The 288,358-nt window shown below is 38.2% G+C and overlaps 2 protein-coding genes across 5 annotated transcripts; one reads left to right on the top strand and one right to left on the bottom strand.

The window, feature by feature from the left end:
* Positions 1–98,525: 98,525 nt before the first annotated feature.
* Positions 98,526–104,922, bottom strand: CCDC59 (coiled-coil domain containing 59). Its single transcript, XM_061125317.1, has 4 exons — positions 104,598–104,922; positions 102,028–102,340; positions 100,631–100,730; positions 98,526–99,031 (listed from the first exon to the last, which is right to left on the bottom strand). The coding sequence occupies exons 1-4, from the start codon at positions 104,746–104,748 to the stop codon at positions 98,870–98,872; spliced, it is 726 nt and encodes a 241-aa protein (XP_060981300.1). The 5' UTR covers positions 104,749–104,922; the 3' UTR covers positions 98,526–98,869.
* Positions 104,923–104,937: 15 nt separating this feature from the next.
* Positions 104,938–226,490, top strand: METTL25 (methyltransferase like 25). 4 transcript variants are annotated; one of them, XM_061125298.1, is made up of 13 exons: positions 104,938–105,181; positions 127,801–127,965; positions 128,433–128,539; positions 132,862–133,455; positions 136,534–136,681; positions 159,531–159,625; positions 166,526–166,555; positions 170,817–170,890; positions 185,115–185,208; positions 196,314–196,388; positions 196,957–197,028; positions 198,537–198,645; positions 221,402–226,490. In XM_061125298.1, exons 1-12 carry the CDS (start codon positions 104,938–104,940, stop codon positions 198,627–198,629), a joined length of 1,791 nt encoding a protein of 596 aa, XP_060981281.1. In that variant the 3' UTR covers positions 198,630–198,645; positions 221,402–226,490. The 4 variants fall into 4 exon arrangements, with proteins under 4 accessions (XP_060981281.1, XP_060981263.1, XP_060981272.1 ...); XM_061125280.1 differs by lacking the exon at positions 221,402–226,490 and adding an exon at positions 203,255–205,075; XM_061125289.1 differs by lacking the exon at positions 221,402–226,490 and adding an exon at positions 203,258–205,075.
* Positions 226,491–288,358: the final 61,868 nt, after the last annotated feature.

Consider the following 288,358-nt stretch of genomic DNA (forward strand, 5'->3'; position numbering starts at 1 on the left):
AGGTTAAGATTATAATCAGTCATAATTCTAGTTATTGTAACCAAGTTTCTTTATTGATTACAGTGTAATCAGATGTTTAAAGGCCTTCATCATTCAATAAAAAGAAATAAAAGCTATATAAATTAGAAGGAGAGAGGTAAAGTTGTCATTATATGCAGAGACACACCATATGGAAAACTCTCAGGACTCCACACAAAAATTACTAGAACTGATAAATAAATTCTGCAAGGTAGCAGGATACAAGATTTATGTCTGGAGTCTGTTCTATTTCTTTACACTAACAATGAAATATCAGAAAGGAAAAGTAAAAACCAATCTCTTTTAAAGTTGCATCAAAAAAGTAATTAGGGATAAATCTGACCAAGGAGGTGAAAGGCCTGTATTCTGAGAATTATGAAACATTAATAAAGTTCTCTGCTCAAATGTTACCTCATCATAGAGGTCCTCTCTGACTATTCTATTTAAAAAAAATGACACTTTCTTACTATCATTCTTTATATATTAAGCATGTTTTATCTTTACTCAAAGCATTAATTACTGCTGGGTATATTATGTATACAACTGTCTATTTCCTTATTATCTTTCTCCCTCAGTGAGACTATGGCTCCATGAGAGCAATGATTTGTCTCCTAGTCATTTCTGTGTCCCTCATATCTAGAATAGTGCATAGTACATAACATATAACAATAGACATGAGTAGATGAATATGCTGTTAAGTCATATTTTCTACAATAATTCTCATTTCCATTAAGTATTTTATAGACAATATTTCTGACAATTCATTTTAAGAGTATCAGAGCAGAAAGAAAGTTGTTAGTAATAATAATCATTGTTCCCACTTATTTCATAATAATTCCCATCATTTTTTCCATAAACAGTCCATCTATTTAAAAAAACATGTTATAGCAAAGAATATGTTTATTAAACTTTGAACAAATAGGAGTGTTTTTCATTTAATAACATAGGCTTCCCTAGTAGCTCAGTTGGAAAAGAATCTGACTGCAGTGCAGGAGACCTGGGTTCAATCTCTGCGTCAGGAAAATCCCCTGGAGAAGGAAATGGCAAACTACTCCAGCATTCTTGCCTGGGAAATCCCATGGATAGAGGAACCTGGCAGGCTACCATCTTTGGGATCACAAGAGTCGGATACAACTTAGCGACTAAATCACCAACACTTGTTTACCTAAACAAAATCATTATGTTCTAGCCACTATAATCATCATATAATGAATTAGCAACCAGTCACTTACTAACAGAGTTACAGAATCTTCTTTTTCTCCATCTGTGTCTGAGGAGAAAAATAGAGAGAAACTATTCTCTAATTATTTTAAAGAGTTTAAGATTGTGAATTTTATTGACCTGAAATGTACCCTACTTGCTAACTAATGAGTTTGCCTGCCAGTTTCATAAATGCTGAACATAAGACACAAGATTTCTATTCACAGACAAATAATTTTATAACTACAAAAATGGTAGGGATGAAAGTAACACCTTTTGAGCCAGTTCTCTGAGCCTGGAATCCCAAAGAGGAATATGAAGGGGGCCTTGTGATGCCTATCCATCAAGTAGATTGCACAGAAGAGAAACCCTAAGTTTAGGGACCTTGAATCTTTGATCATGGGCAGCAAATGAGTCTGACTTTTGTTCAAAAGGAGATACTAATATAGTGAATAATAAACAAACCTGCTTTTGCTCCAAGAAGAAAATGCTATGTCCATCTTGCAAAGCTGTTCACTTTACATACATTCTGCAAAAGATAGTCTAGGAACACTGCAGTCGGTGTGTCTGCTCACAAGAGGTACTGAAATGTAAAGAACCCATGGTCTCTCTACAGGCACAATTTAGCATTAACTCCAATATGGCAGTAAAGTTGTTAAGGCACCTTGACAGCTCGTCACTGAAGTACTTCCCTCTTCTAATATGCCTCCATTGACACCATTTTCCTTTCTCCTAATTATACTTTAGAAATCAGATTATAAATTGCCTCCTCTGGGGAACGTCCTATGGTCCCTTGAGGTTAAAACAGTTGCCCTTTGCTCCCACAAAATTCTGCAACTCTCCTAATTTCTATATCACACGTCATTCTATATTAAAATGGCTCATGAACTGTTGAATTGTTTTTTAACCCCGTTAAGCCATAAACTTCTTGAGAATAAGAACTGTGATTTATTCATTAATGTGCTCTTAGAAACTTAAAAGAGAATTTGACCGATTGTTAATACTTACAAAATATATCATCTTGAGAGTTTATGGTAGTTGAGATTTTCATAAAATACAGAATTTTTGAACTCTTTAGTAAATGTTAAGCATTGTGCAGACTGCTTCTGAGGTGCATATTCATGAAGAGGTGACATTCTAGTTAATTCAGGAGGAATAAAAAAAGGTAAATTTTCAATTGCAGAGAATTAAAGAAACCTGATTAAAAAAAAAAACAAAAACTTGATGCCTCTAAAATTAATTCAGATTAACTTAAGAAAATGTTTTTTGATAGTCTGTCATAATGTTCCGTTAGTTCAGATGGGAATCTTTGACAAGCAGATGCAGATTTTGAGATCTTGTACCTTTCAACACTAGGCAAAATTTTATAGTTATTTTCAGTTAAAGAATTTCTGTTTTGAAAACAATACTCTAGGGCAGTCTTACATTTTCTGGGAATTATAAAAAAAAAAATGTTGCCTCATATGCTTTGATATTTTTAGTTAAATCTAGGCAAATATTCTTTCTTTTTTCTGGTTTCTTGTCTGCAAATAGAAATCTCATGAGTGTGTCCGCCCTATGGAATTAAGTGTGTTACATTAAAGACAGGTACATTGTATTCTAAGCACAATAGGAGATAAAATTTTCATAAGAAAAGTATACTCAAAACTTACAGCACATCTTATTTTTTATTTTTAAAAACTGAAGCTACCGTAACAACAAAGTAACTTGATGGGTCCAGTAGCTCATTATTTCCATTAGGTTTATTTTTTTCCAAGAGAACAGAATATTTTGTTCTCCTTCAAGAATTTAATATACTGGGCAAAATCAGCTGTAAAAATCAGTTAAAATGAAAATATCCAATTAGAACAATGCATCTTTTAGAAATAACATCTGCCAGAAATTTCAAAATCCTACAGAGTACTGAAATTATTTGTTCTTCTACTTTATCCCCAGGCATCTTGAATTTCAATACTTTTAAATAATTTCTCTGACAATGCCAAATAGAACTGAGGGTGAAATAGCAACAATTAGCTATGAATTGGAATTTTGAATGACAATAAAAAAGTTCAACATTAGTTGGGATTTAGCCAAAAGATCACAGGGTAGAGAAATGACATTCTTTCCTTATTAATGAGGTAGTTGTAGTACTGCCCACTATTTTAGAAATTTTAATAATTATTTTTATTAAAAATGTTAATGCAGGTACTTGTTTTCAGAGTGTTTCCCCACCAATATCGTTTCAAGGGTGCCATCATTCTAAAATCCCACAGTACTAAAAATTGCATCCAAAGAGTTTATAATGTATTTTAGCCTACTCATTTGCACTCCCAAAAAAAGAGAATGTGAAGGTCATTCAATCATGACTATTAGAAGGCAATATCAAGAAAAATATTTTGGACATTTGTGTAACTTTCATTTATCTGGTTATATACACCAGCTTCTACATCATTTTTCTGAGCACAGTTGTTCTATGCCCAAGATTTTTAGAATTGACTGCCTTCATAAGCCTTTTTGAGAATATATATATCAAATATAGTTTAAAACATTAACAGTAATGAACCCTAGTGGGAAAAATTATGTTGAGCCCAATTTACTACCTTTCCACATCTAATTAGACACATTGGCAGCTTCTTATCACTTTAATAGCTATCCGTCTAATTAATGGATAAGTCTTTAGAATATGAATAAGGAATTAATATCAACAATACTACTGATTTACTGAATTTCATTTGTTTATAAATATAATATGAGACTTCATATAGGTAGATAAATATTAATAGTTAAATCAGTGACTGTTACACACAGATTTAATTTAAAATCTGATGGATAAGCAGAAATATACAGTGTGGAAGCAACATTGAAGCTAATCTTTTGCCTCTGAGCAGAACACATTGTTGTTATAAGTTTCTGTCTCACAATAGAATTTGTAAAAACTGTTACTAGAAAGTAATCATTGGTTAACAGTCGATGATACATTGTGTGCCTATAGTAAGTACTTTGTAGATATAACCATACTTAATCCTTGCAAAAACTCTAAAAGTTTTATATTATCATCTCCATTTTACTTGGTGATGAAACTGAATCTCTCAGAGAGCCAGGGCATGACAGTGGAATTCTGAGCAGTGATATGACCCAGTCCTGACTGACCCCGAGGGCCTGGACTCTGAGCCACACATTACAACCCATTGCTTTACTTTCCTCTCTACGTTTGTCTTCGGTTGGCATTTTAACTGTGTGTCAGTCTAGTCGTGAATGGCTTCTATACTCAGAACTTGATATATGGCACTCTGGTTTGTCCTAAGATATGCTGGACATATCTCTTGGTGAGACAGCACCGGGAAAGGGACAGGAAAGGGGAAAGCTTGTTGGCATTCCCTCCCATCTAGGCCTGTTAGATTTAGCAAGGAAGAATACAGGACACCTAGTTACATTTGCATTTCAGATAAACAATAAATACTTCTTGAGTCTAAGTATGTTCCAGGCAATATTTGAAATTCAAATTTTATCTGAAATTCAAATTAAACTGAGTATCCTGTATTTGACCTGGCAGCCTTTCCCATCTACCCCACACACAGCTGTGAATAGTAACTATAGCTCAAATTCCAAATGAGGCTTTTGAAAATACATTAGCATTAATTTTTTTAAAACCATAATAGGAGATATCAGGATTGAGGAACCCAAAACCTTAGTAGAAAAATATTGTTAAATGGAAAAATATTTCACAAAAATCCAAAAACATTTTTTTAAAGTACAAAAATATTTTTTAAAAAAACTAAGAAAATAGCAATAGGATGTTAAGTATCTTAACTTTTAACATTACGTATTAGAAAGTTAATTTCTATTCATGTCTGTTCTTGAGATTTTTATGAGAGAAAGAGATCAGATGCTATTATAACAGTAGTTATAAGGGACAAGAATTACATCAGTTAAATTTCCAAAGTCAATTTTTGTGTTCGTGGTTTTAGTAAGCTTCTAACTGTTGGCTTTTCTTAAATTAATATACAGTGGCTCAAGTTATTCAGAAAATATATCCCTACATTCCATGTCTTCACTCATATTGCTTTCTTTTTCTTTTTTTTTTTTTTTTGAGAAAACATAAAATTTGAGCTAGGTACCTTTTCTAAAGGTCTGTTGATACTCTTCATAAAGTTGTAGCAAAATAAATGTCTCTTCTGTAGGTTTATCCTTTGATTATGATTACACACATGCTCAATATCCAAACTTGTTGTATTAAATCTTTTTTCAGTTGATTTCAAAGAAAGGCCTTTCTTTGTTTGATTACAGTCTCCAAAACCACATCTGGCCTCTTTTGTAAAGCTGCAGCCCACTTATTCTTTAATCTAAAATACTCTGTGGCTGAATTCCCTGCCCATTACCAGCATTCTGCACAATTTAGGAATAGAAGAAAGGTTATTTATTTACTTTTATTATTTGTGTATTTTTTCATGTTTTTACCACAGTGAGTCACATCCTAATTGGTGTCCAAGAAAACATTGTCTAAAATGTTTAGACAATATTGTGATACTTCCTATATAACATCATTAACCTCCAGCAGCAGTTCATTTTCGTTACCGATTAATCATTTAATATCCAATATCATAGAGACTCCACAGGCACTAATTATTCATTGAGACCTGCAGTCGATTCACTCCTCTTCAATTCCATTATCTGTTGCTTCATTCTCCCTTTCATTCCTTACTAAGCTTATATTCCTTGATCATAATTATAATCTCTTCTTGAAGACATCCTTCCCTTCCACGGGCATACACATCTGGCAAAACTCCAGATTTTTGACTGAGCCCAGGTATCTGCCTTCTCTAAACTGCCAAACCAAGAAGCTCAATGTTGCTGAGAAAGGCACATACCTGGGCTAACTAGTTTCACTTTAAATTCATGATCCTAAATCCCAAATAGACATTCAACTTTGCCTAGTCATCCTACTCTTCATTCCTAGTAAATTTGCTTCCCCACTCTGGAGATGGCAATTGTGTCCTTTACCCTCTCTGCTCATACATTCCTTTACTGCCCCTCTTTCAACCAACAAACTCACATCTTTCATAGTCTTCAAGCAAGAACTCCCCTACGTTCCCACTCCAATCCATCAGCCTTCCACAGCAATACTTACAACATAAGCAGCTGCTTACACTGACTTTTTTCCTTCATTCCAAGAGCCCATCCTTTTATTAAAGGCCAATTCTTCCCCCACGCTTTTAATCGTATGACCTCTAATGTTCTCATGATTTCACTTCTGAGGTTATCTTCTCTCCTTCTCTATCTTCTCTCCTTCTCCTTATTGCCAGCTGTTTTCTACACTAACCGTTGCCTTCAACATACATGCTGTACTATTGCCTGTCTTCAAACAAACATTCCTTGACATATATCCATATACAGTTACCACCTCCCTTTTTAGATCCAGTGCCATACAAACTGTCTGAAAATGTTTACATTCACCATTTCTCTTCCTTACTTTTTGCTCACTTTTAACCCCCTTTCAATCAAACTTTAAATTATAAGGTCACAACAAAGCATCATGATACTACCTACCAGTTTCTGAGATATCATGCTCTTCATATCAACTCCCATTTTATCAACTCCTTTTTCTTAGTCTTTTTTTTTCAGTTGCTCATCTTCTTCTTTTTTAATGTGGAAGAACCCCTAAGATTATTTCTGGGCAAACTTTTCTTCTGTATGTATAATATCTCCTTACTTTATCTCTACCATTCCAGTTCAGTTCAGTTCAGTTCAGTTGCCCAGTCGTGTCCAACTCTTTGCAACCCCGTGGACTGCAGTACACCAGGCCTCCCTGTCCATCGCCAATTCCTGGAGCTTACTCAAACTCATGTCTATTGAGTCGGTGATGCCATCCAACCATTTCATCCTCTGCCAACCCTTCTCCTCCTGCCCTCAATCTTTCCCAGCATCAGGGTCTTTTCCAATGAGTCAACTCTTCCCATCAGGTAGTCAAAGTTTTGGAGTTTCAGCTTCAGCATCAATCCTTCCAATGACTATTCAGGACTGATTTCCTTTAGGATGGACTTGTTGGATCTCCTTGCAGTCCAAGAGACTCTCAAGAGTCTTCTCCAACACCACAGTTCAAAAGCATCAATTCTTTGGTGCTCAGTTTTCTTTATAGTCCAGCTCTCACATCCGTTCATGACTAGTGGAAAAACCATAGCTTTAACTAGATGGATCTTTGTTGGCAAAGTAATGTCTCTGCTTTTTAATATACTGTCTGGGTTGGTCATAACTTTTCTTCCAAGGAGCAAGCATCTTTTAATTTCATGGCTGCAGTCACCATCTGCAGTGATTTTGGAGCCCAAAAAAATAAAGTCTGTCACTGTTTCCACTGTTTCCCCATCCCCATTCCAATGACATTTAAATATTAACTGTAACTTAATGATTTTCAAATGTACATTTCACCCACGATTAACTGCTCCCTTAACGTCTACAAAACAGAGTTTTTGCTTCTCACACACACACATATACACACACAAATGCAATATTCCTTATGTTTCCACATCTCACTAAATAGTTCTGGTTTTCTAAGGCAGAAACAATCCATTTATCTTGATTTTTTCTCTCATGTTACATCTAACCCATCAGCAATTTCCAACAGCTTTACCTTTAATATATGTTAAAAATTGTTTACCTCTCTTCACTCTAATACATCTATTTCATTTCATATCCAAGGAACCAGGATCATGGTAAGTTTGGATGCTATATTTTTTTAAAAATAGACACAATCTCATTTTTCAAAGAGCTCTCAATTTAACAACATGGAACAATACATGCATTTTTTTTAAACTGTGAAAGATCATACAGTACATGCTAAATTTAAGGAAAGGACTTTAGTGTTAAGGAACTCATATAAGAAATAAATTAATTTTGGTTTTGTTAGTAAGAGAAAGCAACCATAAAAAAAAAAAAAAAGAAAGAAAAACTTCTCATCTTTTTCTTACAGCATTGCTAGAATTATATCAGAAACACTCTGATAATGGCCATATATGTGATGGTTGAGAAGATTTAAGGGAAAGTAATATTAATACAAAGACTAGAGAGAAGAAAAAAAAATAAACTAGATAACTGTTTGGGAAGAAGGTAAGCAATTCTGAGATCTGAACTCAGGTATTGAGTATGGAGGCTGAAAAGAAGACTGAAATTCTGTAGATAGGTATTTACCTCTTTTGAACAGCTCAGTTTTAATAATGAGTGGAGATAAATGCTTTTATAGCAAGATATAATAATAAAGAAATCCTTTAAGATATTTATAAACCTTGGTGGCTTTCTTTATACTTAAATTATATATTTCAGTGTCATAATAAAACAATTTAAAAGATAGAGGCCTATTGCTATTCTAAAAATATTTTGTTCCCTGTGCACATTTTTAGAATGTACCAAAAATTTCAAAAACTGGAAAAATATCACTAGACATCACAACTATTTATTAAATTAACCATTATTTTAGTCTCTAAAACTCAGATTTATTTCAACTTGAAGATCAGTAAAAGCATTGAACTAGCATCTGAATATGAGAGTTGTACATTCACCCCAGCTACAAATTCAGAAGTCAGATTATGACTGCTCTATCAGCCCAAAGACAAAATCTGTTGTAGGAATCTGAGAATAAAATTTAAGGTATACAGGCATCCAAGATAGGACTTCTTCATGCTTTTATAGTTTTAGTATGAGCACTGAAGCTGAAATGTTCACTGTTTTGTTGGATTTATCTTGCCAGGATATACTTTAAGCATCAAGAATAAAATGACAGATTTCATCAGTTATTTCAAGACTTTAATCTGTATAATGCCCTATAAGGTTCTACATACGTCCATAGAAAGACAGCAATGTGTTCTGATAAATATGCAAATCTTCTGCCAGTTCACTAAACAGATACATCCTTGGCCTCAAGGGGCATATGTGAAGTGAAATGTTTATGCATGCCTAGAAATCCCTGTTTGCCAGTCCAACCTCTGCACCTTCTAAGCTGACGACAACTTGGATAGCTGGAAGGAGGAAAACTGCTGTGATCAAAGTAAATATAAATAAAATCCCACAAGCGTTCTTCTGGTAAAATCCAGTTTTCTTTCCTAACTCTTCACTGCATTTCTAAAACTTTGCTTAAAAGCTACCCATTTTGGTGACAGAGCCATATGTTTTTGTTTGGGCTTTTTAAATAAATGTTTATAGAGCCCCTACCATATGTTAAGTACTGAGCCAAATAGTTTAAATGGCTTATTTCACACTAATTCAAAAAGATATATGCACCCACGTGTTCCTTGTCGCATTATTTACAGTAGTCAAAATATGGAGATAACCTAAGTGTTCATCAATAAGTGAATGGATAAAGACAATGTGATAAACACACACACACACTGGAGTATTATTTAGACATAAGAAAAAAAAGAATGAAATTTGTAACAACATGGATGGACCTTGAGATCATTATGATAAGTGAAAAAAGTCTGAAAAAGACAAATATTGTATGGTCTCACTTATGTGTGGAATCTAAAAAACAAGAAAAACAAAACAAAGCAAAAACCAAGCTCGTATATAGAGAACATATTGGTGGTTGCCAGATGGAAAGGGGTGGAGTGGGTGAAAAGAGTGAATAGGGCCAAAAGATACAAACTTATAAAATAGATGTCATGAGGATGTAACATAATAATATGTTATATTAATATGTCCATTATACCTTAAGTTTTTAAAAAGACAATTGATTCCAATGCAATTTAATAAAGACCATATAGTATTTCCATATTTCATTAACTATTCTATTCATATATTTCAGTCCTATCTCATCCCACAAAGGAATTGATTCGTTCTGACAATATTAATTATAAAATCCAATTACATTGTATCATATCTACATTTAAACATCTGGAGTGAGGAAGAACTCAGCATATAAAGAGGCAGATCATTCTCTCAGCTAGGAATTTATTTACATAGCTTGTTTAAATATATTGAGCCAAAATCTGTTTTCCAGTACCTTCTACTTCTTTATTCTAATTTGGGGGCCATTTTTTCTAGCAGCTGTATTGAGTCACATACCATATGATTCACCCATTTAAAATGTACAATTCAGTCCTTTTAAGTATATCACGGATCTATGCTGCCATCCTTACAATCTAAGAATACTTTAAACATCACAAAAAGCAAACTTCATAGCCTTCAGCAATCACTCCTCATCTCTCTGTTCCAGTCTCTTGAGCCTAGACAACAAAAATTGATTTTTCTGTCCCTGTAGATGATCTAGTCTGAACATTTAATAAATATGGAATCGTACAATCTGTGGTCTTTTTTATTTTTTTGGACTAGCTTCCTTTCCTTAACATAATATTTCAAGATGTATCTAAATTATAGTATATATTTATTTATATATTTATTTATTTAATATATTTATATATTTATAGCATATCATTTATTTCTATTACTGAATGATATTCTATTGTATGAATATACCACATTTGTAATTTAATCAGTTGATCCATATTTTAGTTTTTTCTACTTTGGGGCTATTTTGAATAATGCTACTATAAATATTTGTGTGTAAGTCTTTTTGTGGGCATATGTTCTCATTTCTCTTGGGTATATGCCTAGGAGTAGAATTTCCAGATCATATATTAACTCTACATTTTATATCTTGAGTCACTGCCATGCTTTTGGAGAAGGAAATGGCAACCCACTCCAGTATTCTTGCCTGGAAACTCCCATGGACGGAGGAGCCTGGTGGGCTACAGTTCACGGGGTCGCAAAGAGTAAGACCCAACTGAGTGAGTGAACTGAACTGAGTGCCTTTCAAAAAATTGTCATATTTTTATCTAGAGAGCTTGCACACTTTTGTTAGACTTGTTCCTAAATACTTGGTATTTTCATTGCTATTGTGAGTGTTACAGTCTAGAGTTGTATATTCTGTTTGTAGCTGATGCAGCGTTGTAAACTGATGTATTGTTAGGTACTAATTTTGTATCCAGAAACTGTCCTGAGTTTTTTCATTGTTTGCATAATTCATGTATATAATATCAAACAGAATTAGTGTTATTTGGTTCAAAAGCATCAATTCTTTGGAGGAAGCATCTTTTAATTTCATGACTGTAGTTACCATCTGCAGTCATTTTGGAGCCCAAGATTCCCACTTGTGCTTCTTCCAGACCAGTGTTTCACATGATGTACTCTGCATGTAAGTTAAATAAGCAGGGTGACAATATACTGCCTTGACGTACTCCTTTTCCAATTTTGAACCAGTCTGTTGTTCCATATCTGGTTCTAACTGTTGCTTTTGACCTGCATAGATAGTTCTCAGGAGAAGGTCAGGTGGTCTGGTATTCCCATCTCTTTAAGAATTTTCCACAGTTTGTTGTGATGCACACAGTCAAAGGCTTTTAATATAGTCAGTGAAGCAGAAGTAGATGTTTTTCTGGGTTTCTCTTGCTTTTTCTATGATCCAACAAATGTTGGCAACTGAACATCTTGAAGTTCTCAGTTCTACTGTTGAAGCCTAGCTTGCAGAATTTTGAGCATTAATTTGCTAGCATGTGAAATGAGTGCAATTGTGCCATAGTTTGAATATTCTCTGGTTTTGCGCTTCTTTGAAATTAGAATGAAAACTGATCTTTTCCAGTCCTGTGGCCACTGCTGAGTTTTCCTAATTTGTTGGCATATTGAGTGCAGCACTTTTACAGCATCATCTTTTCGGATTTGAACTATCTCAACTGGAATTCCATCACCTCCACTAGCTTTGTTCCTTGTGATGTTTCCTAAGGCCCACTTGACTTTGCACTCCAATATGTCTGGTTCTAGGTGAGTGATCACACCATCATGGTTATCTGGGTCATTAAGACCTTTTTTGTGTAGTTCTTCTGTGTATTCTTACCATCTCTTAATCTCTTTCACTTCTGTTAGGTCCATACATTTTTTGTCCTATATTGTGCCCATCTTTGCATGAAATGTTCCCTTGTGATCCTAATTTTCTTGAAGAGATCTCTAGTCTTTCCCACTCTGTCGTTTTCTTCTATTTCTTTGCATTGATTACTGAGGAAGGCTTTCTTACCTCTCCTTGCTATTCTTTGGAACTCTGCATTCAGATGGATATACCTTTTGATTTTTCCTTGCCTTTTACGTCTCTTCCTTTCTCAGCTATTTGTAAGGCCTCCTCAGACAACCATTTTGCTTTTTTGCATTTCTTTTCCTTGGGTATAGTTTTAGATTTTCTACTTACTATTGATTATTATCATTTAAAACAGCCTCTAATTTCCTCTCATTTTTAATCATAATTTCCACTTATGATTTTTCTTTACCTAATAATTATATAAAACTGTGTTTCCTATTTACCACTTTATGAAGATATTATTAAACTTTTAAAAATTACTTTTGCACTTTGGTGAGATAACATGTTACACATCATTTCAGTCCTTTTAAATTTTTTGAAATTTTACTTAGGGAAAAGACAACTTTAAAAAAATGTCTTATATATTTTTTAAAAGTATGTATATTCTTGAGTTTTAGAATCTACTAGGTCAACAATATGCTAGTCATATTGTTCATATCATACTTATTGTTTGATATGCTTGTTCTATCAACTAATGAGAGATGGCTTCTAAAATCTATGACTTATGTATTTATTGTGGTGGGTATGTGTGTGACATCACTTCAGCCCTGTCCAACTCTATGCAGCCCTGTGGACTATAGCCCACCAGGCTCCCCTGTCCATGGGAGTCTCCAGACAAGATTGCTGGAGTGGGTTGCCATGCCCCCCTCCAGGGGATCTTCCCGACCCAGGGATCGAACCCATGTCTCTTATATCTCCTACTTTGGCAGACAGGTTCTTCACCACTTGTGCCACCTGGAAAGCCCACTTATTGTAGTAGTTCTAAAAATTATTCCTTCATATATTTTGTATTTATCCCTATATGAATACTTGATATCTATATAAGGACTATGGATATATGATATCCACATGCTTATAATTTTTATAGCTTCTCTGAGAATTGAATTTTTTATCTCTATGAAATGGATGGCTCTGTCACCAGCAATCCTTCTATACAATTATGTCTGATACTAAGAGAGCTGTGAGCATGCACGCATGCAACTGGGATGCACCTGTTACTTTTGGCTAGTATTGGCATGGGCTTCTCCAATGGCTCAGCAGGTAAAGAATCCACCTGCAGTGAAGGAGAAACAGGAGACACAGGTTTGATCCCTGGGTCAGGACGATCCCCTGGAGGAAGATATGCAACCCACTCCAGTATTCTTCCCTGGAAAGACCCATGGACAGAGGAGCCTGGTGGCTACAACCAAAAGGGTCACAAAGAGTCAGACACAACTGAACAACTAAACGCAGCACACGGTATTTGTATGTAAACCGTTCATAGTTGGAGGATTATTTTGTTGCTGTTGGGGAGTGTTGATTATTACTTCCCAAGTGATAAAAATTTTTGCTACAACTCAGTTCAAAATTCTAGATATGACAATAATTTCTAACGGGCTTTTTTTCTTTCCTCCTGCTCTGCCACATGCTAAGTCTCTCCAGCTGTGTCTGACTCTTTGTGACCCCATGGACTCTAGCCCTCCAAACTCATCTTTCCATGAGATTCTCCAGACAAGAATACTGGAGTGGGGTTGCCATGCCCTCCTTCCAGGGATCTTCTGAACCCAGGAATTGAACCCATGTCTCTTAAGTCTCCTGTGTTGGCAGGAGGGTTCTTTACCACTCGCACCTGCTGGGAAGCCCTGCTCTGTGAAATGGCAGAGAAACTTTTCTTATAAGAGCCTAGAGGTAAGAGTATGGGTAGAGGCAGATTTAACACCTTGTTCACACTTACCCTGAAGTAATAGGGCTTTGGGGCCTCAGAGTTTCTGCATTAATCCACCCCACCCACACACAGTGTTTTGTTGGATTCTCAGCTTTGACTCCACACACAGTTTCTTACAAGGTCGTCAGATGTGGAACTCAAGATAGCCTAGACCAACAAAAGCCCTCAAGGAAAAAGCACCTTCAACGAACACCATCTGTCTTTCAAAGTTCTTGGGATTTTAATTTGCCACTCAACATATTTGCTATCCTTGTAAAAAGTTTATGATTTCTCTTTCTGTATCTTAATTGGAAAGACTGTATATTGTAATAACTAAGAATGCAAATGCTAAAGTCAAGGACATCAGAGAAAAACTCAGTTTCAATTGTCATAGTAGGGAAATTCTACTTCCCACATATGTCCAGAGGTTAGTTTATTCAGTGGTTCAAGGACATTATCAATGACTGGGCCCCTGTTATCTTTCTTCCCTGCTGTACTTCAGTGTGCTGGCTTCTTCCCACCATGGTCTCTAGATGACCTTGGCGTGTTCAGCCATCTTTCCTTCATGGTAAAGTCCAAAGACCTTAAGAAACATTGTCTTTGTCATATCTCTCAGAAACTTTCCCAGTCAACCCTCCCGAAAGATCAAAATGTTCTCTTACACCCATCTCCAAATCAATCATTGGTAACTGATGTGGTGGCACAATGATTGTCTTAAATCAGTCATGATTCTAGGGTTTGGGGTGATGTCTTTACTTTTGAGCATATGACTGCTACAGAGTTCACAGCTGAAGAAAACAGGGGTCTTATTAAAAATAAATGGAGAGACTGGTCTGTGGGTAGAAAATAAGTAATCTTAAATTTTTCTTACTTTTCATTATCATTATAGTAATAATCATTCAATATGTTAATTTATAAAGCATATTCTATAGGGGACACATTTTATAAATTAATATATTGAATAAGGAGAAGAGGGTGGCAGAGGGTGAGATGGCTGGATGGCGTCACCAATGTAATGGACATGAACTTGAGTAAATTCCAGGAGATGGTGAGGAACCAGGGAAGTCTGGCGTTCTGCAGTCCAAGGGGTTGCAAGGAGTCGGACGTGACTTGGTGACTGAACGACAACAATATTCCACAGGGGAATCAAAGCTGAATTCTGAAACATGTTATAAATTCTCTTATATGTTTACCCAGGGGTCATATCTGTGTCTCTTGCATTACATGCAGATTCTTTACCTTCTGAGCTACCAGGGAAGCCCTTATATATTTACACCAATTTATTGATCTGGACCCTTTGAATAGTGCTCCCCAACTGATTATTTTTCTAATTAGCTGTTCAAGCATCTGTTTCTTATGTCACAAGTATAAGAAAAAAAAAAAGAGCTTTTCTATTGACTAAAGTTCAGAAACCCTATACCCAATGATATTCGGTGCTGAAGTGTGAGGTTGATTATCTGTCTACATTTCTGTCATATTTCTGTCAAAAAATTTTTACTTGAACTGATATGATTCATTTCAAATGACTCCGTCTTGCTTCTGATGGCTACTTTTTTTCTTTCTTTCTTTTTCTTTGGTCAAGAATCAATATCAAGTTCTCAAGGCTATAGTTATACACTCTATTTTCTTCACTTTGAATACTATTATGACTTTCTTCTGTTTCCTATATCCTCTCCACAATTCCTCACAGACTGTTAACACTAATAGTGGTGGCAGTTTATGAGAGCGTAGAAAATATTTTAGAGCAACTTGCTTTGTGCTAGGCTTGTGCTAGGATCTTTAAATATGTTAACATCATCTAATCCTCAGAGCAACCCTGTAAGTTTGGTATTGGGTTATACAGAAAAGTGACTTGCCAAATAAACACATCTTGAATCTGGAGCCCACACTCTGGGCTACTGTGTAATAATATAGCAAGCACTCCCTTCAGTTATACCTTAGTCCTAGAAGAAACAATTCAAAATATGGTTACTTTGATCTTACTTCTTATCAAGATCACACCAGGTTTCTACCATCCTAAATTTGATCAGTTTCTGTATCCTCCTAGTATCTCAGTCTTAAATGGATTGGTAAATAAATTTTTAGTTGAGTGTGTGCTCAATCACTTTAGTCGTGTCTGACGCTTTGTGACCCTGTGGACAGTTATCTGTCAGGCTTCCCTGTCCATGGGATTCTTCAGGCAAGAATACTGAACTGGGTTGCCATGACCTCCCCAAGGAATCTTCCTGACCCAGGGATTGAACCTGCATCTCTTATGTCTCCTACATTGGCAGGTGGGTTCTTTACCACTAGCACCACCTGGGAAGGACAATTCTTAGTTATTATCTCATTAATATAATTTGCTTCTAATGATGCCATAATTTCATGTTTGAGATTCCCCTTAGAGCTGTAATTTATTCTACTCCCACTGCTAAACTAGTGTATTTGATCTTATTTTCAAAAATTTCTTACAATCTTCACATCAAGAAAAACTAACGAAGGCCAAAAAATATGTCTGAGGTCTTGCAATTAACTATACCATAAATAACCAGAATGATTGAGTAACCAGAGTAAACATTTTCAACCTTATTTTTAGAACATGCCTTTATGTAAAACAGGAAATATTTGATTACCTCACCCTAAGTAATGTCAGATTGCTAACTGGCTTTAAGTGGTGGGGGGGGGGGGGAATTAATACCAACAGATACAATTTTCTATTAAATTCACACATATTTTGTGAACTTAGAATACTTTTATAGGAATTACAAATATAGCTCTAGACAATTTATTGAAATGATCCTATTCTATCATTTTTTCTAAAATGTAAAACATTTTCCATGTATAATGTTTTGTATCAATGCAGCCCCTTATTTGTGCAGCTTTGGTTTTCATCATAAAATGGCAGTCAGTAAGCTACATCACATGTCCAAGGCATCCTTTGTAGATATCTGTAGCTTTTAAGTCTAGAAACTTTTTCTGTTCCTACCCAGATGTCGGTACACAGTTGTAGTTCCTCCCAGTTTTCTCAGCATATATAGCTGCTTCTTGGTTCATCATAATAAAATATCTGTGTATACTGTATCAATATCCATACATAGCAATGTTAGCAAATCCAGACTGAGCCTCAGATTTCATGGGCAATAAAGTAAATAACCTTTAAAAGGGGACGGGTAACATGCACTGCACTCTCAAATTTTTTCTTTCCAGTTGTCCTTTCTCTTTATCTTTCCCCTCTTTGTATTTCTTACCCTGACTGTTTAGATAAGGCGATGTCTTATTCTTATAATGGCGGCTTAATGTCTAGACATCTTTTGGAAATTAGTAAACTGTGTACCATCTCACTAAAATTAAAGGCCATATGTATGCATGTACATACACATAGAGAGACACAAGGCAATCTAAATGCAACAAAGCACCTACTTATTTGGATATTGTGATTCACAGTTCAAGCATATTTTCTCACCAGCTAATAAAGAAAGTAGATTAGATGACCTCTAGTCTGACAAGCTATGAAAAGAAAAGAGAAACAACTTCTCATTACAGAAATCTCCCACACTTGGAAGCATTGCAATCATCTCTCTTTTATCAGGAAATTTCCTCTTTGAGGAAATTGATGAAGAAAGCATTTACATATGAGGTAACAATTGGTGCCACTGGTAATTAAACCATGACACTTTATTTTCCTTTTCCCACTGTTTCCTGCCAATTAAGGCACAATGACCCTCTTTTAGGTGTCATTTTGATCTCAGAAGGTGGCCTTATTATTAGCCAACAGTGAACACCCTAAACATTAATTATGGAGAATTTTTTTTCACTCTTTGGATACCAATCTCAACACTTTATTTTACTTGCATTTATTTTAAAATAGACAACTACAGCAAATTCAGCATAGAAGTCTATGTCACATGCATAGTCTAAAATGTGGCTTGCAAGTGTTCAACTTCTCCAGTTTTCTTGGTTTGGAATGAGATTTTCTTTTACATTTTATTTTTCTTGTCCTCTGATGAGTTTTGAGAAAGCTGTAGCATTTTGCATGCATAACTACCAAGTTCCTTTCAAATGCCATCTTACTTTTCTTGGTGGTAGACTATCTCTCAGAGCTTGATGCATAGCTCCAATCTCTGGCTGTAGGCTGAAGAGGAGGAATTGGTAGGGTGTAGAGTTTTATGAGAATCTCAGAGTCAGTATTCAAAAATCAGCAGTATATATTGATGGAGGGAGAAGAGTGGGTTCACAGACAAAATACTAGAGCTGTGAGTACAATAAAGACCTAAATGTGACCCAGTCCCTGCCCACATGGAGCTTACAGTCAGGTTTGGTAAAAAGCATTAATCAAATATCATACAGCAAAGGAAATGCACATGACGCCTTGAGAGTTTGCAACTGGGGGGCTGAACTAGTCCAAAAGGCCAAAAGGCTTCCATGAGAAAGTGATACATGAAATCTGATAAATGAATGGGAGTTCAGTAGGCAAGGGAACTCTGGCCTTCCGCAGCTACCAAGCAGCAGGAAGAGCTTGTAGCCGGAGGAGCCATGGCTCATTTGAGCAAATGAAAGAAGTTCACTGTTTCTGGAACAGAGGAAAAAGAGAGGGTGATCGAAATAGAAGCAGGAAAAGAAGGTGGAATGAGGCCTGAAAGAGCTTTATTGGACCCAGGATAAAGATTTTGGTCTTGAACCTGAAATCAGTACAAAGAGATGAAGGTTTGTGTCTCTATAAAGATAAAAAGCCATGACTGTAACAGATTTGTGTTTTCAAAGATCTCTCTGCCTACAGTTTGGAGCTCTGTTCTGCTACTTCTCAACTGTCTGCCTTTTCTGGAGCTCAGAGTTGCTGCAGAGGATTAAAGCAAATTACTCTTCCACCAACCTGAATACATCAGAGTGTATAGTCACTTGTTTTTCACATCTATCTCGAATTTGAGGTACTTATTCTCACATCTCATGCCTAAAGCTATTTAAATTACTGTGGAGATGGTTTGTCTACAGTCATACCATCATAGCAACTAATCTTCAATGGCAAGTTTCTCTGGGTGGTCTCTCCCTCTGGAATTTATTAAATGAAATCTACATATTTCTTTCTAAGAAAAATGCAAACTCATGTATTTATTCTGACACCTATCTGATTATTGCATTTAATTATACGTAAGAGTCTCAGTCTACAAACAGGCATTTATATACATATAACAATTTTAAATTGTAATGCTAAGACATTGCAGTTTTTTGAGATGTATCTTAATACATAGAAATAGAAAATAACTAAATATTATCCCAAACTCAGTAAGACACTTAAGATTTTTTCTGAGATAAACATGATTCTCTCCTTAAGGCATCAATTCAAGACAATATGTCACACTTTTAACTTTAGCATTACTCAGTTTCTAACTCCTGAGATTTTATTTCAGTAATTCATTATCACTTTTTACTAAACCTAAATAAAATAAAAGGTGAAATTGCATAATCTATGTGACTAGGAAATTAATAAATAAGATAAGGAAATACATCATCAAAGCACAGTTCATGCTAGGACAGTTTCTTTACTGGTCCTCGTCCTATGAGCTGAAGACATTTAAAGTGAAATAAATACCAACTGCCCTGTCTGGACAAGTCTTGCCAGTCTGTCATGCATCTACATCCCCTGACACCATTTGTCATCTCTCCGCTCAATTTGTAGTTCTAAAAATACAAAAAGACTTTCTAAGAATAGTGGCATTCATATCTTGAAACAGCCACACTATTTTTAAGTTTTGTTTTCTGATGCTCTTTTCTGATAAAACTAGCTCCATGCTTCCCCCCAGTGGGGTTTCTTCACAAAAGGATTCAAGAAAGAAAGTGGGAAAGAGAAGGAAGGGGATAAAGAAGAGGAGAATGGAGAACAGCAAGATGAGGAGGAGGAAGATGAGGGGAAGAAAAAGTAAAGGCACTTTTTTCTTTCTAATCTCATGGTTGGAAAACTTGAGTATTTAACTTTATCTTTGACCCCAATGCCATTTTCCCAGGCATGCCCACTGCTGAGCTATACTCAGAAGTGTCTCACCTCTCACCTCTATTTAAAAAACTCTGATCTTGCTATGGTCAGGAAACCTAGCAATACAAATGCCTGATTAACAATGCTAATCCAGTATTGCCTTTGACAATATTTCGTTCTAATTCAGCAATCTAGAAAGACATGTTTAAAGTGCTGACTTAATAAGGCTTGAAAATATGTTCAGAATGAGGCCATTTTTGTTCCTTCATATTTTAAATTTTCTTTCAGTGGCTTTATTTTAAATGGATCCAGAAGTTTATTTGTTTTTTTAATATGGGAAGCTAACTCAAGAAAAAGAATTTGTATAATTTCTGCCAATGAATAAAACTTAAGTGAGCTTCCAGAATTGGCAAATCTGTAAATACCATTGATTCATTTATTCAATAAATATTTATTGAGCATCTACCAGGTGGCAGGAACTGGGGATATAAAGATGATGAAAAGGATGTGCTGCCTTCACAGAGTTTCCTTCATCATGAGGAGACAGCATACAAACAAACACAGTATACAGTGTCAGGTGGTGATAAAGAGTTAAAGAAAATTGAAGCACATTAAAGGAATATTATAGATTAGTTAGCCAGGAATGTCTGCTGAGGAAGTGACATTTGAGCAAGGAACACAGTGACATAGAGGAATAAGGTGTTGTTGAAGACTATTCCCGAATGAGAGGATGCAGTGAGAAAGGGCTGTGAGGTGGGCATGTATTCACATATCACAACAGTAAATTGCTTTTACCAAGTAAGCATGTAAGACTGAAAATTACATTTTGAATGCAATCACAGATTTCTTATAAAACATAGTTCCAATTTAACCAAATGCTTTGAGAACCACCCATATTCTTATAATTAAATAGCAGGAGTTTTTTTTTTTTTAAAACAAACTTTATTTCATATATTAACATAAGATTTATAATATTTATATTTTAAATCTCCCTCTTTATTTATTTTTAATTTATTTATTTTTTATTAAAGGATAATTGCTTTACAGAATTTTGCTGTTTTCTGTCAAACCTCAACATGAATCAGCCACAGGTATACACGTATCCCCTCCCTTCTGAACCTCCCTCCCATCTCCCTCCCCACCCCACCCTTCTAGGTTGATGCAGAGCCCCTGTTTGAGTTTCCTGAGCCAGACAGCAAATTCCCATTGGCTCTCTATTTTACACATGGTAATGTAAGTTTCCATGTTACTCTTTCCACACATCTCACCCTCTCCTCCCCTCTCCCCATGTCCATAAGTCTATTCTCTATGTCTGTTTCTCCATTGTTGCCCTGTAAGTAAGTTCTTCAGTACCATTTTTCTACATTCCATATATATGAGTTAGAATACGGTATTTATATTTCTCTTCCTGACTCACTTCACTCTGTATAATAGATTCTGGGTTCATCCACCTCATCAGAACTGACTCAACTGCATCCCTTTTTATGGCTGAGTAATATTCCATTGTGTACATGTACCACAACTTCTTTATCCATTCATCTGTCAATGGACATCTAGGTTGCTTCCATGTTCTAGCTATTGTAAATAGTGCTGCAGTGAACAATGGGATACATGTTGTCTCTTTCAATTTTGGTTTCCTCAGAGTATATGCCTAAGAGTGGGATTGCTGGGCCATGGTGGTTTTATTCCTAGTTTTTTAAAGAATCTCCACACCATCTTCCATAGTGGCTGTATCAATTTACATTTCCACCAACAGTGCAAGAGCATTCCCTTTTTTCCACACCCTCTCCAGCACTTATTGTTTGTAGACTTTTTGATGAGGGCTATTCTGACCAGTTTGAGGTGATATCTCATTGTAGTTTTGATTTGCTTTTCTCTAATAATGAGTGATGTTGAGCATCTTTTCATATGTTTGTTAACCATGTCTTTGTCTTCTTTGGAGAAATGTCTGTTTAGGTCTTTTTCCCACTTTTTGATTGGGTTGTTTGTTTTTCTGGCATTGAGTTGTATGAGCTGCTTGTATATTTTGGAAATTAATCCTTTGTCAATTGTTTCATTTGCTATTATTTTCTCCCAGTCTGAGGGTCGTCTTTTCACCTTGCATAGAGTTTCCTTTGCTGTGCAAAAACTTTTAAGTTTAATCAGGTTCCATTTGTTTACTTTTGTTTTTATTTCCATTACTCTAGGGGGTGGGTCATAGAGGATCATGATTTGATTTATGTCATCGAGTGTTCTGCCTATGTTTTCCTCTAACAGTTTTATAGATTCTGGTCTTTCATTTAAGTCTTTAATCCATTTTGAGTTTATCTTTATGTATGGTGTTAGGGGGTGTTCTAACTTCATTCTTTTACATGTAGCTGTCCAGTTTTCCCAGCACCATTTATTGAAGAGGCTGTCTTTGCCCCATTGTATATTCTTGCCCCATTTGTCAAAAATAAGGTACCCATAGGTGCAAGGGTTTATTTCTGGGCTTTCTATCTTGTTCCGTTGGTCTATGTTTCTGTTTTTGTGCCAGTACCATACTGCCTTGATGACTGTAGCTTTGTAGTATAATCTGAAGTCAGGAAGGTTGATTCCTCCAGCTCTATTCTTCTTTCTCAAGACTGCTTTGGTTATTTGGGGTCTTTTGTGTTTCCATATGAATTGTGAATTTTTTTTGTTCTAGTTCTGTGGAAAATGCCATTGGTAATTTGATAGGGATCACATTGAATCTGTAGATTGCATTTGGTAGTATAGTCATTTTCACAATATTGATTCTTCCTACCCAGGAACATGGAATGTCTCTCCATCTGTTTATGTCATCTTTGATTTCTTTCATTAGTGTCTTATAATATTCTGTGTACAGTTCTTTTGTCCCCTTAGCTAAGTTTATTCCTAGATATTGAATTCTTTTTGTTGCAATGGTGAATGGGACTGATTCCTTAATTTCTCTTTCTGATTTTTCATTGTTAGTATATAGAAATGCAAGTGATTTCTATGTATTGATCTTGTATCCTGAAACTTTCCTAAATTCACAGATTAGCTCTAGTAATTTTCTGATGTTATCTTTAGGGTTTTCTATGTACAGTATCATGTCATCTCCAAACAACAAGAGCTTTACTTCTTCTTTTTTTATCTGAATTCCTTTTATTTTTTTTTTCTTCTCTGATTGTTTTAACTAGGACTTCCAGAACTATGTTGAGTAATAGTGGTGAAAGTGGATACCCTTGTCTTGTTCCTGATCTTAGTGGGAATGCTTTCAATTTCTCACCATTTAAAATAATGTTGTGGTAGGATTATCATATAGGGCCTTTACTATGTTAAGGTCAGTTGCTTCTATGCACATTTTTTGAAGAGCTATAATCATAAATGGGTGCTGAATTTTGTCAAAGGTTTTTTCTGCTTCTATTGAGATTATCATATGGTTTATCTTTCAGTTTGTTAATATGGTGTATCACATTGACTGATTTGCATATATTGAAGAATCTTTGCATCCCTGGAATAAACCCGACTTGATCATGATGTATGAGCTTTTTGATGTGTTGCTGAGCTCTGTTTACTAAAATTTTGTTGAGGATTTATGCATCTATGTTCATCAGTGATATTGGCCTTTAGTTTTCTCTTGTTGTGTTGTCTTTGTCTGGTTTTGATATCAGGGTGATGGTGGCCCTCGTAAAATGAGTTTGGAAATGTTCCTTCCTCTGCAATTTTTTGAAAGAGTTTTAGAAGGATAGGCATTAGCTCTTCTCTAAATGTTTGATAGAATTCTCCTGTGAAGCCATCTGGCCCTGGGCTTTTGTTTTTTGGGAGAATTTTTTTTATCATGGCTTCAATTTCAGTGCTTATAATTGGGTTGTTCATAATTTCTATTTCTTCCTGACTCAGTCTTGGAAGATTGAACTTTTCTAACAATTTGTCCATTTCATCCAGGTTATCTATTTTATTGCCATATAGTTGTTTGTAATAGTATCTTATAATCTTTTGTATTTCTACATTATCTGTTGTAATCTCTCCTTTGTCATTTCTAATTTTGTTGATTTGATTCTTCTCTCTTTTTTTCTTGATGAGTCTGGCTAAAGGTTTGTCAATTTTATCTTCTCAAAAAACCAGCTTTTAGTTTTATTAATCTTTACCATTGTTTCATTCCTTTTTCATTTCTTTTATTTCTGCTCAAATCTTTATGATTTCTTTTCTTCTAATTTTTTGGGGGGGTTGTTTTTCTTTTTCCAGTTGTTTTAGGTATAAAGTTAGTTGTCTATTCAATGTTTTTCTTGTTTCTTGAGGTAGGATTGTATTGCTATAAACTTCCCTCTTAGAACTGCTTTTGCTGCATCCCCTAGGTTTTGAGTTGTTGTGTTTTCACTGTCATTTGTTTCTAGAAATTTTTTGGTTTCCCTTTTGATTTCTTCAGTAACCTGTTGGTTATTTAGAAATGTGTTGTTTAGTCTCCATGTGTTTCTGTTTCTTACACTTTTTTTTCTTGTAATTGATATCTAGTCTCATAGCATTGTGGTTGGAGAAGATGCTTGATAAGATTTCAATTTTCTTAAATTTACTGAGGTTTGATTTGTGACCCAAGATGTGGTCTATCCTGGAGAATGTTCCATATCCACTTGACAAGAAGGTGTATTCTTCTGCATTTGGATGGAATGTCCAGAAGATTTCAATGAGATCCATCTCATCTAATGTTTCATTTAAGACTTGAGTTTCCTTAGTAATTTTCTGTTTTGATGATCTGTCCATTGGTGTGAGTGGGGTGTGAAAGTCTCCTACTATTATCGTGTTACTGTCTACTTCTCATTTTATGTCTGTTAGTGTTTGTCTTATGCATTGAGGTGCTCCTATGTTGGCTGCATAGATATTTAAAATTGTTATGTCTTCCTCTTGGACTGATCCCTTGATCATTATGTAATATCATTCCTTAGCTCGTGTCATCTTCATTTTAAGGTCTATTTTGTCTGATATGAGGATTACTACTCCAGCTTTCTTTTGCTTCTCATTTGCATGGAATATATTTTTCCATCCTCTCACTTTCAGTCTGTATGTGTCTTCAGGTCTGAAGTGAGTTTCTTGTAGCTAGCATATATATGGGTCTTGTTTTTGTATCCATTCAGCCGGTCTGTGTCTTTTGGTTGGAGCATTTAATCTGTTTACATTTAAAGTAATTATTGATATGTATGTTCCTATTGCCATTTTCTTAATTGTTTGTGGTTGATTTTGTAGATCTTTTTTCTTCTCTTATATTTCTTGATATATAAGCCCTTTAACATTTGTTGTACAGCTGGTTTGGTGTTACTGAATTCTCTTAACTTTTGCTTGTCTGAAAAGCTTTTACTTCTCCATCAACTTTGAATGAGATCCTTGCCAGGTATAGTAATCTTGGTTGTAGATTTTTCCCTTTCAGTACTTTAAATATATCCTGCCATTTCCTTCTGGCCTGCAGAGTCTCTGCTGAAAGATCAGCTGTTAAACGTATTGGGTTTCCCTTGTGTGTTACTTGTTGCTTCTCCCTTGCTGCTTTTAATATTCTTTCTTTGTATTTAGTCTTTGTTAGTTTGATTAGTATGTGTCTTGGCATGTTTCTCCTTTGGTTTATCCTGTATGGGACTCTTTCTGCCTCTTGGACTTGATTGACTGTTTCCTTTTCCATGTTGGGGAAATATTCAACTATAATCTCTTCAAAATTTTTCTCATACCCTTTCTTTTTCTCTTCTTCTTCTGGGACCCCTATAATTCAAATGTTGGTGCGTTTGATATGGTCCCAGAGGTCTCTGAGACTGTCCTCAGTTCTTTTCATTCTTTTTACTTTATTCTGCTCTTCAGAAGTTATTTCCACCATTTTATCTTCCAGCTCACTGATTCGTTCTTCTGCTTCAGATATTCTGCTATTGATTCCTTCTAGAGTATTTTTAATTTCAGTAATTGTGTTGTCTCTGTATGTTTATTCTTTAATTCTTCTAGGTCTTTGTTAATTGATTCTTGCATTTTCTCCATTTTGTTTTCAGGGTTTTTGATCATCTTTACTATCATTATTCTGGATTCTTTTCAGATAGTTTGCCTATTTTCTCTTCATTTACTTGGGCATCTGTGTTTCTAGTTTGTTCCTTCATTTGTGTAGTATTTCTCTGCCTTTTCTTTCTTTCTTTTTTTTAAGTTATTGTGTTTGAGGTCTCCTTTTCCCAGGCTTCAAGGAAAGTTGAATTCTTTCCTTGATGAAGGTTGAAGTTTTTCTTCCTTTTGATTTCTGCCTTCCTAAGGTTGGCCCAGTGGTTTGTGTGAGCTTCATATAGGGTGAGATTTGTGCTGAGTTTTTGTTTGTCTGTTTTTCTTCTGATGGGCAAGGCTGAGTGAGGTGGTAATCCTGTCTGCTGATGATTGGGTTTGTATTTTGTTTTGTTTGCTGTTTAGATGAGGAGTCTTGCACAGGGTGCTACTGGTGGTTGGGTGATGCCTGGTCTTGTATTCAAGTGATTTCTTTTGTGTGAGTTCTCACTATTTGATACTCCCTAGCATTAGTTCTCTGGTAGTCTAGAGTCTTGGAATCAGTGCTCCCACTCCAAAGGCTCAGGGGTTGCTCTCTTGTCAGGAAGAAAGATTCCACAGGTAGTTTGTTATGGCATTAAGTGAGAGTAAGACAAATATCCAAAAATGAGACACCAAATATGAACTTCAGACAAATGACAGTTACAAAAATCAGGCAAATAATAAATAAAATAATGGAATATACACATATACATATACACCCACGAGCAAAGTGAAAACAGTCCAACAAAAATAAAGTGCAGTAGGTTGGCTAAGCAAACAAAAGAAATCAAAAATTATATTTACCTGTTAAGAACAGAACTAACTTAAGCACAAACTGGAAAACAAAACTAAAGCAAGATGCCAAGTGGGGAATACAGCAATGAAAACAAAACTAACAAATATGTTGAGAGGAAAGGAGAGAAAGAAAAGAAAGAATAGATATGCAAAGTTAAATAGAGGTAGAGAAAGAAGATTTACATATGTTAAAGATTAACTGCAAGGTGAAAGAAGACTAGGAAAAGCAAATAAAGGAATAAATGTAGAAAAACTAGTAATAGGTTTAAAAAATTAAAATTAAAAAAGAGAAAAGAAAGGAAAAGAAAAAAACTCCACGAAACTGCAAAAGCCCAATGTAGAGACAGAGGCTTATGACAACAATAAAAAATGTGACTGAGGGGGGAAAAAAAAGCTCAATTGGATTTCTTAGTGACAACTATGACAGAGAGGGGAAAAAGAGAGAAAAAGAAAAGAAAAAAAAAATTCCAAAAGAATCTATAGAACAAGTCAAAACATAAGAATAATAAATGTTTTTCTTGAGCCACTGCTGTCAGAGTCCTTTCCCTCGCTGGGAGTCACAGTCCACCTCACCTCCCTAGGATGCCCTCCAACACTGTGCTCATCTCTGGACCTGCCGTGGGGGCAGCTCAGAGTCTAATCTGGTCCTACTCCTGTGTGTTCTTGCCTCCAATGTCCTCGGCTATCATAGCTAGAGTGTTTTCTTTTGAGGGAGCTCTCAGTGGCCTTTTATATATTCCATAGACACAGAGTCTTCTTAGTTGATCGTGTGGATTTAATCTGCAGCTTGTACAGCTGGTGGGAAGGTTTTGGGTCTTCTTCCTTAGCCACACAGCCCCTGGGTTTCAATTGTGGCTTTATTTCCACCTCTACATGTGGGTCATCCACTGGGATTTAGCTCCTGAGGCTGCCCTGGGGGACTTGGGTTTGCCTCAGTGAGGGCCAGGTGTGGAGGGGGTGCAGCTGCTTGGGTCACAGGGGTTCTGGCAGCACCAGGTACTCGGGGGTTGGCGGCTAGGACAGCAGGAAATATAGTGCTCTAGAAGGGTATGGCAACCAAAATTGGCCAATACACTCCAGTATTCTTGCCTGGAGAACCCCCTCTCTGACAGAGGAGCCTGGCAGGCCACAGTCTACAGGGTCGCAGAGAGTCGGACATGACCGAAGCAACCCTGTGCACATAGACACAAGACTTTTATTGCCTGTGGCAGCTCTGTCCCAGTGAAAGCTGAGCATGGAGGAGATGCAGCTGCTTGGCTTGCAGGGACCCTGGCGGCATTAAGGGTGCAGGGACACGGACTGTCTCTGCCCCAGGAGTTATGGCCCTGTCAGCGTCTTTTTTTGAGCCTCTTGTAGCTGGTGATCAGAAGGCCTGTTTGGTCAGTGTTTCTCCTTAGCTCCGCCTGTTCAGACACTTAGAGGGCTCCCTTACCTGGGGTCCTTCTCTACTGTTCTGTGTGTCAGGCACATAGAGGGGCGCCCCTGGCTGGGGTCCCACTCTGTAGATCAGCACATCAGGCACTTAAAGGGGCCCCCTGGCTGGGGTCCCACTCTGTAGATCAGCACATCAGACACTTAAAGGGGCGCCCTGGCTGGGGTCCCAATCTGTAGATCAGTGTGTCAGGCGTTTGATGGGCCAGACTCTCTATTGTTCAGCTGCCTTATGCTGTTATGTGGGGAGAAAGAGTCCATGGTGATGGCTCCACCCACTATGCATGACTCAGCACTATCGCCTTGCTTCCATGGCTGCCTGGCTTTCCTCCACCAGCATTTCCCACCACAATCTCCTCCCTCACATCTCCTCAATCTGTCTCTCCTCCCTCACATCCCCTCAATTCGTCTCTCTGCAGTCAACACCAGCCCTCGCCCTGGGATTGCCCCAGAATCCCTAAACTCCATCTCCCAGCCGCTGCACCTTCCAGGAGACCAGAATTCCTGTAGGAGTATATATGGCTGCAAAAAAAGACTGTCGGATTCTCAATCCCTTTCGGTTCAGTTCAGTTCAGTCGCTCAGTCATGTCTGACTCTTTGCGACCCCATGAATCGCAGCACACCAGGCCTCCCTGTCCATCACCAACTCCTGGAGTTTACTCGAACTCATGTGCATCAAGTCGGTGATGCAATCCAACCGTCTCATCTTCTGTCGTCCCCTTCTCCTCCTGCCCCCAATCCCTCCCAGCATCAGGGTCTTTTCCAGTGAGTCAACACTTCCCATGAGGTGGTCAAAGTACTGTAGTTTCAGCTTCAGCATTAGTTCTTCCAATGAACACCCAGGACTGATCACTTCAGGATGGACTGGTTGGAGCTCCTTGCAGTCCAAGGGATGCTCAAGAGTCTTCTCCAACACCACAGTTCAAAAGCATCAACTTTTCGGCGCTCAGCTTTCTTCACAGTCCAACTCTAACATCCATACATGAACACTGGAAAAACCATATCCTTGAAGACAGACCTTTGTTGGCAGAGTAATGTCTCTGCTTTTTAATATGCTATCTAGGTTGGTCATAACTTTACTTAAAGGTGAAAGCATCTTTTAATATCATGGCTGCAATCACCATCTGCAGTGATTTTGGAGCCCCCAAAAAATAAAGTCTGACACCGTTTCCACTGTCTCCCCACCTATTTCCCATGAATTGATGGGACCTGATACATTGATCTTAGTTTTCTGAATGTTGAGCTTTAAGCCAACTTTTTCACTCTACTCTTTCATTTCATCAAGAGGCTTTTTAGTTCCTCTTCACTTTCTGCCATAAGGGTGGTGTCATCTGCATATCTGAGTTTATTGATATTTCTCCTGGCAATCTTGATTCCAGCTTGTGCTTCTTCCAGCCCAGCTTTTCTCATGATGTACTCAGGATGTAAGTTAAATAAGTAGGTGACAATATACAGCCTTGACATACTCCTTTTCCTATTTGGAACCAGTCTGTTTTTCCATGTACAGTTCTAAGTGTTGCTTCCTGACCTGCATACAGGTTTCTCAAGAGGTAGGTCAGGTGGTCTGGTATGCCCATCTCTTTCAGAATTTTCCACAATTTATTGTGATCCATACAATCAAAGGCTTTGGCATAGTCAATAAAGCAGAAATAAATGTTTTTCAGGAACTCTCTTGCTTTCTCGATGATCCAGTGGATGTTGGCAATTTGATCTCTGGTTCCTCTGCCTTTTCTAAAGCCAGCTTGAACATCTGGAAGTTCACAGTTCACGTATTGCTGAAGCCTGGCTTGGAGAATTTTGAGCATTACTTTACTAGCATGTGAGATGAGTACAATTGTGCGGTAGTTTGAGCATTCCTTGGCATTTCCCTTCTTTAGCACTGGAATGAAAAGTGACCTTTTCCAGTCCTGTGGCCACTGCTGAGTTTTATATATTTGCTGGCATATTGAGTGCAGCACTTTCATAGCATCATCTTTCAGGATTTGAAATAGCTCGACTGGAATTCCATCATCTCCACTAGCTTTGTTCGTAGTGATGCTTCCTAAGGCCCACTTGACTTCACATTCTAGGATGTCTGGCTCTAGGTGAGTGATCACACCATTGTGATTATCTGGGTTGTGAAGATCTTTTTTGTACAGTTATTCTGTGTATTCTTGCCACCTCTTCTTAATATCTTCTGCTTCTGTTAGGTCCATACCATTTCTGTCCTTTATTGAGCCCATCTTTGCATGAAATGTTCCCTTGGTATCTCTAATTTTCTTGAAGAGATCTCTAGTCTTTCCTTTTCTGTTGTTTTCCTCTATTTCTTTGCATTGATCACTGAGGAAGGCTTTCTTATCTCTCCTGGCTATTCTTTGGAACTCTGCACTCAAATGGGTATATCTTTCCTTTTCTCCTTTGCTTTTCACTTCTCTTGTTTTCACAGCTATTTGTGAGGCCTCCTCAGACAACCATTTTGCCTTTTTGCATTTCTTTTCCAGGGGGATGGTCTTGATCCCTGTCTCCTGTACAATGTCATGAACCTCTGTCCATAGTTCATCAGGCTCTCTGTCTATCAGATCTAGTCCCTTAAATCTATTTCTCACTTCCACTGTATAATCATAAGGGATTTGATTTAGGTCATACCTGAATGGTCTGATGGTTTTCCATACTTTCTTCAATTTAAGTCTGAAGTTGGCAATAAGGAGTTCATGATCTGAGCCACAGTCAGCTCCCGGTCTTGTTTTTGCTGACTGTATAGAGCTTCTCCGTCTTTCGCTGCAAAGAATATAATCAGTCTGCTTTCGGTGTTGACCATCTAGTGATATCCATGTGTAGAGTCTTCTCTTGTGTTGTTGGAAGAGGCTGTTTGCTATGACCAGTGCGTTCTCTTGGCAAAACTCTATTAGCTTTTGCCATGCTTCATTCTGTACTCCAAGGCCAAATTAGCCTGTTACTCCAGGGGTTTCTTGACTTCCTACTTTTGCATTCCAGTCCCCTATAATGAAAAGGACATCTTTTTTGAGTGTTAGTTCTAAAAGGTCATGTAGGTCTTCATAGAACCATTCAACTTCAGTTTATTCAGTGATACCGGTTGGGGCATAGGCTTGGATTACCGTGATATTGAATAGTTTGCCTTGGAAACGAACAGAGATCATTCTGTCATTTTCGAGATTGCATCCAAGTACTGCATTTCAGACTCTTTTGTTGACCATGATGGCTATTCCATTTCTTCTAAGGGATTCCTGCCCACAGTAGTAGATATAATGGTCATCTGAGTTAAGTTCACCCATTCCAATCCATTTTAGTTCACTGATTCCTAGAATGTCGACATTGTCTCTTGCCATCTCCTGTTTGACCACTTCCAATTTGCCTTGATTCATGGACTTAACATTCCAGGTTCCTATGCAATATTGCTCTTTACAGCATCGGATCTTGCTTCTATCACCAGTCACATCGACACCTGGATATTGTTTTTGCTTTGGCTCCATCCCTTCATTCTTTCTGGAGTTATTTCTCCACTGATCTCCAGTAGCATGTTGGGCACCTACAGACCTGGGGAGTTCCTCTTTCAGTATCCTATCATTTTGCCTTTTTATACTGTTCATGGGGTTCTCAAGGCAAGAATACCGAAGTGTTTTGCCATTCCCTTCTCCAGTGGACCACATTCTGTCAGACCTCTCCACCATGACCTGTCCGTCTTGGGTGGCCCTACATGGCATGGCTTAGTTTCATTGAGTTAGACAAGACTGTGGTCCTATGATCAGATTGGCTAGTTTTCTGTGATTATGGTTTTAGTGTGTCTGCCCTCTGATGCCCTCTTGCAACACCTACTGTCTTACTTGGGTTTCTCTTACCTTGGACGTGGGGTGTGTCTTCACGGCTGCTCCAGCAAAGTGCAGGCACTGCTCCTTGCCTTGGATGTGGGGTTGCTCCCCTCGGCCGCTGCCCCTGACCTTGGGCGAGGGGTAGCTCCTCTCAGCCACAATTCTGCGCGGTCCGTCGCAGCATTCCCTTTAGGCAACCACAGATCAGCTCTTTCACTCTCAGCCTTAAATGTTTCTCCTCTGACTCAGACAGTTGCCCTGCTGTGGGGGATCGGACCCCTCCTTCAGGAGTTTAGTTTAGTTTTTTTTTTTCTCCAATTATTTTTATTAGTTGAAGGCTACTTACTTTACAATATTGTAGTGGTTTTTGCCATACATTGACATGAATCAGCCATGGATTTACATGTGTTCCCCATCCTGATCCCCCCTCTCACCTCCCTCCCCATCCCATCCCTCTGGGTCATCCCTGTGCACCAGCCCCGAGCACTTATCTCATGCATCCAACCTTAGCTTTATTTAAGTTAATTTTAAGTGGTTACAAATTTTCAAGGCCCTGTCCCTGGATATACAAATTCAGCTTTCTGTTTTTCTATAACTCATCTTCATCTCCACTTTGAATCAACACTTTTCCTAATGGAAAAATATAATCTTATTATTTCAAGTTAGTTATTTCAGACTTTCTCCATGAATGACAAATTCAAGAAGATTTACACAATACCATGACATAGAGGTAGGAGGTTGGAGGGAAAGTCGGAAGTAGGAATGTTTTATTTTCCCATTTATTGAAGTTGAAAATACTAGTTGGCCTTTTGATAAGTTCCTTTTATTACACTGGCAACTGCTGAGGAATTCTGCCTACTCAACACCTGCATAACCCATGGTTGCTTTCTGCTCTGTATCATTGTTGAAAGTGAAAGTGAAAGTCTCTCAGTCACGTCCGACCCTTTTTGCAACCCTGTGGACTATACAGTCTATGGGATTTTCCAGATCAGAATACTGGAGTAGGTAGCCCTTCTCTTCTTCAGGGGATCTTCCCAACCCAGGAATTAAACCCAGGTCTCCCCGTTTGCAGGTGGATTCTTTACCAACTGAGCTATCAGGGAAGCCCCTGATAAAATTATTATTATCACCTTAAAGATCTTTTACATCCTTGTCATTCTCAGATGCAAAAGAAAACAGTGACTGCTTCCTCTAACCTTTGAAAGCATATGTAGATAAAGGATGCATCCTCAAATATTTCAAAGGAGAGTTTGAGGCCCAGATGTAGGGACTATGATCAGCAGTCTCTAGCTGTCAACTTCTTCTTAGTCTCAGACTCAATGAGCTGCCTTGCTGAGGTCACACACATTGACCTCACATTGCTAGGTGGTCGATACCCAGTGAGAGAGCAAAGTAGGGAGATAGAGGCCCAGCCACTTCACCCAGTCTGCAAAATTGACTGGCAATTCTTGTTCCAAAGCTTCCCATGAGGTTGGTCAAGGCTGTATCACAGTTAGACTTCTCCTGTCCAATCCTGTTTCCTCCCTCCTTCCTTTCAAAGCTGTTAAACCCCTGAGAAACATATTGCACCCCAAACTCTGTCTTAGAATCTGCTTCTGGAGACCCTCACTTGAGAAGGACTTCCATCAATTTGTTGAGTCTACCACACCGTCTTCTGTCCAAGCATCTGATACAAATGTTCCAGGTCTGTTTTCCCACACCATGAATATCAGAAGGCTCAGCTATTCTGCCACCCAAGGAACCAAGGAGAAAGTCTGATTTAATCTCATATATCCAAACTCAGGAGAGTGGGATTTTTACCACCTAGTTTGGAGCTAACCCCATAACGAGAGGCAAAGTACAATGATCCCTCCCAGTGAAACCATTTATTTTCAGTAATTTGTTTTCCAACTCTTCTCTCCTGAGACCTCAGAACTGCAACTTTAAAAACTGATTTAGAAAAAATCCTCCCACACATGTAGTCTGATGTCTGGATCATGGGTTTTTGTCTAAGTTTAGAAGTAAAAATGTGTACGTTTTCTCTGTTCTAGGATAGCCTATCCCCTTACCCCCATATGATGGATGAATCATGTTTAGCAGTCTGTGTTAAAGGAAAGGGAGAAAGTCACAGAGTAAAAGTAAATCCACAATAAAAAGAAACATATGTTTCCAATGCGATCCAACCTCCATCTCTTTGGGGCAGTCACAGGACTCACACTGACCAATCTAAGCCCTTCCCTGGGTTTTTGAATAACTGGAGCAAAATGTGGGGCAAGGGGTTTTAATACCTAATGATTAAGTTGCAAGAAGTTCTGAACACTACTAGGTATCATGTACTCCCCTCCTTTGCTCCTGGATGCAGGAAGCTCATCTTCATGCCAAAACTCAAGAGAAAAGGCTAGATAAAAGATACAAGACATTACACAAAATGTTCAAGTCCCTGAATCAGTACCTGTGAACCTCAGAAAGCAATATTCCTGCTTTCCTGTAGCTGATATTTGGCGCCACCACAGACTCTACAAACTCTCCCAGAATCCTTTCAGTACTTTTTTTTTTTTCCTGAAAGCTGTTATAAGCTGGGATTCATTATATGTAACCAAAATAATACACCTTACAAAAATCATTGGAATATTTGAATGTCCAGCCTTTGTCCTGTGAAATGTACCCACAGGTTTTCAGGAGTTGGTGTCCTCATTATACACACACACACACACACACACACACACACACACACACACACATGCGTCTAGTCAAGAAATAAATAATCTACTCTCTGAATGACAACATAATCTACTTAATATACTCACATACTGTTAATTCTGGGCCACTTGTGTCAATATCATTTGCTTATAAGATCTGAGAAAAATGTACTTGATTTTCCCAGTATTGATTGTCATACCTACTTCCTTAATGGAGTCCAGACGTTTCTTAAAAATTAGTGTTATAGTAATGCACTTACTGATGAGAGCATTCAATGATTCCAAATATCTTTGGTTCTTAATATTGGTTCTTATTTCCCATCTTTGACATCACTCAGTCCTTTTTACACATACCATGGAGAAGAATTCATCGTTTCAGTGATTCCTGATAGCATAATATATCCTCCAGTGTCTGTAATCCAAATTTCACTTTGAAAACTTTCTCAGTTGCTTGTGATTTAGATTGATGTACCTAAATGTCCATGGCTGCTGTGGAAGCCCAGAAGAACTATAAATTTTGGCTCTTATTCCTATGCATGTGATTCTTAAAAAGAGGTCAGTCCTATGGAACACGACTGTCCCCTCCGTGTGGATGATAAAACCTCAAGAACCACATTTAAGGTAAGATGTCTTTACTATGAGGGCAGGTATGTCACAGTATAACAAATGCAACCACTTGCCACACTTAACATTTCATAAATTATGTAGTTAACTGGAGACCATCACTTCATGGAAAATAGATGGAGAGACAGTGGAAACAGTGTCAGACTTTATTTTTTTGGGCTCCAAAATCACTGCAGATGGTGGTTGCAGCCATGAAATTAAAAGATGCTTACTCCTTGGAAGGAAAGTTATGACCAACCTAGATAGCATATTAAAAAGCAGAGACATTACTTTGCCAACAAAGGTCCATCTGGTCAAGGTTATTGCTTTTCCAGTGTTCATATATGAATGTGAGAATTGGGCTGTGAGGAAAGCTGAGCACCGAAAAATTGATGCTTTTGAGCTATGGTGTTGGAGAAGACTCTTGAGAGTCCCTTGGACTGCAAGGAGATCCAACCAGTCCATCCTAAAGGAGATCAGTCCTGGGTGTCCATTGGAAGGACTGATGCTGAAGCTGAAACTCCAATACTTTGGCCACCTCATGTGGAGAGTTGGCTCATTGGAAAAGACCCTGATGCTGGGAGGGATTGGGGGCAGGAGGAGAAGGGGACGACAGAGGATGAGATGGCTGGATGGCATCACCGACTCGATGGGCATGAGTTTGAGTAAATTCCGGGAGTTGGTGATGGACAGGGAGGCCTGGCGTGCTGCGATTCATGGGGTCACAAGGAGTCGGACATGACTGAGTGACTGAACTGAAGTGGCGACAAAGATGATAATTGCTGTGCTTTGAGTATCTCAACTCCAAGACTATTGATAAGCCTAGAAATCTAACTTAAACTAAGCTAGATATCTAACCTGAAAGCAAAAATATCTGATTATGCTGAAATTGTCAATTCCTAAGAAATCTCTACCCTATTTTTGAATGAGGAATTCACCATCACTCTGCCTACCTTGAACCTCATCTTCCTCACATGCGAGCAACGCAAACTGATCTAGTTGCCTAGCTGATTGACTGATAGGCACATGAACTCTTATTTGCACCCATAAACATATTCCATTCCTGGTATTCTTCAGTATGTGCATTTCTGTCTATAGATCCTTTCCAGGGAGACCCATGGACACCAATTCTGGTGATGCTACACTTGGCACCATAACACATTCTAAATATCTATCTGGACTTTTCTTCACCCATATTTGACATCTGGCAATTCAATAAGTACTAAATGTGATGTCCATACCTAGGGGAAAGAACTACCCTGAAAAATTCCAAAGGTTTTTCTGCTCTTCATGCCAACATACATAACACAACCATAGGAGAATATATTAGTGAACTAATTTGCTCTTGTGTCAGCATCACCATCAAGGACTCTTTCAACAGGATGACCCTTTTGGTATCCTGCTTTAAAACAGTCACCGTAGTCAAAATATTCTCTAGTTGGTATGATATCTTAATACACATAACAAAGTAGATGATTGGGATTATAGGATGTGGTCAGTTTCTATTTGTGAAAGACTCTCATAAATAATCCCAAATTAAAGCTTCCCTATAACACCATAATCCTATAGTTTCTGCCCAGTTCTAGGCACATGAATAAAAACTACTGAAAATGATAATAACCATGGCAGTTATAATTTTAAATACTCAGCAAATATTTATCATGCTAAAATATTGAGAATCAATAATGAGGATATAATTTGAGTGTCTATTGGAAATCAGAGACTACCAAAAATGCCCAATGAACAATCAAGTATAAATAAATTTTGTTTTGGTAACAGAGGAAATAAGAAGTACAGGATGTGATAGGAGCTTGTAATAGAAATGCATTGTGGGGACAGAAAGTCAGGAGAAACTCCTTGAAGGAAGTGAGGCTTAAATTTAATCCTGAAAAGTATACAATCATGTGAGGAGTTGGAGTATAGGGGAGAGATGAGAAAGAACCTGTGTTCCAAGCAGAGAGATCAGTATAGTAAAAAGGCTAGAAGGTGAAATAAAATCACGGACTTGGAGAACTTAAGGACATTCATTCTAGATGTAAGAAAAGCACAAGAAGGGAAAAGCTGGATGGGCAAGTAGGGGGCAAATAATGAAATTCATTCAGTAAAAGATACACCAAGAGAATTAGAATTTAGCCCAAGAGCAATAGGAAATCACTGAAGGGTTTTTACATGATCACATAATAAGATTTATGATTTAGAAAGAGTGGCATGGATACAATATGGAAAACTTCCTATGAAAACACAGGCCTCTCCTATCACTACCATAACAAATTCTATTGCTTTTTGAATCCACTTTCTAACTGCCCATTATTGTAGCTGCGTTTCTTGCAATGTGGTAAAGTAGAAAGTCTAAAAGCCTTCAAAATACAAAACCCATAATTACATTGAATAGATATAAAAAACAATATTAAATGCATAATAAGTCAGAAGGAAAATCAACATTTCAAGGAAGTTTGAAAAAAATGAGTCATTCAAATAGTAAGTATAAAACTGCGCCCATGAGAAGGAATGAAAAGGTAGCTTATCTATTATAATCTGGTTCTGAGAGAGGAAAAGAAATCTCTGCTAAGAACTTGTAATCGCAGGCTTGACCTCAGTCATGTTGGGTGTTTAAATTCCCATCAGTTGCTGAATCCAAATCTCCAAAGCTTGAAATTAATACAAAATTTTGCCCAATGGCTGAAAAGTTTTTAAGACTCTCGGTAGAGTTAAATGCAAAAGTCATTCTTAAAGGCTACAACCCAAGTCCAGGCAACAGAGGATTGCCTGCCAAAGACGAGCAATCTAAAATTAGAAAGCACAGAAGGAAACTGTCCACTGTGAGCAAGAGTCAGCAGACACTGTAAACAGCAGGTAGGACCCCCAAGACTTAAGATAACAGAACAAGCTTAACTCAAATTACTGTGCACTTAAATATTCAGTGTATAAAGAAAGGAATACAAAACCTAGATAAAAATAATGAAAATAGTCAGAAAAAATGCAAGCAGATTTGGAAAAGAGGCAAATATAAGTTTTAGAAGTTAAAATTTTAACTGAGAGTAAAAGCAGAAATAAACGAAGCTGAAAACATGATTAGTGAATTGTTTGACACTGCTGAGGAAATTACAAAGAAAGTAATAACTATAAACAAGAATAATGTTATTTGGGGGAATATAAAGTCAAGGTGGAACTAAAAACATCTGATCACAATAACATGGAAAACATGATGGGAGCTAATAAAGATTAAACATTCTAAATCAGTTATATTATTTGGGAGAAAATCAGAAATTTGGATTTCTTTAAACTTGCTTAAATATCTATTTAAAATCTTAAAGACAAAAAAATAAAATAAAATCTAAAGGGTAACACTTAAAAGAAATAATCTCATTTCAGTGGCAGGGCATGATTTTCAAATGAATAGAGATTAAAAAACATAAAATAATTTCTATCAATTCAATAGAACACATAAGAAGGAAAATGTAAGCATGGGAAAATAGTATAAAATAAATGAAAATGTATGGTCAAAATTAATGAAAATAATAATTATAGTAAATATAAATGCAAATTTTAAATCCCTATAACATATGGGCCCCCAAAAGTTGCAAGTAAAAGGATAGAAAGGGGGAAAGACAGCAAATATTACCAAATAAAGACAGAAAATACTATTCAAAAGAAAACTGGAGTAAGACAAAACAGAATTTACAGACAAAAAAAACATGTAAAAGTGTTTTCAGGCAAAAAGAGTAATTGAATGATAAAAAGAAAGATTTGACAGGAAAATGTTACAGCTATAAACTAAACTATTGATATATGTATGTACCTAATAACTTATATAACTTCAAAGCACTCTTAAGTTCCCATTAACTGGCACAGCAAACTTTTAAACAGGGTATTGTTATTATGTAAATTTTGCAAATGGAGAAACTTTGACGTAAAAAGGTAAGTAATTCGCCCAGATTCACACATCTAGTACATGATAGAGTTGGGACATCCCATTCGTACCACAGTCTTTCAACATTCAAAAGGTCATTTAAAAAAAAAAAGGAAAGCAACTCCCACAGTTTACTACAAAAGCAACATAGTCGTCATTGATATTTTAGATGAAAAGTAGAAAATGAACATACGCTTGCAGCTTGATATCAATCTTTGAGGATTTATGAAGTCCTTCTTTCAGCTCCTATAGCACTATCTCTATTCCTCTGTCACCTTAATGTTGCCTCATATGATTAATCCTAAAATATCTTACAAGGTCTTTGAGTTTAGAAGCCATGGTTTGAATTCTTTGTTGCATCCAGAGCACCTTATAGAATATATTATACATAAACTATATATACATCTTCCATCTAGTGTCTGATAAATAGTAGGTAGTCAATACATGTTAACTCTTTGAACCTCAGAATGGGGTCACTGGAATGAGTTTCGAAAGTCAGGTAAACAGGTTTAAATACCACTTCTGCTGCTTCTTAGCTCTGTGACATAGACCAGTTTTCTCAGTATCTTTGAAATATGGTTATTTCATCAGTCAACTTACACAGTAATATCCACCTTATTGCTATATGCATTAAAGAGAATTGTGTGTGAATAGATACTGATACATGGTAGGAGCTAAATAAATATTACTTATGCTTTTCTTCCATTAGATAACTTATTTTATATGGCCTTGATCCTAGAGTTTTATATTCAGTTCAGTCGCTCAGTTGTGTCCGACTCATTGTGACCCCATGAATAGCAGCACGCCAGGCCTCCCTGTCCATCACAAACTCATGCCCATCGAGTCGGTGATGCCATCCAGCCATCTCATCCTCTGTCATCCCCTTCTCCTCCTGCCCCCAATCCCTCCCAGCATCAGGGTCTTTTCCAACAAGTCAACTCTCCACATGAGGTGGCCAAAGTATTGGAGTTTCAGCTTCAGCATCAGTGCTTCCAATGGACACCCAGGACTGATCTCCTTTAGGATGGACTGGTTGGATCTCCTTGCAGTCCAAGGGACTCTCAAGAGTCTTCTCCAACATCACAGTTCAAAAGCATCAATTTTTCGGCACTCAGCTTTCTTCACAGTCCAACTCTCACATCCATACATGACCACTGGAAAAACCATAGCCTTGACCAGATGGACCTTTGTTGGCAAAGTAATGTCTCTGCTTTTTAATATGCTTTCTAGGTTGGTCATAACTTTCCTTCCAAGGAGTAAGCATCTTTTAATTTCATGGCTGCAGTCACCATCTGCAGTGATTTTGGAGCCCAAAAAAAATAAAGTCTGACACTGTTTCCACTGTCTCCCCATCAATTTCCCATGAGGTGATGGGACCAGATGCCATGATCTTAGTTTTCTGAATGTTGAGCTTTAAGCCAACTTTCTCACGCTCCTCTTTCACTTTCATCAAGAGGCTTTTTAGTTCCTCTTCACTTTCTTCCATAAGGGTGGTGTCATCTGCATATCTGAGGTTACTGATATTTCTCCCAGCAATCTTGATCCCAGCTTGTGCTTCTTCCAGCCCAGCGTTTCTCATGATGTACTCTGCATATAAGTTAAATAAGCCAGGTGACAATATACAGCCTTGACATACTCCTTTTCCTATTTGGAACCAGTCTGTTGTTCCATGTCCGCTTCTAACTGTTGCTTCCTGACGTGCATATAGGTTTTTCAAGAGGCAGGTCAGGTGGTCTGGTATTCCCATCTCTTTCAGAATTTTCCACAGTTTATTGTGTTATATCAGGGTTCTCTAATATAAACACCAGTAGAGGCTGTGAGAAGTCCCACAATCTACGCCTTTCGAAGAGCTGAGGCCAGTGGTGTAGTTCAGGGGCCTGAGAGCAGGAGAGCTGATTGTATAGATTCCAGGTCTGAAGGGCTGAGAATCCCGACCACTCAGGTCAGGAGAAGATTGATGTTCCAGGTAGATAAAGACTGAATTCAGCCTTCCTCTGCCTCTTCAATTCAAGCCATCAGTGGATTGGAGGAAGCCCAGATTCAAATGCTAATCTCGTCAAGAAACGCACGGACACTCCCAGGGATAAGGTTTTTTTTTTTTTTTTTTTTTTATTATCAGGGATAAGGTTTAATCAGCTCTCTGGACAGCCCATGGCCCAGTCATGTTGACATGTAAAATTAATCATCACACTTTTATTACAGACATTAGATCCATAGTCAACAGAAGAATTGCTCGCGTGTCTTCTGAGTATGAAGCGTGAAACACAGATCTCACCACCAAAGCAGTCTCGGAACATCAGTAGTAGTCCATTAACACCGAAGTGATTTTTTGAAACACAGTTTTAATGGACAGGATCTAAATTCAGAAAGGATGCACATATTTATTGTCACCCCTACATTTTTAGCAAACCGAAGCTACTTATTCAGACAAAAATTAGCCCCTCACACAAAAAAGAAGTGCTTCAGAAACATTAAAGGAATGAGATACCAGAGAGTAAAATGTAGAGTATATAGTGATAATGCCACCAGACGAACAGTCCAGCACCAGAAAGTTCTCTTTAGGGTGCTGCAGTCAGGCAGAGAAAGTTTGTTTTTCTGTGGCAGTGTATTTTAATTATGTACATTTAGACAGAGAGCGGATATTAGGTTGGGTTACCCACATTACAGATTCTCCAAATAGCATTCTGTTGGAATAATAAGGGAAAAAAATGTGCATATTTTCAAGCTAGATTTCTTTAAATTGGACCTCCCACAGGAAGACCACAGATTTACAGATTTTTATTCTGAAAGAATAAACTACCCTTGTAACGAAATAGAAGGATCCGGAGGCCCTGAGCCTTCTGACCTCTTTACCTTCAGTCAGATTCAAGGAGTAAACCAAAATTTGAGGAAGATTATCAACTGTTACAAAAAAATAGAACTTAAGCTATGCTATGAAATTTCTTTGTACTAGTGTTTGCATCTGACACATCATTACTGACAGCATCTGGCATCTTATGTAGTAGGGTTGTTGCTTTGATAAATTAGTGAGTTTGTTCATATTATGTTAAAAGTAAACATCTATAATCAAACTGTTGAAACACAACTCAAACATTGAAACTCATGGTAAACAAAGGATAAAAATGTTTGAACCCATCAAGCCAGCTGGTTATCAGTTTGTCTCAACCTTTCTCTTTGGTGTCTACAAATTTTATTTTTCTCTGATTAATCATAGATTCCAATCCTCCATCTTTAAATATAAGAAAAACATATTTACTCATGAAACTCCTGGCTTGATGGTACTTAGAAATCTCTCTCCTAGAACCCAATAATAAGGTATTTTTCTGTTCACAATATGCAAAGGTTGCTATGCAACCATATCGAGGGAAAAAAGGATTTCAAGCCATAGAATATAGGCACAGGAATTGAGGTATTAGAATAAAATTAGTTGAATGTGTGTATGTGTGGGTAGGCAAATACTGTATAAATTATCAAAAAGGAATAAGCTGTAAGTATAAAGCAGTTTTTTTCTACAAGGAAAAAAATTGAGCCAGAAGAAGCATGTTTTCTAGTTAGAAGCTTATAAAGTTCTTACAGTTAATTAAGCCTATCTTTTAATTTGATCAGTCAAACTGCAGCATAGGCATAAGGCGAAAAGAAAAGAACAGTGGGTGGACAGTTAGCAACTAAATTAGGCAAGCAGCATACACCAGTATAACTCTCTTTTTTTCTTCTTCTGTTGTGGGTAGGAAGAGTATAAGAATATATAGAACCAGAACTTGTGCTAAACCATGTCTGACAGTCATTGTAACAAGATAGAATTCATGATATTCAGAACCCCACACTTTCAGGCAAGCAAAATTTAAGGATACATTTAGAAATATGTGTGAACAGAGCCTACGTGATCTGCAAAGGCAAAAGCAAAAGGGAGTTGTTCAGGTGGAAGTTTTCCTCTCCTACTAAAATAGTCTCCCAAGAACACCCCAAAGCTTTACGTGCTAAAAAATAAGTTTTACAGTTTTTCTCATTTGGGAAAATAATAGTATAAATGAAATTGTTTTCCTAAACTCTTCCAACAATACAAGGGATGATTCTACAAATGGACATCACCAGATGGTCATTACCAAAATCAGATTGATTATATTCTTTGCAGTGAAAGATGGAGAAGCTCTATACAGTCAGCAAAAACAAGGCTGGGAGCTGACTGTGACTCAGATCATGAATTCCTTATTGCCAAATTCAGACTGAAATTGAAGAAAGTAGGGAAAACCACTAAACCATTCAGATGTGACCTAAATCAAATCCCTTACAATTATATGGTAGAAGTGAAAAACAGATTCAAGGAATTAGATTTGATAGACAGAGTGCCTGAAGAACTATGAACGGAGGTTTGTAACATTGTAGAGGAGGCAGGGATCAAGAACATCCCCAAGAAATGCAAAAAGGCAAAATGGTTGTCTGAGGAGGCCTCACAAATAGTAAGCAAGAGAAGGTAAAGGCAAAGGAGAAAAGGAAAGATATACCCATCTGAATGCAGAGTTCCAAAGAATAGCAAGGAGAGATAAGAAAGCCTTCCTTCAGTGATCAATGCAGAGAAGTAGAGGAAAACAATAGAATGGGAAAGACTAGAGAGCTCTTCAAGAAAATTAGTGATACCAAGGGAACATTTCATGCAAAGATGGGCTCAATAAAGGACAGAAATGTTATGGACCTAAAAGAAGCAGAAGATATTAAGAAGAGGTGGCAAGAATACACAGAAGAACTGTACGAAAAAGATTTTCATGACCCAGATAACCATGATGGTGTGATCACTCACCTAGAGCCAGATATCCTGGCATGCAAAGTCAAGTGGGCCTTGGGAAGCATCACTATGAATAAAGCTAGTGGATGTGATGGAATTCTAGTTGAGCTATTTCAAATCCTAAAGGATGATGCTTTAAAGTGCTGCACTCAATATGCCAGCAAATTTGGAAAACTCAGCAGTGGCCACAGGACTGGAAAAGATCAGTTTTCATTCCAATCCTAAAGAAAGGCAATGCCAAAGACTGTTCAAAGAAAGTGAAAAGTGAAAGTGAAGTCGCTCAGTCTTGTCCGATTCTTTGCGACCCCATGGACTGTAGCCCACCAGGCTCCTCTGTCCATGGGATTCTCCAGGCAAGAATACTGGAGTGGGTTGCCATTTCTTCCTCCAAAGAATGTTCAAACTACCGCACAATTGCACTAATCTCACACGGTAGCAAAGTAATGCTCAGAATTCTCCAAGCCAGGCTTCAACAGAATGTGAACCGTGAATTTCCAGATGTTCTAGCTGGATTTAGAAAAGGCAGAGGAACCAGAAATCAAATTGCAAACATCCGTTGGATCATCGAAAAAGCAAGAGTTTCAGAAAAACATCTATTTCTGCTTTACTGACTATGCCAAACCTTTTGACTGTGTGGATCACAACAAACTGTGGAAAATTCTGAAAGAGATGGGAATACCAGACCACCTGACCTGCCTCCTGAGAAATCTGTATGCAGGTCAGGAAGCAACAGTTAGAACTGGACATGGAACAACAGACTGGCTCCAAACCAGGAAAGGAGTACATCAAAGCTGTAAATTGTCACCCTGCATCTTTAACTTACATGCAGAGTACATCATGTGAAACACCAGGCTGGACGAAGCACAAGCTGGAATCAAGATTGCCAAGAGAAATATCATCACCTCAGATATGCAGATGACACTACCCTTATGGCAGAAAGCAAAGAAGAACTAAAGAGTCTCTTGATGAAAGTGAAAGAGGAGAGTGAAAAAGTTGTCTTAAAACTCAACATTCAGAAACTAAGATCATGGCATCCAGTCCCATCACTTCGTGGCAAATAGATAAACAGTGGAAACAGTAAGACTTTATTTTCTTGGGCTCCAAAATCACTGCAGATGGTGACTGCAACCTTGAAATAAAAGACACTTATTCCTTGGAAGGAAAGTTAAGGCCAACCTAGAGAGCATATTAAAAAGCAGAGACATTATTTTGCCATCAAAGGTCCATCTAGTCATAGTGGTGGTTTTCCCAATAGTCGTGTATGGATGTGAGAGTTGGAGCATAAAGAAGACTGAGCACTGAAGAATTAATGCTTTTGAACTGTGGTGTTGGAGAAGACTCTTGAAGTCCCTTGGACAGCAAAGAGCTCCAACCAGTCCATCCTAAAGGAAATCAGTCCTGAACATTCATTGGAAGGACTGGTGCTGAAGCTGAAACTCCACTGCTTTGGCCACCTGATGCGAAGAACTGACTCATTAGAAAAGACCCTAATGCTGGGGAAAATTGAAGGCAGGAGGAGAAGGGGATAACAGAGGATGAGATGGTTGGATGGCATCACCAACTCGATAGACATGTGTTTGGGTAAGCTCCAGGAGGTGGTGATGGACAGGGAAGCCTGACATGCTGCAGTCCATGTGGTCACAAAGAGACAGACATGACTGAAGGACTAAATGGAACTGAACTGAAATTCTGGTTGGCTAAACTGCACTGCCTTTATCCTTGTCCTTCAGCTAAAGACCACCAGAAATACATCTATAATTGAACAAGTTGGGTTTATGATTCACTGAATTAAAGTGAGAAGCCCCATGCAGAACTGTGGGTCATTTTGGTGAGAAGGTATTAGAATCCATAAGAGTATTTGGGCGTGTCTGGTTGCTTTTGAAGAGAGTCTAAGAAGGCAGGGTTTCACTTTAGATGCCATCATAAAGTGGAGACTTTTCTGTGGTTGGGTATCTCAGTAAAGCTCATCTACATGGACAGCTCACCTCAGTAAAGCTAAAGCTGTGCTTGGTAATGAAAGAAAAGTGCTTATGTTAGCCAGGAGTAGGGGATACTAACCATTTTGCAGATAGCACAGTAACCTTGCTTTTGTGTGTGCTTAAAAAGTTATGAAGTAGCCTTGTTTTGTCTCACTTTTTTGTGGTCTCAGACTGGCCTTGTCTGACATTGATGTTTGATAAGTTGGTGTTTGACTGTTTCTGTCAATGGGGAGCCACTAACTGTACGTCCCAGGCCAATACCAAATAACTATGAAGCCTAGAACAGTGTCACATAGTTCCCTAATGCCAACAGCTACTTTTTTTTTTTTTTCTCAGCTATAATTGCTGTTGGTATAGTAAATCTCTTATTTATTGTGAAGTTAGAATGTATACATGAACAAGGTTTGAGATCTTTGGATACCACGTTGGACTACTACATGAAGCAAAAGAGTTACCACAACATATCATATGATCTTCTTCAATTCACATTATCATGGATCTTTTCTCTCTGGAAATTAGCACAATCCCCTCCATTCAGTAACTGGGCTACCCATAAATATAAGTGGCAAGCATACCCCTACTGATTAAATTACTGCAACAGCCATTATGCATGTAATCATTATTTGTAGAATAGCTTTACATCATCTTCTCCATTACTCCTCACAAAATGAAAGCTATAGAAGACATAAAGAGGCACATGGCTTTCCAAAAGGCACAGTGAGTGGGGCTAAAGCATGAAGTCATCTTCTGAACTGAGAATCCATTCTAGTGTGTTCATCCGTACAGCGTGGTGGCTGAGAGAGCAGCTCTGAGATCAGACCACCTCCATGTGTTCCCTCTTCTGCCACTCACTACTTCTGTGCCCTTGAAGACATTGTTTGACCTCTTTGTAACTCAGTTTTCACATGCATGCTGCAAGCTGAGTTGCTTCAGTTGTGTCCAAATTTTTGTGACCCTATGGACTGTAGCCTGTCAGGCTCCTCTGTCCATAGGATTCTCCAGGCAAGAATCCTAAAGTGGGTTGCCATGCCCTCCTCCAGGGGATCTTCCTGACCCAGGGATTGAAACTGTGTCTCTTATGTCTCCTTCATTGGCCTGCAGGTTCTTTACCACTAACATCACCTGGAAAGCCCCAGTTTTCACATAATATGAGTTACATACTAAGAAAATAGAATTCTTCACGGTAGCTCTTAGGTTTGTTTCAAAGATTAAATAAGTCAGTACATGAAGAGTTGAGAACAGTGCAGACTCATCATTAGCATTTGTTAAATGTTAGCCTTGGTTCCAGTACCTCAGAATCTGACTGTATTGGAGATTTGGCCATTAAAGAGTTAATTAAGTTAAAATGAGGCCCAGTCCAATCTGAATGGAGCCCTTTATAAGAAGAGGGAATTTAGACACACAGAAAAACACCTGGGCTGTGTGTGCTCAGAAAAAACGCAATGTGAGCACACAGCTAGAAGGCAGCCATCTCTAAGGCAAGGAGTAAGGGCTCAGAAGAAACCAAACCTGCTGACACCTTGATCTTGGGCATCCAGCCTCCAGAACTTGAGAAAGTAAATTTCTGTTGCTTAAGCCACCCAGTCTGTGATATTTTGCTATGGCAGTCCTAGCAAACTAATGCAGACACAGTTGTTAATGTTGGCCATTGCAAGTGGTTGAACAATGCTGACAAATTCCATTTCCAGCTCTTAAAACTTAACACCTAAAGATATTGATGAGATACTGAAAGAGAACACAAAATTACTCTTGACACTTTTTAAGAGTTGGTATCTCCTCTTATATTTTTTAACTGTTGATTTTTTTCAAGTTTCTCATAAAGATCTCTTTCTTTCTGTCCTCATAGATTCCACCTTATATATCACTGAATATAAAAGTATTCATTTATTGCTTCATGCATTTTAATTAGTATGTGATAAAATCAACATATTGAAGATATAAGGAGATCAGTTAAAGAGGAATGGCAAGATGATAAAGCCATAAATGTCTGTAACTAATCTATAAATAGGAGCCAGACCATGGCCAGTCACCAGGAAAAGATTCTGTTAGTGATTTCATTTTGGAAATTAACAAGACCCATAAAAGAAATTCTTAAGTGTAGAACAGGGCTTCCAAATACCCAAAGCTACATATTTCCCAGCTGCTTCTGCTACTGCTACTGCTGCTAAATCACTTCAGTCGTGTCCGACTCTGTGCGACCCCATAGACGGCAGCCCACCAGGCTCCCCCGTTGCTGGGATTCTCCAGGCAAGAATACTGGAGTGGGTTGCCATTTCCTTCTCCAATGCATGAAAGTGAAAAATGAAAGTGAAGTTGCTCAGTCATGTCCGACTCTTAGCGATCCCATGGACTGCAGCCTACCAGGCTCCTCTGTCCATGGGATTTTCCAGGCAAGAGTACTGGAGTGGGGTGCCATTGCCTTCTCCAATATCTCCCAGCAGTGACCCTTAATGTCTATTCTGGACATAGAAAGTTAGTCCATGCTGATATTGGGAATGATCAACCATTTCTAGTAACAAAAAATGTTCTTCCAGTATTGGCATATCTGAGAATGGTTACTTCCAATGAAGCCTCTCAACCATGCACTCCTAGGTTACCTAAAATAAGGCCAGCTTCTTCACATGCCTGCAAACCCCTCTTTACCCCTTACTTTTCTTTACTAATCTTCTATTCCTTCTATCAATCTTTATTTCCACTGTACATTCTAGCACCACACTCCATTACTAGTTAAGAAGAAACAAATAAGGTCAGATGAACCAAGTTTGAGATCTGGTGGCTGCAAGAAATCACCAAAGCTAATTATTCCTTCTATTTCTCAGCTTATTCCTCTGCAAAATCAGGAACTGTTGGCCAGAAATTAAATTAAGACTAGAAATATGTTGTATGGAAAAAAAATTAATACATTTTATAGAAAAAATGTTAATATATTGCAAATAAAAATTTAAATGCAATATATCATACAATATATTACATTACTATATAGTACATATACAAATATATATGTCTATATCAACATATAAATATTAATATAGTTAAGAAAATATAAATTAGCTATATTATATTAAAGAGGCATCAAGTCATTAATTTCCTATTTTCATCAGAATCTGTGTAAATCGTCAGAGGTGGAAAAAGGAAACAAAGAAAGAAAATGGGTAGACCATGGAATACTTTGGATTAGAGAAGGGATTGCTGTTGTTCAGTCATGGAGTCACGTCTGACTCTTTGAGACCCCATGGACTATAGCACGCCAGGCTCCTCTGTCTGCCATTCTCTCTCGGAGTTTGCTCATTTCATGTCCATTGAGTGCTGATGCTATCTAACCATCTCATCCCCTGCTGCCCTCTTCTCCTTTTGTCTTAAGTCTTTCCCAGCATCAGGGTCTTTTCCATTGAGTGGGCTCTTTGCATCAGATGGCCAAATTATTGGAGCTTCAGCTTCAGCATCAGTCCTTCCAATGAATATTCAAGGTTGATTTCCTTTAAGATTGACTGGTTTGATCCCTTTGCTGTCTAGGGGTCTCTCAAGAGTCTTCTCCAGCACCACAATTTGAAAGCACCAATTCTCTGGGGCTCAGCCTTCTCTGTGGTCTAACTGTCACATCGGTACATGACTACTAGAAAAACCATAGTTTTGATTATATGGATATTTGCCAGCAAAATAATGTTGCTGCTTTTTATTACGCTGCCTAGGTTTGTCACAGCTTTCCTTCCAAGAAGCAAGCATATTTTAATTTTATGGCTGCAGTCACTGTCCACAGTGATTTTGGAGCCCAAGAAAATAAGATTTGCCACTGCTTCTACTTTTCCCCCTTCTATTTGCCAGTGATGGCACCAGATGCCATGATGTTAGTTTTTTGAATGTAGAGTTTCAAGCCAACTTTTTCACTCACCTCTTTCACCCTCATCAAGAGACTCTTACATTCCTCTTCACTTTCTACCATTAGTGTGATATCATCTGCATATCTGAGGTTGCTGATATTTCTCTTGGTAATCTTGATTCCAGCTTCTGATTCATCAGCCTGGCATTTTGCATACTGTACTCTCCATATAAGTTAAAGAAGCAGGGTGACAACATATAGCCCTGTTGTATTCCTTTCCCAATTTTCAACCAGTCACTGTTCCATGTCGAGTTCTAACTGGTGATTCTTGACTCACATATAAGTTTTCAGGTTTGGTATTCCCATCTCTTTAAGAATTTTCCAGTTTCTTGTGATACATACAGTCAAAGGCTTTCATGTAGTCAATGAAGTGAAAAGATGTGTTTCTGGAGTTCCCTTGCTTTTTCCATGATCCAATGAATGTTGCCAATTTGATCTCTGGTTTCTCTACCTTTTCAAAATGCAGCTTGTACGTCTGGAAGTTCTCAGTTCACATACTGCTGAAGCCTACCTCGAAGAATTTTGCCGGCATTTGAAGTGAGTGCAATTGTATGGTTACTTTGAACTTTCTTTGGCATTGCCCTTCTTTGAAATTGTAATGAAAACTGACATTTTCCAGTCCTGTGGCCACTGCTGAGTTTTCCAAATTTGCTAACATATTGAATACAGCACTTTAACAGTTTCATATTTTAGGACTTGACATAGCTCAGCTGGAATTCCATCATCTCCGCTAGCTTTGTTCGTAGTAATGCTTCCTAAGGTCCTCTTGATTTCACATTCCAAGATATTCAACTCTAGGTGAGTGACCACACCTTCATGGTTATTCAGGTCATTAAGTGCTTTCATCCATGTATTTTTGCCACCTCTCCTTAATCTCTTCTGCTTCTGTTAGGTCTTTACCATTTCTGTCCTTTATTGATCCCTTGTTGCATGAAGTATTCCCTTGATATCTTGGGAGGAAAAAAGGTTTTTTTTCTTTATTTTAAGAGGTCTCTAGTCTGTCTCATCCTATTGTTTTCCTCTATTTCTTTGCATTGTTCATTAAGAAGGCTTTCTCATCTCTCCTTTGTTTTCTCTGGAACTCTGCATCCAGGTGGATGTATCTTTCCCTTTCACCCTTGCCTATTGTTTCTCTTCATTCCTCAGCTATTTGTAAAGCCTCCTCAGACAACGACTTTGCTTTCTTGCATTTCCCCTTTCATACTTGTCTTACGTATTGAGGTGTTCCTATGTTGGGTGCATATACATTTATAATTGTTATATCTTCTTCTTGGATTGATCCTTTGATCATTATGTAGTGTCCTTCTTTGTTTCTTTTCACGCCCTTTATTTCAAAGTCTATTTTGTCTGATATGAGTATTGCTACTCCTGCTTTCTTTTGGTCTCCATTTGCATGAAATAGCTTTTTCCAGCCCTTCACTTTCAGTCTGTATGTGTCCCTGTTTTGAGATGGGTCTCTTGTAGACAGCAATATAGGGGTCTTGTTTTTGTATCCATTCAGCCAGTCTTTGTCTTTTGATTGGGGCATCCAACCCATTTACATTTAAGGTAATTATTGATAAGTATGATCCCATTGCCATTTACTTTGTTGTTTTGGGTTCATGTTTATAAACCTTGTCTGTGTTTCCTGTCTAGAGAAAATCCTTTGGCATTTGTTGAAGAGCTGGTTTGGTGGTGCTGAATTCTCTCATCTTTGCTTGTCTGTAAAACTTTTGATTTCTCCTTCATATTTGAATGAGATCCTTGCTGGGTATAGTAATCTAGGTTGTAGGTTTTGCTCTTTCATCACTTTAAGTATATCCTGCCATTCCCTTCTGGCCTGAAGAGTTTCTATTGAAAGATCAGCTATTATTTTTATGGGGATCCCCTTGTGTTATTTGTTGCTTTTCCCTCACTGCTTTTAATATTTGCTCTTTGTGTTGGATCTTCATTAATTTGATTAATATGTGTCTTGGGGGTGTTTCACCTTGGCTTTATCCTCTTTGCCACTCTCTGTGTTTCTTGGACTTGGGTGGCTATTTCCTTCCCCATTATGAAACATATTCAAATTCTTTAGGGGAAAATGTGTAATAAAGTGTAAATCATTACCACATGTTGTTTGAGATATTTAATTGAAGCAAATTTTGTAATTATTTTATCTTTTCTTATCACATACAAATGTAATTCAGACTCTTTTATGCAATTCCAAACAACTTTAAATCCTGTTCTCATTTTACATATTATAATAGCAGGAATACAAAAGAAAACTTTTCATGTAATAAATGCAGTTCAAGATTATATGTTTTGTGGTTACCTAGGTAATAGTTGCCATTGCTCTGGAATGCATGATAAGTTTAACATTTTATTCATAATTGATGCTACACTATAGCTTCAGATCACTATTTTAAATACAGTCATAATCAAATGTGTTAATCTTTATGTTATCTCTCAGTACCAAATATGCCTACTTATTCTATCAGGGTCAATATTTCAAGTACCAGTTTGCAATCTATTCTTCCCTGCCTATTCCCCTCAAAATCAGAATTTTATAAAATTTCATAATTGTGCATCTGGATGTGTACCAGTCTTAAAGATGCTAACAGTTATACAACTGAATGCTTTTAAAAAATAAATGCATTTCTATTCTAAGATTATATTGAAAATATAGAACATATAAACCCTCTGAATATTTTTAATATGAAATTCATTTCTACTAATTAGATCAACTGTCATAATTACTATCTATCTAGGAAAAATTAAAAAATTGATCCTAATTTTCATGTATAATTCCTGGATCTTTAATTATTGGACTGTAATTCATTCTGAAGTACTTAAAATTTTTGATTTATATCATACCAGGCATAAGCGATTACCCCTTTTAAGATGTTTAGTAATTTTAAAATCAAGAAGTAGTACTGAATACCAGAGTAAGTAAGAGCCCAATATCAGACTTGCAATCAAATTCCTTGTCTAGAACTAGTGATGTAATTTTGAGAAAATTACCTGAAATTCAGAGCCTCACTTTTCTCATCCATAAAGGACTTTTGCAGGATCATTTTCAGTATTAAATGAGATAATATATGTGGAAACAATCTAATAATAATCCCATAGAAGTTACTATACTACCAATTTATCATTTACTTGGTTAATTATAGATGCAGAAGTGTATATTGGATGTTGTAGCAAGCAAAAACAAGTTTACTTAATTTATATTGATACATTTATCTCTTGGCACCTACAGTGGAAACTTTTGCATTAACAAAAATCATCCAACTCTTTTTTTTTTTTTTTTTCATCCAACTCTTTTTATGAAATGGTATTTATAAAGAATTTAGCACTGTATTCTAAAACTGTAACAGTGGAACTTGACTGGCATTATCAACTCACTCAACTATTTCAGATATCTCAACTGTAAGAGTTCTGTAGTCCAAAGAACACAGTGTATTGTGCCTTTTAAAAATTAATCTCTTCTAGGGATAAAATGTAAATGCACACACACACTTCTTTGCATTGCTTCTCTTTTCTCAAGTTCTAATTCCCTTTTTCTTAACCATGCTTTCAAAAAGGCTTTCCTCTCTGCCATGGATGCAATGAAATTGCTACCGTCAAGGTAACCATTGATTTTCATTTTACCATTTCCAAAGCCAACTCCCAGTCATCTTACTTGACCTCTCTGCAGCATTTGACATAGTTGATCATCTCTTCCTTTAAAAAAAATTTCCTGGCTTTCTAGGACACTTCATGTCCTGGTGGTCTTCCTTAGAGTCTGAATGCTCCTTCTCTGTCTCCTTTGCTACCTTTTCTTCTTTATCTCTACTTCTGAATTGTGGAGTGCCTTGGGATTTAACCAAAGGTATACTTCTCTAATTACATTCATTTCCAAAGGTGATTTTATCCAATCTCATTGCTATAAATTTCATCTATACTCAAATGACTCCTAAATTTAATCTCCACTCTACTTCTCTGAGCTTCATGATAATCTTATCATGTTTTATCACGTTTTGGTAATACACTGAGTAAAGTATTATTTGGAAATATATAACCCAACAAGAACTTAGTTCTTGATGTAGACAAAAAGAAACTTCTTGACATATGAGGCAGTCAAGTAAGATCATTAAGGATCCTGAAGTATCTGCCATACATTATAAGATCAGTTGCTGAAATTATTAAATACTATTTCATAAAATCTCTTAAATATTCTCTTGTTCTAGTGCTTAAATTAATTCCTTGACCTACTTGCAAGAAGGCTTCATAAGGACTTTAGGCTTAACCTGAAGTACAAATGAAATGATTATATTTGATGTAATCCCATTATGAGAGCCATACATGTAATTCATTATAACAAGTTAGACTAAGCTATGGTAACAAATTCCAAAATTTCAGAGGCTTAACACACCAGAGGTTTTATTAGCTCATGTATCAGTGTGGCTCTCCTTCTTGCAATCATCCAAGACCAAAGTTTTCTCCATCCTAAGGCTTTGTCGTTCTCATAAGCCTCTGCAAATAGTCAAAACAAGAGGAAAGAAAGCATGGAAGAGACCAACCTACTGTTGCAAAAGTCTCAAACAGGAATGATACATATCATTTCACGTATTTATAATTCCACATGATAACACTTTAATCACAAGGGAACTAATGCAGTCTAAATGTGTTCATTACTACAGTCTTACTGACATAAAAGGAGAGAATGATTTTGAAACACTTATATAAAATTAAAACACTATCATATATACTTAAAATTCTCCTTAAGACTACTTCTCAGAGATAACCACTGTAAAAAGTTGTTACATATTCCAACTTACTGAATTCATTTGTTTAAATATATTTTTAAATCAGTTCATAGTGTGCCTGACACTTTTCAACTTTAGGATAAAATTTAAATTTCTTAATATGGCTAGCAAGCTTCTAAACAGACAACTTCTTGGCTTCCTCTTCCCATCCATCACTGCACACCAGCCACATCATCCTTTCTTCTATTCTTAGAACCTTCCTATTTATATCTGCAATTTCTCTGTCTGGAACCTTCCAATTTTTTCAGGACTGGAGGCTTTTCTTTCTTCAAAACTCCACTCTTCTTAGAGAAGACTTCATTCAGCATTAATCTAGGATAGTATCTTCAATACATATCTCATCAAAATATATAATTCCTCTTTAGTATTTGTCACAGCTTGAAATTATCTTTATTTCTTCATTATCTGCATTAGGATTTAAGTTCCAAAAGAAAATGATGTTTCTGTCTAGTTCAGTTTGTCCCGAGTATAGAATGGTGCCTGGAATACAGTAGGTGCTCAGTAGATGAAGGGTAAACAAATGAATGAGTGAATAATGAATAAGTGGTTCTATGACTGTGTAACAAATCAGCTGAAAATTTGGTGGTTTAAAACGACAAAGATTTGTTATATCTCATCACTGTGCATCAGGAACTCAAGAAGTGCTAAGTTCAGTGGTTCTTCTGCTCTAGATGATATTGACTGGTTCACTCAAATACAGCTGCAGTCAACTGGAAGCTCATATAAAGTTCCTTCTCATCCTTCAGAGTTTCTCTCCATGTGCCACTAATCATTCAGTCATCTATCCTGGATTTCTTTACGTCATGTTTGTTGAGATCCAAGAAAGGAATACGGAGGCTGCAGTATCTCTCAAGGATTAGTGTGAAAATCCCAGAATATCATTCCACTGTAGTCTGTTGGTCTAAGTAAGTCACAGTCCAGCCCCCATTCTAGGAGAGAGAAAATAAATCCAATTTCTTAGAGTCTATGCATGTACCATGAAAGGAGAAAGTATTGACAGCCATATTTGGAAGCCATATACCATTTACTCCAGTATATGGAAATGCTGGCAAAAATGCCATGAACATTTTTTAAATCAATATGGTCAAACTGTCTACAAACAGACTATAAAAATATTGCTTTGGGGTCTTCCATAATTCAGACTGCATCCCTCTCCTGGATAGATCATACACTGATTCTTATAGATCGATGTAAAGGTCACAGAAAAACCAAGCTAAATCAAATGTCTCCAACCTGTCCTTTAGTCCAAATTAAGCATAATATACCTAACTTATTTGAACTCGACCACTGTGATTTTGGATTTCTGACTGAAGGTGGCAGTCCACCCCTCTGAAAATTCTTGAGTTCCAGAGACATTAGAAGGTAAATCACAACAAACAGTGGAAAATTCTTAAAGAGATGGGACTACCAGACCACCTTACCTGCCTTCTGCAAAACCTATATGCAGGTCAAGAAGCAACAGTTAGAACCAGATATGGAACAACAGACTGGTTCAAAATTGGGAAAGCAGTACATCGAGGCTGTATGTTGTCACCCTGCTTATTTTACTTATACGCAGAGTACATCAGGAGAAATGCCAAGCTAGATGAAGTACAAGCTGGAATCAAGATTGCCAGGAGAAATATCAATAACCTCAGCTATGCAGATAACACCACCCTTATGGCAGAAATCAAAGAAAAACTAAAGAGACTCTTGATAAAAGTGAAAGAGGACAGTGAAAAAGCTGGCTTAAAGCTCAACATTCAAAAAGCTAAGATCATGGCGTATGATCCCATCGCATCATGGCAAATGGATGGGGAAACAATGGAAACAGTGAGAGACTTAATTTTCTTGGGCTCCAAAACCGCTGCAAATGGTGACTTCAGCCATGAAATTAAAACTATGACCAACCTAGACAGCATATTAAAAAGCAGAGACATTACTTTGCCAACAAAGGTCTGTCTAGTGAAAGCAATCTTTTTTCCAGTAGTCATGTATGGATGTGAGAATTGGACCATAAAGAAGGCTGAGTGCCTAAGAATTGATGCTTTTGAACTGTGGTATTGGAGAAGATTCTTCAGCATCCCCTGGACAGCAAGAAGATCCAGCCAGTCCATCCTAAGGAATAAGTCCTGCATATTCATCGGAAGGACTGATGTTGAAACTGAAACTCCAATACTTTGGCCACCTGATGCAAAGAGCTAACTTATTATAAAAGACCCTGATGCTGGGAAACATGGAAGGCAGGAGGAGAAGGGGATGACAGAGGGTGAGCTGGCTGAATGGTGTCACTGACTCAATGGATGTGAGTTTAAGCAAGCTCCAGGAGATGGTGAAAGACAGGGAAGCCTGGCGTGCTGCAGTCCATGGGGTCACAAAGAGTCAGATACAACTGAGCAACTGAACAACAACAAATGAGGGAAAATTTGTTCTGATTCATTATTATTTTCCCTGAACAGAACTGGTGATGCTGATGAAATCTAGTTACCATTTCTAGCCTTATTCCCCTTAGGTTTCTGCTCAAGTAATATCTTACAAGACAAGCTTAGCTAAGAGATAAATCCTTTTCTCTCCATTAAGTAAGGTAGGTCGGCAGTTTTCCTGAACAACAGAGACTCAAAAATGGGACATAGATTCATTATTCACTCTCCCTATTAGGAAACATGAAGGTATATACTTATAAAAGATATCTCAGCCTAGTATATACTAGATTCCACTGGGGAAAAAAATTAATTAGCAGTGTCTATGCTCCATTACCAGAGAGTTTTACTTGATTGGTTGGTGGTATTTTCTTAAAGTTACCCAGGGTTTTCTTACGTGTAGCCTGAGTGAAAACCTCTACCTTAGAGACAGAGTTTGGTAACAGTTGGAAAACTTCACTTATAAACAATTTCTGTAGTATTGTTTTTCTCCAGACTCATTAAAAGAAAAAAATGCACACAACTGACATTAATTAGAGATTCTCCTGAAAATTCCCTATAACAAATGATTGGTACTCCTACCCACAATGTTTGAAAGTGTCTATTTCTTCACACCCTGCCAACATTAGATATTATTAGCATTTATTATTGCTGCCTTATGTTAAACTAAGTAGAGACAACCACTTAAACATTGTTTCAGTCTACAAAGATGTATAGGAAGATAAATATACACAATAATCATTTTGTTCCTTTACTGCTTTAGGTTAAGACTAGTGCTACAAATCATTGCTTGCAGTAAAGCCACATGACCTTAGCAAGTCACTTAAATTCCCTGTCTCAAATTCCTTATCTCTAAAATAATGGTAATAATACAGACTTTAAAGTGTTGTTACAGCATTCAGCGAAATAATATATGAGAAGTGCATAGCAAAATGCCATACATAAAGCCAACACCCATTAAATATAGGTGTTCTCATTCCATTATTGTTATCTTCTACTCTATATATTATGCATGCATGCATCCTAAATCACTTCAGTCATGTCCTACTTTTGTGACCCTATGGACTGTAGCCTGCCAGGTTCCTCTGCCCATGAGATTCTCCAGGCAAGAATACTGAAAGTGGGTTGCCATGCCCACCTCCAGGGCACCTTTCTCACACAGGGATCAAAACTGCACCTCCTGCGGTTCCCACATTGCAGGCAGATTCTTTACTGCTGAGCCACTGAAAAAGCCCCACTATGTATATATTACGGGACACATGTTCAATTCAGTTCAGTTCAGTCACTCAGTCATGTCTGACTCTTTGCGACCCCATGGACTGCAGCATGTCAGGCCTCCCTGTCCATCACCAACTCCCAGAGCTTACCCAAATTCATGTCCATTGAGTCAGTGATGCCATTCAGCCAGCTCACCCTCTGTCATCCCCTTCTCCTCCCACCATCAATCTTTCCCAGCATCAGGGTCTTTTCAAATGAGTCAGTTCTTCACATCAGGTGGCAAAATTATTGCAGTTTCAGCTTCAGCATCAGTCCTTCCAATGAAGAGTCACGCTTGTGACTCTGTCTCTTTATGACCCTTTCTCCTCTATTGGACCTCTAAGTGTTAGAATGTTTCAAGGCTCTGTTTCAAGTCACCTTCTCATTATGCTCCTGCAGTGATATTTCGAACGGATCTCATACATTTGGTGGCTTTAAATACCAACTAAATACCCACGACTCCAAAAACTCTGTCTTCTCCCTGGCACCCTAGTCATCAACTTTGTACCTAATAACTCTTGATGGATATCAAACAAATATTTCAGACCTAGCCAGGAAAAATCAGAACTCCTGACTAGCTTCCTGATTCCACCCCCAATCCTGTCCAAATCCTGTCCATTTCATAACCTAGTACTACAACTTTTTAAAATAAGAATCAGTTCTTGACTCATCCTTTCATAATATCTTCCATTGGATTCCTCTTTTACTTAAAAAAAAAGAAAAAATCAAATCTGTTACCTTGGTTTGCAAAGGACACAGTATGGTCTGGCCCTTTTCTCTCTCTTTGAAATTATTTAATAATCCCCTTCTCTGGTCCTTTACACTTTAGCTACATTGACCTTCTTTGTAACTTCAAATCCAACATACTCCTAAATTTTCTGATTGTCACCTGCTCAGAGAGATTGACTCTAAAATAGTAGCACAATCTTTGTAGTATGAGCCTCATTTTAGTCATTGGAATTATACATTGTTTTCTTAAATGCTTTTTGTTTATTTCCCCCCACTATTGTAAGCTCTATAAAAACAGAGATCTTCTTATCTCTGTTTACATCTCAAAGAGCAGAGGCTGGTATTCAATAAGAATTTGCTAAATGTGTATGCAAACTTATTACCTCTTTTCATGACTGAAAAACTAAAACTTGAAGAGGAGCCAGTGCAAAATATTTCTGGGGGAAAAAATAGGTGAGTAATCACTTTCCTTGAAACTTTGCATACATTCTTTAATTGCCTCTAAGTAAATTTGTCAATCAGTTAATGTTTATTCAATAGCTAATTATGTGTTGTCTGGAAATAAACAACAAAATATTAGGCATGATCCCTAATATCAACACATTTTAAATTTAGATGAGAACAACTGTATACATAAAAAGTTAAATGCTAGGCAGCAAATATTAAGTGCTAAAGAATGACACAAATATGAATAAGGAGTATAGATTAAAGAAACAGTTTAAATCTTCAACAGTTTTAAGATCCAAATGCATTTGCTTCACAGGCTAATAATTAGTTATTTTTTGTTTTTTTCATTGGTGAAACATAATTGAATTTTTTAAAAGATTTTGATGTCCAACTGAATATGTAGCCTGGTAACAAAATTTTGTGAAACTCTTAGAAAACTATTTCAGACAATTTGGGAAAAAAAAAAACAAAAATATTAATGATGCTCACTAAGAAAAATATTCATTTTGAAAAAGAATTAGTTGGGAGGGAAAAGAAACCTGTGCTGTTTTGGGCAGAAATTGACATACTTGGTTGTTCTGTCTCATGTATATATTTGAGGAATTATTTGAAAGATAACTATGCATTTCATAGTTGCAATTTTGAAATGGTTAATTGCATATTTCTAACTGCAGCGATTTCTACCACATATGTTTCCTTTTAAAAAAAAGTATTTTCCCTTAAGAGTAGTTGTCTCTAAATCATGACTTTTGAGATTATTCTAAATAATGCAAATCAAAAAAATGATATGATTAAAAAATCTTAATGTGGGTAAGCTTATCAGATTAGCTTGTTATTTGCTAGGAAGGTCTGAGGTAACATAAGGTTATCAAATGCCTAGAGAAAAAGATGGATTCTGTTACTGGGGAAAAGGTCACAGAAAAGGGAAATGTAAAAATAAAGGTTACCTACTTTACACTTTTGATAACAGTCCTACACTGATAGCAAAGTTGTTTTTTTTTTTTTTAATTATTCTTAGAAGAAATGGCAAGGAGAGTCAAGTTTAAGTATAACCTATGAGCAAAAAACAATAGTCTTCAATTCTCCATGAAACAACTCAGCAGAAATGTAGTCTTGAAGTCATCCTGTGTGGCCATATCACCATGGTAACCTCCAGCTCAGTCTGGATGATGTCTGCAGAGCATGAGAACATTCCTTTAAAAAGAGAAGAATGCATGTAGGTCACACACACACACAAATACAATGTAAGAGAATAAAAGATTCATTTACAGGAAAGTGCAAGCTTCATCTCTTAGGCATGCAACAATAAAACTTTTATGAATCTTTTATTATATGAGGCATGCAAAGATTTAACGTTGGGAGCACTTCTCATATGGCAAAAAGGAGACACCTATAAAATAAAATGTGAGTAATTGGGAGATATTTTTCCTAGCTACAGAATCCAGAAAATTATTTTCCCCACTGAAAATCAAGGTGAGAGAAATCTCATTTCTCCTCTGGAGATGCCTTTTTTGGAAGCCATATATCTCTGTTTCCAGGTATTACTGTGTAAGGCATTGTGCGTTCAGTTGCTAAGTCATGTCTGACTCTTTGCAACCCCATGGACTGCAACATGCCAGGTTTCCCTGTCCTTTACTCTCTTCTGGAGTTTGCTCAAATTCATGTCCCTTGAGTCAGTGATCCTATCTAATCATCTCTTCTCTGCAGCCCCCATTAGTGAAACATATTTGCACATAAGGAAAGTTGCACTCCACTCACTGTTAATGATAATACATTTATCTATGTGATAAACTGACAAAAATAGTTAGAAATAATATCAGATACTTTTATATTGCTTATTATTTAATAGACACTTTCAAAATGGCAACCCACTCCAGTGTTCTTGCCCGGAGAATCCCATGGACGGAGAAGCCTGGTAGGCTACAGTCCACAGAGTCGCAAAGAGTTGGACACGACTGAGCGACTTCACTTTCACTTTCACTTTACATATATTCATTTTCTAATTCTTCCATCAACCCTGCAGCAAAGGTGCTATTATTTTTCCTCTTTAGAGATGAAGAACTAAAAACACACAAAAAAGTTAAATATCTTCTTAAAGCCACACAGCTAATAAATGACTGATCCAGAACTCACCGGAGTCAATTTGACTCCAGACTCTCTTCTTAATCACTATGATGAACCTATATTACCACACAGAATTCTTTTTTTTTTCTTTAGGTACAAATGATAAAATGCTTCAGGTTTGCTCTGCTGTTGTCTTAGTTACCTATTGTTGCATTAAACAATAAATATTTGTTATCTCAAAGTTTCTGTGAATCAAGAATTTGGGAGTAGTTGGGCTGAATGGTTCTGACTGAGGTTTCTTATGAGATCACAATTAAAAACTTTTTTTAATTGAAGTATAATTGCTTTACAATGTTGTGTTAGTTTCTGATGTACAAGAACACGAATCAGAGCTGTATGCACATAAACCCCCTCCCTCTTGAGTCTCCCTCTCACTCACCCCCATTCTACCCCTCTAGGTCATCACAGGGCACTGAGGTGAGACCTGTGCTATACAGCACCTTCCCACTAGCTGCCTACTTAACAAATGGTAGTATATTTGTCAATGTTATGCTTTCCGTTCATCCCACTTTCGCCTTCCCCCACTCCATGTTCCAAGTCTATTCTCTATGTTTGAGTTTCTGTTCCTGCCCTGCAAGTAGGTTCATCAGTACTATTTTTCTAGATTCCATATATATGCATTAATATACAATATTTGTTTCTCTTTTTGTGAATTACTTCAATCTATATGACAGACTAGGTTCATCCACATCACTGCAAATGACCCAATTCCATTCTTTTTAATGGCTGAGTAATATTTCCATCAGCCATGTCTGACTCTTTGTGACCCCCGTGGACTGTAGCCCAACAGGCTCCTCTGTCCATGGGATTCTCCAGGCAAGAATACTGGAGTGGGTTTCCATGTCCTCTTCCAGGGGATCTTCCCAACCCAGGGATCGAATCCAGGTCTCCCACATCGCAGGCAGATTCTTTACTGTCTGAGCCACCAGGGAAGCCCATGAATACTGGAGTGGGTAGCCTATCCCATCTCCAGGGCGGGTTCTTTCTGACCTGGAATTGCATCAGCTGAGCTACCAAGGAAGCCCTATAGACATACCACATCTTCATCCATTCATCTGTTGATGAATGTCTAACTTGCTTCCATGTCCTGGCTATTGTAAATAGTGCTGCAATGGACATTCAGGTATATGTGTGTTTTTGAGTTATGGTATTCTCAGGGTAAATGCACAGTAGTGGAATGCTGGGTCATGTGGCAGTTTTATTCCTAGTCTCTTAAGGAACCTCCATGCTGTTCTCCATAGTGGTTGTGTCAATTTATATTCCCACCAACAGTGCAAGAATTCCCTTTTCTCCATATCCTCTCCAGCATTTATTGTTTGTATATTTTTTGACGATGACTTTTCTGACCAGTGTGAGGTGATACCTCATTGTAGTTTTGCATTTCTCTCATAATGAGATATATTGAGCATCTTTTCATGTGTTTGTTGGCCATCTGTATGTCTTCTTTGGAGAAATGTGTGTTTAGATCTTCCACCCATTTTTTTTCCCCCATTGGTTGGTTGTTTATTGTTTGTTTGTTTGTTTTGATATTGAGTTGCATGAAAAGAAAGTGAAAGTCGTTCAGTCATGTCTGACTCTGCGACCCTGTTGACTGTAGCCACCCAGCATAGAATTCTGTGCATAGAATTCTCCAGCAAAGGTACTGCCCTGGGTTTCCACTTCCTTCTCCAGGGAATCTTCCCGACCCAGGGAGTGAACCTGGATCTCCTGCACTGTAGGCAGACTCACCAGGGAAGCCCTGAGTTTCATGAGCTGCTTGTATATTTTGGAGATTAATCCTTCAACAGTTGCTTCTTTTGCAAATATTTTCTCCCATTCTGAGAGTTGCCTTTTTGTAAAATCTTAATGAGGCTACAGCCACCTGAAGGCTTGGTTGGGACTAAAAATACCTGCTTCCAAAATGTCTCATTCTCATGGTTCTTGGTAGGAGGTTTAAGTTCCTTACCACTTGGACTTCTGCATCTGGCAGTTTGGTAAGCCTTACCAAATGGCAGCTGACTTCTCCCAGAGTGAGTTTCCCTCAGAAGAGAGAGCAAAACAGTAGCCAAGTGGACACGTACCATCACTTCAGAGATAGTCTATTGATCACACAGAGTGCCATGCATTTATGAAAGCCATACACAGAGATATAAGTATCAGGAAACTATCTGGGAAACTGCCAATTATAGCTGTAATTTGAATTCCTTTGATTAATGCAAAGCAGAGCTGCTACAAAAACAAGGCAAGTGAGACATCTGTGGGGTAAAATTTAAGGAGGCACCTTTCTCAGAGGTCTGCCCGGCACTGTGACCCAGAGAAGGAGTACTTCTGTATGTTTTGCTCCCTAGGCCTCTTGCTTGCTTCACCTTTGTACCAGCCTTTAATTTATTAATACTACTTTTCCAATCATTTTTAACTGTTGGTTTGCACCTGCAGGGGTTTCCCAGGTAAAATCCAAAATGGGCCCTCCTACAGGGAGGTCATAGAGCGATGGAAGAAAGAGACAGTCCCTCCAGATTGGTAGGTGGTGGGTTTAATAAGCAAGGGGACCTGAGGCTTGACTTGGGAACTGTAGAATGAGTAGATCTCTGCTCTGCCTGCCAGAATCTTAAAGTTTATACAGAAGTTTCAATGCGGTTCAGTCAGATACAGTAGCTACCTAGTCATGTGGTCTCCACCACACGTTGCTCTCTTAAGGCTGTGTTCTTGAAACTGGCTCCCATGGTGGGAGTGGTGGGCAGGATGTACAGTCCAGGTGACAGGAGGCGGGAGGAGCTTCCGGTTGCCCTTGTTCAGCTCACAGGTCCTCCTCTCCATGACCTCCTCCAGTAATTACGAGATCAGAGTTATCCTTCATTTATCTGTGAGTGTGTGCTCAGTTGCTCAGTCGTGTCAAACTCTTTGCGACCCCATGGACTGTTCTGTCCATGGGATTTCCCAGGCAAGAATACGGGAGGGTGTTCCCACTCCCTTCTCCGGGGGGGGGAGGGGGGGGGTCTGGTCTTCCTGACTCAGGGATCGAAGCTGGTTCTCCTGCATTGGCACGCAGATTCTTTACCACCACCCCACCTAGGAAATCAAAGGGAAATGTTAGGCTCTCAGTTGTGCTCGACTCTGTGACCCCATGGACTCTAGCCCGCCAGGTTCCTCTGTCCATGTGATTTCCTAGGCAAGGATACTGGAGTGGGTAGCCACTCCCTTCTCCAGGGGATCTTCCCGACCCAGGGTTCAAACCTGGGTCTCCTGCACTTCGGGCAGACTCTACCATCTGAACCACCAGGGATCTGGAGTATTTATCTTAAATTTTGTGTCTCTTTAATTTTTAAAGGTATCAAGCTTAGCTGCATTCTTGTCATAGATTTTAGTGGTGCATTTTGCCTCTAACATTAGATGCTTCCAATAGTCATCATTCTGTAACATGTCTTAGAGGACTAGAATAGAAATGCTTTGTGAAAAGTGGTCTTAACCTGAAGTCCCATGGGCTTTCTCCATAAGCACTTTAATATTGTGATATTTGAGTTATATTTATGCCATCTCCATTACAAATTACAGCATCATTTTTTTCAGACTTTGCAGTGTCTGCTCTTGTTTATCCCACAAATCTATCATCATTTTAAAATGCAAGAATGTGACCTTCATGTCTAATTGTAGTTCAGCAATAAGAACAAGAACTAAATTTCATTTTTTGAATGTAATTTTATTTCTTTGAACTTTAAGGAAAAGGGATCAACATAAAAAATGTATAATGTAAAATAATAGTATAAGGTAGCGACAACAAGAAAAGAAATATTCTATCCCTACTTTTACATATAAACATCATTTTTAAAAATTTTTTATTGCAAGATGTTTACTTTATGATATTGCGCAGGCTTCTGCCATACATCAACATGAGTCAGTCACAGGTATATATATGTCCCTCCCTTCTCGGACCTCTCTCCCATCTCCAACCCCATCCCACGCCTCTAGGTTGTCACAGAGCAGATCCCCACTGGCTGTCTGTTTTACATATGGTAATGTACTGTTTCCTCACCACTCTCTCCATTCGTTCCACCCTCTTCCTCCCGCACTGTGTCCCCAAGTCTGTTCTCTGGCTGAGTCTCCACACCTGCCCCGTGAACAGGCTCGTCACACTGTCTCTCTAGATGACATACACATGTGCTAATATGCAATATTTGTCTTTCTCTTTCTGACTTACTTCACTCTGTCCAAGAGGCTCTAGGTTCATCCACCTCATTAGGACTGACTAAGATATATTTTTTTTAAAGCTGTGTAATATTCCATTATCTATATGCATCACAATTTCTGTATCTCTTCATCTGTCGATGGACATCTGAGCTGCTTCCATGTCCTAGCTATTGTAAAAAATGCTGCAACAAACATTGTGGTACATTTGTCTCTTTCAATATGGTTTTCTCAGGGTATATGCCGACTGGTGGGGTTGCTTGGTCATATGGTTGCTCTATTCCTAGTTTTTTAAGGAAGCTCCATACTGTCTTCCATAATGACTATCAATTTACATTCCCACCTATAGGGCAAGAGGGTTCCCTTTTCTCCACATCCTCTCCAGCATTTATTGTTTGTAGATTTTTTACTGATGGCCATTCTGACTGGTGTGAGGTGATACATCATTGTAGTTTTGATTTGCATTTCTCTACTAATGAGATATATTGAGCATCTTTTCATGAGTTTGTTGGCCATCTGTATGTCTTCTTTGGAGAAACGTCTGTTTGGTTTTCCACCCATTTTCTGATTGCATTGTTTGTTTTTCTGGTATTGAGCTGCATAAGCTGCTTGTATATTTTGTAGATTATTTTTTTGTCAGTTGATCAACGTCTTCCTCCCACTCATGGTCTAGTTGCACACATTAAATTCCAGTAAAGATATACTTGTTTTGTTTTTCACTTATATCCTAAATATTTATCTATGTGTTATTCACTAAACCTCTCTATATGTGCTGCTGCTACACAATTCTTGTAGGTATCATTTCTATCTCACTTTTAAATGCCTTTTATTTCAGAAAATTTCAATCATATGCAAATGCCTAGGCGCTGATAGTTAAACCCTTTGTACCATAACCCAGAGACGACCATCATCAGTTGCCTAATCAATCTAAATTAGAAACTGTTCAAACCTCACTTGATTAAATTAGATATTCAACCTGAAGCTTAAGTTTTTAAGGCATCTCTCAACTCCACGAGAGACTTTCAATATTTTACTGGTACATATGAAGTAGCCTACATCACCTTGAAAAGATACTTTCCATGAACTGAACTGACAACAACAGAGACAAGAATGAACCATACTTTGAGTTTCTGAATTGCCCGAAAGCCTGGACTGTATTAGACAATTCCAGGCTGTTATGTATATATTGGTAGATGCAAAATTATAGTAGAAGAAATTGAAAGTCACCTCAAATTGAAAAGTAGCAAAGCCTCAAGAATCATCAATTAATTGTGACTTGTTTATCTTTTTCAATTGCTCATTGGTTAAAAAAATAATTTTAAGGAAAAAAAATGAAAAATGAAAATCTTGAGAAAAAAAAGAAAATACAAAATATATTTTGTTATCTGAGGCCTGGGGAGAGGAGCTATTGACTGCTGAGTTCAATTAAGTTTCAGAGAAGAAAGTCAGAATTAGCAAATCCTTAACAAGCCACTCTGGCAGGAAGTTAATTTTTGATTAAATAACATGATTATAGAATGAAGGAGCTTAATTCATAGGGAGATATTGGATGACATCCAAATATATTACTTATTTCTAAGAATTAAAGAACAACTTGAAATAACATAAAATGATCTTTTAAACAGCATTAAGGTAACAACTTGAAAACTGATAGCAGCTAGTGACCTCTACTTAATACTTAAATATTAAATGTTAGCGTGGCTTGGCAATATAATTCATACTAATATATTATTAAACTTTTGTTTAAAATATGGCAAAAAAATTTCCATTGCTGATTTGAACACACATAAAATAGGTAACAGTGAAGCCCATACTCCAGAGAGTTGATAACAGTTGTAAAAAAAAAAAAAAAACTGAACTAGATATCAAAAGATTTAGAATCTGGCTTTAACTCTTTCTTTAAATTATTATATATTTGTATCTCAAAATAGGTTAGATAAAAAGTATTAATCTGGTCTAAGTTAAATAGATGATTAAGCTAAAATTAAAAACAAGAAGATTCTCTAACATATGCAATATGAAAGGATAATAATTAAATGTATTATAAATAGTAGTTCTGTTTAAGGTTCTATTTTAAAATCAGAATTTATAGAAAAGCTTCAAATGATCTGTCTGTGCTGAACTTATATTCAGACAGGAGGAAAACAAATGTAACTTACTATATGATAATGTTACTATATAATATCACCCAGACATGCTTTCTTCCAGAGCATAAAAGTAAAAATACATAGTAAATATAACATAGCCATTCTAGTATATATTACTAATTGTCAGATCTGTATTAAAACTGCTTAATATACATTTTGTTATAAATCCAATTAATCTCCATTTGCAATGCAGCACTTACTGAGTCCAATTATTGACCTTTTGGGAAATGTTTATAACTGATCTGGATTATTTGATACACTCAGGGACAAGACCTATTTCATCACAGGTTCTGAGTAGGAAACAGAAAAGACTCTAGATCTCAAAGCACAGTCTCTGGTTCGGTAGTTCAGGAATTCTTATATGTTGATATTCTTGGATCCTACTCCCATGCCTAATAAATCAGAAATTCTGGGAGTGCAGCCAGATAATCTATGTTTTAACAAGTCCACCAGGTCACTCTGAGTCACACTAAAGTTTAAGAACCACTGATCAAGGTATTTTATGTGAGAGTAAATGAAATACAGGTTAGATGCTTACAGAATCATTGAGAAGGCTACAAGAGCAAGCTCTGAACAGGGTCTCCAGAAATAAAGAACAAAATAGAACCGACTCATTGGGGAATTACCACTTCTGGATCTAGTTGTGGAACAACTGATCTCAAGAGCATATACTGTAACTTCAGGGGGTATCAGTATACTGAAAATTCAGAAGCCATTGTTACTACTTCCATCTATACACCTCTCGGTACCAGAAGCTGGAGCATGGAGCCAGAGACACAACAGCAGAACTAACTCACATCTCCAGGACTGTTGTCTCAAGGAGTGACAGTCAAAGGGACAGGAAGACTGCCTCTGCTTCCAAACCCCTTACCAGCGCACACAGAAACATCCCCTGTGCAACCAGAAACATGGCACTTGGGAGTAACCGTGCCAGCATTGACAATAGTGGGCAGCATAGTTCAGTCACTGCCTGGATGTGATCTATACTGTTTTGACATATGTAACTAGTATTATCATTTGGTTTCATCACTTCCTAGACAGGAAGCATTAAAGCATTATTTAAGAGCTACCAAGGAAACAGGATTTAGAAGCGATTAGATATTTAAAAAGAATCACAACTAATTTGTTACATGTATAGCTCAATCGGTAAAGAATCTGCCCGCAAGGCAGGAGACCAGGGTTCGATTCCTGGGTGGGGAAGATCCCCTAGAGAAGGAACTGGCAACCCACTCCAGTATTCTTGCCTGGAGAATCCCAATGGACAGAGGAGCCTGGCAGGCTAGAGTCCGAGGGGTTGCAAGAGTTGTACACAGTTTAGCAACTAAACCACCACCATTATCATCATTTGTGAGTTTGTACAATTGTGTGCTCATTGGCTAAACTGATGAAGTAAAACAATGCCCAGCCTAACCTTGGAAAAACATACCTAAGCAGTTTACATAAAGATGACATATAGATTGTTGATTAATAAATAACAATAACTTACACTTGTATGATATAGTGATTTACTCTCTATATACTGTAATTAAGGTATGCAGAGTATAATATGTGTATTTTATACAAAGAAACTGAGTCTCAAAATTATAAATTGCCACATGATCATAGCTGAATAAGTAAAAGAATCTATGTCTTCTAACTCCTAGGCCAGTGCTTATTCTTACATACTTTAATGCCCTGTCTCTATGTCCTCTGAGAATCCTCACAACATACAGTATAATGGGGAAAAAAATGGGTACTGAACCTGGGACAGGAAAACCATGAGTACAGGGCAAACAGGATCAAAGCAGTGGCCTAGGATGGAGTTTTAAATAACAATCAAATTCAAACTAAACTATTGCAAATCTCATACAACTTTAGGTATATTTGTATGTTAGTCAGGATAGGCCTAGCTATGCTAAGATCACAAAGAACCTCAACATCTCAGTGATTTAAATTTATGAAGGTTTCTTTCTTGCTCCACTGAGGGATGCATGGGGAAACCTAATCTGATGTGTCTTCATTCAGGAACTCAAGCTAATGAAGTAGCCATTAACTGTGACACTGTAGATCAGCCAGCCAGAGGAAGAAAACACTCTCGAGAGTCTCTTACTGGTATTTAAATGACACCTGTCACTATTCACACCTTATTAACCAGGATACGGCACACGGTCTTACCCAGCTACAGTGGAGCTAGGAAGTGCAATCCTATTACATGCTTACCAAGCAGAAAAGGAGCCATGAATACTTGGGAAATGGCATGAAAGTCGACCACAATGTCAAAGGCAAATTAATAAAGGGAGCTTTTTATCAAGAACTTGGAACTGAAGGTCAGAGACACCCAATGGAGGTAGATGAAGCAATGTTGATATTAACTTGGTATCTGTAAGCAACCACTTTTTCCATTTTGGTCATGGAGAGGTAGGAGAAGCCAGTCTATGAATGAAGAAAGTAGGTGAGGCAGATGTTAGAGCAAAACAGTGAAAAATAAAAAATTACAGATCAGAGACCTGATGGCTTTCTTGATCTTGACTATAGGGAGTTGAGAGCCGTAGCTGCTCTTGAGTTCCACTGTATAACTCATTATCTATCATTAAAGTTCCTGTTTTTCCGAAATTCATGCAAGTTGGTTTCTGTTTGCAATAATAGATATTAATTAAGGCAATAACACTAATTAATTCCATAATATTGCTCTATCAAGTAAAATGCAATGTAGAGTCTAACATAATATACTAGTTTTTCACATTGGTGGACCTTACTTTATTTTCCCTGCAGACAACATACTGATACAGAAAATTATTTTGATTTGGAAACTGTATCACAATATTAAAGAAAGAAAGACAATGGTATTAAGGAATTTGGATATTTTCACAGGGTTAAAAAGTTGAATCCCATTAATCTAAGTGGGATTCTAAGTGGGATTAATCTAAATGGGATTTAATTAATCTAATTAAAAGACGCTTACTCCTTGGAAGGAAAGTTATGACCAACCTAGATAGATATTACAAAGCAGAGACATTACTTTGCCAACAAAGATCCGTCTAGTCAAGGCTATGGTTTTTCCAGTGGTCATGTATGGATGTGAGAGTTGGACGGTGAAGAAAGCTGAGCACTGAAAAATTGATGCTTTTGAACTATGGTGTTGGAGAAGACTCTTGAGAGTCCCTTGGACTGCAAGGAGATCCAACCAGTCCATCTTAAAGGAGATAAGTCCTGGGTGTTCATTGGAAGGACTGATGCTGAAGCTGAAACTCCAGTATTTTGGCCACCTCATGCGAAGAGTTGACTCATTGGAAAAGACCCTGATGCTGGGAGGGATTGCGGGCAGGAGGAGAAGGGGATGACAGAGGATGAGATGGCTGGATGGCATCACCGACTCAATGGGCATGAGTTTGAGTAAATTCCGGCAGTTTGTGATGGACAGGGAGGCCTGGCATGCTGCGATTCATGGGGTCGCAAAGAGTCGGACACAACTGAGCGACTGAACTGAACTGAATCTAAGTGGACGCCGATGCAAATAAGTTGTAAGTTTATTAAAGATTTTTTGTCAAAACAGAAACAATGATAAAAGATTTTTAAATGACTGATAAAGTGCCAAATGATAATCAACTCTCATCTAAAATTTAAAATATTAAAATTTGTATAAGCCAGAGAACAAATTATTAGACTGTATAATGATACTCAGAGAAATGGAAGAAAAAACTTTAAAAACTGTTCAAATCAAGCAAACAAAATCTTCTAATTCGGAATGAAACGTAAATTACTCTTAGCCAAGAAAGTAGAATATAAAAGAGAAAGTTCCTGAAGTTCTTAATATGATTCTTCCAGGAACATTTTATATCAGCTACACGTATTCCTGACTGCAGCTGTGATTTTCCATATATTCTCAAGTTACAAAGTAACGATTTTGGGACACAACCCTATTCTTGTTAATCTTATAGGCAAGAAAATCATTTGCTTCATATTGTGAAAAAATTAGACAATTGTGAATAAGGCTGTCAGATAATCCAAACTGTCAGTTTAATTTAAACATTTCTGAAAAGATGAAGTAATTTGACCAGAACTGCCAAAAATATGCCAACTGCTTGAGCACATGCATGAATAAGCATGAAATAATATTTGGATATACTGATGAAAGATAAGATTTTGTTATATATTCATAAGATTTCATTCAGAAATATTTTCTCTTAGTAGGATAGCCAACAGTTCTTTTAAATATAAAATACTGGAATCTATCTCTTCGAAAAATGTATGATAAATAAGAGTATGATATCAACGACACAAAGGTTAAGTTCGATGATCTGAAGTAAAACACATATTGCCTGTAATGAGAGTGTGATTTAATCAGTGTCTGCATAATCCCCCTAATTTTCAGCAGCAAGTCAAACTTGTCCGCAAATAATATTTTACCATATATTTCTTTTCTATTAGCATAGGTTATAAAAATTATGGTTTTCTTATCATTCATAATCTCTAGTTTCAAGTAGGTTAAACAATCCTGACCAGTCCATAAACATCAGCAGAGAGAGACCTCATGGCCAGTGGCTCTCTGGGACATGGTGGTATTGATTTATTTTATCAAAACAAATATTTATCAAAATAAATATTGATTTATGTATCAAAAGTAATTGAGTGTCTGCTCAGTTCCAGATATTGTTTTAATATCTTCTTTGAATTCAGCTAGGAAGATGACAGACAAGGCCTCTAGTAAATGTTAACAACTAGCTAGAAAGATATTTTAAAACAAGCAAAATATGTGAATAAAAGTTAAATAGGGACTCAAATTGGATATTATAATAGCCTCTTTTAACTTCACTTCATAACCTCAACATTACAGTATGTGTTTATCTATAGCATGCGTACACAGTAATAGCTGTTCTTCCATGCAAAACCTTAGTTTAAAAATATATTTATTAACATCAGCTCACCTCTTCCTCAAAATGGAGCAATAGCAACTTTTTAATATGCATTTTAAAATGGAGAAAGTGAGCCTCAGGGACCTTCAATGGCTGGCCCAGATCTCTGTGACACAGCTGGGCCTTGAACTGAAGTGCACTGAAGAAAATTCTTTTGCAGTTCTTTGCTATATCAAGCATGTGATGGATATTATAACCACAAATATGACATATCCCTGACTTGATCATATTATCCAGGATAAGTTTCCCTGTTATTAATCCCTGGGCAGAAGCAATCATACTCCTTCTAAAATTAACCTTGAAAAATGCCTAACCCATGGAAAACACACGTTCCTCTGAAATAAGTTAGAGGCTTACTGTCAGTCATGCTTCCTTCTGGTAGATGAGTGTCTCGACTCCAAAAGCCATCAGAGATTGCATGCAAAATATTCAGTTTTTCTATCTTAACATTTAACCTTCCCCCTTTAAATGTATAAATATCACCACAGATAAATGGAAGAACCAGGGAGCAAGCTGGAGAGAGAAATGAGCGAAGACTTCCTTGTTTTCCCTACCTGTGACTGACATACTTGCCCTGCAAGACTGAGGTGTGGGTTCCCACAGCCCAGTGGTGGGCAGCAGAGTTGTACTTGGCGTCCTGTGAAGGGTATGGGAAGTGGCTCTTCTCATCACCTTCAATGTGATTTGATAAAAACAGCTTCTCGGGACCATTGACGTCCTAAATGACCTTTGGAGAAATGGACTTAGAAAGCTAATTGAGAGGCAATCCGAGATTTCCCCAGAGGTACACTAGTAGATTTCCAAAGTGACAAAACAGGTTGCTAAATTCCTGGAGATAGCATCTTTTGAATGAGATGGAAGTATTCATGTTGGTGCTGAAAGGCCTAATATTGGCCAGTGTCTACAGGATAGAAAAATTAGCAAATTTTTAAAAAATGCTTTCATTTGTGCCTCAAATCGTATAGGTGAGGTTTGCAAATCAAGCCTTCCTTGCCTCAGTGAATTCACACTATTAATAAACATGAAGGTATCTTTTTAAAGTATATTTGACTTTATTGTACTCTCTATCCCAGGGAAATATCTTCCATATATTAATATATCACTTCTCAAAACATTACAAATTACATAAAACAGCATTTAAACTTTAGAATTAAAATTGTAAAAGGGAAATAATTCACTGTTTTTAAATTTGACTCTATCTTTATCCTCCTCTTAGAATTACCTAATGGATATGGTCAATTACCTTGGAGAATATGCTTCGGTATAGTTGGTTTGTTTGTTTTTTCATACTAGACCCTGGTTGTTGGAGGAGGTCTTTGAGTATGTGATCAATGCTTGACCCCAAGCTGGCCCTAGGCAATCACAGTCTCCTCACCCTCTTCTCTGCTGTTAAAATGTATATTCCACACACAATTTCCAGAGTTGGAGAAATTTTGAACTGTGAAGCCTTGAGAGCAATGTGTTGTTGTGACCATCTCAACCGTGTACCTGACTGAATCCAGGCAAGGCTTCCATAAAATCTTTTAAGAGTCTGGTGGGTGGGTGTGGAGATCTACTCATCTTGAAGACACCCAAGACAAGCCTTATATGTAACTTCCCTTTCTTATTAAAACTGCTGCCTATCAACCTAAGTACTCATCAGTGGATGAATGGGTAATGATGTGGTAAATATATACATATACAGTGGAATACTACTCAGCCATAAAAAGGTGAAATCTTGCCATTTGCAACAATAGGGATGGACCTCAAGGGTACTCTGATAAGTGAAATAAGTTAGATGGAGAAAGAAAAATACCATATGATTTTACTCACATGTAGAATGTAAAAAACAAGAAAAAAATGAATGAACCAAACAAAATTAAACACATAGATACAGGAAAAAAGAGTAGTGGTTACCAGAGGGGAAGAGGGTGGAAGGCAAAAATAGGTGAGGGGGTCAACTTTATGGTGACAGATGGAAACTAAATGCTTGGTGATGAGTATGTGGTAGTGTATACAGAAGTGGAAATGCAATGGTGCACATGTATGATACGTAATATAATAAACCAGTGTTACCTCAATACAAAAACAGACTTTTCAACAAAGAGGGAGGAAAAAACTTGCCTCCTTGCCTGTGTGTAGGGGCAGGAAGCATTCAGATTTCACCTGGTAAGCTACCGAGTTTACAGACCAACACAAGTCATTAGGTGTAGTTAAATGAGGACAAGACCCCAGGAATCTCTAAAGCAACTGTATTTTCAACAGTATCCTCCAAGGCTCCCAGACAGTCTTGACACAGACCGGACCCTAGTGTAGAGAGTGTTGTGCTCAGGGGACAAGGCCATATATACCCTGCAAGGCTGGAACCTAAAGGACATTGGTTCCCGGTGTGAGGACCCAAGCAGCATGGATAACCTCCTAACTTCAGACTGATGGGTAACAGAGCTGGGCAGTGCAGGAACACTCAATGGACACCTGTTTAATTAATTAACTAATGATAAAGGAAAGTGGCAGAATAAAAAAGTGTGTCCAATTTTTAAAAATAATATTGTCAAATTTAAAAAAAGCAAAGCAAGAAGAGTCAAGCAAAGATGGTGAGACTTTCGTTTAATTACTGTGCCTTTTATTTAATTACCATGAATCATAAAATGTGCAATATGCTAAAACTGACAAAATCATGTCAGTTTAGACTGACTAAAGAAAGAATCTATGGAACATAAGCCCTACTCCTTTGTTCTCAGAAAGATAAATTTCCCAACTTTCCTACAGAATGACTGTCTCATCTTTTCTAGAAAATTTCTAGAGACAAATGACTGCACATCCTCCTGAGCAGATTGACATAAAAATTTCATGAGAATAAACCTAATGGTGTCAGATATAAAATTGGTGATTAATCACTGTGTCATCTTGAAACTTAATTTTTCTTACTTACCCAGTAAATCCTTTATAAGGGCTCTTTCTATTTAATTTAATTTATTTTTCTGATAACAGGATTATAAATATAAAAATTAGAATTTATTTCTAGAAATTTTGGAAAACTGGAAATTATGAAGAGAAAAATAAATCACTTGTATTCCTGTCAGTAAGCATTCCAGCATTAAATTCTCCTTATTGAATTCTCCAATTTTTGGTATATTTCCTCCTGGACTTTTAAATTTGACAAATGTGAGAAAAATTAGGATTATTTACTTAGCGTATTTTGTCTATAGCTATATGTCTATACACAAATATGTAACATATATTTAAACAGTGTTGCATCATCATTTTTAATTAACACTACATCATTTATGTAGCACATAAGATATACTGACAACAAACAGGAAAAAATGTGGAGCAAGAATGAAATGGATATATCAAGCTCAGGGTGATAGAGTTACCATAATAGAGCATTAAATTTAATACTAAGCTTCCTTGCTTAAAAAATTTTTGATACAACAAAATCAGGTCTGCTTCTGCTATTACATAACAAATGGCCCACAGGGCTTTTGTAACCTTTACTTGATTGAATTACTGCTACTGAGAGATTCAGTGAAGCATTTTCTACTTCATAGCAGTCTCCATCATTCTGATATTTATAAATATCAAAGAGCAGCAGCCTGCAGACAAAAACTTCCATTGGAATAACACAGCTTTTTCAAAATATCCATTATAAACGAACCCATTTGTAAATCCCTAGTGGATTCCATTCTTGGGTCGGGAAGATACCCTGGAGAAGGAAATGGCAACCCACTCCAGTATTCTTGCTGGGAAATCCCATGGATGGAAGAGCCTGGGAGACTACAGTCCATGGGGTTGCAGGCGGACACGACTTAGTGACTAAACAACAACAGACAGTAAAATCATCAACTCCCTGTCATCTTACATGTTTGTGGTGTTTTCTATTCCTTGTACTTTAAAGAAATAAACACATCAAAAATATTTAGAAGTATTATTGATTCAAGACTTTCATGTGCTTATTTGCCCATTTTAGCATGAGAAAAGTGTTTTCATGTGATAAAAAATAAGTGACAAAATAATAAGTTTATTAACTATTCTACAGCCATTGTCTCTGAATTTTTCCTGTTTCATTTTCAAATATAGTTGAAATTACATTTACTATAAACTCCATATGTAATTTTAGTTTTGTGTTATATATATTGTATGTATAACTTCATGCCAAAAATTATCCTTGTTCAGAAGAAAATTTTGGTTCTTCCCTAAATTATATGACTTATGGAGGGCCAACAAATATTTAGGCAAATTTTTATTATATAGGTGTAAATTTCTAATAATACTGATATTTGATGGAATAAATATTTTGATTTCTCAAATTCATTCCCTAAATCAGTAAAAGAACACATGTTTAAATGCTTTTTAATTCCTCACTAGTAAAACAGTACCTTGTACACCCTCTGCTGGCTTTCAGGAGTAATTTAAACATTCTTATATTTGTATAGTAATCAAACACAGACAGAACAGAAACACTTTAAATGTTATGTAAGACTCAATCATAATAAAAATCAAAGTAAAATAATCATGTTTATCCTCTTGTAGACTTAAAAAGGAGGAAGATGGTGGAGTAGAAGGATGTGCACTCATCTTCTCCTGCAAGAACTCCAAAATTATAACTGCTGCTGAACAATTGTTGACCGCAGAGTCGGACATGGCTGAGCACTCATGCACATTTTATATGTATTCTGGGCACAAGTCCCTTACCAGATATGAGACTTTCTCCCCAGTGTGGTGGCTAGTGTTTTCATTTTCTTAATGATCTCTTCCAAAGAACAAAATTTTTAATTTAATGAAGTTGAATTTATCAGTGCTTGCTTTTTTGAATCAGGCTTTTGTTATCAAGTTCAAGTAACCTTTGCCTAAGTCAAGGTCACAAAGATTCTCCTGTGTTTCCTTCTAGAAATTTTATAGTTTTAGCTTTTACATTTAGACCTATGAGCCGTTTAAAGTTTTATATAGGTCAAGGGTCTGTTTTCTTTTTCTTTTTTTGCATATATGATTATCCAATTGGTCCAGCACCATTTATTGAAGGAATTCCTGCTTCACATAGATATGAAGTTGGGGAAAGAAATACTAGAATTAATAGCCTTTTGGGGTTATTAACTTAATTTTTAATGATGATTGTGTTTAACAACCTGTTAACAAAATTCCACATCTACCAGTCTTGCAGCCTCCTCAATAAAACATTTCTTAGAGCTTAGTTGAAGGACATATTCCCAACTGTCTCTCTGTGGGGTATGGTAGTAAGGGGCTGAGCAGATTCATTCAGCATTGCTGAGCTTTTGGACTTATTCCTTTAGCTATGCCAGCAATGTTCCAACATTTCCACATTGTAAAATGTGGATTATTGATGAGTCCAGGCTTCAAAGAGCTACCTCATCAGGTTATATTCACATGCTTAAGTCACTATATTAAATTTCATATTCTGACAATGCATCCATGATAATAATTCAGCCCAATTATGCCTTATACTTTGTCCCCCTTGATCTAATCCCTTAAAATCTACCTTCACACATGCTCTCTCATTTCTTGCCAATACAGATGGGAGAGGTCCTGAGCCCCTTCGAGTGTGTAGGCCTTCTCCACGTAGAGCAGTCCTTGTCCTGTCCATCTCTGCTAGCAGTAACGGATGTGTTGTGAGGGGAATTAGATGGTGAGGCAAGTGCAGTCATCAAAAGGCTTTCATACCAAACAGGCTTTGTTTGTTTGTTTTTCTATATGTCTTTGAGTGAAAGACATATAGGTGGGAGTGGGGAGAACCTCAGAGTTCCCAGCTTCATCCTTGCCACTCAAACGACCCTTTCTCCTGGTTTAAAATTCTACCCTTTCTGCCACCAATACTTTTCTATAAGCACAAGAGACCTAGTTGACTTGAGAATTTATTTGAATTGTGAAACCCTCAGAATTGGGCCCTGGACTTGGTTCTTACCCTCTGGGCATAAGAAATGAGGGACTCCTTCAAGATTTCTTTTAAGCTTACTAAACGTCCATGCCAGATAATTTTCGGTTTCAATCACTCATTTTCCACATATACATACTCTAGAGCTATCAGAAGGAGCCAGGTGACTCCGTGAATTTTATAATCACTGTTTTTTCTGTAGCAACTGAGTTTTACATTCACTTGAATTCCCAATGCCATATTCTGTCTATATGCTTCATTACATTCTAGCATCAATGATCATTTGAGTAATCGTAATGTCTCTGCATGTCATGTATGCTTGCCTGGAAAATTTCACTGATAGAGGAGCCCAGCAGGCTACAGTCCATGAGGTCACTGAGAGTTGGACACGACTGAGCATGCGCATGCACACACACGCACACACACACACACACACACACACACACACACAATGTCTCTGCATGTCATGGGTTACCCATGTCCATTTCTCCCCAACACTCTGCAAGAATGTGAGAAATCCATTCCTAAAATTTGAAGTGCTGCTTCCCAAGGCCACTTTGCATACTAATTATTGTAGCAGTCAAGATCCTAGCAGGAAACAGATGATATAAACTGGAGAAGTTCATAAGGAAACTATTTACACAGGTATAGGCAAGGTATGGGGGAACAACAGTACATAATACTATATCACTTCCAAATTCTTACCCCGCCCAACTCCACCCTTAGGACTTCATTTCACTGTCACACAAAATACACATTTGGAAATCATCCAAGATTATCCCTTTTCTATTCTATACCACTTTCAATGAACTAAATACCAAGTCCTCCTAAATATACAGCTAAAATATCTTTTCTATAACTTCGTTCCTACCTACTATGGCGTCATGGTTCAGTTCTTACTGAATCATGAGCATTTTTGTACAACATAAATTGCATATACTGGAGCAGCAGGAGAGGATGTTACAGAAATAAGAAGGAACTAGGTCCTGGAGAAATCCATTGTCATAATGAGAAGTTCATTTTCTTTAATTCACAGCAAAAGAAACAACATGGGGATAGCAGAACACTTTATACTTTTATATTATTTGTGTTATTGCAGTTGAATACTCAACTTTAGAAAATCCATTAATACAACATCAGCACAAAAGAATTGAATTTTAATATGTAGCTCATCCAATTACAGCACCATAAAGAGAATGAGGAGAAAAGCAGCTATAAACATCCAACCGCAGATTTTAAGCAGTCTCATGCTGTGATTTTAGATAATGCAAATTTTATGTTCACGTCTCATCTTAGGAAACAAAATGCATTATATTATATCAAAGACTAATCTACCTGGGAATTATAAACCTTAACACAATTCAGAGAACTTACAGATTTGGTTCTTTATTTTGATCAGCATTACTGGAGAAATGTTCAATTGTATTACATGAAATGAAGAGAGCCAACATATCCAGAGGTCTATCTATTTTCAAATATAGTACTATTTATTAATTGTAAAGTATTCAGATGAAACATGTCCACAATTCTCCCTACCTATGCTGTATTGCCTATATATATATATATATATATATATATATATATATGAGTTCTCAGGTGGCACAATGGTAAAAGATTCATCTGCCAATGCAGGAGACACAGGAGTTGTGGGTTTGATCCCTGAGTCGGGAAGATCCCCTGGAGTAGGAAATGGCAACCTGGTCCAGTATGCTTGCCTGGACAATTCCACAGACAGAGGAGCCTGGTGGGCTATAGTCCATGGGGTCACAAAGAGTCGGATGTGACTGAGCGACTGAGCACATGAATATATATACATATATATATATATGTGTATATATATATATATATATATATATATATACTTTTTCCAATTCTTTTCCATTCTAGGTTATTATACTGAAGATAGTTTCCTGTGCTTTACAGTAGGTGGTCCTTGTTGTCCATCTATTTTGTGTATAGTTCTTTGCATCTGTTAATCCCAAAGTACTAATTTATCCCTCCCCCACTTTCCCTTTGGAAACTGTAGGTTGTTTTCAATGTCTGTGAGTCTATTTCTGTCTTCTAAATAAATTCATTTATATTATTTTTTTAGATTCCACATGTAAGTGATATCACATTATTTGTCTTTTTCTGTCTGGCTTACTTCACTTAGTATGATAATCTCTAGGTCCATATGTGTTGCTGCAAATGGTGTTATTTCATCCTTTTTTGTGGCTGAGTAATATTCCATTGTGCATATATGCCACATCTTTGTCTATGCATCTTTGATGGGCAGTTAGGTTGGTATTGTAAATAGTGCTGCTATAAACATTGGGGGTGCATGTATCTTTTCAAATAGACTTTTCTCTAGGTATATGCCCTGGAGTGGGGATTGCTGGATCATATGATAACCCCATTTTTAGTTTTTTAAGGACTATCCATGTTGTTCTCCACAGTGACTACACCAATTTACATCCCCACCAACAGTGTTGGGGGATTCCCTTGTTCTCTGCATCCTCTCCAGCTTTTATTATTTGTAGACATTTTGATGATGGCCATTCTGACTGGTGTGAAGTAACACCTCAGGGTAGGTTTTGATTTGCATTTCTCTAATAATTAGCAATGTTGAGAAATTTTTAATGTGCCTATTGGCCATTTGTATGTCTTCTTTGGGAAAATGTCTATTTAGTTCTTCTGTCTATTTTTTATTGAATTGTTTGTTTTCTTGGTGTTAATCTGTATGGTCTGTTTGTATTCTCCAGCAAGAATACCAGAGTGGGTTGTCATTCCCTTCTGCAGGGATCTTCCCAACCCAGGGGTAGAACCTGGGTCTCCCTCATTGCAGGCATATTCTTTACCATCTGAGCCTCCAGGGAAACCCAGAAATTAATCCCTTGCTGGTTTCATCATTTGCAAATACTTCCATTCCATAGGTTGTCTTTTTATTTTGTTTATGGTTTCCTTTGGTCTGTAAAAGCTTTTACGTTTAATTAGGTTCCATTTGTTTATTTTTTGCTTTTATTTCCATTATCTTAGAGGATCAAAAAAATATTGCTATGTCAATATTTATGTCAAAGAATGCTTGTGTTTTCCTCTAGGAATTTTATAGTATCTGGTCTTATATTTAGATCTTTTAAACTATTTCAAATTTATTTTCATAGGTACTGTTAGAGAATCTTCTAGTTTCATTCTTTTACATGTAGCTGTCCAGTTTTCCCAGCATCATTTATTGAAGAGACTGTCCTCTTTCCATTGCATATTTTTGTGTCTTTTGTCATTAATTGATCATAAGTGTGTGGATTTATTTCTGGGCTTTGTATCCTGTTCCATTGATCTATATGTCTGCTTTTGTGTCCATACCATACCATTTTGATTGCCATAGCTTTGTAGTATAGTCTGAAGTCAAGGAGTATGAGTCTTCCAGCTTCATTCTTCTTTCTCAAGATTGTTTTGGCTATTTAGAGCCTTTTGTGTTTCCATACAAATTTTTAAATTGTTTATTCTAGTTCTATGAAAAATGCCATTGGTAATTTGATAGGCATTGTACTGAACCTGTAGATTACCTTAAGTAGTATGGCTATTTTAACAATATTGAGTCTTCGAATTTGAGAACATGGTTTATCTCTCCATTTGTTTGACGGTATGTTGTCTTTAATTTCTTTCATCAGGGTCTTATAGTTTTTGGAGTATAGATTTTTTGCTTTCTGGGAATAAATTCCTAGGTATTTTATCCTTTTTGATGCAATGCTAAGAGGAATATCCTTATTTTCTCTTTCTGATATTTCACTGTTAATATACAGAAATGCAACAGATTTCTGTGTGTTAATTTTTTATCCTGCAACTTTACCATATTCATTGATAAGCTCTAATAGTTTTGGGATTTTCTACGTATAGTAGTATGTCATCTGAATATAAGTATTGGAGCTTCGCTATTTTTTCATGTTTTTTGGAGCCAGTTGCAGGAAGTGACTTTATTCTACCTCCCATGTGTGCAAACTATCACTTCAAATTAATTAAAATAAAGTAGCTTTTATTTTAAAATAGTGGCAATTATTATAGCTTTATGATAATATAATTAGGAGCTTGCATCTTTCAATAAACCTATGGAAGAAAAGATTGGGAAAAACAATCATACATTTTTACTCTCTTTCAGATGTGAAAAATATTCAATACTATTTTCCCACATTTTCTTTCCACTAAAATTGGATATTTGTGTAGTCCAAAAGAGTTTTTTAAAAGCATAAAAAGGAATACTATTTTGTATTTTATGTTGAACAGCAGATATTTTACTGGTCAACTCAGAAGAGTTGGTTGAGACTGGACATTAATTTATTTGAATTTGCCTGTATCATGGTTACCCCAAAGGGGCGGGAAATGCTGTGCCAGCATGTACTGTCCAAAAAAAAAAAAAAAAAATCCACCATGGATTACTGTATAATAATCAGTCTGAAATGTAAAACTACAGAGCAAGCAAAGTTTTCAAAGGGCTTAAATATCTTGATTGAAATTTCACAGAATTTCTAGAGTTATCTGTATAGCAGTCTGTGGTAGATGTTAGAAAATTGAGTTTCTGTTACTAGTTTAGAAACCAAACTGTTGTATGACCTTGAATAAGTAATTAAGCAGTATTTTACTTTATATATTCCCACTTCTAAATTATTTTTGGAATTCTTTGCTATGAAATCTAAATGAAATATACTTGAGTACAGTTACTTGTGCCATTTTTGGTAAGGCCTAAAAGTAGTATTTATTACTCTTTCAATGTGTAATCCTGAAGCAGTTTATCCCACTTTCACAATATCAGAGACCAACTTGAAATTGTCATCTGCAGAATGTCGCAAGGCTGAGCATTCAAGCTAGTTCTCCAATTCTTTAATAGCTTTTTCTAAAGTGGCAAAACAGAAAAAAAACATTTGGGTGGGAGTGGGCTCACCACGAGTCTTGCGGGATCTTGGTTCCCTGATAGGGATGGAAGCTGTTCCTCACACGGCGGTAGCACAGAGTCCTAAATGTTGGACTGCCAGGGAATTCCCAACAATTATAATTTTGTAGTCATAACTCTAAACATAGATTTCACCCTTTGTCAAATTATAAATATGTAAGCTGATCATTCAAGTCTATTTTTTCCTGTCATGCTTTCCATAAATTACTACTGTTTTCCAGCTTGAGCCACTATTGGGACTGTGGGTCAAGTCGTTTCAGTCCTGTCCAACTCTTTGCAACCACAGGTACTGCAGGCTGCCAAGCTCCTCTGTCCATCGGGACTCTCCAGGCAAGAATCCTGGAGTGAGTTGCCACAGTGCCACCTGGGAAGCACTTTGGGGACAGCAGATTACTGAAAATTCTTAAGCTACTTCAATCAAGAGCAGGGAGCTATCCCCTCTTTTCCCACTAGATTAGTGGCTTCTGATTTCAGGAACAATATTCTACTTTGCTAAAGCCTGTGGTGCATGAAGAAGTCGTCAAGACTCCTGCAGATGGCTCACTTATCAGCAAAGTGGAAACTGAAAGTGTAGTCACTCAGTCATGGCCGACTTTTTGCAACCCCATGGACAGAGGAGCCTGAAGGGCTCCTCGGACTCCTCTGTCCATGGGGATTCTCCAGGCAAGAATACTGGAGAGGGTTGTCAGTTCCCTTCTGCAGGGAATCTTCCGAACCCAGGGATTGAACGTGGATCTCCCGCATTGTGGGCAGATTCTTTACTATCTGATCCATCAGGGAAGGCCTATTTATAGGCCACTAATGTGAAAACATTCCTATTAAATCTAAGAATGTAGCTAAGCTTTTACAGTTGATAATGGCTGAGTATCAGTTCAGTTCACTCACTTAGTCATGTCCAATTCTTTGCAAACCCATGAATCGCAGCACGCTAGGCCTCCCTGTCCATCACCAACTCCGGGAGTTTACTCAAACTCATGTCCATTGAGTTGGTGATGCCATCCAGCCATCTCATCCTCTGTCTTCCCCTACTCCTCCTGCCCTCAATCCCTCCCAGCATTAGGGTCTTTTCCAATGAGTCAACTCTTTGCATGAGGTGGCTAAAGTATTGGAGTTTCAGCTTCAACATCAGTCCTTCCAATGAACACCCAGGACTTAACTCCTTTAGGATGGACTGGTTGGATCTCCTTGCAGTCCAAGGAACTCTCAAGAGTCTTCCAACACCACAGTTCAAAAGCATCAAATTTTCGGTGCTCAGCTTTCTTCACAGTCCAACTCTCACATCCATACATGACCACTGGAAAAACCATAGCCTTGACCAGACAGACCTTTGTTGGTAAAGTAATGTCTCTGCTTTTTAATATGCTGTCTAGGTTGTTTATAACCTTCCTTCCAAGGAGTAAGCGTCTTTTAATTTCATGGCTGAAGTCACCATCTGCAGTGATTTTGGAGCCCAGAAAAATAAAGTAAGCCACTGTTTCCACTATTTCCCCATCTATTTGCCATGAAGTGATGGGACCAGATGCCATGATCTTAGTTTTCTGAATGTTGAGCCTTAAGCCAGCTTTTTCACTCTCCTCTTTCACTTTCATCAAGAGGCTTTTTGGTTCCTCTTCACTTTCTGCCATAAGGGTGGTGTCATCTGCATATCTGAGGTTATTGATATTTCTCCTGGCAATCTTGATTCCAGCTTGTGCTTCTTCCAGCCCAGCGTTTCTCGTGATGTACTCTGCATATAAGTTAAATAAGTAGGGTGACAATATACAGTCTTGACGTACTCCTTTTCCTATCTGGAACCAGTCTGTTGCTCCATGTCCAGTTCTAACTGGTGCTTCCTGACCTGCATATAGGTTTCTCAAGAGGCAGGTCAGGTGGTCTGGTATCCCCATCTCTTTCAGAACTTTCCACAGTTTATTGTGATCCATACAGTCGAAGGCTTTGGCATAGTCAATAGAGCAGAAATAGATGTTTTTCTGGAACTCTCTTGCTTTTTCAATGATCCAGCGGATATTGGCAATTTGATCTCTGGTTCCTCTGCCTTTTCTAAAACCAGCTGGAACATCTGAAAGTTCACAGTTCACATATTGCTGAAGCCTGGCTTGGAGAATTTTAAGCATTACTTTACTAGTGTGTGAGATAAGTGCAATTGTGTGGTAGTTCAAGCATTCTTTGGCATTGCCTTTCTTTGGGATTGGAATGAAAACTGGCCTTTTCCAGTCCTGTGGCCACTGCTGTTTCCCAAATTCGCTGGCATATTGAGTGCAGCACTTTCACAGCATCATCTTTCAGAATTTGAAATAGCTCGACTGGAATTCCATCACCTCCACTAGCTTTGTTCGTAGTGATGCTTTCTAAGGCCCACGTGACTTCACATTCCAGGATGACTGGCTCTAGGTGAGTGATCACACCGTCGTGATTATCTGGGTCATGAAGATCTTTTTTGCACAGTTATTCTGTGTATTCTTGACACCTCTTCTTAATATCTTCTGCTTCTGTTAGGTCCATACCATTTCTGTCCTTTATCGAGGCCACTTTTGCATGAAATGTTCCCTTGGTATCTCTAATTTTCTTACATTAATTAATTTATAGCTGAATACACACCCTATGAAACAGATAGAAATGCGCAGACGTATAAATTGTGTTCATTCATGTTGCAGAATACATCTCAAAAAGTAATTTTAAAGAGCTGGGCCTGGATTGCTGTAAATTTTAGGCCTTTCTTCTCTGATTCAAAACTTAGATTTGTTTTTTTTAAATTAATTTGTTAATAGGGTATATAAAAATGAATTTGCTTGGAAAAGCAGTTTGAGGATAAAATGTAATAAGTGAATTAGAAGTAGTTTATCACTTTTTAATAAAAGGAACAGTTATTGTGAGTGTTAACCATTTAAAATAATACATCCAACCTGAAACTGAGAGGGTAAACTCAGAGGCAGGTTGATAAGAAGTCCGGGTCCCTGCGGAAGAGAAAGGAGTCTGGGGCTCTCAAGGAGGAGGAAAGGACAAACTTTTTTTCTCCATTCCTTAGTAAGGATTATATAACAACAATGTATCCTGCTTGAGGACTGTTTCTCCTTCTTGAGAACCTTCTGACTAATCCTGTTATCTTAAAATGTATATTATGGGAGTGGGTCTGGTAAGATCTTTCTATTGTTAGTTCTAATCCTGTCATCTTAAAATGTAAATTGTGGGAGTGGGTCTAGTAAGATCTTTACAACCTTGAGACATTCTTTTGATTTATTGTTAATAACCAATTGAAAAAGTATATAGCCCCCTTGCTAAGACTAGTGAGGTGGGGGCGGGGTGGGGGGGCACTCTCCACCCTCCTTCTGATGTCTGTGTCAGAAACTTTCTCTGTCCCTTTATATATTTTAATAAAACTCTGCTACACAAAAGCTGATCAAGCCTGGTCCCTGGTCCCGAAACTAAATCTTCTTCTGGAGATCAAGAATCCAACATGGTTCACTGTAACCTATCAAAACTTTAAACAACACTGTAAACAGGCTATTTTGCAGCTTTTCAGCCTCTGAGTCATGACCGACTCTTTGTGACCCCATGGGTTGCTGCACACCAGGCGCCCCTGTCCTTTACTGTCTCCAGGAAAGTGCAAGGGAAAGTCACTCAGTCGTGTCCTTCTCTGGTTCTTTGTGCTCCCATGGATTGTAGCCCACCTGGCTCCTCTGTCCATGGAATTCTCCATGCAGGAGTACTCAAGTGGGGAGCCATCCTGACCTCCTGGTTTGCTCAAACACATGTCCGTTGAGTTGGTGATGCTATCTTACCATCTCATCCTCTGGCACCCCCTTCTCATTTTGCCTTCAATCTTTCCCAGCATCAGGGTCTTTTCCAAGGAGTTGGCTCTTCGTATCAGGTGACCAAAGTATTGGAGCATCAGCTTCAGCAGCAGTCCTTCCAATGAATATTCATGGTTAGTTTCCTTTAACTTTTCTGGTTTGATCTCCTTGCAGTCCAAGAGACTCTCAAGAATCTTCTTTAGCTCCACAATTTGAAAGTATAAATTCTTCAGTTCTCAGCCTTCTTGATGGTCCAGTTCTCACATCCATACATGACTACTGGAAACACCATAGCTTTGACCATATGGACATTTGTTTGACTATATGGACAGTAAAGTGATGTCTCTGCTTTTTAATACACCATCTAGGTTTGTCATAACTTTCCTTCCAAGGAACAAGAATCTTTTAATTTCATGGCTGCAGTTGCCATCCTCAGTTATTTCAGAGCCCAGTACCAGCTATACTCCAATATAAAATAAAAAGTTAAAATAAGTAAATAAAATGATACATTAATACTACATTACCAAATCACATATAGATTAGGAAAAAAGAAATCCAAACTACTCAAAAAGCAAGCATAAAATGCAGGTCACACAAATATGCTAATGTTTTTTAAACAAATTCAGATTTACTGATTTACTGAGCACGTACACAAACAAAAGCACGAAAAGTCACCTTTGAACCTACTGCCATAGTAATTAACTTAAGCAGAATTTCTAAAAGACTTTCTCCTAAGGATGGCACAAGAGAGTGGGTGGTATTAAAAATCCATTTGATTTTTTTTCCACTTCTGTGAAGCGAACTCCTTCTATTAGTTTCTCTATTTCTCTTGTATTAATATTACATATATTATAATAATAAAATAGTACATTATAATAAAATTATTTTAGTATGAATATACATAATATAAAAGAACAAATATAGGAGGATCTCATAATACAGTATGAGGGATAAGAAATGGAGTCAGGTCTTCTATAACCATGAGATGGTGAACTATCTCTGTTCTATATTAGGAAAACAAGGTCTCTCGGTGACATCCATTGGATGGCTGTATCTGGATTTGTGGGTCGAGTAAGCCCTGGGCTGGTTAGAATGTTTGTCTGGTGCCCATTTTAGGATTCCACCGTTGAAGCACCTCTGATTTATATCTGATTTCCCCAATTTGGGATTATGGCATTTGGCTGCCCCTGCTTCCTATATAGTGAAAAAAGGGGTCAAAGTTCACAGTCCCTTCCTGTGGTTTTGTCTCTATCCCAGAGGAGGAAGTTTGACCATAACGAATTCAATTTACTCTAGCACAGAATCATTACTTGAGTGTCACTATACTTCAGAGGTTCAACAACAAAGCTGGTTCATCAAGATAACAATGCTCTGAAACCTACACAACTGCACTGCATCGCCATAGATGTAACCACAAGTAGAAATTTTCCTTGAACCAAGCAACCTTTCCAGCCAGTGATGAACTATTTTTGGTGTGTGGAATAGTGCTTTGCCTTCACTAATGGGTGCTGGACAATCTGTAAGGCTGACAAGAGATAGGATAAATTTCCAAACCTAATAAGTTAACAGGTAACATTCTATAAGCCCTAATTTCACCAACTCAATATAAAGAAGAAGGAATTACTCACAATGAATCCTTAGGAAACTTGCACTAAATTCCCTTGGTATTGTATCCCCCCATCTTCTTCTTCTTCCTTTTTTTTTTTTTTTACTACAGTTTTTATTCATACACTTAGCCTACAGTAATTAAGCACCTAAAACATGTTGGGAATTTTGTGTCAGATGAGACAAAGCCTTTAATTTCTAGTGAAAAGAAAAAATTCTAAAGATAAACAAATGTCAAAGTCTTGGCTATTATATTGCACTATAGGTTTTTTAAATTTTTAATTGGAGAATAATTGCTTTATAATATTGTGTTGGTCTCTGCTATACATCAGGATGAGTCGGCCATAGGTATACACGTGTCCCCTCCTTCTTGTACCTCCCCCCCACCCCTCTAGGTTTTCACAGAGCAAATTCCCACTAGCTATCTGTTTTACATATGGTAATGAGAGAGTCATTTCCTAGGCAGGTTGATAGGAAGTCTAGGAGTCCCCAAGGAGAGAGAGGTCTGGAATATTCAAGGAGGAAGAAAGGACAAACTTTTTACTTTTTTCCTCTACATTCCTTAGGATTATATAACAATAATGTATCCTGCCTGAGGACAGTCTTTGGATTAAACCTTCTGGCCAACTGTTATCTTAAAATGTAAATTATGGGAGTAGGTCTGGTGAGGTCTTTACAACCTCCAGACATTCTTTGGATTCATTGGAGAGTATATAACTCCATTGGGAACACTAGCAAGCGGGTACTCTTTCTACCCCCCCTTCTGATGTCTATGTCAGAAGCTTTCTCTATCTCCTTTATACTTTAATAAAACTTTATTGCACAAAAGCTCTGAGCGATCCAGCCTCGTCTCTGGCCCCGGAATTGAATTCTTCTCCTCCGGAGGCCAAGAGCCCCGGCATCTTTGCGTGATTCAGAAACAACCTTTCAGTAACCTATATGTTTCCATGCTACTCTCTCCATTTGTCCCACCCTCTCCTTCCCACACTGTGTCCACGAGTCTGTTCTCTGTCTTTGTCTTCACTGCTGCCCTGCAAATAGGTTCATCCCTGACATCTTTCTAGATTCCATGTATATGTGTTAATATACAACTTTTGTTTTTCTCTTTCTGACTTACTTCACTCCATGTAACAGGCTCTACGTTTTTCCACCCCGTTAGGACTGACTCAAATGTGTTCTTTTATGGCTGAGTAATATTCCATTGTAAATATCTACCACAACTTCTTTATTCATTCATCTATCAGTGGGCATCTAGGTTGCTTCCATGTCTTAGCTATTGTAAATAGTGCTGCAATGAACACTGGGGTACATGTGTCTCTTTCAATTATGGTTTTCTCAGGGTATATGTCCTCCCAATCATTTTAATGATTATTTAATCTCTTGAACATTGCTGAAAGGGACACATATTTGTGCCAACCGTTATCTATTATTGTTTTTAGCCTCTAAATTGAGTTGTAACAAAAGTTGTCCCCACTTAGACCCCATGGCCTGTGTGGTTTTTGGTCAGGTAAACCAGGCCTTTGCAGAAAAGTACAGGAAAGGTTTCCCAAACCTCATGTAGATCATGGGGACTAGAGCAATTGCAAATGCCTTGCATAATAAATAGAATTACAAGATATGGTACTTGTGGGCATGCTAAGTTGCTTAAGTCGTGTCTGATTCTTTGTGACCCCATGGACTATAGCCCACAAGGCTCCTCTGTTTATGGGATTCTCCAGGCAAGAATACTGGAGTGGGTTCCCAAGCCCTCCTTCAAGGGATCTTCCTGACCTAGGGATTGAACTGGCGTCTTTTATGTCTCCTGCATTGGCAGATGGGTTCTTTATACTAGCGCCACTTGGGAAGCCCATAAGACATAGTAGCATGCGGATATTCTGTTCAAGAACAAAAAAGTTCCCATATACCCAAGCATTTCTGCTGTTACAAATGTACAGGCTAATAACTTGTTTATTTTGAATATACCAAGAACTGAGCAGGGTTAAACTCAACTATGCTGAGAGAAAACAACGATCATGTGATATTTGGGTTAAATGACCAAGTATACAAGAATAATAATTACAAGAAGAGGAATGATTGTTTCAAAGAAATTCTTTCAGCTGTGTCTTATTTTGTCAATCTCAGGCATGGACCCACTGTCATCTCCTTGGTGCAGAGTCCTTGGACAAAATGACTGCTTCTTGAAATTATCTGCTTCTGGAGACTTTTTTGACTCGGTCTCAATTTAAATCTCATGTGAGTAGAAATCCACTGATTTGATAGTTTGTAGCTTGGTTGGTAGTTTGCTTGCACTGTGACACATGAGCCTATAGTAAGAATAGAAATGGTGCCCAGTAATGCTGAAAAGCATTGTCATATTGATATGCGTTATTGGTTGAATTGTATTCCCTAAAAAAGATATTGGGTTTGATCGCTGGGTTGGGAAGATCCTCTGGATAAGGGAAACGCTACCCACTCCAGTTATTCTGACCTGGAGAATTCCATGGACTCTATAGTCCATGGGGTTGCAAAGAGTCGGACATGATTGAGTGACTTTCACTTTGCTTCCAAAAAGATATACTGGAGTCCTCACCATTAGGACCTAAGAACGTGACCTTATTTAGAGGTAAGGGCTTTACACAGGTAACCATGTGAAAACAAGGTAATTTGGGGTGAGTCCTAATACAGTATAACTGGAGTATTTATCATAAGGGAAATTTGGAAACAAAACACGCACCCACGGAGGACACCACATGAAGACTGGAGTTCTGCTGCCATATGCCAAGGAGCCAGAGATAGAAGAGAGGCCTGGAGCAGATCTCCCCATTGTCTGCCTAGGGAGACACGGACAATTCTAAACGGTTATCTTTTGTCTTTTGCCACAATAAAGGCCTTAGTCAGAACTATTAATTCTGGAATCTGGAAGATTGAATATTATGTAATGGAGCCCTTTGGTGGCTACATTTTTGGTAGACACAGCAAAAAAGGATGCCTTTGTAATTTCTAAAATAAAATCCATCCTTAAGTCATATTAAGTCAAGATGAACTCAAAGGGTCCTGTAAGATCAGTCCTGGACATGCTTTCCTTAGTCATTGCTATAATCACATGTTTCCCCTTCATCCTGAAAAGGAATCAAGTTGCAAGAGTAAGGTTTGAATTATGTTAAATAGGGATATATAAAAGAGATAATTAAAAAAGCTTCATAAATGGAAAAGCTGCTGATAGAGAAATCTTGAGTGTTGTCTAAAAGCATTATAACAACGATTGTTCAGCAGGTGCAAATCATAGTTAGTGAGACACAAACAATATATTGGCAGGAGCTTCAACCTGTTTGGCAGATGCTTTCATGTTTTGCAAGCCTAAAAAGTATGCCTTGGTTACTAAACCATGGAATAGGCTAAAGAGGCAACTTACTGGCTCTCATGAGCTAACACTCCCAATATAGCATCTTTTCTTTGGTTAACAGAAGAGAAAAGGGTTTGACATGGTTGGGATACCCAAAGTGGAAGATAGTTGAAGAGAAGCAGTGAAAGAGGAGAAAACTTCTTCATTTCTGCTTCCCATGGAAGGGACTCAGGAACTGTTGCTTTAATAAGCTCATGAAGGGACTGAGCTCTTTTTTTTTAATTTGGCATTTATTGTTTGTAATAACCAGTCAATCCTCAAAAAAAATGTTTTCATTGTTTTTCTTAGTTTAGAACTTTGGTAGCATGGAAATTTTATGTGTTCTGGTGAACAGAAAGCGTCCATGACTGACAGACTGTGACCCAAATAATTTGTAATTTCTTAGCAAAATTATAGGTTTTTCCAACGTGGTTTGTAAAGCTTTTCAGTTAATCTTAAGAAGAGTTATAGGAAGTCTTCCTGTGAAGTGCTTAGGTTAGGAAGGCACAGTAATCTATATACTGTACAGGGATGAACTTTCAAAGAAAAATGGATCCTTTTGTTTAGATTGACTTGTTTAGATGGAGGGAACCATGAGGATTCTGTAAATCCCTGAAGTATAAGCATCTAGATATACTATTCACTTTCCCACAAAATAGCAAATATTAACTGGCTTTATGTGTCTAGGAAGGAAAGCTGCATATAAACTGACTACTGTGAAATATTTACTTTTTCAGGGGTTGGAGGACAGGGCATATTTGTGTTAGGAACTGCTAGAAATCTGGGCATCAACATTCCGTCACCCACCTTGAGATCATGAACAAGTAGGGGTAGTCTCTTTTGATCAGCTTCTTACCTGCCTGTGTGGGAGTATTGCAAGGACTGAGATGTGGTCATCCTTATTCTAATAAAGACTCAAAAATGAGTTTTATTCCTGAACTTTCTTCAAGTTTGAATGGATATTGGGATGACCTCAGAGGGGAGTTATAAGGGTTCATTTGACTCTTAGTAGGTCAGTTTCCAATATTCTATTCACATCTTTTTTTTTTATTAGTTGGAGGTACATCAGTGTCTTTAAATGAAGAGTAGAAGGAATCTGATCTAACATTGCACCAGGCGAGGACAGTACCTGAGAGGGAACTGCTATAGTTTGGGCGGCTCTGATGTGGTGCCATCTGGCAAACATGGAATTTCATGATGCTGTTACAGAGCAAGTCTCAATAAGCTCGCTGGAGCAGAGGCACACAATGGAAATTAGTAAAAGTTATAAGACTAGTAAAATCATAGATGTCAATGTCTTTTAGAGACAACCTCCCATTACTTTATTAGTACAGAAAGGAACAGGTTGAGACAAAATAGTGAAATTTAAAATAGAAAATGTAGCATCTGCATTGAGTACAAATAGATATAAAGTGGAGGATGCTATGATATCTTGAGTATCATTGTTGGACCCCTAATTTGACTTCGCAAGCTTCTTTCTTTCAGCAGGTAGCCCCTTTTCTAGTACCTAATCTCTTTAGAGATGTCACATTTCCTAAAATGTTATATACTTACCATGTGACTGAACCATTTCCCTCCTAGGCATTTACCCATTCAGAGAACTGAAAGTATATGTCCACACAAACACCTATACAGAAACATTCATAGTAGCTTTATTCCTGGGAGCCCCGAACTAGGAACAACTCAAATGTCAATCAACAGCTAAGTGGATAAACAAATGCTGACACATCCATACCATAGGGTACTCAGCAATAAAAAAGGAAATATTGATAAATGCAACAACATGGATGAATCTAAAATTTGTCTGACTAAAAGAAGCCACACAGAAAAGAGTATATACAGTATATAATTCCAATTTTATAGCATTTTTGAAACTGCTAATTATATATAGTAACCCTGGTGGCTCAGACTGTTTAGAATCTGTCTCCCAATGCAGGAGGCCCAGGTTTGATCCCTGGGTCAGGGAGATCCCCTGGAGAAGAAAATGGCAACCCACTCTAGTATTCTTGCCTGGAGAATCCCATGGACAAGAGGAGCCTGACGGGCTATAGTCCACTGGGTCACAGTTGGACTAACACAGAACAGATCAGTGGCTGCCAGGGACCTGTCTGGGGAGCCCCTGGTAGAATTGATGAAAAAGGGCCATGAGGAAACTTTTAGAGATAGCAGTGACAGATTTGTGATTATGCTGATGGTTTCTTGAGTGTATACATGTGCCAAACTCACCAAATAATGCATTTTAAATGTATTCGATCAATTATACCTCAATATATCTGTTTGTAAACACAGGGTCACTAAGTCCATGAAGTGTGCATTTCTGATGTAAAGCTCTCAGCTCCATGGGTGACTCAATCGAGTGTTCTCAATGGCAGTTATCCAAACACTTAAAGAGAGCCCAATATTAAACTGCCAGTAAAATGCTGATGTTTCCCATGTTTTAGTATAAATATTTTCCCTTTCAAACTCCTAGGGAGAAAATAAAGTCTATATATTAAATTACAAGTTAAACATCCAAAGGCAAAAAATTTCAAACCCCTAAATCCATTTCCCTTGCCCTCATAAGGTAAAAATCCAACAAAATTAAAATCCCTCCCAGTTTCTTATTTTGTTCATTCACAGCCAGAAAATTTAATGCCTAGACAGATTCCTACATCAATGGCAGCCTGTGTGTTTTCCTTGGAAATGGATGTAGCCCATTTGGCACCTCAAAGGTTAAATTAGTTCAGCATCAAGTCTGCAGTATTTCTCAATTTTTAGAAGGTCCAAAGATTTAATAGAACATCCAAAGTATTCGTAACACTTGCTTCACGCTCATCAAATTCATACAGTGGTTATCATGGACAAAATTATGTTCCTAGAACCCAGTAGTTGTTACTGTCAATTTATAGCAGAAATTCCACTGGAGAAAATCATTGGTATGTAGGAAGGAGGGTAACTGGGATGGCTTTAGTCCCATCAGAATGCCGGCCAGTTTATGCCAACTGTCAGGGGCCCATGCCCTGCACACATCAACTAAACTGGAAGAAATTTTGCATCAAGAAGCTAGATTTATCACCATGCATTTAGCATGGCACACTTTATCTTCATTCTGACATTTCAAACACTGATGCTGTCTCGCAAAGTAGAGATTTGCTGTGGAGCAGTCCCAATCACCAGGTCTCCTTTGCCGTCTCGATCTCTCCCGTCTCCCATAATCAAATATCTTTATATTCAAATTTTGCTCTTTCACACTGAATTTTATGACTGGCATGAACAATTTAAACCAGGAACTTCCCGAGACCTATGTGCTGTATGCAAGTTCTCTGCCTTAGCGGAAGTTTAAAAGCAGCGGATGCTGATACAGTCAGCCATGTTTAGCACATCTGGATTTTTTCTGTCATCACATTCTTGCCTCAGATGAAAGTTGCATTCTGTTAGCTCTTCAGCCTCTGATGAGGCCCCTGATGCTCACCCATGAATTTAAATATAGTTCCAGGTCAGACTGCTGCAGCTTGCACCCCGAGGCTGCCTGCACACGCCAGTGCCCTTGTTAATGACAGCGCAGCCGGAGTAGCTCAATAGATTCCGTCTTCGCCGGCATCAGCCGGGCCATCCAGGCCAGCATTTGGGCGAGCCCCACGGCTACATCTTGCGCCTTCAGTGAAGCCTGTGTGTCTCTGTCATTCCCCTCCCCTCCCTGCTCCTTTGCTGAGGCCTGCACTTTGCTGCTTAAGGCCCTGTTATCACGCCCTGTCTCTAGAAACCAGCAGTTTTAAGCGGACAGAGTTACCCTAAACTTGAGCTCAAAAAATCCCACAAGCCTCAGGGCTTAAAGCCCCTTGCTAAAGCCATAGCAGTAAGAAGCTTACTATACATTTATAAAAATCAAATTAATGGTTCCATACAAGCCTCTATAAACTACCAAGATCAAAACTCCTTACATACATATTGAGGTCTGAACGCACATGGTCCGCCACCCAAAGCTTCTCCACTTATGTATCACGTCCCCTCACATTTCATTCCTGCTCTATTCCTTATGGTTCTGACCCGTGCCGCACCAGCTGGAGCCTCAGATGTTACATTCCCCCAAACACAGGCCTCCTCCCTGCTCTGCCTCCAACCCCATTCTCTCCTTTCTCAACATGGTCTGTTCTTCACCGTTTTCAGTATAAAAATAGTAATTAAGGGTACCAGCTCCCTGTAGGCAGGCCAGTGAAAGCGTTCTTCACTCAGTCTTGTCCAACTCTTTGCGACCTCATGGACTGTAGCCCACCAGGCTTCTCAGTCCATGAAAATTCTGCAGGCAAGCATGCTGTTGTGGGTAGCCATTCCCTTCTCCAGGAGATCTTTCCAATCCAGAGATTGAGCCCGCATCCCTGCACTGCAGGCAGCTTCTTTACTGTCTGAACCACCAGGGAAATGCAGGCAGGCCAGGTCCTCTCCCAAACCGACCGTATACGTAAGTCACCACCTTCCTCCCCGGGTAGTACAGTAAGAACAGTAAGGAGGCCACGCGTGTTAGGCTATGGGTGCCCCCTTCATGAGCAAGGACACATCAGTCTTGGATAGAAGTGTTAACCCCATCAGTAATAATATACATCATAACTATTTTTAAGACTTATTAAGCTTTTAAATATATCCCCAGTTTTCTTCCCTTTATAATTTTCCTCATGCTGTCATCACCCTTAAATCTCTTCTCAATCCCGAAGGCTTTTCTCACAGGCCATCTTATTCGTGAAACTTCTGATCTGTTCAACCAGATGAACCATCTCTCGAAGACCAAGACCTGGTCCAGGGCTCAGAGGACAAACCACAGCAGAATCGCCAGGTTGCTTGCTAGAGCATCTATTATTGAGCCCTTTAAGGGGACTCGTCTTGGGATGGGCTCTTGAATGTGCATCTTAAGCAGCTCTGCAGGTGCTTCTCCGGTGCAGTAACGTCTGCATCTTTTGTCTTGAACCCGATGGCCACTGATTGCTTCTCGTTCTCTGATGTTATTTGGCACTTACTGCCATCTGTGTTCCTTGGAGGAACTTGAATATATAGCAGGTAGTGAACAAAAAATTAAAATGAACTTAACTAATTTTTACTCATCTTGCAAAAAGACCAGATCTCTGACGTTTTGTCCTGACGTCTAGAAGTAAAACACATGTGAAATCAGTATTAAGCAATTACCTATTTTACATTGCTTCACAGTCTATTGTCTTTACTGATGCCAAATTTAGGCTGAGTTGTTCGTTTTAAATGCAATATATATATGAAAATGTTAGTCGCTCAGTCGTTGTCTGTCTCTTTGCAACCCCATGGACTTGCCAGGCTCCTCCGTCCATGGAACTCTCCAGGCAAGAATACTGGAGTGGATAGCCCATTCCCTTCTCCAGGGGATCTTCCCGACCTAGGGATGGAATCCCGTTCTCCTGCATTGCAGTCTCCTCAAACCCAGGTCTCCTGCAATTTACCATCTGAGCCACCAGGAAAGCCCATATAATATAATGTGCTGCAAATTACTAAGAACTGTTCTCTGTAATAAAGAATTCCTCTTTAGTAAGTCATGTTTCCTCAGCATCTCCTATTGCACTTTTAAATGCAGAATCATCAGTAGAGTTACCAAAACCTTAAAGCAACATTGAGGTGCACCTGTTACCACTTATAAAGGATAACATTTACTATGCAATGTTTTATGATTATTGCAGTTCGTTTATAATGTTGATAACTATCTGATTTTGCAGTGATTTCAAGGAAACAGGAGAAGCAGCACTGAAGTACGTTCCCTTGGTTCACAAAGGTACCAACAGACACAGCACTGGTAGGTCCTGTAACGTGTTCTTAAATGATATGGTCCCATAGGATCTGGAAAGCTTAAGACCTGCTCTGACACTGCTAGGTTGCCATCACCCTTCAAAAAATACTATACTATGCAGTGAGTTGGCAAAAAAGTTCATTCTGGTTTTTCTGTAAGTTATAGGAAAGCCCAAAGAAACTTTTTGGGCCAATCCATTACTTCCACTTAAGGGAATGATTATAAATATCAAACTGTGCTTTATGAAGACCACACTATAATGTGGTGCATAGAATATAATATGGTGTATAGAATATACATATATATATATATATAAAATATGGTGTATAGGATCAAACCCCTATAAAATGTACTGAAGATAAAACAAAGTTCAAGGGGGGGGTCTCTGCCTCCTTCAGGATTCCATAATTATAGAATTTTAGAACTCTAACAGTTCACTGCTAAACTTAAACATTTATTGAAATGATCTGTTGAAAGCTTTTCTCCCTTACTTTCAAAACTTTATTTCATCTGAATTTCATACAGTACAAAATTATTACATGCTTGAACTTGTCGTGCAAATAGCAGGTTCTTTCAGTTCTTAAGGGCAACCTTCCTACAGTGGCAAATAAATAAAAATCAAATCATACATAATGTAGAGCATATATAGAAAATTTTCTTTTATAAAAACAAAAATATTTGGACATCTTATATTTAATATAGCTTAGCCATTTAGTTTATGTTGACAAATTTAGTTACATGTTAGGAGGGACACTCCATATACAAAAGAACTCAATAGCAAGCATATAATTTAACGGCTGATTAGTCAGGCAACAACTGACTTAATTTTTTTCTTGTATTTTTTTTAGAAGATACTCCATTTGTAAATTCAAGTTTGGTTGGCCCTTTTTAGTCTTTTTGCTCAGTATTTTGAACACTTCCATTTTCTTCTTCTTGTAGAGCCTTTGAGCTTCTTCTCTCTCTTGTTTTCTCCTCTCAAATTCCTGAAATTATTAATGTATGTAATTTTCATTAGTGACAAACAGTAGATATTGTTCACAATTCTGTTGAGATAGCTATCACCACGCAAACACTTCAAGGCCTGTCCTAATTTTTCAAAATGTGAAATGCCACTAGTAATCACAGGAGTGTACTCTCTACCTTTACACGATCATATGTGCTACAGCATAGCATAATGCAACATTACTTAACAATTTTAATTTTACATATGAATAAAATCAAAGCACAAAGAGAGAAGGCACATTTAATAATTGCATCATTTAATTAGATCCACTAAAGAGTCAGAAGTGACTTTACTGAAATCATTTCTAGAATATCTGGCATTCTTTTAAATTTGCCATCTGACAGATTTAATTCAAGAAGTATTTCAATTCAAGAAGTACTTACTGACTGTACACTGTATATATGTAAAATATTGTGCTAGATATTATGAGTTTGATTATTTAAGAATTATCATGTTCATCTGATTTGCTAAGATCAACACTTAAATTCATTTGCACTTAAAGAAAAATAACTCAAAGTTATATAGATCTGAAAAGTACTACTTAAAATACTATATTCTTATATATAAAAGTTCTTGAAATAATACAATATGTGCAGTTTTTCAACTTCCCCTGTAACACATATAGCTTCCATATGACAGCCTTACATTTGTATGACGACATAATTAACAAAGTGCTTTCACATACATTACATAATTATATATATCAATATATTTTAATATGTAACAGAATTTTTTTTAATGTTATATGTTTTACAGTATAATGGCTCTTATTTCATCTGATATACTATTTATAAAGATGGCAGTATCAGAAGGTTGGTTTAAAAAGCAAAGTATACTGTAACAGTCTATGAAACAGAGGTTTAGTTTTTCCATGGAGAAATATTCCTACTTCACTCTAGTCTGCCATCAGTTTAAAAATAATCAAATAAATTTTACATGTTAAACCTCCAGATTTCTTAATTACACAATCTGTAAAACTAACACATACAAGAAATTATATGTCAGCACCAACTTGGGGGTCTTTTTGACTGACGTGCTAACCTTTTTAATGTGACAGATTAATAGAGCTTTAATGTAAGAAATATGAATTAACCACAGATAAACAATTTTGCTGAAGCTGCACATGGCTTTGTTCTACTCATTTTTAAAAAGCTATTATAATTGTGGGTTTATGAATGATAACAAAGCATGGTAACTTACTGCTAAGTTAATCTAGTAGGGTTTTTAATGAGCAAGAAAAACTCTTTACAATATTATTTTATTCTAATACCTCCCTCTGACTTCTACTTGCTTTCACGTAAATTTATAAAAATCTATATATTTTAGTAGTTCTCAAATTTTATTATGTATAATCTCTTCAGGCAATTGTTAAAAAATGACTATTACTATCACCTCTCAAGGGTAATATAAACAATGGAGGAATCAGAATGTTGAAATTCTCCAGCTCCTCTCAGATTATTCATTTACCCAGTAAATATTTACAGATGGGCATACTATGGGCCCCATATTTAGAAGATAAGCTTACATATACACTTAGGATAAAGAAAAATGAATCTAAATGTTTTAAGATGGATCTTACTTGTTTCTTAGCAGCTCGCTTGGCTTGTATCTGCTCATATTCTTCCTGCGCTTTTTGATTTGATGTTTTCTTTTTATTTTTCTTTGGAATATTAATGGAGCTTCGCAAGATAAATGAAAACAAATCATAAGTATTAAAAATAATATAACCAAAATTATGACAAAATTACATTAAATACAGTACTTATTAGTCAAATTTCACTAATTCAACTTAAAGCAGGGGGAGAGACATTGAAAGAAAGACATTAAATCTCGCTAGTAAGACGTCCAGATAACATTACAATTTTTGTTATACCTTTCAAGATATGAGTGAGTGAGTGAAGTCGCTCAGTCGATTCCAACTCTTTGTGACCCCATGGACTGTAGCCTACCAGATCTTCAGTCCATGGTATTTTCCAGGCAAGAATACTGGAGTGGGTTGCCATTTCCTTCTCCAGGGGATCTTCCTGACCCAGGGATCGAACCCCGGTCTCCCGCATTGTAGGCAGACGCTTTACCGTCTGAGCTACCAGGGAAGCCCTTTTCAAGATATAGAAGGTGATAAATGTAGTCTTGGAGAAATAGTTCAACCAGGGAAAATACAGAAAGTTCTGAAAGGTCCTAAAATGTTTAAAAGAGTAAACCAGCATATGAATGGTAGAAATGACAGACTGCAAAGGCATTAAATTGAAGGATGTTATGAAGGACGTTATGGGTGTACATGAACTTTAACCCCAAAGTTTTCTGACCAACTTGTCTCTATTCCATTTCATTTGTTTAATTGCAATCAAGTCTATGTTCTCTGGGGGAAAAAAATCCAAATTAACAATTGTAGTAGTAGTATTAGGAGCAATTAACAGTCATATACCACTTCCCATGTACCAAATGCCTTTTTAAGGACCATATATAAATGAAGTCATTTAATCATCACAACATCATGAGATAGGTCAGGGATATCATAGTCTATAAATAATCCATCCTAGGGTGTGCAACATGGTAGCTGTAAATCACGTACTTACTATTATTATTCCCATTTTAAAGAAGAGGACACTGGACACCAACATATTAAAGCCAACTCCAGAATCTATGATGCACTACACTATAATGCCTCTCAAAAGCTAGATTTTTAAAAACATAAATAGCAAGTGTTAACCATGGTCCAAATAAATGTACTTGAGAGGCTTAAATCTAAAACCCAGATCTCTTAATTTCATTCCATTGTTTATTAAGCTTACCTAACATAACTCAATCATTTAAGTTAACAAAAAAGCCTCCATGAAAATATTTTCACATAATCACTTTTGACTTCTGAAATGCCCTACGGCAAATTCCCATTACTATAGAAACTGTTCTACAATCTCTTTCACAAAATGCTACTTACATCCACAAAAAAGAATTTCAAAAGATTGTAATACCTACTTTATTCTTATGCTACACTGTTCTTCTGGCTGAGGCTGCTCAATGCTACAGTGTTCTTCAGACAAAGCCTGATCATTGCTACCGTGGTCTTCTGGCAAAGGCTGATCAACTTGTTCTTCTAACAGAGGCTGGTTAGCTTTTCTAAGCTGCTTCCTGAGTCTTTCCTCTTCAGCTAAATAAAGATGTTTCAGATGATCAGGATACCAATCTGTGAAGGGGGATTCACTTGGTGTTTGAGACTTCTTTTCCCTCCGGAGTAATTTCTTATAAGTTTGCTGAATCTTGAGTTTTCTTTGAAATGCAAAGCCTTGTCCTGTTGAAGAATACATCAGTCTTGAATTACTTTCTAAGAAAACACTGCATGAAAAATGCAGTTGTTAATTTAAAACAGAAAACTTTTTACACCATCATGTTCAGATGCTAGATTTCATTATGTTTTGCTTTAAAATGTTATTTCAAGAAAAGAAGTTCAAGCTACTGGAATAAATAGTATCTTGGTCCTTTACAAAAAGACTAACAGAAGTTGAGAAGAACTCAAGTGAGACTCTCAAAGAAGGAAAAACAACTAGAGTGTTGCACAACTCCAATTTATTGTACTCATAAATTAAACAGATGCATTAATTCATCTCAACACTTAATCTAGGTCTTCAATAAATACCGAAGTGGGGGAGGGGAACCCTCACTTCTATTCGACAGTATCTGAACCGAGAACTCCCAGATTGTTCAAGTTGGACTCAGAAAAGGCAAAGGAACCACAGATCAAATTGCCAACATCACTGGATCAGAGAAGAAGCAAGATAATTCCAGAAAAACATCTACTTCTGCTTCATTGACAACACTAAAGCCTTTGGCTGTGTGGATCACAACTGGAAAATTCTTCAAAAGATGGGAATACCAGACTACCTTACCTGCCTCCTGACAAACCTGTATGCAGATCAAGAAGCAAGTTAGAACTGGACATGGAAAAATGGACTGTTTCCAAATTGGGAAAGAAGTATGTCAATTATGTACATCGTCACCCTGCTTATTTAACTTATATGCAGAGTACATCACATGAAATGCTGGGCTGGAGGAAGCACAAGCTGGAATCGAGATTGCCAGGAGAAATATCAATAATCTCAGATATGCAGATGACATCACCCTTAGGGCAAAAAGCAAAGAGGAACTAAAGAGCCTCTTGATGAAGGGAAAAGAGGAGAGTGAAAAGGCTGGCTGAAGATTCAACATTCAAAAAATTAAGATCATGGTATCCGGCCCCATCACTTCATGGCAAATAGATGGGGAACAACGGAAAACAGTGACAGGCTTTATTTTCTTGGGCTCCAAAATCACTGCAGATAGTGACTGCAGCCATGAAACTGAAAGGGAATTAAAAGACGCTTACTCCTTGGAAGAAAAGCTATGACAAACCCAGACAGCATACTAAAAGGCAGAGACATTACTTTGCGGACAAAGGTCCATCTAGTGAAAGCTATCGTTTTTCCAGTAGTCATGTACGGATGTGAGAGTTGGACCATAAAGAAGGCTGCGGTTGAAGAAGTGATGCTTTTGAACACCTATGGTGTTGGAGAAGACTCTTCAGCATCCTCTGGATTGCAAGGGTATTAAACCAGTCAACCCTAAAGAAACAGAACCCTGAATATTCATTGGAAGGACTGACATTGAAGCTGAAGCTCCAATACTCTGGCCACCTGCTGTGAAGAGTTGACTCACAGAAAAGACCCTGATGCTGGGAAATATTAAAAAGGGGACGACAGAGAACAAGATGGCAGGATGGCATCACCAAGTTTGAGCAAGTTCGTGGAGATGGTGAAGGACAGGGAAGCCCGGGGCGCTGCAGTCCATGAGGTCGCAAAAAGTCAGACACAATTGAGTTAACAACCCACTCCAGTATTCTGGACTGGAGAATTCCATGGACTGAAGAGCCTGTCAGGCTACAGTCCATGGGGTCGCAGAGTCAGACATGACTGAGAGACTTGCACTTCACTTCACATCTATTATTTTACCTTAGAAAACTACCCTATGACTGATTTTTTAAAAGTAATTCAACATTAACCAGGTTAGATGGTACTGTATGACTTTCTCAACAGCAATTATCAGAAAACTGTACTTATTTAAGATTTACGTATTCTATATGGGATTTAAGGGTACTTACGGCAAAATAAGACGAAAAATACAAACTAAAGAAAAGTAATAAAGATAGCAAGAGAAAAATAAACAGTTCTGTGATATTTTTAATTAGTAAGGGTGCGAATCGGTAAATTTCTGGCTTGCTTTCTAGTCTTTACTGTAATACATGCAGGTTTCATGGGGAAAATGTAAAGGAAAGAGTTCTGATATTTAAAAAATGAGCGTTAAGTCGAGAAAAATGTTTAAAGATTTAGAGTGAGCAACACTTCCTTGCTTTCTCATCCAGAGCTCTGAAAACCCCACGGCTTCAGCGAACCTGAAGCCTGGCTCCAAGTAGTGCCGGGTCTGGTTCCTAAATCCTTCCCAGCTTGGGAGGATGGCGTATCCGAAGATTTCGCAGGGCCGAGAACTTGTAAAAGGCTGCCTTCTTACATACATACCTTCTCGAACGCTCCCCGAAAAGGCTTGCAGATGATTAGGTCGCCACGTTTTCCGTTTCACATTCTTATTTCTGAATTCAACCTGTGAAATTCCTCCAGGCGTCCCCAAACTCCCTGTCCGCCCCCTTCGTGCCGGCCACACGGGCGCCATGGCACACCAACCAAGGCGCAGGAAAAACACGACGGACTCAGTCAAAATACGTCATCAGGCAGAAGCAATCCATCCGCCTACCCCAAAAGCCACATCTGAGTTCTACTTATCCGGCCTTTCCTGCTTCCCACCGAGCCCTTGCCTCGCGGCCACGTTTGCGCCACCTACAGTCCGGGAGGGTGGGGCGTCATGGCTGCTTCTGGCCAGCTCCCGGTGACCCAGGACCTGTCCTCGTTACGTGCCAAGTTGCAGAAGCTGCTGCGGTTCCTGAGGGAAGCCCTGCCCATTTCTAATGCACATACGGTGGACTTCTACACGGAGTCTGTGTGGCAGAAACTGGTTGACTTGCCCCCAGAGACGGTGCTGTCGGCGCTCAGGACGTCCGCGGCGGCGTCAGAGGCGTGCCCCCTAGAGGAAGCCGGGAGAATGTCAGGTGAATGGCGGGTGGGAGGGGCGGGCCCGAAGGCGGGGAGAGACCCCGGGCCCTGGGTGGCGTGCCGGGTCGCGGAAGTCGAGCAGACGCCTGTGCGGGCGGGGAGCGGGCCCTGGCGGATTGCTGCGTGGGGAGGAGCGCAGCCGCTTTCCCGCCTCGTGGTACCGTGGCGCCTGGACTCGCCTGTCGGACCTCTAGTCTTCCCCGGGTGCTTTTGTATTTCCACAATTTAAAAAGAACAAGAAACAGTGCTAGGACCTTTCTTTAGTAATTCAACAGTAATTCTTTTGATTGGAGGGAAACGCGGAACAGTGCTTACAGATTCCGTGTGAAAACACAGCAGAAGATGTCATCACCTAACGTGATGAACAGAGACATTACTTTGCCAACAGATGTCCGTCTAGTCAAGGCTCTGGTTTTTCCAGTGGTCATGTATGGATGTGAGAGTTGGACTATAAAGAAAGCTGAGCGCCAAAGAATTGATGCTTTTGAACTGTGGTATTGGAGAAAACTCTTGAGAGTCCCTTGGACTGCAAGGAGATCCAACCAGTCCATCCTAAAGGAGATCAGTCCTGGGTGTTCATTGAAAGGACTGATGTTGAAGCTGGAACTCCAATATTTGGGCCACCTGATGTGAAGAGCTGACTCATTGGAAAAGACCCTGATGCTGGTCTTGGGGGCAGGAAGAGAAAGGGACAAAAGAGGAAGAGATGGTTGAATGGCGTCACCAACTCAATGGGCATGAGTTTGGTTGGACTCCGGGAGTTGGTGATGGACAGGGAGGCCTGGCGTGCTGCGGTTCATGGGGTCGCAAAGAGTCTGACACGACTGAGCGACTGAACTGAAACTGAACCGTGAGTCTTTTGGATTCTTGATTAAGATCATTTCAAATGGTGATTATGACCAAGAAGAAAGTGTGAAGTCACCCAGTGGTGTCCGACTCTTTGAGACCCTAATGGACTGCTGCACACCAGGCCTCCCTGTCCCTCACCGCCCCCTGAAGTTTGCCCAAGTTCATGATCCTTGCATTGGTGATGCCATCAAACCGTCTCACCCTCTGCCCTGGCCTACCGCCTTCAGTCTTTCCCAGCATCAGGGTCTTTTCCAATGAGTCAGCTCTTTGCATAAGATGGCCAAAGTCTTGGAGCTTCCGCTTCAGCATCAGTCCTTCCAATGAGTATTCAGGGTTGATTTCCTTTAAGATTGACTGGTTTGATCTCCTTGCGCTCCAAGGGACTCTGAAGAGCCTTATCTAGCACCACAGTTGGAAGGCATCAATTCTTTGGCGCTCTGCCTTCTTTGGGGTCCAGCTCTCACAACTGTGTATGATCACTGGGAAGACCATAGCCTTGACTGTTCAGGGACCTTTGTGGGCAAAGTGATGTCTCTGCTTTTTAATATATTGTCTAGGTTTGTCATAGCTTTCCTTCCAAGGAGCAAAAGGGTCTTTTAATTTCATGGCTGCCGTCACCATCTGCTGTGATTTTGGAGCCCCAAAAAATAAAGTCTGTCACCATTTCCATTTTCGCCCATCTATTTGATGGGACTGGATGCCGTGAGCTTCATGTTTTGAATGTTGAGTTTTAAGTCTATTCAACAATAATAGACTCTAGATCAGGATATTCACTTTTGAAATGTATCTTACACTGTTACATTTTTTTATTTAAGATAGTCAATTCTACAAATGGTCAGCTGCCTCTAGTATTAAAAATGATTTTTATAATGTATGTTTGTAAAATAATATTAATTTTTGTGTAAAGATTGTGAAAAGATGGACATTCTCTCCATTGTTTTATGAGATTTATTGTTTGTGACAAAGAAGTACATTTATGGCTCTTTGACCAGATTTATATCTTACTAAAGAATTGTTAGCCACCCTGTAGGGTGTAATTTAGCTGTTAAATTTTTAGACTGTTTAGTCAGACAGGGTACAGATTCCAGTTCTACCAGCTCTGTTATCTCAGGGAAGTTCGTTCATTCATTCATTCAGGGAACATTTACTTAGTGCCTGCTCTGCGCCAGTACTTTTCTAGGAGCTAGTTTCAGTGTGGAGGAGGTGCGGGTGGAAGCAGGAAGACAAGCCGGAAGGCTATTAAAATAGTCCAGGATGGACTTCGGATAATGGCCAGTTGAAGAGATCAGGCAGTTTCTCCAGCAGATAGCCATGACAAACACTGACTAGATTATTAAAGACAACCTTTGGAAGTCTCTAGAAGATGACCAAACAGGGACAGAAATATGAGAAGAGTTTGTCTTGAGAGATTGCTACTGATTGGGAAGAACTGTTGAATTCATGACTTTCTTGCGGGTTGTCAATGGAAAATGACATCCTTCCCAGCCCAAGATCGTCATGACAGAGTTCAGATCAGAGCAGATGGGAATTGAAGAAGTGCCTTCTGGAAGGAGGGCCACAGAAGGACTGAGATCTAAGATATGAATGGAAACCTGAATCACCAGACTGCACCCACCCACCCACACACCAACCCAGAGAGTCCCACAAAAACGCTGCCAAAGCTAGGGGGATGGTGACCCTTGGAAAGACAGAGCTCCCGGGGAGATGTGTAGGCTTGCTGCAACTTCGACAGAGTGTGTTCCCCAAAGTGTACACAGCTTGGGTAGCAAAAAGCGAAAGCCTGTTTGAATTCCTGTATCAAAGGGCAGAATTCGGGGCTGGTGGGATGACTGGAAACTTGGGCTGGGTTGCCTTGGGAGCAAACTTAACCACAGAGAGATTGAAACTGCCCCCCCCCCCCAACACCCCCAATCTGACTGTCACGTGTACTCAAGTCTTTATCTGCTGCTGAACTGGGCAGGCCCGGGATATGCTGGGGAGAGGGTGCTGTGAATCAGCAGCTGCGCAGAGACGCTGGCTGCTGCATGGGGAAGGGCAGACAGATTTCAGCGTGGGGCCAAGCAAGTTCACTTCTCTCAGTACAGCATCCGAATCCTTAGGGAAATAAAACAGATCCCCTGCAGTAAGTTACCCACAATGATGCTTTTCAACCAAAAACTGCTCTGCGCAGAGAAAAAGTGTGAGTCCTGCTCAAAACAGTGATTGCACGTGAGCCCTGGTGCTCACCGTAAGTAGCTGTGTTCAGCAAAGAAAAAGTGTGACCCCAGGTGGGGCAAATAAGTTAATGGGAGCCGACCCTGATTGGCCTCAGATGTTGGATTTAGGTGGCTATTATCAATATGTTCAAAGAAGCAGAACAAAGTAGCCTAATAATTAAGGGAAACACAATAATTGTATGACCTCTCATAATTCTTTTAGTTGGAAGAGTACACACTCATTGATCCATAGTTATATTAATATTACACAATGTTACATGTTTTCTGTTGCTGATAACAGGCTCACACACCGTTTCTGTGGGTCAGCAATTCAGGAGCAGATGGACTGGCGGATGGAGCTTAGGGTCTCATGGTTTCACAGTCAAGATGTTGCAGCTGCTGAAGGCTTGATGGGAGTTGGAGAGCTTGCCTCCACAGTGTCTCACTCACAGAGGTGACTGGCTGGTGCTGCCTGTCGGGACAAGGCCTCTGCTGCTCGGCACGTGAGCTTCTCCCTGGGGCTGCTTCCATGGGAGCTGCTGTGTTTGCAGATGTTTTTGTTCCTGTCTGTGCTCAGGATCGTGGACTTGGCCTGGTCGCAGACTTGGTCTGCTCTTGGGGTACTGTACATGTTTTCACGTTTAAGAGGGAAGCGTGTGGTCTGTGCCACTGCCAGCCCAGCTATGAGTTGCTCTCTGTCACAGCTGATTGCTATTGTCATTTTTTTTCCTTTTTCAAAGGAAAATTACCTGTCTTACAAAGGTGTAGTAAAGATGAAAGATGATGAGATCTGGCTCCTGATACAGAACTGGAAATATAGCATGGATTCAACAAATTGTGGCTAATAAATGATGAGGGTTGTGGTAATGATGATTGTGATGGTGATGATTTAATAGGTCTTTCTTTCCTTAGAAAAAAAAATAGATTGTCAAGAACCTCTGGAAATGTATATGCTCCTATAGCAACCTGTATATTTCATATATTAACATGTCATGTGGTTTTCATTGTCCACTGACTTCTTTGTCTCAGTTAGATTAAAAAACAAAAGTACAGCATTTGCCTTCTTTGTTTTTGTGTTCTTAGCACATTGAACAGTTTCTGGCATACAGATGAATAAATTATTCTTAAAGAATGAAGTGAAGCATAGATCTATAAAGAATGTTATCGAAGGCAGTTCTGGAAATATGGTACTGAACTAGATAGCTGTTATTTCTGATATTATATTTATCACCATTGTTTTTATATGGCTTATCCCAGCTAATAGGCTTTATAACTTAACTTGAGAAGATAGAAAACAGTAACTATTCTTTCCCTCTGTGAAAATACAGTACTTGATTTAATACACTGAAGATTACAGAAAGATACCCTGGGAATCTGGGGATAAAATCAAGGCAGGAATCATTTCAGGCTAAATTTTTTTAAAGTTTATTACATATATAGGTGAGATTAACCATCTGCAGGAAAAAAAAAATCAGTAGTGATACCTTGTAAGTACTTTACTAATAAACAAGTGTTCTACATTTCATCTTGGGGATTAAGATTTTGTTTTACACACTTCAAGGGAACCAAACTTTTTTGGAAGTAATGATTATATATGTAAATCTGTAACATTCTCAAGTGAATTATCTTTTGGTCTTCAGGAATTAATTGGTCTTCCTAAGTATAGAGAAATCTTTCAAAAGCAAAACAGAAGAGGTATTCTGATTTAGGATAGCCAAAACAGTTTATGAAACAGAAATAGATCAAGACTACACAGGCAGCTCAACCAGCTACCCAGCTTGATTAAGAATTTTTTAAGAATATCTGGCTTTATCTGCCCTAGTTGCAATTCTAAAATTAGGAAAGAGTGTCCTCTCAAATGAATGATATGGGCTATTGTTGTAAATGTATTTCTTACTGTAAATTAATAAATTATAAAGTCAGTTTCTTGTAAGTTTGCTTAGAATCAGTTGTGGAAAACCCATTCAGCTTTAAGGAAATACAGTTCCTGTGCCTGTAAAGCCAGCCTCCGTGACTTTGCCAAAGCCCAGGGCTGCTCCGAGACTCTGCCTGAGCCTCCAGGGCCTCTCTTGACTCTTCTTTCGGCTGCTTGAGGCCATATGCAGCATCTCCTGTTTCTTCTTGTCATCACTCACATGATCCTTACCAGGCATGGGTGCTGAATAAATGTTTAGAATTGGTTCCTTTTGGTGAGCATCTGCATAATTAATTTACTATCATTTGAACTGAACGACACAGGAAGTTTTTGCCTACGATAGATTATGTCATTGAAGTTTCCCTTAAATTATTTTTATTGCATCTCAATAGATTAAATTGCTTCTTGGCCATTCTAAGTATTTTTTGTTGGTGGTGGTGATGGTGGTGATTATGGTGCATTAAAATTACACTCACATTTAATTTGAAACACATGAAACAAAAGCATATTGGAAATAGAAAGTGAGAACAGCAGAGAAATAATTAGTGTCATCTGTTTTACTCTGTTGTGTTTATCTTTTCACTCTCCATATGTATTTTCCTGAACTCTGTTCTCCCTTTTCATGTTTCTTGGATCTTTTTAGGAGACTTCAAGTGTGGACATAATTTCACAGGACAAAACGATAGTGGCAAGTGTCAGCCCAGTTTCTTGGGTTGCCACTATATTTGTGTGTTAAGAGTGAACAAAAATGCAAACACATCTGTGGGAATGTGTTTGGATATTGGTCATCATTTTTAACTTAGTCGATGTATAGAAAGTACTTCTGATTGTTCCTTTTAGATGGAGCCATTTAGAACTTGAATTTAAAAAAAAGAAAAAGAACTTGAATTTATTTTCTAGTTTTTAACGGTTACCCTCCTCCCCCCGGTCACCCAGGTTCTGATTTCCATCATAATTCAGGTATAAATAAACTGAGTAAAACAAAGTTTATGGAGAGTCCTCTTATCTATGGCAGTTTTCTCCGTCAGCCTACTCAAATTATATTTAGCCAATCTGAATAAATTTAAGTGTCTTCCATTTATCTAGATACTCATATTATTTGTTTGAATTATCAAATCATTAACCTTTCACTGGAAATATGCTATTGTGGTATCCTGTCTTCATGGTTTTATCATGATTTAAATTCTTAAGTTGAATTAAAAAAAAAAACCTTGCCTAGAAGGCTTCCTATCTAATGGGGTCTACATGTATTTTTTGTTTTTTCACCTCTTCACTTCAGTGATTAAAAAGGTTCTCTATAAATGACATTAGCAATCTTCTTGTTATGTAGGCTCATAATCTGCCAGCTCTTCTTCCTCCGTTTCTCATGCATCTGCTGCTTCCCACAGCAAATAGTTCAGCTTCCTCCTTTTTCAATCTTGTGACAAAATTTTAGCAATAACTTCCAAATTGTTCTTGCTTTCAGACTATTTCAATTGCTTCTCCATTTAAACTGCTTTCCAGTGATCTTCCAGAATCACAGTTCTCATCTTGTTATTCTTTTACTCAAAAGTCATCTAGTGGGTCTTCATTTCCTGCAAAACAAAGCTCTTCACCTTCGATGTTATCTACTATCTTTTTTCCAGCTGGAACCTCAGCTGATAGTGTAAGCAAATAGGAGAAGCATGTACAGAATATGGGTTTTGTGATTGTCACATACAGCTTTGAATCCTTTCTCTGTTACTCTAGAGCTGTGTAATCTTGTGTGGGCTTCCCTGGTAGCACAGACGGTAGAGTCTGCCAGCAGTGTGGGAGACTGGGTTCCATCCCTGGGTTGGGAAGAGCCCCTGGAGAAGGAAATGGCAACCCACTCCAGTATCCTTGCCTGAAAAATTCCATGGATGGAGTAGAATCTTGTGTGAATTAGTAAAGCTTTTGAGCCTCAGTTTCTTCATTTGAAAAATGGAAATCATAATTACTGTCTGAAAGGGTTGTGTAGAAGTTAATGAGATACCTGTGAAAACCTAGCACATAACTGAGTGAGCATTTAATAAACATTAGCCATCATTTCCATATTTTGCTTTCCTCACATAGAGGTGGATAGGCTGAGAGTCAGAAGACTGGGTTCTAGTTCATAGCTGACTCTGATTAGCTGTGTGTCTTGCACAGGGCAATTTGATCTCTGGTTCCTCTGGCTTTTCTAAAACCAGCTTGAACATCTGGAAGTTCATGGTTCACGTATTGCTGAAGCCTGGCTTGGAGAATTTTGAGCATTACTTTACTAGTGTGTGGGATGAGTGCAAGTGTGTGGTAGTTTCAGCATTCTTTGGCATTGCCTTTCTTTGGGATTGAATGAAAACTGATCTTTTCCAGTCCTATGGCCACTGCTGAGTTTTCCAAATTTGCTGGCATATTGAGTGCAGCACTTTCACAGCATCATCTTTTAGGATTTGAAATAGCTCAACTGGAATTCCATCACTTCCACTATCTTTGCTCGTAGTGATGCTTCCTACCTAAGGTGTTCATTGGAAGGACTGATGTTGAAGTTGAAACTCCAGTACTTTGGCCACCTGATGCGAAGAGCTGACTCATTTGAAAAGACCCTGATGCTGGGAAAGATTGAAGGCAGGAGGAGAGGGGGATGACAGAGGATGAGATGGCTGGATGGCATCACCGACTCAGTGGACATGAGTTTGTGTAAACTCCGGGAGTTGGTGATGGACAGGGAGGCCTGGTATGCTGTGGTTCATGGGGTCGCAAAGAGCTGGACATGACTGAGCAACTGGACTGAACTGAACTTGCAAAGGGCATTTAGTTGTGCAATGAGGAAGCATCAACTTCCTTATCTAAGGAGATACCTAGGGTGTGCATCAATAACTGAGGCAGAAGAAGAGCCAGCCTGTCTCATATGGCTATAAACATCTCTTGAATGACCTATATATATATATATATATATATATATATACATATTTTTTTTTTAGCTAACTCACACAAGTCTAGAATTGCAGCTTCTCTTAAAAGAAAAATAGAAGATGTGGCTCCCCAAAGTTCTAAAGATTATGGCTCTTGGTTTGTGGACTTCAGGCACTTTCCGTGTACCCCTGAAAATGCATTCAGGAGTTTGCTTCACATTCTCAAAGGAGACCAAGAACCAAAAATAACTATGGATCATCTGGGTAAAAGACATCTAGTGTTGCTTCTAGTGCACAAAATGTAATGACAAATTTTTTACCTCCAGATTTTATTAGTTCCTCTTGTTAAAGCCATGATCACAATGAAAGCCTGAGTCAAACTGAATTTTTTTTAAAAAATCTTTATTGAATTTGTTACAGTATTGCTTTTGTCTTATGTTTTGATTTTTTGGCCATGAGGCATGTGAGATCTTAGCTCTTCACAGGGAACGAACTCGCAACCCTTGCGTTGGAAGGTAAAGTCTTAACCACTGAAGTCCCCAAGCTGAATCTTGAGATGAAAAAGCTTATAACCTAGTCATCATTGGGTCATGCCAATAAATGATTGAACTTCCCACATGAGTATGAGTTCCCACATGAACTTCCCAGGTCACCTTTGATTATGAAGATGACTAAACTAATATGATGTCAATTCTGGATTTCTAAGATACGTCTTCAACCAAAGAGGAAGGGTCAGAGTATAAGGGGACACTATTACCAACACTTCTCTCAGTCATTCCCTCTCCCCCATTTATCTAATGCTTCTGCTGTCTTGTTGCCTGAATGTGCCATGCCTTGTACCCCTCCCTAATTTTTTTCATGTAACTCCCTTTGCCTGGAACTCTCTCCTGGAACATTATCTATTTAACTTATGCTAAATCTATAACAGAGCTAGTCATTTGTGTACTGTTTTATTCCTTCCTTCATTAGAGCACTTAGCGTGTTGTGTTGTGATGACGTGTTTCCTTCAGTCCTCCTTTTCTGTGCGTTCCGGTATTGTAAGGGCCACGCAGTAGGCTCTCATTAAATGTTTGTTGAATTTAATACAGTTAGATAAAGAGTATATGGGCATTCCAGATAGATAGAACAGTGCAAGCAAACAGGGAAGGTGGAAAACTGTAAAACATGGACAGTAGGAACATAAAACCAAGTATTCACAAATTTTTACATAGCTAAAGTCAGAATAAACTATTGCAGCCAGTATTCCAAACATCTATCATGGAGATGTTTGGAATCATCCATCCATGGGGACACTGGTTAGGATCCCTTAGTGGTAGTCTAGAGATGAAGGATGTGCCTGGTTTAAGATGATGGCAATGAGAATACAAAGGAACTGGTAGTTTTAAAATATGTTATACAGAGAAAATCAGTAGTTCTTGGTGACTGTTATTTATATATGGTTCAAAGAAGTGGGGAAATCAAAGATAATTTCAAGAGATTGATTGTGGGACTATCTTGAAGAATAATAATGAATGTTACCATTAGCAAAATTAGTAAAATCAGCTGAGGGAGCTGGTTGGGGAAATAATGCATTCAATTCTAGATATATTGTGTTTGAGGTCACCCAAATAGAGATACTTAAGGATTCACATTCATTGACCCCAGCCATTCACATACCACCTTAGATTTTTAGAATTAGCTCCCATGTTTTATCTGAGTAGTATAAATTATCACTGCTCTGGGCTACAAAGACCAGAAGTGACTAAAGCGAATTTAATTCTATTGATACTTGAGAGGAAGGGATGGGCAGTCCTTGAGCATCTCTTCTATGACTTCTGCAAGATCAGTATTCTTCAGAACTTGCTGTGGTCATTGATAGACTTAAGAATAGTTCTTAAGGTCTGTCTCTAAACTTTATGACCTCTGGGTGCCTGACTATTTTTGTAACCTAGTTTATTTTTGCAAAAATTACTTAGCACCTTCTTGCTTGTTGTTCAGTCACTCAGTCACATCTGACTCTTTGCGACTCCATGGGCTGCAGCATGCCAGGCTTCCCTCTACTTCTAAGTGTTAGTCTAAGCATCTTCTTAGACTTAACACTGTGCTAGGTGTTATGGGTGAATACGAAGATGTAGAAGGTATAATCTGTCTTCAAAAATTCACATTCCAATAAGGAAGGTAAAAGACATAGTACTTGTAGTGCAAAACAGAATGGGAAGAGGAATGAAATATTCCTTTCTGTTGCAGAATTTTATTCTAGTTTCTTCCTATTTGATGTGGTCAGAGAATTAAATTATCTTCTTTTTGGTTAAGTGATACATGAAAATCTGCAGTCTGAGCACTGCCCAAGAAAATGCTTTGCAATCTTTAAGGTTTTTTAAAAAATTACTTTATTTCCAGCTATGAGAGATTGCTTTTTTCCAAAAGTAGTTGATTTCATTTTCTAAATAAATTTTCCAACATTGTTTATATTTGAAATGTTAAGTGTCCAGCTGTAAGTATTTGCGTTTTTGTATTGTTTCACAGGTTAATTTTATAATTCTCCACAATAAAATTCTATTCTTCCCTTCCCCTCTACGCCCCTCACATGTCAAGCTGTTTCTCATCTGTTGTTTTATTCTTTTCCGTGTGTTTCTTAGGAATTTTTATGTTATTTTAATGACAATTGAAGTAATCTTCCATGACAGCTGTTTTTTAATTTAAAAATGGCAATATTTTACAGTTTATTCAGAATTTCACCACCCATGGATCTATCTTTGTCAACAGGTATTTCTCAAAAATTATTATTCTTAAGTGACTACTCTGTTGATGATGAAGGTGTTATCTAAATGCAGTGACTCTATCCTTTTGTCTACAAAGCTCCATTTATAAACTTTTCACACTCCTTAATACTTTATAATGTTTTCTACCAAAGACAGATTTAATAATGTAAATCACCTTTGTACTCCAATATATGAAAAAAAGATATTTGGAAGTATAATTTTGTTGTTATCTTAAAAAAATTTTTTTTTTTTTTTGGATCAGAAGGGTTGTTTTTAACCTCACAAACCTTAACAGTGTAATTTATTTCTATTTCTGCTTTTTTTTCCAATCTTGCTTTCTTCCTTCTTGTTCACCTAGTGTGTGAATTTTTTTTTTTTAATTTATATTTTCAGTCAAAAAGAAAATATGTGCTTCATTCTTCTGGATTAGGTGGTCGTATGTGTCATTTAGGCTATTCTGGAATTATGCAAAAAGATATCTACCTTGCCTTCATTAGAAATTGAAATTTAGATTGTGCACATTAAAACTATTTAGTGTGATTAACATACATTTTGTCAAATGAAACAGACTGACCTGTATGTTTTGGTAGCTCATATTATTTATGTTTTTTTGTTAGATGGTTGTTATCTAAAAAACTCAGACTAGTAACTTAGACCATCAAGAATAAGAGAAGATCTGTTTAATACTAGAAATACTGGAAAGAAAGGGATTATCTGTTCAGAGTTGGATTAATTTTAAAACTGTGAAATTTATATTAAGAATTAATAGCTCTATCAGTGACTAAAAGAATTATTTTAGGTTGTTTTAAATATTTAAAATGATCTCGAGAAGCCAGAGTAAAAGTACTAAATTGAATTGTCTGTTATAGTATTAACACTGGGCAAAGTAAAAGGCGAGGAAACAGTAAAAGATAGTGATTCTTAATCTCTTAGGTCACAAATCCCATTAAAAGGCTAATTCACATGAATGCTGTAGTACCTCTTCCCTGGGAAAAAGGCATATATGCTCACAAATAGGCGTAAAACTTTACAGACGGCTTTAGGTGATTCATAAGCTTCTGTAGCTCTTAGACCTCAGGATAGGAACCATTGGTTGAAAGCATTTTTAGTATTATAAAATTTTTTTACTTCATCTTGATTTAGACCAGTGCTTATACTCATTCTTTTTTTCCTTGTCACTTTTTGTTCCTTATTATGATGTATATTTTCAGAATTTTCTTTAACTAACCTTTGTGAAGTTCTGAAACTTCCCATGTGAGGGAAACTGTATTTCAGATGTAACTGCAGAATATCTGACCAGTATCTTCAGGCAACGCCAATGACAATCACTGAAACTGAATTCTTCCTTTTATTTGATGATTAAAATCAGAATGGTGAATGTAAATGTAAAGTTAGGTGGGCATTTTTTGCTTATTCTCTATTCAGCAGCCGCCTTGAATAATGGCCCCTAAAGAATAAAATTGATCTGTTTTTTTAATGAATTATACACATCATTTATAAGAATTAAGTAAAGAGCATGATCTGCTGGAGTTATGGTAGGAACTAGATAAAGTATATATTCAATGCAAATTCCTTTTGCACGTTCTTTTTGCTGGGCAAGTGATTATAAATGTATTCAGTTAAGAAATAGTAGAATAGACATCCGTTTATTTTGTGCTAATGTTGAAATGGAGGTAATGGAATTTAGAATAAGAATAGCAGATAAAATTAAACTCAAGTTAATGAAATACACAATAGAGGAAAGTACAATTTTAAGGGAGAGGTGTGACTTTTTACCCTCTCAAAATTTCTCAGTAGCAATTTAATTATACTTACAGTTACTGTTTACGCGGAACAAAAAGTCCTTTATTTTTCCTGCCTCAATAATAAACAAGCTGGAAAGTCTTTTTTTTATTCTTGAAAGCATGGAAGTCTAGGCCCAAGTCAATGTGTGTATAGAAAGGAAATACTGGTCTTCTCCATAAGAGATCAATAGCAGTGCTAGTTACTAAGATATTGCCATCCTCAAGGTATTGTGGGGCATTGGAGCTTACAGTGGTGCTCAGAAAACGGCAGCTGAAATAGGAAATGAGATGGCTGTGGTAGAAACAAGAGAAGATCCAAGAGGTTGATTTTAGCACCCTGCAGTAAGGGTTCACTTTCAAAGCATTCTTTACAACTATCAAGCAGTTTTTAAAGTTTTAGAATCTAGAATTTATTTTGTATTTTACTAACAAAATCATATTTGATATTTTAAATTGAATTTATTTTTCAGAAAATATTTACAAACATTTAATTTATCCCTCAGTGCTTCTAATTATAAATGGAGTTTGAAGTTGTAGAATTTCTCATAATCTGTCTCTTGATTTTGGTTATTTTCTGAAAAGAGAGACTTCTGATAAAGGAAATTAAAGCATTATAGTAAAGCAGACTTGAGCTCTATATTAGGTCTCTGAGGCATGGTCAGGATTATAACCCAACTACCAAATTTCATATCAAATTCAGTAAAAAGTGTCATTGGTAATAATATTCTCTCTTGAGCTTTCAAGCTGATTCTAGGACATGGTGCCGACTGCTGACCATGGGCTGCCAAGTACTGAGAAGTTCTTGCTTTCATCCTGCTTACACTACAAAACCCAGTGCCAGCTCTTAGACTTGTGTTCAAATTGCAGCTTACCTGTCTCTAGCTATGCTTTCCTTCTAATGATTGAGGACTTGCATCCAGCTTCTAGAATCCAAAGTTCCTTTTTCCCAGCAGGCCTTGTGTTTAGAAACTGTATTGGTCATTGTTTCAAGTTCTTCTCTGGTAGCCTATATGGTACTCTGGGCCTAATGTCTTGAGTATTTTCTATCCCATATTTTTCTTTTTTTTTTAACCCCATATTTTTCTAACAAAGTCCCAAGTGTCACGTTAGGACGCTCAGTTACTTGGTTTGGATGTAGTGGTTTGGGAGTTGCCCACTGTGTTCTAGGCTCTGTTTTTGGCTGAGTGTATATGTACACAAATACACAGATACATGTAAGTATATGTCTGGTTTGGTGGTTTAGTCCCTAAGTTGTGTCCGACTCTTGCAAGCCCATGGACTGTAACCTGCCAGGCTCCTCTGTCCATGGGATTCTCTAGGTGAGAATACTGGAGTGGGTTGCCATTGTCTTCTCCAAGTGTATGTGTATTTGTGAATATTTTCATATTTGTATACATGCTTATGATTCCCAGATGGCTCAGTGGTAAAGAATCTGCCTGCTAATGCAGGAGACATGGGTTTGATCCCTGGGTTGGGAAGATAACCTGGAGGAGGAAATGGCAGCCTCCATTTTCTTGCTGGGACAATCCCATGGACAGGAGAGCCTGGCAGGCTACAGTTCATGGGGTCACAAAGGGACTGAGTCACTGAGCGCGCGCCCGTACACACACATACACATGTGCTTATGTATGTGTGTGTTCCGTAAAATAGATATTTGCCCCCATTTTATAGATGGAGGTATCAAGTCTTATAACAGATAAATGGATTACTCATGGCCATAGAGGGAGAGACAGTCTGAGAACCAGAATTCAGACCTAGTTCTTGCTTAATCATGTACCCATTCTAGTCATTGAGTACCTGCTATGGGAGGAAATCATTCTAGGTTTCCTCAGGACACAGCAGTGAACAAAAATCTGTGTCCTCTGGCATATTGCTATGTCAAATGATGATAAGTGCTATAAAACACTGGTGAAGATCAGCGAGGAATGAGAGCTGAGAGAAGTTGCAGCTTTAAATAGTGTTGTCAGGAAAGTTTTCACGGAAATGGTGACATTTGAACAAAGACTTGAAGGAAGTAAGAGAGAGAACCATGAAAATATCTGAGGGAAGATGGTATCAGAGGAAAAAACAAGGGGAAGGCCTGGATAAGCACATCCCATGTGACATCCTGAAAGAATTGTAACTGGGAATTACTGAGCTCTCTGGAATCCACACTGCACATTTGTTCTCCACATGCTTTGTAAATAAGACGCTATATGCCATGGATGAATCACCAGTCGTTAACAAATTGGCTTTATCCGGTTCAGTTATTACTTTTCACTTAGTAGGTATCCCAGAATTGTTTACTTTTTAGTGGGTTTATTTTTTATATACCAAATCCGTTTTCTAAACTGCTGTTGTTTCATATGCTATTTTTATTTTCCTTCAAATTAAACTATGAAAAGGGTCTATTAAATACTGTGTATTTACTCTAAGAAATATTAGAGTAAAAACTGATTTTCCTAGTTGTATAAATAAATGTGAAAATGATTTTGAAATTGTTCCATGTACTTTATACATTCGTTGTGATGTAATGTTGGCACAATAAGGATATGTATATCAATTTCTTATTAATTATATCCTTCTTTCTAAGAGCATGGTTTAGTCTTGAGATAACATTTTTTTCATTTCATATGCAACCATAAATTATGCTGGAGTTTTTGTAAAAAGTTTCCTAGCACATAATTGAGTAACATATATTGATTTATTTTAAAAGGCCACAGTATATATTCTGTTTCTGCCTTACATAGATTATAGGGTTATGGGCATAATGAAGCATTCGTAAAATTTAATGTACCCCATCTTTAATTTTCATACTTCAGCAAGACAGCTCTAACTTTTGATTGAAGTCTAGTAAACAAGTATAAAAGATTGAAGCCTAAAGTCAACTCTTGTGGAAATGCTTTCAAATGTGTAATTAAACTTGCATCAACTTTAAATTTACATTTTAGGAAACATGTAAAATTCATCTCAACCAACACTTATTGAGCACTGTGCTTTGGAAGTTTTATTGCTAAGGAAAAAAAATGACTATTTCGGTAACAGTCATGATGTTAATAGAGTCTGAACCATGGCAGTGATGGGCAAGTTAAGGGGGAGCGGTTCCAAATGCAAGACATTGTTCCATTAGGATTAATGGGTGACTGGATATGTGGATTGAGGGAGCAAGGAGCATTGAAGATGATGTAAAGATTTTTAACTTCAGCAGTGGGTGACTGATGCCAGTGTTAAACAGGAGAGGATATAGGAGGAGGGAAAGTTTTAGTGAGCATAAGAAGGTTCATTTCAGTTTGGGGCCTTTTGAATTGGAGACATCTGTAGGACATTATGTAGAAGTGAGTCCATAACATTTCTATTGTTATGAAGAGGGCACTGTTGATTTCTTCGTGAACCTCTGGACCAGAGGAAATTTTCAGGTTGAGTGATTGTAACAATCGTGACCTTTACCCTAACCCCTATAACACAGGTAAACATCAGAATTTAGCACATAGCTGTATTTTATCTTCCCTCACTTTCTAAATGTTCTAAGTCGCGCTTGTGAAGGCTGAGATGAGGACTTCTGCCCTTCCGACAGGCTCGGCAGCACTCTTGAAGTCTTCACGGTGGCCTCAGTGATGACTGCCACCACAGAACCTTAGAATTGGTTCTCCCAGTGTGCCTGCTGATGCCACAGTAGTAAATGCATTGAGGAATCGCTTGCATCCATCCAGTCATTCATTCCCCACTTACTGAGTACCTGCTGTGTGCAAGGTGTTACAGCCTTCCGCCTAGGCGTGAAACAGTGGGGGTGTTAGTTTCCACAAGCAGAAACCCACAACAGCTTCATAAAAACTTTTACTCTTCAGGGACTTATCAGCTGTTTTATATGGAGAAATTACTCTTTCATTTCTTAAAATCTTGAGATCGCTTGTGGTAAAGAGGAAGCTGTTGGGGGGAGTGAAGACAGTGAAATGATTAAGATAAATTGAGTTTGAACCTATGTTAAGATATTACCATTATTGATCTCTGCCAGAGAGAATTCTTCTTAACGTATTCTGACAGATCTGCCTGGAACTTTTTAAAATGCTGTCTTTCCTGATTTTGTTTCTTGTCCACTGAACTCACCGCTGTCGCATGTTGATTGAATGTGGGGACACAGCCTTGGTCCACATGCCTTGCTCCTTAGTGTTTGTGGGAACCTGGCTAAATTGCAGCCTCTCTGAGTGTTGATTTCTTCCTCTGTAATTGTGGATAGGAGCATAATATAACTAGCTTATAAGTCTTTTCCATTAAATATCAATTGTTTGGCAGAGCGCCTAGCAGGTAGTATATGTACAATAAATGTTAGCAGTAATAGTGATGAGATAATTGTGAATCCTAACTCTGTCCTCTTTAAAGTGCTAGGTAATATTTAAGTAAAATATCAGACATTTAGTTTTGAAATTTTATTTATATTAAATGTTAATATTATATATTCATTGATTGTTTCTATTTTATTTCTAGCTTTGAAACATTATTATTTATTTCTTTACTTTGAGATTTTCATAATCCAACATGTGTATGTATAACCTTTCTATCTTTCCTTGTACATTGATCTCTGCTGTAAAAAAAAATACTCAGAGATATCATGATCTTATATTTAATAGAATTAATTTTTCCCTTGCCTCTTTGCTGTTTTTGCTCCCTCATGTTCAAGTCTTGTAAGAAACTTCTGTCTAATCTGTCTTGTAAGAAACTTCTGTGGGTGGACAGAAAAAATAAGAGTAAATAAAGACAAAGTATGTAATAAAGCAGAGCAGATAATTCCAGTAGAGGGAGATATTGGCAAAGTAATCAAGCCACATAATATGCAGGTGCAACAGGCATCAAATTTAAAAATGAAGCTTTTCCTGGGTAAAAAGTTTTAACTAATCAAGAATTAATTAAATAATAAGTTGAGTAACACTGTGGTTTCTGTTTTGCTAGTTGCCAAACTCAAGCTCAGTATACAGGTATCTGGGAATGTCCTATGCAGACCCCAGACACCATTTCCTTCAGGGTGGAACTTACTGTTTCAGAAATAGCAGTGAAGGCGACCACTGACACCTCTCTTTCTCTGAATCTCTGAACATCTTAAGTAATGGAAGTTACAGGTTGGATCATTTGAAAACAAAGTTACAAAAGCTTTATTTTCATAATTCAAAAAAAATTTTTCACCGATTTCTAGATGATCTGAATAAACTGATAGCCTCAAACAACAGGACTGAATCAGAATACTATCTTTTTTATGTAAGTAAATTAATAAAAATTTAGTATCTTTGCAATTTAGATCTCCAAATTTCTGAAATTACTAGGAGGCTTATAAATTAAAAACAAATTAACAATATTAATTTGACTTGGATGGGGATTTTTTCACATATTTTCAGTAGGATTGATTCAGTAGTTAAATTGCTTTGAACCTTTACTTTTCCAACAGAAACATCACATTTCTTTCTGTTGGCAACCTTGTCCAATAACTGACTACTTTAATAGTCCCTCTGCACTTTGAGATTTAATGCTCTTATTTCTATCACACTCTAAGAATTTGTAGCCCTGGTACGTGGGGATGTTGAGACTGCCCTTAAAACTGAGAGACTCACTTAATGGTTGATTGAGTTTTCCCCACTGTATCAGGCCTAAATATTTTGATGGGGATTTTATTACTTTTGGCTGCATTAGTAAATTTAGTTTGTAAAATGTCCAAAGAACTTTATGTAATACCCAAAATGTATTTAAAATAAATTTGTAGTAATCTTATAGATTAAATTTCTATTTAATTGATTCAGAAATGGAAGTTATACATTCTCTGCTAATTTTCTTATTAATTAATTTAGTAAATATTGCTAGTAATACTATCAACTTAGTAGATATTACCTTTCAAACAGTACTGTCTTAAACATGTAGTTTTTAGTTAGCGTTCTGTAAACCCTCATCAGTTTTCTTGCTTTTAATTTTTGCCAGGAAGCATCATTGCTTTTCGTGTTTAAATAGGTTTTTATAATTTCAAAGGTAACTTTGGAGGATCATCAATGCTAGAAAAAATTTCATAGCGTATATTGTGGTTTTTCTGGTAGAACCTAAGTTGTTCCCTGAATTGCACCATGCTTTTGTAAAGTGAACATTTTAAATATTTTATTTAACCACTAGATGTATTTTTTTGATTATTAAAAATATTATTTTGGTAAATGGACTTGAAAATGAACTTCTCCATCCAAAGAGTTTCCTTGAGCTACTGCCTACAAATCAGAATGCCTTTTTTGAAAAAACCTTGATAAATAAATTAACATGCATTAAAAGTGGCTATAGAAAAATGAAATGAACAAATAAAGAGCAAATCTATACTATGTGTATACATTGGGATAGGCAATTTTATGCTGCAGTAATAAACCTAAAAACTCAGTGACTGGAAACAATGATGTTATTTTTCGTGTATACTGACTGCCTGTTCCTTGTAGTTTGACAGCAGCGATGTCTTTGTTGTCATCTCTTGGGGGTTCAGGTTGAGGGAGGTTCTATTTCGACACATCTTAACAATTACAGTTCTAGGCAAAGAAAGTGTAGTGAATCTTTTGATATTTTTAAAACTTCTGCATGAAAATGGCATAGTTCATCCACTTTGGTGAGATGCAGCCACATCTGAGTTCAACAGGGTGTATGATCCTCACACAGAGAGGGACGCAGGGTGTTTAAAGAGCGGCCGTTTGCTCTGCTAAATCAGTGAGCATTGGGCAGCTATCAGGAGTTTCTATATGAAGCTTAGACAATGTCTGCTTTAAACTGACATTGGAAGAAAATGAACAGTTTTCACATAATCATAACCTGATTAATTTTAAAACTCGTATTGAGAGGGTGTTGAACAAACACACATACATACACATACAAACACACCACTCATAGGTCTACATGGTCCAGTGAATCAGGGTGCAGGGACTTTTTTATAATAACATACCATTGAAGGGCTTCCCTGATAGTTCAGTTGGTAAAGAATCTGCCTGCAATGCAGGAGACCCTGGTTCAATTCCTGGGTAGGAAAGTTCTGCTGGAAAGGGATAGGCTACCCACTCCAGTATCCTTGGGCTTCCCTTGTGGCTCAGCTGGTAAAGAATCCGCCTGCAATGCGGGAGACCAGGGTTCAAACCCTGGCTTGGGAAGATCCCCTGGAGAAGGGAAAGGATACCCACTCCAGTATTCTGGCCTGGAGAACTCCATGGATTGTATAGTCCATCGGGTCACAAAGAGTCGGACATGACTGAGCAACTTTCTTTTTCACCATTGAAAACGTTGCCGTTGTTCCACAGGTGTGACAGCATTGGATGGACTGACCTTCTTTAAATATATGGTTGTATGTCAGCCAGGATCATTCATAAATTTAATGACCATATTTCAGTTTAGCATGGTTTTAAGTGTTGTTCTTTCTTTCTTTTCTTGGTTTTTGAAACATCAACAACAAAAATACCAAATTTTAATGTGGAATCTAAGTATATACTTGTATAGTGTATCATGAGAAAACTAGCTGCTACAAATAAATAGCTAATAGTTTAAATAATAAATATAATGGAACTGTTAGTGATATTGCCAAAATTCACACCAAAATAAAAATGTAATTTGTTGTAAGATAAATGTTTTTCATTTTTTATAGTTTTTAAAAATTTATTTATTTTTAATGAAAGGATCATTGCTTTATAGTATTGTGTTGGTTTCTGTCATACATCAGCATGAATCAGCCACAAGTATAAATGGAGAAGTTCTATACAGGCAGCAAATATAAGACCAGGGGCTGACTGAGGCTCAGATCATGAACTCTTTATTGCCAAATTCAGACAACCACTGGACCATTCAGGTATGACCAAATCAGATCCCTTATGATTATACAGTGAAAGTGACAAATAGATTCAAGGAATTAGATCTGGTAGACAGAGTACCTGAAGAACTATGGACGGAGGTTTGTAACATTGTGCAGGAGGTGGTGATCAAAACAATCCTCAAGAAAAAGAAATGCAAAAAGGCAAAATGGTTGTCTGAGGAGGCCTTACAAATAGCTGAGAAGAGACAAGAGGTGAAAGGCAAAGGAGAAAAGGAAAGATATACCCATCTGAATGCAGAGTTCCAAAGAATAGCAAGGAGAGATAAGAAAGCTGTCCTAAGTGATCAATACAAAGAAGTAGAGGAAAACAATAGAATGGGAAAGACTAGGGATCTCTTCAAGAAAATTAGAGATACCAAGGGAACATTTCATGCAAAGATGGGCACAATTAAAGACAGAAACAGTATGTACCTACAGAAGCAGAAGGTATTAAGAAGACATGACAACAATACACAAAAGAGCTATATGAAAAAGATCTTAATACCAGGATAACCATAATGGTGTGATCACTCACCTAGAGCCTGACATTCAGGAGTGCAAAGTCAAGTGGGCCTTAGCATCATTACGAACAAAGCTAGTGGAGGTAATGGAATTCCAGTTGAGCTATTTCAAATCCTAAAAGATGATGCTTTAAAGTGCTACACTCAATATGCCAACAAATTTGGAAGACTCAGCAATGACCACGGGACTAGAAAAGGTCAATTTTCATTCCAGTCCCAAAAAAGAGCAACACCAAGGAATGTTCAAACTACTGCACAGTTGCACTCATCTCACATGCTAGCAAAGTAATGCTCAAAATCCTTCAAACTAGGCTTCAAAAGTATGTGAACTCAGAACTTCCAGATGTTCAAGCTGGATTTAGAAAAGGCAGAGGAACCAGAGATCAAATTACCAACATCCATTGGATCAGAGAAAAAGCAAGATAATTCCAGAAAAACATCTACCTATGCTTCATTGACTACGCTAAAGCTTACTCAATGTGTGGATCTCAACAAGCTGTGGAAAATTCTTAAATAGATGGAAATACAAGACCATCTGCCTTACCTAAGAAACCTCCTGAGAAACCTGTATGCAGGACAAGAAGCAACAGTTAGAACCTGATTTTGAACAACAGCCTGGTTCAAAACTGGGAAAGGAGTACATCAAGGCTGTATATTGTCACCCTGCTTATTTAACTTATATGCAGAGTACGTCATGCAAAATGCTGGGGTCAAGATTGGCAGAAGAAATATCAATAATCTCACATATTTGATGACACCATGTTTATGCAGAAAGCAAAGAGAAACTACAGAGCCTCTTGATGAAGGTGAAAGAAGGGAGTGAAAGAGCTGGCTTAAAACTCAACATTCAAAAAACGAAGATCATGGCATCCAGTCCCATGACTTTATGGCAAATAGATGGAGAAACAATGGAAATAGCAAGAGACTTTTCTAGGCTCCAAAATCACTGTGGACAGTGACTATAGTCATGAAATTAATAGAAGCTTACTCCTTGGAGAAAATCTATGACAAACCTAGACAGCCTATTATAAAGCAGAGACATTATTTTGCTAACAAAGGTCCATCTAGTCAAAGCTATGGTTTTTCCAGTAGTCATGTACAGGTGTGCAAGTTGGACCATAAGGAAGGCTGAGCTGAAGAATTGATGTTTTTGAACTGTGGTGTTGGAGAAGACTCTTGAGAATCCCTTGGACTGCAAGGAGATCCAACCAGTCAATCCTAAAGGAAGTCAACCCTGAATATTCATTGGAAGGAATGATGCTGATGCTGAAGCTAAAGCGCCAATACTTTGGCCACCTGATATGAAGAGCTGACTCATTAGAAAAGACCCTGATGCTGAAGAAGATTGAAGGCAGGAGGAGAAGGAGACGACACAGAACAAGATGTCTGGATGGCATCACCGACTCAATGGACATGAGTTTGAGCAAGCTCTGGAAGATGGTGAAGGACTGGGAAACCTGGTGTGCTGCAGTCCATGGGGTCGCAAAGAGTCGGACACAACTGAGTCGCTAAACAACAGCAACATGCATATGTCCCCTTCCTCCCGCCTGTGACCCCTTCCCGCCCCCTAGGTTTTTAAGAGCCCCAGTTTGAGTTTCCTGAGTCATCCAGCAGATTCTTACTGGCCCTGTGTTTTACATATGGCAGAGTATGTGTTTCACACCACTCCCGCCATCCGCCCCGCCCTCTCCTTCCCCTGCCCCGTGTCCCCAAGCCTGTTTTCTGTCTGCGGCTCCATTGCTGCCCGCAAGTAGTTCATCAGGACCATCTTTCTATATTCCATGTATATGCACTAATATACAATATTTGTTTTTCATTGATTGTTTTTAAATCTCCAACCAATTAGCTAGTAATTGCTTATTTTGTTGCCAACGTTTCCCTTTTTATCTCTATTTTTTAGATGTTACTGATTTTCCAAAAATATTTTGTGAAACTTCCCAGAAGCTGGTGAATGTGGAAGCGTTTGCTCTGGCTGCAAAGCATTATTCTGTACAAAACTTGGGAATATGTACTCCTTTTGATCAACTGCTTGTGGCCCTTCATGGAAATCAAAAACAGAGAACTGGTAGGTGTGTTTGTGTGTGTATGTATGTTTTTTAGGCATTTAGAAGTAATATGCTATTCATATATGTCTATATTTCCAACATGCTCTTAATTTGTTAGACCTGGTAGACTTACCTGTTCTAAATGAATTGATTTTCTCATGCGCCATATTAAACAAACAACTCAGTTATAAATCTCCACATTTTTTTTTCCTGCATTGTAGACTAGTTATCAGTCTTTTCCTTTGTAGTTAATCGTTTTATATTTCAAGGAACATTTTTAATAATGTTATATGAGTCTTTTTCATTTTATTAATTCAAACTTAATTCATAATAGCTAAATTAGTCAATAACTATCATATAGAAACCACAATAGGATCTCTGTATTATTTTCATATTTAATTATAGAAAACATGATCATCAACAGATGATTCTTACCACTTTTATTTCTTTAGTAGCAGTATGTTAATTCTGTTCTATTTTTGTTCAGATGAAAATGTGAAACTTGATGAGTTTATGAATTTGAAAAAATCTCACGAAGTTCAGGCAATGTCAGAACTCATCAGCAGTATTGCTGAATACTGTGGAATAAAGCAGGTAATAAGAGTATTTCCCTATATATTCTTATGTTAAAATTATTACCATTTTGGGGGGTATCATTCAAATTTCCTTTTCTACTGCCCTCGTCTAGTCTTTAAAACGTCATTAAGTAATAGCTAATGTGAGATACGTCACATCATTTCTGACCCTTTAAATATGCTCTCACTACCTAATACACTGCAATTATAACCAATTCATACTAAAAAGAAGATATGGCTATTAATATTTTGCTACAAATTTCACTCTTTTCAGAGTGGATAGAAGCTATGGTAATTATCTTATGTTGTAATTCTACCTTGCGGCATTATGAAGATGACTTCCTGCAGAATTGTTTACTGCTAGGTGTTCCCAAGGACGTTGGGTACCAAGCTGTGGTCGGGGGCATCTGCCTCATTATTGTAACACAGAGAAACCTGGATTCTTTCATAGTGTCAGAATCATAATGCATTCCTGTTGTCAAAAATAGCCTTGTGAAAGGTAGTAATGTCTGAAAACAGATGTGAAAATAAAATCAGTGATTGCCTATGTTGGCCTATAAAAATAGCCATTTTTCTTATCCCTACGAGAACATCTGTGGGGGTCATGGAGGACTCTGCCTTCTTCAGATTTTAAGAGGTGTTGGAATCTTCTCCATGTATTCTCCAGACTTCTAGGGAGTTTGAGGATGGCTGGAAAATGGTCACGGCTTGAGCCAGGCTTGCAGAACCACTTACGGCAACACAGATCTTGAGGGTAGGAGCTACAGCAAGAGCTGAGGCAGTAGCTTTCAACCTTTTCTCCATGTGTCATGCCCAAGCAGTGCCTGTTGGGATCAGTAACAGGCTCACCACGATGGTGATACCCAGCCAGAGTAAAGGGGGCAAGTACACAGTAAAACGTAACCAGCTGCTGCTGTGCCTAATGTATGAAGGAATATTAGAAGCATACAAATGAAGGGGGAAAATAAGCAATTTACTGACGACTGCATATTCTATGGTATCATTTTTAAAAAGCTGTTAAAGAAAATAATGGTATGTTCTTTTTTTTTTTCATTTATTTTTATTAGTTGGAGGCTAATTACTTTACAATATTGTAGTGGTTTTTGTCATACATTGACATGAATCAGCCATGGATTTACATGTATTCCCCATCTCGATCCCCCGTCCCACCTCCCTCTCCACCCGATTCCTCTGTTCTTAATGCAAAAAAATATATGCAAAAAAACCATTAAAGAAGCAAGGGAATCATAGACAATAATCTGATAATAGTTGTTAGCTCTGGTAGGGGAAGCAGGGAGATAGGCTATGGAAGGAACATGCTTATATGGAATGTAATTACTAATATACCCATCCCTAGGTTGGCTGGTGGCTTCATGGGTACAGCAGATGCTACTGGATGCCTTACTCAGATACTACTGGGCCTTACCACATCATGGTGGTCCGGCTGCTTCCTACCTGGCAGTTGCTGTATTTCTTTCCCTGTGGATTTTCTCTGTGTGCTGAAGCATGGCACTGCCTGCATACACATTCTGGGGATTAATTCCTCCCTGTGTGCATCCTTAAATTAGTGACTAATACAAGTTAATAAACAAATACATCAACTCCTGGACTTTCCAGGTGACTTGGCTCTGAGGTATATGTTCTACACTGACTCTCCGAGTTTTCCAGTGGGATTAAACCCAGGTTGTTCTAAAGTCGTGTTTTGCCCACAAACACACCTGTTGTTGGGCTGCCTTCCTTTCTCTTTTTTTCCTTCTCTCTTCCCCTATCAGTGTTTTCTTCACCTCCCAAATAAATCACTTATACTTAAATCTTTGATGGGTATTTGTTGTTGTCCTTTATAACTTTTCATTTTGAGTATACTTATTTATTTATATGAAATATATAATAAATAATTTTCAATTGATAAAACAGATTAATTTCTAAAGTGCAGAGAAAAAATTTGAAATAGCATGTTTCATGTTGTTGTTCAGTCACTCAATTGTGTCTCATTGTGACCCCATGATCTGCAGCACGCCAGGCCTCCTTCACCATCTCCCAGAGTTTGCTGAAATTCGTTCATTGAATCAGTGATGCCATCCAACCATCTCATCCTCTGTTGCTCCCTTCTCCTGCCTTCAGTCTTCCCCGGCATCAGGGTCCTTTCCAGAGAGTCGGCTCTTTGCATCAAGTGGTCAGAGTACTAGAGCTTCAGCTTCAGCATCAGTCCTTCCAATGAATATTCAGGGTTGATTTCCTTTAGGATGGACTGGTTTGATCTTCTTGCAGTTCAAGGGACTCTCAAGAGTCTTCTCTAGCACCACAGTTCAAAAGCATTAATTCTTAAGCATTCAGCTTTCTTTATGGTCCATCTCTCAAATCCATACATGACTACTGGAAAAACTGTCGTTTTGACTGTACAGATCTTTGTGGGCAAAGTGATGTCTCTGCTTTTTAATACACTCTCTAGGTTTGTCATAACTTTTCTTCCAAGGAGCAAGCATTTTTTATTTCATGGCTATAGTCACTGTCTGCAGTGATTTTGGAGTCCAAGAAAATAAAGTCTGTCACTTTTCCATTCTTCCCCCTCTGTTTGCCATGAAGTGATGAGACCAGCTGCCATGATCTGAGTTTTTTGAATGTTGAATTTTAAGCCAGCTTTTTCACTCTCCTCTTTCACCCTCATCAAGAGGCTCTAATTACTCTTTGCTATCTGCCATTAGACTGGTATCATCAGCATATCTGAGATTGTTGATATTTCTTCTGGCAACCTTGATTCCAGCTTCTTAGTCATTCCCCACCCCGGCATTTCGCATGATTTACTCTGCATAATAAGTTAAATGCAGGGTGAAAATATACAGTCTTGATGTATTCCTTTCCCAGTTTTGAACCAGTCCACTGTTCGATATCAGGTTCTAACTGTTGCTTCTTGTCCTGCATACAGGTTTCTCAGGATGCATGTAAGGTGGTCGGGTATTCCTGTCTCTTTGAAAATTTTCCACAGTTTGTTGTGATCCACACAGTCAAAGGCTTTAGTGTAGTCAAAGAAGCAGAAGTAGTTGTTTTCTGGAACTCCCTTGCTTTTCCTCTGATCTGATGGATGTTGGCTATTTGGTCTCTGGTTCCTCTGCCTTTTCTAAATCCAGCTTGTACATCTGAAAGTTCTCAGTTCACATACTGTTGAAGCTTAGCATGAAGGATTTTAACCATTACCTTCCTAGCATGTGAAATGAGTACAATCGTATGGTAGTTTGAACATTCTTTGGCATTGCCCTTCTTTAAGATTGGGATGAAAACAAACTTTTTCCAGTCCTATGGCCACTGCTGAGTTTTCAAAATTTGCTGACATATTGTTCAGTTCAGTTCAGTCGCTCAGTCATGTCCGACTCTTTGCGACCCCATGAACCGCAGCACGCCATTGAGTGCAACACTTGAACAGCATCATCTTTTCAGATTTGAAATAGCTCAACTGGAATTCCATCATCTCCACTAATTTTGTTCATAATAATGCTTCCTAAGGCCCACTTGAATTCACACTCAGGATGTCTGGCTCTAGGTGAGTGACCACACCATCGTGGTTATCTGGGTATTTAGACCTTTTTTTTTGTAGTTTCTGTTGTGTTCTTGCCACATCTACTTCATCTCTTCTGCTTCTGTTAAGTCTTTGTCATTTCTGTCCTTCACTGTGCCCATCTTTGCTTGAAGTGTTGCCTTGTATCTCCAGTTTTCTTGAAAGATCTCTGGTCTTTCCCATTCTGTTGTTTTCTTCTAATTCTTTCCTTTTTTCACTTAAGAAGGCTATCTCTTCTTGCTATTCTCTGGAACTGTACGTTCAGTTGAGTATATCTTTCCTTTTCTCCTTTGCCTTTCACTTCTCTCCTTTTCTTAGCTATTTCTAAGGCCTCCCCAGACAACCACTTTGCCTCTTTGCATTTTTTTTTTCTTGAGGATGGTTTTGGTCACCACCTCCAGTACAATGTTAGGAGCCTCTGTCCATAGTTCTTTAGACATTCTATCTACCAGATCTAATTCCTTGAATCTATTTGTCACTTCCACTGAATAATCATAAGAGATTTGATTTAGGTCACACCTAAATGTTCTAGTGAAGAAAGACAATTTTATTTTCAATATTTATCTTTTACATCTTTTCTTGACTTATTATTATACTGCTTAGAACTTCTCTTAAAATATTGAATAAAAATGATGAGTTATTTGTTTTTAATGGGATCAAAAATTAAAATAGAGTAAAGCATAACAGGTTGTATAAATTTTACAACCATCCATTTACTTGCTTTTTAAAAAAATTTATATTGCTGTTACCATCTAACTGAAATCCCTTTAATTCATTCTGATTTCCTTTAGATAATTGACCTGGGTTCTGGAAAAGGCTACCTAAGCTCCTTTTTATCCTTAAAGTACGGCTTAAAAGTTTATGGAATTGATTCCTCAAATACCCGTGGAGCCGAGGAGAGAAACAGGAAACTGAAGAAACATTGGAAAGTCTACCGTAGGCGGTCAAAACCAGACGTCAGTGGACTGGCATTACAAACAGCAAAAGAAAAGAAAGTGCAAGATGAAGCTAAATGTAAAGCAGACACCGAGGGCGTAGGTACCAACAGTACTGCAGGTCAAGGGAAGCCATCAACCTCAGACTTTTTATCGGAGTTTTCAGGTTCTGTGATTTCTGACATCAGAAGACAAATGGAAAACTTAAAGGTTTATTCACACCAAGAGGAAAATTTGTGTTTTGAAAATGCCTTTTCTCTTAGAGACCTTTTGCCTGTTAATGCCATAGACCCTACTTCCTCATCCCAAATACCTAAGAGAAAAATGTCTGAAGCAAGTAAAGAGAGAAGAAAAATTACTTCAAAGTCAAATGAATCAAATATATATTTACCTTTAACATCTATTATCACTGCTGATTCGGAACTACATGATATTATTAAAGATCTGGAGGTGATTTCAGTTTTGAATTCTGTAATTTGATTTATGTAAAGGCTGTAAAACATAGAATTAAATTTTAGTATTAGTTTACTTAAGCTGCATATCTTATTTGATTACATTAATTGAAAGAACCAAGAAAATAAAATTATATTCAGGCTTTCATGATTTCTATAGATACCAAAATCTGATAAGAGTACAAATCTGAAAATCTGACAATCATAGTTTTCCAGAATGGGGTGCCCTTACCCTCCCCTCATTTTTAATCCTGAATTAAACATAAGTACAAATACAGAAGCTAGTTAGCTAAGTTCTCATTATGCAATTGATGGATTTTTCAAATTCCACTCCAAGAAAATTCTTACGTTTCATTTACATTTGGAATAAAGATGTATCTAGGGCAACATTGGGCTTCCCTGGTAGCTCTCAGCTGGTGAAGAATCTGCTTGCAACACAGGAGACCTGGTTCGTTTCCTGGGTTGGGAGTTTCCCTGGAGAAGAAATAGGCTACCCACTCGAGTATTCTTGGGTTTCTTTGGTGGCTCAGATGGTAAAGAATCCAGCTGCAATGCGGAGACCTAGGTTTGATCCTTGGGTCCGGAAGAACACTGGAGGAGGGCATGGCAACCCACTCCATTGTTCTTGCCTGGAGAATCCCCATTGACCGGGGAGCCTGCAGGGCTACAGTCCATGGGGTCGCAGAGAGTCTGACAGGACTAAGCGCGAGCTCAAACGTGAGCACAAGGGCAACATTGTGTTTAATGGTAGCCTTGGTAACCAACATTTCTATTGTATTGAGTAAGAGTAGCTTCTGAATTCTTAAAAAATTTCAACTTTTTCTAAACTACAAGTATGTTGAGTCCTATAATGTTTAAGAGACAATGTACCTTAAACAAAGGCAGCATTGTATGTTAAAACAATATTAGAGGAGTTTCTAGAAATCATTTGGCCTAACTCATTGTTTAGAAATCAAGGTAGCCTTTGAAGTTATGATATTCTACTCTTGTTAAATTTTTTGAAAAGTCTTCCCTAAAGAATGAATGAGCAAAAGATCCTAAAATTCTTCATAAGTTTAAATCCTTGTTTGATTGCTGACCAGTGTTTTAGTACTTTGTCATTTTAGAGTGGGGAGTTTTTCTTTTTTCCAGGTATTTTTGTATTTCACTAATTGTGGAAAACTGGTTAATCCTCATTAATTGTTTTTCCTATATATGAAATCAGTAATTAAGTTACAGCTTAACCTTCTGTTGGGGTTAAACAACCCCAGTTACTTTAATTTGACTTCAAAATATATACACTTTTAGTGCTTATTATCATTTAGTTTTGCTTTTAAGAGTCATCTGAAAAGTATACGATCAAAACTGTATGCAAGCTTTTATAATAATTTGCTGATAAAATATATGATGGAAGATTGTTTCTTGGCTTCTTAGTGAGTCATTAATTTAATAACCAAAATTGACCAATGCCTCTTATCCTTTCTACTCCCCACTGTACAACACACATGCAATTCTTAAATATTTTGCTATTAGGATACTATGCTAATTGCAGATTTTTGTTTGCCACCTGCTGATATTATTAACCAACCCTGTATAATGAATACAGTAAAGAATGAGGTTAAATGTTTTTTGTGTTGTCTTTAGGGAGAGCTAAGCTTAAAAAGAGATTTGTACCTCTATGATCTACCCTTAATTAGCAACAAACCCTTTTTCTCTGAATTCCTTATTATTTATAACAAAACATCTAAGTAAAACCTACCCAAGCAGTGTAATCACTGGGAAAAGCAAAATAATTGCACAACATTTCATAAAATGTGCTTTGAAGAGAATAATGATGGAAGCAACTGACTATTTTATCAGGTTGAAGCAGTGTACAGGTACAATTCTTTTAGGTTAGGCTTCAGCCCTGCCTGCAATGCAAGAAACCTGGGTTCAATCCCTGGGTCAGGAAGATCTCCTGGAGAAGGGAATGGCTCCCCAGTCCAGTATTCTTGCCTGGGGAATTCCATGGACAGCGGAGCCTTGGAGGGCTATGGTCCATGAGTCCCAACGAGTTGGACATGACTGAAGCAACTAGGCACACACATATCTAGATTATCTGAGCTGAAGTATTATTTTTTGTAAAATAACTCAAATGAAGTAGTTATATTTGTTCTTAAAATAGTTATAATGATATATTTGAGTCCCAATTTAATGTCTGTTATTTTAAATATTTATAATATCCATCATATTTATAATAACCTGATATGATAAGAATATAAAACATTTACTGAATTTTATTATGTTCCAGAAAGTATACTAAGTCACTTACAAGTATTAACTTAGTAAAGTCTTGCAACAACCCATTGAGATGAGATACTATTATTGGCCTCATTTTACAGATGAGGAAATTATGGAACTGAAGAGTTAAACAGCATATTGATCGAAATTCTTTTGAGTGCGTGCCAGTGTGACCACTCGGTGTATGCATTTAAATTAGCCTTTGAGTAATTAGGAGAAACATTCCAAAGGAATTTTACATAATTTGTGTTGTAAAATTAAGAGCAACATTTTTTATTTGGAATTAATATTGTCATATTTGGTGTAATGAGTGAACTAAGTAAACTTTTTTGAAGTTGGAGTAGAAATGCCAACTTAGCAAGGCTTAATTTCTTTTGAATTTCTCTTGTATGGCAGGTTTTATAAGTTTTGAATGGTGAAGTGCAATTTAAAAGTTGACTATTAAGATATTAATGTATCTCAAATTACAAGTTTGTCCTAGTAACACTGCCCACATTTGATTGGTCAAATCAGCCTTTATTTTTGACTAGTTATTAAGCAAATATTAGTTGTAGAAGAGACCAGAGAAAAGTAAAATGGACAAGTAACCAAAAGCATTAGAAAATCAACTCAGAAGTATATCAGTTTTGGTGAAAGATCACAATCATTTTACCTATAAAGGAAATACTTATGTTATGAAAATGGGACATATGATACTTTCTAGTTAGAGCTTTATCATTTTTTTAAAGCTCTGCGTTCTGATAAACATATACAGTTTTCACCTGAAATGTGTTACCCTTTTTAATTTCCAACATTTTTTTTCTTCTTATCTTTTAAGGATTGTTTGATGGTAGGTCTACATACTTGTGGTGACCTTGCTCCAAATACTCTGCGAATATTCACTTCCAAGTCTGAAGTCAAAGGAGTTTGCAGTGTGGGTTGCTGCTATCACCTCTTATCTGAAGAGTTTGAAAACCCACATAAAGGTACAAAGTTCTTCATGTCTCATGATTTTATTTATTCAAGCAAAATGACTGCTTTATCTCTCTCCCTCTTTTTTGCTGTTGACAGTATTGTCATTTTGAATTACCATTTGAAATAAGATCTGATATTCTTTTTTTTTTTTCCATTTATTTTTATTAGTTGGAGGCTAATTGCTTCACAACATTGCACTGGGTTTTGTCATACATTGACATGAATCAGCCATGGAGTTACATGTATTCCCCATCCCGATCCCCCCTCCCACCTCCCTCTTCACCGGATTCCTCTGGGTCTTCCCAGTGCACCAGGCCTGAGCACTTGTCTCATGCATCCCACCTGGGCTGGTGATCTGTTTCACTATAGATAATATACATGCTGTTCTCGCGAAACATCCCACGCTTGCAGATCTGATATTCTTGAAATTTTAGAAATGTTAATCAAATGAAAATTGATGCATTGTCACTTGTGGTGTATTTTGTGATAGTGTTTTTTTTTTTTAATCATAGTATGGTCTTAAAGAGTGCCAAAAACTGCCAATATGTGAAAATTTTGTGTGATACATGTTTTAGAGAACTTCTATTTAAAAATATTTGTCAGATACACATTTACTAATATAGTGAAGCTAAGTTATTTTGTGATAAATATAGAGTTGACAAGATTTGCTTTCATTTCCAAACCCTTCTCCATCTTGTAAGGCATACTGATATTTCTCCCTCATGAAAAGTTTCTTACTCTATTTTGAAATGATAAAACACTATGCTTCAAAAAGGTGGAGACTGCAGTTGCTTTAAAATAATAGTATTCAAACTATTTGCTCCTTGGGCTGAGAAGGAACCTGAGGAGTGAAGTCAGAGTGTGTTTGACAAGACTGAAAGCGCCTCCAGTCCTTCATTTAGAGCAGCTCCAGAAATTCCTCCTTTTGACCCATTTTATATGTTATATCTCTCTATTAGACATGGTGTCACATTAGGTCATTATTTAGTTTATTAATATTAGCAGTTCTCTTTTCTATTAGTTTAATGAGTTATTTATCAATATCCAGTGTCCTTGCCAGGAATTTTTAGGCCAGGAAGTTGTATCAATATGGATGGCATTCTTTGCTCTTTTTTTCAGTTATAAAACCCAGATGAGTATGAAATTTTGATTATTTTTTATTTAGTCATGTCCAGGAGATAAAAATTATTATTGTGTACTGAAATTTGGCTGGGTGAAACAGAGGTCTTCCTTAAAACTGGCAAAAGTTTTTGTGAAGAGTGGAGTTTGAATATTTTTATGTCAGTGTTTTAAAAACTATCTTTTAGAAAAGATATGCAGATGTAAAATTGTGAATATGTAGAGATACACAGAGTGAGAGAAAGAAAGCAAATTGGCAAAAAGTTAACAATAGTTTAATTTAAATGGAAAATATGCTTGTCATATTATTATTTCCAACTTTGCTCTGAGTACACAAATTTTCAAGATAAAACTTGGGGGAAAAAGTGAACCTAAAATTTTTTGTTTACTCTATAGTATATAACCAAATATTTACATTAGTGTATAACCCTTTTTGTACCTCTTTCCTAAAAGAAATGGGGGGAAGAAAAAAAACCAAAACATTTAATGCAATCACAGTTTTACAGCTTTCAAAATATTAAATGGAAAGTGTTCTCCTGGCTCAGCAAGCATAAAATTCTATGTAGGGAAGCTCTTGTTCTTCAAGGGCTTCCTGTTCTACAGGTACAGTGAAACGGGTTTTTTTTAAACAACTAGCCCAGTTGGGAGTAGATGGAGCCACTCTTTCAGTTCAGAAATACTGTCTTATAGTGTAAGAGCTTTAATTTCAGCTCTCTGCTTCCTTCTTTCACTTTAACATCATCCCCCTCCACCTCATCCCCCCCACCACCCGCCACCAAAAGGCCCTCCCCCCACAAAGGGCTCCCCTCTCTTCTGTAGGTGGTCCATCTTAAGACTGCCATCGCCGGACCTGATGGACCCTTGCAGACCTTGCTGTGTATCAGGCCTCAGACTTTATCTCTACCTTCACACGATGGGGTCCTCTCTCCTGGCAGCGTGCTCTGTTACCCGTCACACACATTTTTCCACCTCTGACTCTCCCTCTGGGATGATCCCCAGAGCTGGTTCCACTGATTTGAGATGTTTATTCCTTAATGTACATTTAAATCAACATGTCTAGTATAAGTATGCTTTATGAGTAACTTTGTTTATTCTCTGACTTTTGTTGAATATGTAAAGAAATTCAGATTTAAGTGGCTATCATTATTGCATGACAACCAGGAAGTGGTATTGGTACAATTTATATCCTTTGTCTGGTTCTTCCATTTTATTCTTAAAGGGGTTGGCAGAAACCACTTGCCAGGGTAGGAAGCAGTTTAAGAGATTGACTAGTTGCTCACTAGTTGCTTCTTTGTCAGTCCATTTTATGTCACTCATCTCTAGGCAAATAGTAATTTAATATTCTTAGTTACATTTATTTATAATGTGTATAAACAAACATAAGAGAAGATAAATATTTTTAGAGCTAAATGAAATGATTGGGGAAAGTCCTTTGTGTTATGAGACCACTTAGATACCTTTTCTGATACACTCTTATAAATTGTTTACAAGTATTTATTGACCATGTATGCAAATTGAGATGAAAAAATATCTTTGAATAAGGCATGTTCACTAGAGAGGTTTTTGCAGAATCTGAAGGAAGATCGGTGCGCTACATTTTCAGCTTTGCCGCTTCATTTCTGCTGTGGAAAGATTTGATAGAATGAGTATTCAGAATGTAGACACTAGTTTTTGTTTACTTTTTTATCTTCAGAACTCAGTACATTGCCTCAGACATGGTTCATGCTGATCAGTGTTTGTACAATGTGTGCTGAAGAGATACTTGAGTGCTAGTTGCCCTTGTTAGCCTTGTTAGTTGCCATTGATAGGAGGAGTTTGGCCCCAGAACTCAGACAAGAAAAAGTGTTGGAAAGGTTTGTTAATGACTGACTGGCAGCTACAAACTCTCATTTTCCCTGCTTCTAGGCAGAGTTAATTCATGCAAAGACCTTCCTATCAAAAATATCTTAACCATTGGAAATCATTGAGATTGTGATCTCAATGGCTTAAGATCTTTGAACTAGACTTTAGTAGCAAAAGCTGTTAGTATTATCTTAATGTTACTTGATTCCCTCATAAATACCTGAAAAGCACGGAGGCTTGGGAGTCTTGCTTGTTAGGAGGGAACCGGACTGAGTGATATGATGAAGCTGGTGGAGATGTATGCAAGGTGATTACCTTCAAATACTTTAAAGCAGAGAGTTTGAAAGCCAAAAGGTAGGAGGAAAATGTAGAAAAATAAGTGATAGGAAAAACAAAAGCAACCTAGGTTTATGTTGAACTTTGCCTAGCTTTGGACTGTTGTACCTTCTCTTCTCAAAAACTGTATGGCAAAAAGTCACTCCTTTCTTTCTTTCCCACACCCATCTTCATTTTTCTTGCCATTGCCTATAGTGAAAGGAGAGAAGATATGAACCATCTCCTGTGATTTTTATAACAGTATTTCTCAACTCTGGTTGTCTAGCTGGATCCTTTATGACAGTTTCAGTGTCTAGATGCTTGGGACCTGCTTCTGACCTTGTGAAGTATCGCTAAGAATGAGGTTTTAATATAAGCATTTTTAAGAAGCACTGTAGGAATTCTTATGAACAGCATCATTGAAAACAAATATTTATTATGGTTCCTAAGAAGACATACAGAATTTTAGAAGGTGTTCTGTAGAAATATATTCAAGGTTGTTTGTAGTTATTTTAACCTCTCCCATGCAGGGACTTAGGTGGACTCTACTCATGTGCTAGTTTGCAGATCCAAACAAAAGACTGAACCCAAGAAGATCTAAGAAGGGTATAGCAAAGTCTAAACTACAGAGAATTAACCCCCCAAAAGCCCTTGAAGCATCGAGCTCAGAGTGAAAACCCAGGGAAATCAAACATACAGGCAAAAATGCACAATAAAGTTAAGGGTTAGAAACTAGGCAAAATCAAGGAAGACAATCTGGAACGAGAAAAAAAGTCCAAGATAATTATATGAGCACCACTAGAATTTTGATAGCTTAACTTTACTGATGAGTGGGTGTGTGTGTGTGAACAGCAGACTTTTTGTTCTTGACTATTTAGCAGTGACTGTTTGGAAAGATAGAATACGGATGTGGTCTTATTTTGTATGTACAACATTCATAGTATTCCTAAAATAGAAATCTACCACTGTACAGTTTGATCATAATATTAAGATAAACTAACTTATAGGAAAAGATGTTTGCATGGGCACGGTTGCCATGTTTCCTGTCACATATTTAGGAGTGGGTTCCATGGAGTGATGGACTTCCCTGATGGCTCAGATGGTAAAGCGTCTGCCTACAATGTGGGAGACCTGGGTTCAATCCCTGGGTCGGGAAGATCCCCTGGAGAAGGATATGGCAACCCACTCCAGTACTCTTGCCTGGAAAATCCCATGGACAGAGGAGCGTGGTAGGCTACAGTCCATGGGGTCACAAAGAGTCAGATGTGACTGAGCGACTTCACTCACTTTTCCATGGAGTGATGTCTTCGAATAATCAAGTACCTCATGTGTTGCTCCCCTCATATCTTACACACCTGCCCCTACCCCTCTGTTTGCACAGCTGTTTTCAAGTTTGAATTGGGGCAGTATTGCCTTTGGGACGTAAATCTGAGTTATTAATAGTCCAACATAGTATAGTAGAAAAGTCTGCTAAGTACACTGCAACTTTTTGTGATGATATTGTACTATGTAAACAATATGTGTTTTACATGAATATGTTTCGCCAGTACACTGTGGTAGACCATAGAGGTGGTCTGTCATGAATGTTAATTTTCAAAAACACCTGAAAACTCTCTGAGCAATTATGAATGCCAAAGTTCTACCATATGCTTTAAAAGCTGCTTTTAAATATTTATACATTATGAGCCAGTAGTTCCTAGGAGAACATGAAATAACAGAAACAGTTTTATTGCAGTGCTTTATAGAATATATATATATATATATGTATATGTTTTCCCAAGTTTGACTTGTTTCAGTGTTTTGTCTTAATATTGACTATCATTATCATAATTAATTTGAAATACTGATACTATTTCTTTCCATGGAAGCTGGAGAGAGAACATCTTTTGGTTGGTTTTCCTGTCAAGGTAGAGATATGCTGAAGAAACACTACTGGTTACCTCTTCAGATCCACATTTCTCTCCTTCTGTGTTAACTGAACTATGACTTTGTTCGAGCATCAGTTATTAGGAAGACTGAGTGCTGCCATCACCTCAGAAATACGCGACTCTCAGTCTAAATTAGCTATGATGACTCCGTCTATTTAAGAATGGGTATGAGACAGTTGTTACCAGTGAAGCATGAGGAGTGTATCTCCAAAGGGGTTTCTTGGGAAATATTTTTTTTCTCTTAAAATTGAATACAAGACAGAAACATTGCTTTTCTTTTTCTTTTTTGCCTCTGGTCTCTGTCATCTGTATCTGTTTGTTCAGTCTAGTAATTCTACCTGCTATGCATTCTGTCAGAATTTGATCTCAGTTCTGTAACTGAGTCATTCAGGCTTGGTCTGAGGAATGAAAGGTAATTTACTTTTCCTGTAAGTTGATACGATCATATCAGAGACCTCGGCGTGCAGGACGAGTAGAGAAAGAGCCGGGACCCCCGAGAGTCATGGCAGGTGGTTTCATCGAGCTTCTTCAGTGACCCTGATAGGAGCGCTTTCTGGGAGCAGCCTTTGTCGGGGAACAGGTTTTTGCTTGGTCTCTCCTTGTCCTCTCAACCCAATACCCAGAAGTCTGCTCGTATCTTCAGTGCCCTCCTAATACTGCAGATCTGCAGAGTTAGACACAAATGGTGTAACCCTTGAAAGCCGATGGCTCACTTTTGTGTTTACCCTTCGGCTGAATGTGTTTCAGGGCATTAAGGTGATCCTCCCTAGAGCCCTCCATTTACTTCTTTTTTTTTTTTCTTTTAACAAAGGAGGATCATCTTTTAGCTGCATCTTTCAACCTGGTCCTGCCATTTCTGTATCAAATAGAAATTTGTCAAGGGCATATGATACCCATCCTACTGTAAAACTATTTCTCAATTTAAGACACCAGTAGCACTTTTAAGGGAGGAGGCTAGATTCTTATATAGTCAACTTCACTGTCTTTTAGAATTAACAACTGGTTTTCATTGTTTTAAATTTAGAAGTACTTCACCTGGAAATGTATCTGGAAGATGAAGGAAAAGTGTTGAGCGTATTATCTGAAAATGTAACACACAGTTTAAAAATAAGCATATCTTGTATATTGAGACCTTTTGGATATTCAATATATGGTATTAATATTAAAAACTTCTAAGGCAATATTAGCTAGTTAAGATTAACTTTACACCCTGTTTTGTGTCTAATTTTAGTCCAGGAAATAACAGTGAATTAATCTTACCATTCCAGCAATGCATAAAAATTGCTATCTTTTTAGTAAAGATTTTCTGTTTCATAAATTGTGCATTTTATTAAATCTGTTTGTTTGCTTTGAGCATTTAATGCTAGAATTTTGGAGGACATAAAGGAATAAAGTTTGGTTTCTTTTATCGAAAGAGCATTTCTTTGACTTTCATTTCCAGCCATGTGTGATTTTTCTGAGGAACTTTCCTTCTGTAGTTCAGCTAGTCCTGCCTAAATTAAAACATGTATTTCTTTAAGCATTGCTGAGTCTACAAAAATAAGGGAAATCTCCATGGATGAAGAAAAGTCAAAACCAAAAGAGAGAGGAAGAGGAGTTGAAACTAGAGCAGGGAACTGTGAGTTATAAGATAGCAGACAGTGCTGTCCTCAGGCAAATGCTGGTCACGTTGGGAAACAGAGACTGACATTGGGCCCACCTCCTCGGTGGAGCAGCTGGACCTGAAGAGCTCGTCCTAAGCCATGACCTTGAATGAGGCAAAGCAGTCTTCAGTGAGTCCATGCAGAGGTAAATTCAAATCTTTGTGGGGGAATACTTCCCAAATTCTGGCCCCTGGAATTTCTATGGATTAAAATCTACCGAATGTAAGCTCAGAACTTTAACAAACAAACAAAAAACTATCACCAAATCTGTCTGGGTAGGTATCCTGCCTGCCCCGCCCCCCACCACATTCAACTAAAAATACTGAATATCATTAAACTTTGTTTCTTAAAGCATTGAAATACTGGAAAGATGCATAGTATTTATCAGGTTAGTATACAGGAGACAGTAGGAGTCTACAAAGATAACAGAAATGCTGAAGCTACTACGGGTATTTGTGTACTGTGGCAAAGTTGAGCTTTGGTTTCAAAGTTCTACAAGGAGTGGGGTGCAAATGATAAAACGTGTACTTAGGCACACACAGAGGCACACACATAGGATGTACTCTCAGAAGTTGAGGCCATAAGGATAAGGACTAAATTTAGAGCGGCTGTAGCAGAAATATAGTAGATTGAAACATTTAAGATTACTTTGGAGGTGGCAATAATGGAGAAGGAATTTTCAAGGACTCTTATCAGGTTTCTGTTCAGAGCCACTGGGTAGGTGATGGTACAGTTTACGTTATGGAAAAAATTAAGGAAGGCCAAGTTTCAGGACAGAGTTTTGCAGATGTTTAATAACTTAAGATTGCTTTATATATGAGTGATCATATTTGGACAGGTTTTATAAATACATGGAAATGGAACTATTGTAGTATAATCACATAGGATTTATTTTTGTCTTACTTTCCAGAAAATCTGTAAGGTAGTAGCTGATATTGGTTCACATGGTTCAAGGGTTTGAGGGCCAAGGTCTTTGTAGTTTTGTTGGCCTTTCACTGTGGCCACACAATGGTTGCTGCTGCTCCAGCCATTATAGTTCAGATGGAAAGAAATATGAAGATGGAAGAACTTTTCCCATCTGAGATAGCATCCTTTAAAGAAATTCCTTGGTAATTCTATCCAAGTTCTGCTCCTCCACTGTTCATCTCTAGAAGTCTAGGTGGTCTGGGAAATGTAACCTTCTAGATGGGCATCTTACAGCTCCAAATGAAATCAAGGTTCTGTGAGTAACAAAGAAGGAGAAACTAGATATTTGTAGGCATTTAGCATTCTCTGCCACTGTGTGTGAGAGTGTGTGTGTGGGGGGGACAATCATGTGTGAGTATTACTGCATGAATAAGGATGCATAAGGGCACAGCGGGTGAAAGTGATGAGTGTGGATAATGGAATAGTATGTGCATTTACCAGAGTGTAATCATCCGTTGTCCTCTTCTTTCTTTTAATAGTAGAACTCCTCTTAGTTTTAGTAGAGCAGACGTCACCCAGCTAGAGTCCCTGACTCCCATGTGACAAATTCAAGCCAGTAGGATGTAGTCAGATAATGTGTGCAATTTATTTAAAAGGAAGCTGCTTGCTCCTCTGTTTTTCTCAGTCTTACTGGCTAAGGAATAACAATAACCTTGATACTGAAGTTTGTAGCTAACTCTTTAAGCATAGCAGAGTAGCCTGACCTCTGGGCTCTGGATAACACACTCTATACCTAATACCTTTTTCTGTACTGTGACAGGAGAGAAAAGATTTCTGTCTTATTTAAAGATCTGTGTTCTGAGATCCTATCCAGTACAGGTGGATCCAAGGTCTTGTTCTGAATGCTTCTTCTTTGGTGAAATTTTACCTTAAGACTAGTTGTTATGCACTATAAATATATAGCAAGTCAACAATAATAGCAACAACAAAGGATAACAAATTTTATGTGACAGATTATATGTGAATATATACAATTTATAAATGATTTCTTAGAGGTAAGGGAAAAAAAGAGAATATGATAAGTATTAAAAGAGCTATTCCAGCTAGAAGTTGGAAAGGATTTCCTGTTAGGAAATCAGGAAGAGCTTTGCAAAGATATTAATAGTAACTTTTGAATTGAGCTTTGTAGGGTAGGATTTAGGTAGACAAAAATGTTGAGAGAGGCATTGCAAGCGTTAGGAACAAGGTGAGTTAAGGCATGGCAGGTCACTCATTGGAGATGAATAAATATTCTAGGTGGTAGCTTGATTCTTATGAAGTACAGAAGAGTGATATAAGGTGGAAAAGAAAGGCAGAGGTCAGTCCAAGAGGGCCTCATATGGAAAGTCCATTTCAGAAATGAAAATTTTGAGCAAAACAGTAACATGACCAAAAGCAGAAGCTGTCAGGACCTGTGAATTTTCAACTATGAGATTCTCTGGTACCCTTCCAGTGAAACAGTGGGGAAACCAGAAATCGTGCGATCAAGGCTAGGACAACTAGTACAGTAGAAGCATTCACCCCAAAGGAGTTAATTAGCTGCTTACATTCCTATTCAAAAGGCAAACGCCAGTCAGATGTGAGCTGACATCTGTCATCAAAGGGGCTTAGTGGAAAATTGGAGCACATGCAGCAGGAGTTTCTGATCAGGTTTTAATATATTTGTTCTTTGAAAGATACTAGATCTCACAACACACAAATGTGTGCTCATATTTTTATTCTATTTCTATTAAATTTTTTAGAAATACTGATCACGACCACTAAATTTCATGACCCATTAGTGGGTTGTAGCCAGTGGTATGACAGTAAATGTTTAAATGATTTGCTCTGACCCTGTATAAAAGCTCTAATATGTCACGTTTCCTGGTATCCGTGGTATAAATAACCCAGATTGGCCAGTTTCAAGCTACCACTGTTGCACTGAATGCTTGGCTGGGAAGAGATGACAGAGTCAGCTCTCTCTGGATCAACCTCACTGCACCACTGACTTTGACCCACAGTTTGAAATAAATGTAAATATATGTTTGCTTGTTTTAAGTAAGTGAATTTATTCACTTAAGCAGCAAGTCAGTCTATCTGTAAAGCCTCCCAAACAGTGTCTGGTATGCAACAAATGCTGAATATATATTTGTCAAAGAATAAGTTCCTTTATTTAGACAAATATAAAGGAATATTTATGCCTGCCTTAGTTTATTTCTTTTTCACTGGCCAACTTTTCATATAAAGACTTCAGTTTCTCAACTGAATCTCACAGAGATTTTTCAGATTTCTAAACTTCCTACTATATCACATGTTCATTACTTAAAATTTTAAAAGAATTTTAGCATAAAATTTGAGAAAATAAAAACGTTATTATTAAAAAACAAATTATAAGCAATTGATTATATTTCAAAATGATTCTTTGAAGAAAAGAGATTTTCAGAAATAATTTTATTGAAGTATAGTTTATTTATAATGTAATTATTTCTGCTGTGCAGCAAAGTGATTCACTTATATATTGTTTGTTTAGTCGCTAAGTGGTTTCCAACTCTTTGCTACCCCTTAGACTGTAGCCCACCAGGCTCCTCTGCCTATGGAATTTCCCAGGCAAGAATACTGGAGTGGGTTGTCATTTCCTACTCCAATACATATATACATTATTTTTCATGTTTTTTCCATTATGGTTTATCATAGGATATTGAATATAGTTCTTTGTGTTACATAGTAGGATCTTGTTGTTTATCTATCCTATGTATAATAGTTTGCATCTTCTAATTCCAAAATCCCAATCCTTCCCTTCTCTCACCATCCAAAAATAAAGTTGTAAAAACAAGTAATTTATAAATGATTGGTAATATTTCAAATTAATTCATTTCAATTAACTTTCTTTTAGCCTTTCTTATACATCATTACTGTTTGATCCAGAATCTGGATATTGGGGCATGAAATTCTTTTAGCAAGTCTGACTTTTTTTAAAAAATTAATTAATTTATTTATTTTTTCAGTGGGTTTTGTCATACATTGACATGAATCAGCAATAGATTTACACGTATTCCCCATCCCAATCCCCCCTCCCACCTCCCTCTCCACCCGATTCCTCTGGGTCTTCCCAGTGCACCAGGCCCGAGCACTTGTCTCATGCATCCCACCTGGGCTGGTGATCTGTTTCACCATAGATAATATACATGCTGTTCTTTCGCAACATCCCACCCTCACCTTCTCCCACAGAGTTCAAAAGTCTGTTCTGTACTTCTGTGTCTCTTTTTCTGTTTTGCATATAGGGTTGTCGTTACCATCTTTCTAAATTCCATATATATGTGTTAGTATGCTGTAATGTTCTTTATCTTTCTGGCTTACTTCACTCTGTATAATGAAGTTTCATCCCTCTCATTAGAACTGGTTCAAATGAATTCTTTTTAATGGCTGAGTAATATTCCATGGTGTATATGTACCACAGCTTCCTTATCCATTCATCTGCTGATGGGCATCTAGGTTGCTTCCATGTCCTGGCTATTATAAACAGTGCTGCGATGAACATTGGGGTGCATGTGTCTCTTTCAGATCTGGTTTCCTCAGTGTGTATGCCCAGAAGTGGGATTGCTGGGTCATATGGCAGTTCTATTTCCAGTTTTTTAAGAAATCTCCACACTGTTCTCCATAGCGGCTTTACTAGTTTGCATTCCCACCAACAGTGTAAGAGGGTTCCCTTTTCTCCACACCCTCTCCAGCATTTATTGCTTGTAGACTTTTGGATAGCAGCCATCCTGACTGGTGTGCAATGGTACCTCATTGTGGTTTTGATTTGCATTTCTCTAATAATGAGTGATGTTGAGCATCTTTTCATGTGTTTGTTAGCCATCTGTATGTCTTCTTTGGAGAAATGTCTGTTTAGTTCTTTGGCCCATTTTTTGATTGGGTCATTTATTTTTCTGTAATTGAGCTGCAGGAGTTGCTTGTATATTTTTGAGATTAATCCTTTGTCTGTTTCTTCATTTGCTATTATTTTCTCCCAATCTGAGGGCTGTCTTTTCACCTTACTTATAGTTTCCTTTGTTGTGCAAAAGCTTTTAAGTTTCATTAGGTCCCATTTGTTTAGTTTTGCTTTTATTTCCAATATTCTGGGAGGTGGGTCATAGAGGATCTTGCTGTGGTTTATGTCGGAGAGTGTTTTGCCTATGTTCTCCTCTAGGAGTTTTATAGTTTCTGGTCTTACATTTAGATCTTTAATCCATTTTGAGTTTATTTTTGTGTATGGTGTTAGAAAGTGTTCTAGTTTCATTCTTTTACAAGTGGTTGACCAGCTTTCCCAGCACCACTTGTTAAAGAGGTTGTCTTTTTTCCATTGTATATCCTTGCCTCCTTTGTCAAAGATAAGGTGTCCATAGGTTCGTGGATTTATCTCTGGGCTTTCTATTCTGTTCCATTGATCTATATTTCTGTCTTTGTGCCAGTACCATACTGTCTTGATGACTGTGACTTTGTAGTAGAGTCTGAAGTCAGGCAGGTTGATTCCTCCAGTTCCATTCTTCTTTCTCAAGATTACTTTGGCTATTTGAGGTTTTTTGTATTTCCATACAAATTGTGAAATTCTTTGGTCTAGTTCTGTGAAAAATACCGTTGGTAGCTGATAGGGATTGCATTGAATCTATAGACTGCTTTGGGTAGTATAGTGATTTTGACAATATTGATTCTTCCAATCCATGAGCCTGGTATGTTTCTCCATCTGTTTGTGTCCTCTTTGATTTCTTTCATCAGTGTTTTATAGTTTTCTATGTATAGGTCTTTTGTTTCTTTAGGTAGATATACTCCTAAATATTTTATTCTTTTTGTTGCAATGGTGAATGGTATTGTTTCCTTAATTTCTCTTTCTGTGTTCTATTCAATCAACTGGTAAGATATGAATACTTCAGAAGTCTTAGCAGTTCAGTATAGTTTTAATATACCTTTTACCCTTAGATAATATTTTGAATGTCATAAGAAAAAAGTCAAGTGTAACTCAGAGGTTTTTGGTCTGAAACAATGGGAAAATGGAGTTATTTAGTGACCTGAATGTGACTGCTGAAAGAGTAGAATTGAGAAGAAATTTGTTCAGTTTTGAACAATTGAGTTTGACGTTCGTTTTAAAAATACAAGTGTGGAGGTTATATTACCCGTTGGATAGATAATTCTGGGTTTCTGAGGACAAATCTGGGTTTAAGATAAATCTCTGAATTACTAATATACAGATAGTAAGTTTGAGTGATATCACTTAGGGAGTAGAGATCTTAAAAATAAAAATACAGGGATTAAACCTAGAAACATTATTTAAAGTTCAAAGTACTTTCCAAAAGGAATTTGGGAAAACTAGGAGGACCTGTGAAGTGATCTAATAAGAAAGAACAGTACAGTGTTCTTTTACTTAGCAGTGTATTTTGGGCTTCCCTTGTGGCTCAGCTGTTAAAGAATCCACCTGCAATGTGGGTGACTTGGGTTCGATCTCTTGTTGGGAAGATCCCTGTGGAGAAGGGAAAGGTTACCCACTCCAGTGTTGTGGCCTGGAGAATTCTATGGACTGTATAGTCCATGGGGTTGCAAAGAGTCAGACATGACTGAGTGACTTTCACTTTCATTGTTAACATATATAGATTTACTAAATTTGTTTAATAAAGACAAAGTATTCCTTGGAATGAATGTACCACATTCTATTTCACTTTTCCTGTATTGGTGACATATGTTTTATAATTTTCTCCTCTAACTATAAATTTTGATTTATCCGGTTCCATAGTCTATCTTCCCTGGTGGCTCCGTCAGTAAAGAGTCTGCCTGTAATGCGGGAGACCTGGGTTCAATCCCTGGGTCGGGAAGATGCCCTGGAGAAGGAAATGGCAACCCTCCAGTAGTCTTGCCTGGAGAATTCCATGGACAAAGGAGCCTGGTCGCTACAGTCCATACAGTCACAAAGAGTTGGACACAACTGAGTGACTTAACTTTCACTTTCACAATCTATCTGGGTTTATTTTTGTTTATGATTTGCAAAATGGTTCTATTTTTTCTAAATTCTATTTATTGAATAATCCTTGCTTTTGCGCATTGATATGAAATGACACCTTTCTCAGATAGTGCATTGTTAGGTTATCTTTTCTTTTAGTCTGTTGGTTCCTATAATAAAACTATACTGTTTTAATTTCTGTAGTTTATTTGAACCTTTGAAATTTGGTAGAGCAAGTCCTTCAAAGTTCGTAGTTTTCAAAATTTTCTTAACTCATGCATTTTTCTCTTTCAAATGAGTTTTATTTATTTACTTTTAAAAGAGTGACCATTTTATTTCATTGGTCGGTGTAAGACATACAAATGCAGTTTTATATTTTTTAAAAACCAGATACAGGGTTATTGAGTAAGTTTCCTCAAAGAGATTTCTGTCAGGAAAGGCTTACTGACTGCATCTCATTTGTTGTCTGAACTCAGTAATGGAAGCCAGGATATTCCGTGCACATTTGGGTGAACAGTACTGGATACAAACGTCAAGCAATAAGGCTTTGTTTCATGTTTTGCTAGAGTTCTTTCTAATATTTCCTGTGTGGCTGGGGAAAGGATACACCATCTTTCAGAGAAGAAAATGATTAATGTAAAAATGCTTATTTAATATTAACTATTTTAAAATTTGATAATGGAATATTTTACTTATCCAGAGATCCTGGCAAGAGGAAAATTGCAATGCTGATCACATCAACGATTTAATAAGGCTTAGGTAGAAAAGTTTGCTTGAGTCTGTCATTTGGGATTAAAGTTTATGTGATTTATAGTGCAAATTTATAGAAAAGTTGTAAAATGTTTTGTGTTTAGAAAGAATGATTTTTAAATTATCTCATTTCCTTCCTAATGTTTAGATCATAATATACATTGTTGGCCAGGTTCAAAGTAAAAGCTGATTTTGATGATTTGTGTGTCAAATGAGTTTTAGAATCAGATTGTTAAAATCCATTTTAAAAAAGCTGTTGGGAGTTTTATTGACATACAGTGAATTTATAGATTATTGTGGGGATAAATTATGTCTTTGTTATGTTTTTCCTGTTGTAACAAATTATCTTTTCATTTATTTGGTGGTTGTTTCAGATATTTTTGTTAATCTTGCCCATTTTAGTTAGTTTATTCATAAAGATTTTGTTGGGTTTTTTTCCTTTGATATAAGAAACATTTATTGGGTAGTCTGATACATGCTAGTTACTGTTTTAGGGACCAATGATATAAGATTAAACAAAACAAAGCCCCTGCCCTCATTAAGTTTATATTCTGATAGGAAGGCATCAGAGCCTTCCTTCATAGAGCAGTGGATAGGAATCTGCCTGCCAGTGCAGGAGACATGGGTTCCTTCCTTGGTCCAGGAAGATTCCACGTGCATGGGGCTGGAAAAGCTGTGCACCGCAACCACTGAAGCCCGCATGTCCAGGGCACACAGACCGCATCGCTGAGCGTGTGTCTCACCTACTGAAGCCCACATGCCCGAGAGCCTGTGCTCTGCAATGAGGAGCCGCTGCAATGAGAAGCCTGTGCACCCCAAGGAAGAGGAGCCCCCCGCTCCCTGCAACTGGAGGAATCCCACCCAAAGACAATGAAGACCCAGCACAGCCAAAAATAAATTAATTTTTTGAAAGAAGGTATCAGGCAATAGAAAAATAAGTAAGTGGATACATAGTGTCAGGTTATAAACAGGAGAACAACTAAGCAGGGAGAAGAGGACAAGATATGTGAAGAGCAAAGCAAAATCTTTCAAAAATCAGTTTATAATGTAAGTTGAGATTATTAATTCAGGGGACAAAAATTTATGTCTCTAACAGCATAATGCCTGTTTATTTTTTTCTGGATAAAATTATATGTCAGATTTCATTTAAGTCTAAAGAAATCTTAAGAGCATGTATTTTCAGTGAGGGCATGCAGATAATCTTGATTCATCTATGTAATTCTGTTGATTTAGTGCAACAAAGTTCTGTAATAGGCACTAGAGGGTATAAGATAAGTGAGAGTCTGTCTTTCCCCTTTGGGAGCTCATGATACAGTGGGGAATTCAGAAACAATTACATAGAACTTTCATGCATATCTGAGAGTGATGTATTCATGATCTATATATCTTAATCAACTACAGATATGAATTATTGATAAAATGAATAAAAGAAGTAATGAGTGATGGATGTATAAACCAAATGCTATTAAGACTAGAAGAGAGAGTAATTTTTCATAACCCCGGGATAAAGGAAAGCTTTCTAAAAAAGGTGACATTCAGTTTTCATTTAGAAAAATGAAAAAACAAATCTGAGCCAGATTATGAGAGCCATGAACGATATACTGAAGCCTCAGAATGTTATTCAGTGGAAGGCAAAGTATACTTAGTTCCATAAAACTATTTTTGAGTGTTTGTTGCCAAATAATTGCATTCATTCGTTTATATTTCTGAAAAATAGGAGGTGACAACAAGTCACTAGGACTTTTCAGAGATAAAACCAACTGACATGGTTACCAATGGTAGGGAAACAGGGTGGGGTGGTGGTAAGGGTGGCCATGAAGGCTAAAGATGATGGCAAGGTTTTAGGTTATATCGTGATGGTTATTCAGTCGCTCAGTCGTGTCTGACTCTTTACGCCCCATGGACTATGGCACACCAGGCTTCCTTGTCTTTCACTATCTCCCAGAGTTTGCTCAAACTCATGTCCGTTGAGTTGATGATAGCATGATTACATAATGACATATTATTATTGGGGAAGAACAGATTTGTAGGCTTAGGAAGTGAGTTTATTTTTGCATATTTTTAGTCTTAGAAATATTCAGCAGATAACTTTAAAATGTCTTATCTCCTGGAGATAACGTGGGAATTAAATTTAAAGGAGTACATGTAATTGCCCAGAAATGAGTGAGGCAAGGGTTGCCAGCAACCACCAGAAGCTAGGAAGAGGCAAGGAGAGATTCTTTGCAAGAGCATTCACAGTGAGCATGCCCCAAGTGATACCTTGATTTCAGACCTCTAGTTTCCAGAACTGTGAGAGAACACATTTCTTTTGTCAGCCACCCAGTGTGTTGTCATTTGTTACGGCAGCCCTGGGAAAGTAATAACAGGAATGATCAGCATGTATTGAGAGAGAGAGATGGACAAAATTGCCTCGGGGAAGAGTATAGATAGATTCAGACTAATTTTAGACAATTTTGACAGACCAAATTTTACTTTAAAAAGCAGTTAAGACCAGGCAAATGTGATACTTTTTATCATACCATACAAAAATTTTAGTACCTGTTGTATTCTACCTAGCCATTTCATTCATTTGTTTACCAGCAGAAGGCATGTGAGTTTTTGAGCCTTTAGTCAAAGAAAGCATAAAAGGGGCATGGAGAGTAGGAGGATTAACCATTAGGAACATTTAATAGAAAATAATAAGCTGCCAAGGGGCTATGAAGAGTATGAGGCCACAGATAAGAGAGAATGAGATCATAGAAGCCAAGTGAAGAGAATGTTTTAAGGAAGGAACATCAGGAAAATCTGAAAATCTGCAGTAAGAAAGATACGCATTGGGTTTGGTCTCATAGATGCTGGTGGTGGTGGAAACAAGGGCCGTTTGAGTGGCATGTGTCGATGTATAGATTTCAGAAAGATACTGTTACTCTTAATGTAGGGGAAGGACAGAAAGAAAGGGAAAGAGAATTTGCTAGTAGGTATTGCAGTTACTCAGTTAAGAGCTAATGAAGATTGAAAATGAAAAGGAGATATAATTAAGAGAATGAGTATATAAGAACTTGGGGATTAAAAGAGAGAATAATAATAATAAAATGGTTCTATAATTCAAACTTGTGTCACTAGCTGGATGATAATATTATTAACACAAAAAGGAAGAACTAGTAGAATATCTAGACGATAAGATTAATGCATTTCTAAAGCTAGAAAAGACTAAGAAATGGAATAGAAAGAAAAAACAAGAAACTTCATCCCCTCCAAAATTAAAGATAGCATGAAAGTGATCCTCAAGGAAAGCAGCTTGATTTCACTGATTTGTTTGTTTGTTCTGTTGCCCAGTCATGTCCAACTCCTTGCCACCCCGTGAACTGCAGCATACAGGCCTCTGTCCTGTAAGTTTACCCAAGCTCATGTTCATTGCATCAGTGATGCCATCCAGCCATCTCATTCTCTGACACTCTCTTCTCTTTCTGCCCTCAGTCTTTCCCAGCATCAGGGACTTTTCCAATGAGTCAGCTGTTCGCTGATAAGGAAGTTTAATGCCCAGTTTGACTAGACTGGATTATAAGTATATGAACACAGTTAAATAGGAAACCAAGACATAACAATAGAAATGGTGAACACTGTGAGTTGTATTCAAGACATAGAAGGGAGCCTCATTCTTCACTGCAGTCAGAATGAAGCTGATGAAACAGGTTCCAAAGATAATAATGAATCTGTATATGAAAGGCTTTGTTTGACTTTGAGGGTGTCCCTCCTCCATGTCAGCTTTTTGCTCTTGCTCTGTTAGGAAATGAACAAAGCTGTGAGGCTACTCTGACCTCAATCACAGAACAAACTGTGATACAGATTCAGAAAACCTCAAGGTGATTACACAACCGCTGGGTGTCCAGAGGAGTGAGTCTCTCCTGTGGTGTCATATAACCCTGAACCAAGGCTGGCCATTCCTGTAAACTGCGTGACAAGTTCAGAGGTGTTTTGGCTGGAGGTTTGGGGAGCCACGTGCTTGGAATGAGACTGCCCATCTGCTGTCCTTCACACTGTCAGATAGGTTTGGAGGGGGAACTTACTTAAGCGTACGGTAAGGGTGGCCTTCTGTAGGCCTTCATTGTGGGGGCAAAGAAAAGTTTGATGAGCCCTAAAGAAGACAGTGACCCTCTTCCGCCCTCATCACATTCACCAGCACGAGTGAGGAACATGCTTGCCATCTTTCAGCCCCTGTCTCTCCAGTGACTGCCCCACGTGCTCTGAGTGTGACTGCTTCCCTGCCGGCTGCCACACCGCATCATCTGAAATCCAGAGGAACCCCAGTCCTCTGTAACCCTCTGCGTCTCCCCTTCACCACCGTGCACCTTGGCAAGCCCAGAGCTCTGTGTTTCCCTGGAGAATTCCCTTCCCTGCCCCCCACCACACTCCCAGCCTCACCACTGTCTCTCGGCATGGTCAGGCCTAACCCCATCGTGCCTTTGATCCCCATTCGTGTTAGTCCTCACCAGAAACCCGGCCTCACAATTCATTCCTGATTTCCAGGATTCTCACCAAATGTATATACGTCCTTTGTTCTGCCTTGCCTTCTACCTCTCCTCAATTCCAAAATGTTCTTGAATTAGGTCATTCATTACCAAAATTGCCTTTATGTGCAGTCTATTCTCTGAAGATCCCTTCACTGTCTAATCAGAACGGAGCTCTTCCCTGAGGAAGCACTCTTGCTGTACTCATCAAGCAGTGCATTTTCTCTCTCAGTTCCCTGGTATGAGGTGATGGGCTGCTTTGTTGCTGCTTCAAGACTGTATTCATCATCTAATGCTGTTTGAGAGATCACCACAAAACTGAATGACTTAGAGACAGAATAAATTTTATTATATCTTATTACAGTTTCTGTGGGTTAAGAATTGGAGACAAACTTGGGCATGAATTTCTTATATTAGAGTTTTTTTCCTGAAAATAATATATCCCTTCCATTGTAATACATTTTCTAGAAATACTCTTCTCATTTCAGTCTGATGTTAAGTAGTAATTTTAGCTTATTATTGGTGGAGGAAATGTCTACCTATTTTCAGGCAAGTAGACATGCTTTTTTCCTGGCAGCATAAGGCAAATTGCAGAGCAGAGACGGTACACTAATTATACTTTTCATTACAAATCCATTGCTTGTTTCTTAAGTGGAATTCTTCTTCTGTTTTGTAGCAAGCTGACTTTCATCTCCTCTTTTCCATTCTTACAAGTTTGTTTTATAGGTATTTGGTTGGAGTGTTAGAAATTGAAAAATTACTAGTTAATAATTTTTAAATTGTATAACATTCTGGTATTACATTTTTGGAAATTAACTATGTCTTGTTGGAGCTCTGTTTGTTTGCTTTTCATTAAGTCTTCCCAACAAATATTTTCATGACTTGTCTCCTCATGTAAGTCTCTGCTCAAATACACATTCTCAAAGAAGACTCCTGTATTAATTAGAACAGATGGATTCAACTAGTGTGTCATGGATGCTACATGGGCGTTCCTGTGATATTGCTTCCTTCATCCCATGGGTTTTGGCTCAACACAGTTGTCATCATCTGTTTATTCCACTGTGACTTACAAAATCCACCATATTCTCTGAGTGCTGAGCTACAAAAAAAAGTTTGGGAAACACTGAATTAAGATAAAGATTTAGATGCTGCTGCTACTGCTAAGTCACTTCAGTCGTGTCTGACTCTGTGTGACCCCCTAGACAACAGCCTACCAGGCTCCCCCATCCCTGGGATTCTCCAGGCAAGAACACTGGAGTGGCTTGCCATTTCCTTCTCCAATGCATGAAAGTGAAAGTGAAGTCGATCAGTCGTGTCTGACTCTGTGCGACCCCATGGACTGCAGCCTACCAGGCTCCTCCATCCATGGGATTTAGATGCTAAATAAGTTCAAACCCAAAATAGCAGTCACTTCAACAAAACAGATGGATGTTTCTATTTCAGTCCCAAGGTGGACAATTAAGGAGCTCTGTGGGCATCCACACAGATGCCCTCAGATGGTAAAGAATCTGTCTGTGATGCAGGAGACTCGGGTTTGATCCCTGGGTTGAAAAGATCCCCTCGAGAAGAGAATGGCTACCCGCTCCAGTATTCCTGCCTGGAGAACTCCGTGGACAGAGGAGACTGTCAGGCCACAGTCCATGGGGTTGCAGAGTCGGACTAACACCCGGACACACACAAAGGAGCCCTGTATCAAAAAGCCTTCCAAGAACCCCGAATCCTTGTCTTGTTGCTCCATCATCTGCTTGCCAACATGACCATAAAGTGGGGAGGGGAGGGGAGGGCAGAGCGTGCCCCTCCCCTTTTTGAGCATTTGCACACATCTCTTCTGCCCACATCCTGTTAGCCAAAACTTAATCTCTAGCTATCCTAGTGGCTGTATGGGAGTCTGGGAATTATAGTCTTTACTCTGAACAGCTGAATAGCCAGCTAAAGATTGAATGCTCGGTTACTTTATAAGGAAGAAGGAGAGAGCAGATGCGGGAAGGGAAAAAACGGTTTTATTGGTTAGGACTTCCCTAAACACTCTCAATAAAAGAGCAAAACCCCATTTCTTCAGCCCCTTACTCTTTATAAAGTTTAGCTATTTCTTTCTTCAGCTGTCAGAAACATAATTAAACTACTTACAGTAACCATTTCATTTAGCAATAATCATGTTTTGGTTAAATCGTAAAGCCTTCAGTAAAACTCAAACCTCTCTTTCAAGCCATCTTGGCAATTGACAGAGGAAGTAAAGTAGGGTCCCTTGGACTTGGATAGGCGTCAAGGGCTCCCTGAGTCCTGGGCAATTGTATGTGAAGTTGTTTATATAGCCTGATGGTTAAGAGCATGGCCTCTGGAGTCAGACTGCCGGTTTAAATTCCAGGTCTGTCCTGTGCTAGATTTGTGACTTAGGCAATTCTCTTAAAGTCCCTGTGCCTAGTTTCTCTGTCTGAAACATGAGAATCATAGTATACCTGTTTCATAGAATTGCTGTGGGGACTGGTTAATACACTGAAAGCTCCTAGCGTTTAAAGGTAATCAATACATTTAAAGTACTTATAACAGTGCTTAACGATATTATGTTGTATAAATACTAGCATTATTTTTATTTATATTCCTGGGGCAAGGAATATATCTTCCATTTTCCATCTGATTATCAAATAAGGTCAATAATAAATCTTAATGAAAAGAAAGAAGGAAATCACTATCACAGGCTCATGTCTATATGAAACTTAAATTTTCTCTATTTTAATCAAAAACTATCTGATATTTCATAACACAGAAGTTTATTTGGTGGAATCTACATCAACAGTATTGCTTCACTGGTAGCTCAAAGGTAAAGAATCCATTTGCCAATGCAGGAGACATGGGTTCAGTCCCTGGTTTGGGAAGAGCCCCTGAGGAGGAAATGACAACCCACTCCAGTCTTCTTGCCTGGGAAATCCCGTGGACAGAGGAGCCTGGGGGGTCACCAGGGTTGCAGAAGAGTCAGACACACTTAGTGACTAAACGGCAGCAACAGCCTCAGTAATACTTCGCTTTAAACCATTTTCTTATTTTCTAGTTTTATTTTACTTTTTAACCTAAGAGAAAATTCATATGTGTCTCAATTTTCTTTTCATTACCACTGTTTTAATAAACTTGAGTTCTTATTTTCCAGGCCTTAATTTAAAATAGATTTTTTTTCCTTGTCAGAAACGCTGTGTAATTAATAGTTGTTCATAAGGGGTTTTAACATCAGCAAGTTACATATATAACTCTATAAGTGAGTCAACAGCCGATATGTGTGATTAAGTAGTGAATGTTGACTTTTTTGTTGTTGTTACTTAAACCATAAATGCAGTTGAGCCAAACTGAATCATAGTTGAAAATGTAACATCCTATTAATATAATGGAAAAAAGAAGAGTGCATACAGCTGTTCTGGAAAGTGAACATTGTGGCTGGGGAAAAAATATTGATGCTTCAACATTGTTGGGAATAAATTAATATTGTTCTAGGATAAGTTGCCAAATGTCACATTTAATACATCATTTTATTAGAAAGTTGGGTCAGCAGGAAATGCCCAGTATTTCATTGCTTATCTTCTGTAGTTACACTGAACATGAGGAGTATTTCCATTTTAAATTGCTTTTGCTAAATCTTTGAGAAATCATTTGGTAAATTGGTTGGTATCAGACCTGGAGTTTGACTACAGAACAGCTGTTGTTGAGAAAATGCCATTTTCATAACATTAATATGTTTTCAATTAACATACTGGAATGAGCTGTTAAACATTACCACTTCCATGTTTAACTACTGTTTGACTTTCAAATGACTGATTTGCGCACTCAACAGATTATTTACTTTAACTAAAAGAGGAAGAATTTTATTTAAATAATTCATATTTTTCTTCCATCTGCAGAATATACCCAAGAAAGGTGGGGATTTCCAATGTGCCACTATTTGAAGGAAGAGAGATGGTGCTGTGGCCGTAATGCCAGAATGTCAGCCTGTTTGGTAGGATTTTTTCTTTCTCAACTAAGAGCTTTATCCAGATGTTGCTGAATTTATTTCTTTGGCTCTGTTAAATGCCAAATTTTGCAGAGCATCTTTATTAAAGCTTTTATGCACTGCAAATTATGAGGGGGAAGAAATGGCTTGCCCTTACAACATTATTCACTCTGCATGCAGTGTGGTCACAATTTATAGTTATACTTTAATTCTGCATTATGGTACTTAATTTCTTACATGTAATTACTTTAATTATCATATAAAATGTACCAACAACCAGTTCTTAAACACAGAATTACTTTAGTGCTTTATCCACAGCTCTGTGGGGGGTGTGTGTGTGTGTGTGTGTGTTTGTAGCAGATCATTTGGACTCCTAAGATTTCATAAAATGGGAAAAATATTATTAAACTGTCTGGGATAGGAAGTACCTATCTAGTTAAGTGAAATCTTTGTTTAAAATGTCTGAGTTGGCTCTTATCCTTAGATCTAGAGCACTTTGGCCCACAGTCTTCTCTGTTTGTTGGTGTTATGTTGGTCTAAAAAGGACCAAATGCCAGTTAAATGGTGTAAATGGATTTTGCCATCACAAGTGTAAAATATAGTTTCTACAATAATGTTTCTAATGTTCAACCTCAAGGTAAATGAACTATTATGCGGTCATTATTTTGATAATTTTATATTGCCAGTAACACAGCAATGTAAAGAAGTAGTGCTGCAGTGTTCTAGGTCATGTATCTGAGAGTTCACTTAGAAATCTATTTTTGCTAAAATAATGATTTCCTTTGATAAGTCCTCTTAAAACATTCTTCTGGGAATTTGTCTTGTTCTTTCATTATATTTGTAAATAATATTCATTTAGGGTCTTGTCAGAATGGCAGCTCATTTTTGGAATGACTTGATTCCCAGAAGGTTGGCAGCTTATACCCTCTAAGCAAGAAGAAATTGAAATAGCCTTTTGTAGGGAATCTGCCTTCTTGTTGTTTTTCAGTTGTGCAGTCGTGTCCAACTCTTTGTGACACCATGGACTGCGCACGCCCGGCCTTCTATCCCTCACCATCCCCCGGAGTTTGCCCACGTTCATGTTCATTGCATCGGTGATGCCATCCAGCCATCTCATCCTCTGACACCCTCTTCTCCTGCTCTCAATCTTTCCCAGCATCAGGGACTTTTCCAATGAGTTGTCTGTTCACATCAGATGAACAAAATACTGGAGCTTCAGCATCAGTTCTTCCAGGGTATACTCAGGGTTGATCTCCCTTAAGATTGACTAGTTTGATCTCTTTGCTGTCAAAGGGACTCTTAAGAGTCTTCTCCAGCATCATAGTTCAAAGGCTTCAATTCTTTGGCATTCTGCCTTCTTTACAGTCCAGCTCTCACAACCGTATGTGACCACTGGGAAGATCATAGCCTTGACTAGATGGACCTTTGCCAGCAGAGTGATATCTCTGCTTTTCAACACACTGTCTAGATTTGTCATTGCTTTCCTGCCAAGAAGCAATTGTCTTCTGATTTCATGACTGCAGTCTCCATCTGCAGTGATTTTGGAGCCCAAGAAGAGGAAATCTGTCATTACTTCCATCTTTTCCCCTTCTATTTGCCATGTAGTAATGAGGCCAGATGCCATGATCTTAGTTTTTTTTAATATTTAGTCTTAAGCCAGCTCTTTCACTCTCATCCTTCACCCTCAAGAGGCTTGTTCGTTCCTCTTCATTTTCTGCCATTAAAGTGGTATCATCCGCATATCTGAGGTTGTTGATGTTTCTCCCGCCTGTCTTGACGTCTGGCTTGTCACTCACCTAGCTCGGCATTGCTCGTGACTGCTCAGCACATTGGTTAAACAAACAGGGTGACAGCAGACAGCCCCCTCATACTCCTGTCTCTATCTTGAACCTGTCAGTTTTTCCATACAGGATTCGAACTGTTGCCTCTTGAGCTGCACGCAGGTTTCTCAGGATTCAGGTAAAGTGCTCTGGTATTCCCATCTCTCTTAGAGCTTTCCACAGTTTGTCATGATCTACACAGTCAAAGGCTATAGCGTAGTCCATGAGACAAAGATAGAAGTTTTTCTGAAATTCCCTTGCTTTTTCTGTAATCCAGCGAATGTTGGCAATTTGATTTCTAGTTTCTCTTCCTTTTCTAAACCCAGCTTGAACATCTGGAAGTTCTTGGTTCGCATAATTCTGAAGCCTAGCATGCAAGATTTTAAGCATGACCTTACTAGCATGGGAGAGGAGTGTAATTGTCCAGTGGTTAGCACATTCTTTAGTACTACCCTTCTTGGGGACTAGGATTCAGTTCAGTTCAGTTCAGTCGCTCAGTTGTGTCTGATTCTGGGACTCTGTGGATTGCAGCATGCCAGGCTTCTCTGTCCATCACCAGTTCCCGGAACTTGCTCAAACTCATGTCCATCAAATTGATGATGCCATCCAACCATCTCATCCTCTGTCATCCCCTTCTTCCCCTGTCTTCAGTCTTTCTCAGCATCAGGGTCTTTTCCAGTGAGTCAGTTCTTCACATCAGGTGACCAGGAGCTTCAGCTTCAGCATCAGTCCTTCCAATGAATATTCAGGACTGATTTCTTTTAGGATTGACTGGTTTGATCTCCTTACAGTCCTAGAGACTTTCAAGAGTCTTCTCCAACAACACAGTTCAAAAACATCAGTTCTTTGGCGCTCAGCTTTCTTTATAGTCCAACTCTCACATCCATATGTGACTACTGGAAAAACCATAGCTTTCAGTATCTGACCTTTGTTAGCAAAATAATGTCTCTGCTTTTTAATATGCTGTCTAGGTTTGTCATAGTTTTTCTTCCAAGGAGCAAGTGTCTTGTAACTTCATGGCTGCAGTCACCATCTGCAGTGATTGGAATTAGGATTGACTGTTTTCCACTCCTGTGGCCACTGCTGGGTCTTCCAGAGTTGCTGACATAATGAATGCAAAACCTTGATGGAATCATCCTTTTGGGATTTAAATAGTTCTGCTGGAATTTCATCGCATTCACTAGCTTTATTAACAGCAGTGCTTCTTAAGGCCCACTTGACTTCACTCTCCAGAATGTCTGACTCTGGATGATTAATCACACCATTGTAGTAATCCGGTTCATTAAGATCTTTTTTATACAGTTCTCCCATATATTCTTTACATCTCTTCTTGATCTTTTCACCATCTACTAGGTCTCTACCATTTTTATCCCTTATTGTGTCCATCTTTGGGTTAAATACTCCCATGATATTTCCAGTTTTCCTGAAGAGATCTCTAGTCTTTCCCCATTTGTTGTGTTCTTCTATTATTAAGCATCATTTATTTAAAAGGACCTTCTTGTTTCTTCTGGCTATTTTTTGGAACTCTCCATTTAATTGGATGTGCCTTTCCCTCTCTCCCTTGCTTTCCGCTTCTCTTCATTCTTCAGCTATTTGTAAAGCCTCCTCATATAGCCACTTTGCCTTCTTGCTTTTCTTTTTCTTTGGGATGGTTTTGTCTGCTGCCTCCTGTACAATATTACGGACCTCTGTCCATAGTTCTTCCAGCACAGTGTTAACTAGATCTGGTCTCTTAAGTCTATTCATTACCTCTACTGCAAATTCACATGGTTTGATTTTAGTCATACCTGGCTGGCCTAGTGTTTTTCCTGGTTTTATTTAGTTTAAGCCTGAATTTTGCTATGTGAAGTTGATGATCTGAGCCACAGTCAGCTGCAGGTCTTGTTTTTGCTGACTGTATACAGCTTCTCCATCTTCAGCTATGAAGAATGTGATCAGTTTGATTTCAGTATTGACCATTTGGTGATGTCCTTGTGTAATCTCTTGTGTTGTTGAAGGTATTTGCTATGACTAGTGCATTCTCTTGGCAGAATTCAGTTAACCTTTGCCCTAATTCATTTTGTTCTCCAAGGCCAAACTTGCCTGTTATCCAAGGTATAGCTTGACTTCCTACTTTTGCATTCTAATCCCCGATGATGAATAGAACATCTTTTTTAGGTGTTAGTTTTAGGAGGTCTTCTAGGTCTTCATAGAATGGATCAGCTTTTTTGGAATCTGTGGTCGGGACATAGACTTGGATTACTGTGGTATTGAATGGCTTGCCTTGGAGACGAACCAAGATCATTCTGTCATTTTTGAGGTTTTAACCAAGTACTGTATTTCAGACTCTTTTGTTGATAATGATGGCTACTTCATTTCTTCTTTGGGATTCTTGCCCACAGTAGTAGATATAATGGTCATCTGAATTAAATTTGCTGATTCCTGTCCATTTTAGTTTGCTGATTCCTCTAAGCAAGAAGAGATTGAAATAGTCTTTTTGTAGGGAATCTGACTAGCCTAAGAGAAAAGTCTGAAGATACTGGCATTAGAAATTTCACAATTAAAAAAAAAAGAAATTTCGCAATAAAATAGGACCTTTGTGGTGAGATCTGTAATTAATAGTCCTCAAGTTTATGATACCCACATTTTAATTACCAGCAGACAGCCAAGAATCATTAGCTGTCTAAGAAAGTCTAACAGGAAAGAATAGAGATCAGATAAACAAATAGGAAAAAAGCAACTTGGAGAAAACGATTCAAAATAAAAAGAGATACTATTCAAAATAATATATAATAGCAATTAATATCCCTTAGAAAGATAAAAGAATATAGTATATTCACAAAACTGTTTGCTATAAAGTAAATATTCAACAAACCATAAAGAATGGTTTTTGAAAAGTAAATTCCAAACTAAAGAATTTATCAACCACTTTGCCTGACTAATATCAGCTTCTTATAGAATGCCCCTCTCCTTCTAGCTCTATCCTTGTCTTTGCTCACATGGATTTCTTTTGTTGACTAATCTTAGAAAGTCTAAGGAGCATTTTTTTGGTGTTTCTTGTTTCATTGCCATTTTCTTCATAACTGACCTTTTTTACAAATATTCAGAGCTTAAGGGATTGAGAGAGTGAGACAAAGAGAGAGATATCTTTCTGGTAACACTTTCAGATGGACTGTTAAGGGTACTAACCAGGGGGGAAAAATGAATTATATTAGTGCAATCTTATCAGCATACTTTTAATCTGATAAAATTTCAAAATATTTTATTAGTATGAAATGAACACTTAGTATATTCTCTTCACCATCTATAGTTATTGGCAAAGAAAAATTATTAATATTTGTAAGAAACTATTTATCACCTACCTGTTCATCCTTTATCATGTAATCAAAAGTTAACATTTGGTTTTCTAAAATAAACTCATCAACAACACATACCAAAAGTAGCCCTGTGTTATATGATATTTGTATTGAAACCAAATAATATATTATTAAAAACTTGTCTATCACAGCATTGTTAATTGGTTATAATATTAGTCGCTCAGTCATGTCTGACTGACTCTCTTCGATCCCAAGGACTGTAGCCCAACAGGCTTCCACTGTCCATGAAATTCTCCAGGGAAGAATACTGGAATGGGTTGCCATTCCCTTCTCCAGGGAATGTTCCTGATCCAGGGATCAAACCCAGGTCTCCTGCAATGCAGGCAGATTCTTTACCATCTTAGCTACCAGGGAATTGTCTATACTTCAGTATAAAATAAAAAGTTTATTATTTAATAATTATCTTCTGCATTCATAACTCTCTTGCTCTTGATGTTCAGGGAAGGTATCCTTGAAGTCAATGGAAAAGTTCCATTTTTTTCTTCAAACAATTTCTGTGAAGCAAACTTTCATAACATGAGCTCATTTTCCCACTAAATCTTCATGACATGAGATCTTGAAAAGTAAATTGGGATTTGGAAAACAAGTTTTTAGTTCCTACTCACCCGCTAACTAACTGTGCAACTTGTGGCAAGTTCCTTTCACTGTCAGTGACCATGTGCATCTGCGAAAACTGCACTTTGGGTAATCTGTAAATTTTCTTTCAGCTTTAAAAGGACATGATTCAGCTATATCTAAAAAGTAATATTTAAGAAGACATAGGCATCTGAAGCAAATATGAGTATTTTTAATTAGGAAGTGTATGTAAATCTGTTATATTTTACTACTTTATGTTTGAAATATTTTCTAATTAAAGCTTTAAAAATAAAATTTTAGTTAAAATATTATGCGATTCAGTTATAAAACAATGTAATTGTGGAAATGTATGTTTCTAAAAAAACTGAAAGTTTCAGAAGGCTCTATTCCATATTTAAATTATCACAAATCTTTCATGTGTATTGTATTATGAGTATTTATTGGAAGTATTAGGAAATGTTTTATAAAAACATTTTTTTTCTTTTTTCTGACATTTTTATTTGCAATTTTATTTTATTTTTTTTATAAAAACATTTTATATTTAAATATAAATGTAAAACCAACTACATAGAAAATTGTAAAAATATGTATTACTTTCTCTTAAAGTGACTTGATTATATGTGAATTTGATTTGAATTTGCAGACCATGCAGACCAAAAACATGTACTTTTGTAAGCTAAGATTTCAACCATAACTTGTCAATATGCTTTTATTTAATAAAAGATAAAATTATATGTTTTTTAAAAATTGGAAGACAATAAATTAAAAAGTAACATATAAATTGTTTATTATATATGTATTATAATAGCTTTGGATTTATTTGTTTTAGCTACAATAAAAGAGAGCCAAGAATATGTCTTTTTATATCTTTCCTGTTTTCTAATTCCTTCTAAATTCAAAGGGTGTATACAGTGGCAGTGTGTATGTGTTTGTGTACATGACACAGATGCATATAGCAGCCCTAAATTATACAAGTGTACCAGTTAACATTCCTTCATGATATTAACACTTCTAAGTGTATAAACTGTTACGTTATTGCTTAATTAATCTCTTTAAATGTCACTTTTACAAGCCCTCATATAATGTGTTTATAAGTCTTATAAGATAAGACTAAACATATCAACTATCTTTGTCTTATTTTTTTCTCCTTAAAGGCTCTGGAGCGGGTTGCAGTTGGCCAAGGGGTAAGTGAGAGTGTTTAATCCAGCTGATGAAAGTGATAGATTTTCTCAAAGTGCTCTTCATACTTGACCTGCTGGTGAACCTAAAACCTGATGGATTTTAATAAATACCCCCTCTTCTTGTCTCCTCTTCATATTCACACTTACACATTTTCTGTAAGTTTACTTTATTATAAAACAGAATTGAACTCTCAGGAAAAGAAAATTAAGCTTTTAGGGAAACTTCTACATTATATTCTTACACTAGGGTCTCATTTCTTCATATTATATTAAACAGTCTATAAATATCTCTGAAGAATGTTGTTGCTGACTTTCAAGCTTTTATGGGCTTAGTTCAAGCGAAGATAAACAAGGTGTAGCATTGAATTTATTCTTTAACTATAGTTCAAAGCACACATTTTATTTGGTTGTTTTTTAACTTTTTTTTTTATTGACTTCATTAGTCATTAGTTGCAACAACCAAATGAGTTTTTATATATAAACAGATGTTAATGTATTCTATGTAATTGCTTTATCCTCTACCTTATGATTTATGAAATATTTAAATATTTTAAATGTTTTTTTAAAGAGTTCCTTTTAATTTATCACAAAATTTTCTTACTGGACCTAAGTTTTAGAGATTTCTTTTTAGCTTCTTTTCAGAGGGTATTAATATGTCAATTTTAATTTTTAAATATAATAGTAGTAACAAGTATCATTTACTGAGTGCTTCCTTTGGGTCAGACACAATGCTAAGAAATTTGTGTGGATTTTTCTTTAAAAAGTTAGGGGCCTCCCAGGTGGCACTAGTGGTAAAGAATCCGCCTGCCAATGCAGGAGGCACAAGAGACGCAGGTTCGATCCCTGAGTTGGGAAGATCCCCTGGAGGAGGAATTGACAACCCAATCCAGTATTCTTGACTGGAAAATTCTCAGGACAGAGGAACCTGGCGGGCTATAGTCCATGGGGCTGCAAAGAGTTGGATGTGACTGAGCACAGTTTAAAAAATATTGATTGTAGCTACCTAAAAACTGACAAAACTGACTTTTTAAAGACCCTCGAGCATATTGTAAGCATGCAGGCTATAGTCTCTGATGGCTGGTTTGCATCCTGTCTTTCATCAGTTACTGGCTTAGTGAGCTGGGGACACATCATGATTTCTCCACAGCTTAATTTCTTTATCTGTAAAATACAAGTAGTAACAATCATAAAACTAAGGGTAATAATAATACCTTTCTCACAGAGTTTTTGTGAGGATTAAATGAGTGAAAGATGTAAAATGCTTAAAACAATGTCACATAGTAAGTGTTCGATACATGTCAACTCTTGTTACTGTTTTAGGTGATTAATTATGATCATGAAAATGAAAGCTTGGTTTCATACAGTGCTTACCAAAGTTCAGTTCAAAGTTTGCTTTATCAGTTAAAGTGCTGCATACATGGCCTCTGAGGTGGCGACTGTTACCTCACAATACACACAAGATCACTGTTAAGTGGTGAACAGTGAGCTTTGAATCTCTGACTCTGGAGCCCAAGCTCTTGACTGTAGTACAGATCAAAACAGTGGCTCCTTAGGGGCCTGGAAGAGGACAGAGCGTTAATCATAACACTGCCCCATGCATCTGTGTGCTGCTCTTCAGCTGCCCCTGTGCTTGCTCATGTTTTACAGTCAATCTTGTGAGTTAAGTATTCCCCAGGCTTACGTGGGAACATGACACACAGCACAAGGGTAATAGTACATTCTAGCTCAGTTAATTGTAGAGTTTTCCAGCTTAGTGCCCTCTCCACTAGACCTATAGAATGCATGTCTTAATAGACATATACATCCTTTAAGGGTGAACTCTGTCTGCTCCCTCGCATTTTAAAATTCATTAAAGTGTTACGTTGATTTATCATTTGCAAAGGAAAGAAAGTAAACTCTGAGGCACATCCAGCTTATTCCTGGAGTGGTCAGACACAGGCTGCTCAGAAGATGTTGACTTCCTTCCCACTTACCCCGTCTGTATTTACCAGGATGCATAGTCCTGGTTATTCCAGGAGTGCGCTTTCGAAGGCACCTCTTAACTCTCTTTCCTTTCTCTTAGGAAACAGCTGTAAAGTTCTTATTTACTCAGGGTTACTTGGGAATGATGATTTATTCTATCCTGTTTGTATTCCTCTGTGCATTCCATTTTTGTATGTTCTCTTGCTTAAAGGATGTTTCTTGGTCTTTTTGGTGGCCTTTCTATAATCAGTTTTTAATAACAAATAAATGTACATGTATTTCTAAATTATCTCAATATCATTTTATATAATTTTTCTAAAAGGCATGAGAAAGGAGAGCTTTATTTTTTAAGAGTTTCTTCTCAGCTTTCCTACATGAAAGTGTATAATAAAAAAATTGATGACAACCCATCTTTGCCAAAATGTGGAAGAAGCAAAATAGCATCGTGGCTTGGTAGTGGGACATCAGAGCCAGGCTTCCTCGGCTCAAACAACAGCTTCAATATTTTTAGGAGTTTTATATAAAATTTACATAAAATTGAAGTTCCTATCCATTATAACTAATCAAATACAAATTAATTTTGTAAGCCATTTATAATTCTAATATTTCACTTCATTAAATATTTCCCAGAATGCCTTGAATTTCAGTAGAACAATATGAGTAGGTATTAATATATGAAAAGAGATTTCAACATTTCTGTGAGAGAACTGAAAGGATTTGGAGGAAATGGGGGACAGATAATAGAGATTGTAGGTACTATGGAAAAGAATTACTCAAGATCAAAAAATATCAAATAGAAAATATATCCAGGGATGGGAAATTCTTAATAAAATTTTTGGAGAACTCTTCAGGAAAGGAAAGTTTATAAATCAGAGATTTTGTCTTAAGTCAAGGAGTTGTATTTGGAAAGAAATTTTCTATAAGGAGTGTGCCTTTTGAAGGTTATAAATTTTAGTGTGGGCACTCAGTATACATATGTCTGCTTTTCAGTCAGTCATTCAGGAGTTGGATTGGAAACTGTGGTATTACTAATACCATTTCCTACTGGAATCACCCTTCTCACTGGTCCCACCATCCAGTGAAGATATAATTTGTGTTCCAAGTACTCTCTCAAGATCCTACAAGTCAGATGTTCTCCAGTGACTTAAGAAGGCAGTGCCATCGGGTAAAGACCCAAGAAATAGTGGTTGACCCTCAACTGCCACCTTGTGATTTTTTTTCGTCTCAGCGCCTGGGGCACACAGTGTGGGAACTTGATGTTAAATGGGGAAGTGGGGCCGTAGAATAGGCTTCCTGCCTGAGCACACAGGCAAAATGTTTATTTTCTGCTAAACTCCACTCGAATCCAAGTGTGTTCTAGTTGAAAACAAGTGATAGTAACAGTGTGCAGCTCAGGAGGAGAAGTGAAGTTACAAAAGGATAACTCATTAGATGTGCACATTTCATTGAACTCTATCTTTAAAACAGTTTTTAGTTCTTATCTTATTTGACTACTCAGAGGTATTCAATTATTGTTGACCTCCTACCATGCTTGCTCATTTTTTTTTCCCCCCCAACAGTAACTTGACATGGAAACAGGATTATTGTTCCTGATATTTGTGTTGGATTTTCCTATACTATCAGTATTAAAAGGTCTCAGGATATGGATGGAGTTTGGGCCACTGTTTGTGGTTTCTTAGTGTAAGAGAACCTGTTACATTGCCACAGTGAAGCATTTTTCTTTTGTGTATAGTACTTTATTACCTTCTACCTCTTTGAAACTCTTATGCCTCACTAAGGTCTTCTTCCCGACCTTTGGACCTTCATGGACACTTCCCACTTCTCTTTCCCTAGGAAATGAACATATTTTGGGGTGTCCTTATGTAGTATAGTGCCTTTTCTCTCTGTCTTTGCATCCTAGGTTAAATCTCTAATCCAACACTGTGAGGAAAGACCCACATTCTCTGCTCTTTTGCACACATCCTACTTCTCTCTTACACAGTGCTGACGCAGTTGGTTGTGAAAGTTTATTCCTACGTTTTTAAATGATAGGCACTCCATTTGGGACATTAGCTCATTTTTCTTTGATTATTCCTTTTCTACTTCATTCACTACTACTTCTTTTATAGTTTCTTTTATTTTCTCAGTGAGAATTAGCCTCCAGGTACATTTTATTTAGAATAGAAAAGTTATAATATTATCCTCTATGTTAACAACAAACTCAGGTTTCTAACATTCACTTATGGTCCTGACTCTCAAGTACTGATTTGATTTCTGTTTTTTACTTGTTTCTTGTGCTCATATATATCTGCTTTTTTTTCAGCTGCCTACTGAGTCCCTCTTCTATCGTGCCATACTTCAGGATATTATTAAAGAGTGTTATGGCATCACCAAATGGTACGATGATTTCATTTCAATAATAGTAACTATCCTGTGTTGTAAGTGAAGTGACTGTTCATTTTCAGTTGAATTTATTCAGGGTCACTGTTATTAGTAGAAGAAGCTTTGAATTTGAGCATGAAATAAGAGTTCTACTGATTGCCTTTTGTACTGAAAGGTTGTTATGATGATAAAGTTGTATATGGTTATATATGTAAAATGCGCTTTAGAGTGTGAGAAGTATTGAAATGTTATGTGTTAGTAATTCAGTGAATATAGTATGAGCAGGTGTGTGTGTATATGTGTGTAAGTGCTCAGTCATGTCCAACTCTCTGTGACCCCATGGATTATATAGGCCACCAGGCTCCCCAATGTGATTTTTCCAGGCAAGAATACTCGATTGGGTTGCCATTTCCTATTCCAGGGGATCTTCCCAACCCCGGGATTGAATCCGCGTCTCTTGTGTCTACTGCATTGGCAGGCGGATTCTTTAGCACTGCGCCACCTGGGAAGCCCAAATATGAGCAGAGGTTATATCGTAAATGTTTCACAACCACTGGAAACTTAAGTAATTAGAACAGATATAAATTTTAAACAGCCATTGTGGCCATTCATGTCTCTACTGGTAAAATAGTAGCCCTCATATGTTTTGTTTTGTTTCTGTTTTCCCCAGATAATAACTGCCTATACACAAAGGCAAGGGTTAGGAGAGTTTTTCAAAATAGTGGTTTAACAACTGCTATACTCAGGCATGTATCTGCAGTCCCTTCGGTTTTCATGAGTTTCTTCCTACTAGTTATAATTTTATGATTCTTATTGCCATTTGGTTATAACGGAATTATTCTTAAAATTAAAATAGGATAGTTTTCAAGTTCTCAAAAACAAAAACGAATCCAAACTCATTAATAGGAATAGAAGCTATTAATATTTTCAGATTAGGTATAATTTCTCTAAGAAAAATAGTCTTTTTTTTAACTAAAAAAATTATGACATGTAAGTATCTACACATGCCATTAAGTTAACTCCCAAATCTGTATCCCACTGTCCATCTCTTTTCCAAACACTAATCTTCAAAATGTCTAGAGATGAATTTCTCATGGTTTCCTGTAAACTAATTCCTTTCTCTTTCTAGAAAACTGATTTCTTTCTCACCCCAAGATGTTAACCTTGCTGGCAAAAGTCACAAAATTGTGCAAATTCATGTTCACTCACATATTGACTGCCTGCCTTCCTTTAAGCCCTCAAATCTATTCATTAGTGTGTTTGTTGTTCTGTTGTTCTCTTAATGCCTCCTTAAAATCATCTAAACTCTTTCCTAAACCTTTCTTCTCACTTAAAAATTCAAATCTCTCCAACCCTCCACATTCTTGCCTGCCTTGATTACTCAATAGATGTTATTTATTGTAAGACTTTTTTTCATTCCAGACCTTTAGTAACCTTTCAGCCACATTTGATCATGCAATAATTGCTTTTGCCAGACTGCCTTCCTCATTATCTTCCATTAAGCTACATTCCTCTAAGTTTCCTCTTCCTACTCTCAACACTCATCTATCTTCTTTAAGTGTTCTTCTTACTTAGCCCCTTGGTGTTTCTAGAAATTCTCTAGTGTTTTATACTCAGCTGCTGTCTCTTTATATTTCTTCTTTCTCTTAGCAGTTACTGTAACAAGAGATAACTTACGTCATGTATCCGGCTCATACCCCTTTTCTGAAGTTCAAATCTACATTTCTCAATTTAATCCGAATAGCTTCACTTAAGTACCTTAAAAATACACCAGATTCAGCCATAGCCAAAAAACAAAGTCAGCTTCACCCCAATTCTATTGCTATTTCTTCTGTCCTTTGACTTCTTTTGTCCTTTCTGGGGAATGGCATGGCCATTATCAATCTTTAGGAATCTTAAAATGATATTTGCTTATTTTCTTTTCCCAGTATCAAGCCACACATTCCAATAAGTTGCCAAGACTTGTACTTATTACATTTTTTAACATAGGGATTGTTTATTGTGTGGCAGGCAGTCTATCAAGTTCTGAATGCATACTATGGATCTGGTATCCACACAGGAGTCTTTCATAATCTAGTCAGGATGGCATATGCAAAAACCAAAGAGAATAAGAGAAACCCACATTCAAGAACAGCAGACTAAGTAATTAGAGCTAACTCTCCATCTGAGAAAAGCTGAAAATGCTGAGATGTGTACATATGCATGTGTGTGGTGAGTGTATACAAATATGTGTGTTTGTGTGTATGTGTGTATTTAAATTTGTTTTTAATTGGCTGGTGAACATCAGATACTAGCAAGGAAATTAAAAATTATCAGATATTTAAGAGAAGATGGAAACCGAGAGAAGTGAGCTCACCTTTAGGTTTTCATTTTTCCCCAGATGCCACTTCTTAGATACACAAAAGGCAAGCTCCCTGGCAGTCCAGCAGTTAGGACTCAGTGCTTCCATTGCCGGGGCCCAGATTCAATCCTTGATTCAGTCAGGGATTTAAGATCTCACAAGCTGTCCAGTGTGACCAAATTTAAGAAAATAAATAGAACAAAGCAACACTAACAGCAACAACAGAAGAATGATCAATAGCAGCAGTGTTTATAAGAGCAGTAGTCTAAACCGAATGAATAAAATGAACAAAAATGTCATTAATAGGAGAATGGATAAGCTCTAGTAGAATACTGTGCCTTGGTGAAAATGTATGAATTACAACTACATGCATCAACGTGAATGAATGTTGTAAATGTAAACGTTATAGAAAAATTCCTGTAGGATGGATCCATTCTTACAATTTGGAATCAAGCACAGCTGTATAATTACGCAGGAGTATAAATATGTGGTGAGCAGTCAAGACTAACACAGCAAGGATAAGCACAAGCATTATTTAGCGGTGTAGCGTCCTGTGGGAGGGAGGGCAGTTGAGCACGCAGAGTGATGAGGTGGGGAAGGCGAGGGGCGTGTAGGAGTTTCTAACCACTGGTAACTTCTGTTTCTCAGGTTTGGTATTGCACACAGGGGTGCATTTTATTGACATACACTCTATTTTTTTAAATCCTTGTTTTTATTCAGCAGCAATAAAATTATAATCTCGTTTCAGACCACACCTCAGGGTTAGTTGAGCTACATATTCTATCCCTAGTATCTATTGCAATCACCTCTTTATAGTAATAAGGAAAATTAAGAAAAAGTGGTTAAAAGCTTGCCTTAAGTCATACAGCTTAAAAGAACCAGGACTAGGACCAAATTTGTAGCCCACAAATATTTTCACTATCCCATGCTTCTCTTTGGAATATGTTTAATATGAGTTACAGGTCTGAGTTACAGACCTGAGTTACAGGTCTCCTTGTAACTTCTTTGGGATATTTTTAATATGAGTTGAGTTATAGGTCTCCTTGTATTAGCAATGTAACAAGGTTACCCTGATTGGAATCTCTAGCCAGCAAGAGTACTAAAGATAGAAATAAGATCACTTAATAATTTCTTTTGCACTTTGTTTAATTTTCCTTGCTAACTAAAATATATTGTCTTCAAGTGATATCCCACTTCAGAATACTTGAAACATTGTTCGAAAGTCAAGTATAATTGTTTATATAATCTTAGAAGTAAACTTTTTTCATGAACTTAAATTAACAGAGTATCTTTACTCTGTTGATTGTAATTGTGACTTAGCATTTAACATTTATGTTAAAACTCAATAATTTGTATAATTTTTAAGATGTTATAATTAGTCCTTATCTGGAAACTTTCTAAGGGAATAAAATGCCAAAGAAAGCATATCATGGAATTAAAAATCCTTCAGAACACTTCAAAAGAGGACAGAAAAATAGATGTATATACTTTACAATTCTCTTTCATACTGAGTACCGTAAACAGCTGTATAAGACATACATCATTTCTGATGCCTGTAATTATGAGTCAGTTTAATTTTCATTATGATTTTGCAGTAATCAGGTAAATATTTGAAGGGCCAGATCATCAACACTGGCTCACAAAATTAAAGGTAATTATTTAGTCCCTAATGTGTGGCCACATTAGCAAGTTAGTATCTTTTAAATTGAAGAGTAGTTTGAATTTTCAGTACTTCCTTAAGGGATTTCCATTTTCAGCAAAATTTTATAAGTCTTAAGAAATACCTAAAGATTCCTTGTCTTTCAGTATATATTAGCATATAAAAGGCACAAGATGAATAATTTCATAAATGTTTTGTGATGATAGAGAAACTGAATTTTGATACTTTCTGCTTATTTTTATTTAGTATATCTCTACTTTACCTTTTCCTAAAATTTCCTACACTGATGTTGCTTCTTTGGAAAATGCTACAAGTAAGCCATGTTCTTCATTTTGTGGACAGCATGTGGATGGTGTTGGGTTCACTTGAGTAGAATTTTAATTAGATCTACTGCATTCACTTTTATTAAAAGAAAGAATGCTCACTCCTTTTTAACATGCTAACCATGCCTTATTCTGACAGAGGGCCCCCTGTCAGTCTGTTCTTCAAATCCCATCATTTATCTTTCAGAAACAGTCATGTCACTTTTCTTCAATATGTTTGATGACTCCTCTTCTTCATACTCAAAAACTAAAATATCCTTATTATTGCATTCAGGGCCATTTCTCAGGTGTCACTGATGTCCTTTCCAGCCTAAGTCACCCCTTTCTTCCTTCTCTGCACCCCAAGCAGCTGCTCATGCACACTGTTTGTACACTAGATTATTCATTTCCCATGCAATTAATTTTGCACCTGATGTGTGTTCTTGGCGCTCCTCTGCCTACTTGAAATCTTTACCTCCCCATTCCTGTCATCCTTTCCTCCCCTGACCTCTGGCATGTAAAATCCTAGGGTTTCCTTAAAACCCAGTTTAGAAAGCATCTCTAGTATCTTTCTCTTCTCCCTCTCACTCTCTTCTGCCATAGTACTTAATCTGTTTGATTCATTGCTCTTGTCCAATCTAAATGTACAATTAGTTATTGTGTCTGCTCCTCTGCCACCAGTGAGCCCTGGTGGCCAGTTTTTAGCTTAATTTAATGAAGTCGTATATCATAGTGGTTAAGAACACAGAGTCTGAAAATCCTCTTTGGACCCATTTTCCCCTCCAACTACTATCTCATATCTCTTCTTTCCTTTCCTGGGAAAACCCTTGAAAGGGCTGCCAATTTCTTTCCCATTTTTGCTTGAACACCAGTCAGACTTTACTTCCATCACTCCATCAAACTCCCCTTTTTTGGGTCACTCGTGACCCCACAGTAGTCATGTACAGATGTTAGAATCAGACCAGGAAGAAGGCTGAGCGCCAAAGAACTGACACTTTCAAACTGTGGTGCTGGAGAAGACTCTCGGGAGTCCTTTGGACCGCAAGGAGACCAAACCAGTCAATCCTAAAGTAGTCAACCCTTAATACTCTTTGGAAGGACTGATTGAAGCTGAAACTCCAGTACTTTGGCCACCTGATGCGAAGAGCTGACTCATTGGAAAAGAATCTCATGCTGGGAAAAATTGAAGGCAGGAGGAGAATGGGTTGACAGAAGATGAGATGGTTGGATAGCATCATTGACTCAGTGGGCATGAATTTAGGCAGACTCCGGGAGACAGAGGACAGGGAAGCCTGGCATGCTGCAGTTCATGGGACAGCAAGAGTCGGACCTGAATTAGCGACTGAACAACAACAACAGTGACACCCTATGGCTAAATCCTGTGGTCAGTTCTCAGTCCTCATCTTACTTAGCCTGCCCTCAGTACTTCACACAGTTTACTACTTTCTATGGAAACACTTTTTCTCTTATATGCTAGAGAAAGTCCCTCTTAAGATAGTCACTTTTTTCATTTCATTCTTTTGTTTCATTCCTTTTTTTTCCCCCAGTTTATTTAGCTGACTCCTCTTCCTCTTTGAAACCTCTCATTGTTAAAGTGCTTTTTTCTATCCCCACTAGCCCGGTGAGCTCATAACATCGCATGGCTTTCAATACCATCTTATGCTGATGAATCTCAAATCTGCAGTCTAATCGTTAGTGTTCCTTCAAGCTGTGTCTGACTCTGCGACCCTGTGGACTGTAGCTCACCATATTCCAGTTCTTCTAGTTGTTCTGGTCAGGAATTCCAGAGACAGTTTTGACCCCTCTCTCTCACACTGCCTCAATCTAGTCCAGCAATTTCATAGTCTCTCTAATTAAATATATCTAAAATCCTACTACTTGTTACCATCCTCAGGGCCAGCTCCCTGGCCTGGGCCACCATCACCTCTCATTTAGATGGTTATAATAACCTCCTAGTGCTCTTCCCGCTTCTAACTTTGCCCTATGAGTCTGTTCTCTACACAATAGCCAGAGTGATCCTGTTAATACTTTTAAGTGAGGCCTTCCTCACAATCTTCCCATGGCTTCTTATTCATGTGGAAGTAAAGCTGATTATTTTCACTGTGACCTACAAAGCCTTATATGATGGTGCTATCATTATCTCTCTGATCTCATTTCTACTAATTTCCCATTTATTTGTGTCTGTACTGCCTTCCTTGCTATTACTTAAAAATAACAGGAACACTCTCTACTTTAAGGCCTTTCCATACAACGCATTCTCTGCTTGGAATATCATCACCAGATAGCCTCGTGGCTAGCTCACTCTCCTTCAGTTCTTCACTCAAAATTATCCGCTCTGTGACACCCACCATTACTCCTTTCTAACATTTTGTATCCACTTTCTCTCCTCTATCATCAGCTTCTCGTTAGCTCTTATGCTACACATAATATATGGCATGTTTTACTTACTTGTCTCTGATCATTTCCCAATTCAAATGATTTTTGTTTGGCTACTTTCATTCACAAGTTTCATTTCTTCAAATGCCTTTGAAGAAAGATAAATCAGATCCTGATTACTCTATGACAGTATTCTTCAGATTGTTGTCTGAAGAGCAGTGATTCTATAAAAATGCTTTGAGAGAAAAGAATTTCTTCATCAAGTAAATGCTTCATGTACTATCATCCTGTTTAAGATTCGAATGCACATTTTTATCTTAAAGACTCTCAGTAGTTTGGTGAGAGACAGCAGGGTGTGATGGTTCACAACACTACCCAGTCCTCACTGGGTGACAACACTGTGATCTTGGGCACATTACCTAAAGACTTTCTGCTTCATTTTCCCATCTCTAAATTGGGATGAAAATGGTACCTACTTCAAAGAGATGTTGTGAAAAGTAGTTAGTATATGTAAAGTGCTTAAAATAGTGCCAGGAACATAGTGAGTGATTGCTATTATTATTAAAATTAACCTATTGAACTTTGTTGAAACGTGTTTATTTGTTCATATATTTTTTTCTCTCAAAACTGTACACACATGTAATTAAAATTGGTAACATTAAGTGTTTTATGGGGCATACTCTAAGAAGCACAGAAAAATCTTGAAAATAATTATTATAACTCATCCTAGAATCTCATGTGTGATTAATATGATTATTTGATTATTTGTCTTTCAATTCCAAAGGAAATGACAGTAGCAAAATGAGATCGTTTTGATTATTTTGTTTGATATCACATATATTGTTGATAGTCCACTATAGAATCCTGTGGAGTATTTTGTGTTATATACAGTAAGTCTAGTCCCGTTTAAATCCAAAATAGGAACATAGTGCAACATCCTTTCCTTTCGGTCACTAGTCCTTGCTCTCCTGACACTTTTATGTCATGTCCACCTGATGACAAAATTTCCATACCTGTCAAAGCTCTAAATGTTACAAAAAAGATATTTAGGATCAAGTTATTGTTACATGAATACTTATACATGTAGACAGCATAAATTTAAAGTTTTTATTTTTAATTATTCAATATGAGCAGTTAAACTTTATTGGAATGCATCTCCTATTTAGACAGATGGGTGTGGCCTTTATAATGCCTTTAGTAAGGAAACTATTTGTCAACGATTCTCCAGAGGATCTTACACCTCATAGCAATGCAGCGTAGTAATATGGGTTAGAGGTGTTCCTTTTCTTTGCCAAGTTAGAGCAGAAGGGCCGTCTGTGAAAGGAGATGTAGAAAACAGGCATTTTCCCAGACAGATGAGTTTAAGGAAAGTGGGTATGAGGAAGTAGAGGATTTGGAAACTTATTTTTTTTTAATCAGCCCCAACGGTGTACCCCTTTCAAAGTCTTTGCAGATTCCTCACAGCCAGTGAAGACTACTGTTGCAAATCACTGTATTTAACCTTACTGCATTCCATGGTAAATGGTCAAGCCACTTATATAAGCAATAAGAAAACCAAAACTTTTATTAATAACAAGTCAAGGTACTTATTTAAAAAATAAAATGCCAACACAGTTATATTATCAAAATTATAGTTTTATAAAATAATATAACTACTATCTTACCGAACATTTCTGTTAACACTTTACTGTTATTGTGCATCATCTCATTTACATCTTTCTGTTGAGCTATTAAGTAGATGTTACCTCCATTTCATCTCAGTTTTCTCAGTGAGAAAGTTGAAGTTCTGAGAGCTGATTTGTTTACTGCTGCTGGAATTTAAATCTGTTGATTCCTTGTCCAAGTGTTTTTTTCCTAATACAATGTAATTTTAGAGAGTATACTTCATGAGAATTAGAGCCTTCTTGAAGTCTGTATGAGGAAGAATGCTATTGCCAGGGAGGCCAAAATTTGGATCGTGGTCTCAATTTTTCTCTTACTCTGCTGTCTTTGTCCTGTTAATCAGACGGTCTGCTTTGTGTTAAACACTCCCCTCTATGATCTGAGGCTCTGTCTGAGGCCTTGAAGCTAACCTGACAAGTACTCTGTGGACCCTGCCATCAGGGAGCTCATTCATAGTAGAGTAACAGAGACAGGTATATTAAACAGGTAACTGGGCGCTTCCCTGCATTATCAACAGGATTCTAGCATTACTCTTTCTCAGGAGGATGGTAAGCAGTATTGCAGACTAGTCTAGCAGTCTTATCACAGCAACTGCCACCCATTATTTGACATGGTTCCCATGCTTTCTGGACCAAGTAACCAAGGGTGCGTGGTCTAATAAGAAAATTTATATAGGAAAGCCATTCTATACAGTGGAAACATAGGAGTCATGTACAGTAAAATCTACCTGAAAATTCCTCGCATTTCCGACAAAGTACTGTAGGAAAGTACATAGATTCAGTGTTATAACCCAGTATCATAAGTAAATGTGTAAAATGTTTGAGTGCATATTGTTTGCCTGTATACACTATAAAATACATACATAAAATGTTTCACAGTATTTTTCATGACATGCCAAGCATACATACTTGAACTCACGTACATTAAATGCTTCTGGGACTCAACTCGTCATTTGATCATATGACAACCACCCTTGGTAGGTAGTTTTAGGATATAGGATCTGAGAGAGGTTTTGTGTGGGGTAGGGGATTTTGGTGTGCTTGCTTGCTTTTTTCAGACAGAAAAACTTGAACGTTTTCCTGTGATAAGGATCAAGACTCAGTAAAGAGAAGTCAAAGATACTTAATACGTCAGAGGAGACAGAAAGAGATGGCCTCCAGATCCTTGATCTAATGCATTTTCTTACTGAAAACAATTATATTAACTAGATTAATTATATATAATTATATATGTGGGCTTCCCTGGTGGCTCTGTTGCTAAAGAATCCACCTGCAATGCAGCAGACCCAGATTTAATCCCCGGGTGGGGAAAGTCCCCTGGAGAAGGGCATGGCAATCCACTCCTGTATTCTTGCCTAGAGAATCCCATAGACATGGGATACATACAGTCCATGTAGCCATACAGGGCATGGCTACATACAGTCCATGGGGTCACAAAGAGCTGGACACGATTTAGTGACTAAACTGCCACATATTAATTATATTAAGTAATTAACAGAGAGAAGGATTTATTTTCACATGTGTCAGCAAAAATTAAGATTACAGTGATTCTGTGATGTCATAATATGTAATTATAAAAAGCAGACTCCAAACTTTAGTGTTAAATAATGAGAAAAATACAATTGGTACTTACTAAAAATTAAAATTAAAAGTGGGATTGCCCCATGTTCCATTTATTAACAATCCTATTCTGCCCTTTTACTTTCTGAATAGTATTGAGATTTTTCTTGTACCTGCCCTTTTTTACTCTTGTTTCTTAATTATTAGAATTGCAATATTTATCTTTAAAACTATAGGCTCTTCTAAAGGCTGATGAGCTCCTTTGTAGCTGCAAAGGAGCAGGTTGCACTCTTCATTATAAACTCTCTTTGCAGCTATTGTTTTTAAGAACATTGTTTTGTAAGGTACCCAGACTTTAGATATTAGTGCCATGTCTGGCAGAAGTAACTTTTTTTACCTCCAAAAGTTCTAAAAGCCTGATTCATTCTACCTAATCTTATGTTGCTTTGGTAATAATATTTAAATTGACGTTCTGTTTTCTATAATATATTCTTATTTCTTAAACCAAAATGGAATTATTGGTACTTTCCTCTCTTCCCATACCTATGAAAGTAATAAAAACCATTTTTCAGAATGTTTTTAACAACAGCACTCTATTTTCAAGTACAATCTTACATAGAACTAAATAAATTTAATAAATTTTAGAAAAGAACTTTTTTCTTACACAGTTATCCTTTCATATTTCATGGAAAATTGTAAACCTTAGAGTACCTCTTTGAAGTCCTTAAGGAAAACAGTTTTTAAAAATTGTTTAACCTATTTTTAAATTTTAAGTGCTGGCCTAATTTTAATGTTACTATATATTCTTCTCTTTTATCAATATTGCTCTTCACAATTGGAAATTGAGACCTTTTGAAATTCAATTCTTCCTTTACGAAAGTTCCCCTTGTCAAATGCAGTGGCTGAAGCACTCCCTACACTCTGCTGTATTCTGCTCACCATCTTGCGCTTATCACATTGAATTCTAACATTTCTTCACCTGTCTTCCCTCATAAATTGTGGATGATTCTACCCCTAGAATGCAACACAGTAGCAGGAAAATGACCATTATTCATTGAGTGTTTGTCAGATACTGAGCCAGGCACGCTATATAGATTCTGTTGTTGAATCTTCAACCTTCTCCTGCTGAACAAGGAGGGACAAGAGAGGCTTTTAAGTAGTAAGTAAGTGGTAGAGCAAGGATTCAGACTCATTTCAGTCTCGAGTTCACATGGAATCTGCCTACTTCTGTTTGCCTATAGTACAGAGGTAGACATCATTCGTCTGGAATTTAACGATATCAAATGTCAATCTTATTGCAGTGCATGTGGGTGCACGCGAAGTTGCTTCACTCATGTCTGACCTTTGTGACACTGTGGACCGTAGCCTGCCAGGCTCCTCTGTCCATGGGATTCTCCAGGCAAGAGTACTGGAGTGGCTTGCTGTGCCCTCCTCCAGGGACTCTTCCTAACCCGGGGATTGAACTGGCGTCTCCCGTGGCTCCTGCGTTGCTGGCAGATTGTTTACTGCTGAGCCACCGGGGAAGCCCCTGAAGTGCTCTGCCAGAGCTAATGTTCAATAGTAGTTAATATCCCAGATTCCGAAGCCAGACTTCCTGAATTCAAACTGTGAGCAGTTTACTTAACCTCTCCATTCATTCGTTTCTCCATCTTGAACATGAGGATAATAATGGGACCTACCACACGGAATAGTTCTGATTAAATAAGTAGATGCAGCAAAGGGCTTAAGAGTCTCTGGCATGGACTCCCTGATGGTCCAGTGGTGAAGAATCCGCCTGCCAGTGCAGGAAACATGGGTTCAATCTCTGGTCTGGTAAGATTCCACATGTTGCGAGGCAGCTAAGCCTGCACCCCAACAAGAGAGGAGCTCCCACTTGCCACAGCTGGAGAAAGCTTGTGCACGGTAGTGAAGACCCAGCACAGCAAAATAAATAAATAGAGTCTCTGGCACATCATAAAAATGAAATAAATATTAGCTGTTATTATTTGTTTTGTTTACACTGCATTTTCCTTATATATTTTTCTCAGTAGTTCTCTCTCTATATATAAATATATATTTTAAATCACACTTGCTTATTTGTATGTATAAGCCTGCCTTCCTATATGTTGTTTACCTGACAGGCAAATAGATCTATTTACTGTATGAACACATCTCATGTTGTAGTCTAACTAGATGTTTTTGTTTCTGCAAGCTGCAAGAGATACTTATTTAATCTATGTAGTGAGATCCTGCTAGATGTGTGATACTACTAAAAGCACAGAGGAGATAGTCGTGAGCAAAACAGGTGGAAACTCTGCTCTCCAGCTGCTCAGAGCAGTGAACTCAAATATATTTTTAAATGTCATGCCTCTATTAATAAACATTTCTGAGTAGACACCCCTAAAATGAATACTTAATTGTTTAATAAATGATTCATGTGTCTTTCTGCTGGTCTGTTATATAGATTTTTAAAATAAACTGGAAAGTTGAAATTAAAACAATAAAGATTTAATAGAAATTACAGTTCTAATATTCTCTTTTCCCTGGGATATGTTCACCCCTCTTTGGAGTCCACTAACTCTAAAAGAGTAATCATGTGAAGGAAAAGTTCTGTGTCAGGAGCCTGACTTCATCTGGAAGGCCAGAGAAGATTTTCCTAAGAAAGCAACATTTAAAATAGAATCTGAAAAGGATGAGTTTGAGATTCTCTAGGCAAAAAAATAAAGGGCGAAGTGTAACACAAATAGTGTTTATAGCCAAAAGCATGACGTGTTCAAGAAACTAGAAAGGTTCTCATTGTGGATGGAGAGGCAGTGTCCTAAGAGTGGTGGAAAGGTTGTCAGAAAGGAACAGATGGCACAAGGCTTATTATATACTGTGGCTCAACTGGTGAAGAAACTGCCTGCAATACGGGACACCTGGGTTCCATCCCTGGATCGGGAAAATCCCCTGGAGACGGGAAAGGCTACCCACTCCAGTATTCTGGCCCGGAGAATTCCATGGATTGTATAGTCCATGGGGTCGCAAAGAGTCGGACACGACTGAGTGACTTTTGCTTTCACTATAAGCATTTAGATCTTAATTCTAGTGGTCATGGGAAACTCTGGAGGAATTTAAAGAGAAGTAACATGATGAAATAATCACCTTCCTGGTTCTGTTTGGTTGATATTTTTCTTCCTTACTGTGGTGGTATGGTGATGGTAGTGGTGACTTAGTCGTTAAGTCATGTCTGACTCTTGTGACCCCATGGACGGTAGCCCACCAGGATGCAGAAGTCCGTGCGATTTCCCAGGCAAGAATACTGGAGTGAGTTGCCACTGCCTTCCAGGGGATTTTCCCAATCCAGGGATTGAACCCAAGGTAATAATAAGTGTAATTGAAGTGGCCATCTAGAAATGGAGCTGAAGTTATATATTTGAGATATATTTCACTGAAAGAAATGATGGAGCTTCATGTCCAACTAGAATATAGTGATTAATATTTATACTGCCAAGAGTCAGTGACTCAGAAGTAAAGAATCTGCCTGCAATGCAGGAGAGACGGGTTCAATCCCTGGGTTGGGAAGATTCCCTGGAGGAGGAAATGGCAACCCACTCCAGTATTCTTGCCTGGAAAATCCCATGGACAGAGGAACCTGGCGAGCTATAGTCCATAGGGTTACAAGGAGTTGGATGCGACTTAGCACACACAAATGAGTGAAAGAGCTTTTATTCGTTGTTTTTGAAACTTATAGGTGGTAAGTTTTGTCTTCTCTTGATTTTTACATTATACCTAAATTGCAACCAAAATTGTGAGATATGATAGTCCAGCATTGCATTATTTGAATTTCCAACCATCTTGTATTTTGTTTTTAAATTATAATGAAAATCTTCAGGGCACAAATGAAATGAAATCAGACCCAACTCAGCAGTATATGGTGCTTGCTCAATGGCTGGCATTTAGGAAGTCCTCCTTGCATGGCTGTTGAATATCACAATTAGCAGGTGTTGCCATGAAATGTGCACTGTGATGTTGAGCCAGTAAAGTGAAAATGTGCCTTGTACCACAGTGGAGCCTTTGGAAAGACCTATGGTACCCTTTAAAAGTGAGGCTTTTTAAAATATCTGTACTAGGTTTGCAACTTTTTTCTCATAATGTTATCTTCTACTGTTGTATGTTGGAGGAATTCTCAAAAGCAGATCCTGAATATTTTTTATAATATGTAAATTAAAGTGTTCACAAAAAAATTGCTACATTTTTATCACATGCAGAGCTTGTGCCGTATGTACAGAAGGTATTTTAAAATATTTCATGATTGAATTTAAAATCATCTATAATTTAAATCAGAAAAACTAAAGAGTGATTTGATTTTGTTTTGCAGTGACCGGCATGTTGGTAAAATTTATTCCAAATCCTCTTCCTTTCCGGATTATGTTAGAAAGTCTCTAAAGAAGCTTGGGTTAGATGAGTCCAAGGTCAGTATATTATTGCCCACTGTTTCATAAGAAACACAAGAACTTCTATGGGGTTATGGATTGAGATAATACAAAATTGTTTGCCTTCTACTTTTCTCTCATTTGTGGAAAACATCTAAATTATTGAAACCAAACTTCAGTTATCTTAGTTCCAGATCACCTTTCTTGTCAGTGTGGATAGTTGCTGTTGGACACCTCTAGAGTAGTTCCCCTTTTAGGTTTATTCAGGCAAAATCTGCCAGTTCTCAAATCAAAATAGACTTAAAAAGTAAGAAAACAGAACAAATGAGAATTGTAAGTAAAGCAGAAGATGATGATTTTAATTTTAAACTGCATGCCTTTAAAGGCTGTGCTATGCTTAGTCACTCAGTCATGTCCAACTCTTTGTGACTCCATGGACTGTGGCCGCCAGGCTTCTCTGTCCATGAGGATTCTCCAGGCAAGAACACTGGGGTGGGTTGCCATGTCCTCCTCCAGGGATCTTTCCAGCCCAAGGATTGTACCCATTTGAAGGGTGTATAACTCATCGAAATTAAAAATCTTAAATTCAAAAAGTCTTTGAATGAGAGAATCCTGGAAAGTTGTAACATCATAGGAGGCCCAAGGTAATAATTAAGAACATATTGTTGAAGACAAAAAGGTAAGTTGATGGACTGGTGATAATAAATACTCTAACACTGAGAAAAAAGTAACATGATTGAGATGAGTTATTAAATAAATTATTAAGTTGAACCTGGATCACTTTGGTATTTTGAATTAATTGTAAATTGAAATCAAGAATGAAATAGGTGGTTAAGGAATGAAAAGGATTTCTTAAAGGAAAAAAATTATACAGATATGGTTAAGTTATATCAAAGCTAAAGGATATTATTATTTTTGGCACCAATTATACATTTACTCTGCAGTTGTTTATTACTGGAAATGATTAGACTGGTACTAGTCCCTTTTGTCATCTATAAAATAACTATTAAAAAGCATTTATTTCTAGGATTCAAGAAAAATTAAATGAATTAATATACATAAAACACTGAATACAGTGTTTCTACATAGCAAGTACTTAACTAAATAATACTAGTTTTTATTCTACTTTTTGTGTATGTACTGCTTATAATAATGCAATTGATGTGACTTCTATAAATATTTTTATTGTCACCAAAATGAAGACCCTTCTAGTTTTGCATAAATAAGAATGAACACTGTTATCCTAGTTATTTTATTTCTGTTTTTATTTCTGTTTTTTTAAATATATTTTTAACAAAACTGGTCTTAACTTCCATTAGTCTTAATTAGTGCATATATTTATTTCATACTTCAATTCCACTTCTTACAGTAATATTAAAAACATAAACTTAAGCATAATTTTTACAAATATTATTTTACTTGAAAGTGCTTTATCCTTTGCCAGAAATCCAGATAGAATGTCACTTATTTTTTCTGATGGCTTTCTCATCCCAGGTTTGTCTTTAATAATAACCATAGTAAATGTCTCTTAGTATGCTTATTATATTACTGATTAAAATATTATTACTAGATAATATTTACTAAGCTTCCCTTGTGGTTCAAACAGTAAAGAATCTGCCTGCAATGCAGGAGACCTGGGTTTGATCCCCTGGAGAGGAAGATCCCCTGGAGAAGGCAATAGCAACCCACTCCAGTATTCTTGCCTGGAGAATTCCATGGACAGAGGAGCCTAGCAGGCTTGAGTCCATGGGGTCACAAAGAGTCAGACACGACTGAGCGACTAACACACATTTACTGAGGACTTACTATGTGTTAGTTATTATGCCATAAACATCATCTCATTTACTCTTCACTAAAACTCTTATGTCAGATACTTCTTATTCCCAATGTAAGGATCTAGAAAGAGAGCCTCAAAGAAAGGCAAGTCATTTTCTCTTGGTCAAAGGGGCAGAGCTGGAACTTGGACACAGATTCAGCTTCCATCAGAATCTCCACTGTCAGCCACCACTCTGCTGCTGCTGCTGCTAAGTCGCTTCAGTCGTGTCCGACTCTGTGCGACCCCATAGGCGGCAGCCCACCAGGCTCCCCCATCCCTGGGATTCTCCAGGCAAGAACACTGTAGCAGGTTGCCATTTCCTTCTCCAATGCATGAAAGTGAAAAGCGAAAGTGAAGTCACTCAGTCGTGTCCCCATGGACTGCAGCCTACCAGGCTCCTCCATCCATGGGATTTTCCAGGCAAGACTAGTAGAGTGGGGTGCCATTGCCTTCTCTGACCACTGTGCTGAGAAGTGCAATTAAAAACAAAAGAAAAAAGACTAAAGTAAAAGTATCACCATAAAAAGATGAGTCTTAAATGACTGTCTTTCTTAGTTAGTTAAAGGTAATAATAGGACTTGCTGATTTTTCTCTTAAAACTGTTTAAGCTCATTTACAGACAAATGTGTTGAATAAAATATGTGAGGAAAAGAAAAGGGATAAGAAACCCAAGCTGGAAGGGGAAGAACACATAATAAGGTGTTTAAATAACAAATAATAAGGTATTTAAAAGGTAGTGGGGTGATAGGAAGCAAATAGATGAGTATGTGTTTTGAGGATTTTTTTGTTTTAATTGTGAAGGGAGAGAAATTAAGAGAATTGTGTCTATCAGGCCAGAGTAGTTGGAAATAGGATAACTTATTAAAGCTGAACTTACATTTGTGATCTAATACAAAATCCTATTGTTTTTCTCTCACATCATAAAGTATCAGTGCTAAAATGAAAGTCTTGACCACATGCGTGATAAGAAGAGATTGATGAATAGTTTTATTTTAAAAATGACATTAATTTTCATGTGAGATTCTAATTCTAAAAATTATCAAAATCACTTAAATTTTAAATGTTAGATATGTCAAATTATTTAGAAGATCTTTAATCAAATTTTTAATCATTTATTAACAAATTTTACATATAATTGAAAATGTGGTGATTGCTGTTGATGTGTCCCTGATTTCTCAAAGCACATCTCTTCATAGTCAAAATTGCATAATTAGGTAAAGTGCCTAGAACATCTCCTAGCATGCTCTGATACTTTCTTAGTCACAAGAAACCATGTAAACCTGTGGAAAGACAAAGAATATTCCCAGACAAAAACATGGTTCCAAAGGAGACGAGAACAGCATGTGCGGGATGTATAAGTGGCCCATATACAGCAGTAGATGTTAATCCGTGAGTCCTGTGGTCCGTTGTGACACGCAGCACTGGATGTCTTCTCTGAGAGCAGGATTTCTCAAACTCGCCACATTCAGGTAACTCTCTGTTGTGAGAGCTAACTTGTATGTTGTAGGATGTTTTACATCCTTGGCCTCTGCCCACTAGGTGTCAGCAATAGCACCCTAATGGTAGCAATCAAAAATAATTTTTTTAAAAAAATCTCCAGACATCGGCACAAATGTCTTGAGGGGCAGACTCACCCTTGGTTGAGATCTGCTGTCTTCAAGCATTTGTCATTTTAACGATTCCATTAACATTCTCATTGTAAACCCCCTATTATCTTAAAATGCCACTTTATACAAAGAAACAGTGTGGAAGAGGGGAAAAGCAATGATTCTGTTTTTATCTTTTGAAGACTTTTTATCAAAATGATCTCCTCCTTGATCTTTAATTTTATATAGCTTTAACCGCTTAATGGTGATATTGTTTCAATCCTGTATAAGATATAGTTCTGTTTAAGAAGAATATTTTGATTTCACCGTAAAGCCAAGCCTACAATAAATGGTGTGGAGCATGAGCTACTTTACATCAGCGAGTATCCTGTTTATAATAGATGGACTTCTTAGAATGAAATTTATAGTAAAATTCTTTATAATTTAGTAAAGCACAATTACTTCTTTGTAAATTATTTTTATAGAACTTTACACATGTCTAAAATAACAAAATCCTAGTGATTAACTTTACCTTGACCTTAAAAAAAGTTTGGTATTTTCAAATTTTGTGTTCTGTCCCAAACTTTAGTATCTCTCCACATTTTAGAAAACCTCCAAAACTGTCTTTACGGTTTCATATTATCTTCATGGTCCACAGCATTTTTTTTTTCTTGTTTTGTATTGCTTTTCTCTCTTTGTGCTTCCACATACATGTAATGCACACACACACGTGCATGAGAGCACACATACATCCGTAAACTTTTAAAGCATCTGATTTTAAAAGCAACGAAACTACTGTTTGCTAGAGAAAGAATGAGCTGGATCATTTGTCCATAAGAAAAGAAAATAAAAGGAACTTATGTTCTAGAGCTTTTGTGTGTGTGTTAAGGAAATGGCAGCCCACTCCAGTATTCTCGCCTGGGAAATCCCATGGACAGAGGAGCCTGGCGGGCTACAATCCCATGGGGTCACAAAGAGTCGGACACGACTGAGTGACTTCACTTTCTTTCACTTTCACTTTCTGTGTGCAAATAGAAAAGCAAAAGTCAAAGTCACTGAGTCATGTCCAACTCTCTGCAGCCCCATGGACTGTAGCCCACCACCAGGGTCCTCTGTCTATCAAATTCTCCAGGCAAGAACACTGAAGTGGGTTGCCATTTCCTTCTCCAAGGGATCTTCCCAACCTGGGGATCGAACCCAGGTCTCCTGCATTGCAGGCAGACTCTTTACTGTCTGAGCCACCAAGGAAGCCCATATACATATAATGAATATTCAAATAATGCTACTCTCAGATATTGAGAATGAAATAGACAATAAAAGTGGTGATTTAATGGGGTCGATGTGTGCTCTTGAACGGACTAAGTTGAAAATCACTAAACATTTAGAACCTTAGTGGAAGTTGGCAGAGGATAATTCAGAAAATTGTCCTTAAATATTTCTCCAGAACAGGAGGGCAAAAGCAAAACTTTTGAGACTACAATCATTTAGTTATTCATCAGCAAATATTTACTTTGAAGAATCTCCAATGTGCCAAGAACCATGGAAACTCTGGAGCTACAAAGATAATTAAGACCTGACCTATGAGAAAAGAAAACAAGTAATTATAGCATGAACTTACAGTAATAGATACATATATAAAGTATGTATGCCTAGAGTGACTCACGCTGCCTTAGGAGATTTTACTGAGGATATTGATGCATTAGCTTGGTCTTGAAGGATGTGTAAGAATGCATTAAGCAAACAAGATGGGCAGGTAGTGAGCAAGGAACTCATTTCAGATGTGTGTGGTGGGGAGCATAGCTTGTGCAAAACCACAGAGATGTAAGAAACATGATTCTGGACTCAGCACAGTTGAAGCATAAAGCAAGTGGAGGAGGCAGTGGTGAGAGATGAGGCCAAAGGACCAGGCGATGTGGAGAGACCAGATAAACTCACCTGTGGACATTAGATCAGAGATGAATCAGTAGTAGTCATAATGACTAAGTGGTTTAAATACAAGTGGGAAGACAACCTCAGGTACATGATGCTCATAAACTTTCATGTAGTGATATTCAGTGGCCCCTCGGTATCCTTGGGGAATTGGTTCCAGAACCCCCCACAGATAACAAAATACCAAGGGTGCTCAAGTCCCTTATATAAAATGGTGGAGTATCTGTGGGTTCTACATCTGTGGATACTGAGGACTGACTACTTATAAATGATCTACAGTAAATGAGGTCCTCTGACCCTAAAGAAACAGTAAATTACTGATACAATTTAAATATATAGGTAGCCTGTCATCTTTGGTGATGACATATTCATTATTCCCATAAATATTTCCTGCTGCTTTTTGCAACCACTATAATAACACAGGGCTTCTCTGCTGGCTCAGACAGTAAAGAATCTGCCTACAATGCAGGAGGCCTGGGTTCTGTTCCTGGGTCTGGAAGATCCCCTGGAGAAGGGAATGACGACCCACTCTAGTATTCTTTCCTGAAGGATTCCATCGGCAGAGGAGCCTGGCAGGCTACAGTCCTTGGGGTCAAAAAGAGTCAGACACAGTGAGCGACTAAGCATGCACACATAACAACACAGGGATACCTCAGATTGTGGGCTCTGTTCCAAAGCACTGCAATAAAGTGAGTATTTCAATAAACCACGTCACATGAAGTGTTTGGTTTCCAAGTGCATATAGAAGTTATGTTTACACCATACTGTAGGCTGTTATGTATGCAATAGCATTGTGTTTAAAAAGCAACGTACATGCCTTACTCGAAAATATTTTATTGCTGAAAACTACTAATCATCATCTGAGGCTTCAGCCAGTCATAATCTTTCTCCTGGTGGAGAGTCTTGCCTCAGAGCTGATGGCTGCTGACTGATGGCGGTGATGGTTGCTGAAGGTTGGGGTGGCTGTGGCAGTTTCTTAAAATAAGACAACAGTAAAGCTGGCTGACTCTTCCTTTCACGAACGATTTCTCTAAGCATGCAGTGCTTTTTGCTAGCATTTTACCCACAGAGTAGCTTTCAAAATTGGAGTCAAATGTCTCAAATTTTGCTTTATCAACTAAATTTGTGTAATATTATAAATCCTTTGTTGTCATTTCAGCAATCATCACAGCATCTTCACCAGGAATAAATCCCATCTCAGGAAAGCACTTCTTTGCTCATGCATAAGAAACAACTCCTTATCTGTGAAAGCTTTATCATAAGGGTACAGCAATTCAGTCACATCTTTAAGCTCCACTTCTAATTCTTGTTCTCTTGCTATTTCTACCACATCTGCAGTTACTTCCTCTGCTCAAGTTTGAACGCATCAAAACCATCTATGAGAGTTGGAATCAGCTTCCTCCAGGCTCTTGTTACTGTTGTTATTTTGGCATGCTTCCATGAATCATCAATGTTCTTACATCTAGAATAGTGAATACTTTCCAGAATGTTTTCAATTTACTTTGCCCAGATCCATCAGATGAATCACTATTTATGGCAGCTATACCCTTACAAAATGTATTTCTTAAATAATAAGACTTGAAAGTCAAAATTACTGCTTGATCTTTGGGGTGCAGAATGGATGTTGTATTAGCAGCCATGAAAGTAACATTCTAGTCTTGTTGTGCATCTCCATGAGAGCTCTTGAATGACCAGGTGCTTTGTCAGTGAGTAGTAATATTTTGAAAAGAGTTTTTTTGTTTTTTTTTTTTTTCTGAGCAGTAGATCTCAACAATAGTCTTAAAATATTCAGTGAACCATGTTGTCAACAGATGTGCTAACATCTAGACTCTGTTGTTCCACTTAGAGAGCACAAGCGGAGTAGACTTAGCATAACTCTTGAGGACCCTAGGATTTTGGAAATGGTAAATGAGGTTGGCTTCAAAGTCCCCAGCTATATTAGCCCCTGTCTGACAAGAGATTTCAGCCTGCCCTTTGAAGCTTTAAAGCCAGGCATTGAATTCTCCTCTTCAGCTACAAAATTGCTAGATGGCATCTTCTTCTAGTAGAAGGATGTTTGATTTATACTGAAAATCTGTTGTTTGGTGTAATTATCTTAGCTAGATCTTATGGATAACTTACTGTAGTTTCTACATCAGTACTTGTTGCTTCATGTTGCTCTTTTACGTTATAGAAATGGCTTCTCTCCTTAAACCTCATGAATCTGCCTCTGCTAGCTTCAGACTTTCTTCTGCAGCTTCCTCAACCTTCATAGAATTGAAGAAAGTTATGGTCTTGCTCTGGATTAGACTTTGGCTTAAGGGAATGTTGTTGGTTTTATCTTCTATCCAGATCACAACTTTCTCAGTCAGTAAGTAAGTCAGAAAGTCAGTAAAGACTTTCGTTTTCATATCATTCATGTGTTCCATGGAGTAGCACTTTTAACTGAAGTTTTCCTTTGCATTCTCAACGTGGTACCACGTCCACCCACCTTGATTTCTAGCCAAGGGTGTATCAGCAGCCTCAGTCCTACCATCTACTGATGAAAAGGTCAGTTGCTAACCTGTTTTCTGATCAGGTAGTGTGTGGGGAGGATCTCTGAACAATTGTGTACATCTTATCCATTCATCTGGCCCATTCCCCATGGAGTTGAAATATGGACCACCTTTGCTTATCAGGGCCCTCATATATATAGATCTATAAAAAGACAATTTTCATAAATAATGTAGGAAAAGAGACAAATCAGCCAAGGCAAGGGGAGAAGGGGACAACAGAGGATGAGATGGTTGGATGGCATCACCAACTCAGTGGACGTGAGTTCGAGCAAACTCTGGGAGATGGTGAAGGACAGGGAAGCCTGGCGAGCTGCAGGTCATGGGGTCACAAAGAGTCGGACATGACATAGCAACTGAATAACAACGTCAGCCAAGTACTCAAGATCCATATCAACAGTGACAGATCATACTGATAGTAAATGTCCTGGATGTGATATGAGGAATATGATACTTTACATCTGTAGTCTCCCTCTCAAAATCTATAGCCCCAGTCTAATTATGAGGAACACTGTTCCCAGTGATGGAACATCATACACAATGCTTGACTAGGGCTCCTGAGTAATGTCAAGGTCATCAAAAACTCGGCAAGTCTGTCAAAACCAACAGGACTATTGCAGTTTAAAATGCCAAAAAAAAAAAAAAAAAAATTGTAAGAAAAGTAAGGGAAAAAACATAAAGCCCCTCGATGTGACCTCTCATTTGCTGTCTCTCACCTAGTTTCTCTTTAGGACTGGGTATCTCCCTAAACCTAAACCACAGACCACTGAGCTAGGGCCCCATTATACACCTTAGCTAATACTAATCCCTTTTCTGGAATCCCAGAGACGGGCCACAAGGAGCAATGGAATTCATGACCAAAGCTCCCAGCTGGCATTCAATGCGCACTTCAGCTTGTAAGTTTCCATGGATGTTCTTGCCTACACCAAGCACCTCCCCAATTATGATGCTAGAGTGTTTGCCCTATCTTGGCTCTTACTGGGTTTAACTACAGTAATGTCATCAGTAAAATGAGACCATGCATATGTGTATGTTACAGATTCATCCTAGAACTAAATAGTGTCTTCATAAAATTTCTGTAGATTCTCTGATTTAATCTTATGAGACTGATAGTTGGAAAAGTTGATTAAAGCATGAAATCAAATCTTAAACACTGAATTTTTCACTTAGAAACATTAATATAATTGTATCTACCAAGCATTTGGTATAAGAATAAGGCCATTTATTTTGTTTTTTTGCACACAGCTTTGCATATAGTTTCTCTAGTTGGATTTCTACCTTAACTTCTGTCCATCAAATATCTATAATGCATAATTTATAGTATCCAGCTTTGGATTATTTAAAGTAAGGCAAAAGACGTCCATTTTTTTTTAATAGGAAAGTAAAGATGATAGTCTCATCTTTTCTCTTCAAAATCACACCAAAGCAACAAACGGAAAGAGAAACAGAAATACGGAGTCCTTTTTGACAAAATCAAAAAGCCTGTTAAATCTCAAACCATGTGTATTATGAAGTTCAGTGAAGGTAAAGAGGGATACAGAGTGATGTCAAGAGAAATTGCCTAGGTGTGCAGATCACCAGCACAACCAACAATACAGTTCTTTAAAGCAGCATATCCTGAGGGGCAAAATCAACAATTCCTAGTTTGAAACAAAACCAGTTTATGACCAGGGTGGTACTTCTCAACTTGACATAAAGGAGACACAGAGAATATTGTAGAGCCCAAGGAATCACACTGAAAAACCGTGTTTGTAGGAAGCAGTATGCTACTGAGGCAGGACTGAAAAAAAGGTTGTGAGTTCTGAGTTGTTCTGTAACTGCTAATCTCACAGTGCAGGACAGAAGTAAAGACTGAAGGCTGTAATTCAGACACATTCACACTTTTTTGAGGTGAGTTTTGCTGGCTTGAAGTTCAGGCCTAGACTTAGTCCAATATACTCTACTGTAAAAATTTGATTCAGGAGGTACTCATTCAATTCAAAGATGAGTGAAAAAAGGGCTGGAGAGAAAACCATAATCTTCTTGGGTTCTGTACCAAAGGGGAGATATTAATATTTTCTGGAAGGCCACACTAGAAATTGGATGAGATAAAACAAAACCTAACTTTTCACTGTTAGTTACCCTTTTGTTTTGTTTTTTTTTTAATTCAAAAGAAATTTCATGTAATAGAGAAAGAATAGGGTCTTTGAAAAAATATTTATACATTTGCAAGGAGATCTGAATATAAATACTTTCAGATTTTAGACCCTTTTTTTTCAGTCTGTCATTTGTCTTGACCATATATGCATGCATACATGCTAAGCCGCTTCAGTCGTGTCTGACTCTTTGCAACCCTATGGACCTAATCCACCAGGCTCCTCCGCCCATGGTATTCTCCAAGCAAGAATACTGGAGTGGGTTGTGATGCCCTCCTCCGGGGATCGAACCTGCTTGTCTTATGACCCCTGCATTGGCTGGCAGGTTTCTTTACCACTAGTGACACCTGGGAAGCCCCTTGATCATATATAATTTGACAGCAGTTTCTTCTGGTGACTTTCCTTTATCAAACCTTTCACAAAGGCTTTCAACATATAAAGAAATTTTTCCTTTTGCATCTATATTTTATTGATTTTTAATATTTATATCTTGTCATTATAAAATCACTGTAATAAAAAAGTTTAGGAACAGATACACTTAATGCAGTAGAAATAAAGCTCAACTGGTGAGAACAGAACATGTATTAATAAATTATCTACAAAGTGGCCTACTAACCACAAGGATTCAGTGTACTATGGGTGTCATGTTTTAGAGAAAAAACAGAAAGCAGTGCTTGTTGATGGATTGGTTAAGTGTTGTTAGAAGAAATTATGGTTTAATCTGAACATGTCTTTACTGTATTCCTTTTGCCTTTTCGTTATTCTCTATGATATATATTTTTTTAGATATATTGTTTAAATTTTAATTTTATTTGAAAACTGTTTATTGAGCTCCTACCTACTGTGTACCCCAAACATAGAAACAAGTGAAGGTAAATATTTCATTACTACTTGTTGAAATCAAAGTTAATAGGATCTTATTGTTGATTTTACTTATGATATACTAGATAACCTATATTGATGCAGAAGATTTAAATGAAAGAATTTAGTTAAATTGACTTGCTTCATGAACATCCTTGGAGCTCTTCAGACACCTAAGATTGCTTTGAATTATTATGTTTGTTTTACTTTAGGGTACATCTATTTAGGAAAAAAACATATTTTTAACTGTTACTAAATTTATTATTATTGTTGTTTTATCTTGAAGCTGCCAGAAAAAATTATAATGGACTACTACGAGAAGTATAAACCTAGAATGAATGAATTGGAGGCTTTTAATATGGTAAGTTTCAGAATTAAACATATTAAATTGAATATGTTGCTAGACTTGAGTGGGATCCTATTAAATTTTTTTTATGAGGCCAACCAATCTACATTGTTTTTCTCTTAATGTAGAAAAACTGTTTTGGATCATTTCCTATTTTAGAACTATATTAGGTGTCAGGACTGTAATAAAGAGAACACATGGCAGATTTCTCTTAAAGTGTATTAGAAATGCGTGGAAAGAAGTTTTAGAGTTCTTTGAACACATATTGGTCTCCATGCAATTATTTCACAAGCATTCCTTTTAATGAATTTCATTCTTAGTACCCCTTTAAAAGCTTTCTATCACATGTGTATGATTGCTTTTGGATTCCATCCCAAAGTCACTCAAAGGATATTCTTTGCCTTTAACTATTAAAAGAAGAACTTTTGATCTCTGAAGTATTTATTTTCTGAAGATGTACAATGGATATTGGAGATTTGGCCTTATGCAAGTTTCTGTAGATGTATTTTCTTAAATGTAAGTGTTAAGTTAGTATTTTTGTTTGTTTTAAAGTACCACTGTGCTATCTTATTCTTTCTTTTAGTTGAAAGTTGTTCTAGCTCCTTGCATAGAGACCTTGATTCTTCTGGATCGACTTTGCTACCTGAAAGAGCAGGTAAACTATGTTAATTTTCAATGCATACAAGTATCTTTATTAAATCCAGTCATATCTATCTGCTTATAACTATGATAACTTTCTTTCACATAACTAGCAAGATAATTTTTCTCATTATATTTTCCAAGTTTAAATATTCTTTCCATCTCTTTTGAAACAAAAGCAGATTGATGTACAACTGATGTTTCCCCAAAAGGTGCTGTAATAGAGTGTACATTCTTTTAATTGTACGGCAGTTACTATACAGTAGACAATGCAGACAGACCACCATATGTGACATACTGGATAGCTAGGAATACAGCCTAAAGGATATCATTTATGTTTCACTTTGTAAGAATCAGCTTTTAATTCATTTTTGAATTTGGGGACATATGTACTCCGCAGTACTGAAATTTCTTTCTAATCATTGCTTCTGTTTCCTCAGTCTTACTTGTTTTATCTATGTTGAATGACTAGAAAAATGATTTTTTGGTTTATCTTTGGGGAAAGTGTGTTTTTCAGCTTCTAGTCTAAGCTGTAATCAAATTATGTTTTTGAGCTGTTTAATCCCATTTGTAGATTCAGCCTTATGTTTTTGCTATAAGCGCTTTAATTTAATATTTCTTTTATCATATGAAGAGCTTTACTTCTTTCCAGCAAGCTACTTGGAACAAGTGGGTTTTAATAAATGATATTTTTATGGAGAAAGGCAGTTTTTAAATATTTGGATAATTGGATACTTTGCTAAGCTACTAATTCAAAATCACTGAAAACTTTTGCTTTTCACCTTGGTAGTTCACAGAATCAGGCTTATTTTGCTAGGTACTCATCGTTTTCCTTTTCAAAACAATTTCCAGTGACCTAAATAAAATAGGTAGGCATAACAGTATGTACCGAGTTTAACTGGTAGTGAAGTGATAGAAATCCTACAGTTGTTCAGTAGGATTATTTTCAGTAATATTACTGTTATAAAAGTAATACACACTTAATGTTAGAAAATGTTAAAAGAAAGTTGAAAGTAACTGTAATCTCACCCTTCAGCATTAGCTCTTAAATTATTATGTTTTCTAGAGCTTTTGATATATGTATGTTGCCTGTGTATGTATGAGCACATTATTTCTACTGTAATTAAAAATTGAATCAAATCATAAATACAGCTTCTCATCTAATTTGTTTCATTTGTTTTATTTAGATTTTTTTCTGTCTCATTAAATGCACTACAGAAGCTGAATGATCTTTCATCATATGATTTATTTGAGTAATACCCAATTGTTTCTAGCCTCTTTCAGTTTTTCACAGTTGTAGCAGGGAGTAGGCTGGTGTTTCACTCTCTGCCTACATCTTTAATTATTTCCTCAATGTAAATTCCTGAGGTGAAATTCTAAGTGTTAATTTTCTTCAACAAAGAATAATTTTCTTTTCCATAGTTTGTTTTTTATGTAGCTCTCATCTTCTGGTATATAGTCTAACATCTCTCATTTGTATCTTCAACAAACAGTTGTCTGTTTAAATCACTTATCAATTTACAGGATGATATCGTGTGGTCTGCACTTGTGAGGTTGTTTGATCCTGTGAAATCTCCCAGATGTTATGCCATTATTGCCCTGAAGAAGCAGCAATGATTTCAATTGAAGCAAGGTATTAGCTATATTTGTTTGTGGCATCTTTTGCTAATTTTGTTTTTCTAGACATTAGTACAATGTTATGTAAATATTTGAACAACATTGTTATATGTCCTAAATAGGCAATAAAATAATAGCTAACAGCAGAATGCCTTAATCCATTTTCCATTGCCAAGCATACATTAACTTAAAAAAATTAAAACTCATGAAAATATTAGAAAAGGATTGACCTACATTTCTGAATTAGTACATCCCTAGGACATTATAATCTGGGCCTTGTTTCCTGTTCAATATTAGACTTTTGCTATTTGCTGCATATCACATTTTGACGTTTTACTGACTTAACATATGAAAGGTATAGTTATACTTACAGTAAAACTAGTTGGTCCTGAAGATTATTAGCATTTTCTTTCACATTTTGGAAGGATTTTTCATGCTATCAGGATGGAAAAAGTCATGCTTAAATAAATACCCAGGAAACAGGCCAGATATAAAAAGTCCTTAATATAAAGAATATTTTATACTGTTTTAATCTAAATTACATGAGGAAATATTCTGTGTCCTTAAAGGAATATGCGTCTTATAATTGATATATTCACCTTACGGATTCTTTTTTTTAACTAATTAATTGGAGGCTAATTACTGAACATCATTGTGCTGACTCTTAGCGTACACTGACATGAATCAGCCACAGGTGTATATGTATCCCCCCATCCTGAGCCCCACCCACCCCCCTTCCTCCCCACCCCATGCCTCTGGGTTGTCCTAGAGCATCAGCTTTGGATGCCCTCTTCATGCATTGAACTTGCACTGGTCATCTGTTTTACAAATGGTGATATAAATGTTTCTATGCTATTCTGTCAAATCATCCCACCCTCGCCTTCTCCCACAGAGTCCAGAAGTCTGTTCTGTACTCACTTTAAGGATTCTTGGGGCTTTGCATCTTACCAGAATAAAGGATGAGTTGGCACTTAATGACTCATCTGGTGCTGTGTAAAAAGTCAAACTAGGAAAAGCAGGAGTGACTGGGAGACCAGTACTCTGCCCGGAGTGGGGCAGAGTCCTTTCATTAGCAGAAGACTTGAGGTTTCTGATTGGCACAGAAGTGGACAGGTAGGGGGGAAAAAAGTTTCCTTGATTCTCAGCTAGAGACTGCACAAAATTTTTCCAGGAGAAAGAGTAACTGCTTTCTTAAATTTTAGAGTCTATCCACAGGTGAGAATAATTTTTTGCTTTGGGTTGTGATACTGAGTTTGTAGCTAGTATATGTGTGAAAAGATCCTGATGCTGGGAAATAAATGTGAAAAGACCCCGGTGTAGTATATATGTGTGTATATATACTATCTATCTATCTATATATATATGTATATATGTGTATACACATGTACTTGTGTATATGTATATATACATATATGCATATACATATTACATATACATATATATGTATATATGTGAAAAGACCCAGATGTAACCAGTATATATTAGAAAAGACCCTGATGCTGCGAAAGATTGAAGGCAGGAGGAAAAGGAGATGACAGAGGACGAGATGGTTGGATGGCATCACCGTCTTCAGATGGACATGAGTTTGAGTAAGCTCCAGGAGATGGTGAAGGACAGGAAAGCCTGGTAAGCTACAGTCCATGGGATCGCAAAGGGTCCGACAAGACTGACTGAACAGCACCAACAATGTATATGAATGATCAGGTGATTTGTATACTGAGTAAGATACTGGGAAAATTAGCCATTTTTAAGCTCTTTATGGTGAGAGTTTTGAACATGTACAGAAGTGGAAAATAGATTAAAATAAATCCCCATGTACTCATCACAAACTTCAATAATTGCAAGCATTTACTTATCTTGTTTCATCAGGACACACATGAGCATGCACACATACACACTTGTCACACGTACCCACCTTCCATGGAGAATTTTAAAGCAGATCTCAGGCAACTTGTTATTTTACCGAAATACTTTAGTGTCTATTTCTAAGTTAAGGACTTTTTTTCCATAGTAATCTATTACTTGTCCTCACTCACATTTCTGTGATTGGCTCACAATATCTTTATATATTAATACATCAGTTGGTTCGTTCAGAATCTAAACAGGGTTTGCACATTTGCATCTGACTGATGTGTGTCTGTAGGTTGCTTTTTTATTCTCTTTCCTCATGTTGTTTCTTATATGAGTAGCTTTCTCAGGAGCAGATAACCTTTCCAGGCTATTTTCTTTCCTTTCATAATTTTATTTCTATGTAAAATGTTAAACTTTTTTCTAAAGTCCAAATATTTATATAACATTCATTCCTCCTATAATAAAGAAAGAAGAACCTTATATGGGTAAATCTGTTTAGTATTACAAATGTTTTAATACTAAAGAAACTGTAGTAACTTCCCAGTATTTTAAAACATTGTCATAAATTGCATTAACCAATGAACACCTCCCATTTTTTAGTAATTAGAGAGATATCAGCATCAAATCAGCATGAGATAGTTATACGGTCACACTGAGATAAGATGTCAGCAAAAAGAAAAGAAATATAATATTTCAAAAGGACTTTATACACATGAATCCCCACTGAACTGTATGTAGACCCTCATCTCATAAAAGCTGCCATTTGAGAGCTCATTTACAAGTTGAACTAAAGAATGGTGCATTGGCAAGAGCACCAGTTCTGACAGTTACTTTCTGGGAGAGTTAAAGCAAGACTTTTTTAATATCTCAGAGCCTCATTTGTAAAGTAGGGCTTTATTTAATATTCACTTTATTAACATTTATTGAATGCCTGTCTTCCCAGATGTCTCAGTGGTAAAGAATCCACGTGCCAATGCAGGAGACATGGGTTCAATCCCTGGGTCAGGAAGATTCCCTGAAGGAGGAAATGGTGACCCCACTCCCGCATTCTTGCCTGGGAAATCCCGTGGACAGAGGAGTCTGGTGGGCTACAGTCCATGGTATCTCAAAGAGTTGGGCATGACTGAGCGTGCATGCATGCATAACTGAATGCCTACCATGTGTCAGATATATATAGGCACTGGCAGTATGGAGACAAACAAGAAATGTCTCTGTCCTCAAAGAGTTCAGCGAGGAAGACAAAATTACTGATTACAGTGATTAATACTGTAATTACTGGACACAGCTGAGAGGATCAGGGCATAGGATTCTTTAGTGCATCTTTAGATCAATACATATGGAGGCAAGAGGGAATCTGTAATATCAGTACCATAGTTTGGATTCATGTAAATTAAGTTGTGTCCTTGCTTAAGTCACTTTAACTATTTGGTGTACTTCAATTCTCTCATCTGCAGAAATAATGTAGGAAAAGAATTTGCTCCAAGTATGTTATGAGGGTTAAAGGAATAAGCATGTGTCACTGAACTCCCCCAAAACATCTCCAGGCACCCTGTTTATCAAGCAAAACTAAGTTTATTAGAATTCTCTGCAGTAAGAGGAAGCTCCTCCTGGACAGTCTCTGAAGGGGAAGTCAGGGGGAGGGATATTTGTAGGATTTGAAAGTCTGGGCTCAAGTAGTTTAAGGTAGCTTTTTTAAGGTGGAGAACAGACAGGGATTTGGGAAAGTTCCTGACCTGATACAAGTTTTATGGTTAGTATCTATAGCAGGGTGAGGTTCTCAAAGCATGTCTTGATGATAAGTAAACTGTTTCTTGATAAGTTAACTCTTTGCCAAGGTGAACAGATTGTTTATCTGAGATAAATTAACATATGGGAATTTCCTGAAACAAACAATGAAGTTATTTATTGGTTTAAGGTCTTATCTTCCTTGGGCAAAGTTTTCTTGTCACAAATAAATCCTGTTGACACAGGTGGTCTCAGTTCTTAGATTCCATAGCTCTGTCAGATTAGTGCAGATGGTTGCAGTTCTCCTTGTAAAGTACTTAATTCCTGGCACATAATGCATAATGTAAAAGCAATAGTTGTGGTTTTTAAATGTCCTAGAGGGAGACAAATGGAAGCTTAACCATCTTTATAACAGTGATTTTATAGGGGAAAAAAAGTGTTTTGTAGGGTAGAAACAGTGATTGTATCTATGGGTATAAATGCCTAGAGTTATACAAAAGGCTTTCTATACCACATAAATCTGATTGTTCTTTAATTTGTGTTTCTAGCTACTGTACATAATTATTATTATTATTATTATTACCCTCTTTAACATGCATAGTTATTCCAAAGTCTTTGCATGAGTCATGTGGTTTCATTTTTCCAAGGTGGCTAAGAGCTAAATTGAATGTATTTTTAAATACGTGGTTTTATTTTTTTTTAATTGAAGTATAGTTGATTTATATATTATATGCTACAGGTATGCAACATAGCGATTAATAATTTTTAGATGTTATACTCCATTTCTAGTTTTTATAAAGTATTGTCTATTTTTGTGCTGTGCCAATCCAATCTCATTACTTCATGGCAAATAGAAGAGGAAAAAAGTGGAATCAGTGACACATTTTATTTTCTTGGGCTCCAAAATCTCTGCAGACAACTGCAGCCACAAATTAAAAGACACTTGCTGGTTGGTAGGAAAGCTATGACAAACCTAGACAGCATATTAAAAAGTAGTGACATCACTTTGCCAACAAAGGTCCGTATAATCCAAGCTGTTGTTTTTCCAGTAGTCATGTCTGGATGTGAGAGTTGGACCAAAAAGAAAGCTGAGCACTGAAGAATTGATGCTTTTGCATTGTGGTGCTGGAGAAGACTCTTGAGAGTCCCTTGGACTGGTGCTGAAGCTGAAGCTCCAATACTTTGGCCACCTGACGCACAGAGCCAACTCATTGGAAAAGACCCTGGTGCTGGGAAAGATGGAAGGCAAAAGAAGAAGGTGACAGGAGAGGAGGAGACGGTTAGATATCATCACCAACATATGTGTGTATGTGTGTGTGTGTGTGTGTGTGTGTATGTACATACTTATGTTTATATATATTTCTATATGCCTCATTTTTTCCTTCCAGTTTTATTGAGATATAGTTGATATCCAGTACTGCTTAAGGTATACAGCATAATGATTTTCCTTAAATTCATGAAATGTTTATCACATTATTTAGTGAACATCTATCATTTCACATAGACACAAAATTAAGGAAATAGAAAAAAATGTTTTCTTTGTGATAAAATCTTTCTGGATTTGCTCTCTTAAAAGATTTAATATATAACATTATATATTAATTGTAAATGTTAATTGTATTTAAGTTGTATACTATATTCCCTAGTACAATACTTACTTATCTTATACCTGAGAATTTGTACCTTTTGACTGCCTTCATCTAGTCCCCCCTGCCTTCCCTTGTAACCACAAAGCTGCTCTCTTTTTTCTATGAGTTGTTTGCTTTTAAAGTGTAATTTGTCTGCAGTTAACACTATGTTAGTACCCATTACACAACATAGTGATTTGATATTTCTATACCGGTCAAGATGATCACCACAATAACTCCAGTTATGATCTGTCACCATTCAGATATTACATATTTTTTAAATTTAATTTGAAGTATAGTTGATTTACAATGTTGTATTTCTACTGTACAGCAAAGTGATTGTCATATATATGTCATATATCATATATGTATATGTATATACATACACACACATATATGGGCTTCCCTTGTGGCTCAGCTGGTAAAGAATCTGCCTGCAATGCAGGAGACCTGGGTTTGATCCCTGGGTTAGGAGGATCCCCTGGAGAAGGGAAAGGCTACCCACTCCAGTATTCTGGCCTAGAGAATTCCATGGACTGTATAGTCCATGGGGTTGCAAAGAGTCGAACTGAGCAACTTTCACCTCACTTCACTTCGTATATATATTATATGTATGTGTGTGTATATATATATATATATATATAAAATATGGATGGTGGTAGTGTATGTGCTTGGTCATGTCCCAGTCTTTGCAGCCCCATGGACTGGAGCCCACCAGGCTCTTCTGTCCGTGGTATTTTCCAGGCAGAATACTGGAGCAGGTTGCCATTTCCTGCTCCAGGGGATCTTCACAACCCAGGGATCAAACCCACATCTCCTGGATTGGCAGTTGGGTTCTTTACCACTAGTACCATCTGGGAAGCCCATACAGACATATATTCTTTTTTATATTCTTTTCCATTGTGGTTTATCACAGGATATTGAATATAGTTCCCTGTGCTGTACACTAGGGCCTTATGGTTTATCCATTCTATATACAATCGTTTGCATCTACTAACCCCAAATTCCCAGTTCATCCCACCTCCCCACTCTACACTGTACATTTCGTAACCGTGACTCATTTGTTTTGCAATTGGAATTTTCTACCTCTTAATCTCCCTCACCTATCCTCCCCTTCCCTAACCCGCTGCCCTCTGGCAACAACCTGTTTGTTGTCTGTAGCTATGAGTCTATTTCATATATAGTTCTGTTTGCTCATTTGTTTTGATATTTAGACTCCAAATATAAGTGAATCATTCAGCATTTGTCTTACTCTGTCTGACTTATTTCACCTAGTATAATACCTTGCAATCTATGTTGTTGCAAATGGCAAAATTTCATTCTTTTTTTAGCCAAGTAATATTCCTGTGTGTGTGTGTGTGTGTGTGTGTGTGTGTGTGTGAGAGAGAGAGACATCTTCTGTTTCCATTCATCTATTGACAAGCACTTAGGTTGCTTTGATATCTTGGCTATTGTCAATAATGCTGCAGTGAATACAGGGATGTTTATATCTTTTTAAGTTAGTGTTTTTGTTTTCTTCAGATAAATACCCAAGAGTGGAATTGCTGTATCATATGGAAGTTACATTTTTAATTTTTTAAGGAACATTCGTCTGTTTTCCATAGTGGCTGCACCAGTTTATATCCCACCAAAGTGCACAGGAGTTCCCCTTCCACCACATCCTCACCAACATTTGTTATTTGTGTTCTTTTTGATGATAGTCATTTCTGACAGGTGTGAGGTAGTACCTCATTGTGGTTTTCTTTGCATTTCTCTGATGATTGGTGATATTGATCATCATCTTTTCATGTCCCTTTTGACTATCTGTATATCTTCTCTGGAAAAATGTCTATTCAGATGCTCTGCCCACTTTTGATTGGGTTGTTTGGGAAGGGTTTTGATGTTATATGAGTTCTTTGTGTATTTTTCAATATTAACCCCTTATTGGATACATCATATGCAGATATCTTCTCCCATTCAGTAGGTGACCATTTCATTTTGTTGATAGTTTCCTTTGCTTTGAAAAAGCCTTTCCGTTTGATGTAGTGCCATTAATTTATTTTTGTTTCCTTTACCTAAGGAGACATATCTAAGAACTGCTACTAAGATCAGTGTTAAAGAGCCTTCTTCCTTTGTTTTCTTCTAGAATTTTTATGGCTACAGGTCTTACATTTAAGTTTTTAATCTATTTTGAATTAATTTTTGTACATGATTTGAGAGAGTAGTCCACTTGAATTCTTTTGCATGTAACTGTTCAATTTTCACAACACCATTTATTGAAGTCTGTCTTTTCCTCAGTGTATAGTCTTGCCTCCTTTGTTGGAGATTAATTATCCATTTAGGTGTGGGTTCATTTCCGGATTCTGTTCTGTTCCCTTGAGCTATGTGTCTGTTTTTGTGCCAGTCCCATACTGTTCTGATTACCATACCTTTGTAATATCTGGAATTAGGAAGGATGCTGCCTACTACTTTGTTGTTCTTTCTCAGGACTCTTTTGGCTACTCAGGGATTTTGATTTTTTCATACAAATTTTACAATTATATTTTCTAGTTCTGTGAAAAGTGCCACTGATATTTTGGTAAGGTTCCATGTGCTTTATTTTTTAATTGGTTCATTCATTTTCCTTTTTGGCTGCATCTGGTCTTCGTTGCTTTGTGTGGGCTCTCTCCAGTTGTGGCGGGTGGGAGCTGCTCTCCAGTTGCAGGGCATGGGCTCTCATTGCGGGGGGCTTCTCCTGCTGTGAAGCACAGGCTTTAGGTACGCAGGCTTCAATGCTTGTAGCAAGCAGGCTCAGTAGTTGCAGCTCCTGGGCCCTGGGGCTCACTGGCTTCAGCAGCTGTGGCTCACGGGCTTAGTTGCTCCACAGCATGTGAAATCTGCCAGGAAGAGGGATCAAACCCATGTCCCCTCCATTGGCAGGCAGATTCTTAAATGCTGTGCTACAAGGGAAGTCCTCCCATATGCTTTAAATTTAAGAAGTATACATTTAAATAACTTTGGAGTCAAAGAAGAAAGTGGAAATGAGAAAATATCTTGAATAATATTGAAAATAATTGAATTATAATGAAAAAATTTCAATTTTTGATTACACATGATTGTAATTTTTATTGCAAATTGCAGATCAAAATTTATGGGGTAAGTTAAACCATGATATAAGGAAACATTAGTTGTGAATACATATTAGAAAATAAAAGACCAAAAATCAAAAGATTAGTAATTAGTGGAAGGAAAATACACAGATAATTAATACCTCCAAAGTTGGTTTTAAGATTAAAAAAACTGACACAACTCTGGCAAGAGTAATCACTAAAAAAAATAAAATAAAACATAGGAATATAAAAGGGGACATCACTATAGATCCTACAGAAATTAGAAAGATAGTAAGAATAGCATGAACTGCTTTATGCCAATACCTTTGAACATTTATATAAAACGGAAATTTTTCTCAAAGAAATGCAGTATGCCAAAATTGCCTCAAGAAGAAAAATAAAACACAAATAATCATATAACTGTTATATTAAATCTGCAGTTAATCCTCTTATTAATTCCCTACATCTCAACAAAAGTACTTTGTGAATATTAAATATAATTGTTACCCACTATCTTGTTGGTTTACAAGTAGAGGTTGAGAAGAAAGGTTTCAAAGCTATTAATAGTTCCTAAATTCAGGATTTCATAATGTAGTCATTGAAACACATGTGTGAGACATATGGAAGAGTGAAGAGTTAGATAATGACATACCGGAGGAGACAAAGAAAGTGTCCACATAAACACACAGTGCTTTACCATGAACTGTGTCCTAGACTTTGACTTCTGTCCCATTCTTCCCCTTAGCTATAGTTTCCTTCAGGTTGTTTCTAAATGTGGTCAGTAGAATGGTTTGTTTTCGTGGAGGAAAGGACTGTTTAAGAAATAATCTGCTGTGTGAAATATGTGCTCTGGTTAACCTGTGACCAAAGGAACTGAAAGTCTCAAACCTCCCTGATGATTTGTGCTTGGCCAGTGATATTACTGGCTGCATGTATGGGAATTTATTAGTTGATGTATTTATCTCAGTGGATTGCCTCATTAAGTTTGCAGGTGTTCTGTCAATGAAAGACTTTTTTTTTTAATTGTACTGTTTTTATTAGAATTTTCCAATGCACAATCCAGGATAAGAGAGTTAACACATTTCAGCACAGAAGAAGGGAGTGTGCATTTAAACCTTATGGGAGGAAAAGCTTTTAACTTGTACTCAGACAGTTATGATTGAACATGTTGGATTTTAGAAAAATAGAGAAAGTGTGCAAACTCCAACCTAAAATTCAACACATTGCTTTCCATTCAGTCAGCATGGGATTTGGTGTGCATCAGGTAATCAGGTTGAACTAAATGCCACGTATTCTGAGTGAGCTGCCTTCTCAGGAAAGAATCCAGTCTTCTAATCCTGCTACAACTCTTTCAAGAAAAAGAGTTGATGGTGGTTTTGCATTGAACAAAATATACTCCAATAATGTGTTTCAAGGGAAAGATAAAACAGTTCCAGATCCATTTGATTATAACAACAGACATCTCTGGTGCTCTGGTGACTTCAGACCATTTCCAATTTTAGTAGACAGTATAACTGTGCAGGTAAACCTCTGTGAATAAATGCATAAGGGACAGATTTTTAAATCATAAAGAAAAAAATGTTAGTGCTGTATTTCCACTTTAATTCAAAAAGACAGAAACTAAAATTGAAGGCCAAAGAGGGTTCATTTTTAATGTAGAGGATGTTGGCCATCTTTCTAGTATATAAACAATGTCTTTCAAGCCTCCACATTTACATTCGTGTGACCAGCTTATACAACATTTGGGGAGTCATTCCTTCACAGCGGGTTGTCCTATACTGAGGAATGATATTTAGTAGTTTTGAGGGTCGACATTTACAGTGTAAGAACTGAAAACTTTTGCAAGGTAAATGGTTTTCTTGGATAACTTTTCTCTTATTAATGGCAGATAGTTATTGCTCTTGAAAATAAACAAATTTGAATTTTTTAAATATGCTTCATATTTTAGATCTCTAGCACTGTTTTAATATCCAGTTTTGTTAATGATATTACTGGTAATGTGTTTTCATTCTGATAAATTGGTTGCAGATGCTCAGAGAAGAAAGGATTTCATTAAAATTGCAGCTGTTAATAGCATACCTCCTCCCTTTAAGATTAATGAAGCAATAGTAAATTCAACCAGAATCTCCTTACTGGCCTATTATGAAAATTAAAACTTTATATCTCTTGGAGTTTTGTTTAGTTACAGAAATAAAGCAATGTTACAGAGCTTCTGAAGGTAATAGTAGCCTAGTGGAGTTATAGCAAGTATACATTTATGTCCTGATTTTTAGATTCTAAACTGTCTACAAGATGCAAAATGCATGAGAAGGAAAGAATAGCAGTTTGTGGGGGATAAAATAGAAATGCCATCTTGGAAAAATAAACAGACAATCAAATCTAATTTACCCAAAATCAGTGTATGTTTGTCTCTGATCAAGTAAGATAAATATATAAGTTCAACAAAACTTTGTTGTTGTTTAGTCAATAAGTCGTAAAAAAAAAAAAAAACTCTCTTGTGACCCATGGACTGTCGCCCACCAGCCTTTGGCCATGAAATTTTCCAAGCAAGAATACTGGAGCAGGTTGCCACTTCCTTCTCCAGGGAATCTTTCTGACCCAGGGATCGAACCTGCGTCTCCTACATTTACAGACAGATTCTTTACCACTGAGCCATCTGGGAAGCAAAACTTTATTGAACGTTTATAACTGGATGTTTCGACACTTAACCTCAATTCTCAGAGCAATAAGCTAATTCAGCGTGCATTCGGGATGATATAGATTGTTAGTATCAGAACAGTAGTCTACACCCAAGGTGCAAGCAGTAATACTTTAGAATAGTTCAGCCATTCTTCTTTCACTCTAGGGACTTAATTGCTATCTTAAAAGCATAATGATTTCAGTGCTTTATATCTATTTACAAACTTCCTTTTTGTTCTTTCCTTTTGTCTAGCTCTGATTTCCAGACTTTGGTGAGGCAAAGAATTAAGATATATACTACTATATATTCAAAAGTAAACAAATCACCATGTAAATTTCCTAAGAAATATATTCTTAACACATTTAAGAGATCTTTTAGCTGTTAGTTGGTTTAAGAAAAAAAAGATTCAATGATAACAATCCCATTGACATTCCAAATAATGTATTTTGTTTTTACTGTGTATAATGGAGTCATACTTAACTTTTATTATCTCATAAGTATATGAAATTAAAATCAGAACTTTGCAATTTAAAGTTAAAACTTATAGCAAAGGCCACTTTTGAAAGAACTAAACACCAATGATAGTGCTTAGTTTTAACTTGCCTAGGAAGATCAATGAATACCAAGAAACTTCCTGCCCATGGTATTATTTTTAATTTAAAAATAAATCTCAAGATATTTACTGAAAATAGACCTAAAGTAATTGCTAATTATTTAATACCAACTACTTTGGCATTTTACATATTGTATATACAAGGGCCACCCCAAAAGAATCAGAGTGGGGGTTTTATAAATTTGAAATTTGAAAATTCCAAAGAAAATTTCAAAAACAGCTAACCAAATAGATGACTGACTGCACAGCATAATGTTAGAGCAGTAACATTCCAAACAGCTTGTGGGCATGTAGCAATGCTTAAAACTTCAACATGTGTGTCAAAGAGTGTATTTCTTGGTTACCAATACTGATCTCTGTGGACACCAGAGTGATGTTAAAATTGTACGAAGATATTCCAATATATAACACTTCTTCTTACATTGAAGTCCACATGAATGGCATGCTTACATGTCCAAAGATTAGCTTCCAGCCATAGAAATAATACGGGAAGCAAAGACTAAGCTGGAAATTCCCTGCATCACACTTTTTTTTTTCCTTCAAGTAAGCTGAGCTTAAGAGTCCTATTACTCAGAAATGGACTCTGCAGACCACCAGCATCAGCGTCACTTGGGAACTTGTTAAAAATGCAGAATCTGAGTCCCTACTCCAAACCTACTCAATCAGAATCCGTATTTTTAAGGAGATCCTGAAGTGCTTAACATTTGAGAAGACACTCTTTAAGGCTCCTCTGAGATACTTTTATGGCCAAGAACACACAAGACATTGCCAGGCCCCATAGTGTCTGCTGCATTTCAAGGTTAGGGAGCGTGCAGAGCCCCAGGGCACTCACTCACAGGTCTGCCCTAAGTGGACCATATCTTGACTCATGCACAAGAGGTCTGTGTCTAAGAAGGTCAGAGCTCCCTCCCAAACAGTAAATACAAAGGAGACCAGAATTTCATAGATCCCTTCTGAGCGCAGCTTACTTTTAGCAGACATTACCCCAACAAGACTTGTTAATAAATTTGGGGACTGAATTGTGGAGTTTTTTGCAGCCATTTTTCAGCTGACTATGGCTGTCTTTTTAATATAATGTCAAAGATTTAATTTGAAAGGAAAAGATAAGAATGTGAAAATATTCTGTGTTATCTGTATATCTACCATAAAACTCTAACTTATATACATATAGGTTAGGAACAACTCTTCAGAAGGCCTTCATGTCTTTTGATAGACTCTCCACATTGTATACTGTGCTTTTCCTGTTTATCTCTGACTATGGTATCTTTCACCTATGTGATATTTTCATAGAAATAAAATTAGCAAGCCAGTAGACATTGGAATTTGCACAGAATTTATGTTAAAAAAGTCAAGATGCAGTGAGTCTTTTGAGGCAAACAAATCAGGTTCCTGGGCTAAACCTCAAATTGCTCTAACATACAAGCTATCATTTGTACAAATCCATGATAAATGAATGAAGAATTTGGCTCTCAAATAATATAGTCATGCCATTTAGAACTTTTTACTTTCTTTTTGTTTAAAAAAATGAAAATATAGTTAAATTACTTATATTCCCACCACCAAGTAGGTATTTTTATTCAGTTCAAATGTATTTATTGTTTACATTTGCCTTAATAGTCAACATGCCATTTATATTCTGCCTCTTTTACTTAACATTATGTAAGAAATGTTTCCCCCTGATTCTACACTGCCTTCATCATGATTATTTTAAATGACCTCAGCCCATCCTAATGAAACTTACTCTGTTTACTCTTTATTTTATTATTAGACTTCCAGCCAACCTCTTGCTATGGTGCCTAAGATGACTGCAAATGCCTTTGAACACATGACATTATTCTTTTCTTCAGTCATTTACTTTCTATGAATATCTTCTCAGAAGGAAAATTGCTAATTTAAGGTTAATAATACTATTAAATGCATTGTATACATTAACTATCTAAGAACTCTACTTTTTCTTGAGCCAAGGACGAATTTCCCTTTTTGAAACAAATATACAGGACATTTGGATTTAGTTCTTTTCATAAAAGTTGCCAGCTTGGGAAATCATTGATGGTTAAACATAGAATCCACAGACAGTTTCATAACAATGAACTGCAAACCCTAAATAGGATCCTGCCTCGATATTTATACATAAAACACAAGGAAGCATAGGCAAGCAATATACTAGTGACTAGACAGAAACCAATTCAGATAACTGAAGTCTGCATAAGTGGGACAATAAATTAAACTCAAATATACCCTCCAAAAATGCACAAATGACCAGTCACCAAATACAAAGAGCTTTTCTATGTCCCGTATTTGATTATTTTTTAAAAATAACCTACAATTTATTCTTTCCTGCAAATCCTGTTTTTCTCTACCCAAAGTATCCACCTTGTCTAGTAAATGCTAGAAGCATATAGTTTAACTGGAATTATGAACAGACAGAGAAGGCCAATTTAAACAGATGTCATAATAAAAAAAAAAATTTACCCCACTTACATGTATTAGTTAATAGATGTCAAAATGGCCAATTTGACAGGAAGAGAAGAAGGAGCCACTTCAGTTACAGATTTCATGAAATCTGCCCCCCCACAATAGTTCCTCTTATATGCAGTCCAAAGGTGTTGCATAAGCCCCTTCCTGGCAAGCAGGGATACATCATCAATTTCTTTGACAGTTCTGAAAGTCTACTATTCAAATTGCTCTTTCACCATCGCAGTCTCCATGGAAGCTTCCAGTATGTTAACATAATTCCAGATTCACTATTCTCAAATGTGCTGGCATCTGAGAGCTCTCTCTGAAGGAGTCTTCTTGAATGGCCAGATCTGTTTTAAAAATTTCAGAGGTGACTCCAACTTTATGTTTCTCTTATACACATACATACCATTAACCAGAGTGTCCTTGGCAACTACTCAAATTTTAAAAGGTTTTTTAAACTCCAAATGACATGATGGATTATAATAATAATGCCAACTAAATATTTATTGAGTGCCTACTCTCTGCTTGGTGCTGTTCTAAGCATTTTATATTTATTAACTTAGTTAATCCTTATAACAATCCTAAGAGGAAGGGGCTATATTATTTCTGTTACTTTACTGAAGGGAAAATTGAAATAGAGAGAGGTCAAGCAACTTGCTCCAAGTAAGAGGAAGTATGAGAATGGTAAAGTCAAGGTTCAAATCCAGGCATCTGGCTTCAGGGTCTAACTATTTAACCACTACAGGTAATGTCTCACCTCTTGATTGTTTAAGGCTCTTCTGTGTTGGTCTTAATTTTTTCAGCTTCCTCTTGAGAAAATCAGGATATTGGTGGGTGCATAAAAACCTCAAGTAATTGATTCTTTCTTAGTTGTCCTACCTCTAAAGGGTAGGTCTCATCATCTACCAATCAGACAGAACTGTTTTTGCAAATGGCCAGAAAAATATTTGTTTTGTTTTTTGTCTTAGACACCTAAAAAAAGTTTCATTATTAAAAGGAAATGGCTCATATGGTAAAGAATCTGCCTGTGGTGTAGGAGAACCAGGTTCAATCCCTGGGTCAGGAAGATCCCCTGGAGAAGGGAATAGCAACCCACTCTAGTATTCTTGCCTGGACAGAGAAATCTGATGAGTTTCAGTCCATAGGGTTGCAAAGAGTCAGACATGACTGAGCAACTAACACTTTCAAAATCATAAGTAAAGTGATCTTGAACTTTATGCCCAAAATAATAATAGATATTTTCTTTATTTTTTTATACTGGAAAATTAAAGCTGAAAGTTCAAGTCACTTTTTCCAAAAATAACTAAAACTGTGAAGTGCTAAAACTCAAATGACAATTACGGACAATATTTCGAGAAAGCTACTCCATGACATGTCTGGAACAAGACAGACAAGAACATTCTCAACATCTCTCTTCTGACTAACATGTAATTGCTACTTTGTAGCAGAGACTACTTTCAGCCTACTTAAACTCTCCTGACTTCTAGATTTTAAGAAAAGAACAGTCATTGAATGTCCCTGGCTTTTTGACAACGTCCATTTCAAAGCTGTATACCTTGTGTTTTTAAATGCTCACTACAACCTTGCACTATAAGCCCAAATCCTGTAAGAAGCTCCTAAAAACTCTTCTCTTACTGAGACAACCCACGATTCTCCTGGAGTGCTTCTCTGCAGGCTTTAGTAAGCGAAATAAATCTAACTTGGATGGCAGTTTTGTTCTTAGTCCTCTTGGTTGATGGGCTATAAAAGTTTCTAGTTTGTCTTGGTGGAAGGTGATGTTGAGGTACACGGAAGGGCAGTATCAGGGAGAAAACAAATTCTGTTCCAGATATGTTGAGTGTAGGATGGTTTTGAGAAATTCAAGTAATATGAAAGAAGCCCTGGTTCAAAAGGGTTTGTAGAACAAAGGGGGAGCCTGGATGCAAATTTTGAAGTTATCAACAGATAGATGGACATTAAAGCTGGAACGTGGATAAGATCACTGAATACAAAAAGCATAAGGAGAAGAGGATGATGAAACTGAAACTCCAGTGTTAAGCTTCTGTAGAGAAGGCTGAACAACAAAGGTGGCTGAGAAAGCTCATCCAGAGATAAAGCAGAAAACCAGGGGCAGATCATCACATGAGTCAAGGAAGACGCTATTTCAAGGCCTATGGAGTAACCAATGGTTGAAAGCATTTGAAAGATCAAGTAACAAGAGAATGGAAAATTTTCTCTTGGAGTCCCTCGTTGATACTTTTGTGAGAGGTTTTTCAGAACTTTGATGGTCGCAGTCAGAATGCGGAGGAGTACAAGGTAAGCTAAATGAAGAAAGAAGGATCTTTCAGTATGACAGTGCTGTAAATAGTGATTAAAAGAATTGGTTTTAGAGAGAGACTGATGGAGTTGAAATTGTTTTCATCGCTAGCTGTGTGAGCTTAGTGAGGTTACTTATTTCTGCTTCACTTTCTCCATCTGTCAACTGGGGGAAAACGGTAACTGACCACATGCAGTTGTGAGCAGGAAGAGATCAAGTAACAGAGATGCTTTTATATAGTAAAGTCTCAATAAGGACTAGCAACAAATATTGCAAAAACGTGAGAGAGCATGACTTCCTTAGGGACTTGACATTCGATGAATGCAAATAGTGAGTGTGGAGATAAGAATAGCCAGGTTGAAGGGGTCCCAAACATGGAAGCCTTGAGTGCTATACATTTCCTCTCAAGACATAAAGGTTTATTGAGGGAATTTAGGGAGAGACTGATGTGACTATAGGTCTATTTTAGAAAAATCACTATGACTGTATAGCCTACAGGATAGATTAGAGTAGAATTCATTGAAGGCCAGGGCAGCAGTTAGGAGCCCATTTCAAAAACCTAAATGAAAAGAGGTAATGCCTTGATTAAGGCAGAGGAAGTAGAAATGAAAAAAAAAGACTTGAGGTAAAATTATTATGACTTGATTCTGGTTATATATTGTAAGTGAGAGACAGAATGAAGTCTGGGATACTCACTCTTCACCCCCCAGCACGTTCCTGATGTGGGTGGCTAGCTGAGTAGTACAGTAATTTGCTGAGGAGGAGGAGCCTGGGAGGAAACAGAGGTCTAAGGGCTGCTTGGAAATTAGGGGTTGCTTATTGTCCAGTTGGATTTGCTGGGCCTGAGGAATACCCAGTACTGAAGATATCCCATGTGCAAACTAGAACCCTTAGGAAAGTTTCAGCTCAAGATCCAGAAGTGGTTGTTTAAGTCATAAGTGTTCAAGTAGTTACTGAGGAGGAATATCTCGAGAGAGGAGTGTTGAAAAAAATGTTATGCAGAGATTTATCTAGGAAAATATTAGTTGACAACAGACAAGTGTTCAATCTTGAAAATTTGGTGGAAGACCAATGATGGCAGCTGCCAGAGCCAGTTAACATCCTCAAATGGGCTGCTTTAGTTCAACAGCAGAGAATCAACGATGAGACGAAGAGTGGGGACCAGGGAGGAGGCTAACCCCTCTCTTCTCCGTTCAGCCTCCCAGGGTCTCCTTGTGGTCCACATGATGTCAGAAAATAAGCATCCTGCAGGGGAGAGGTTGACAAGTGGTTCCCTGAAAGGTAGCCAGGCTTCAGGAGGTATATGTTAAATGAAAAACATGATGGCATAGGGTCGTTGGTTTTCTCTGAAGAAGGATTTCCAGGTGCTCTTGGTGGAAAGGACAGCAGCAATGGGAGAGTGAGTGAGAAGAGGGAAGAAGCCAGTAGGTTAGATGTCAGAGCACGGACAGGCAAGATGGTGGGCACTGCAGCTACTGTGTCTACTTGGGAAGGATGACAAGGTGAAGGCAGGTAGTTCCGAGTTTTTGGTAATTGAGACAGAGGCCATGAGAGGCCTCTGTGTCCAGGCATGATCATCACCTCATCCCAGACAGTAGGTACTGCACACTTAGCCCCAGTCACACCCTTTGCCTTACCTTTTTGCCTGGTGAGCCCTGCTCACATTTCACAACCCACCTGAAATGTCATCTTTTCAGGAAAATTCAGGACTCTGGCGGAGCATATACCGGATAGTGGAAGGCTATTTTTAAAGTAGTGGAAAATGACTGTACTAAAATAATAGCAGTAACAACAACATTGAACCATGAGTTGGGGAGCCTGTGTTCTGTTCTGGTTTTGCCACCAACTATGTGACCCTGGGCAAGTGACTTCACCTCTTCAGGCCTCAGTTCTCATTCATACAGTGGGAGAGTTTATATAATGAGAATCAGTGAGAGACATTCTGTTATGAGAATAATGAGAGAATTCATATAATAAAAGCCAATGAGCTCTGTGATACTTTATGCGAGCCTGTGACACCTGGGTGTGCTGCCCTAGCGTGCTGTCAGGACTGGCAGAAACCCCTGCCAATGAATCAGCATCACGGAGCATCCCAAAGGAATCATAAAACAAGCCTACAGGCAGCCTAGCTTTCCCTGGTGAGTGCCCTCAACAGCAGAGCCTGATTGGTCTTACAGGACCAGGGTGGTTCCCTTACCTTGGACTTTCTAGGGGATCCATTTAGAATATCTCAGAATCTTCAGGATTGTTTGATTACCTGTTAACTCTTAGGGAGGTGAGGAGAAGTAAAGAAGTGAAGGGAGTGAAGGGGGAAGGACTTTGCAGAGTGGACTTAATGTCCTTTGTCAGCCTCTTCCCTTTCCTGATACTTACCCACATCACTTCTTATTTCCCTCCCACAGTATCATTCAAAGGGATCCCTTCTCCATATTCTAAGGATAGTTCTGTTATCTGTGCTCATAGGTCCAAACCCACTGCTCTAGTACTGAACAGGAGCAAATACCTAAAACAATAAAGTATGTGTTTGAGAAGTGAGAAAAAGGGCAATGATCGCTAGACTCTGTGTCCTGGATCAACGTCAGCCTTCTTCTTTTCCTTTATATTATAAAGTTTGAGGTAAAGATCCTGATGAAGGGGAGACCACAGTTCTACCTCTCCAATTCCGTCCCTCCTTCACTGCCCACTCACAGCAATCAGATCCCTTCCCACCATCCCAGCAGCTGGCATCCACATCACTAGGATACTTTCTTGACTGTGATATAGGGTCTGCCATTGTTGAAGAATCCCTTCCATAAACTTTCTTAAACTACAGATGTCATTCAGCCCAACTAACCATATTCTTCTCTCTTCGCCCATATCTCCTCTCAGAGGGATGAACACAGAGAGCCATGTTTAATGCCCGAGACTCTTGGGACCGTAGGTGATTGGAATGTGGGCACACACCTGGTCAGTGTAGCCTGGATCCTTGATGTGACCTGGCTCTACAAGAAGAGTTAAACCTATCAGATTCTCCTTTCTCAGGAATTTGAAATAGACAGCAGTATGGAGTAAGAGTTGAAAGGTCATGGTATATGAAGAGATTCTAGAGGCAGTTGTTTGATCATGTGAGCCCAAAGTTATCAGGGTCAGAAATTATGAATGAGCAGATAAAGGTGTCCTTAGAGAGAAAGAGATAAAGCCAATACAGAGAGAGAACCAGAAAGGCCAAAAGATTGAGGGAGATGGAGAGAACATATGACCTCCAAGAGTTGCTTCCCAGAAGCCAAAAGAGACACTTGCGCCTCCCACTGTCTTCTCTCTCTGCCCTCTGCGAACTCTTCCCTATTTGTCCTTTAACTGTTGTTGTTTTGTGTAGTTGCTAAGTTGTGTCCGACTCTTTGCAACCTTACGGACTGTATCCTGCCAGGCTCCCCTGTCCTTGGAAGTTCCCAGGCAAGATTACTGGAATGGGTTGCCATTTCCTCCTCCAGGGGATTTTCCCAACCCAGGGATTGACTCCACATCTCCTGCATTGGCAGGCGGATTCTTTACTGCTGAACCACCAGGGAAGCCCCCTTTAACTATTAACCTTTTCCATTGAAGGCTCTGTCCTTCGGCCTTTTTCAGGCCATGCAGGTGGCGCTAGTGGTAAGGAATCCGCCTGCTAGTGCAGGAGACATAAGAAACTCAAGTTCAATCCCTGGATTGGGAAGATCCCCTGAAGGAGGAAATGGAAACCCACTGCAGAATTCTTGCTTGGTGAATCTGGGCAGAGGAGCCTGGCAGGCTGTAGTCCATTGGACAGAGGAGCCTGGCAGTCTGCAGTCCATTGGGTCGCAAAGAGTCAGACACAACTGAAGTGACTTAGCACATACACACACACTTTCCATGGGATGTGGTCTTGGCTTCCAAAAGCCTATATCTGATGGTGCTCAGATCTGAATCTCTATGCTAGCTCTCTCTCTCTCTAATCTCTCCACTGAGCTCTAGACCTGTTTATTCATCTGCCTGATGGACACTGCCATTCCCCATGAGCATTCCACCAGCACTTCAAAATCCACATGTCTAAAGTCAAACTTCCAGTCAAACCTACTCTTCCTCTAAAACTCCTTTTCAGTGAAAGAAACTTTCAGTGGAAAACTAAAATAACCTTGGACTTCTGTCTCCTTGGATCCATTGGAATATTCAGTTCAGTCGCTCAGTCGTGTCCGACTCTGCAACCCCATGAACTGCAGCACGCCAGGCCTCCCTGTCCATTACCAACTCCCAGAGTCCACCCAAACCTATGTCCATTGAGTCGGTGATGCCATTCAACCATCTCATCCTCTGTCGTCCCCTTTTCCTCCCGCCTTCAGTCTTTCCCAGCATCAGGGTCTTTTCAAATGAGTCAGCTCTTTGCATCAGGTGGCTAAAGTATTGGAGTTTCAGCTTCAACATGAGTCCTTCCAGTGAACACCCAGGACTGATCTCCTTTAGGATGGACTGGTTGGATCTCCTTGCAGTCCAAGGGACTCTCACATCCATACATGACCACTGGAAAAACCATAGCCTTGACTAGACAGACCTTTGTTGACAAAGTGATGTCTCTGCTTTTTAATAGGCTGTTTAGGTTGGTCATAACTTTCCTTCCTAGGAGTAAGCGTCTTTTAATTTCATGGCTGCAGTCACCGTCTGCAGTGATTTTGGAGCCCAGGAAAATGAACATTAAGTCACAGTCATTCAGCCTCCAACATTTCTCGTCGCTGCTCCTCTTCTCCAGTCCCCCTGCTGCTGTCTTAAGCTCAGAGCCTCATAACTGCCCTTTTGGTTTCCTTGGCATCAATCTTCTACCCTGGCTTATAACTCTTCTGTGGCTTTCCCATTTTCTTACAGGAAAATCCAAACTCTTAAGCTGTGGCGTCCAGTTCTTCCATGATGCTTCCCTGCCTACTTCATCCGCACTGTCCTTTGCACTCCCTCTAACCCCAGTTGCAAATGATTCAGACTTTCTGCAACTCCCACGGCATATCAAGTGTTGCCTCCATCTGGACTTCGCTCTCCCGGATCCTTCTTCCAGGAAGGCTAACATCCCTTTCTCTTCCTGTCAACACTTTCCCGTGTTGTTCTTCGGTATTTATGAGCCTGCCCCCACATTTAAATCCCTAGCCTTTTATTACACCCCAACTATACTCTGCACAGATGACTGTGACAGCATCAATATCATAGCACTTAATTTTAAAATGTTTGTATTCCTCTGTTTGACCTAGAAGGGCAGGAAATCTATCATTTTTACTGTTTGTCCTGTGCCTAGCAGTGAAGGCATCCAGAACATGCCGTAGAGGAAAGGAAGGAAATGAATACCTTGATCCTCTGGGGGTGGTGGTGGGGTGGTGGGGACCAGCTTACCCTCTTAAAAAAAAAGAATAATACCCAGTAAGTGAGGTCATGAAATTTTATGGTCATAATTTAAAATGTCCTCCAAAAAGAAAAAAAAAAAATCTCTCCTACAGAGGGCAGAAAAGGGCACCATCCTTTTCCTCAGAAAGTATAGTATCTCTTCGGCAGCTGGAAGTGGAAACCCCTCAAAGATAGGCAGCCTATTTCTCATAATGACAACTGAGCAAGATGAAACAATTTCCTGAACTACATAGAGACCGGCAAAAACACAAAGATTTTTTTCATCTGCACCCCTGTCTTATTGAGAGGCCTGGGTGGGATTTGATCCATTGAGGTCCTGGTAAGCAAGGTGAAAATACAGCCCCTCCCAAAGGACTGGCAAAGCTCTGTCCCCGCTGCTATACTGCGGAGCGTCCAGTAGGCCCTAAGTCGCTGAGCGGCCCCTGCTGCTGGCCAGCTTGAAGAAACGCTGGAGAACAGTTCAATAATTTCTGCTTAGGATGTAATAAATGGCTCATTTAACCCAGGTTGGAGAAGACTGCTGCCCCTCCAGCCTGGATCCCTGGGCTGAAGTGCCGAAGGAGAGACTGGGCCTGTGCGTCTGTCCCCGGGCGTCCCTCCGTGTGCGCTGTGGTGTCCAAGCACCCGCTCATGCGTCATGTCCTAGTGCAGGAGGGAAGGACTGGCTGAAGCCCAGGAGGCATGCTGAGAGAGCTCTTGGGTGGAGGGCAGAGCTGAAAAAGGCACAGGGAATGGGCAGGGGCCCTTCCAGAAGGGTTGCATCAGCCATGGGCTTTGCACTAATAGCTCCTGGGGGAGGGAAGGGCCTGAGAGAAGGACTATTTGCCTGCCGGAATAAAATGGTGAATGCAAGCTGAATACATTCTCCTCAAGAGTGGGAAGCCACTTGATCTCTGCATTGTGAGGACGATCGTTGTCCTGGACTTGTGCCAGGGGAGTTGGAAGGCCGGCAACGCGTGTTTCCGCCTTAGCCGTCCTGCTGCCCCAGCGCTGCAGGCGGATGGAAAGCCCAGGCTTGCACAGGCTTCCCAGGTGTGTCTCTTCCCTTTCTGGCTAACACTTTCTTACTCCCCAGGTGTCCTCCTGTGTCAGTTACTGCCGGCTCACATTCTGCCCACACTTCCACCACCACCCCAGCGAGGGGGCAGAACACCGTCTAGGTCATGGCCACGTGGTCGTGAGAGCAGGTGAGCAGTGTTGCCAGGCCTCCTTCCTTATCTGCCCTCAGTTCCGGGCCGAACCGACTCAAAGGCAAGAACCACAAGAAAACCATCGACTGTCAGATTCTGACTTAGAGCGTTGTCCAGTCTCACATGTTTAATAAAGGCTTTGAACTTTAATTATCAATATATAATATGTATACATCATAATTATGTATGGTATAAGATGAAATAGCCCAAAGCTGGCAATACTGCAATATTCTAAACTGAACCATTAAAGATACTCTGAATGGACCTCACAGGCTGGAGGACAGCATAAGCAGTAGGTTTATGAATGGGAATACAGAGGGCAGAGCTAAACCATTTCTGTGCCAAGGACCCCTTGGGCCCCTTCTCAAGCAATTTTTACAAATATATAGTGAAATACAATGCTTTGGCCATTTGGTGCAAAGAACCAACTCACTGGAAAAGACCCTGATGCTGGGAAAGCTTGAAGGCAGAAGGAGAAGGGGACATCAGAGGATGGACTAGTTAAATAGCATCACCAACTCAATGGACATGAATCTGAGAAAACTCAGATAGTGGAGGACAGAGGAGCCTGGCATGCTGCAGTTCCTGGGGTTGCAAAGACTTGGACACGACTTAGCAACTGAACAGCAGAATACATAATGTGACAAGGGAAACTAATCATATTGAGATAGTTAACAACAAAGTTTTTTAAATTTTTTAAAATTCAGTAATATGTGTGCTTTTTTTTTTTTACTCATTAAATAATATTAAGTAGCAGTTCTAAAAGCCACTGTGATTTTGAAGTAACAGCCAGTGTAAGAAATACCTGGAGACATCAGCCACAACTGCAGTAGGACATGAAAATATCTGCACCTTCTCTTGGCAGTAGTTTCATGTACTGCCAGTCCTGCTGAAGTTTGTTGTCCACATTTATAATTGAAGGAGACACTGAACTTCAGTCAGAGGTTAGTGAAAATAAAGAAGTAAGTTGTGTTCAGGATCCAAGATTACGGATGACCTAAATTCTATCTGTGGATCCCCTACATTGGGTAACCCTTCAATCTGTGGAAAACAGGAAAACAGACTACCTAAAATAATGATTATGAATAGCAATTCTTCCATATTTGGAGGAATGATATCTTCCCAAATCAGCACAAACTTCTGCCTACACTGCGTGATAAACAATGATTTCAGGAGTACGTAGGTTTTTGAAGGATATAACTGTTCCTTTATTTATTTAAAATGTTAAATTTTACAAGGCTTACTATAAAATTATAGTAATCAAGAATGTGATATTTGTGTAAAAGCAGTTATATAGGTGAATGGAACCAACTGATGAATTCAGAAATAGATCTACACATATATAGTCAGTTGGATTTCTGATAAAGGTGTCAAAGCTTTTCAAGGGATTTTTAAAAAATACTCTTTTCAACAAGAAGTGCTAACCAACAATTAGGTATCAAAATGAGAAAAGAAAATCTCAACCCTTACAACATATCACATACAAAACTTTATTTGAAATGAATTTTAGAGCTAAATGTACTAGGAAACTGGAAGCCTTCTAGGATAAAATGTGGGAGGAAATACTTGTTACCTTTGGTTAAGGAAAGGTTTCTTAGAAAAACAAAAACCGTTAAGCCATAGTGAAAAATTTGACAATTGGTCTTCATAAAATTTAAAATGACTGCTCTTCAGAAGAAAATGAAAAGCAGGACCCAGATTGGTAAGAAATATTTGCAAAGCACATTTCTAATGAAGAGTTTGTAGACAGATTACATAAATAGTGAAATAAAAACTCAGCAAAAAAGAGAGGCAAAAGATTTGCACCATATTTCACCAGAAAATACATACAAGCAGCAATGAACACATGTAAAACTATTCAATATCACTAATCATCAGGAAAAGATGAACTAAAGGAGATAACCACTACATGCCCATTCAAATGGCTAAAATTAAATGGATTAATACTACTCACTTGGAGACAACCAACAGAGCTCTAAAGATTCCTGGTGGAAATGCAAATGACACGATTATTTTGAAGAACAGTTGGCAGATTTTTATAAAATGGAACATACTTACCATACTTAGCAACAATTCCAAAGATGTGTACCTAAGAGAAATGAAAACAGAGGTGCATACAGCAAATGTTAATTGTAGCCTTATTCCTAGTAGCCAAAAGCCCATCAGCAGCAGAATGGATAAAAATATTGTGGTGTTACAATATACAATAGAATGCTTCTCAGCAACAGCTAGCAATGAACTACTGATACCAGCAACAATATATGTGAATTTCAAAAGCACTGCTGTAAGTGGACAAGCAAAATAGGCTGGACACTTGCAGTACTCCTGTATCTGTGACATTAACTCAACATTCTAGAAAAGGCAAAGCTGTGGAAACGAAACAGATTGGATTGGTTGCCATTGGGCTGTGGGTGATGGGAGGAATTGCCTACAGGGTCATAAGGGAACTTCCTAGGGTGATGCAAATGTTCCATATGTTAGGTTGGGTGTGAACACACAATTGCATGTGTGTCCGATTTTAAAACTGCCCTTTAAAAAGGCAAATGTTATTGTATATATGATATGTATCTCAAAGCCTGACTTACAAAAATTTTTAAGTTTTATCAAAGAGAACTTGTAAATATTTTGTTACCAGAGCTAAACTGTCATGTTAGAGAATTCAAAATCAGGATTTTCCACCCAAAATGAAAATAGGCATTTGTCTGTACTCTAAATACAGAGAAGAACAGATGTATTGGCTCAGTATCTTATTGGGTTTGTATGCTATTTGGAAATTGGATTGTTTTGACAGATTACTTGCTAGCCAGGAAAAGCATTAAGGGATTATTTGTCCACTGTGTTTTCAGATTTTTTCCCTAATGATAAAATCATTTGAAATACAAGAGGGCAGCCAAAGTAATTTTACTCAGGGAGATATTATTTCATACATAGACACGTCAGAAACAGCATAAGCAAGAAAAGAAGATTACTCCAATTTTTAACATGTTTAGCTTATTTCAACAGCAACAAACAATTTCAATCCTAAGTAGCACATAATTCAGATTTCCTTTTAAGAGTTTCTCAACTTAAAGACTTGAAATCATTGGTTAATGTGGGCGTTGTAGACTTCACATTGCAGTTTGAATCTTTACTTCTCGATGCTGCTTTAATGCTGACTATGTGAGGATGCCATCTGACTATGTCATTGTTTTCACTTGTGTAATGTCTTTCCACGGTGCTGTAGAATGGTTTGCTTTAATAGAATTCAATGTATTTCAAGAATGTCTTTGCAAATAAAGCAAAGAAAAGCTTTAAAATCTTCATAAAAGCAATATTCTTCATTTATTTGTTAATAGAACATTAATGTTACCTACCTTATCTAAAAGAGTTTTTTTTTTTTTTTCCCCCAGTCCACAGTTTGTAGAATGAAAGAACCACCACTTATTTTAAATGAGTTTCTGTGCAACTATCAAATGAATTAATGTTTACCTTTGTGCTTTTGTATTGTCATAACATTGGTTGTTTTAATGAACTGGTGGTAGATAATTTAGTTTATTTTTACTTTTTTTTTTTTTTGCCAGAAAGCCCAACCAAACTGCTAAATCAGTGCATATTTTTATGTTTTTCCATGGATATACTTGATCTTCAAGTAATTATTTGCTGATTTGCTGTATTTACATGAAGTTTATTCTTTTCTATCTCTAGGTCTGCTGCCATCTAACACACTAGCTGCTGGCTATGTGGGAGTATTTAAATTAGTTAAAATGAAATTAAAAAATTCAGTTCCTCACTCATACCAGACAGATTTCAAGTGCTCAGCGGCCATCTGTGGTCTGTGGCTACCCTCTAAGACACAGAACTTTCCCGTCATCACATGACTTCTATGGAGCAGTGCGGATCTAGATCAGCGTCAGAAAACTGTCTTTTTGTAGTAAATCCTGTAGCGTTTATGGCCAACAGGTAAAATTGAGGTTACTACATAGGCACTACTTAGGCATTTGAAAAGTACGTCTATTTAAAAATGGAAAAGACATTCCTGCAGGCAGTGAGGAGCAGGCAGCAGACTGGAGCTGAGCCATAGTTTGCCCACTGCTGGTGCCAGTCATTCAATCCTTTATTCAGTAAGAGCGTCTTTTTTGAACAGATCTATGTTTTAAGCACTGGACTAAGTATTAAGTATAGCATAGTGAACAAGAAACATAGTCTCAGCTCTCATGTAGCCCAGAACTTAACAAGAAAGGCACCCTAACAAAAATTGCACAATTTATTCTTTTAACAACTGAAATGAAGCTAAACAAATACCAGGGGATCCTAAACTGGATAAAACATTGAGTTGATTCTAAAAATTATCTGTAACTAATATTTTTTTTAGATACAGAAACTATTTAGGCTTTCCAGCTGACCCATTTGAAAAAGGCATTGTAAAAATTAATAAATCGACATAATATTTCTAAATAATCTGATGTTCAAATATATTCTTACATACCATCTGTTTTATGTATGTGGAATTGTACACCCAATGACAGAATTATATCTGTATAAATATAATTACATTTGTTATAAATGTAACATTTATTGATGTTTGGTCTTTTGTCTTCCTTGTGTAGCATCTTTTATAAGAATTAAAGTGTATAAATTAAATGTTTCCTTGTAACCCAGAAAAACTTGCCACAGATAAACTCCTAAAATGGCCCACGTTTTCTATTAATTCTTTTTATCAAAATTCAAATTGAGGCCATTATTAAATGAAATAATGTGATGCAAATAAACCTAGGATACTTTGACAGGTATCTGTTTTAGAACATATGTCTTCTTTTCATTTATGAGAGCTCAGTATACATAATCCGCACAACAACAAAAAAACATATATATACTATATTGTCTTCCTATGTATTGGCAGTGTCTCTCAAGATTATATTTGATTTTCTGAGCCCCTTATTGCACTTTGCAGTTCTTTTAAATGTAGGCTTTTTTATGGTGGTGTCAAGAACTTGCTGTGAATCTAAATATTTAATCACTGAGCATGTATGAGAGGGAATTGAGTGAGCAGAAGCCATTCTAAATTGAATACACACCTTGAATGACAAATAGGCCAAACTGAAACTGTTTTGAGATTAAATCATGTGCTATATATCTGCTTTGTCTCAATAAATAAACCCCAAACTGTTAAATGCAGCTGATTATACACCAAGATAAGGATGAAATAAAGGGGATGAAATATTTCCTAAGGTCATGACATGGAGTTTTAATTCTTCAGTTTCACTAAAATTAACAGGCCCAGGAACAAATCCTGCTGACTCAGGTTTCAGTTCAGTTCAGCTCAGTCGTGTCCGACTTTGCGACCCCGTGGACTCCAGGCTTCCCTGTCTATCACCAACTCTGGAGCTTACTCAAACTCATGTCCATCAAGTTGGTGATGCCATCCAGTCATCTCATCCTCTGTCATCCCCTTCTCGTCCTGCCTTCAATCTTTCCCAGCATCAGGGTCTTTTCCAATGAGTTAACTCTTCGCATCAGGTGGCCAAAGTATTGGAGTTTCAGCTTCAGCGTCAATGAACACCCAGGACTGATTTCCTATAGGATTGATTGGTTGGATCTCCTTGCAGTCCAAGGGACTCTCAAAAGTCTTCTCCAACACCACAGTTCAAAAGCATCAATTCTTCGGTGCTCAGCTTTCTTTATAGTCCAACTCTCACATCCATACAGGACTACTGGAAAAACCATAGCTTTGACTAGATGGACCTTTGTTGGCAAAGTAATGTCTCTGCTTTTTAATAAGCTGCCTAGGGTGGTCGTAGCTTTTCTTCCATGGAGCAAGTGTCTTTTAATTTCATGACTGCAGTCAGCATCTGCAGTCATTTTGGAGCCCCCAAAAATAAAGTCTGACACTGTTTCCATCATTTCTCCATCTATTTGCCATGAAATGATGGGACCGGCTGCTGTTTCACTCTCCTCTTTTATTTCATCAAGAGGCTCTTTAGTTCTTCTTCCCTTTCTGCCATAAGGGTGGTGTCATCTGCATATCTGAGGTTATTGATATTTCTCCAGGCAGTCTTGATTCCAGCTGGTGCTTCATCCAGCCTGGCATTTCACATGATGTATTCTGCATAGAAGTTAAATAAGCAGGGTGACAATATGCAGCCTTGACATACTCCTTTCCCTGTTTGGAACCAATCTGTTCCATGTCCATTTCTAACTGTTGCTTCTTGACCTGCATACAGGTTTCTCAAGAGACAGGACAGGTGGTCTGGTATTCTCATCTCTTGAAGAATTTTCCACAGTTTGTTGTGATCCACACAGTCAAAGGCTTTGGAGTAGTCAATAAAGCAGAAATAGATGTTTTTCTGGAACTCTGTTGCTTTTTCAATGATCCGATGGATGTTGGCAATTTGATCTCTGGTTCCTCTGCCTTTTCTAAACCCAGCTTGAACATCTGGAAGTTCATGATTCATGTACTATTGAAGCCTGGCATGGAGAATTTTGAGCATTCCTTTGCTAGCGTGTGAGATGAGTGCAATTGTATGGCAGTTTGAACATTCTTTGGTGTTGCCTTTCTTTGGGATTGGAATGAAAACTGACCTTTTCCAGTCCTGTGGTCACTGTAGAGTTTTCCAAATTTGCTGGCATATTGAGTGCAGCACTTTAAAGCATCATCTTTTAGGATTTGAAATAGCTCAACTGCAATTCCATCACCTGCACTAGTTTTGTTCATAGTGATGCTTCCTAAGGCCCACTTGATTTTGCACTCCAAGATGTCTGGCTCTAGGTGAGTGATCACACCATCATGGTTATGTGGGTCATGAAGATCTTTTTTGTATGGTTCTTCTGTGTATTCTTTCCACCTCTAAATATCTTCTGCTTCTGTTAGGTCCATACCATTTCTGTTTTTTATTATGCCCATCTTTGCGTGAAATGTTCCCTTAATAGCTCTAATTTTCTGAAGAAATCTCTAGTCTTTCCCATTCTATTGTGTTCCTCTATTTCTTTGCATTGATCACTGAGTAAGGCTTTCTTAGCTCTCCTTGCTATTCTTTGGCATTCTGCATTCAAATGGGTATATCTTTCTTTTTCTCCTTTGCCTTTCTCATCCTTTTTTTTTTTTTCTCAGCTATTTATTAGGCCTACTCAGACAATCATTTTGGCTTTTTGCATTTCCTTTTCTTGGGGATGGTCTTGATCACTGCCTCCTGTACAATGTCACGACTCAGGTTTAAGCTGTTCTTTTATGGTGACAAATGATGTGCGCCAAGAAACTAAAGTCTGACATCCCAGCACATCTTAGAACAATGCACGTTTGCATAATGCCAAGAATAGTGGGGGGTTAAAAACAAATTTAAAAACTGTGGCTGAATCTATCAAGAAATGATTCCATGTATGAAGATTGCATATATGACTCACTAGCTGCAGCATATTCCTCTCAACCTTTGTACAATTTCAGCCAGAGATGCTCTGTTATTCTGTAATTCACTTTATGTAAAAATTAAGGACTCTGGCTCCTTCAGTGTCAATGTCCCCAACTCATCTTCACTGAGAGAGAAAATAAGTCATGCCTATTTAACACAGAGGCTTGAAGGCCTAGCACAGTAACCCCGTCTTAATGTCATCAGGGATGGAGCATATTGACAACTGGCACACATTGTCCTCATGGACCAGGGAACCTCTCAGCACCCAGTGGTGTAGCTGTAGCTAGATCACCCTGTCTTCCATCTGAGGTTCCTTCAGTCTCCAGGAAGGAGCTTCGCTCTGGTTCACCCGCACAACAGCATCAGCGCTGGACCCAGTGCCCTTCTGTTGGTTTCCGTTTGCTAGAACCTTTGACACAGGTACTGCTGCTGGTGCGGAGTTGGACGAGGGTACAGTCGGCTGCTGGAGTCAGAGGAGTAGAGCTCAGATCTGCAACCATCTCGGATCTGCCCCACCCTTCATTTCTGTATATAGTCTGTCCACTGGATCCCTGTGTCTTAATCCTCATTCTTGAGGTCTCAACCACATCAAAACGTGTCTTGGCACAATCCAGTTTCTCTACTTGCCTTTCAAATGTTCCACTGCTGTCTTCTGAAACACTTCATGTTTCCCTTTGACTCCTCTCGCCCCAGCGGAAGCTAAAAGATTGCTGGCGTCTCTTTTCCCCAGTAGAGGCTCTCTGCCTCACCCAAGACTAGTCCTCAAACCTTAAAGAAAATGATGGCCAGTAACAGCCTGCCTAGTTCAGAAAGTGATTTTCCTTTTTCTGAAATTTTTGTTTATTCCATTCTCTTACTTTCTAATATATTTTAAATATGTGCTTTTCCAGTAGTTTATTTGCCCTTTTTTTTTCTTTGGTGGTTGCAATAAAAGTGTTGGCTTGCCGTGACCTACTACATCCTGCCCCAAAGCAGACCTATTCAAGTTATTTTAGCATGCTGATATATGTCTGCTCCACCTCATTAATGCCTCTGTTCAGTACAGCTAAAGGGAAACCTGTGACAATGTCGCTTTTTTGGTGAAGGGATAGAAATGAATATAACAGTGTGTTTTATAGGGTCTGGAAACAAACTGTAGCCATTTTCGTTGGTATATATTTAAAGAGACAACCAAGAGACATAAAACTTAAAAAAAAAAAAAATACTAAAAGAGCCAAAGTTGAAAATCATCTAGTTCCCACGACCTGTCTTTTTACCATAGGAATTCCTAATGTTTATGTAAATGTAATTAATATTTTTGTTAATAGAATGTTTAGGAACTCACTTCTCACTTTCGTTTCTGTCCTTTCACACATTGAGTAGCAGACCGTCAGCCGAGGGAGAGATGGAAGTACATCACCTGTGTTCGCGCATCCCCACCTTGCCCTGGCACACACACACAGCAACCACGCGACCACACGTGACAGATGGCACCACTGCCGTGTCGGTTTTATCGGCTGACCCTCCTCTGCTGTTTGCTTTAAGGGCACAGATTAACGCTATTACCGATTGTTTAGTGTGTGTGCTTTTTCAAATAAGCTTTTTATTTTGGATTAGTTTTAGGTTTACAGAAATGAAGTCCCCATTCGCCTCTTACCCAGTCTCTTCGAATGTTAATATCGTACATTCACACCATGCATTTGTCAAAACTAGGAAGCCAACGTTGACACATTATATTAACTCCAGACTTGATTCACATTTCAGTAGTTTTCCACTAATGCCTTTTTGTTTCATGATCTCATCCAGGATACCACTTTGTATTAAGTGTTTTGTTATTTTTTTTAATTGATGTTAAGTGTCACATTTCTTAATTCAGTGTCCTGTTTGTGCTTCTATGTAATCCTTTAGCTTTTATTTGACAATTGTTTTTGAGTGCCGAAGTGCCGTGTTTTTCATACTCCAAACTCCTAGGCAGGCCTCTGAAGACAACTTGTCCTTTATTTATGACACTATATATCAATGTTAAAGTAAATGAAAATATTAAAAATAATGCTTACTTTGTGCAGAGTCCATGAACTCCAACCGGAACACATAAAACACATAAACGTCAAATTTGAGCAATAAATTTTGATTGATTTTTACATTCCATTTAAGGCACAATTTTTTTCTGTATAGAATCTCATGGAAAATCTTTTAAAATATTGTTTTATAAAAAATGATTTCTTATGGGATCTGGAAGTTCTTTAGGTAGATTTTTAGTAAAATGTCTGAACAATTTAAATACTATTTCATATTGTCAGAATGATGAATGTTTTTAAATTATTTTATTACAGTGATTTTTCACCCAAGTTTACAGTACTCTGAGCATTATTTTTTTGCTTCAACTGAATAGCATTTTTCTGTTTTGTTCTTTTCCTCGTTGGGTACTCTACTCTGGAGCACTTTCAAATTTCAAAAAAGGTCTTTTGTTTGGGGCCCATTAGTGAATGGGCATGAGCCATTATGTTCAATGAAATAAGTATTGTGTGATTGAAGATTAACTAAGGGAATGGATCATGGTTCTATTAAAAGCAGCAAGATATTCCTGGAAAAGCTATGAAAATATGCTTTTCCATTAAGGAAAAGCACTTATCAGTGCTGCCAGTCCCAGTAAAGATTCTCTACTTTAATATGAAGCAGACATTTCTTGTACATGAAGGAGGGCATTAGGCTTGATCACACCATAACTATCTGCCAGGTAGGACTCTGACTTCTGGAGGTAACTTTGTAGCTCTCATCAACTACAGATGACTGGAAAACTTGGCACTGTTCAAGTGGGCGGCCATGCTCTGATTAAAGGTCCAAGCCTGCAGATCCATTTGTAAAGTTTGGCATTGAGATGATTTAGCCCAAAGAGAAAATTATTAAAGCATGGGTCCCACACTGGTGGCTTGAAGTCTTATTTTGTTTGGCCCAGAGAGAATGTTTTGTTTGTTGGTTTTTAATATTAGAATTAACTGCTTAACTCTTAAATGTTGGGAGATCACACTCCTGAAATCTGAATTGCCCGCATTTCTCCAAGTCAGTGAAAAGCTAGAGGGCTCTTTCTCAATGGGGCGTGTCCTCTCCTGCCACACACAGGGCCCGCCCCACACGGCTGTTCCCTGCCCTGCAACTGCCGGCTACCATCACTCCTTACTCAGCTGTTTCCCTATGATGAAAAGGCTCTCTTTCCGTCGTGCTCTTCAAAGCAGGAAAAGGACCTGTGCTTGAGAAGGCAGTGTTCCTCGCTCAGTGATGTCCGCAACTGGCCCTGAGGATATTTGAGCTTGTGACCTTGGGTAAAAAGGTGAGGTCATGTTCACCAGAGCATAGCCACCCACTCTCCCAACTCTCAAATTGGAATTGAGATACAAGTCCAAACAGTGACTTTTACCTTTAAATGGCTTCTACCTTACCACTTGCAGTAATGGCTTGGTGGGCTTCCCAGGCGGTTCGGTGGTAGAGAGTCTGCCTGCAAAGCAGGAGACACGGGTTCAATCCCTGGGTCGAGAAGACACCGTGGAGGAGGGAATGGCAACCTGCTCCGGTATTCTTGCCTGGAAAATCCCATGGACAGAGAAACCTGGTGGGCTACAGTCCATGGCGTTGCAAAGAATTGAACATGACTGAGCGACTAAACAACAAGATAGCTTTGTAGGTTTATGCCTAGATACTACAGCTAGACTGCCCCAGTGCAAACTCCCACTCTGCTACTTATAATAATGTCTGCTTAGGCCAGTTACCTAACCTCTCTAGGCCTCAGTTTCTTCCATTGTAAAAGGAAGATAAAAAGAGCTCTTACATCACAGAGATGTTGCAAGGACTCTATGAGCCAGTGTGTGGGAATCACTGGCAACAGAGCCCAGAGCAAATAATGTGGCCCAGAAGGATTAGCTGGTACAGTTGTTACTCACTTTCCCATTGTACTGCTGTATAATTTATCATATATGACTCACGTTGTCTCCTAATTTATAACTCATCCTGGAGTCTGGTCTTCGCGCTGCGTACTCTGTACCTCCTGGGGTCCACATCGGCTTTAGGGTTTGGCCATGTATTTGTGTACTGAAGAAGGTAAATAAGACAACGAATAGCATGCACTCAGAAATGATAGGGGCCTTAGAGATCATCTGGCTGGCAGACTTTTTCTGCGGAGGGCCAGATTGTAAATATTTTGGCTCTGTGGCCATACGGTTTCTGTGGCAACTACTTAACTCTGCTGTTGTAGCACAAAAGCTGCCATAGATCCAGATGAATGGGTGTGGCTGTGTCCCAATATCTTTATTTATGGACACTGAAATTTGAATAGCATTTCATTTTCACATATCATGAAATATTATTCTTCTGTTGTTTTTCAACCATTTATAATGTAAAACCCAATCTTAGCTTATGGACCATAAGAACAGGTGGAAGGTCAGGTTTGGCTGACCCCTGATCTAGTCCAAAGCTCACAAACTCCAGTACTTTCAGCCAGAAATTCCACCTGGGAATTTTTGGTTGAAATGTGATGCTTCTGGGGCCCCACTCCAAACCCACTAAGTAAAACTCCGAATCGTGGGCTCTGGAATCTTTACGGTGAACATGTGCGTGATCCCCACCAGTGTGCCTCTAGGAATCATACTTTGGGAAACTACCCAAGGCCTTCCAATGAGTATGGAGAACTCACAACCCTCTTCATAGAGTTAGAAATGATTTACAGAGACTGAATAAAACAGGCACCACATTGCAGAAGTAAAGGGATCACTTGTGAACCTCAATTATTTAAAGGTATTCCTTACGCTCTTTTTTTCCTTCAAAGTACTCCGTCCAACAAAGGTCATTATTTCCTTTTAGTGTGTTGGAGGGATATGGTATCATCTTGAAATTACCCTAATATCACTGCACATTAGAGAAATCTCACTTTGTGTTTTTTGTCAACATCAGAACATGTGCATACTTACTGACACATTCTTGTGATGACAGGAAAAAAAAAAATCTGAAAAAAATTTAAATCTGGTGATGGTTACTTGAAATTTTATGCCGCTATGTAAAGAATGTGTTACAGCTACATGTACTGCCCTGGAGAAGGAATGTTAAGCACATACTAACAAGCAAAAAATAATAGCAAAAGATAGTAATGTATACAACATGATTCCACTTTCATTAAAAAAGGGAAATACACTGAGGACATTGGTTAATCTCAGGCAAATAATACTAGAGAGGGAAGTGTAGGATGAAAGACATTTAACTTCTCCTTTAAACATATCTTTACTGTTTGACTTTTTGTAGGACTGATTTTAAAATAGAAAAAAAAGATAAGTGAAAAAATGGAAACAAAAAACCTGAATAAACCTCATAGCCTGTTTGTTTAGGATAGGAATCCAGTTTCCCTGATAAGAAAGAGACATCTGCTTCTGAGACTCACCAACTTGGAGAAAGTGGAAAAATTTAATAATGTGAATCTGGCTGCAAAATTGCACAATTATCATCTTCCTTTGCCAACTGAAGTCAACAGTTCAGGAGAACTTTTGATGTGGAATTCCATGATATAAATCTCATCTAAAGTCAAGTAGAACCCTGACTTTGAACAAACTCCTGCTTTGGCTAAATAAGTCAGAAGAGGCAAATCATTCTGTTTCTGTGGTCTTTATTTTTAATAGGCAGCTGTTTGTTCCATTGCAATAAGTTTCTTCGAAAAGTAATCCATCTAAATAATTGCTGATTACACAGCTCCTGTTAGACTTCCACTTTGCCCTGTTATTTTTTCAACAACAGATTTCTTAAGAACTGTGGAAAACACCACTACCAAATGCTCATCTAAATTATCCTGTCTCATTTGGACACAAATGTCATTTTCATATAATTACATGGAGCATTAGATTATCATGCTTTCTGAAGTTAAGAGAGAAAACTAGATGAATCTAATCTATGGAGAAGTTCCAAATTAAATATACTCAGCTCAGAGTGAAAATTTCAACATAAAAAGTTGAACTTCTTTCTCTAATTGCAATTTATCTATTTGTTCTCATACCATTTATTGGATGTTTACTGTGTCCGAACCTGTACTAGAAAATGTATATGGGTTATCACACAAAGGGATCAGCTCAGAAAAGTGAGAAGACATGTAGTCACACAAAAATAAATGCACAGAGATTTAATTCAGGTCTTCAGATAGTTGCTCAGTCATGTCCGACTCTTTGTGACCCCATGAACCACAGCACACCAGGCTTGCCTGATCATCAACTCCCAGAGCTTGCTCAAACTCATGTCCATCAGGTCGGTGATGCCATCCAATCATCTCATCCTCTGTTGTCCCCTTCTCCTCCTGCGTTCAATCTTTCCCAGCATCAGGGTCTTTTCCAATGAGTTAATTCTTCACATAGGTGGCCAAAGATTTGGAGTTTCAGCTTCAGCATCTGTTCTTCAAATGGATCTTCAGGACTGATTTCCTTTATGATGGACTGGTTGGATCTCCTTGCAGTCCAAGGGACTATCAAGAGTCTTTTCCAACACCACAATTGAAAAGTATCAATTCTTCAGCACTCAGCTTTCCTTATAGTCCAACTCTCACATACATACATGACTACTGGAAAAACCATACCTTTGACTAGATGGACTATTGTTGGCAAAGTAATGTCTCTGCTTTTTAATATGCTGTCTGGGTTGGTTTTTCTTCCAAGGGGCAAGCATCTTTTAATTTCATGGCTGAAGTCATCATCTGCAGTGATTTTGGAGCCCAAGAAAATAAAGTCAGCCACTGTTTCCATTGTTTCCCCATCTATTTGCCATGAAGTGGGACTGGATGCCAGGATCTTAGTTTTCTGAATGTTGAGTTTTAAGCCAACTTTTTCACTCGACTCTTTCATTTTCATCAAGAGGCTCTTTAGTTCTTTGATTTCTGCCATAAGGATGGTATCATCTGCATATCTGAGATTATTGATATTTCTCCCAGCAGTCTTGATTCCAGCTTATGCTTCCTCCAGCCCAGCATTTCACATGATGTACTCTGCATATAAGTTAAATAAGCAGGGTGACAATATACAGCCTTGACATACTCCTTTCACTGTTTGGAACCAATCTGTCCTTCCATGTCCAGTTCTAACTGCTGCTTCTTGACCTGCATACAGATTTCTCAGGAGACAGGACAGGTGGTCTGTTATTCCCATCTCTTTCAGAATTTCCACAGTTTATTGTGATCCACACAGTCAAAGGCGTTGGCATGGTCAATAAAGCAGAAATAGATGTTTTTCTGGAACTCTCTTGCTTTTTCAATGATCCGACAGATGTTGGCAATTTGGTCTCTGGTTCCTCTGCCTTTTCTAAAACCAGCTTGAACATCTGGAAGTTCACGGTTCACATACTTTTGAAGCCTGGCATGGGGAATTTTGAGCATCACTTTAATAGCATGTGAGATGAGTGCAATTGTGCGGTAGTTTGAACATTCTTTGGCACTGTCTTTCTTTGGAATTGGAATGAAAACTGATCTTTTCCAGTCCCGTGGCCACTGCAGAGTTTCCAAATTTGCTGGCACATTGAGTGCAGCACTTTAAACCATCATTTTTTAGGATTTGAAATAGCGCAACTGAAATTCCATCACCTCCACTAGCTTCATTTGTAGTGATGCTTCCTAAGGCCCACTTGATTTTGCATTCCAGGATGTCTGGCTTTAGGTGAGTGATCACACCATCGTGGTTATGTGGGTCATGAAGATCTTTTTTGTATAGTTTTTCTGTGTATTCTTGCCACCTCTTCTTAATATCTTCTGCTTCTGTTAGGTCCGTACCATTTCTGTCCTTTATTTTGCCCATCTTTGCATGAAATGTTCCCTTAATATCTCTAATTTTCTTGAAGAGATCTCTAGTCTTCCCCATTCTATTGTTTTCCTCTATTTCTTTGCACTGAACACTGAGGAAGTCTTTCTCATCTCTCCTTGCTATTCTTTGCAACTCTGCGTTCAAATGGGAATATCCTTCCTTTTCTTCTTTGCTTTTTACTTCTCTTCTTTTCACAGCTTTCTGTAAGGCCTCCTCAGACAAACATTTTGCTTTTTTGCATTTCTTTTTCTTGGGGATGGTCTTGATCACTGCCTCCTGTACAGTGTTACAAACCTCAGTCCATAGTTCTTCAGGCACTTGTCTATCAGATCTAATCTCTTGAATCTATTTGTCACTTCCACAGTATTATCATAAGGGATTTGATTTAGTTCATACTTGAATGGTCTAGTGGTTTTCCCTACTTTCTTCAATGTAAGTCTGAATTTGGCAATAAGGAGTTCATGAACTTATATGCAGAGTACATCATGAGAAACATTGTGCTGGAAGAAGCACAAGCTGGAATCAAGATTGCCTGGAGAAATATCAATAACCTCAGATATGCAGATGACACCACCCTTATGGCAGAAAGCGAAGAAGAACTAAAGAGCCTCTTGATGAAAGTGAAAGAGGAGAGTGAAAAAGTAGGCTTAAAGCTCAACATTCAGAAAACTAAGATCATGGCATCTGGTCCCATCACTTCATGGCAAATAGATGGGGAAACTGGCTGACTTTATTTTCTTGGGCTCCAAAATCACTGCAGATGGTGATTGCAGCCATGAAATTAAAAGATGCTTACTCCTTGGAAGGAAAGTTATGACCAACCTAGACAGCATATTAAAAAGCAGAGACATTACTTTGCCAACAAAGGTCCGTCTAGTCAACGCTATGGTTTTTCCAGTAGTCATGTATGGATGTGAGAGTTGGACTAAAAAGAAAGCTGAGCACCGAAGAATTGATGAACTGTGGTGTTGGAGAAGACTCTTGAGGGTCCCTTGGACTGTAAGGAGATCCAACCAGTCCATCCTAAAGGAGATCAGTCCTGGGTGTTCATTGGAAGGACTGATGTTTAAGCTGAAACTCCAATCCTTTAGCCACGTGATGCGAAGAGCTGACTCACTTGAAAAGACCCTGATGCTGGGAAAGATTGAGGGCAGAAGGAGAAGGGAATGACAGAGGATGAGATGGTTGGATGGCATCACTGACTCAATGGACATGAGTTTGGGTGAACTCCAGGAATTGGTGATGGACAGGGTGGCCTGGCGTGCTATGGTTCTTGGGGTCGCAAAGAGTCAGACAGGACTGAGCGACTGAACTGAACTGAATTGATCTGAGCCACAGTTAGCTCCCCGTCTTGTTTTTGCTGACTGTATAGAGCTTCTCTATCTTTGGCTGCAAAGAGTATAATCAGCCTGATTTCAGTATTGATCATCTGGTGATGTCCATATGTAGAGTCTTCTCTTGTGTTGTTCGAAGAGGGTGTTTGCTACGACCAGTGCATTCACTTGGCAAAATTCTGTTAGCCTTAGACCTGCTTCATCTTGTACTCCAAGGCCAAATTTGCCTGTTACTCCAGGTAACTCTTGACTTCCTACTTTTGTGTCCCAGTTCCCTGTAATGAAAAGGATATCTTTTTTGGGTGTTCTAGAAGGTCTTGTAGGTCTTCATAGAACTGTCAACTTCAGCTTCTTCAGCATTACTGATCAGGGCAGAGACTTGGATTACTGTGATATTGAATGCTTTACCTTGGAAACAAACAGTTCATTCTGTTGTTTTTGAGATTGCATACAAGTACTGCATTTTGGACTCTTTTGTTGACTATGATGGCTACTCCATTTCTTCTAAGGGATTCCTGCCCACAGTAATAGATATAATGGTCATCTGAGTTAAATCCACCCATTCCTGTCCATCTTAGTTCACTGATTCCTAAAATGTCGATGTTCTCTCTTGCCATCTCCTGTTTGACCACTTCCAATTTGCCTTGATTCATGGACCTAACATCCCAGGTTCCTATGCAATATTGCTCTTTACAGCATCGGACCTTGCTTCTATCACCAGTCACATCCACAACTGGGAGTTGTTTTTGCTTTGGCTCCATCTCTTCATTCTTTCTGGAGTTATTTCTCCACTGATCTCCAGTAGCATATTGGGCACCTTCCAACCTGGGGAATTCCTCTTTCAGTATCCTATCTTTTTGCCTTTTCGTGCTGTTCATGGGGTTCTCAAGGCAAGAAAACTGCAGTGGTTTGCCACTCCCTTCTCCAGTGAGCCATGTTTTGTCAGAACTCTCCACCATGACCTGTCCTTCTTGGTTGGCCCTACACAGCATGGCTCATAGTTTCATTGAGCTAGACAAGGCTGTGGTCCATGTGATCAGATTGTTTATTTTTTTGTGACTATGGTTTTCATTCTGTCTGCCCTCTGATGGAGAATAAGAGACTTATGGAAGCTTCCTGATGGGAGAGACTGACTGAGGGGGAAACTGGGTCTTGTTCTGGTGGACGGGGCCATGCTCAGTACATCTTTAATCCAATTTTCTGGTGATGGGTGCAGCAAATAACAGGGAGGGAACAGCATTACCAAACTATGGTGGAGGTAATGAAGATAATGGTGACCTCCTTCAAAAGGTCCCATGCATGTACTGCTACACTCAGTGCCCCGACCCTGCAGCAGGCCACCGTTGACCCATGCCTCCACCAGAGACTCCTGGTCACTCTTGGGCAAGTCTGGGTCAGTCTCTTGTGGGGGTCGCTGCTCCTTTCTCCTGGATCCTGGTGCACAAGGTTCTGTTTGTGCCCTCCAAGAGTCTGTTTCCCCAGTCCTATGTAAGTTCTGGTGGCTCTATGATGGGGTTAATGGCGACCTCCTCTGAGAGGGCTTATGCCATACCCAGGTCTGCTGCACCCAGAGCCCCTGCCCCCACAGGAATCCACTGCTGACCTGCACCTCCGCAGGAGACACTCAGACACAGTTCTGGCTCAGTCTCTGTGGGGTCTCTGGGTCCTGGTGCGCACTAGTTTTGTTTGAGCCCTCTGAGCGTCTCTGGCGGGTAAGGGGTTTGATTCTAAACGTGATTTCACCCCTCATACCATCTTCTTGGGGCTTCTCCTTTGCCCTTGGACTTGGGATGTCTCTTTTTGGTGGGATCCAACATCCTCCGGTCGATGGTTGTTCAGCAGCGTGTTGTCGTTTTGGAGTTCTCACAGGAGAAGGTGAGTGCACATCCTTCTACTCTGCTGTTTTCCAGGATAGGCAGCAGCCGCTGTTGCTCCAGGGATCAGGAACATTGGCACAGCGGGGTGGCCGTGTTTCCTCTCAGTCTTTCGGGTGGGGTCGGCAAGCTAGGGGGTGGTGAGAAAGGCATGCGATGCCCCCACCGCCGGACTCCTCTCTGGCCACAGTGGCTTATTGCCTCAGCAAGCTGCCCGCCGGCCGCAGCTGCGTCTGGGCCATGTCAGTCTGACACCACCACCCAGGGGCACTGGCCCTGGTCAGTCTCGACCATGGCTTGGGAGAGCATGGAGGGGCTGCCCAGCCCTGAACTCGGAGTCTACGTATGTATTTAACAAAGATCATTGCAGCTCAGTGCCAGGCACTGTTCTAGGGACCTCATAAAAAATAACACATCAAATCCTCAATCATTCCAGATCATCTGAACCATTTACAGGTGAGTTCACTCACTCAGAGGGAAATCAAATGAATAATGGAGCTGGAATTCAAACCCAGGCCGTCAGACTCCAACTCCATGCTTTGAACCACCACACTAGATGGCCCCTTCTGTCCTAAAGGTTTTGTTACCCCCAGCACTGGGCTGCTTAGGAAGGCAGACAGACTCATAAGAACAGAAATGGAATGAGTTCAGTGCTGACGTCAACAGCAGCGGCTATGTAGCATTTGGAACTCTGTCATATTGACTGAAAATCCAACCCAACGCCTTCAGAAAAAAGGAGAGGGAATTTATTGTATCATGCTTTGGACTGAATTTTATATCCACAAAGCTCATATGTGGAATCCCAGTGTGACTATATTTGGAGATGGGGCCCTTAAAGAGGCAATTAAGGTTAAATAAGATAATAAGGGTGGGTTTCTGTTATGATACGATTAGTGTCCTTACAATAAGAGACAACAGAGACCTTTCTTTTTCTCTTTTTCTCTTTCTCTCCTTCCCCGCTTCTCCTCCTCCTTCTACACAGACACACACACACTCCCCACACCCCAGCATAGAGGCTGCCTGTAAACCAAGAGAAAAAGCCTTTGAGTGACACCTTTGCTGGCACCGCACCTATTTCCCAGCCTCCATAACTATAAGAAATAAGGTTCTATTGTTTAGGTCACCTAGTATATGGTATGTATTTTGTTATGGCAACCTCAGCAGACTAAGACATATTATGGCTATGAAAGCTCCTAGGACTAACCTAGTTCAGACACAGATGGACTCGGGGGCTCAAATACTAACACAATACTGTGGCTCTTGCTCTCACTCTCTCGCGCTCCCGCTGTCCCTTCCTGCCCACTCTTGTCCGGCTTTCCCCTGAATGGACTTTATTCTCAACTCAGCACCCTCTGTGTGCTCCCAGCCCTCAGGCCGACCTAACAGCTCTCGGGCACTAGCCAGCCCTAGTGATTTGGGCGCACGATCCCAGTGAAATCCCAATGAGAAGAATGTGTCTCTCTTCACCCACAGCTGTAACGAAAGGGTTGCAATCAAGTCGTGCAGGGCTTTCTGGGGTCAGATACTTTCCCCGCCACCATCACTATGAACTGGCTAAACCTGAGTTACCTAGCTTCCCCGGGTCACGCAGCCTGGGGTCCGCCCCCTTTGAACTCTGCCTGGCTGTACCTGGAGGAGCCTGAGGACCCAGGAGGAAATAAAGACGGCTGCAGCCGGCGGGAGGAGGAACGCAGACCAGCAACTCCAGAAGTCCACCACCGGGTTTGTTATTAACCTCCTTGGTCACTCAGAGGCGATGCACTGAAATGACTTGAGGGTTTGTAAAAAGCTAGATGCCAGAGGCTCACCCTCAGCCGTTCTGACTAGACGGCTTTGTTCAGAAGCCTGTGGAGAGTGCAGACACCAGGGCTCTAGTCTGAGACACCGTTCTTTTTTCATTTTGTAGCTTAAATGCTGAGATTCAGTGTTTTTAGACACAAATGATTTGGACCTAACAAGAATGTGATATTGTGATTAAATACATGTTTGATCTTCATCCCTGTTTCTGACACAGAGCTCCAAAAACCCTTGAATGTCTTAAGTGATAAGAGTGATAAAGGTGTCTTAATATTCCCCTCCCCCACTTTTTTTTTTGGAAGCTATACTTTTTAGATGCGTATTTATTTACTTTTTATTAGTTTGGCTGCATCAAGTCTTAGCTGAGGCATGTGAGATGTTCACTGGGTCCTGCGGAATCTTTTGCTGCTGCACGCAGTCTTCGGTAGTTGCGGCATGCAGCTCCAGACTCAGAGGCTCAGTAGTTGCTGTTCCCAGGCCTAGTTGCTCTGTGGCATATGCGATCCCAGTTCCCTCCCTGACCAGGGATGGAACCTAAGTCCCCTGCATTGTAAGGCAAATTCTCAACCACCGGACCACCAGGGACTTCTCCAGGTGTCTTAATATCCCTGATAGCCCCCTTTCAACCACACGTGAGTTTATGTTAATACGGTCCCTGGTCCCCTCTGTAAGCACTTAAGGATGCTGTTGGCTGCCTGAGGAACCAACCAAGTGATTAGAGCGTTGATTTCAATCCAACCCCACCTCTGGGGAGGGGAGAGGAGAAGGACTGGAGGGTCAATCAATCACCAATGGCCAATGATTTGATCACTCTAAAGCCTTCTTAAAAACAGTAAAGACAGGGTTTGGAGAGCTTCTGGGTTGGGGAACACTTGGAGGTTTGGAGAGAGTGAGGTACTGAGAGAGGGCATGGAAGCTCCGCACCATCTCCCCACACCTTTTCCAATGCTGTCATCTACCTGGCTGATCCTTAGCTATACCTTTTTATTATAAACCAATAATCTAGTGAAAGGCTTCCCTGGTGCATCAGGCAGTAAAGAATTGCCTGCATTATAGGAGACACAGGTTTGATCCCTGGGTTGGGAAGATCCCCTGGAGAAGGGAATGGCAGCCCACTCTAGTATTCCTGCCTGGATAATCCCATGGACAGGTGAGCCTGGAGGGCTACAGTCAGTGGGGTCACAAAGAGTCGGACATGACTGAGTGACTAAACACACACGCACAGTCTAGTGAGTAAATTGTTTTTCTTAGTTCTGTGAGATGCTAGTTGGAATCTCCAATCTCTAGCTTGTTGGCCAGAAGCACAGTTAACACCTGGGCTTGTGACGAGCATCTGATGTGGGAGAAGGTGGTTTTGTGGGACTGAGCCCCTAATCTGTAGGAGCTCATGTTGTTCTCCAGGGAAGGTCAGAATTGAGTGGAATTGTAGGCCCCAAAGCTGGTGTCAGAGAATTCCTTGTTAGAACTGCCCCCCACCACACACACACACACACACAAACATTAGAATTGGTGACCAGAATTTTTGGAGAGACTTCCAATTTGACCAATTTTTAATGTTTGTGTAAAATACTCCTACTAAAATGTCATTGTGTACCAAAAATGACATTCCTTTTCCTATAAATTATCAAGTAAAGGAAATAAAATTGTCCTGTGAGAAGCAAATTGTAAGATACACAATCAGTGGATTAGAGTATAAATCTGCAGAGCAAACTAAAGGAGCAGAATGGAGCTTGAGGCAGGCAAGACAACAGACATGCAATGCATACTCTTGTTTGACTTTTGTAAAACTTATTTGACTTTTGTAACTTGTCATTTACACGTGGTGCTGAAAATACTTCCAACAGGAAATAAACTACATTGTATTTTTCATCCACATGCAACTTTCTCCTCCAAATATTGATCATGTTCAATTTGCTAATTTTAACTGCCTCTGATAGATACCATTTCTTTTTTTCTGGATTTTATTTTGTTGAGTGTGTGAGAAATAAACATGGAACAATAAATGAAACAAACAGCAGAGTGAAAAAGCAGAGAAGAAAGCATACAGAGCTTGGGAAGACTGGGAAACCTCATTCTACTGAATTTCCTAGCTGAAGAAGCAGCCTGGATAGTCAAAGGAAAAAACAGAATGCATCTCATTGGGGATAGTGGTTATTCAGTTTGTGGAAGTGCCCGTATATGTATGAATATGTATATTAACAGAGGAGTGAGATCTTACTCTGAAGCTGCTGGGGAAAGAAATGGAAGTGAGCATTCAAGTTGCATTAGGAAGAGAGTTGCAATACCCTCTTAGCAGCAGAAAATAATTATGGCCTACTTTTAAGCAGAAATGGAGTTTGGTTAAATGAACAAAGTTAACTCATAGAAGCACCATAAAACCAGACAGCCAGGCTTAGAATGTGGACAGAAACAAGGTCGGACCAGACCAAAGTCGTGCTACAAGCCAGTGAGATGAGATCATCGCTGCTGCCTTCATGGGAATCTGCAGCGTGCCTTTGGCTCGCCCAGCCCTGCACACTCAGCGTCATTGCCACAGGCCAGTGTTACACATAGTCAGGGTAAACAGTGACTTCATGAATAGCAGCTCCCACTTATAAAGAAAGTTAATTGCAACCAAACTGTATTTAATTTATCTTAAAAGTGTACAATTTACCAACATCTATACAAATGAAAATGCTTGCATTTTAACACCCAGTAATTCCACTTTGGAATATGTGTCCTGGCAAAATGCACTGAGTATACACAAGGATCTCCACACCCAAGAATGCTCTTTGGGAAATAGTCATCCTCAATTTTTTTTTTAATTGATGCCATAAGTGCGGATTTTAAAAAATGCTTAGAAACTACCAGATGGCTAAAGCTGGGATAGAGAAAAAATAATTTCTGAAAAATCAGTCTGAATCAGAAGAGAGATTCTAAATATTTTCAGAAGCCTGGAACACTAGGATAAACCCCACAAAATGGAGTATAACAAGGGTCCTTTTTTAATTTTTTTGGCTTCACTTTTTAATAACCAGCTACATTGAACACAGAATAAAGAGGGCTTGACTTGTGGGGATATTTCCTGAGAAAATAACTTGAGAAGTTTGAGTTGACCACAAACCTAAGTGCATGTTATATGACAGCTATAAAGTAGCTCTGCCCTTAGGTTACACCCAGCCTCCTATTCTGTTCAGGAGAAGGGAAATTGACCAACCCGGGAACCCCTCAAAGAAGTGAGATGAAGATGAGAAGTGAGCTACATTATATGAAAAAGAATTGGGGGAAACATTAATATTTAGGCTGAAAATAATGAAAAAGGGAAGCTGTAACTCTCTCCTAACATTATGGGGAAGGCAGAAAAAACCCTTAAAACCACAGAATTTCAGCTAAACATGATCTGTATTCCTCTAAGGGATAAAATGTAAGCAAGTGTATAGAAATTACATGAATATGGATTTTGTTTTATATAAGAACAAACTTACTAACATCTGTAGGTTTCTAGTAGTTTAGTAAGTTAGTGAGCTGCTCACCACTAGAAGTAATGATGGCTCTCTTTGAATTCTGTTGGGTGAGAGATTTTAAATGTTTAAACTTTTCTTCTTAATACTCTTTTGCATTCAACTTGTTTACTTTTCAGATAAGAAAACATACTTTCAGAGCAAAGAAAAAAGAATGCTAATAGCTTGGTGAAAGTACTATGTTTTATACCTAACTGATCTTAATCAGATGCCTTTGGGCTTAATTACAAAATAACCTAGTTTTTGTCTCTCTCTCCGTTTAGTCCTGCTCAGCAGGGCTGTTCCTTTACCTGTTTGGAGAGCATCTTGGCCCAGCCTGTGACTTTACAGGTTAAATTTAATTAATGGTAGTACATTCACTTCAAATCATAAGCACAACTGAATTTGTGACTTAAGACATCCATTATTGTGTTATCCTCAGAGTTTCCAGTCCAGTTCTAGTTCTGTCGCTCAGTCATCTCCAACTCTTTGGGACCCCATGAACTGCAGCACGCCAGGCCTCCCTGTCCATCACCAACTCCCGGAGTCCACCCAAACCCATGTCCATCGAGTCGATGATGCCATCCAACCATCTCATCCTCTGTCATCCCCTTCTCCTCCTGCCCTCAATCTTTCCCAGCATCAGGGTCTTTTCCAATGAGTCAGCTCTTCGCATCAGATGGCCAAAGTATTGGAGTTTCAGCTTCAGCATCAGTCCTTCCAATGAACACCCAGGACTGATCTCCTTTAGGATGGACTGGTTGGATATCCTTACAGTCCAAGGAACTCTCACGAGTCTTCTCCAACGCCACAGTTCAAAAGCATCAATTCTTCGGCGCTCAGCTTTCTTTACAGTCCAACTCTCACATCCATACATGATCACTGGAAAAACCATAGCCTTGACCAGATGGACCTTTGTTGGCAAATAATGTCTCTGCTTTTTAATATGCTATCCAGGTTGGTCATAACTTTCCTTCCAACGAGCAAGCATCTTTTAATTTCATGGCTGCAATCACCATCTGCAGTGATTTTGGAGCCCCAAAAAATAAAGTCAGCCACTGTTTCCACTGTTTCCCCATCTATTTGCCATGAAGTGATGGGACCAGATGCCATGATCTTAGTTTTCTGAATGTTGAGCTTTAAGCCAACTTTGTCACTCTCCTCTTTCACTTTCATCAAGAGGCTCTTTAGTTCTACTTCATTTTCTGCCATAAGAGTGGTGTCATCTGCATATCTGAGGTTATTGATATTTCTCCCAGCAATCTTGATTCCAGTTTATGCTTCTTCCAGCCCAGCGTTTCTCATGATGTACTCTGTATATAAGTTAAATAAGCAGGGTGACAATATACAGCCTTGACGTACTCCTTTTCCTATTTGGAAACAGTCTGTTGTTCCATGTCTAATTCTAACTCTTGCTTCCTGACCTGCTTACAGGTTTCTCAAGAGGCAGGTCAGGTGGTCTGTTATTCCCACCTCTTTAAGAATTTTCCATAGTTTATTGTGATCCACACAATCAAATGCTTTAGCATAGTCAATAAAGCAGAAATCGATGTTTTTCTGGAACTCTCTTGCTTTTTCAATGATCCAGCAGATGTTGTCAATTTGATCTCTGATTCCTCTGCCTTTTCTAAATCCAGCCTGACCATCTGGAAGTTCACGGTTCACGTATTGCTGAAGCCTGGCTTGGAGAATTTTAAGCATTACTTTACTAGCGTGTGAGATGAGTACAATTGTGTGGTAGTTTGAGCATTCTTTGGGATTGCCTTTCTTTGGGATTGGAATGAAAACTGACCTTTTCCAGTGCTGTGGCCACTGCTGAGTTTTCTAAATTTGCTGGCATATTGAGTGCAGCGCTTTCACAGCGTCATCTTTCAGGATTTGAAATAGCTCACCTGGAATTCATCACCTCCACTAGCTTTGTTCGTAGTGATGCTTCCTAAGGCTCACTTGACTTCATATTCCAGGATGTCTGGCTCTAGGTGAGTGATCACACCATTGTGATTATCTGGGTCATGAAGATCTTTTTTGTACAGTTCTTCTGTGTATTCTTGCCACCTCTTCTTAATATCTTCTGCATCTTTTAGGTCCCTATCATTTCTCTCATTTATTGAGCCCGTCTTTGCATGGAATATTCCCTTGGTATCTCTAATTTTCTTGAAGAGATATCTAGTCTATCCCATTCTATTATTTTCCTCTATTTCTTTGCATTGATCACTGAGGAAGGTTTTCTTATCTGTCCTCAGAGTTTAAATTTGATTTAAAGTGAAAACTCTCCAGCCTCCACGTCTGCCTGGTCTACCTGCCTTTGGTTGGCACCAGAAGCACAAGAAGGCTCGTGGAAGGAGGAACAGGGGGCAGAAGAGACTTTTCCCTAACAGACACTTTTATTTATTTTTTTTTAATTTATTTATTTTAGTTGGAGGCTAGTTAATTTACAATATTGTAGTGGTTTTTGCCATACATTGACATGAATCAGCCATGAGTGTACATGTGTTTCCCATCCTGAACCCCCCTCCCACCTCCCTCCCCATCCCATCCCTCAGGATCATTCCCAGTGTACCAGCCCTGAGCACCCTGTCTCATGCATTGAACCTGGACTGGCGATCCATTTCACATATGATAATATACATGTTTCAATGCTATTCTCTCAAATCATCCCACCCTCGCCTTCTCCCAAAAGACTGTTCTATACATCTGTGTCTCTTTTACTGTCTCGCATATAGGATCATCATTACCATCTTTCTAAATTCCACATATATGTGTTAGTATACTGTATTGGTGTTTTTCTTTCTGGCTTACTTCACTCTGTATAATAGGCTCCAGTTTCATCCACCTTATTAGAACTTATTCAAATGCAGTCTTTTTAATGGCTGAGTAATATTCCATTGTGTACATGTACCACAGCTTTCTTTTCCATTCGTCTGCTAATGGGCATCTAGGTTGCTTCCATGTCCTGGCTATTATAAACAGTGCTGCGATGAACATTGGGGTACACATGTCTTTCAATTTTGGTTTCCTTGGTGTGCATGCCCAGCAGCGGGATTGCTGGGTCATATGGCAGTTCTATCTCCAGTTTTTTAAGGAATCTCCACACTGTTCTCCATAGTGGCCGTACTAGTTTGCATTCCCACCAACAGTGTAAGAGGGTTCCCTTTTCTCCACACCCTCTCCAGCATTTATTGCTTGTAGACTTTTGGATAGCAGCCATTCTGACTGGCATGAGATGGTACCTCATTGTGGTTTTGATTTGCATTTCTCTGAAAAAGAGTAATGTTGAGCATCTTTTCATGTGTTTGTTAGTCATCTATATGTCTTCTTTGGAGAACTAACAGACACTTTTATAAGACCTCTGCCTGTGGAGAAAATGGCAACCCACTCCAGTATTCTTGCCTGGAGAATCCCATGAATAGAGGAGCCTGGCGGGCTACAGTCCATGGGGTTGCACAGAGTCGGACATGACTGAAGCGACGTAGCATCAGCACGCACGCCTGTCTTCAGGAGGCTGTTGGGGGAGTGGTGGTGAGATGGGGCTGATGCTGACACATTCTCTCACGGGAGCCCTTCCATCTCTGGGGACTCCCTGACAGACCCCTCCACTGAACTCCTTTATCATGGTCTGGGCCCCAGCTTTGGCTGAGCCTCTCCACCCGAGCCCGAGTCCCTGCCCCAGCCCTGATAGTCACGTGTGCCTACCATCGTTTCCTGGCAGACCATGCCCTCAGGGTGGGATCCCTTTAAAGACAATCACAGCCATAGTTTCCACAGCTAATCCCCAGGGGTCACGTAACTTAACTTGATATAGGGCGAGTGCTGTTACCGCCCTGAGGCGGCTCTCGCCTCCGTTGTCATCAGCTGCTGTCACTTCGTCAGGCTTGAGGTGGACCGCAGTCCCTGGGGCTGAGGAACACCTGTTAGTCTGAGAGGTTCCGGGGAAGCCCCTCTCACCAGGCTGGCCGTGCCAGCACGCTCCTCCACATGGGGAGTCGGGGGCGGCGGGGAGGTGAGAATGCTGTTCTCACCTCAGAAAGTCTCCTGACAGACCTCCAAATCCCAACCTTTTTGTTTTTTTATGTCAGTGCTCTTAGAGAAGGACCCAGGTAAAGAGCTCATGACTTCAAAGGAGTCGATCATTTTTGTTATAATTTTGCATTTTGAAGATCTGTAGCTAGTATACTTTGGTGCCCTGGTCAAAACGTTCAATGAAATATCCCTATTATACACATTTACTCCCCTCACACACCTATTTGATAGGCCTCAATATCCCCATTTTATTGGTAGGAAAAACTGAGGCACAGAGAGATAAAATAATTTTGTCCAGTCCATGGTAATACAACTTGTAAATTGTGCGTGCATACTAAGTCATTTCAGTCCTGTCTGACTCTGTGACCCTATGGACCATAGCCTGCCAGGCTCCTCTGCCCGTGGGATTCTCCAGGCAAGAATACTGGAGTGGGTTGCCATTTCCTTTTCCAGAGGATCTTCCTGACCCAGGGTTACATGTCTTGTGTATTGGCAGGCGGATTCTTTACCACTGGTGCCACCAATTGTGAGATAGCTTATACATCCGGAATCTGTTACCCACATCTGCATCATACTGTGATGGGTAAGCAGGCTGTGTTGTGCAGAAGAGTCAGCCTACGTGTCTTGTGTTGCTTCTGGGAGCAGGAGGAGGAGGATTGTTTGCCGCTGTGCACTTAGAACCAAACATCAATTTCCAATCATCCTTTTTCAGTCAAAGTGAAGTGGAGTCACTCAGTCGTGTCTGACTCTTTGCGACCCCATAGACTGTATAGCCTACCAGGCTCCTCTGTCCATGGTATTTTCCAAGCAAGAATACGGGAGTGGGTTGCCATTTCCTTCTCCAATTTAAAGACAAAGGACCACAGTAAACATTCATTGAGGACTTACTAAGGGCACTTACCTGTATTCTTTCATTCTTTCCTCATAACATATAGTATGTCTTTCATTTTATATATGAGAAAAGACTTGAGGAAGAGCACAGGGAAAAGACAGAAGCCAACCTTCTTGTCCCCGTTGCAGCTTTTTCTAGTGCTCAGAGTTAGCTGGTCCAATTCCACAAGTCCTTAGGGCCAAATGTCTTCTCATCTATCAAATGGGAGGAATAACATCCATCCTTTGTAGGGTATTCCCTGTAGCTCAAAAGGTAAAGAATCTGCCTGCAATGCAGGAGACCCAGGTTCGATCCCTGGGTCAGGAAGACCCTCTGGAGAAGGGAATGGCAGTCCACTCCAGTACTCTTGCCTGGAGAATCCCATGGAGAGAGGAGCCCGGCAGGCTCCAGCCCGTGGGATCGCAAAGAGTCGGACACGACTGAGCGACGAACACTACTACCGTTTGCTTCATGGGATCCTTGTGGGGTCAGATGAGTCACTGGACGGGAAAGAACTTTTAAAACTGTCCACATTCAGGGAATCATTTTGGCTGTGTTATTCCCATCCCCAAAGGCAGCTGCTGTAGGTAAAACTGCAAGTGCATCCTCTGCCAAGTGCCCCATGACAGGGACCACAGTGATGCTGTCCAACAGGCGTGGCAGAAGAGAGACTGTGTCCTGAAAATCATTTAAACAGAAGGAAAGGAAACATAGTTAAAACAAAACCTTCAGAAATGGTGTTGTAGGGCTGAGACAGAGCCAAGCTGAGAGAACTTTGGGATACTTTCTTTGCTCTTGAGAATGAGTCTAAGGCTTGAAAATCAGCCAGGTGGAGGAAAAGGGAGTAAGTTCACAAAAGATGAGCAGGAAGAGAAAAGCACAAACTCACAAATTTGGGGAAAGTGAGCATAGAAATACAGAAAAGTATTTTTAAATCCTCTCAAAAACTGACCAGAGATTCTAAGCTATGGCTGGATGTTTGCAAACACAACAGCTGCTGCATTCCACAGTCTAGAAGGGAAATAATGGAAACTTTCTTTTCTCTTTTCCAACAAGACACAACAAAAGCAGAGCTGATGTAATTAATGAAAAAAAGATGGCTATTTAAAACAGTGAAGGCACTGAACAACAGAATGGAATGGAAATGAGGCCCACATTTAGGGACAATTCGTTATTTATCTGCTGTTCTTTTACTGCACACTGCGTTCTGCTAATATTCCCCTCTCCAGGGAGACTACCAAACTAGGTTGGTTAGCGATACAAGCATGAGAAGTTAGATGCTATGATATAAGCAGCGGGTGGATGGAGTTATTCCTTGAATATTAATTAACGTAGTCCATCCAACTTGAAGACTCTTACAATTGAATACTTCAACTTAATGGATCTGTTTTCAAATTCCCTTTAATGGCCCTTCTGTGACCATAATATCTACTTTTCCAGACATCCTGAGTAGAAACCATTATGGACAATGTATGTAAAATCCCCCAAGGATAGCATATGGAGGAGAAACTGTGGATTGCCAAATTCAGCAGCTCTGGAGAGAGTGTTTCTGAATTAAACTTGAGTCTACAGGGATTACAGTTCATTTATGACTGGCAAAACATATCTTCCCAATTCTGAAAGATAAATCTCACTGATATATATGTGGATTTCACACATGTTTCTCAAAAAACACAAGGCAAAAGAATCTTTCCACAAAATGCAGAAGCTCTATGATATTTTGAAATTATGATAAGTCACATGTTATGTTGGCTCTGACTGTTAAATAGAGAATTTTGAAAGTGCTGTGCCAATTCTGACCTGAGGAAACTTGGTTCAGAAATTTCATGCTGAGATGTTAGGGTAAAATGACTGTTTTGAAAAGCTTTAAAAAAGGACTAACAAGGCAGTGACTACAGCCTTTGGTGTTTTAAAGATAAATTTAAAAAGTTCGGGCAGGAGGGAACCAGAGTATTGGAAACTTTTTCTTTTGCCAAATAAGATCAGTTTTAATTTTATTTTTTATGAGAAAGATAATAGATATACGTGATAGCTCAGATGCAGAATTTAAAGTGCAGTTCTTTAAATTAATGTACTTAGCTTCATGAAAAATCATCCTGGTTTATCTTCATGTTCTGATTTCATTGTGGACCAGGGAAAATATTGTGGCAAACCAGAGCTGGTCTGCGAACCCACAGTTGAAAACCACTAGCTTGATTCACTTCATTAGAATGAGCTGGTTCTCTACCCTAAGCAACCATTAAAATCTAATTCAAAAGCTTTCAACATCCAGCAAACTCCTGTAATTAAGCACAAAGTGATTAAATCTTCTAGTAAATGTTTACATTTATTGGTGATTGATATTTTATTCTGTACCCATGCAATAAATTTCTTCGAATACTATTTATTTTTTAAATTTCCATTTTCAAGGAGCTGATATAGCTAGAATTTTAACCATCTTTAAATATATAAGACTATTATTTTACCTTGAAATGCTAGTAAACTTCTAACTTACATGCACAGAATACTTATTCTTATTCTGAATAGAACTCTTTTTTTAATACTCTTTTTTTAACAGGTCAAGCCAAACCATGAACTCCAAGAATCTACTAAGATTGCTTGTTTATTGGCATTGTCTTATATTTGTGTTGGATGTTTAATATTAAATTCTCCTATAAGCAGAGAATTTTAAGAAATTGTATTATTTAGTGATTTTTGATGTTGCGATATTTCTAAATGGGATTTGGAATTATTTTAAAAGAATTCAATTTTATTAATTCTGGTGGAGTAGCTTTCCACTGAAAATGAAAACTCTAAAAATCAAGTCTTATTCTGTACCTACTTTTGAAAAACTTGATTTGAGATCCTTATATTCAAGAACACATAGTTCTTTTTCCTACCTGTTTGAAAATTAATCTTAGCACCTTGACACTTTAAGGAGAAGGAACTGGTTAAATTTACCCTCTAGCAAGGCCCTTGAGCAGTCTTCTTGAGTATTAAATTCTTAAAGGCCAAGGAAGGAGACTATAGTATTCCCTCCCTACCCTGTTACTCTAAAGACAATGTACTCTTAAATTTGTGTGAATCATCCATTCACACAAACTAAGTATAAAATCCCAAACCAGGTAATCCACACCTCCCACCCCCAAAAAATCCCATAGTAAATTAATCTGAATCCTTGAAAGGGGAATGCTAATGAAGAGACTCTCACTTTTTTACTGGCCATCAGTTCATGAGTGTTTGAATTTTTATTTTACAACAAGATTGTCTTCCTTTCGTAATGAGTAAAAATCTATCAAGAATTGTTTTTGAAATCTATGTTTTCCTGATTCTATAAGAACCATTCTTTTATTCTCAGGAATAAGTAAAACAGGTGGGAGGTGGAGGTAAAAACCCAGAACACATTTCTTGAACTAAAGAATGATTGAATATAGAATTTGGAACTGCGTCAAAGCCAGAAGAGATCTGTTATTTTTTCTAAACATTTACTTTTCAATTGATGCTAGTAACTCCCAAAGAGCAGCTGCCATTTGCTGAAGTTGTTGAAGTTTGGCTACATTATCTGAGAACCAGTAGAGGTCGCCATCAACCACATTCTAGCACTTTTGGGAGAGGAAAAAAATCAGTTTCGTTAGTTAAAAATGCACAACAGGGTCAGAAGTTTTCAGTATGAGGCTTTCCTCTTGGAAGCTTTGTATAATTGACTCAATATTCAAGTCAGGGAAAAAAGTATAAATAAAAATAATATATACAAGATGTTGGTGTTATAAAACTTCAAAAAAATAGAATTTCTTAGAAATTACATTAAAAATTCTTCTAGTTGATTTAGCTAATACAGATTCTTCTTTATGTTAAAATATGGGGACAAAAACCTCAAAAAGTTATCAAATCTCAACATGGTAAAATCCGTATATTTGTAAAATGGCTGTGGTCTCTTTCTGTCACTCTGTTTGGAACTCTTAAAAGTCTCAAATACTTTTTTTTTTTTTGCCCCAAAATATCCTGTGACTTTCATTCTGTATATTAGATTTTTTAATGTATGTTTTCTCAACTAACAACACAAGTTACCGTGTCATAGAGTTACTGTAATTAGTGCCTATCACAGTTTACATAGAATATTGAAGCCTGATAAATGATTATTGCTGCTGAGTTTTCCAAAGATAGTTTAATTTATTTTCTTTTAAGGCATGATTGACTTGTGAAGAAAAGACATTATAGTTTGGAGGTAGAATCTATAGATATCTTGAAATAATAAAAAATCAGCCCTTAGGATTTCCCTGGCAGTCCAATGGTTAGGATTCAGCACTTTCATTGTCAGGGCCCAGGTTCGATTCCTGGTGGGGAAATGAAGATCCTGCAAGACTTGCAACACAGCCCCCACCTCCCGCAAAAAAAAAACCCTTTAGAAGAGAGAATAAGGTTAAGCTTGGTAATTCCAGAATGGATAAATGGGTAGATATAGAGATATATGCAACTCAAACTAGGGACATTTTTTCCTATAAACAGAATTTTCTCACACAGAAGTGATTACTTCAGAAGTTAATAAGTTTACCATCACTGAAACTATTCAAATGGATTAGATATTCACTTGATGAGAATGTGTTAGAGATTTAACTTCTTAAATTTGCATGATACGCTATACTAAAGTTCTAAGAATAGTTTTAATTCTTTAAAAAATTTTAATTGGTGATAGTGTTATATTAAAATTGTGAGATAGTAGGAAAATCCTGGGTGATGTGACAGATTAGTCTAAAACAGTTAGTGGCTTAATATGACCATTTCTTTTAAACTCAAGCACTGGTCCAATGTTGTTTATTGATGGTTAGAAGTTGATTTTCCTTTATATGGAGATTCAGAGACTCGGCTTCTGTAGGTCTTATGGCTCATCATCTCCCTGGGTATTGAAGTATTTCGCTTCCAACCATGGGAAGGAGAGAGAGAGAACAGGGAATGTACACCTAGTTCTTAACTATCTTATCATGGAAATGACACAGGGACTTCTGCATACAATTCTACATAAATTTAGGGAGAAAGAGAGGCACAAACTTTGATGCACAGTTAGCTGTCTTTTCCACCATCCAACCCTCTGACCACTAAACATTTGTGAATGCCCTTCCTACCCATGAAACAAAAAAGTTACTCAACCTCACGTTCAGTAACTTCTTCATCCAACTCAAAGTTCAGAAAAATTTCTGAGTCCCCTCCATCAGGTATGGATGTAACTCTTCATCATCCAATGTCTATGTTTGTTTCCTAAAATAGATTGCAACATTGGCTCAAATCTTAACGACTCCTTGCATCTGTATCCTTGGACACTTTACAGCGCCTGGCTCACGGTGGATGAAAATTTGCACCCACCCTTTGACTCTGAGCTCAGCCACACGATTTGCTTTGACCAGTGGGTTGGTAGAAGACAAGTTGTAAGCAGAAGTTTGCCCTCTGCTACTAACATGAGAATATGCTCAAGGCTGACCTACAGAGAGATGAGAGAGACACATGAATGAGGCAGAGCCAGCTGGCCCGGTCAAGATGTCCTAGGTCAGTTGACAGCAAGCTGAGCTTCAGAAATATGAGTAAGCTAAGTCAAGACAGATCCACCCGGCTAAATCTCAGCTGATCCTAGACACATGAGCAATAAAGGTTTAATGCTATGTGACACTTACGGTTAGGTAATAGTTTATGTGCAGCCATATTGTGGTAATAGATAACTGATGCCTTTCCCACCTAGACTTTCAGCACTTGGTGAATAGAAACTTGTTTTCCTGTTTGTAGTGTGGATAATAGCTATTACTAGGCCTTTCCTAATTGGAATTCAAATTTTTGGTTGAGCTCAGTTTCATATATCACAAGATTTAGCTAGAGAATATGCTTGAAATGATGTCAAACATAAGTGTAAATCACTTTTTATATAGTTCTTGCACTTCGACTTTTCAGATAACTTTCAGATCTCCTTTCATTTGATTTTCAAGAAATCGTGATGCCAGGTGCATGCTGAGTCGCTCAGTCGTGTCCGACTTTTTGCGACCCTATGGGTAGCCTGCCAGGCTTCTCTGTCCATGGGATTCTCCAGGCAAGAATACTGGAGTGGGTTGCCATTTCCTCCTCCAGATGTCGGGTAAAAAGAGGTATTTATTCCATATTCCCATCCGATCTCCATGACTCAGTGACTTGCTTCAGTGACAATTGGATAGTGAGAGAACAAGACTAAAACACACTGGAATCCATATCTCCTGGCTCTTAAAATCTGCTCCCACTGCTGAATAGGCCTCAGTAGAGAATTAAGGACAAAATAACTTTTCCATTGCTATTCTAACGTGCATATGTTTGTGATAGTCTCACCTCATCAGTGGATATGTTCAAGGGACAACTTTGTTCCTTCAAAAAGTTCTGATCTCAACTTAAGCCTATTCTCTCTAATGGGATGCTAACACCAATATTTTCTGTATCACTTAGGGGAGCTGAAGAACTAACTGTTCAGTAAACAAGAATTGGATGCAAAGAGATTTTGGCCTACAGCAGAGTTTTTCAGCCTCAGCACTATGGGTGTTGCGAGTTAGACAGTTCCCTGTTGGGGGAGAGAGAGCAGTTGCCCTGTTCACTGTAGGATATTTAGCAGAGTCCCTGCCCTGTATCTAGTATCTGCCAGTAGCATTCCCGAAGTTATGACGATCAAAAATGTCTCCAGATATTGCCAAATAACCTCCTCCCTCATTGAGAAACATGAGTCTACAGATTAAATACAATTAGGATTTTACAAGAGCATCAGATTCCTTGAACATGAGAGCTGACGTCTAAGGCATGAGTTTGTGCAACCTTTTCATTTTATAAGGGAAGTAACTACATCCAAGGGTTATAATGCAAGGCCACAAGCCTGGCTAATGCCACGTCTTTTGACACAAATAAGTTCATATACGGTATATGTGCTCACCACTGCTCAGCAAGTGCAGTCATGTAATTTCAAATAGCCCTTTCCACTTCTAATTCCTATTCTGGGTCCAGGTAATGATTATTTATTATGATTTATTAGCCTTCCTTTGGGTTTCTATAGGAGCTTGATCCTACCTAAATAAGGCCACAGGTAGGACTTCTCTTCTCTGCCTCTATAATTCACCCACACACTTGACCATATTTGCCATTTTTCCCTAGGCCACACACAAGTGACAGTCTTTTTGTCTCTTCTCTTCAATCTGTTATTTTTATTTCCAATTCTCCAGCTGTTCCCAAAATGGTGATCTCTTTGACTGTCCCTAGATATTATCTTCTTCTTCTCCTTTTCCTCTTTTAGGCCTTAGGAAATGTCCTTTGCCATTCCACAATTCTAGACCCCTGGGTACCAACTGTCTCAAGGCAGGGTCTCCTCCAGGCAATAGTGCCTTTTCAACACAAAATCTGCATATCTCCTTTTCATTTCCATCACCCATCCAAATCCTCAACGAGATATTTAAAAGACAAATTATCTATTTGTCCTTGGACTTCCCCATTGCTCTCTCTTTGAGACACCTGTATGTACTGTTTCAGCACACCACCCTTTCCCCCGCACTCCCTACATAGTAGCCCCTCTTTTTTATCATTGCTTTGGGGCACAGGGTGTATTTTGCATCCCAGTCCCTTGTTTGAAACATATAAGTGAGCAAAACAAAATAAGCTGCCTATCAGACATGGATTAACAAATTCAGTCCTTTGAGAATGCTGCTCTATGAAACGGGTGGAAAACAATTATTTGATAAGGGTGATAAACTACAATGAAAAGTCCATAATTAAAAAGCTTGCTATCATGCTATTCAGAGAGAAAAGTGTCAGCTATTTGTGTTCAAGAAATTGGCTCCTTTCATTCCAGCTTATCCGGAATATAATCTGGTTTCAAATAGTTATGTATTAACAAGTTATAAGAAGATGCTGCAGTGTGAAGCAAAGAGAAAAAAAACCAGTCCCAGAGAGCACTGGGTTAAAAAGCTGTTGGACATTGTCAGCTCTTATCATCTCCTTTAGGACTGACTATTCATTTTCTTTTAAAATTATCTTGGTTTATTTAGGAAACAGATGAAAGTAGGGAGAAATTTGGGAATGGAAGAAACTCAAAAACCTCTGTTGAGATTATAGTTGGGGTAACTAAAAACAGAAAAGATTTAGAAGTGAGGATGCAATTTGATTCTGGCATAGATATAAGTCCTGAGCAACTTCCAGAAGGAATCTTAAAAAAAGAAGCTGAGCCCAAGATCTATAAAAATAAGGTGGGCGTATATGGATATATGTAGTTCTGACTGTCCCATTAGCATGCAATATATGTTAACATATATATTGAAAGGGGTTTCCCTGGTGGCTCAGAGGGTAAAGCCTGCAATGTGGGAGACCTGGGTTCGATCCCTGGGTGAGAAAGATCCCCTGGAGAAGGAAATGGCAAATTTAACATTTTAATTCTCAGCTCTGATTTCAAGTTATATACTTCTTTTTTTTTTTTTTTTTTAATTCCAGGAAAAGTAATTTCCAAGCTTAAGGAGATTCTTTTGGCTTGTTTGGATTAGAAAGGAACAGTTTTTATACTTATCACATAAACAAATTATTTTTAATGAAAACATGTTTAAAAATGTACTTACAGCTATTTATTTTTAAAATACCTACTAATGAGAACTTTATTTTATTTTTTCGAGAATTTTATTTTAAATAGACACTGTACGTGGGTCTAAAAAGCCTCAAAGTGTAGAGAAAAGTTGACTGTAATCAAGTAAAATTAGGCTGTGGTTGTGTGTTTGTACATGAAAGTTGGTTCTGTAAAATTTAGTTAGTTTGCCTGTATTCCTCTTAATGCTTCATGAAAACATCATGGTCAAATAGTATAATTTCTCAGTTTTTTATTTGTGAGTCTTGGCAAGAGGAAACATGGAACATCCAGACCAGGGCTCTGATTCTTCACTTGAAGTGACTGCTAGACAGCAGAGACCAAATCAGGGACTTTTTGGCCACAACACTGCTGTGTAAACACCAAACAGGACACTTCGGAGATGCATACAACAATAAACATTGATTTTTTTTCTGATGAATACAGGGTTTGGCTGGTGTAGTGTGGATCTCAGCTAGACCTAGTTCAGTTCAGTTCAGTCGCTCAGTCATGTCTGACTCTTTGCAACCCCATGGACTGCAGCATGCCAGACTTCCCTGTCCATCACCAACTTCTGGAGCTTACTCAAACGCATGTCCATTGAGTTGGTGATGCCATCCAACCATCTCATCTTCTGTTGTTCCCTTCTCTTCATGGCTTCAGTCTTTCCCAGCATCAGGGTCTTTTCTAATGGGTCAGCTCTTCACATCAGGTGGCCAAAGCATTGGAGCTTCCACTTCAGCATCAGTCCTTCCAATGAATATTCAGGACTGATTTCCTTTAGGATGGACTGATTTGATCCCCTGACAGTCCAAGGGACTCTCAAGAGTCTTCTCTAACACCACAGTTCAAAAGCATCAATTCTTCGGTATTCAGCTTTCTTTAGGGTCCAACTCTAACATCCATACATGACTACTGGAAAAACCATAGCTTTGACTATTCAGAACTTTGTTGGCAGAGTAATGTTTCTCCTTTTTAATATGCTGTCTAGGTTGGTCATAGCTTTTCCTCCAAAGAACAAGTGTCTTTTAATTTCATGACTGCAATCACCATCCACAGTGATTTTGGAGCCAAAGAAGATAAAGTCTGTTACTGTTTCCATTGTTTCCCCATCTATTTGCCATGAAGTGATGGGACCAGATGGGACCAGATCTTAGTTTTCGGAATGTTGAGTTTTAAGACAACCTTTTCACTCTCCTCTTTCACTTTCATCAAGAGGCTATTTGAAGTTCTTCTTCACTTTCTGCCATAAGGGTGGTGTCATCTGCATATCTGAGGTTATTGATATTTCTCCCAGCAATCTTGATTCCAGTTTGTGCTTCATCCAGCCCGGCTTTTTGCATGTACTCTGCATATAAGTTAAATAAGCAGGGTGATAATATACAGCCTTGATGTACTACTTTCCCGATTTGGAACCAGTCGGTTGTTCCATGTCCAGTTCTAAATGTTGCTTCTTGACCTGCATACAGATTTCTCAGGATGCAGGTGAGGTGGTCTGACATTCCCATCGCTTGAAGAATTTTCCACAGTTTGTTGTGATCCACACAGTCAAAGGCTTTGGCATGGTCAATAAAGCAGAAATAGATGTTTTTCTGGAACTCTCTTGCTTTTTTGATGATCTGATGGGTGTTGGCAATTTGATCTCTGGTTCCTCTGCCTTTTCTAAACCCAGCTTGAACATCTGGAAGTTCACTATTCACATACTGTTGAAACCTGGTGTGGAGAATTTTGAGCATTCCTTTGCTAGCGTGTGAGATGAGTGCAATTGTGAGATAGTTTGAACATTCTTTGGCATTGCCTTTCTTTGGGATTGGAATGAAAACTGACCTTTTCCAGTCCTGTGGCCACTGTTGAGTTTTCCAAATTTGCTGGCATATTGAGTGCAGCACTTTAAAGCATCATCTTTTAGGATTTGAAATAGCTCAACTGGAATTCCATCACCTCCACTAGCTTTGTTCGTAGTGATGCTTTCTAAGGCCCACTTGACTTCACATTCCAAGATGTCTGGCTCTAGGGGAGTGATCACTCCATTGTGGTTATGTGGGTCATGCAGATCTTCTTTGTATAGTTCTTCTGTGTATTATTGCTGCCTTTTCTGCTTCTGTTAGGTCCATACCATTTCTGTCCTTTATTGTGCCCATCTTTGCATGAAATGTTCCCTTGGTATCTCTCATTTTCTTGAAGAGATCGCCAGTCTTTCCCATTCTATTGTTTTCCTCTATTTTTTTGCATTCATTACTGAGGAAGGCTTTCTTGTCCCTCCTTGCTATTCTTTGGAACTCTGCATTCAAATGGGTATATCATTGCTTTTCTCCTTTGCCTTTATCTTCTCTTCTTTTCTCAGCTATTTGTAAGGCCTCCTCAGAGAACCATTTTGCTTTTTGCATTTCTTTTTCTTGGGGATGGTCTTGATCCCTGTCTCCTGTACGATGTCACCAACCTCTGTCCATAGTTCTTCAGGCACTCTGTCTGTCAGATCTAATCCCTTGAATCGATTTCTCACTTCTCCTGTATAATCATAAGGGATTGATTTAGGTCATTCCTGAATGGTCTAGTGGTTTTCTCTACTGGAAGGTTGCTGCTGAGGTGTGAAAGATGCTGGCTTCCAGAGGAGAAGAATTCAATCCGGGGCCAGTGACCAAGGCTTGATCACTCAGAGTTTTTGTATAATAAAGTTTTATTAAGTATAAAAGAGATAGAGAAAACTTCTGACCTAGGCATCAGAAAGGGACAGAAGTGCCAGCCTTTAGCAGTATGTTATATACCTGTCAGCAAGCTGTTAACTCAAGAAAGAAGATGTCTCAAAACTCAGAGGGGCACCAGGCCCATCACCTACAACATGCATTTTGAGATAACATTGCCACCAGGTGAGTCATCCTGGGCCATAAAATGATTGACATGAATCTTGAAGAAAGGCAGATTTCCAAATAAATATATAGCTTCTTTAACATAGATGAGGAGAACAATGTATCAGTAAAACATGCAGGTTTGCTGAGACTTGAAGAAAGACAGAGTCTAAGGTAAATACATAGTTCATTAACATAGCTTAAGAAAAGCAGTTCCATAAGAAAAAAAACACGTCTTTTAGGTCCTGGTTTGGGAAAAGTTAAGTTCAGGTGGAGCCAGGTGTCCTCGTGGCAACACAGAATTTTAAGAGAAACCTCCTTTTAATTGTGTATAGAGAAGGGGAAAAAAATCTGACACTTGTAGTTTGTTTCCTCCTGCTGCTTAAGAGAGAGAAAAAATGTCTGACACTTGCAGCCTATTTCCTTCATTTGGCGACACCTGGCCTTCCTGCCTGTTACCCTCTCACCTACTTTCTTCAATTTAAGTCTGAATTTGGCAATCAGGAATTCATGATCTGAGCCACAGTCAGTTCCCCGTCTTGTTTTTGCAGACTGTATAGAGTTTCTCCATCTTTGGCTGCAAAGAATATAATCAGTCTGATTTTGGTGTTGACCATCTGGTAATGTCCCTGTGTAGAGTCTTCTCTTGTGTTGTTGGAAGAGGGTGTTTGCTATGACCAGTGCGTTCTCTTGACAGAACTCTGTTAGCCTTTGTCCTGCTTTGTTTTGTACCCCAAGGCCAAATTGCCTGTGACTCCAGGTGTCTCTTGACTCTCCACTTTTGCATTTTACAAATGAAAAAATGCAGCTAGGCCTAGCCAATCTGAATTGGTCTTGCTTCTGCTTCTGCAGCAACTGGAAGGCCAGCTAAGTGCTGGCTGTTCAAGGCTGGCCTCCGCAGGAACCACTCTGCTCACCTCCGAGGTTTTCTCACTTCCCTTTAGTAAGCAACTGGGACTTGTTCTCACCTTGGTGGCAGGAGCCCAAGAGAGCAAGTGGATGTGCACAGGGCCTCTAGAGGCTGAAGCTCAGAACTGAAATCACAGAACAGTGTTATGATCAAAGCAAAGCCAAGGCCAGGAGACAGACTCTAGGTCTTCGTGGAAGGAGCTGGAAGGTCCTATCTCCAACAGGGTGGGCAGAGAGAGGGGTAGAAACTGAGACATTTTTGCAGTGAATCCTGTACATAGGACAACAACCCTGGTAGAAATGGAAATTGGGGAGGAGGGTGTAACTCAAGACTGCATTTTCTAAGCAAGCACCCTGCTTTTATGTAGATTCTGTATTAAGGGAGGTGTGATGCTATCTACTCTGTGGCTGTCACTATGGACAGTATTTTATATTTTAAAACCCTGTGGAAATATCAGACAAACCAGTTAAAGGTTTTGGTATGTTTTAGTAATTCAGAACTTCATTTATCCAAGCAAATTTTTTCCAATATCCACAAACCTTATGAGTCTTTAAATTTTTTTGTACGTAAAAGTTAGGACTTTTTTTTTTCTTTAACATTTCCATGGAGAGTGTGATTAATATCTCTCTTATACGCACTTGTGTGTGTGTACTTCTGCTATTACTAATTCCCCTTGGTGCTAAAATCTCTCTTTCTTCTTTTTTTTTCTTCCCTTAAGCATATATTCCTCCTCCTATAATAGCAGCATTTTTTTTATTTCTATGGGAAATACCCCCCTTCCATTTTGTGAAGGCCTTTCATGGCTGTCAAGATATAGGAACATAACTCAACTTAGGCCAATGGCCCCTCTGCCCAGGGAATTTTAATACTTGGTGCCTTGGCATCTCCTTTATTTCTATGAATTACGTCATAGCTTTCCAAGAAATTTCCTTTTGCAAGTTATCCAGAAGTGCTTTTTATTCCTTATAGTTAGAGAACACTGGGACATGTATCCCTTAAATTTTACTACCTATGCACTTTTCCTTACCTGCAAAAATTTACAGTGTATCGCTGTCACTCCAAGTTCTTATCTAAGGAGTATGACTTAAGTATTTTTACCTTTAAAAAAAAAGGCAGAAAGATATTAAATATTTAGATGGATGAGAAACCATGGTGAAAAATGTAGTGTCTATTTATATTTGTTGATGGTAAAATAAGCCAGAGATAGTAGAAAGGATGTGACCTTTGAAACCAGACAGATCAGGGTTCTAATTATAGGTTAGCTACATACTAGACTACAGTCTTGGGTAAGGTAAAACATTTAGTTTCTTAACTGTCAAAATGTGGCTTATAAAACTTTATCATAGTAATCCTAGTGAGAATTAGAAATAATATATAAAGTGTTTGCCATACTGCAGGTGCTCAATAATTTATAAATATTAGTATTAAGCATATACATAATGAAGAATTAACTTTACCTGAAGAGCAGTCTGGCCTTTGTCCCTGCTTCTAGGAGTTAAACTCTAAACCCATGGCATTTCCCATGTAATAGGAGCATTTTTGTTATTCATGGTGGGTTCCCCAGACCACACCTGATATTTTATAGTAATGAGGTGACTCCATGGGCCCCTGGATGCTTTATGTTGCCAAGATGACTCGAGACGGGGGTTGGACACACTCGAACACCACATGATAAGAGAGGATTGAGGCTTTGGCCAGGGTTATCAGCCTGAACTCTAGGGAGGGGAAAGGAGTAGACTTTGAGTACAACCACATGAGCAAGTACTTCAGTCACACTTAAGTAATAAAATGTCAGTAAAAACTGGAAACTGAGGCACAGATGAGCTTTATGGGTTGACAGTACTTCATGCAAGGATTAATTACCACAACTCAATGCTGAAAAGGCCAAGGTGTCTCTGAGAAAACAGAAGCTTCAAATTTGAAGCCTGCCTAATCCCAGCTTCAACTCTGTGCATCTCTTCTTTTGGCCGGTTTTGAGTTGTATCCTTTAGCTATAACATAACTATAATCACAGGTGTAGAATTTTCCTGAATTCTATGTCATTCTAGTGAATTGTTGAAACTGATGATAGTTTTGGGAAATGCTCAATCTTGTAATTGGTGTCAAGTCTTGGACTGACTTGGCAGTCTGGAAGACTATGTCCTTAACCTCAAGTTTGGGTAATTCTGAATAACATATTGTTTTCAATCAAGAAAAATTAATATTACCTCCTTGAAACTGAGAAAGAAAACCTGGTTTTTCTTCTAGGAAATTAATTATTATTGGAAATTAATTACATTTAAAATATGCAAATACAAGAACTACTCTTGCAATTAAGAGTCTGTATTAAATATTATCATTGCTTTATTTTGGCTAATGTAAAAAATAGTATTTTTAAGGACCTTCAGATCTTCATATTAATCTCTCAAGCCCTTATCCTCCTTTTGTTAATATCTTACATTCTTATATCTGTCAATTCTACAGAAGGGATTTTTGGAAATATAACCCTTATATTTGGAAAGAAATATCTTTACTGGTCTTAGGCTGCTGAGTAGAATAGAATCTTTCAGAAACTTACTTATATTAATAATTAACACCATTTAAGGAGTCCTTGTCATATGCCAGACATCATGCTCAGTATTTTATATGTACGTAACCAACCTGGAAGTTATTTATTATTTTCTTTTTAAAGATGTCAATTATTGAACCCAAGAGACCTTTATAAAAACTTGTCAATCAAGCAAAGCTAAGTTTAATTTTAATATACTTACTGCAGTAAGGGAGAACACCACTTTGGCATAGTCTTGAAATTGAAGGTGACAGTTGCTCAGTCGTGTCCAACTCTTTGAGATCCCATGGATTGTAGCCTGCCAGGCTCCTCTATCCATAGAATTCTTCAGGTAAGAATACTGGAGCTGCAATTCCAGAAAAATAAATGACCCAATCAAAAAATGGGCCAAAGAACTAAACAGACACTTCTCCAAAGAAGACATACAGATGGCTAACAAACACATGAAAAGATGCTCAACATCACTCATTATTAGAGAAATGCAAATCAAAACCACAATGAGGTACCATTACACGCCAGCCAGGATGGCTGCTATCCAAAAGTCTACAAGCAATAAATGCTGGAGAGGGTGTGGAGAAAAGGGAACCCTCTTACACTGTTGGTGGGAATGCAAACTAGTACAGCCGCTATGGAAAACAGTGTGGAGATTTCTTAAAAAACTGGACATAGAACTGCCATATGACCCAGCAATCCCACTTCTGGGCATACACACTGAGGAAACCAGATCTGAAAGAGACACGTGCACCCCAATGTTCATCGCAGCACTGTTTATAATAGCCAGGACATGGAAGCAACCTAGATGCCCATCAGCAGATGAATGGATAAGGAAGCTGTGGTACATATACACCATGGAATATTACTCAGCCATTAAAAAGAATTCATTTGAACCAGTCCTAATGAGATGGATGAAGCTGGAGCCCATTATACAGAGTGAAGTAAGCCAGAAAGATAAAGAACATTACAGCATACTGACACATGTATATGGAATTTAGAAAGGTGATAACGATAACCCTATATGCAGAACAGAAAAAGAGACACAGAAATACAGAACAGACTTTTGAACTTTGTGGGAGAATGTGAGGGTGGGATATTTCAAAAGAACAGCATGGTTACTATCTATGGTGAAACAGATCACCAGCCCAGGAGGGATGCACGAGACAAGTGCTCCGGCCTGGTGCACTGGGAAGACCCAGAGGAATCGGGTGGAGAGGGAGGTGGGAGGGGGGATCGGGATTGGGAATACATGTAAATCCATGGCTGATTCATATCAATGTATGACAAAACCCACTGGAAAAAAATAATAATAATAATAAAAAAAAAAAATTTAAAAAAAAAAAAAAAAAAAGAATACTGGAGCTGGTGGCCATTCCCTTCTCCAGGGGATCTTCCTGACCCAGGGACTGAATCTGTGTCTGGTGCATTGCAGGCAGATTCTCTACCATCTGAGCCACCAGGGAAGCCCTTGGCATAGTCTTCATACCATCTTAAAAGAGTCGTTGTGGTTCAGCTGCTTAGTCGTGTCTGACTCTGTGACCCCATGGACTGCAGCACGCTGGGCTTCCCTGTCCTTCACTATCTCCCAGAGTTTGCTCAAGATCATGTCCATTGAGTCGATGATGCCTTCCAACCATCTTATCTTCTATCACTCTCTTCTCCTTAAAAGGGTGGGAAACAGTATTTACAAGGTTTGGAGTCTGGTTAAGTGGTTAAGCATGGTCTTTCCTTGCAAGAAATTTATTGGAATTGGGCAAAATTCATGATATAATAGTTCAAAATTAGAGGATGCAACAAGATGAAGGTTTTAAAGGAGTCTTGATAGTGAAATTTTCTAATAAGTGAGTTGTTAGCTCAGATGAGTAATGTGTTGCCTGACGGAAGAACTGTTTCCCAGAATGAGAAAACTCTTTGCCCAGGAAAATTAATTTGCAAAAGTTTCTTAGAGCAAAAAGTGAAGTAATGCATTAGTTTGCATTCTTATCTTTCTAGACATGAATTACCTGAAATTAATATTTAAGTCATGTTGATAGAGTTAATCTTAAGTTTCAAAAATGAGGAAATTTAATAATTTTCAAGAATTACACCGAGAACTCAATAAGTCCAAAGTCCCAGTTTATTTAACAGCATAAGATGCTTCTTCCAAATATATTTATATATCCTTGAAAATAAGACATGGAATAACAGACTGGCTCCAAATAGGAAAAGGAGTATGATAAGGCTGTATATTGTCTCCCTGTTTATTTAACTTATATGCAGAATATATCATGAGAAATTCTGGGCTGGAGGAAGCATAAGCCAGAATCAAGATTGCCATGAGAAATATCAATAACCTCAGATATGCAGATGACACCACTCTTATGGCAGAAAATGAAGAAGAACTGAAGAGCTTCTTGATGAAAGTGAAAGAGGAGAGTGAAAAAGTTGGCTTAAAGCTCAACATTCAGAAAACTAAAATCATGGCATCAGGTTCCATCACTTCATGGCAGATAGATGGGGAAACAGTGGAAACAGTGGCTGATTTTGTTTTTCTGGGCTGCAAAATCACTGCAGATTGTGATTTCAGCCATGAAATTAAAAGACACTTACTCCTTGGAAGGAAAGTGATGACCAACCTAGACAGCATATTACAAAGCAGAGACATTACTTTGCCAACAGATGTCTGTCTAGTCAAGGTTATCGTTTTTCCAGTGGTCATGTATGGATGTGAGAGTTGGACTATGAAGAAAGCTGAGCACTGAAGACTTGATGCATTTGAACTTTGGTGTTGGAGAAGACTCTTGAGAGTCCCTTGGACTGCAAGGAGATCCAACCAGTCCATCCTAAAGGAGGTGAGTCCTGGGTGTTCATTGGAAGGACTGGTGTTGAAGCTGAAACTCCAATACTTTGGCCACCTGATGCGAAGAGCTGACTCATTGGAAAAGACCCTGATTCTGGGAAAGATTAAGGGCAGGAGGAGAAGGGGACGACAGAGGATGAGATGGTTGGATGGCATCATCGACTCAATGGACATGGGTTTGGGTGGACTCCGGGAGTTGGTGATGGACAGGGAGTCCTGGTGTGCTGCGATTCATGGGGTCGCAATGAGTCGGACTCAACTGAGTGACTGAACTGAACTGAAAATAAGACTACATGTAGCCGCATCACCACCGAGACTAAGAGCTATTAAAAATGATTAAAGAAGACAATCTAGGTGATATGAACAAATTTTAATACTTCATGAAGTGAATAGTCTCCATCTGGAGGACATTGAAGAAGGGGAATATGTGGCAAGCTTTTAAAGAGGAAAAAATAAGGAACAAGGAAGAGAAATTTTTAAAAATGAATAAGGAGCAAGGAAATAAGTAAAAAGCCCAGAATTGGCTTGATAATGGAGGATTGGCTCGTTGTTGAGCCAAACTCTGCTTGCCTAGGCGCATCAAACCCAGTCTACTGATGCCAGGTTGTTCTGAAGGAAAGCGTTTACTGCCGTTGTCAACAAAAAAATGCACAGTCTTAAAGTTAAGAGCTATGTTTGACTTGGTGAACAAAACTGAGGACTTAAGCCTGGGACTCAGAACCTCAGGTAACTCTCAGAAACTGTTCTGAAGGGGCAAGGGAAGGAGCCAGGATGTATAGGAGTTTTTACAATGAAGACCAGGTAGTTGGAACACCAAAAGATTATTGTCAATCAAAGAAGACCAGATATCTCAAGTTAAGAAATGCAATGCTTTTCTGTGTATGGGAGGATAAGAGCCTAGGCTCCCTGAAATCCTTCCTGTGATGTGCCCCTCAGCTCTCTGTGGTGTATTTCTGTGCTTCTCATGCTGAGTCCCTCAGGGCCCACTCAGGGTGGCTGTAATGTGATGGCTTCATGGCTGCAACATTCTTTGTTTACTGATATGGCAGGTGGCATTTTTAGTTCACACAGAGCACCAAGCAAGGAGAAGGGGCAGCTTATGTTCAAAAGACCCCAAATCCCTGATAGCTTTCAGGCCAGGGTTTTTAAGAACAGCGTTAGGGGAGAGGGTCATAGGATACGTGATCAGCTTCTGAGCGGCTTTCGGACTGCTTGATGGTGAGAGCTAACAGGGTGATGTTTCAGGAATCTCTATCACCAGCCTTCTGATTCCAACCGGTCTGGAATCTGTATGCTTATGGTCAACATATAGTCATTATCCTCTTCCTAGTGGGGGTGGGGGTCAGGGGACGGGGGCAGTCTTAACTTCTGATGAACAGCGTAAAGATATGCATCAGATTTCTATCTATATCCCTTCAGGAGGAACCAGGAGTCCTAGGACTATTATTCTAATCACTAACTGCTTGAATCTGCTCTTTGGAATTCAGTGAAGGCCTCGGAGACTGAAGCTTTGGGAAAAAAAAAAAACAAGAAATGGGGGACCCAGAGGTGCTTTTGTACCTGGGAAGGCCCCACAGAGTCCTGCTTGGTTCCAGTACCCCCTTTTCTTTGCTACTCCTCAGTCCTGAGTGGAGCAGGGACAGGACAAGAAAGGAAATAAAGTCTTCTCTAGAGAGATTAGTCATGTATTCAGCAGGGGAACTCAGTTTTAGGGGGACTCAGTTTCAGGTTGACTGGCTATAGTGTGTTCCTCGTCAAGTGGAGTATTTATAAGGACACAAACGTTATCCAAATTTTAGCTTGCTGACATGGCACTCTGGAAGGAGTGGCTCCATTCTGGCCCTGGATTGCAACAGAACTAAGGTTCCCTCCATCAGTTTGATGTTACTACCTTTTACCAGGAAGATAAGGCTATAAACCAGTAAATTACTTCAGTGCTTTGTGGAGGAGGAAAATTAATTTTCCTTCTACCCTTCTGAGTTCTTGGCTGAGAACCCCTGTAATAAAAGACAGATTAACAGGAAAAAAAATCTTTTTAATTGCGTATGCACATAGGGGAGCTTCACAAAGATATGAGACTGTAAAGGCAGCTAGGCGATTGAGGCTTATACGTCATCCTTTCGAAGGAAAGAGGGGGCTCAGGCTTTAAAGAGGGGAAGCCATTCCTGGGAAGGTGAGAGGACCAAATATTTAGTGAACAAAGGTTATCCTGCCAAGCAGGTAACTCTCAGGTTAAAAGAGTATCTCCAGTAATCTGTCTCTTCCTGGTACAGACCCCCGTTCTAATGTAAATTCTCTTTATAAATATAGATTTTTATTATGAAAGGGTAGCTTCTGTGTTTTCAGAGCTCCTCCAGGGCCTGCAGTTTCTTAAAAATAATCAGCTCAAAATAATCCTTATGCCAAAGATTATTTTGAGGTGGCACATTCTGTTACTTCTCAGCTTACTTCAGGAGCATCAAGAAAATTCACTCAGCAAAATAAGCTATTCGACCAGTCACCTTCTTAGGACAATAGTTGCTCAAGCTGCTTGTTGATGAAATAATTGTTTACTCCTCAAGAATCACTTTAAGATCCTCACCTGTCTGTGACTACCAGTCTTAAACTATTAGATTTATATCATGAACTTTTTCTAATCCCAAACAGATCCCTGCCTTGAAAGACTAAGATTAAACCACAGGAGCCCAGACCTTAAGCCCATGTAAATACCTATCTCTGACCTCTTCTTTCAGAGACTTTATTAAAACTTTAGGGCTTCGCCCCTGGCCCAGTGGTAAGGAATCTGCCTGCAATGCCAGGAGATGCAGATATGATCCCTGGGAGGGGAAGATCCCCTGGAGAAGGAAATGGCAATGCACTCCAGTATTCTTGCCTGGAAAACGCCAGAGACAGAGCAGCCTAGTGGGCTATAGTCCATGGGGGTTACAAAGAGTCAGACATGACTGAGCATGCATGCATGCAATGTGATATTCTAACAGTAGGGAAAAAATATTTTAAGAAAAGTAGGTAATTGTCCAGATTTGTTTGATCAGCCGGTTATTCTGGTGGTATCTAGGTCTTTTGAGAGAGTTGGCAGTTGACATCCTTTAGGATCTGACGTTCTACCTTATGGGCAGGGTCTGCTTAAATGAATGAGAAGTTATAAATAGATACACCACTTGACATAGTGCATCAAGGGTTACAAAGCATTTCAACCTACATCATTTGACTTAAACATCAAAGAGCTACTTAAGGTAGATATTGTTATTGCACTTCCCTTAATCCTTAACTTTCTTCTATAGGTCAGTAAACAGACATTCAGAGAGAGAGACCAAATGCTTTGGTAAAGATCAAATAGTAAGTAATCAAGATGGCGCATGCTAGATAGATGGCATTAAGCATAATTTTTTTCAAGTTGTGATCAAGGCTCTCATATTCAGTTCAGTTCAGTCACTCAGTCGTGTCCGACTCTTTGTGACCCCATGAGCCTCAGCACGCCAGGCCTCCCTGTCCATCACCAACTCCCGGAGTTCACTCAAACCCATGTCATCAAGTCGACGATGCCATCCAACCATCTCATCCTTTGTTGTCCCCTTCGCCTCCTGCCCTCAATCTTTTCCAGCATCAGGGTCTTTTCCAATGAGTCAGCTCTTTGCATCAGGTGGCCAAAGTATTGGAGTTTCAGCTTCAGCATCAGTCCTTTCAATGAACACCAGGACTGATCTCCTTTAGGACGGACTGGTTGGATCTCCTTGCAGTCCAAGGGACTCTCAAGAGTCTTCTCCAACACCACAGTTCAAAAGCATCAATTCTTCAGCGCTCAGCTTTCTTTACAGTCCAACTCTCGCATCCATACACGACCACTGGGAAAACCATAGCCTTGACTAGACGGACCTTTGTTGGCAAAGTAATGTCTCTGCTTTGTAATATGCTGTCTAGGTTGGTCATCACTTTCCTTCCAAGGAGTAAGTGTCTTTTAATTTCATGACTGTAATCACCATCTGCAGTGATTTTGGAGCCCAGAAAAACAAAGTCAGCCACTGTTTCCACTATTTCCCCATCTATCTGCCAGGAAGTGATGGGACCAGATGCCATGATTTTAGTTTTCTGAATGTTGAGCTTTAAGCCAACTTTTTCACTCTTCTCTTTCATTTTCATCAAGAGGCTCTTTAGTTCTTCTTCACTTTATGCCGTATTACTTAGCCTCTTTTGTTTCAATATCCTTGCCCAGTTTTCCACTTCCAGATATCTTCAGTGTTCCAGTTCAAAATTTCCTCACACTGATCTACCATTTCTGCTTCTTTGACTCTTCCAATCCCCTGTTCTCTAGGAAACATCCCAGATGGATCACAGAGTAATCTTCCACTACTTGTAGTTAACAAGCTAACAATGTCTTTGTTTTTCCATATTAATGTAGTTTATGCATGCATGCTAAGGCGCTTTAGTCATGCCAACCCTTTGCAACCTTATGGACTGTAGGCCACCAGGCTCCTCTGGATTCTCCAGGCAAGAATACTGGATTGAGTTGCCTTGCCCTCCTCCAGGGGGTCTTTCCCAGCCAGGGATCGAATCCGTGTCTCTTGCATCGGCAGGTTCTTTACCACTAGTGCCACCTGAGTTTGCTTTTTAAAGGTGGTTTTTTTTCTCCTAATCTGTTTGAGGTCCTTATCTTCTAAATGGCAGTCTGCCCAACTAAAGGACTGCTTTAACTTCCTTGATGAAAAGTAAGCTCAGGCTTGCTACGTCTCTCGAAAGAAAACAACCTCTGTGTGAACAGAAGTTACTGAGCCATCGACTGACCCTGAGATTCAGCATCCTCTTGAATGTCAGGACACATCATCATTTCCCCTACTGTTATGACCTCAGGGCCACTGCTTCAGCTTTGTGGGATTTTTTCAGCCAGAGACACAGGAAATTGTCCTGTAGGCTGTGTTCTGTGCAAGGGCTTCTGACAAACTGGGCTAGTGTTGGTGAAAATACAGTTCACATTCTCCTGGCCAGCTTTGCCTACCCAGAGGGGAGTCCTTTTTTCTAATTTACATGAATAATGACTTGTGCTCAGTCTGTCAGTCATGTCCGACTCTTTGTGACCCCAGGGATGGTAGCCTTCTGGGCTACGGTCAGGCTCCTCTGTCTATGGGATTTCTCAGGTACTGGAGTGGGTTGCCATTTCTTCTCTAGTGATCAAACCCACATCTTCTGTGTCTCCTGCATTGTAGACAGATTCTTTACTGCTGAGCCATCGGGGAAGTCCTAAATTGCACAAAGACAACATGTAAATTAGTGAGGCTCACCTGGCCTGAAATATTTGCCTAAGACTTAACTAAATGGAAATACTAGAGAAAGTAACTTGCTACTGAACAATCTGGTACATGAATGTATCTCCAACTTGTACTCTCTTCCTGAATATCTTTCTCTTGATCTCTGGGCCAGGATTCCCAACAAAGACTGCTGCTGCTGCTAAGTCGCTTCAGTCATGTCTGACCCTGTGTGACCCCATAGATGGCAGCCAACCAGGCTCCTCCATCCCTGGGATTCTCCAGGCAAGAATACTGGAATGGAGTGCACTTTCCTTCTCCACCAACAATGACTACATGCTTTTAAAACAGAACAGCATTTCAAACCCTTCTAGAGTCCCTGGGTGAAGAAAATGGGAATAATAAGGATATATTGTAAAGATCCTGTGAAAATATGCAGAGAGTTTTTAATACCATGCCTGACACATAGTAAGAACTTGGTATTGGTGGCTGTTATTATGATTCAATAGCCTTTGACTTCACTTTTCCTCTTTATTGTGTCCAACTCCATATTCAGACTCATCAGTGAAAAGATTAGACTTTGAACACTAAACAGAATTTATATGCCTTCAACCTGAATCTTGACCTTGAATCTTAGCACAAAGAAATAAGCATATCTTTCTTCTAAGAAAATATAATATGCATAATATTTATAAAATGTTTATAGAATATTTATGAGAGTATATTTTCATGTATAATGTTTGAGTGTATATACTAAAAGTACTTACTAGATATATCTGTTGTTCCAATGGTCATATCATACCAAAACAAAGTTTTGAGTGTGACAGACTTTTATTTTAGAAATAAAAGCTCTTGGGGAGGAGCCAAGATGGCGGAGGAGTAGGACGGGGAGACCACTTTCTCTCCTACAAATTCATCAAAAGAATAACTGAACACAGAGCAAACTTCGCAAAACAACTTCTGATCGCTAGCTGAGGTCATCAGGCGCCCAGAAAAGCAGCCCATTGTCTTCGAAAGGAGGGCTGTATAGTTGGAGAAGTCCTGAGACTACAGGAAGAATAAAACTGAAATCCAGAGGCAGGAGACTTAAGCCCAAAACCTGAGAACACCAGAAAACTCCTGACTACAAGGAACTTTAAGTAATAAGTGACTGTCCAAAAGCCTCCATACCTACACTGAAACCAACCACCACACAAGAGCCAATAAGTTTTAGAGCAAGACATACCACGCAAATTCTCCAGCAACGCAGGAACATAGCCCTGAACATCAACATACAGGCTGCCCAAGGTCACACCTAACACATAGACCCATCTCAAAACTCATTACTGGGCACTCCATTGCTCTCCAAAGAGAAGAAATCAAGTTCCACGCACCAGAACACTGACGCAAGCTTCCCTAACCAGGAAATCTCGGCAAGCCAATCGTCTAACCCCACCCACTGGGTAAATCCTCCACAACAAAAAGGAACCACAGACCTCCAGAATACAGAAAGCCCACTCCAGATACAGCAATCTAAACAAGATGAAAAGGCAAAGAAATACCCAACAGGTAAAGGAACATGAAAAATGCCCACCAAGTCAAACAAAAGAGGAGGAGATAGGGAATCTACCTGAAAAAGAATTTAGAATAATGATAATAAAAATGATCCAAAATCTTGAAAACAAAATGGAGTTACAGATAAATAGCCTGGAAACAAAGATTGAAAAGATTCAAGAACTGTTTAATAAAGACCTAGAAGAAATAAAAAAGAGTCAATTACAAATGAATAATGCAATGAATGAGATCAAAAACACTTTGGAGGGAACCAAGAGTAGAATAACGGAGGCAGAAGATAGGATAAGTGAGGTAGAAGATAAAATGGTGGAAATAAATGAAGCAGAGAGGAAAAAAGAAAAAAGGATCAAAAGAAATGAGGACAACCTCAGGGACCTCTGGGACACTGTGAAACGCCCCAACATTCGAACCATAGGAGTCCCAGAAGAAGAAGACAAAAAGAAAGGCCATGAGAAAATACTCGAGGAGATAATAGCTGAAAACTTCCCTAAAATGGGGAAGGAAATAGCCACCCAAGTCCAAGAAACCCAGAGAGTCCCAAACAGGATAAACCCAAGGTGAAACACCCCAAGACACATATTAATCAAATTAACAAAGATCAAACACAAAGAACAAATATTAAAAGCAGCAAGGGAAAAACAACAAATAACACACAAAGGGATTCCCATAAGGATAACAGCTGATCTATCCATAGAAACCCTCCAGGCCAGAAGGGAATGGCAGGACGTACTGAAAGTAATGAAAGAGAATAACCTACAACCTAGATTACTGTATCCAGCAAGGATCTCATTCAGATATGAAGGAGAATTCAAAAGCTTTACAGATAAGCAAAAGCTGAGAGAATTCAGCACCACCAAACCAGCTCTTCAACAAATGCTAAAGGATCTTCTCTAGACAGGAAATGCAGAAAGGTTGTATAAACGTGAACCCAAAACAACAAAGTAAATGGCAACGGGACCACACCTATCAATAATTACCCTAAATGTAAATGGGTTGAATGCCCCAACCAAAAGACAAAGATTGGCTGAATGGATACAAAAACAAGACCCCTATATATGCTGTCTACAAGAGACCCACCTCAAAACAAGAGACACATACAGACTAAAAGTGAAGGGCTGGAAAAAAATATTTCATGCAAACGGAGACCAAAAGAAAGCAGGAGTCGCAATACTCATATCAGATAAAATAGACTTTCAAATAAAGGAAGTGAAAAGAGACAAAGAAGGACACTACATAATGATCAAAGGATCAATCAAAAAAGAAGATATAACAATTATAAATATATATGCACCCAACATAGGAGCACCGCAATATGTACGGCAAACGCTAACGAGTATGAAAGAGGAAATTAATAGTAACACAATAATAGTGGGAGACTTTAATACCCCACTCACAACTATGGATAGATCAACTAAACAGAAAATTAACAAGGAAACACAAACCTTAAATGACACAATGGACCAGCTAGACCTAATTGATATCTATAGGACATTTCACCCCAAAACAATCAACTTCACCTTTTTCTCAAGTGCACACGGAACATTCTCCAGAATAGATCACATCCTGGGCCATAAATCTGGTCTTGGAAAATTCAAAAAAATTGAAATCATTCCAGTCATCTTTTCTGACCACAGTGCAGTAAGATTAGATCTCAATTACAGGGAAAAAATTGTTAAAACTTCAAACATATGGAGGCTAAATAACATGCTTCTGAATAACCAACAAATCATAGAAGAAATCAAAAAAGAAATCAAAATATGTATAGAAATGAATGAAAATGAAAACACAACAACCCAAAACCTATGGGACACTGTAAAAGCAGTGCTAAGGGGAAGGTTCATAGCATTACAGGCTTACATCAAGAAACAGGAAAAAAAACCAATTAAATAACCTAACTCTACACCTAAAGCAATTAGAGAAGGAAGAAATGAAGAACCCCAGAGTTAGCAGAAGGAAAGAAATCTTAAAAATCAGGGCAGAAATAAATGCAAAAGAAACTAAAGAGACCATAGCAAAAATCAACAAAGCTAAAAGCTGGTTTTTTGAAAAAATAAACAAAATTGACAAACCATTAGCAAGACTCATTAAGAAACAAAGAGAGAAGAACCAAATTAACAAAATTAGAAATGAAAATGGAGAGATCACAACAGACAACACTGAAATACAAAGGATCATAAGAGACTACTACCAGCAGCTCTATGCCAATAAAATGGACTACTTGGATGAAATGGACAAATTCTTAGAAAAGTATAACTTTCCAAAACTGAACCAGGAAGAAATAGAAGATCTTAACAGACCCATCACAAGCAAGGAAATCGAAACTGTCATCAAAAATCTTCCAGCAAACAAAAGCCCAGGACCAGATGGCTTCACAGCTGAATTCTACCAAAAATTTAGAGAAGAGCTAACACCTATCTTACTCAAACTCTTCCAGAAAATTGCAGAAGAAGGTAAGCTTCCAAACTCATTCTATGAGGCCACCATCACCCTAATTCCAAAACCAGACAAAGATGCCACAAAAAAAGAAAACTACAGGCCAATATCACTGATGAACATAGATGCAAAAATCCTTAACAAAATTCTAGCAAACAGAATCCAACAACATATTAAAAAAATCATATACCATGACCAAGTGGGCTTTATCCCAGGAATGCAAGGATTCTTTAATATCTGCAAATCAATCAATGTAATACACCACATTAACAAATTGAAAGATAAAAACCATATGATTATCTCAATAGATGCAGAGAAAGCCTTTGACAAAATTCAACACTCATTTATGATTAAAACTCTCCAAAAAGCAGGAATAGAAGGAACATACCTCAACATAATAAAAGCTATATATGACAAACCCACAGCAAGCATCACCCTCAATGGTGAAAAATTGAAGGCATTTCCCCTGAAATCAGGAACAAGACAAGGGTGCCCACTCTCACCACTACTATTCAACATAGTGTTGGAAGTTCTGGCCACAGCAATCAGAGCAGAAAAAGAAGTAAAAGGAATCCAGATAGGAAAAGAAGAAGTAAAACTCTCACTGTTTGCAGATGACATGATCCTCTACATAGAAAACCCTAAAGACTCTACCAGAAAATTACTAGAGCTAATCAATGAATATAGTAAAGTTGCAGGATATAAAATTAACACACAGAAATCCCTTGCATTCCTATATACTAACAATGAAAAAACAGAAAGAGAAATTAAGGAAACAATACCATTCACCATTGCAACAAAAAGAATAAAATACTTAGGAGTATATCTACCTAAAGAAACAAAGGACCTATACATAAAAAACTATAAAACACTGATGAAAGAAATCAAAGAGGACACAAACAGATGGAGAAACATACCGTGTTCATGGATTGGAAGAATTAATATTGTCAAAATGGCTATTCTACCCAAAGCAGTCTATAGATTCAATGCAATCCCTATCAAGCTACCAACGGTATTTTTCACAGAACTAGACCAAAGAATTTCACAATTTGTATGGAAATACAAAAAACGTCGAATAGCCAAAGTAATCTTGAGAAAGAAGAATGGAGCTGGAGGAATCAACCTGCCTGACTTCAGACTCTACTACAAAGCCACAGTCATCAAGACAGTATGGTACTGGCACAAAGACAGAAATATAGATCAATGGAACAGAATAGAAAGCCCAGAGATAAATCCACGAACCTATGGACACCTTATCTTTGACAAAGGAGGCAAGGATATACAATGGAAAAATGACAACCTCTTTAACAAGTGGTGCTGGGAAAACTGGTCAACCACTTGTAAAAGAATGAAACTAGAACACTTTCTAACACCATACACAAAAATAAACTCAAAATGGATTAAAGATCTAAATGTAAGACCAGAAACTATAAAACTCCTAGAGGAGAACATAGGCAAAACCCTCTCCAACATAAATCAAAGCAAGATCCTCTATGACCCACCTCCCAGAATATTGGAAATAAAAGCAAAAATAAACAAATGGGACATAATGAAACTTAAAAGCTTTTGCACTACAAAGGAAACTATAAGTAAGGTGAAAAGACAGCCCTCAGATTGGGAGAAAATAATAGCAAATGAAGAAACAGACAAAGGATTAATCTCAAAAATATACAAGCAACTCCTGCAGCTCAATTCCAGAAAAATAAATGACCCAATCAAAAAATGGGCCAAAGAACTAAACAGACATTTCTCCAAAGAAGACATACAGATGGCTAACAAACACATGAAAAGATGCTCAACATCACTCATTATTAGAGAAATGCAAATCAAAACCACAATGAGGTACCATTACACGCCAGTCAGGATGGCTGCTATCCAAAAGTCTACAAGCAATAAATGCTGGAGAGGGTGTGGAGAAAAGGGAACCCTCTTACACTGTTGGTGGGAATGCAAACTAGTACAGCCGCTATGGAAAACAGTGTGGAGATTTCTTAAAAAACTGGACATAGAACTGCCATATGACCCAGCAATCCCACTTCTGGGCATACACACTGAGGAAACCAGATCTGAAAGAGACACGTGCACCCCAATGTTCATCGCAGCACTGTTTATAATAGCCAGGACATGGAAGCAACCTAGATGCCCATCAGCAGATGAATGGATAAGAAAGCTGTGGTACATATACACCATGGAATATTACTCAGCCATTAAAAAGAATTCATTTGAACCAGTCCTAATGAGATGGATGAAGCTGGAGCCCCTTATACAGAGTGAAGTAAGCCAGAAAGATAAAGAACATTACAGCATACTGTCACATGTATATGGAATTTAGAAAGGTGATAACGATAACCCTATATGCAGAACAGAAAAAGAGACACAGAAATACAGAACAGACTTTTGAACTTTGTGGGAGAATGTGAGGGTGGGATATTTCAAAAGAATAGCATGTATGCTATCTATGGTGAAACAGATCACCAGCCCAGGAGGGATGCACGAGACAAGTGCTCCGGCCTGGTGCACTGGGAAGACCCAGAGGAATCGGGTGGAGAGGGAGGTGGGAGGGGGGATCGGGATTGGGAATACATGTAAATCCATGGCTGATTCATATCAATGTATGACAAAACCCACTGGAAAAAAAAAAAATAAAAATAAAATAAAATTAAAAAAAAAAAAAAGAAAGAAAGAAAAGCTCTTATCTATATAATGCTGCTTTTTATAACTGACAGTTGTAATCCACCAAGAGTCAGGGTGAGCAGAATTCAGGCTCTCTTCGAAAATATGCCTGTCCCCTTTGACTTCAAGAGGGTAGGCAATCCTCCCAGACATGTCACCAGCCTGGGACTGATTTCCTTTTCCTTCTTAGAGGGGCTGATAGTCCCCCCACCAGGGATTGAACCCAGGCCCCCAGTGTGGAGGTGTCAAGTCCTAGCCCCTGGACTGCCAGGGAATTCCTGGTGGCATGGTCCCTTAGTCACACTGTGAATTCAAGCCAGCTTCTCCCTCCTGATTCCAGCTGCTAGCCTTGAAATATCTTGATGAGTTTACCAGTGTGTACCTGCTGGCAATTTGGATACTTTCCAGCTCTGGAGCCATCAGACACTTTTGTCTTTCCTCTGCTTTCTCTCACAGCATTGTTGAAACCGTGTGATTCTTCTTGGTGATGGTGGTCGGTCTTCACCTGCTCATATTTGGGGGTTTATAGTTAACCTAGTGATAGATGCTGTCCAAGTAGGCTTTAGGTTTTGCTGTCCTAGTCCCTGCACCTATTTATATGATGAGATTTGCAGAAATTTAAAAATTTTGCCACCAGGAATTCCCTGGCAGTCCAGGGGCTAGGACTTGACACCTCCACACTGGGGGCCTGGGTTCAATCCCTGGTGGGGGGCTCTTTGAAAGGTAGATGGTGCCAAATTTTAGGGCAGAAAAAAGAATCTGTATGGACCTGGGCCAATCTATTTGTTTGTACTAATTTTATAAATAAGGAAACTGAATTCCAAAGGATGTTGCTGGACGCAAGCATGCTTTAAAACTGTCAGCACAAGTGCTGAAATAAACAAAGGCAAATTACAGAGGCTCTTACTGGCCAGGTTTCTTTGCAAATTAACATAAGATTAATGATAATTCTTGTGACTAAAGTTAACTAAAGAAGTTGACTCCAAGAAAGGCTGGAAATTCCTAATAATACTCAAACAAGAACAGTTTATATGACATCCCCAAAAGGTATTACAGTATAGAAGAGTGTATCTAATAGAATATGCTTCATATTTTATTGATCCAAATATATAAGGAATTGCTAATATATAAAAAATTACCTAAATATCTATCTATAAAGTTTAGGTATGTACTTTCTTTGATCCAGTGAGTCCATAAGGAAGCTAGGTTATCCCAGCAAAAGTAGATTCAGTAGCAAGAGAAGGAAAGCCTGATCAGCACATATAATTAATCAGATTCAAAGGGTGTCTGCAGCTAATCAGCTTCGCTGGTCACACACAATAATCAAGCAAAAGGAGGGTTCCACAGAGTGGTCTAAATGATGAATTAACCAAATGTACAAAAGAGTAAAGCTGACTATGCAGACACTATCCCTCATCTCCTAGGAGCTGACAATTCTTGATGGTCCAACTAATTAAAATAAAATACTAATAAGAAATATATAAGATTTTAATAGTCCTGACAAACCAAACTAATATATCAATATGACAAGGCAGTGGATAGGACAAAACTTAGAAGAATCTCTTACCTCTTTGAAAGCTGCTATGTCTCAAAAAATTAAAACTTTTATATAAACAAAACAAAAAAGTTAAAAGCCTCACAATGCAATGATTAGAATTTCACTAGAAAAAGAAATTTACTACTGGTTAGCAGCCTAGAAATCACCTTAGACTGCTCAGTCAGGGCCACGTATCAACTAAGAATTAAAACTTTTCATGAAGTGAAAGTATTAGTCACTCAGTCATGTCTGACTTGCTATGACCCATAGACTGTGTGTAGCCCATTAGGCTCCTCTGTGCATGGAATTCTCCAGGCAAGAATACTGGAGTGGGTTGCTGTTCCTGTCTCCAGGGGATGTTCCCAACTCAGGGATTGAACCTGGGTCTCCTACATTGTAGGCAGATTCTTTACCGTCTGAGCCACTCAAAACCTAGTTAGGCTAAAATGATAGTGTTTTCTTAAAGATCTGGTGATTAACAAAACCCCATGTAGGGATCTTAATGGAAACAGGAAAATAAGGGAAGAAGTAATAGAAAGACAAAATACAATATATATTATATATATAACTTTATTCCTGGTTTTAGAGTAAATGTGTTTATTAATTTTGTAGTCATTATAGTAGTATGCTGTCTATTTTCAAAAGATGTTTAAGACGTTTAAAGTAACCTAAAACATAAAGTGTTTGTTCGGTAAGATATATTTAAAAGTTTGGGGAATTTTACTAAATTCTTTAACTTTGTTTGAAATTGAATTTTGTTCAAATTCTTGAACTATCAATTTCTATAAGTAGTTTTTAGAAGAATTTAAAAACTTACTATTTACTCTAATAATAAGATTAATAATAAATTAGATACTAATAAAGTCAAATATTTGTGTTACTGTCTCACAGAAAGGCCTATCATATAATAAAAACTATTAATAATATTCTAGTCAAGAGAAAGTAGAAATTTAAAAGGCAAACAATAAATGAGCAAGAAAATTTCAGATAATTTAAAAGAAGCAAAGCAGAGTGATGCAGCAGAACGCTGGAAACGTGTTAATCTGGACTAGGGTCATGGAAGGTCTTAGCGCAGCTATGATGTTTGGAGTGAGACTTAAATGATAAGCAAATACCAGTCCTATAAAAATCTGAGGGCAGAGAGTTCTGGCAAAAAAAATAAACAATAAGAACCAGTGTCCTAAAGCAAATGTCCTTTGCTGTATCCAAGACTTAAAAAGAAGGCCAGCATGGCTGGAAAATGATAGGTGAATGTCAGAATGGTAAGAGAGAAGACTAAATCATGTAGGTTCTTGTGAGCCACAGTAAGAGGGGAGGATGTTATCCCCAGCATAGTAAGAAGTCATTGGAGGACTGGGTACAAATGAGTAACGAATGAATTAACTAATTGTATTTGGGGAATAGATTATTGGGAAGTGAGAGGGGATGATGGGAGACCTGTTTGTTCTTTACCTGGATCCTTGTTCTAGTATTTCCTTGTCCCATGAAACCGTCCCTGCTCACCTGAATGGAGATAATTTCTCTCTTCTTTGCAATTTTTAACCCTGCATCACTACTGTCTTAGGACACTCCTTATATCCAGTTTTGTACTTTAGGGAGCTGTTATGCTTCATCTCCCCTTGAAAATCTTAGGATGTATAAGTTCCTACAAGGTAGTGACTATACCTTGTGTATCTTTGCATTTGTAATAGAGCTTAACTTAGTAGCTAATACAAAATTAATATTACATGAGGATGAAAAAGTAAAAATTTATTTTGCTTATGGTAATTTGTTGTTGTTGTTCAGTCGCTAAGTTGTGTTTAACTCTGCGACCCTATGGACTGCAGCACACCAGGCTTCCCTGTCCTCCACTATCTCCTGGAGTTTGCTTAAATTCATGTCCATTGAGTCAGTGATGCTATCTAACCATCTTATCCTCTGCCACACCCTTCTTTGGCTTCAGTCTTCCTCAGCATCAGGATCTTTTCCAATGAGTTGGCTCTTTGCTTCAGGTGGCCTATTGTGTACGGCAGTACATAGAATCAATTCAGCTCCGGTCTATATAACTATTGAAAGAATTAAAAAAGTAAATGACTGTTGGTATCCACATTAAAAAAGCATGAAGAGGGTGGGCACAAAAGATGTCTCAACTTTTTATTCAAGGCCAATTCAATGGCTGTTCTGGATAAAACAGAGAAAATTTATCTGGATAAAACAGAGAAAACTTTTTGAAAACTTAAAAAATTTTAACAGTTTAAAAAATACCTGGGGGGGGGGAAATTGGGTTGAAAACATTACTAGCAGTTTGACGAGGTTTCTTTGGAAAACAAAAATAAAGAAGCAAATGACTTCTGTATTCTATTGATTATACTATTGGTAGAAAAAAAAATTAAGAAAGCTTTTCATAGACAGTATTAAAGAGATGGAATATCACACATCAGAAGAGAATGGGCTGTGCTAGTGAAGGCCAGGACTAAGGAGAGGTACTGGGGTCAGCACAGAATGGTGATCACTGGTGAGAAGGAAGAATATTTCAAAGATGTGATACATGAGGGTTGCTCATCCATGAACAATGCTCATTGTTAATGAATAGAAGCGAAGTACAAACTATTTACCTGAGGAGAACTCTGAGACGTTGGAAAAACAGTTTTAGGACCGAAAAAGAAAAAAGGAATATTAATTACCATCTGCCCAAGCTTTGTATTTTGTCAATGAGAAAACCACACTGTAGGAATATGAGACAGCACACTGGTTGTTTCATACAGCCACACGGCTAAGTAGCAGAAACAGTTCCAGCTCATTGCTCTTGCCAGTACACTCTGCAAACTGGGTGATTACGATCCATTTCCCCCTAATTTTTGTCACAGTGCTTTAAATGTTGGGGGGGGGGTGTTCGTTCTTGCCATTGTCTGCCATCTTAGGGAACTGAGGGTCACGTTGGCCCCCAGCGAGGGCTCGAGTATTGGACACAATGCTGACAAATTCCACTCACTCTCTGGGACTTTGCATTCTGAACACAGAATCTCGGACAGAAACTTCATCTCAGATGAAGCTGAGTCATCTCAGCAGTGGCAAGCTGACAAGCCTATCAGTTAAATTCAGCTCTTGGATCCCTGGAGCCACCTCATTTTTTGCTCCTTGTGAGTCTGTTTCTTTCACTTTTCCTTCTATTTTTGAGTTATCCCATATTATGCACATTTATTTATTTTTTAATATATTTTAAAAGTTTTTCACTTAGTATAGCAGAGTCAATTTCTTTTGCTCGCTACCCAAAAATTCTAATTACTGCACTGCTCCTAGGAATATAAACATGTCAGGACATAAGATGAGAAATTAAAGAAGCAATGAAAAAGAAAAGGCAATGCCTGAAGTTCTTATATATAAGACTGAAACAATTTCAGATTAGGGTGTACATGTATTCATTCATGTAGGTTTAATACAATTTTATTAAATAGCTAATCTGTGTCCAGCAGTGGTGAGATAACAACCTGTAGACATTCGAATGAATGAATGGAAATAAAAAGATCCCATAACACATGTCAGGGACTCAATAGGTGAGTTGGACAGCCCAATGCAAAGAAAGTGGGACCCAAGAGTGAGGATGAAAAGATTGGAGTTGAGAGCAGTCAGGAACAGAATCTCCAAGATGAATGAGCTACCTGGATGCCAAGGGTCATTTCATTCTTACTCCTGAGCCTGGTTCTTTCATTCTTCCTTTGAGTCTGGAAATTCTGAAATTGATTTCTGTACCTGTGTTCATAGGTAATTGAGTCCATAGGTAGCACTAAGAACAGAAGGCCCAGAAATCCGTTTAATGTCTTTCCATCTTTACCTGGGCCTTGAAACTCTATTAAAATGTCACTGAAAAAAATCCTCCAAGAGGTATAACTGGAATTCTTGCCTGATGTTGCATTTAGTACCCGTGAGCTAGACAGTTAATCTCACAGCCTCAATTTCCTCTTCTATGCAATGAAGAAACAGCACTCGCTGTGTTTACCTCTTGAGTTGTGAGAAACACATGAGTAAATGGATGCAATAGCTTAGTATATTGAGAGAAAAGATCAAGAGAAAAATGTTACTTTCCCTTCGGCATCGTTTCCAACTTGTGTTATGAACAGTCATTTCTCAGCCATGTCAGAGAGAGAAGCTTTAAAGAATAGTTAAAGAAAAGGAGATCAAGACTCTGTTGCCACCTTCAAAGGCCAACCTTCAGGTTATGCAACTCCCTAGAAATAAGGACAGAACAGAGGCTCTGGGAAGAGTTTTGACAAAAATTAAAGTACATGAAAGGTATACCATGACTGAGAAATTGCCAGAGTATTCGTTCAGAAAATAGGTGTATTTCCATGAGAAATCATCAATTAGAGTATAAGAATATATCTTTTGTTTCTGAATCCCATGCATCTAGCGTAGGTTTATCAGATGTGCGCTGAGTAAATGATGAACGAAAATTATTCTTGCCTTGGCACCAGTGGATATAAGTATGCCCAGTGTGACATGCCTATCTCCTAAACCAGTGACACTGACATGCCGTTTAGAATGGTAAACTAGATATAAAAGTTTGCCTTCTATCCCTCTGGAGTCTTGTAATTTTACATCACTGATATTAAATTATAGAAATATAGAAAAAGAGGACAAGGATGGGCTTAGCTCATAATAGTAAAGGTAAGGTGCCAACTCTTTATTAGGAAGTTCAATTCCATGAAAGCAAGAAAGAGAGAAAGAGAGGAGTAAAGTAGAAAAGGAGGAGTAGAAAATTAAAGTTGTACATCTTTGAGCTGGCCAAACGTTTTTAATTTGGGCAACCAATTCTTGGGTTTGGAGAGGCCATATAAACTTCTATGTCCCAGAATGTTCCATAGTCAAGAAAAAAGAACTATTAGAGCTATTAGAGAACTATTAGAATCATTAGAACTATTCTGTTACCTTCTTTCTGTCTCAGGTCTCGTATTGTTCAAGTCCAACCCACATCATAGCACCCCATGATTGTATTACGCATCTCTTTGGGAAGGTTCTGGAAGCCCTGCAGGTCCGGTGAAGCTACTTGGTCAGGTTCTTCTTTCCAGCACTGGCACTGTGTTTGGGCCTCTTCATAATGCAGTTGTGGCAGCAACTACAAAAAATTGCTCCATGACTGTGGGAATGGATTGAGCCATTGGTAGAAAGGCTGTGGGCAAGACGCCAAGTGGGGAGCTGAGGCACCCAGGGAGAACGGAGCAGTTGCATGGATCTGAGGGAGTACTTATGCTGAGTCCTGAAAAACTCGTGAATACCTTTGTAAGGAATTTACTTTAGCCCAGCAAGATAAAAGGGAGTAAATGAGAGCATCGAAAATAGAGAGGCAAACTGAGGATAAAAGAAAGGCAGAATGACAGCTATGGAGCAAGGCTGGACAGCAAACGATGCATTTTGGAGCAGAAAAATGGGGGTCTTTCTATGAAAGATGTTTGTAAAAAAAAAAATGGTATGTTTAATACATCACAAAATCAAATTGTTCAGGAAAAAAAGAAAGGCAATTATAAATTCCAGAAAGCAAAACCAAATCAAACAGTGAATTTCAATAATTGTAGAGCCAGTTATACATTCTAATAACCTTGAACATCTAAAAGTGAAAAGTGTAAGTCTTAAAAGTTAAGCTAAGATAGAGATTTGAAGAAATGATAGAAAAGCTAGAGGCACTCATACTTCCACCTTAGAAAATAGGCATTTGAGATGTTGGTAATCAAAAAAAAAAGTGTGATGAATGAACATTGAGAAGAATTATTTCAAGTGACTTTAACACATAACAATTTGTACATTCCTAGCAGGATTTAGTTTAAGAATAAAAGAAAATAAAAAAATATTGAACTGCATTATGCAATGATATTTTAAACTACTAATCATATGTTGGAAAATAGAAAAAATAAACAATTGTGCTAATGTTTTTAGGAACTAAGATTTGTAAAATAAGAAAGAGAAATGCAAAATCAGTGAAATTAGCTAAGTCACGTAATGACTTTATGTTTTCACTGGACTATCAGTACAGTTTATTTTTATCTTGCTAATATAACAAAAGTTAATAGCCTGTTTCATATCTTTGTGTATTGAAAAGGCCTTCAAATAGTGGCAACCTGGTATAAACAAGCAACTCTAGTGCCCAGATTTGGGTCTATATTATTTCTCATGAAAAAGATCCAGAGATGCTTCTTAAACTAGTTTCAGATCTCTGACAGCAGATATAAAAGATGATTCTGGTATATGTTGTTGAACTAAAAACAGGAAAGCTATTCCAAGATTATAGGAGTCATGTCAAAGGTCTCTGGAGCCAACTTGAAGAAATTCTTACTGGCATAAAATGAAAAATTTAGCACTGAAAAGAATGAAAACACTGTATAAAACAGATTACATAGGTAAAGAAAAATCTGTGAATTCTTCATGATACTAAAAACAAAAAAGGCAGCCTCACTGATTTGCTAGAGCAACATCTTATTATTCTGAAAACTGGTAAAGAAAGGAAATAAATCAAGCACTTCTCCTGCCTTTCTTATACAAACCACATTTCAAGGTAACAAATAGTTAATGTGGAAAAACTTATTTACAGTAGAACAGATAATTCAGAAGACCTAGTAAAATTAAGTAAGTCCACATTTTAGAATCCTTAGTGAAATAACAGATTTGGCCAAAGATCATCAGTGGCTGCTAAAATCATTAGGTAAATGTTGACAAGGAACTTGATGGATTAGACATTTCCCAAACTCACTAATTAATCTTCTCATCACTCAGAAAGGAGCAACCAGGCCTGATGTCTCTTATGCTAACATGATACTGTAGGAAGTACACAGCACCATCCATGAAATGTCATTGCAAAAATTATTTTAATATGAATTTAATTCAGCCTCTAGTTCTTACTACCAATTTTGTAGAAAGCATTTAAAATATCACGTATTAACAATACTATGACATGACCCACCCAATTCAGCTATTACACATTCCTGTTTTCTCTTTCTTCATATGAGGAAAAACTGCAGGTTTGAACTACCATGGACACTATAATTAGTATTTTCAAGGATTACAGGTACATTGTTCTTGAAGTGTGAAGTGTTCTCAAGAAGGGTTTCTCACCTTCATTCATTTCTTAGTCAACCAAGATTTATTGGCCATCTTTGGTAGGTCTAGGGTTGTGTTAAGTCC

This window comes from Dama dama, chromosome 3, assembly GCF_033118175.1.
Source record: "Dama dama isolate Ldn47 chromosome 3, ASM3311817v1, whole genome shotgun sequence".
NCBI lineage: Eukaryota > Metazoa > Chordata > Mammalia > Artiodactyla > Cervidae > Dama > Dama dama.

Excerpts from the sequence above, each read along its gene's own strand:
- METTL25 (XM_061125298.1), top strand. The coding sequence starts at position 104,938 with ATGGCTGCTTCTGGCCAGCTCCCGGTGACCCAGGACCTGTCCTCGTTA. Across the intron at positions 159,626-166,525 it reads CCAGAATGTCAGCCTGTTTG|GCTCTGGAGCGGGTTGCAGT; the intron begins GTAGGATTTTTT and ends TTCTCCTTAAAG. Across the intron at positions 170,891-185,114 it reads TGTTATGGCATCACCAAATG|TGACCGGCATGTTGGTAAAA; the intron begins GTACGATGATTT and ends TTTGTTTTGCAG.
- CCDC59 (XM_061125317.1), bottom strand. The coding sequence starts at position 104,748 with ATGGCGCCCGTGTGGCCGGCACGAAGGGGGCGGACAGGGAGTTTGGGG. Across the intron at positions 100,731-102,027 it reads CAGTGTAGCATAAGAATAAA|CTCCATTAATATTCCAAAGA; the intron begins GTAGGTATTACA and ends TATCTTGCGAAG. Across the intron at positions 99,032-100,630 it reads AGCGAGCTGCTAAGAAACAA|GAATTTGAGAGGAGAAAACA; the intron begins GTAAGATCCATC and ends TAATAATTTCAG.